General features: G+C 40.7%; 9 protein-coding genes and 1 non-coding gene across 17 annotated transcripts; 3 read left to right on the top strand and 7 right to left on the bottom strand.

Annotated features, from left to right (window-relative positions):
• The first annotated feature begins 55,570 nt into the window (after positions 1-55,570).
• LOC125015476 (voltage-dependent calcium channel subunit alpha-2/delta-4-like) lies at positions 55,571-120,962 on the top strand. 3 transcript variants are annotated; one of them, XM_047597391.1, is made up of 40 exons: positions 55,571-56,197; positions 67,998-68,079; positions 70,995-71,111; positions 71,667-71,726; positions 72,581-72,743; positions 72,833-72,964; positions 73,497-73,557; positions 74,889-75,039; positions 76,419-76,493; positions 76,792-76,881; positions 77,055-77,168; positions 77,941-78,019; positions 78,121-78,254; positions 78,460-78,477; positions 79,296-79,373; positions 80,680-80,760; positions 80,876-80,950; positions 81,184-81,270; positions 81,647-81,718; positions 82,049-82,110; positions 82,797-82,864; positions 83,142-83,187; positions 86,904-87,001; positions 87,146-87,236; positions 87,516-87,608; positions 88,017-88,138; positions 88,578-88,646; positions 105,508-105,569; positions 108,012-108,026; positions 108,122-108,166; positions 109,873-109,935; positions 114,902-114,972; positions 115,693-115,768; positions 115,892-115,944; positions 116,137-116,192; positions 117,099-117,119; positions 117,280-117,397; positions 117,673-117,788; positions 118,170-118,252; positions 120,366-120,962. In XM_047597391.1, the coding sequence occupies exons 1-40, from the start codon at positions 56,073-56,075 to the stop codon at positions 120,465-120,467; spliced, it is 3,324 nt and encodes a 1,107-aa protein (XP_047453347.1). In that variant the 5' UTR covers positions 55,571-56,072; the 3' UTR covers positions 120,468-120,962. The 3 variants fall into 3 exon arrangements, with proteins under 3 accessions (XP_047453347.1, XP_047453348.1, XP_047453349.1); XM_047597392.1 differs by lacking the exon at positions 78,460-78,477; XM_047597393.1 differs by lacking the exon at positions 117,099-117,119.
• LOC125015477 (leucine-rich repeat and transmembrane domain-containing protein 2-like) lies at positions 90,358-98,817 on the bottom strand. Its single transcript, XM_047597394.1, has 5 exons — positions 98,490-98,817; positions 98,335-98,400; positions 93,103-93,242; positions 92,050-92,733; positions 90,358-91,727 (listed from the first exon to the last, which is right to left on the bottom strand). The coding sequence occupies exons 3-5, from the start codon at positions 93,146-93,148 to the stop codon at positions 91,246-91,248; spliced, it is 1,212 nt and encodes a 403-aa protein (XP_047453350.1). The 5' UTR covers positions 93,149-93,242; positions 98,335-98,400; positions 98,490-98,817; the 3' UTR covers positions 90,358-91,245.
• Positions 120,963-124,286: 3,324 nt separating the features above from the next.
• Positions 124,287-134,155, bottom strand: LOC125014899 (AFG3-like protein 1). Its single transcript, XM_047596431.1, has 16 exons — positions 133,868-134,155; positions 132,197-132,281; positions 131,741-131,850; positions 130,430-130,579; positions 130,257-130,328; positions 129,547-129,671; positions 129,085-129,352; positions 128,705-128,842; positions 128,469-128,622; positions 128,263-128,370; positions 127,174-127,299; positions 126,767-126,877; positions 126,464-126,579; positions 125,765-125,965; positions 125,487-125,681; positions 124,287-125,267 (listed from the first exon to the last, which is right to left on the bottom strand). Exons 1-16 carry the CDS (start codon positions 133,985-133,987, stop codon positions 125,040-125,042), a joined length of 2,307 nt encoding a protein of 768 aa, XP_047452387.1. The 5' UTR covers positions 133,988-134,155; the 3' UTR covers positions 124,287-125,039.
• Positions 134,156-134,433: 278 nt separating this feature from the next.
• On the bottom strand, positions 134,434-137,346 carry urahb (urate (5-hydroxyiso-) hydrolase b). Of its 3 annotated transcripts, none has more exons than XM_047596433.1 (4): positions 137,262-137,346; positions 136,483-136,632; positions 136,018-136,153; positions 134,434-135,316 (listed from the first exon to the last, which is right to left on the bottom strand). In XM_047596433.1, exons 2-4 carry the CDS (start codon positions 136,614-136,616, stop codon positions 135,227-135,229), a joined length of 360 nt encoding a protein of 119 aa, XP_047452389.1. In that variant the 5' UTR covers positions 136,617-136,632; positions 137,262-137,346; the 3' UTR covers positions 134,434-135,226. The 3 variants fall into 3 exon arrangements, with proteins under 3 accessions (XP_047452389.1, XP_047452390.1, XP_047452388.1); XM_047596434.1 differs by having other exon boundaries at positions 134,435-135,316; positions 136,483-136,619; positions 137,262-137,343; XM_047596432.1 differs by having other exon boundaries at positions 134,435-135,316; positions 136,483-136,714; positions 137,262-137,330.
• A 482-nt stretch (positions 137,347-137,828) lies between these two features.
• Positions 137,829-182,699, bottom strand: LOC125014407 (RNA-binding Raly-like protein). Its single transcript, XM_047595425.1, has 8 exons — positions 182,427-182,699; positions 169,616-169,688; positions 160,228-160,278; positions 149,707-149,888; positions 146,298-146,411; positions 143,056-143,207; positions 141,617-141,668; positions 137,829-140,741 (listed from the first exon to the last, which is right to left on the bottom strand). The coding sequence occupies exons 1-7, from the start codon at positions 182,461-182,463 to the stop codon at positions 141,630-141,632; spliced, it is 648 nt and encodes a 215-aa protein (XP_047451381.1). The 5' UTR covers positions 182,464-182,699; the 3' UTR covers positions 137,829-140,741; positions 141,617-141,629.
• Positions 165,301-165,372, top strand: trnap-ugg. Its single transcript has one exon. It is a non-coding gene; the product is annotated as a tRNA-Pro (tRNA).
• An 8,612-nt stretch (positions 182,700-191,311) lies between the features above and the next one.
• Positions 191,312-201,940, top strand: LOC125015055 (fibulin-7-like). Its single transcript, XM_047596700.1, has 7 exons — positions 191,312-191,470; positions 193,029-193,188; positions 193,922-194,092; positions 194,174-194,431; positions 194,601-194,738; positions 194,841-194,976; positions 200,600-201,940. Exons 1-7 carry the CDS (start codon positions 191,387-191,389, stop codon positions 200,958-200,960), a joined length of 1,308 nt encoding a protein of 435 aa, XP_047452656.1. The 5' UTR covers positions 191,312-191,386; the 3' UTR covers positions 200,961-201,940.
• A 7,832-nt stretch (positions 201,941-209,772) lies between these two features.
• glg1a (golgi glycoprotein 1a) lies at positions 209,773-242,128 on the bottom strand. 3 transcript variants are annotated; one of them, XM_047595663.1, is made up of 27 exons: positions 241,739-242,128; positions 232,724-232,753; positions 232,066-232,152; positions 229,922-230,137; positions 228,287-228,490; positions 227,910-227,981; positions 227,538-227,724; positions 226,321-226,535; positions 224,870-224,991; positions 223,936-224,037; positions 223,282-223,435; positions 222,782-222,823; positions 221,351-221,575; positions 221,032-221,094; positions 219,929-220,042; positions 219,540-219,628; positions 216,933-217,050; positions 216,249-216,341; positions 215,844-215,981; positions 215,175-215,298; positions 214,935-215,077; positions 214,219-214,320; positions 213,806-213,913; positions 213,494-213,614; positions 213,034-213,140; positions 212,624-212,787; positions 209,773-210,028 (listed from the first exon to the last, which is right to left on the bottom strand). In XM_047595663.1, exons 1-27 carry the CDS (start codon positions 242,060-242,062, stop codon positions 210,001-210,003), a joined length of 3,492 nt encoding a protein of 1,163 aa, XP_047451619.1. In that variant the 5' UTR covers positions 242,063-242,128; the 3' UTR covers positions 209,773-210,000. The 3 variants fall into 3 exon arrangements, with proteins under 3 accessions (XP_047451619.1, XP_047451620.1, XP_047451621.1); XM_047595664.1 differs by having other exon boundaries at positions 209,773-212,787; XM_047595665.1 differs by lacking the exon at positions 222,782-222,823 and having other exon boundaries at positions 241,739-242,127.
• A 2,802-nt stretch (positions 242,129-244,930) lies between these two features.
• Positions 244,931-258,397, bottom strand: rfwd3 (ring finger and WD repeat domain 3). Its single transcript, XM_047597186.1, has 13 exons — positions 258,203-258,397; positions 255,309-255,609; positions 254,858-255,120; positions 254,677-254,732; positions 254,100-254,297; positions 253,916-254,007; positions 253,437-253,551; positions 250,830-251,073; positions 250,423-250,573; positions 250,161-250,337; positions 249,570-249,784; positions 247,596-247,810; positions 244,931-246,964 (listed from the first exon to the last, which is right to left on the bottom strand). The coding sequence occupies exons 2-13, from the start codon at positions 255,599-255,601 to the stop codon at positions 246,821-246,823; spliced, it is 2,163 nt and encodes a 720-aa protein (XP_047453142.1). The 5' UTR covers positions 255,602-255,609; positions 258,203-258,397; the 3' UTR covers positions 244,931-246,820.
• Positions 258,398-261,631: 3,234 nt separating this feature from the next.
• Positions 261,632-270,234, bottom strand: LOC125014330 (mixed lineage kinase domain-like protein). 2 transcript variants are annotated; one of them, XM_047595306.1, is made up of 11 exons: positions 269,917-270,234; positions 268,202-268,655; positions 267,483-267,581; positions 266,365-266,542; positions 266,008-266,108; positions 265,788-265,926; positions 265,455-265,539; positions 264,498-264,640; positions 264,186-264,235; positions 263,827-263,999; positions 261,632-263,233 (listed from the first exon to the last, which is right to left on the bottom strand). In XM_047595306.1, exons 2-10 carry the CDS (start codon positions 268,647-268,649, stop codon positions 263,827-263,829), a joined length of 1,416 nt encoding a protein of 471 aa, XP_047451262.1. In that variant the 5' UTR covers positions 268,650-268,655; positions 269,917-270,234; the 3' UTR covers positions 261,632-263,233. The 2 variants fall into 2 exon arrangements, with proteins under 2 accessions (XP_047451262.1, XP_047451261.1); XM_047595305.1 differs by having other exon boundaries at positions 261,632-263,769; positions 263,859-263,999.
• Positions 270,235-288,358: the final 18,124 nt, after the last annotated feature.

Below are 288,358 nucleotides of genomic sequence, written 5' to 3'. Positions count from 1 at the left end.
TATCGTATCGTATCGTATGTAAACCTGAAATAGGCTAGCTTGGTTAATACAGACACTAAAATCTAGTATTACAGGGCGGGTCGTTAACTTATAGTTATTTTTAACTTAATTGTTATTAGCTTATTAGAAAAGCTACATTCAAAAATGATTGAGAATTCTTTTGTGAATGATACTGCATTTAAATTTTTATGAAATAAAAAAGTGTCCAACCCCATCCCTGCACCAAAGGATTAGTTAGTTCTCACAAAATCAGTGGAGCATTTAAAACTCTTATATGGCCATTGAAAAAAAGATGTGCATCTTAAATGAAAGATAAGAAATCATATACAACATCCTGCCGACAAACTTCCAAGGCCCAGACCTGCTCAGAGTCCTGAACATAAACTACAGTGAAAATCCTTTCTGTTAACACGTGTGCGTTGGAGCCGAGGGCTTGATGTCTTTTGCAGCCTTGATTTGGCTGGTTGTTTTATATAAATATTGGATGTTACGACCAACAGCTGGTATCAGGTTTAATATCAAACCTGCTGAAGCTCACGTTCATTGCAGCTCGGTGAGCAGAGGGCTGTGCTGGGCTGGGCTGTAGGGTCTGAGGGGGTAACATGAGTGGGTGTGGAGAATCAGGCTACGTGTCCAGGTGTGTTTAGACTGGAACCAAAGCAGACACTAGACATGTACCTTTAAACAGGAGGACTAATATAAATGTGTAGAAAGAGATACAGTTGTTTTTGTTTTTAATTAAACTTTACTTCACACACAGAATCGGGAAAACTAAAAGAAATATATTCACTTCTGTTACATAAGCACTAGTAGTTGAATCTTGCAACTTTATCTGATTTATCTAACAAAAAATGTAACAAAATGCAAACACAGTTTTGGTCAGTAGTTCATTTATCTACTGCACTCCTGCACTTCCTGTAGGACTGCACAGCTCTCTAGTATACTGTACTTCAAATTTCCTGCTGAAATTGGGAGTATCTATCTTACCTGACTTTCAGACTTTCATGCCTCTGCAGATAGGAAGTGGTAAAACTTCTCAAGCAGATAAAGGAAGAAATGACTTATAAATTGAGCTTTCAGCAGCTTCATGACTTGGTTTAGCTTTTGATCAGCACTAGGTCCTTGTTCTGTAATTTAATGCTGGTTAGGATTTCTTTCTTTTATTTGAACTTTCTTTGTCTTTATCATGTCTTTTTATATGATTTACTTTGTCTCAAAATTTTCTGAATCCATGTAGAATGATTCATTTTATTGCATGTTAGTGCCCATTTCTAGCTTTTCCCCTTTCCAGTACCTGGCCTTTCCCTCGTGCTTTGCTCCTGTCTTGGGTTCCCAGGGTAGCTGCGGAGAGAGTGGTCTACCATATTGAGTCTGATGTAGAAAACAAGACTTCCAGGTCGTGGCGTTCTGTTCGGTAACATGGCAGGATCGTTTGCCCCCCGTGGGAGTTTCCCCTCTGCGCACTTCCCTCAAGTCCTCAAGCTGACTGCCGTCCCCTCTGTGTCCTCCACCCTGCAGTGTCCCCTCAGCCTGTGGGGGGTGGAAGCTGGAAGAAGTTTCAGAGGTGGAGGAGGATGGAGTTTCCAGATGCTCCACTCGTGTTTGGACTGCTGACACTGCAGCTCCAGTCTGTTTGTGTGCACTAGGTCCGAGATTTACGGTTTATTGTGTTGGTTTGACTTCCACATTAACCTTTTTGTTTGTATCCCGTAGTCACCTGTCCTCATCTGGACTTTTCTGATGTTGCTTGGTGTTGCATGGCATTACTTAAAAAGATGTCAGTATCATATTGACATGCTTCATATGTACCAAAAAATATATTCATATTCACCAGCATATGTACATAAACACGGATTAATTCATACTGGTTATTATTATTGTCATGTCATTAACAGTTAAAATTTTTGCTTTACAGAATCCAGAGCCTGAAACCCCCAGAGAAAACAATACGACAGGTAAGGAAAAGGTTCCTTTGAACAGGAAGAACCCTTGGGCAGAACCCAGCTCATACGGAGGGACCCATCTGCTTGAGGCCATCCAGGAAGAGAGACACAAAATTTGACTTCATACATGCTGCATCAAAACAAAAGTATATGAGGATGTTTTCTGATACATGGGAGACTGCTAGCTGATCATTTGGATCTAAGAGACTTACATCCCTTAGAAGTTAGACAGCAAACTATGTGGTGATCTTAAATAAAAAAATATTTAAGAATAACTTTGGATCTAAATTCAGCAAAAATAAATAACAGACCACCACACCACCAGGGACTTTAGATGCACGTTTTTTTGCACGCTGATTTTCAACACATTTTTATTCATTTCAGTGGTTATGTGTAAAGATGTCTTTAAATTTTTGAATGTATACATATTTTAGTATATTTTTACCTTTTATAATTCACGTCCTAATGTTCTGTTTAAGTTTGACTAAACTTTGCAGGTATTGTCATAAACTGTCCCTGTGCACCTAACTATATAAATTACTTTTAAAAGTGGTCTACCATACATACCCCCTTAATATGAAGTGAATTCAATTTATTCTTCATATACTGTACATTTTAACAAAGATGTTCAGTGTAGACTCAGTTCAACCAGTGTAGTTAATGTATCTCTAGTTTTCCTTCACAAGTAGGTCAGTGTATTTGTATTTCCCTGTAACCTCTGACCTGCTAACTGGGGCTCATTGTCTCAGTGCGACAGGTGTCTGCCCATCTGTAAAAGACATAACAGCTCTGAATCCCCCTTAGCTCATTTACCCCATCTCATCCCAACAGATGGACACATCATACATATTACTGTACAAACATATATATATATAATATATAACAGATATGGATATAAAGATATAACAGATACACAAAAAATGACAAACAAAATAATAAGAATATAATCTAATCTAGTCACTTAAATAATTAAGCAAAAATTTCTACTAAATGTGAGAAACCTAAATAATCCTCAAAAGTCTTTTTTATAGCACACCCATGACACTTGCAGTATACATTTTCTGTCATAGTGGTTGGTCAGTAGGTAGAGGGGGTTGTCGACACCACAGGGTTATTGGTTTCATTCCCAGTACATGGGTAACATGCCAAAGTGTCCTTGAGCAATACAATGCTTCCAGTACTGACTGCAAAGTGTTTTGAGGACCGCTATGTGGAAAAGCACCATATAAATACAAGATATTTACAGTTTAACATTGTTTAAATAGGTAATGCAGTATTATTGCTTGGCATCATGCGGCTTGTACAGTACACACAAGATAGACAGGGTTGTCATTTCTTACCTTTTCACCAAATTATTCCATTGAGTCAAACAGTGTGAACCATTCTTTCACAATTTGAGCCTGATCAATCCTGACATTGTCATCTTGGAATATGTCCATGCCATCAGGGAAGAAAAATTGATGGAAGGACCTGGTCATTCAGTATATTCGTCAGGCCATACGGCCTGCTTCCATTGCTCCAAACTCCAAACTTTATGCTCCCTAGAAAACTGAAGCCTTTTTTCCCAGTTAGCCTCACTGATTAGTAGTTTTCTTAAGACTACACAGCTGTTCAGTCCCAAGTTCCCTTCACATTGTATGTGTGGATCAGATCACCAACAGTCACGATTATCTCTGACCATATTTCTTCCTCAAAGACGGTGGTTCCCCACTATCCTTCCAGTCATTTATAATACGTTTCTCAACCCAATTTTAATAGTTGGTGCTTCAGTCTTTTTAGATGCTTTCCCTGCTTGATTCATGCCATTGATTTAACCCTTCTCAAACAGACTTACATGTCTCCATGACCACAGGACATGTCTTTCCATATGGTTGTTTAAGAAATGAGAAGCTACTCGTTGCATCAGTAGGGGTTAAATAACTTGTTGCCAGCTGAAAAATAATCACCCATGGAGGAATTATCCAATATGACATTTGCTTAGTTAAATCCAGGTGTCGAGTTTTTTGACCAGGCAGTGTATGTATGAAAATATCAAATAGTGCAGCTGTGAGAGCTAGCTAGTTTTGTGTTACTAACAGTTGGTGTTATTGATACAGGCTAGCTCCTAGCAGCTGGAGTTAAACCTCCATAAATTATCATTACGGCAACAGTGCAGTTGGACACAATGTGGATATGGATGTGTAAACCTTAATGCAGGAAAGGAAAAAACGAGTGACCTCTTTTTTTTTCTTTTTTTTTGCTTCTTTGACAAATTATATGTGGAGCTACTGGCAGTGACTGTTGGTTGCCTGAATTGGCAATATTCATTTCATATTAGATCAAAGTTGTTTAGCTAGTTCCAGTGTGTTTATCTGACATAATATTCACATGGGTTCTGGTCAAATTTGACCCGTTTTGACATGTGATAACAGTAGAAATCTTAGATTATCTAAGATTATAAAAGTATCTAAAGTATCATTTCATTGACTGACAGTAAGCTGTATGAAATGTCATATGAATGTTAAATTATAAAGGGGACTGAACAGTCACAAACAGGAGGTCATGATTGTGACTGACCTTCATGGTTACAGGTCCCAAGGTGTGGGTCCTTCTAGTCTCTGGAGTGTGAAGACCAATATTTTGTGCCACCATGTCCCTGGAAATGTTCCTTACCATATTGAGAGTGCTCAGATTTTGAGACAAAAACTGCACGTTGTGTCTTGGACAAATTGGCAGTTGTAATGTCGATACAGTATATCGACATTACAACATTACAACATTACAACTTTATATAAAAAAAAAATCCCAACAGTGCCAGAAAGTTTTTTGTTATTTTCAACAAAATATGTAGAAATCACTGTTCTCATGTCTTAGGTCAAACAGAACATGACTGTGTATAGTTTGTCAGTCATAATGTCATGTCATGTTTTATTTCAAACTGTAACTGCAAACTGAGGCCCTCCAAGATACATTTTTCAGAAAGTCAAAGCTTTCAATTATGTAATTTGCATCATAACATGGTTCTTCCCAAATCATCAGTACCCAGAAATGCATAGAAATAGCATGTCTAAACTCCAACTGTAAGTTGTGACAGGTGACCATTTTGTAATGAGATAGTAACAGATTCCCAGATTGCCAGAGATCTGAGCAGACATCTAGAGGACAATTCCATAAATGTCACAAGTGGTGGTTGTGTGACACAACAGGAAATGTAACAGTCTGTTGTTGCACTGACTGACTGCACACTAAATGTAAGTAGTCATTGTTTTTCTTGGCTTACTGCACAGTCCATTTGTTCAAGTGGGTTGAATAGACATGAGTCATGACAGCACTCGTCTTGGACAATGAGGGGAAGAAAGCAGCAGAGCTGATAACTGATCACTACCTGGTGGTGAGTTGGATCAGATAGAGGGGAAGTTTGCCTAACAGGCCTAGAAAACATGACCAAGTTGTGAGTGTGAACTGGAAATGCCTGGCAGAGGCCCCTGTCCATGACGTCAACCTTCTAACCACAGCTTTTGCTAGTCATAAGAGCTCCCACCACTGGAAGAGATTCATATGTTGTTTGCATGTTGGAGTGGCAACCATATAACCTGCCTGTGGACACCTGTGAAAGAAGCCATCAAGCTGAAAAAGGAGGCCATTTGGGCTTAGTTGGACCAGAGATCTTCGGAAGCAGCAGACAGATCAGGCCAGAAGGGCTGAGATTTCGCAAAAACTCGGGTATGGGAGGAGTTTGGAGAAGCAATGAGAAGACTTTCAGTTGGCTTCAATGAGTTTCTGGAAACACAGGGATTAGCCCAGGTTATGGTCAGTTTAAGTTTGCAGACCAGGACTTGAGTCCTTGAGGAAGATACTTGACATTTTTGGGCTGCCCTAGCTTGGCTGAGGTTTGGTAAGTTTGGTATTGGTGAGTTTGGTGAGGTTGCTGCAATGTAGTTGTTTTTTCACACTGTCTTTGTGAAGAGGGAGCTGAGCCGCAAGGCAAAACTTTTAATTTACCAGTCGATCTACATTCCAACTTTCACATATGACCACAAAATATAGGTAGTAAGCAACAAAATCCAGGGTAGCTAAATTATGCCTTACAGATAGGGTGAGTTCAGTGTAGGGCCAGTACTTCTTTATGTCAACATGGGCCAGTTGATGTGGTTCAGGGATCTGGTGAGTGCGCCTCCCGGGCACCATCCTTCAGAGGTTTTCTGGGCATGACTAGCTGGAGAATACCCCAGGGCACATCCAGAATTCACAGGTGGGAGTATATATCTGTACTGGCCTGCAGACGTCCAGGGATACCCCAGGAAGAGCTGGAATGTGTTACTGGGGAAAGAGACATCTGGAATTCCCTGCATAGCCTGTTGCCACCACAACCTGACCTTGGATAAACGGTCGACAATAGATGGATGGAAGGATGGATATTGTATGTGGACCTTGAGCTCAAAGAACAATCCACTTGTTGCAATGAACTGAAAAAAATATCTGTTACATTGCCATTATCCAATTTTTTCTACTTCCAACTTCTTGAAATCGGAGCAACTGTTTAGATTAATCATAACCGCATATCAAATTGAGCATCATTTTACATAACAAATAACCAATTTAAATTTAAATCATGGATACATACAGTACATTGATACTTTTTATGTGGATATGATATATTTAAAAACAGCTTGTATTGCAGTTACAATGAGACGTGTTTAACTCTTGTAAGGACCCTTATCATTCCCCTATTAAGATGACCTTTCCCAACAAAACTCATTCATCTCCATCAATGAGACATGTTGTTTCCACACAGATATATTCGGTATTATGAATCATATGCTGAGGATGTTTTGTCTCTGCTGCTTCAGGCACACAGGTGGAAGTCTACGAGGTTGAACATGAACAAGTGCCGCAAAAATATGACACGCTTCTCAAAAAGTTAATTGCAAGAAAACACTCCCCAACCATCAACAGCATTGTGGCAGACCAAATGCAAGCAGGTCAGAGGTCAGAGTCTCACTGCCTTTAAAACAGATAAGGCAAATATTCCTGGGTCTCATTACAGTCCACCAGTGCTCTGAAGAAACCGACAATTAATGGAAGTGTAAATTCCTGTAGAAAGGAGCTCTGCGGCTCTAGAACATCTCTCTTCACCCAGGCCGCTATTTTAAGGAGGAATCTGGTCTGGGGGATTAGAGGGCGTCCATAGCTCACATTCCCAACCAGAGGCACTCAAGTCTTCAGGCTTTATTTTGGGAACACATGGTTATCCCGATTTTCTCGCTGCAGCACACTAACTCCTATTTCACTGCAGTGCTTCCTGTTGTTATGTCATTTACTGGAGTTAATAAAAATGTTTATGTTTTATTCTTTACAGTCTGTTTGCTGATCTTAGAGCATAGTAGCATCACTAAAAAAAAGTCCCATCAGATGTGTTATAAACAACAATTTATCCTGGTCATTTTTAATTCGATTATCTTCCATGTGATCTTTTTTACTGCTATATTTAAAGATCACACTGCAAAGGTAGTGAAACATAAATGAATCTTTGATTGCATAGGAAACAAAGGTGGGACCAATGTTACCACCAGACAGACTGGGTAGTAATTTTATGGTTTGACTCATTTTTTGCATCAATTGCATGTAACCTGGAGGTCTGTCTCCATACTGTCTGATCTTCTGACTTGTTGTGTTTCTTGACATGGCAGATGTCTTTTCAGTGATCTCACTGTGTTCCCAGATCATAACCATGTAATGACTGAAGGGAGCACATAATGTTCATCAGCTGGACCGTATTTGTCCCCCGAGGGGCAACTGGTTACTAGGAAGATCAGGAATACACGTTGCAGACCAATCGAATAATACAGTAACAAAAATTCAACCATTTAACAAACAAACAGACAAAAAAGGGTGACTGGGTGTTGAAGATGCTTTTTTCAACTTGAATGAATGTTGATCACACTTTATTTTTTTATTAATTTACTTATTTACATTTTCAATGTACTTCACCACGCTTGAAGAGTTGGAGTTATGATGTGTTAAATCAATACACCTTGGTTTGACAGACATATTCAATCCCACTCTGCCCAGGGTGTACCCCACCTCTTGAACTTTGAGATACAGGGCTAGCCACTAATGTTCGCTCAACAAGCTGAAAATATCTACTACTTTGGTTAAGACTCGGGCACTTCAGTCCATCACCTCTATCAGTCCTTCCAGTGCATTCAGTTTGGAGAATATATGTCTCTAAAGAATGACTTTCTTTAGAGACATACTGAAGCTTAATTCTTCTTCAGCGTGCTTAATGGCCCAGTCAAACATCAAAAAGGAGAGAACACCTGAGTGGGTGTGCAGGTCCCATGAGAGGCCTGCCAAGTTTTCAGTTTGCCTGAAGCAGTATTTACTGCCAGAGTGTATCTGTGTCAAGCTTGTTTGTTATTACTTTGTAAAGGTACTGTATGTACAGTATGTGTTTCACTGTGTACGTTGTGTGTGTTGGTATAGAAAGTAATGCAGCTTCCTGTCCTCACCTTCACCAAACATCTTCCTCTGACTCTACCAGCCGCAGTCCATGGTCACCACTGAAAATAGTTTACTACTGTGCCAGCAGTAGACCCAGTTCCTGTTCATCAGACACTTAAAAAGGTCACTCAGTGGCAGCAGGGTTTACAGTCTGGGTGAACCCACATTCCTGACACATTTTCAACAAATTGGACTTGTGTATTTCCACTGTGACTTTATGCACAAATGCATTCTAAAGGGCTAAATAAATAAATGAATGCTGAGTTCTGCCTAGGCGCAATTATGTTAGGAATTTAAGTCGTTGACTGATGCAACTCAAATCTCAGGCTGCTTGTCCTTCAGGGAGTGTCCTTTGTGTTAAATAAATACATACATGTGGTGGATAGCCATTATTGTAGGTTTGTCATTTAATTTAATTTTAAATTGTCCTTTGGTCCTGAACATTAATGATGAACATATTAAAGTAGGCAAAAATGTAATTCCAGCAGTGATTTTCCATTGAATGCCACACAACACCACAGGAGAAAAAAATAAAAAATCATCCAAGATGGCCAAGTTGTCAGCAGGTGGCTGGCCTTGGCTCTGAGTGCTTTGGGCTGTAAGGGGAGAAAACTTGACCCCCACCTCGATGAAAAGCTCATTTAAAGCTGTGGTACATATGGCTGCTCCTTTTTTTAAGAATCTCTCTTTTAACACTTGTCAGAGAAGTGCAGGAGAATGAGCACTGCCATGCGAGCATGCGAGGTTGGGTTATAAATGGCTCCCAGGGGCCCTCTTCCAACTGACGAGGGCCAAACTCTGCAGAGGCTGCTGACGAGGGGCCAGCACAGGGTGCCACAGTGAGAGGCGCTGCATTCAGGCTGGTAAAGAACTGAAACCTAAGCATCATTGAATATTTCATCGGCCATGTGGAGTGTCAGCGCTGTTTTGGAAATGTGATAGTTTAGTGTCAAACAGCTAACTAGAGAAGTGAAGGAGGATGCCAAGTTCAATGCCAAGCCAGGGCGACAGAAGATATTCACAATATGTTGTTTATAGCTTCGCAAAAACTATGGAAAAATACAGATCCAGAAACAGCTTTAAAATATATTTTCCTGTTGATGTCACCAAAGGGTACTTCACAGGTAACAACAAAAAATCAGTTTTTTAAGATGTTAAGCTGTACGTCTTGTGTTTAGGTCCCACACAAAACACAAGGGCGACTGTGCAAGTACAAATTCCTGCATTCTTTACCTGTAAACTTCCTTTGATACTGGGAAGCACAACTGACCAAAACAAAAACCATTCAAATTAAACATGAGTGACAAGTTGAAGTTCAAATACTGAATTACATGACATCAACCTAATACTATTTTACTTAACTTGTACAAATCAATATGATCTTAATCTTATAAATTGAAACCTGTTGACTCTTTGTTTAGAGGAAGGCTTTTTTTCTTCTGACAGTTTTGGAGCACCTTTCGGATTCAATGATAGACTCAGACACTTTGAGTCTCTCCGTAGTGTCCATGACCTCATTGTTGGGTATGAACCTGTTGGCTGAAAGGCCACAACCCCTCTGGTCATTTCCTCTGTCTAGCTTTAGAGAGTGGATACTTCAGAGCCAGCTGGAAAATTCAGATACACAAACAAACCAAGTTACTGAGTTGACTCACTGGCATGGACAAAAAAACACAAGTGGAAACTCCCTGATAGATGGTGGACCGTGGCTGGGACCTCATCAAATTAAGTCACAGAAAACAAACCTGACCTACAGAGAGGTCAAAGCAGATCCAAATAGCATGTTGATTATCACCAATCAATAATACTCACTTGCATTAACAGGTTTAAATCATGTTCTCAAAAGGTTTAATTGTACAACAAAAATCAAATCTATCTTTAGTTCAAGAGCTCAAGTATTAATTTGTAGTTGCAAAACTATAAATACATTCATATATTCAAGTACTGTAGTTACATTAGTAACAAAGAAAATATAATTTTTTAGAATTTTTTAAAAGAATATTGCATAGTAACCTTTAATTTGGTAGAAAACTGCATTAAATTCATAAAACCCATGGTAGCTTGAGGCATTAAGGCCTAACGTGTTTAATTGTCTCTCTTTGCACCAGTAACAGTGAGAAACTGCACTAAATATTTACCTCTGTAAGTACCATAGCACACACTTACATCAAGCAGTCTCACCAATATCTTATTTTTTTCAACATATGCAGTTAAAAACAGATAAAAAAAAAAACCCTTAGTAAATAACAATAAATAACACTGAAATGATTATTTGGATGTGACACAACAAGCTAAGCTGCTAAACTCAGGTCAATGGTCCATTAGCATCACAACACAGTCTCAAGAGGCTATAGCACCATTAGCACCTTTTTCGTGGCTGCTACGCCGATTTATATAACTTTCAGCTGCTTTACAATCAACCAAACAAGTTACACATGAATATAAGGTACATTACAATCAACCAAACAGGTTAAAGATCAATTTAGAAACGAGCGTTCCAGTAATTACCCTCGCCCGGTCGGCAGAAATCGTCCGGTCTCCCACTCTGTTGAAAACAGGTTTTATCTCCGTTTGGATCAGACAACACACGAGGCAGCAACCGTAAACATGACCGTAAAACAGGAAGTGATGACTGGACGTAACCTATGAGGTTGATCACCTGGGGCGCACGACGTGCACTAATTGGCAATTTAGGAAGCTCGTTCTACGTAGCCCTCTGCAGCAACTCTTTTTTTTCTTTTTTTCTCTATTTCTCCCTTTCTCCATTTTAAACACCTTTTAATAGTTTTTAGTGCGTATAATCAATTTCAATGAATTATTTATTTCAAAATAAAATGAATTATTTGTAAAGCATCTATTTATTTCAAAATAAAATTAATTGAATTTGACTGCTCAATGACTCAATTACATGTTTCAATGTTTTTTTTTTGTTTGTTTTTTCCCCCCACAAATAAAATGGATTATTTTAAGGGGATAGTCTTAACAAAATGATGTCACTTCATAGCCTGGGTGACATTTAAGTCCAATCTAACAGTGTGCAAAGTGCATACTATATCTAGGGAATATTACAGACGCTACACTGATGACCCATAACATTATGACCACCTTCCTAATATTGTGTATTTCTCCCTTGTGCCTCCAAAACATTTGTGACTCTTCGGAGAATGGACATGGGTCTCCTGAGGGTGTCCTGTGGTGTCTGGCAATAGAATGTTGTTAGCGGGGGTCTTTAGAGTTGAAGGGAGGGGCCTCTGTGGATCATCTCACAGATACTTGATTAGTTTGGGATCTAGTGAATTTGGAAGCCAGGTCAACACCTTGTGCCATTCTTCATGTTTTTTGGGTTGTCCCTAAAGCATTTTTGTGTATGAGTGTGTGTCAGGCTGCATCCTGCTGGGTCAGCTGCTGTCATCAAGGAGCGTCATTGCTATAGGGCTATGGGGGTGTCTGGTCTAGCCTAGGTGGGTGCCAAAAGTTTCTCAGCAGATCATTGAATTGTCACAAGATGGTCAGTGTTACTTACTTCTCCTGTCAGTGGTTTTAATAATGTGAGTAAGTGTTAGTAATCTCTCTAGTAGTGACACATATAATGGACATCAGCTACAAGTGTTGGATTGGTTTCTTAGTTTTTTTACTATTAAATTGCCAATAAGAGTCACCAATCAGTCCCATCCACTAATAAGTTGTCTAACTTAATATTAAATTCCTTTTAGTATGAGCTAGTATTTGTCTTAATTTTACCAGAGGTACTGAATGTCTGAATGTCTGACGTCTTTTAAGTTCTTTTAAGTTCACGACAGCTGTTGTTTAGACAATATTTAACATTGAAGAACTTCCGAAGCAAGAGTTGGTATTCCACCAATTAAGATAAAAATACCAAAGAACTACAGTTTTCTTAGCAGAATCCAAATGAATGTGTAATTTTGTCTTTACAAACAGCACAACATCAACATAGGGAGGGTCATTTTGCATATTTAAACATAAGCTAATATTTTAATTAGAGATTAAACAAGGACCAATGTCAGCAATGTCAGCATATGTTGGTGTTCATGTCCAGAAGGTCACAGGCTGACCTGTAGTGAAGCCCCCTCTCAGACAGAACACTAGATAGTATGAACAGAGAGGAGACATAAACATCCAGTCATCATATGTCTGCTTGCTGCGTATCTCCTCCTCAGTCAGTGTAAGAGCAGTGAGAAGTTTTTTTAGCATAATTCGTGGGTCAGTTTGATACCTGAGCAGCAGAACTCGGATGCTGCCTCTGTTTACCCTGAAGTAAGGCCAGCAGCCGGACCGAAAGTGATACCCTGACTGATGTTTACTCAACTGCTGTGTCCTAACCTTGATACCTACGGTGGCTCCTGACATGATCCACCTTAATACTGACAAATGACTTTTTGACAAGGAAGTCCCAGAAACATGGAGGGCCTGTAAGTAATTGATCTGTGAAGAGGAGACTAAACATTATTGCTGAGGTGAAGTTCAGCAGTCCAGCGCTGACGATGAAGGCTAAGGCACATCAGTTCAAAACAAGCAAATGATGCTTGGGTGCCAGAGTCAGGGAACTATGGTTAATAGCTCCAAATTGAAAACTGATCACATATCAGCTGACAGAAAAAGACTGGAGAAACCTGTGGTTAAATGCAATAAGATGAGAGCGCTGGACTGCTATTAGCTATTAGCCTGTGTGATATCCTCTGTTGCATTAGCCTATATAACTATCGCATATAAAGCACATTTGTAGTTAACTTATGTCTGACAAATAGGAGATGTTACTTACCCAGCCATGCTAGTGCGGTAAGCTGTCAAGACAGTTGTCAAGACAACCGTTGGTTTGGTTCACAGTGACCCAAGCCCGATGCAGCTTTGTTTTCTAGCCTTGAGGCTAGCTAGGCAGGCCTTCGGCACAACATAAAACTCATCAGTTAAATCTTGTTCAAGACCATTCAGGACATAGTTGTAGGCATGTAAGCATTTATATGTCCTCTTTTTCTTTCTATCAACAGCCCACTGCTGCACAGTAGGTAAAAACGCTAAAGCACTTCTCTAAGAAACAGTTGACCATCTTTTAAATGCTACTTTTAATATGATACTGCTGGTTTCACTAAAGTGTCAGTGAGTTAAGTAGACTTCTGAATCCTCCTCAATCCCCAGAACAGGAACAGCATGAATGTAATCCAGAAAACTGGGAGCTGTGGGTTTTGGAGCAGGTTTTTCTGGGGTCAGCAAAAATGACATGGGGTCATCCAGGTGTCCATACACCTTTAAATAAAAGTTGAGTAGAGTGTAAAGCTTCGACCTTCCAGGCATCTTCCAAGCCCACTTGGCACAGAATCTGATAGTCTTATTATTACTCTGCAGTGAACTCATGTGCATTTATTAATGCTCTCTGATGTTGTTACTGGCTGTTGGTTGGTGGACTAGGGTTTCAGTTTCTATAAATAATGATCATTACCACTTTGAGTCATATTAGAATTCATCCTGCGTTGTTAAAAGCACAGATTCCTCTCTTAATGGAAATCTTCTCAGGTGACATTTTGACGTCTACTGTGTAAACATTTTATTCTCTGCTGGTTTATGCTTTCTCAGCATATTAAAACAGAATAGTTTTTAGCTTGATATGTTTCAGGATTCAAATCCTAGAGATGTGATATCACTCAGTGGATCCCACTTTGCCACAAAGTTCACACGATTTTGTTCCATCTTCCACACAGCTTTATACCCCACTGAGTGAATAGCAGAAGTAGAGCATTTTTTTCTGTTTAAGTAGGCTATGCAGTTAAATGGTTTTAAATGTGTTGATATCTTTTGGGATCTTATTATCCAGCTCAAAACCTGGACAAATAAAACCCAGAGCATCTGTATCACCTGGCACCACTATAAGTTATATATTAAATATTTGAGGTTGCAGTTTCACTGAACTTAGGATCTACTACGTAGTGTTAGAGCATGACTGGACTGACTGGAGAAGACCAGTGTTTTTCCCCCATCTTGGAGATTTCTGGGGTCAAACTCACAAACCCCAAGCTTGGTGATCATCGGCTGCTGTATCTGTACATTGGCCTTGACCTCAGTCTCACCTCTCTGAATAATTAGTGTTGGGATTCCATTACCTTGAACTAAGAAAGGGATGTTAGGATAGCATAATTAGATTTATTGTTTCACACTGCAAAGGAAACAATATCCAGCAAACAAATCATAAATTCTCAAATGGTCACATGATTTATCCTGAATCAGGTGATGATACTAAAGCTTTGGATCCTGCACCGGGCCCTGCACAGTAACCTGACATGCTTTGTGTAGACTGTAACAGCTGTGATTGGTCTGAAATGAGTTTCCTTGTTCATGTGACTCGGGCCGAACAAGCACAGAATGTTCTCCTTTGTTCAGGCTCCTACATCTCCTCAGATGTCTTCTCTCTGCTCTGTGCTGCAGTGACTTCAGTGAAAGTAACCGTTGATCCACATTTATTAACTTCAACTCCAGCATGAGCTGCTCATTTTGTGAAGTGCAGAGTGAAACTCTGGCCAGTCACCGCCTACTGTTTTGGTGGCATAATTACATAACAATAGGAATCCAAAATAAATGCTTTCAACAGCATAACCCCCATAGCTATGCATTCAACATGTGGCACCAATGTAAATTAATCTTTAATGTTTGTAGAATGGACTATTTATTGGTTATCAGAAAAGATTGTGATTATCTTCAGAGCAAGAATTGAGCCTGTACATGGGCTCTGTGTGGAATGTTTTTCCGCTGTGCTGTGCAGCTGTGTTGAACTCATCTACACTTGTCATGTTTGCTTGGAACAGGGAGCCAAAGTGAAACCAGAACTGACAAGTTTGGTACCAGACGCAGGGAAACTCACTGACATTTACAACAACTCCAGCAGCTAGAAATACAGCATTTAGTTGTTTAATCAAGATTTGTGTAGCAGCCCATTTACTGTATTAAGCTCTATAGTAGATGCTGAACTAATGAGAAATAGAAGCTAAGCCCAAGGAACATGTGTTTCAAATACCTTACTGTATATATGTGTACATGCACTGCCAGTCGAAAGTTTGGACACATCTTGACAGGTACATAAATGGAACCACAAAAATGGTTGGTGTGATTATTTTTCTAACCAGTACAACACCAGCCCTATCTGACACCTGTCTCTCTGTATTGAAGCTGTATCTTGAAAAGACATCAGTTTTAGCCCTCCACCCTCTTCAGACCAAATCAGCGCTTTTTTCCTGCAGGAGGTTATGAGTTCACTGGACATCATGTTCAGAGGTGTTGGGTCACTTCCTGAGGAGCAAGTGTCACGCCCTCTCGCTATGACATCTGGCTAATCACTTTAGAGTTAGCTCTTCATTCATTCATCTTGTTAAATGGCCGTGAGTTTTTTTTTCATTCAAATCTCATATCACCTGTCTGCTCAGGTCGACAAAGGCTCTGACACTACAACCACTTCAGTGTCAGCTGTCTCCTCTGGGTTCAAACGTTTGCCTGTCTTGAAAAAAGTTGCCACTAAATTCGCCTACACTTGCCTTCAGTGATCTCTTTTAGCCTCATGACCCTTGTCTTCTGCCATTCTGCTGTCTGTGGACAGCCTCGCTTCAGAAAGATTTCTGTAAACATACCATACAAATGGATGATAAGTATTGCAGAAACATAAAGTCTGAGCTTGTTAAAGCCTGAACATACCAGCATTTATAATCCCATTTCAGTCCAACATATCTTAACTTTAATGGAATTTGCTTGTGAAGGCAAATAAAATTGGTGGTGCTTTGTGATGAGTATTTTTTTAGGAACAAGGAGCGACAAAATGGGTGACATAAACTGCACATAGACAGTAAATACAACAGAAAAAGCCACAATCCATATGGATGAGATACAACACTAATACAAAAGCTAAAAAGTGAGCATGAAAGGATACTGATGAAGAATCTGGCCAGTGCTATGGAGAGCCATCTGATGTCAGGGTAAAAGTGTTTTATGAATCTATTTTTCAGTGTCTGCATAGTAATTACAGAGTGGTCAATGCTTGGTTCATTTTGGAGAAAGAAAAATCTTTTGGTTACATTTGATTTATGGATGAAGATTGGGCGGCTCGGTGCTCCCTGTGTCTGCGTGGGTTTTCTCCTGGTACTCCGGCTTCCTCCCACCTCCAAAGACGTGCTCATTAGGCTGATTGGTGACTCTAATTTGGCCCTAGGTGTGATTGTGAGTGTGAATAGTTGTTTGTGTCTGTGTTAGCCCTGCGATAGGCTGGCGACCTGTCCAGGGTGTACCCCGCCTCTGGTCCAATAACAGCTGGGACAGACTCCAGCAACCCCCGCGACCCTAGTGAGGATTAAGCGGTAGTAGCAGATGATGAGATTCCGAAAGATTAGGACTGCAACAATCAGTTCTATTTTCAATCAATGAATCTATAATGATCTATTTGGTTAGTCAATTAACCCATACTTTATCTGATTGACTATCTCCTGAGTAGTCCATTTATCCTTCACCATATTGAACTTTTAATCAAACATAATAACATATTTTAACACACATTTATGTAAGACTGTCTCCTATGAGGGCCGGGCTGAATCATGTACTAATGCACAGTCAACACTTAGCTTAGATGACTGCAACACAATTGGTTGATGAGGATGAGAACACCAGTGAAACTAAATAGATTTAACAGTAATATCCCAGACTCATGAAGCGAGTGTGGGCAGGGAAAGGGAACCCTTTATCATTGTGTTTGGGATTGTGATAAAGTGAAAAGTTAAAGCAAGCAATGCCAGAAATACTGATTATATACTTAAAATTAAACCCATTAAAGTTTTGTATATGTGTTTTGTTGTATTAAATTTATTCCTGTAACTTGAAAATCATGTTAACATATCAGCTGGATTAAATAATGATCTACCACTTTATTTCTGAAAAAAAAAAAAAATACAATTTAAAAGATGAGCAAGAAAATATGGATGAATATCCTCTTTGCTACTTTGTCCTCTGTTTGCCAGCAACCAATCTCCCTTTAACATCCACAGATTCCACCTCGAACCTGATAAAGCATCTTAAAAAGATACTTTTTTTTTTTGTCAGGGCTAGTTGTCTGCAGTTTTACTGGTTACCTTATTATCTTAACTTTTTGAAAATAGTTGTAGGTAGTTACATGCTTAGATGACTTGCCACTTGACAGTCTTGTATGTACTGATTTGCTATGGTTATTTGACACGCTGGATAACTTTAGCTAAGATTAGCTCATGTGGGTTTCTAGACTGCAGGGTGTAATTGCTGCATTCATACACTTATAGAATGTAATTCAGTGTGGAAGTAATCCCAGTATTTAGAATATGTTACTCAGGTTTAGAAATGTAACATAATCAATTACAAATTACATTTTAGGTCATGTATTCCCCATTCTGTAATGGAATACTTTTTAAAATGATCCTTCCCACCACTGATCATCCTGTAGAGGTTAACCATTCACCTAAAACATACTCATAAACCTGACATGCATCTTTCAGGAATATAAGAGGAAGGCACAGAGAAAACTGCAAATACCAAAAAGAAAGGCCCTAACCAGCCAGTGGACTTGTTCCAATAACCTTCCCAATAACATTTAGTTTTATAGGTCTATATGCATGTAAATAAATTACTCACAGCGTAGAAATGTTAGCCATTGACATACACTTAAATGAGCAGCGTTCTTGTCTGAAAAACAGCACATGAGAACTCACAAGCAACTCCATGAAAATGACCATCCACCACCAACAGTCAGACAGAACTCACTGTAATAGGCCCAGTGCTGGAGCTGCCATCTTGTTTTTTTAAGGTCAGAACAATAGAGCTTCTTTACAGAGGTGCTAACAGCTTTAGTAAGCAATCAACTCTGTTTAAATGATCTTTTTAGCACTTCTGTAATTGGGGAGGGTTATAGACATTGCAATAGTTCTACATATCCCAGGCAGTCGACGTCTTTGATGACTCAGCCCCACAGCAGATATTGACTTTTTTATCAAAAGAATTTGAAAAACACAAGAAATCTATACATAATGTGAACCTTTTCCCTTTTTAATCTTAGAAAATGATTGTTGTCTAATGGATTATCATTGCTTTTGTGCCCATAAAACACAACTCCCATGTGCCAGAGGTGCTGACACATGAGACCGGTTTCTTGATTAAACTTTGCAATGGACTCGAATCTCAGTGTTTGTGACACACAGTGAGATTTTGTCTTGGTTCACAAAAAAGAATTGTTATCTGACTTTGACCACTTAAGCAAAACTCCTGCATGACCCAGTGTTCGTCCCTTTAGACCAATGCTTCTCAAACTTTTTTGGTCACACCCCACTGCAGTTGCCCTGGATCTCCACTGGATGCGCAGTCGTGGCTCCATAGTAGATTTCAGCAATTCAAGTCAATATGTTTCCTGCGGTGCGTTTCAGAAATGTCCCAGAAACGTGGTGCTGTGCTGCTAAATATAAGTGGCAGTTCTATTTTTTCGGCTTGGAATCCACGTCAATATGAGATCTAACCGTTCACTCAGGAAGCCTATCATTGGAAAACATAGTGGATCCGGGGTTATTGTCACGAAAGAAGGTGCATTAAACTGAATATTTCCTGGCGTGTGGGGCACGCCCCACCTGTCACGACTCCGTGCCGCACCAGTGGGGTGCGCCCCACACTTTGACAAGCACTGCTTTAGACACTAGTTAGAGATTTGGTATTGAATATTAGCTGCACACTCCAGTCAAAAACATTTACTTCTACATATACAGTAGATTTGTTTGTGCATGCATTTGGCAAATAGCAAAGTATAGCCATGGTCAAGCCTATGAGCTGGATGTAAGCTAACCCTGTTTTAGAGAAACCTGTGCCTGTGTCCCAGCAGGCTCTTTACACGTCCAGCTGCTAACTGCAGGATCAGACCCAGAATTATGTTTCCTTGTTGTTGGAGTCTTTTCTTCTGCCACAGTGGGACTAAAGGAATGGTGTTTACTGCACAGAGCCAACTGGACTGCACCACTCTCTCTCTCACACACACACGCACCCTAACACACACACACACCCACACACACAAGAATAATTCAACACAAGCAACGATTCAACACAAGTTGTATTTTGTAAAAATCATCATAATCTAGAATTTAATTTCACAAGTTTCATTATTTGCTGACTGCATATATACACGCATACGCTTGACATTAGTTGATCATTGCCACTCAATCTGACCAGCACCCACAGCCATCATGCATGCACACGCTTACCCACACATGTACAGGCCAACATCCCCCGCCCCCTCCCCACCCATTCCCTCATTGGCCGATCATGTCGTCACGGAGACAACAGCTGTCTCTAGGATGAAGAAGCTACTTTGAGGGTGCCAGCCAGTCTGCAGGCCTGCAACTGGAGAGTCCCATGGGTCCTTCATGGCCTTCAAAACTCACACTCACACACACACATGCACACACAGACAGTACAACAGGACTGGCGCCCTCTACGGACGAAAGGATTTGTTTCCTCTGTACAGAATACTCGTCCTCCATGTTTGTCCTCAGTCCAGTGTGAGGGCCTGAAAATGTCTGAAAGTACAATTTCAAATCGGATTAATGACACTTATTATAGTAATATAAATATATGCGCCTACAAATAAGTATAGTCTAAGTATTTACACTTTGCACTTTAACTGCAAATTATTCACATAAAGGTCAAAACAAGTTCATACGCTGATTATTCAGTAACTCAGAATTTAGATGAAAATAATTGCAGTGTTGTACATTCAAATAATTTCATGCAAAAAAGTGCAAATGGACCATGAAATACGCATCGCAAAGACACTTAATCCAACCACCAACACATGCATACACAGAGTGCTGGACCCACCACTCAGCCAATTATTGCAATAATATCGCACAGCTGAGGTTTGTCCAAACTTTCAAACAGAACTTTTTTAACATATCTGAACTATGGGCCAAGTGTAAAGAATGAGACGTAAATAAGAAAAAATGATCTCTTCAAAGACCTGTAAGGAAAAATCTCTGACTATTTTTTACTGGGAAAAGTTAAAGAAAGGATAAAGGGGAGAGGGAGGATTTTTCATTTCAGTCAGTCTATATATTTAATTGTCAGCTAGGACTTACAATTAAATAAATACTATAAAACTTAACCTCATGAATTTAACAGTGTTTTACTTTTGTTTCTGTTAAAAGGAGTTGGATTCTATTTTATGCTTTATACTTGTTTTATTCTATGCTTTTTAATGCTTTTATACTTTTTTGTTTTATTGCTTTTTTTTTTTTGATGTCTTATGTTCTTATTTTACCCAGATGTAGCAGTTTACCCTTCGGCTATATATTATATCATTCTGTTACTGGGTTGGGAATGCCATTTTCTTTCAGACTGTGTCCATAATCTTGATTTGTAGAATTAGCAAATGAAAAATATGTAACAACCCAGTCAACCAAGTAACCACCAAGTCCACATAAAATCATCTGTTATTTATAAATCCATCCTGTCACTATTACTATTACTATTAGAAATGTTGATTTCAATATTGTAATCATTTCAGTTGCATGGAACGTCCCATTCTGCCCCTTTTTAACATTCTGCATACATTTTAAAACTTTGTCATACATACTTCTGCTTTTAGTAGTCATATTTAAGTACACGTTCCGTCACGGTGGGCAGATACAGTTCCAAATAACACCATTAGGACCGTATTAAACGAAAGTGCTGTGTTCAAAGTGAATTTACACAGCACATGAAGTGCTGACTCACTGAAGGAGCTTTGTGCGTGCATGTGTGTGTGTGAGAGTGTGTGTGTCGCATGTGTTGTTTTGAGTGGCCTGCAACTGTCAGGACAACAACCCGTCTAATCTGCACCTGCCACTGACACAGCAAATGTATGTCTACGCACACACACGCGCTCACAGAGCCAGCCTACATAAGAGACAGACGGAGCCGAGCATCCGACTGACCAACTGGAGGGCATGCTGGGAAACGGAAGGACGTCTAACTGATGGTTTTAGTTAGAGAACCGGTGGTCGTCCTAGCTAATTAGTTTTCCACTGTATTCTCTCTGTATTTTTCTTTTGACTGTTTCTGTCCTTATTCCCTCTAATCCTCAGGTCTTGTCTGAGAGCCAAACACTCTAGTGATGACTGCCTTGGAGTCCGGCTGTCTGTCTTTTGTCTGTTTTTCTGCTTCAGTGCACATATTTTCAGTTTTGTTGATTCTGCTTTTACTGTTATGTGGTTAATCTTAAATTACCTCATATTGTGTCTGAGGTTGACTAACATCTTAAGTTATTGCTAAATGATGATGGTAATGTAATGTTTGATTTCTAGCAATGTTTTGCTGCCATGCCTGAAAACTGGCCAGAAGAGGACGGTTTTACACTGATATTTATTAGCACTGTACCCCATCAACATGCTCCTTATACCCATGTGACACTTACTCTGTCCGTTTCTATGTGTCTTTAAGAGCTGTAGATATATAAGCCCTAAAGTCACACAGATTTTCTACACATAATATTCATAAAACTGTCCTCAAAGGCTGATCACGCGCCACTGGTTGGCATCTCTGATGGCACTACATGGCACTAGCTGAAACTCGCAACATCTGGTGTTCAAGGGGAAAAAGAAAAGGAAGAAAGAAGAAGTCTGAAAATTGTTTTGTCTGGGGGCTTTCTCTCTCTTTTTATCTGTATCCGTCTTATCTCATTCACAAAAAACACACGCACACACACTCTCACTGTAACCGCACACTCATGGCTGGATGCTGATTGACAGGCAGAGCAGGTGTGACCGGTCTGTGGCAGCGTCCCACCTGTCAATCTGACCCCCTCTATGCCCACAAACACACGTACACACATCCCTCTCGCCCCTTTCCCCACCCCCTCGACCCCTGACCCCGTGACCAACTTCCTATCCCCGTGGGCGAGGTAACAACCCCCCATCGCCAATGGCAACCGTGACCCCGGCCGAGGCTGCAGCTTCATAAATAAAACTCTGGCTGTACCTGCCCGCTAACAGCCCCCACTACTGTTTACAGCAGCCACTGTCACCCTTGACTTTTAACCTCTGCACCCACATCACCCCACCCATTTTTGACTCCACTTCCACTGGGGAACCGCAGGCCCCATTACAGTCGTAGGCTGACTTCAACATTCAGACAAAATAGTGACAGATGACAGCAGATCTGTGTGGAGCAAGGAAGAAACTGCAGCTGCATAGATAAGATCGTCCTTACATTTATCCCTTAGTGACATCAGACCGTGAACTATAAGCATTAATTCTTGTGCTGACTTTTTCTTGATTTGTCTAAAATCTTTGAATGTGAGAATGAAAGAGCATCAGATATCACAAGAGACTGGAACAAATATCTCTAGAGTATGATTTGTACATATGTATATATGAGCAGGGATTTCAAACATCACATTTTAGATATTATTAAAAACATGTCTGCCCAAATAATGGTTGGCAGTATTGTTTAAAAAGAGTGACAAGACATTATACATAACATTCTAAGGTAACATTATTAAGTCCCATGGATTTTACATAGACTGTATATAAATATGAAGAATGTGTCCCCACTTCCTTGCATTTCCTGGGGATAAGGATGGCGCCATCTTGCGACATCAGTTTTTTAAATTCTTTATTATTACTCCGATGTAGAATAAAACACATTTGCTGTGGTTTGAATTCTACACGGGATGCTAATATTCTAAGGCCACTTTAAGAGAATCCATTTTTGTGAATAGTGTTATTCCTATAAAAAGTATCTTCGTTCCTCCTTGGCCCACCAGTACAGTTTTTAATCTCTTCTGGAGTGATGGACAGACAAACAGGCTTCAGAGGGGGTGGATTCATTACACTCCAAACGGTAAACTGGAAAGAATGTCTGTGTCAGAGCGTCATAGGATCGGTGAGGTAATCCTTGTTTTTAACAAGAGCTGACTCCACTCTCAAAGCATGACGGTGTTTCACAGTGATGAGTTGTAAATTCAGGAAGGAGATAAACCGCTGGACCGGATTATTCTCCTGAGTCCCACTGACTGCAGTATGTTCCCGTGATTCATGTGCCATACAGAGGGATATGGCCATACTAAGGATAGCCAGGGCACACTATAGTATTCCACATGGGGAGCATCAGAGTGTTGTTGGGTTTTTATGACCAACTCCAATGACCTTAAGTAGTGAAAGTACATCTCCCACCCAGGATGTTTTTTTCATCAGATTTCAATGTTAAATGTTATGTTTGAAGCATCCCTGTCCCTCCAATGGCAAAACTTAAACATGTATTAGATTATTAGAGTGTTTGTGGTTCAGTACGGGTCATACCAGGCCCCAAATAAAATGTATTAACAACACTGGGGTTGGATACCTACTGGTATGAGTAAACTGGTCCACATGGATGCCTCCAAATGCTTGTTTAATAGATATAAATCATACTATGGCTTTCATTTACACTTTCCTATATTCCCCAAATTAGTAGTGAATACAAAGAAATGCTGCCCCTCACAGAGATTGTCTTTTACTGATTATGTGTAACCATTCCATCCTCCCTAATGAAAGCCCCTGGAAAAGTGAGATGAAGTTTTGTCGCAGAACCAAGAAAGCCCCCAGAATTCCGAGTGCACTTTGACTCGGGCCGCATGTATTTTTGTGGTTCGTGACGGTCTCGGCCCGGCACGCTGTGGCCCCATCGGCCCGCAGGCGTTTGCCCCGCGAGGGATTATCCAACCACACCCGGAAAAGACGTGTGAAATTGTGACGGGCACGAAAATAAAATGACAAAGTTTGTGAGGCTGTGCGTGGAGGAGCGTGTTAGCTGTTGGCACGCACGCTGCTGTGTAAGCTGATATGTATGCATGTGTGTTTGTGTGTGTGCCTGGGTGTGTGTAGATGCCCTGTCAGTGGTCGGGCCAACTGTGAGGCTGGTGTGAGTCAGAGGGTTTTCAGCCGCGGAGAGTTGTGATCATGGCTAATAGCAGGTGCTCCGAATGGGAAACACGATCAGCTCAACACACTGCAGCTGCATGCTGTAATTGATTAGAGCGAGTTTTATGACAGTAAGGCCTCAGGCATGCGTCCACAGCCAACAATCAGACAGTAGCTCTTAATAGCAAGACTCCAAAAATGTTGTGGAGCCACTTTGAATTCATTGTGAAATGTAAATGATAAAAAAAGAAGTTGGCTTTCTAATGGTAGTCATGATTAGACACTGTTTATTCCTGTTTAGGATTTGTGCAGAGGCTGTGGAATTTAAAATAAAGATAAAACTAGATGCCTTTTCTGAGATGCTGCTCAGATGAAGACGTACAGATTAAACAACTGTTCAGGAAGTGGCTTTCACAATAGCATAAAATAACTTGTGTTTATCTTTTCTCTTCACAACATTCCTAGTAGAGAAACAAGTAAGAACTGTACATGCAGCTCTGTTGACTTCTTTGTGTAAGCATTGTATACACACACCAAAACCTTTACGGATTCCATGCGGCCATCTTTGTCCTGGGTGGTCATGGACAGAGAGATGAGAAGTTATAACAACTAATCCCCACAGATCCGCACTGGGAAATGAGAATGTCTCATAGCTTTGATATCAACATGATGAGTCATAATATGGCAAAATTACCAGTCAGAGCTGTTAGCTGTTTCCAAGTGTCACAAGTTCATGTTGTGTCATAATTTGTATTTCAATCTTATTCCCAGTAATTTCGTTACTGGCTCTTTTTTTACTTATTGGAAGGAACTTGTTGATTTCACTCCCGTTGTAGAGGTTAGAGGGTAGAAAACCCTTCAGTGTTGTACTACAGTATGTCAGATTACAGTCCTTTGCAGTGTACAAGGCCAGAAATAATCAGGCAGAATCTAGACTCAGTATATTTTGGAACATACACACACACCATACCATGAGTTAAATGCCACGATATGTTATCTAGTACAAAAATGAAGTTGTCTCGATTATGACCACTGTAATGATGTTAATATCTATCTCAGTTCTATTTATTTGGTTGAATATCTTAGCAGTCGATCCCGCTAATTAATGATGATGAACATGACAAATAATACACTATCTCAACATTAACAATCCCTGCTGTCTTATAACCTCTGTGTGTGGTGTGAGTCTGTAGTTTAAGTTATAACTTGGTTTTGCTCAGTTTCTGCAACATAATAGTAGGTAAGCGGCCACAGCCAAATGACTAGGAATGTTTTACGGTGTATGGTTTGCACCTTCAGTATCTAGGGTTAAGGTTAGCACTACAGGTTCATTTTGAATTGTCCAAACAGGATCAGTATGTCAGGTTTATTTGCTGTATAAAAGTAGATTCTGTTGGCTTGCTAGATGACGAGCTAACTGACTGACCGGTCAAAACTAGGTAGGCTATCAATAAACAGCTAACTTAGCAAACGTATGATCACTGCCAAAACAATAATCTGGAGCTACCAAGATGTGTTTACTTACAGTGCACTTACAAATAATCAATCACAAATAATAATCAATAACAAACTAAATTTCAGTTAGTTTGTTGATAGTTGATAGCCAGTGGTGCTGTCTCTTGTTTTTCTTCAAATGGTTGCTTTGAAGCCTGTTATCCATTTTCGCATTTACAGTTCCATTCATTAACTACTTGTCCTTCAACGCAAGTGACATTAGAATATGCCCTCGGGGTCTTCTTGGGGTACCAAGTGATGTTACAAGACTGAACAGATTGAGTTCCCTGGTTAGTATGCTAACTTAACAATACATAACGTCTTTGACCTAACCATTATTATTTTATAATGTGCTAATAGTGCAGCTTGTTCTGGTTATTTAGAAGCATTAACTAAAAACAGTACAGTGATGTCTTTAATTTGCTTGTAAAAAGGTTGAAGCTGGTTCATGTGTCCGTAGCTTCACTCTGCAGGTGTTTAGTCCTTCACACATCATCCCTGACCTTTGACCTGCCATCCACATTCTGCTTATCCTCTACTAATGAAGCTGTTCTTGTTATGGTGGATCACCGTCAACAGCAACTAGAAGATTTAGCGGGATAGGTCTTTCCTCCTATCTCTCTTCCTACAACATCTTGTTTCTCTCAGTGAGCCAATTAGACGAGCTGAAGGGGACAAACTGCGTTCAGGGACTGGGCTGGACGTGTCAACAGGTCTGTTATGATCAGGGGATGAGAGCGTCTTGGTTGCTGAGCTTAAAGGATTGGTAAAGAATGTAAATTCAGGCTTGCTCTGGTGAGGGGTCAGCAAGGACAAAAGGGGAGGGTTCAGTCAGGGTAAGGTTACTGACAAAGTACCAAAGTCAAGGGTAAAGTCTGAGTGGGCACCATAAGATCCTGAATGCTTCTAAATCAATACAGAGCTCCTTACTTCAGAGTCTTCCCTAAAGTTGATAACAGATTATAGAGTATAATTATGTTAATAATTACGTGTAAAGACATATTTCATCACAGTAGAAGCCTATGTCTGAGCATCTTCTACTTGCAGCATGGATTTGCAACCACGGCCTCTCTTTTTTGTACCACCTTTTCATCATCTGCCCTCACGATTTCTTCAGTTTCTCCTGTACTGGGAATGAGCATGCCATGGCCCACGCTGGAGTACGTGACTCACCCTGTTACACTAACACAATGGGAATTCCGGTTACGAAAGTGCCAACACTATCTCAAAATACTCATGTGATGATGTGATGATACGAGCCGCCTATGGCATTCATATTGTAACTTCAGTTGTCATTTTAAGTTCTTATTTCAACAAACTTTTCTTGCATTATTAAAAATCAGTATTTTCAATGTTGCTGTTATGCTAGTGACTTGATCAGCCTGCATGACCGCTGCTGTGCAGGGTGTTCTAGCTCAGGGAGCCTGTCAGCAACTTCAGCTTATCCTCCAGGACATCTGCAGTTTATCAAACATGCTCGTTCCTCTGTCTTCAACCTCTCTCTGGTCTGCTCTCAGTGTTGGATAGTGAAAAAAAGCCACCCCCTCCCGCTCCACAGCTGGAGCTGAGGACTTGACTTTGAAACATGAGACAGCTGCAGGGTTGTTTGCACACCGTTTGCAAGTGGTTGGCAGAGTAACATAGTGAACGTCAATTATGGGGCAGGTTCGGGCAACGCCCCAAGGGAGCACGACTTCCTGTGTCGTCCAACCTCATCTCTGCTCTTAGTGTTCTCACTGGACTTTAAAATGGTACCCTCTCATCTGCAGCGGGCATGTAGCTTCCAGGGACTGAGTAAGAAGCAGCTGACACCTGCAACACTTTTTTATGTTCTTAACGCTTTTTTTGTTCTGTAGTTTTACGTTGCTGAACACCTAATTTGATGCTGTACCTATGGTTTCAGACTCTATCGGTGTAGACTGTGCACTTCAGCAAAGATACCGCATGAATGTTGGCATTGTCAAAGTGGAATATGCCCGTGTCATCTGGGAATAAATTTCCATTGATGGAATAACCTGGTCATTCAGTATATTCAGGTAGTCAGCAACCTCATTCAGCAACTTTCAGCAACTGAACAGGACCATGGCACTGCCTTCCCCAGGCTTGTACAGTAGACACTAGGCACGATGGGGGCATTCCTTCATCTGCCTCTCTTCTTACCCTGATGCCCCATCACTTTTGAACAGGGTAAATCTGGACTCATCAGACGAGGGTTCCCCACTATCCTTCCAGTTTTTAATCATGTGTTGGACAGTTCTGAACACAAGTTTAGTAGTTTCTGCTTCAATCTTCTGATTTGACCCTTCTCAAACAGACTAACATCTTTTCCATGACCACAGGATGTGTCTTTCCACCTGGTTGCTTAAGAAATGAGAAGCAACTCACTCCATCAGTTGCAGTTAAATAACTTGCTACCGCCCGTGCAGTAATTATCCGATAGGAGGCTTGAACCTATTTGCTTAGTTAAATCCTGGTGATGACTTCGTTTTGGCGAAAGCTTCAGTCCCCAGTCCTGCCTCCCTGCTAAAAGGGAGGCAGGAAGTGGAAACAACAATTAAAAGACGGTGAAAAACTCACCTTTTTAATCAGGCTTTTAAGTTCTTCTTATGTTCTTATGTGATTCTATCTTATTTTATATATATGTGTGTGTGTGTGTGTGTGTGTGTGTGTGTGTGTGTGTGTGTGTGTGTGTTTAGCTGTTCACTCTATTTACTTTTTCTTTTCAGAGTTTTTATCCTTTCTTATGTTTTTAGTTTTTAGCTTTAACTCCAGTGTCTCCTTAGGGGGGTCCTCCATGCTGGGAGCGGTGTCCCTGGGTCGCTTCGGTCCGGCTGTCCCTTGGCTGTCCGGGTCGGGAGGCCTGGGTGCTGGTGCCCCCTGTGGCACAGCCTGTGACTCCTCCCAGTGTGAATGGCCCCAAAGATAGCGCTTCCTCAATCCTCAGTGTCATGTGCCATGTCTCCCTATTGTCAGTAGTGAGAGTGTGCAGGTGTGTGTGTGTGTGTGTGTGTGTGTGTGTGTGGTATGGTGGGTGGGGAAGGGAGGGGTTTTACTTGTAATTGTTTCGATTTATGTGTGTAAAGCACTTTGTGTTGCATGTCTATGCATGAAAGGTGCTCTACAGTGGGGGAAATAAGTATTTGATCCCCTGCTGAATTTGTAATTTTGCCCACTTCCATAGAAATGATCAGACTCTGGTTTTTATGGTTGTTTACTGGTTATGGGTATAGACAGAATATCAATCGAAAATGCATAAAAAACACACAATCTAAAAGTTATAAATTGTTATGTATTTTATTAAGGGAAATAAGTATTTGATCCCCAACAATTCACTTAGAATTCAGGCTCCTACAGATTGGCTGGTGCGCATGTGGCACACAGCTGTGCTCAGTCAACTAATTACCAATACTCCTGATCTTAACTCGTCATGTATATAAAGCACACCTGCTCTAAGAATCAGTTTCTTACATTCCAACTTCTACAGCACCATGGGCAAGACCAAAGAGCTGTCAAAAGATGTCAGGGACAAGATTGTAGACCTGCACAAGGCTGGTATAGGTTACAAAACCATCAGCAAAAGGCTTGGTGAGAAGGTGACAACTATTGGTGCCATTATTCGCAAGTGGAAGACCCATAAAAGGACCATCAACTGTCCTCGGTCTGGAGCTCCCCGCAAAATCTCGCCTCATGGAGTGAGGATGATGATGAGAAAGGTGAGGGAGCAGCCTAAAACAACACGGCAGGAGCTTGTAAATGATCTGGAAGCAGTTGGGACCTCCGTCACCAAGAAAACAGTTGGCAACACACTGCGCCGTTATGGATTGAACTCTTGCAGTGCCCGCAAGGTCCCCCTGCTCAAGAAGGCACATGTACAGGCCCGCCTTAAGTTTGCCAGTGAACATCTAAATGACTCAGAGAAGGCTTGGGAGAAAGTGCTGTGGTCTGACGAAACCAAAGTTGAGCTATTTGGCATTAACTCGACCCGCCGTGTTTGGAGGATGAAAAAACGTGAGTATGACCCAAAGAACACCATACCCACGGTTAAGCATGGAGGTGGAAACATCATGTTTTGGGGCTTTTTTTCAGCAAAGGGTACAGGGCAACTCCACTGCATTATGGGGCCAATGAATGCAGCCATGTACTGTAACATCTTGGACAAAAACCTTCTTTCCTCAGCAAGAACACTGAAGATGCCTCGTGGGTGGGTTTTCCAACATGACAATGACCCAAAACATACTGCCAGGACAACAAAGGAGTGGCTCAAGAAGAAGCATATTAAGGTCATGGAGTGGCCTAGTCAGTCTCCAGACCTTAACCCGATCGAAAACCTGTGGAGGGAGCTGAAGCTCCGAGTTTCCAAGAGGCAGCCAAGAAACTTGAAGGATTTAGAGACTGTCTGTAAAGATGAATGGGCCAAAATCCCTCCTGCGCTGTGTGCAAACCTGGTGACCAACTACAAGAAACGTCTCATCGCTGTGCTTGCCAACAAAGGTTTCTCTACAAAGTACTGACTTGTGTTGTGCTTGGGGATCAAATACTTATTTCCCTTAATAAAATACATAACAATTTATAACTTTTAGATTGTGTGTTTTTTATGCATTTTCGACTGATATTCTGTCTATACCCATAACCAGTAAACAACCATAAAAACCAGAGTCTGATCATTTCTATGGAAGTGGGCAAACTTACAAATTCAGCAGGGGATCAAATACTTATTTCCCCCACTGTATAAATAAAGTTTGATTTGATTAACCTGAGTGGCAAAATGAAGACAGTGCCAACTAGGGCTTGGGTAGTGTTTTTATAGAGAGAGTCAGATGGTCGAGTCACTGTCATAGGCTACATGGATGGGTTATGGCATCTAGTCCTGCAGTACTTTATATTTACTTTGTTTGACTTTTAAATTTGCTCCAGGAGTGTCGTATTTTAGTGTAAAAAAAAAAATAAATAGCTGTTAAAATATGTGAGCAATAGTGACATCAGTCTTTTTAGCAGGTCGAACAATGCTTGGGGGGAACAGTTGAATTTGCATTTGCAAGGTTGCTAATTAGTGTAGAGTTGCTAACAAAACCGAAGGAACAGAATGGGATGTGACTTCCATTAGAACTTTCACCTGCTCAGGTGTTATGTTATACAGCTGTTACATAGCATGGGTGAGGTGTCTGTAAAGTTTTCTGCTAGACGTCTGTGTGTTGTGCTGGTGGCTGCTGGGAAAAGGAGTCATCCACTACATCAGCCTCTCAGCATCTTGTTAACATCCAGCTGGGAGACGTTCCCCCAGTAGAGTGTCAACAGATGACACACTGCTGCACGCCATCATCTGAGCACGATCACTGCCACACAGTTAAGCCCTCATTCAGACAGTTTAACATCATGGGATGGAGGTGGTGGACGAAATACACGTGACACATTATGCACACGCATGTACATCATGCAGACTCATGAAAATCATTTAGTCTGTACTGATGAAGACTGGCCTTAAATATCTCAACAGGCTTTTTGATTTGTTTTGAGTTTTGTTTTTTCCATGACTTTTTTTTTTTGCTCTTTCTTGCTAGAGGAGGATGTTGCATGGATGGAGGAAAGAAAACATGCACAACAAATCAGAAGAGTGAAGTCAGGAAGGATGATGAGACGGATGACATTTTTGTGCATTGTATTCTTTTTACTGGTGCATTAAGGTGCTGGCCACTTCACTAAAGCTGGAGCTGATTAATATATCTGGGGATAACATCTGTATTATCAGTAGCTTTGAGGTAAAAACACAGAGTTCTCCAATCGTTTATTGACACAGACATATCTTCAGGTCATACAAATCACATGTGACTAGGGCCTTCTGTAACATAACAGTGCGTGCAGAACATGACTGATCACCAGATGATGAAGTTGAATGAATATTACTCTTTCTGTGAGGAGAATAAAGGGTGAGAACTAAAAAAAAGTGAGTGAGGGACAGATAATATTCGTGGCGCAACAGACTGTCTGGTTTATTGCTTTTATTTGCGATGATGCATATTTTTGCACAAAGATTTTCATGAGCACAGTGTGATATACAATATGTTTTGTGTGCCTGGTTATTCATGGAGGTGTGTGCTGGGTGTTTATTTCCAGGTCTGGGAGAATAGATGGTGTAATGCTGCTCTGAGGATCTGTTTCATCAGCGTTGGTCTATGTTTCATGTGTGTGTTCCAGCAGTGCCAAGGTACCACAGCAGAGTTGCAGGGCCTCCGCCTCCTTCTCTCATTATCCCGTGCAGATGTTCAGTGCTAGGCACTCGCCGTATCAGGTGACTACAAATCTAATTGATATCAAAACTCTGGCGGGGGAAGCCTAAGCCCCTCTACGCTCTCAGGTTACGGCCTGTTATAAACCCGGCCCAACTTCTGACAGCCACTTTTAGCGTGAAACATGCACTGTCCTCACTTCAAAGGAGACGGGCGTTGAGAAAAGAATGCCTGCCGCCACCTAGGAAGAGCCCCACTCGAGCCCCGTTCTGCCTGTTTCCACAGCGTTGGGACCCATTTGAGACTAAATCACATTAATCACGCTCAAGACTTTTATCTTCTTGAATGGAGGGCCCTTGTTTCGGCACAGCAAAACAAAGGCATTAATAAGCTCATCGGCAAACAGTGAGTTTAATATGGGAAAGTGATCTGCGGTGGGGTATTACAATGCAGCTGAAACGGGGAATTGGAAGCTTAAGGAGAGGATGTGATGGTAATGACTTTAAGGCGACATAATCCTCCCCATCTGGGCCCAGCGATTGTTTGATATTTATGGCTGATGATCAGCACTAATAGGTTTGTTATTTTCTTACGGGATGAATATGAATGGCGGGGAGCATGGGAAGAGGGCTGTGATTTGTTTTGTTTTCATTTTGTTTTGGGCTCAAACCAGAGATCAGTTTCAGACAGAGTCAGGTCTGCTCTTTGTCTCTGGGCACACATGAGGAGGGAGGGTTTTCTCAGACTGAAGGGTTGAGTTTGAGGTCCAGATGAAGAGGGCAGTGGTATTGATTGTCACATGAAGTGATGCTGAGTGGAGGATGGAGAAGATGGAGTTTTGTGTACCCAGTAGTTCAGCATTTTTCTGTTGATGTGACTTGTGTCTTTCACCATGCAGGCACACTGGTTGAAGTCCCACTGACTGACGCCTCATGCCATTCATTTAAACCTTGACCATTCATCAAGGCCTGCTGATATACTGTTTTAATCACTAACTGAATGTAGTTTTATTCTCAATGCAAGCGTTTTCCACTTTATTAAATAAAAAAGTTAATCTAACACATTTTTTAATCTGTTACAACAAATATTACTTGGCTCTTTGACAACGGTGTCTGTTAATTACATTTCTCAGGGCATAAAAGAAAAAAAAAATACTGTATGCACCTGTGATTTAGAGTCAGAATTTGCTATGTAACAGGCATTTGGTTCTCATTTCCAACTCTCTGATTTGTCATAATTCCTGCTGTCACTCTTAGAAATAAATAAATAACCAAATGTCAATGTGCTGTCTATGTTTATCAACTGTAGGTATAGACAATACTGAGCTGACCTACTCAGCCTGCAGTTAACTTGATATAGTTCACTGTATATCCTGTTCAGTTTTAACAACAGTTCAAAATCTCTGTCTTCTTGTAATGTCAGCACGTTGGTTAATTATCAGTATGCACTTCCACTTGTTTGTGCCATCAATAAATAAATAATAAGAGGCCAGAAGGTATGAGCAGTCATGTATAATGACGCATGTTTGATCTTTGCAATCCCTTGTTTCCTGCAAGTATAAGAAATTACAGAGAAGAGAATCATTTGAAGATATTATATGCAAAACAAATTTGTGCTCTGTGATCCCTAGGATGTGTGCTTTTCATTATCTCACTAATAACTACTGGAATTCAGGAAATTCAGGAGATTTTGCTGAATCTTTCTCATCCCTACTGAAAATTTAAATTGGATTCAACTAAATTACAACTCAAGGATACTTGCAATTTCCTTTCCATTATATTTAGTTGTATAATTAGTGCAACAGTGCAACCCTCCTCATGAACATGTGTGTTAGTCTGCCATTAACTATGGAAATCATGCAAACAAGCTGCTTCATTGTGTGGGGTCAGGGGTTCAAGAGATTAACGACATAACACTATGCTTCCATTCACCCCTACGGGTATTTTTCCCCACCAATGGTACTGCATGCTCATGGTCTGTAGTAATGAACTGGATCCTAGCAAATAAAACAAGATAAAGATGACTGTGGGGGATTAGCTGTCTGTATCGGGGTACATTTTTATTGGGCAATAAAATGAATTGTAACTACTCGCCAAGTCGTAACATGGAACATAGTGATATGTTATTGCTTGATTATGCATGGATAAGACTGATAAGCAGTCGGTCTGTAGAGTAATTCAGCAAATATTATATATTTTCACGACTATGTTTGCTTTTGGATATAATTTTCTGTCATGATACTTTTTGTACTGACACCAGTGGCTGTTTGGCTAAATAAATCTGAAATATTTTACAGTCTTCCAAAGTGGAGATTGAATTGAAGAGTATTCTGGGAGTTTCCCATTGGGTTCAGTTCGAACTCTGTGGTTTCCCTTGGATGACAGCTTGTTACTGACCCTTGGCCTACTTGTTTGATGGATGACTTTATGACACTATTTTAGTCTAGAGCGTCACTGAGGGCCCGGGTCCGGGTATGTGACCTTTCTCTGGGTATGACTTGTCAGGAAAAGATGCGCCAGGATGAGAGTTTAATAAAGCCTTAAGATCATGTTGAGCATGCTGTTTTCATGGGAGGAGTATGGTGTCCGGAATGTTCCACCAGCACAGAGCTCTGTCATCAAAAATCAGCAGTTGGAAAATACAGGGAAAAAAAAAAGACTCCCTTCTTTCCACAGATCTATTTGAGTCCCAAACACTTACCTACACCAAGTCAGATTACAGCCAGATCCACTAAGATTTCGTATTGGTTTTCTAACGTGGGTACCAGAGGCCTGAGGCATGTCTTTGGCGAGCCTCTATCCTCATCAGATGTCCCAGTGTTAAAACAGTATATGCTTCTGATACCGTGTTCACGGTACAACGCGGCATGTGTTTTCTAACTATCCCATTGCCTTTCCGTGGAGTCAGTTTGCATAAAGAGTGTCAGCAAAATGCCTCAAATGTAAAATGAGAGACGGGATGAGAAACGTTTATGTCTTTCAGTAAGACACCCATTTGTTTGTATAGGATGATGTTCAACCGAGTGAATTTTCCAAACATGTCAGAAATAGCTTGTGACAAGCTTGTCCAGTGATGATATTTAAAATGAGGAGAGAGGATCAGGCAACTTTTAATATGAGTGTATTGTTTTGAACAAGACTTCCGTTTAATTTTAAACATAATCTACTGATTAAAAGTCAGAGAAGATCAGCTGCAATGCTGTATTCATTTACAGTAATTTAAGCCAGGGCTTACTTTTTTTAAATTGAGATTTAGATGATTTCAGTTAATCTTGTACCATTTTTTTAAATTCAGTGTGGTCCTTTCTCAGCGTCTTAAAGCCCTAAAGTGAAATGAACAGACCACAGAAAACACATACAGGCTACTTCAGTTGAGAAGATCAAATCAGCATTTTTGGCATTTTTAAAAATAATTAATGATGAATGATGTTTAATCTGGTTAATCTATTATCAAATGCCATAGCTGCCCTTAATAAAAGGTCTAAATGGGTCAGAGTGTGGACTCGGATAAATGTTTGATACTGTTTTGTCTGCTTTAAATGTGTGTGTCTCTTGTGTCTTTTACCGTGTGTCTTGTTCTGTGCTGCACTGTTGTGGAATGGAGACAGGCTATGGAAAGCGATTTCCCCATGGGGACAATAAATTCTAAGTCTATGTCAATGAATTGGCTGTTTTTTTCTGACTATTGGTTGAAAATAAAACTGCATATGCCAAAATAGTCAGGTTTTTAGTGTCTGATATGAGCCACACACTGAATACACGTATCATCAGCGCCATTGTACAGTGATCCCATCATCTCTGTCTTTTGAATGTCTATCTGAATTGCTCTCATATTTACAATACAGCTAAAACATATGACATCTTCACCTAACACACTGTTGGTCAAAATATTAGCAGCAGGTCCTTGAAGTGCTTTAAGTCACCATGTGCCCACTCTTAGACACCACAAACACACCGTGGCTAGTCTCATGATCGGTGCTCCCCACAAGTAATGCTGTTTTAGATGTGCCTCGACATAGTTGTCAGGTCTGGTTCGTGTCAAAGTTGCTCAGATCTGAACGTGTACCCACGTTCCACATTCAACATGTTGATTATGAAAATTTCAATATAAGTCAAACTTTAACGTGTACTGTCTTCCACGTACACCAGAGCCTTGGTAAACCTTCCTATGGGAAATAAAATGCACGTTGCCCAGAAAACGTATCTGCAAAGAGGTTGTTAGTGTTCCTTTTGCTGATTGACCATGACCCTTCTTTAACATTGGCATGGAAAAAAACAAAAAAAACAATCAGTGTTTGTACGTTCTCATTGACAGCCATTCTAACCATCAGTCATCAGAGTTATTTCTGGGCTTTAAACCTAACCATAAAAAGCCACAAAAGACTGTCTACAGCTATTTTCACAAGCTGACCAGGACTAGCAATGTAAACAACATATTTAGACAAGGAGATTTGGTCTTCAGCCTCATCACCCATATTAAACCCAGCTCTTCCCCCATGAGGTGGCAAGACATACTGCAGCATGTTTCCTGAGTCGTCTGGCATGTTGGTAAATGTGTTGACTAATGCTCAGTAAGACCATAGACATGCTGAGAATGTATCACACACACATGCACACATACACACACACACACACACACACACACACACACACACACACACACATGTTCAATCTAAATTCAAACACAGTCTGAATTTAGATTGAAAGAGTCCCCTTTTGAGCAGAGACACTTAATGTTCTGCTGGTGCGTTTCCTCCAGTGTCCCTAGTACACTTCGCCAAAGGACTTTATAAAAATGAGCAACTACTGTTTTTTTGTTTTTTTTCCCTTTATGATTCGTGACTGTTCGGGACTTTATGTGACGATGGCTGAACCTGAGGTTGAGAATCAGTGGAGATCCCCAACTGTTTTCACTGTTTGATACCAGCTACTTTCACTCAATTACAGGATCTGAATATTGTACTTCATCCACTTGCATCTGTGCGAGAGCACCTGGAAAGTTAAGGAAATCGTCCAACGGTATGGCAATATGCTAACAAGGCTGACTTTATTTTTAAGTTGCCTGAAATAATTACATCTTCTCATTATGCTTTCTAAGTGTTTTTGAGACTGACTCTGGGTAAACTTGAAGGGAAGGGTCCATATGCACTTGTTACAACCTGCTTAAAGGAAACCCTGAACTTAACATATGAGATAACTCCCTGCTTTCCCTCCTCCCAAGAAGTAATGGTGCTTCAGTGAAGGCTTTATTTTAAACACACGGTAACAGCTTTAGGCTCAGCACAAACAAAGCAACTGCTCAACCCACTTTCTAAATAACCTACTATGATGAAAACTTGATGAAACATAAAGGCCACACACAAATGGCTGAACACTCCAACACCATGGGACTGCTGAACACGGCCTCTTTGGGAAAAGATACCTCTAATCATTGCTCTTCCTGGCTGGAAGCTGAAAAACAAATATATGGCTCACGGTCATATGATACTATAATTGGAGTAAAGTTGTAAATGTGTGATCTTGGTTAATATGTCACAAAGGGCCAATCAATCAATCAATTTGTTCTTCCAAGTTAGAATCACCAGTCAACCTAATGATATGCACGACCTGGTGGGAGACACAGGGAGAACATGCAAACTCCACTCAGAAACACCCCAGTCACTGTGCTGCCCTAGACGACTTAGTTCAAATTTAACAATATGAAATGTGGATTCAACTCTGAAGAAGTTAACAAGGCATATGAAGAATTACAGCCATGTAAGTATGTGTATGCAAGTCCTCAGACAGACAAATACCGACAATCAGCATGTCACACTAAGACTACTAATAATAAGTCATAAAATAAAAGCTGATTAAGTCACACAGTGTTTTGTCTGTTTTGTCACAGTTTCTCAGAGCTCTCTGAGATTAATTAGAGCATCTGGTTTTGTTGAAGTAATATGTGACAGCAATATCTTCCATCTGATTCCATTGCCAAATACATAAGTGAAACATATTTATGAATGAAATCTCTCACTACTAAGGCTGTGTAAGCATCAATAGATGACTTAGCCAACAGGGCTAAAATGATGTGGGTCGTTCTATCAATGTGTTGTTCCAGTCAGATTCTGAAACTTCCCAGAGCTGTGAGTAGAAAGAATTTATTAGACTATATCATGGGAACATTTGTTATTAGAAACAGTGCTCTCTCTCCAGGGATCTGAGAACGTTTTACCTCCCTGTCACACTCAAACCCTCTCTCATTGTATCTTGCTTTCATCCTAACAGCCTGCACCGCCTCTTTCGGCATGGACATTCACAGAACCACTCCTGAGCCAAAGATATGACGGAGCGTTACCAGAGCTAAAGCACTTCAAACCAGCAGGCATGTTTTTTTTTTGTCCGTGTGTGTGTATTTTCTTGTTCTGCTTTCAGCTTCAGCAGACACCTTCAGAGGTGTAAAGCCAACAAAAATATCTACCTGAGTCTCCCTGTCACTAACTGCAACTTTTAAATGCAGGATGAATTCAGACAGGCAAGCTTGTGTGTGGTGCTCTCTGTCTCAAAACCTTAATTCACGGAAAAACAAAAACGTGCATCACGATAACATCTTGTTCCACATGACAAGGTGTATTGAGCAGCAAGTGAAGTGAAGAAAAACACGTTCAGATTTGTTTGAGTGGTAAACCTGTTCTGTATGTTCATCCTCATCTAGTTTGAGTTTAACTCACAGGACAAGATGTATAATTTGATCTATTATCCTATTATGCGCATGGGACTTGAAGAGATTCTTTTTTCACACTTACACATATGTTGTGCTCTCTGCTATTAAACCACTGGTAGCCTCCACCTGCTCTCCTCCTCAGTCTGACTTCATGCATCATTGCCATATATGTGTTTACAGTATGCTGGATGTATGCATGTGTGTGCATATATGCGGTCAAGTGTGTGTTCTGACAGTGGGGGTACGTGTGTGTGGGGAGGGTGTCCATCTTGTTTTTTCATTTGCTCTGCTCTGTGGCATTTGTTCTTGCAGCTGAACATGTGCAGGACAATTTCTCAATTCTTCCAGCAGTGGACAGCTGCGGCGTGAATTACACTAAAGCTGCTGCTGCTTTGTGGGGGATTAGGTCGGTGCACTCTGTATGAGTGTGTGTGTGTGTCTCCTGGGACATGTTAACCCTGTGCAGTCAGAGGTCCTCCAGGTCCTGGACCAGGACCAGGATCGGAACGTTTATTGTCTCTCTGGCAGTGAGTTCTAAAATTTACTTTCATCTTTTTATCAAACTAAAAATGGTTTGATCTGTATATTTAACCACTAAATATGAACCACTTCTTCCGTGCTACTGCTGAATAGAAGAATAACATAAGAACAACACCTACAGTCAGACTCATGTCTGGCTGCATAGCTCTGCTTGTCCAGAGATCTGTTTTTATTGAGTAACACACCACCATCTTCTCACATCTTCTGTTGTTCAAACAGGGCAATTATGCCTCAGTACCTTGCTACGGAAAACTGGCTTCATGTTCAGAAAGAGAGAAAAAGACAAACTATTATTTCAGCCCTATCGGAATATGAATACAGAATGCTAAATTATCTCGGAACCCATGAAACAATATGAAGTGGTGGGCCATCAGGGCCAGCAAAGTCTTCTCTGCTGGCCTAAACTTCATCAAAATCACTGACTTACATTTTAACAGTTTCCATTTAATCTTATTAAATTATTTACAATAGCCTGTTCCTTTCATTTTGTGGCTTGTCTGTCTCTCAGCTGCGGTGCTCCTGAGAGTGTACCTTTGCATTACAGCTTTTATATTTCAGCTGTCATGTGTTGCCAGAGTCAAAGAAATCTGCTTGAGCCTTCACAGTTAAAACTGCAGGTGGCAGAAGCTTAAAACATATCATATTGATACTGTTCCTTTAACCAATCACATTTGATGTTCATATTCTTAGGCCTTCTCTGTGGCCTCTGTGGTCAGGTTCTCGGACCTCTAGACCACATTTGACCCCAATTAGACCTGAAAATGTTTCCTTGATCTTCTCTGATTGGTTGTATTAAACCCACATGCTTCTAGAATAGAGTAAAATAAAACAGAATAGAATTTATTGTCAATGTACATCTCAGCATATAACAAGAGCATCTCTCCTCCAATGCAAGAACAAGAACACAAACAAGAACACATTTAGAATGCATAAATAGAGTAAGAAAGATGACTAACAAAATACAATAGAAATACACATACAATTCAATGCATTTAGAAATGCAGAGGTGATCAAGACAGAATTGGACAATAGAAGATCGGAAAAACATTGTCTGGTCTGACGAGTCTTGATTTCAGCTGAGACATTGGGATGGCAGGGTCTGAATTTGGCATAAACAACATGAAAGCATGGATCCATCCTGCCTTGTATCAACGGTTCAGGCTGGTGGTGGTGGTGTAATGGTGAGGGGGATATTTTCTTGGCACACTTTGGGCCCCTTAGTACAAACTGAGCATGGTTTAAATGCCACAGCCTACCTGAGTATGTCCATCCCTTTATGACCACAGTGTACCCATCTACTGACGGCAGGATAATGCACCATGTCACAAGGCTCATATCATCTCAAACTGTTTTTTTGAACATAACAATGAGTTCACTGTACTCCAATGGCCTCCACAGTCACCAGATCTCAATCCAATAGAGGAACCTTTGGGATGTGGTGGAACAGTATATATGGTGTATATAGAAATATTTATGTATACAGTGTGACAGTGTATGCATAATATATTATATCGCACTTGTATCGTAGCAAAATAGAAAAAAAAAAAGAAACATGTACAAACAATCTCCAGTAATTGTATATTGCACTTTGTTGAATGAATGCACAATACCAAAAACAGTGGGGGCAGGTAAACTACTGTGTAGTTATTGTCTTGGATTTGGAACCCGTGGGGGTTGCTCATGTGCATTTAAGAGTCTAAATGGGTAGAAACTGTTTTTGAAATGGTTTGTCTGCACCTGTGGATTCTGTATCTTTTGCCAGAGGGTAGAAGGCAGAAGAGACACTGGCCCAGATGTGAGGGATCTGAGCAGATTTTCTGTGCTCTGCTGAGGCCGCGGGAGGTGGCAGCGACTTCCAGGGAGGGCAAGGAGCAGCCGATGATGTTCTGGGCTGCATTAATCAGGCGCCGCGATGCTCTCCTGTCCCCAGCCCCTTCTAAACCTTACTGAGAGGCACAGGAACGCAATTTAAAACATGTACCAAAGTTAACATATATTGTCCCTTGGCCCATAAAGAGTTAAGTAAGCTAGCAGGTCATGTTCATCTGGTGTGAGCTGGACAAGCAAATCCTCCCCGTTAATGATTATGATAGCTATTTGTTGAACCCATGATGGCGGAAGGAGGAGAGGCTTTCAACTTGTTTGCAGATCTTCTTTGAAAGCCATGTTCACGGTGGGCTTTGAAGGAAAGATTGGATAGTGTGTGGAAAGGCTGCACAACCCTGGAGCTAGCTAGCCCACCCCAGATGGGGTGAACTTTCAGCATGAGTGCAGTGCAGTATGAGTGCTGCCCTTGGGTGGCTCAGAGGGAGCTCTAAATAGTTTCTTAAGTTCAGGTGAGTAAAATGATTTATATTGACATCTTTTATGTATCTTTTTGCCATTTTATTGGGTCATTATTGATGCTTCTGTTGGATTTGATGTATGTAGCGCTAGTGTGCAGCTGCAGCTAAATTGTTTCTTGAGTTTCTTGCTTTAGTAATGGCATTCATATTGCTATATGAGATACCATCTACGATGCTACATCCTGTTTTATGATAATACATTACGTTTGCTTTGTAGTATTTTGCTTGCACCAAATTTATGGTTGTGATAGTAAGATGTGATTGTAATGGACATTTTTTTATGCACTGTCTGCGGGTGCTTTTTGAAAAAAGTATTATAAAAATAATTAAGTATTCAGCTTTTGTTTTCTTATTGGATCTTGAGGTGCTACCAATACCATGACATAAACAGCAAGGGTCAGCAAGGGCCCTCAACTACATCCCTGATTTTACACTGCACAGTCATGTACTATATATTAATGTAAATACAATATGGTTTTGGTTTAACCTGATGATCTGCAGATGATCACTTTGAAGTATGATCTTTCAACAGGAGCAGCAGGCTGCCACTGAGCTCTGGATATGCTTTGGTCAGACCTTCACAGTGAATCATCTTTGCCACAGGGAATATATTGATTTCCACAGGAAGACTCTAAGACCCTGAAAATCGTGCTGGGTAACAGGACACCACGCAGCAGAGAGGGGATTTCTGACACTCTGAGAGTCACTTGTATGTTAATCGTTCACTCAGTCTGCAGAATCTGAGCATCATGCCAAGTTGGAATCCTTTTATTGATAGTTTGAAGAGGCAGGATGGGAGGCCAGCAGTTTAAAGCACAGGTTTGGACTTGGGCCGAGTTTTTTTCTGACCTTTTCCTGTGAGGGGAAAAGGTCAGTTAATTATGACTGTCTTCTTTTGTTTTTACTCCTTTGTTCATCAATAACATCTTTCTTGTTCTTTATTTTTTCTTTCCCAACTGCATCAGTTGTCGATGTAATGTCAGAAACAACCTAAATTTTCCACCAAGGACAATTGAAATTTTAACTACTGATTCCTTTGTGTTATGTCAGAGCTCTCCAAGGCGGGAAAGCCCCTTCCAATTGTAATAATGCTTGTCCCCAAAAGCTATAGATTTCCTGATCAGACTGTAATCCTTTATGTGAGTTTCCTTTATTTACATCTGGACTATTAGAAACTTTTCTTGGATGCTTCCTTCTTCCTATGTCCACCAGAGTCAGTGAATTCATAGGACCTTAGCTAGGTAAGCTCCACATTACAGCTCTGGCAAACCAATCAGAGCAGCCGTGGCTCACTGGGGAAAGTGGGTTGTCCATAAACCAGGGGGTTAGTGGTTCAGTACCACACATTGAAGTGTCCTTGAGCAAGATACTGAAGACATGTCATAGTGACTGTGAAGTACTTTGAGTACCAATATGTAGAAAATAGCTATATAAATACAAGACCAGTTTGTAGTGTTATTATAACACTGAAGTCTACTTTGAAACACCAGGGGATATACATGCCCAAGATTAGTCTATCAGCATTGTGTGAACTGACAGACATTCATTTATATGGAGAAGCCCAATTCCATTTGGCAGCTCCCACACCATCACATGCTCATAACACAAAACACATGGCAAAACAGAGAAGGAAAGAAAAGAAAAAGGGTTGTAGCTGTGCAAAATCTGCTATCTATAATAACAGTTTACATTTATGAATTTGAATAAATATTTTCATTAAAAGTATGTCTCTTTATCTCTAAATGATAAAATGCATAGAAAGTACACTACCCAGGATAAAATCGAAACACTGTACATATTCATCATCATAGAAATGCTGACTTGTGATTTGAAAGCAGGAAACAAAATATGATGTGTACTGTTGATCTGTCCATCCACCACATTCTACTACCACTGTAGATAACCAAATCTGTTCACTTTCTGCTTTTCTAAGTCATATTTAGCTTTACTAGTGCGTGCTGCTGTCCGAATGAAAGAAGACTTTCTGTCATAAAGATTGCTTGCACAATTACTTATTGTTTAATGGAATGAACTTCAGGTCACATTTGGTATGTCAACAAAACTGACAATGGTAGCTAAGAGTTATCTCTGAATATATGTTAATTCGTGCAGACATGTACATGTCAAGGAGTAAACAATGTTTACCACAGTATGTGAGTTTCAGACGGTCTGACAGTTGCTGTGAAACTAAATCACCACCCGATGCACTGAGATGACTAACAGACCTCTGCTGCACTTTGGAGAAATCATTGCTGAACCTGCTCTACAAAACACAGTTTGCCAGCAAGTCTGACCTCTCCATTGGTCAAAGGAAAAAAAACAACACACGGAGGAGTGATCATCTTACTCAGACCCACCATCATTTGGGTTCCATTAAAATAAAATCACCATACAGGCTTCTTTAGTGAAGATGTAAAGACAGCATTTGACCTGACTGAAACACAATATGGCCTTTTGCTTCCTTTAATAGGTGAATAAAACTGCATCTAGGGGTCAATGAGCAGTGCAAGCTTTTTGGAGGGGAAAGATTTTCTCCCAAACACTCGCCTCAGTAGTTAGAAGCCATCTGCGCGTGTGTGTAGGGTGTTGTTTTCTCAGAGTACCACACTATCTGAAGGTAATGGGCTATTTAATGAGGTGTTTTTATGCGTCAGGCAAGTGCCTCGCTGTGTGCTGCCACGAGGATGAGTTTACAAGTGGCCACACATTGAGGCGGTGGGAGTGTGGCCCCGGTTTGATGGAGGGCCCCCATCTTTACTGCAAGTCTGTTTGGAACCTTTACAGGCTCCAACAACACAGAGAGGAGAGATGTCTGTGAGGGGAAGGTAGACTGGGTGGACTGGTATTGGCGTCTTTGTGGTGACGGTTAAGGTTTAACAGATGAACAACTGCGGTAGTTATGGATGTTGAAACGTGTCAGATCGTCATCCCAGCAGTGACCTTTCCCCTGTGGACCTCAAATCCAAAACAACAGAAGAGGTTGTTTGTCAGTGGGAGTCTTTTCTGATCTCCCCGGTCAGGATCATATAAGCACTGACTAAAAAAGACATAGTGCACAGCAGATGAAAATGTATTATTTGGTGGCTTTTGCAAACATAAAATAATTATTGAGAGTGATGATGTTTCTGTGCCAGTAAACACAGTGACAAACAAGAGGGACGATACCTAGAGTAAAGTAAAAAAAATAAAAAATAGACAGAAGAAAGTGGATGCAGAGAAATGAATTGTTGGGCAGTGATGATCCAGAGGCAGACAGAGCATTGCTCCACACAACGATGCACTGTCTGCCTTCACCACTGCTGACTCAGATAGGAGTGAGTTACTCCACAGTGCTGTACACATGTGTGTGGGCATCAGGGCAGAGCCTCTCCTCTTTTCTCTACAGGTTTGCTAAGGCGGTGAGAGGACAACAGACAAAAGTTGGCAGTGCCAACTACAAGTCAGAGCTGGTTTTAACACCTTATACTAAACCATCAGCGTGTCAACCCTTTATACGGCGAGGAGCCATATTTTGTAGCTTCCACACACATTTTAATTTGTGTCCTGGTGCCTCTTAGTGAGGTCGGGACAACATTTTCAGGTCAGAACGGAAAATGTCACAAATGTAAGAAAGTCTTCTCATGTCCAACAGTTTCAAAGCATTTCAATGAGTGCCCTTTAATGAGTTAACTGGCAAGATGCATGGTCCACATACTACTTAACATAAAAAAAACGAATGTGACGTGTATCAAAAGGAATGTTCAAACCAAGGATCATATCATAATTAAGCTGTATCAAAAACTGAGCAAGCCAACAAACAGCAAATCTGTATGTGGAAAATGTGTTAATCTACTGCACCTTTCCAACCCACAAGCACACTCTTCCTGATAGAATTATTTTGATATCCATCTTTATGCTGTTCTTTAAGACTGAAACTAGCTAACGGCATCCTACTGACAAGTTTTCATTAAATTAAAAAGAAAAAAAAAAGCTACTCAAAACATTATTGCACCACCAGCTACTGTAGCATGGGCCCTGTATGTGGTGGAAAGGAAACTGTCAAGAATGACATGTCAAGAACTATTGTCAGATTAACATCTACATCAGACTTCAGACTTTATCTCTATTTATCTATTACCACCATAGCTACCATTCAAATTTTCATTACGTACACACATAATGACAATAAGTGATTCTTGAATCTTGACTCCTAAATGTTTTTGCTAATTGTCTAAAATGACATGAAACCAGCATGGTCATTTACACTGCAGCAACATCATCTATGACATTGGCTTCGTTAATACAAAACTTTACATACATGTAGGCAGACCTGAGATGTTTGTAAGAGTAGCATGGATTATAAACTCAAAATGTGCATTCAAAGGAGGAAGATTAGTAGTGGACAAATCAACAAAAAAAGAAAGAAAAAGATAACTGTGGTGTGTGATCTCAAAAAAAAAAAAAAAAAAAAAAAAAACTTTACAATGTGACAATGTCCAGAACAGAAGATCGCCTTCAGGAGGTTGGTTCAGCACTTGTAAAACCCAACAGAGGCAGCATGATGGCATGGGCATCAGTGACACTTCCTGACTAATGTAGAACTGTTGCAGCGCAGTGATGGCTAAAATGACCTGGATTCAAATGGCTGCAAGCTAACTAATGATATTTCATTTAACAATTGGTTTATGCTGTTTAATTCACAGCAGCAACATCTGCAATGCTAATCTAACACAATGACATACTGTATGTGGACAATGAATTCTGTGCTTATTGTTTGGCTCACTATGTTTATTCAGTATGCTATCATCACAGTGATGAAAAGACCGCCTTGATAATCCTTTTAAATATATCGGCAATGAGGACTACCACAGACGGAACATGCTAGGATCAGAGCACAGGGACATTTAGACTTTATCCTAAAACCTGCATTGAATCAATCAGTCATGTTTTCAGGCTCAAGAGGTTTTGTCCAGACTTTCCTCTGAATAGCCGAGGCAGCGGCGGTAGCGAAGTGAAGTGACAGCTCCAGGTGGCCGTGCAGGGCTTCAGAGAGGACAAGAGGCAGAACAGCAACTGTTGGCCCAGCGCTGGCAAAGAAATAATAAACCAACTGTGGGCTGAGCGGCGCTCGTCAAGAAGAACAGAGAACAAGAAGCGATGCTGAGGAAGGGGAGGCTGGCGGGGTAACAGTTTAAACCAGATCGATCAGGTCTGGATTTTTAATTAAACAGTTGTCACCATGAATATTTCACTGTCTGAGAAACACAACACGGGCGTCAGTGATATAGAATGCGGAGGCAAATAAATCAAGAAGCATTAACAGAAGTGGGCCACAGCAATGTCACACTACCGCAGGAATCCTGCATGTTAGGAGATCATTTCCTTTACTTTTATTTCCCCTCAATCGCTTTGATCGGTGAATTTACAGATCATAAATCTGTGAGATTCTCAGTCTGGCAACATCTGTTGAATTAGTTGAAAGTTTTCAATTATGAAACTTTAAATACTATGATTTGATATTTGATCTGAATATTAGTTCCTGTTGCCTGATTTTGGGTTGGGGTTGGATCCTCAACTCTTTCTGTGAGATCAACCTTTAGAAGCAAGAGTTGGAGAATACTTTTCTTCTCGTTCATGTTTTTTTTAATGGTTAACACTGCAAACGCTGTGTCACTGTGTGAGACGTATGCCCTATAAATACACTCTTGACTCCCCAGTTATTTTTATCTAAAACCTCATTAGTGTGTGTGTATGTGTGTGTCCATGTGATCTGGGTAAATCCGGCCAGGGACCAGTCTGGACAGGAAGGAAGGTGTTCAAAGTGACACACAAAGATCATGTTTTACCCAGCGTGCATGTTTACCCTCAATGTGTCCTTACTCCCACTTCCTTTCCACATATTCACTTTCAAGTGTCAAATTTTCTTTCTACTCCAAACGTTGCCATTCAAGCTTAATTTAGCAATGTAATTCAGTGTTTTTCTGTGAACTATCTGGTGGCTGAATCACCTGCTTAGCGAGAGAGATTGACAACTGCTGGTTCTGATGCTCCGACTCGACCACCGATCACGTGTTGGCGATATAAACGGCTTGACGCTCAAACTGTGACACGTTCCATCTTAACGGGCCATCAGAGGGTGAAGCAGCTGGGTGACATGTAGCCCAGGGGTTAAACGGGGAGGGAGTATGAAGCTCGGGTGGTGTTGCGGTAGTTGTTGTACCCCCTCCAGATGCCCCACGATGACAGAGGCCCCCACCATCAGCCACAGCAGGACACTTGGCACTGACGTGAGCTGTTGGTTCTCCCCAAGGCTGGAGCGTGCCAGGCGACAGCTGCATGGCTCAGGGTCTCTACGCATAACAACCCCCATTCCAAAAAACATCCCCGCCGCCCCCCCAAAAACCCTTCCATAACACCCCATCCACGCCAGGCCACGCGGGGCAACGTCCTCCTCAATGCGACCATTGTTGTGCTCCAGGCTGGATAAGCCCCGCATATCAGAGGGATGAAACCCCCTCCTTGCACACACACATGCACACACACGGCATTGGTCGTGAGCGTGCTGGTGTGTTAACACGAGGCTGAGGATGATGAACTGGACTTTGATAGCTCAGCAGCTGTTTGCTGTGTAGAAACGCAGCAGAGATGATCCAATGTTCAAAATACAAAAAAAAAAAAAATTCTTTGACATTAAAGTGTAGCAGATTATACTGATTCCAATGCATGTGCTGGTTGTATATGAGGATTTCCCTTTTCTTTAATTCTGTTATAATCTTTTCTTATCAATTAAGTGTAGACATATCTTATGTGGATCTTTATAGATTAAGAAAGTCCAACACATCACAATGTGCTCTGCTCTTGTCAAAGTGTTACAGCTGCAGGCAGAATGATGTAATATCTGAACTGAATTTACAGGTCTGGTTGGCAAACTACTCCTAGTAGCCATCTAACCTGGAACATGCTAGTCATGTTGCTCTACCCAATTCTGGATCTCCCACCACCTCACTTGGATTTCACTGCTCATTCAACATGCTCAGCCGGCTGAAAGGCTTCTGATGGTCGCGTAGCAACAGTGTGGGGCACAGCTCAAAAACCTTGGGCCCTGATGCTCATCAAAGACTCTTCTCTGTCCTTTGTTTATTAGCTTAGATTAACGAGCGTATCACTCAAGCCACAAAGTCAAACTGCTGGGGCACAGATTCAGGAATGGACCAAAAACTGCAACATCCTTGGTTTGAATCATACCAGAGGCCTTTGCTGTAAACTGAACCCCATTTACATCATCGCCCTTAACCAGATGGGTCCTTCCATATGAGATGGGATTAAATTCCTGTTAAAAGGAAGATTTTACTTTACCAGATTGGGTTCTGTAAAGTGTCTTGACTCTATTTTCATTTTTAGCAAAATGTTTTAATTATAAAGTTAAACTAATTTTTTCTCCTCTCATTTTCTGCAGTCTTATCATCCTGATAATGAAAGTTAGCCAAAACACCGTGGAGTTAGTTTGCCTTTTTTTTTAATTCACTTGCTTACAACTAAATGTCAGAAGAAATGTCTTGAAGATCAGTACTTACTGATAGCGTAAGCAGCTCTTATGTGTGCTGTGAGGATGTTATATAACTGGCATGGACACCACCCGACCTCTGAACCCAGGGTGGGTGTCAAGAGGAGCCGATGACGCTCTGGCGTGCCACGCTACATGTGACATAACTCAGGTATCACAGTTATGTACAACTGCTTGTGGAGTCCTAACCATGTGCTCAATCTTTTCGTATTATTACAATATTTTAATAGAGTTGTGTTATAAATGTAACATAAAAATTGATTTTTTTATGCTGAGGACAAACTTCTCTTTATGTGACATGAGATGATGCTGTCACTATCCAAAAAAGCGCTGGAAAAAAAAGCTACTCATCCATCATGAGTGGATGAGTGGCGAAACGTCTTCAAGAAATTCTACAAGTCCAGCTGACCTTATTCAACGCTTTTTTGGATTACCATGACCTGGATGACTGAGAACCTTCACAGACATAGATACTGTCACTAGCTGCTCACTGACAGTAGAATCTTTCCACTGAGTTCAGCTGACAACCAAGATCCTACATCAACTTAGCATTCAACTCAAATTTAGTTCAATTTAGTCATTTTTATGTTTCATGGATTAAGTCCACTTAAAATCATTGCATTTTGTCAAGTGTTAATTATTACATTTAGTCAAACTGCAACTAGCAACATTGATTTGGGCTATTTCATATGTCGTCTTTAAATAGTAATCAGAATGAAAGCTGAAGGCAGTAATTTGATGCAGTGCAAGACAGCATCTTGTAAAGTACTTAGATGAGACCTATTTGACGCTGACGTACCGTGATGGCTGCACCTTCAGATGACGTATTCTTTCATTCAGTCAGTCATTCAGTCAGGACTTGTTTTGGTTCCCCAAAGTCTACTGAGATCAGTTATCTAACCAATGACAGGGACACACATGATGAAGGACAGTCAGTGTCTACAAATAAATCATGTATTTTCAATGTCCTATAGTAACATCTTATCATATCAAATAACAGTCTTGTCCTGCCTCGTTGTCAGAAAAAGGAACACGTTTTCATCAGGTTTTATCATCAGATGATAGTTTTAGCTCATCTGAGTCACAGAAAAAAAATGGTCACTGAAGGATATTTTTCGCCATCGTCTTTGTTGATGAAATCAACACTGGTGGAAAGGTAAAAAGCTAAATGCAAAGAAAGTGTTGATACAAAACAGATATGTTTTCTATGCTGATGCTGTAGAGCACTACGGTAAATGAAGATTCCCTGTGTTATTTTGTGTTTACGAAGAATTCCTATTTTTAGATGCTTTCTTCACACTACACAAAAGGCATATTCATCTGCACTTCAACACACACAGACTCACTCAGAAAACAATAATCAAGAATCGCGAAAAGGCTTGAGGAAGTCTTTGTATTCTTGCTTGTTTTTTTTCTGTAGCTGGTGTGAAATTTTCTGCAGTTTTATAATTGCGACCTGATTAAATAGTTTGATTTAAAAAAAAATAACTAATGACAACCCTAGTTCTGTTTAGATTTGTTTTCAAAGGACACAAAATGGTTCAAACTAAAACTGAGTGTGTGTGCATGTGTGTGTGTGCTTGTCAGTGAAGCACTCGCTGTGATTTACTCTCCTCTTAGACACTGAGACCACACTGTTACCAGATCCTCCATGGCACCCCGAGGACCTGGAACCCACCTCATCAGCACCTTACAACACACACACACAGTTCTGAGAAGTCTCAGTGAAGAATGTGCTGGCGCGAGGATTCAGCCAGTGGTCGAAGGACAACTGAACTTCATGACCAGGATCATAAAAATGCTGAAAGCAGATAATTTAAAATGTATCCGGAATAACCCCGAAACCACCTGTTTTAACGTCACAAAATGTATCTGTGAAAATGTGAAATAGTGTTCCAAAACATGGTAAGTATACAATACTGATCTCATTTGTAGATTGTGATACACAGCGAAGTACGTCAGTGACACATCTGGTCATCCCTTTTTCTGCTGCTAAACGGTGAGTAGAAATGTCTTAAGAATTGTCTTCATGAGGCACATGGAGCCCTGCAACAGATGCTATATGTCCCATGAGTCATGTGGGATCAGGAGTCAGTGTGGATTTACATGAAGTTCAATGAGACAACTGGAGTCACCTCCTTGAAAACCAAGTGTATCGAGGAGAACTGCTGCTGTTGTAGCTGCAAAGGGTGCTCACAGCAAATGTTACTTTGATTTCTGTCTTTTTAGTGCACTTTGTATTAAATTATTTGATGAATTAAAATAATTCTTCCTTTTATAATCGAACATTGTACCAACAATTTAGGCTCAAAAATGTACAAACTAGCAGCTGTTTCCAATAAACAAAGCAAACAAGAACAATTTAAATAACACAGCTAATATCACAAGTGGTTTCTCCAAACTCAACAGAAAATGCTACTTTTAATGGCTACAGCAGTCTCAAAATTACACATTTGCACATCAGGTGTGGTCTCAAGGTCTTGCTTGAGATAAAACACAACTCATGCCTCGACAGTCACATCTGATTGCATGTTAGGAGCATGGCTAAGTCGAGAGAATTGTCCAAGAGAAGAGAAGATAGCTTTGCAATGCACAAACCAAGGGTGCCAGGATACAAAAGGCTACCAAAGGCACTGAATGTTCCTAGGGATGCAGCTAGAAGTATAGTTTGCCAGTTTAAATTTAAAGGAGCAGTGGCTACACTACCTGGACGAGGCAGAAAGAGGAGAGTACCAACAGCTGCCTATTTAAATTGTTCTTGTTTGATTTGTTTATTGCAAACAGCTGTACATTTTGCCAATTTGCAGTGGAGGTTGAATCATGTTGATTACAACCGTATCTAAAATGCCAAAGATGGCCTCTATTCTTAAGAAACAGCACAGACACACTGGCAAACCAAACATTTCACAAAATACATGTGGTTCAGATAATTATCAAATTCATATATTTAAAATGATGACAAAACACAGAAACCCAATGGTGGCTTCACTAATGGTCACATTAAGTATTTTAAAGATAGCCGGCCATTTTCTTAATGGCATCTGTTAAGTGATGCTCAAGTCAGGACTCATGTATCATACACTTTATGATTTAGATGTTTAACTGGATACAGTTTTTTGTATGATTGCTTTTAAAGCATGCCTCTGTACATGTGAGATTTCGCAACAAATACAAATTCATGTACACCTCTGGTTAACCCTCCTTTCTTTCTGTTCTTGTTCTTTTGTGAATCTGATGCCCGCTGTCTTACTTTTTGCCATCTGGTGCCAACTGTGGAAGATGGAAAAGGCTGGGAAACAAACAACACCTGGCCTCAAAGTCCATTAAGCAACTTTTGCGGATATATACTGTATATATGCACATATGTTATTACACAATGCTATCTTAGAGCTGGGGCAATATTGTCTAACTCTGATAGTACATCAGTGTTTACTGTATGTCAGTAACAGGTAAGATGATGTGTATGTACAGATGTGCCATATAATATTTATAATAGTGCTTCCATTATACAATTTATATCATGATAAGTCCCAGTCTGACCATGTCTTAGGTTTATGTCAACCTTATCAAAGCGTTTACAAAAATCAAAGCCACTTTACAGCATATACAGTATTGCTTCTGTCAAAACCAAACATTTCAATCTAGACCCCTGAATTAGTCTGGATTATTGCGCATTGATTGCTTGAACAGTTACGAGTAAAACAACAACAACAACAACAACAACAAAAAACAATCCAGAAACAACAGAAAAAGTGAAGATAAGAGAAAGGAAGAACAGTCATTATTTGATTTGAAATTTCAATCTGTTGGCACTGTTGCACATTATTGCAAATTGTAATGGAGATACAAATGGGGACGAAAAGCTAAAGCATGTGTAGTGGAGCCTTTTCACACTAGAGGGAGCTGCTGGCTCATTAGTTTGCAGAAATTGTCTTTCACAGACCTAATGCTTCATTCAGCATTTGTGACAGACACAACAATCACTGGGTGAACTCACTATAGCTCACACTCTTACTTCACTGGTTTTATTTTAAGTCAACTACTTTTCAAGTCAATTCAATGTGCACAGCTTGCTTTACTCTGAACCATATAGTGTTAAACTGAATACAGGCATCAGCACTAGGGGGTTTTATTAGTTTGGCTGCTTTGTTTGTGGCATTAAACATAATTTCATTCATTCGTTTTCTGTAACCGCTAAAACCCGTGGTGGGGATGTCCCACCTGTCCTTGGGAGAGAGGACAGGCTGCCAGTCTATTGCACGGCTAACCCAAAGAGACAGACAACCATAAAGACTCACACCTAGGGCCAGTTTAGAATCACCAGTTAACCTAACTAGCATGTCTTTGAGGAAAACGCTTGCAACTTGATATCAGGTAAGATTAATATGTACTACATCATCACTTTCAGCCTGGATAACATTATGGGTTAGACTAAATCGTGACTGAAATTATGTTAAGTTAATCATGATTTGGGGGATTCTTCTCACATGTTAATGCTAATCAGTAGCTAACACAACGTTAGTTGTGTGTTTCAAGAGTGTCCAAGCAGAAGTTGCATTTACTACGTTACCCTCCACAGTGGTTCCACTTACTTCTTGTGATATCTTTGTTGGAGAGGCTTCCCTTGATAAAGACAGAACAGACTTTGTCCCCTCTGTGTTCTTCTTTGGTCAAATCATCCATCCAGTGAGTGAGAGTGTAGGGGTAGGTGAATATAGTCCCATCAGTCAGAGTCATCCTTTTAAAATAACATTAGTGATGTACGGATCAATACTGAAATAGTGATACTTCCCATGCCAGGTCTTTATGCTCTAAAATCGATTCTCAAATCAAAATGTCAATAGTTGATACTTACTATATACCTGGATGAATTTAGGGACTGTGAAGAGGATTTACAATGCAGAGAATCAGAGTCATTGTTTAAAGGATAGCGTGGATGTTAAGATGCAGTGAAGACGTCATGGTCGGTCGCAGCAGTGATCAGAGCCTCTCTGATACTCTAGTCTATTGATCACTCTGTGGTTATTCTTGTGAGTCTGATCAATATTTAATGGATCTCAGAACGTTGAAACCAGCAAACCGCTGCCAGCAGACTGCACTCATGGCAGAGTCATTTCTACAACTGAACACCTGCTGTCACTGTGCCGCCTAAATGATGAGGAAGATGAATGGTGAGCGTCATTAACGTGGGGATCAGGCTGGAAAGAAATGTTCAAGAACATGAACGGACTTAAATTTCAGATGTACTGAATATGGAAAGTCAAACTACGTGCTACATAGGACTATGTAGGTGAAACTATGAAAAAGAATAAAGGAAGCCAACATGATGTCATATTTTCCAAAAAGAGTTACTTTTCTAGTTATTTTCACTTTATGCATAAGACATAAAAGACTGAACAGATATTTCATCAAGGCCTTACACACACTCATATGTGATGCATTAAAATATAGCACATAATGTGTTAGGTTAAACACATCCACACATGCCAACATTCTTTGTGTGTCAAATCAAGCTTCATAAAAGAGGCAAGCAAAAAATTATTCCCTTTAACGAAATTGGCTTCAGTAAACCATGTAAAACGTAGGAGGATATCCAACTCTTTTCTGATTTTATTGCAACATAGCTGGTGTCCCATGCCCTTTCACAAGTTCCTGTTAGTACCTGTCCTGAACTGAGGTACATAGGATCTGACAGAGTCCCTTAGGGGTCATGGCTGAGAAGGGAATACAAAAGTAGAATGAAGAATACCTTCACCGTGGCTCTTAGAGGACTACAGGGGATTGTTAATTTGACAATGATATTGGATGGTAGAAGCAAAAACTAAAGCCATTCAGCAAGGTGGTGGTTAAATATTATAAAAAGTGCTGGTGGATCTGAAACCTAGAAGTGTGTGTGTGCCACATTTTTGTTTCTGTTTCTGTGTTTGCTGGTTTATGTCTTCCCAAACCAATAACACACACGTCAGCTGTTCCTGCCGCTGCCCCTCATCCAGGTGCTGACCTCAGATGTGTGGATATCTCTGTGGTTAACCAGCTCATTGTCTGCATGATTTGTTTATGTGTCTAAGTGTGTGTGTGTGTGTGTGTGAGTGTGTGTCGAGGCATCATGTCACTGTTGGCAGGTCTTTCTCTCTCTCTCTCTCTCTCTCAGCCAAACTGAAGCGCAGTTTTTTTTTCTCTTCCGCCAGCTCTGATTGGTTGCAGGAGAGTCTGTCTCCAGAAATTGCTGTAATCCTCTTAGATAAAATAGAGCTCTCATCCAATCCCCTGCTCCAATCCCTCCCCTCACTCCCCCTGTTTCTCTCACTCTATCTCTCTCTCTCACTTCCATGGGGAAGAGGAGTTTTTAATCCAAGTGGATTATGTCGCAAATTGGGCGACAGTGGAGGCAAGCAGTTGGTGAATCTGGTAGACTGCCGGCTTTATGGCTTCCTAAATGTGTGCACGGTGGCGAAATGGACCAATTATTGCTCCTGGTTTCATGAAGAGGAACTTGGGACAACCATGAAAAACCAGGAGGAACCTGCAGTGGAGGAAACATTTTGTCAGTTTTTTGGGTTTCTGTGACAGATTTTTAATCACAATTATTTTTCTACATAATATATATTTTCTACATAAGTTTGTCTTGGGTGACTTTAAAGTCTTCGTGGCTGTCTGTAGTGTTTCCCAGAGGAAGATGAAAGGCTGAAGTGAAAATCAGGGTGAAGATGCCGGCAGCACGATGGATTTATCCAGACATGACGGAAAACATTCTGTGTCAAAAGACCACTGCTACATGCACTGCAGTTTTCTGTCTTTAGCCAACATGAGGAAACCGTTTCCTACAAACTCTTTATCGTCCTCCTGAACTCTCAGAGCCTGCGAGGAGCTTGATGTTGGGACTACAGGGAAGCAGGATGGAGGGCAGTGCACTGGGAATGAGAAACCTCTTGAGGATTCTGGGATTTATCTGCTTGTGGATTACAGCTCAGGCTCAGATGAAGATCCCACCAGAGACGTAAGTGCCCCTCCTTCACATCTTCTGGTGGATCTGAGCTTATTTATCATCAGCCCATTGTGATAAAATCATTATGAGATGCTTAACTACGCAGTGGTCAGTGCTAAACTATGTACTTCCAGGATGAATGCGTAGTATTTAGGGCTATACCTTAGTGTAATTCTGGTGTGGGGTGTTAGAAACGTTACCCCTAACTTCAGTCTGTATGTTTTATATCTTTGGAGAAGCTAGGATGTCATGGAGAACAAAATATATAGGTCTCTGGGTGGTAACAAAGTTTGACTGGTCAGTATGATTTAGAGTTTTTACTGTGAAAGTGAACATTGACATCTACGGGGCTGGATATAGGACCAAATAACTGCATGTGGTAGCGTTTAAGAGATCATATCTGACGGATCTAGGCTTTTATATCCCCACAGCATATACTTTCAATCAGTCTAATAGAGCATGTATTTATAGCTCATGTAGACAGTTGGGAGACCCGCATCATCTGTTTCTCAAAGCTGTACTTAGTTCATAATTAACTAGCGCAATGGGGGAACACTAAAGGAGGTTCAGACTGTTTGTCAGCTAGTCAGCTAACAGTCACATAAATGAGAGCCTTGCAGAGCAGTGGGCTAATAAGCAGCAGACGCTCCCCCCGCTTCTAAGACAGGTATTAAAAGAGAGGCTTATAGATAATAGTCCTGATTGGACTTGTTCTAGATAAAGGTAGCCTCCAATAGCGAACTTCAGAGTGTGTTGTGTTTTCATGAAAGTCCTGAGGGAATAACTGTGTGTTTGCAGCGCCCCTCAGGACTCCCTGACATCTGCTCCTCCTTTGTTTGTCAGTCAGGATGAGCAGCCAGATTATTCCAGGTGCCATTGATTATGCTTTAAATGGTCTCATGTCTGCTGTCAGAAGCTTGTGTCCGACATGATTCATGTGAAAAACCATGCTGAATTGCATGGTTGCCGCTATACATGTGTTGTGCACATCGACTTGGCAAGACACTTAACCCACATTTCTCCCAGCGTGTCCCCGACTGGTGTATGAATGAATGATCAGTTTCTACAAAATCTCCACAGTGGAGGTGGAGTGTGAGGACAATCGCAAAATTCACAACTCAGAAATTCAAAATTCACAATTTCAAGACTTGCCTCTAAATAGATGTAAATAGCTGTGTTATGCCAGACATGGACTACCCTTTTATTGCTGCATAAAAGAAAATTCTCTCACAATTTCACAGATTAAAAATATCTACCTGAAATGAGACATTGGTTTTATTCCAAACCCTATCATATTTGAGTTATTCCAGCTGGTCAGGCTAGCCAATCCGGGAGGTGTCGACTCAGTGACATTGAATTGCAGCCCAATCTGCTGCTCGTCAGCTCAACAATGTCAGTTCTACACCTTCGCAGACAACAACCTTCCTGTGAACAAGAGAGTAATGGACTGAACTCACCAATAGAATCCCTGATTGTTTTATTTGCAGAAAGCAACTTTGCAAAAAAAATGTAGGTTTGATTGCAAAATCATGACTGATGGACCTATTTGACACTGGCTACTTGAATACCGGCAATAACCTACAGTGATGTGTGTTCAGTATTTATTTCCTACTTTGAACTGCCATTTCCCAAACTGACTGATATTAAGTTTTGAAGTTTTGTTTTATGGAATGCATACATCAAAACAAAATCATTGTTCATGAAACGTACCTGGTGTATGACTACCTGACCACGTTTAAAGGTTTTTTCGCTATGCAGCATGAAACTCGGCAAATTGTGCGCCACTAAGAGGAGGCACAATTACTCCAGCTGACTTCAGTTGTCTGTCTATCACTTACTGTATGTTCTGCTCTTGGAACTCAGAGGCTCCGTTCAGACCTTGAACTGACATTTGCTCCGGGCAATCCGATCAAAAGACACCTTTTAGACTTCTACATCAATATCAGCCGTCACTATGCATGTCCATTAATGCTTGTGTCCCATTTCGACTGAGGTTGAAGAGTAAGAAGCAGCTGAAGTTGGCTCTTTCAAGAACAGACACTTACTAGGAGTAAAGTTTAACAGTTAAAATTTAGTAGATTATACCATTTTTAATGCTATATTTGATTAACATATTTGCAACATATATTTTAGATGGCCGTATAAATAACCTTCTTACCTTATAAATGAGCTGCATCTTGTCCATTTCTGCCTATAACTTCTATTTTAGTCATGCTGTTGTAGTTTCTGCTTCTGGCAACCCCATTATCATGAGCCTGTCAGACAGCCTTAGACAGAAGCAGCAGTGGCTCCCTGCAGCTGCAGTCCTGCATGGCTGCAGCTTCCTGGAGGACACGCCCTCCCTCCTCCATCTGAGCAGCATGGCTCACTGGCCTCTGTCTACACCCTCTCAGCCCGGTGACCTTCCACCGTGTCCCACATACACCGCCCAACTGACCGCTACAGGCTCTGTCACCAGGATACAAAGACACCTAAACCCCTGCAAATCCGCACTATTTCAATCCGCTGTTGTGACATGCAGAACTAATGACATATGACTTTGTGTCACACAGAGTGAAAAACTGTGTGACTGACTGGTATAGGGAAAATGCAGATTTGTGACATATAATGACTGGCAAGGACTCTGAATGAAGCAAATGTTGCAGCTCATTCTGTGTACACAAACAACAAATGTGTTTGTGGTTGTATGCAAGAAGATACTGAGTCTGCAGGGTTGTTTTAACATTGTGGTTTGAGTTACTAATACAGAGCATGTGGAAATTTGACACAATCTAAGGTACATAAAATGATTTTAGTTGATTATATGATTTTATGCAGAATAAAAGGAGACATAAAAACAAAAGTGTGTTATTTTGAGCAGCAGAGAATGTTGGTTCATCACCTAGACTGTATATAAACAACGGTATATATGTCCCCACTTCCGTGCATTGGGCCAGGGATACGGGCGGTGCCATCTGTGCACTGTGCACTATGGTCTGAGAGTGGAGCCATGCAGAGCCGTGGTATAGATGACACACCACACTTCCTCCAGGCTCATGTTTTCATTTAATTAATACTGCACTCTGTTCCACCGTCACCAGTTACAAAGAAATGTTGGATTATTCACTGTATTTATTTATTTATATATCTTTTCCAACTCTCATGGTCCTACAGGGCATGGCAGCTTGTAGTGATCATGATGTCACATTTCTGTAGCATCAAATAACTAAGAAACTTAGACATGCATAATGAAATCATCCACAAATTTTTTTCTCAAGCACTTCAGGGTTTTACTTTTTCCCATCCACTAACATGGAGGGGGTGGAGCTTATGGCCTACACTGCAGCCAGTCACCCGGGGGAGCTGTACTTGCTTTGGCAGATATTTCCTTCTTGAAGCTGAATTAAGTACATTGAATAACTTGTTTGATAATTAAAAAACAATCGTGCTCGATGAGATTCAGTGGATGAGAAAGAAGTATCAGATTATACTTTTTCTCTCTAGGGTTTCTGTTCACTGTTTTGTTTTTATCCCTCTGCATTGTCCCGTTCTTGTAAACATAATATCTCAGACACACCATGAAAGAATTTCTTCAAATTGGAAATATCTCGGACTGAGAGGGATTAACTGAAGAAGAGATTACTGTTTGCCATAGTCATAAAACACATTGTTGACAATGACAATAATTTCATTAATTCCATTTTGGTTGACAATGCACTTTTAGTTGGAATCTGTAGCAGACAGACTGATACTGCTAGTAAATGTAAAGGTGTCTTAAGGTATCTTGATTTTAATAGTGTCTAAGTACTACAGCATAAGGCTAATAACGTAGAACTACCCCTTTATAGTCATGGATTTAAGAAGTCAGACAAACCCCATCTCAAACTTTTTTAAGAGTTGTTTCCATCCACACACAACACATAATGTTTTCATTCATAATTGTTGCAATATTTTAACACAGCTATTTCCCTTTAATGGTTTAAAGGTTGAAGGTCTCTTGCAAACCTTTGAAGATTTTGTGAACTGTACGGAGAACACACTCAGGCTCCTTCACGTCTAGCATTAGCATTAGCGTTCCACAAAAACTGAATTTCACTTTATGCTGCATATGGGAGAGTGAGAGATTTGAGCAAGCATACTGGTCCAAAATGCCAGGCCCTAATAGATTTACACAACTTCAGCAATTGATTTCTGTACAGAAGATTATACTGTATGCCATATGTCTACCTGTGCAGCAACCATTACCTCACCGGAGTGTTTTCAGCAATAACAGATAACTGATTGATGAGGAAATCTACAAGTTCTGGAGTTGATGGTCCAGAAGGTGAAGAGTGTCAAAGACAGATTCAATATCAAAATTCAAGTCCTTTTTACTGTTACTTAGATGGTATTGAAAACTATTTATGTTAGTCCCACTGTGCTACATATGCTGATGAGACTGATATGATCTTATGTGACAGTTTGAGATTATAAGAGGAATCACGGGCAGGTTGGAGAATTTTTCAACCAGGTATGAGTGGATAACTGCAGGAGGCCATGAAGACTGGGCAGGTTTATGAGATCAAGACAACAGATGTAGTTTATGGAGCGCCGCAGGTCAGATATACAGCACTCCAGGCCAGAGACTCTCACAAGAAGAGGGAGGGGATCTTAAAAGTAGAGACGGTGTCTGCCTCTTGAACCCAAACTGAGAGCTGGTTCCACAGGAGAGGAGCCTGATACCTGAAGGCTCTACCTCCCATTCTACTTTTAGAACCTATAGGAACCATAAGTAGACCTGCACTTTGAGATCGCAGTGATCTGTTGGGACAATATGGTTCTATGAGGTCTTTCAGATATGATGGAGCTAGGCCTTTCAAGGCCTCGTATGTAAGGAGGAGGATTTTAAATTCAATTCTAGATTTTATAGGGAGCCAGTGAAGAGAAGCTAAAACTGGAGTAATATGATCTCTCTTGCTAATTTCTGTCAGTGCTGTTGCTGCGCAGTTTTTAATGATGAATGAATTGGAAGTTTTTAAAAGAGCTGTTTGGACAGCCAGACAGTAATGAGTTACAATAATCCAGCCTGGAAGACACAAATGTATGAACTATTTTTTCAGCATCACTCAGAGGATGTTCCTAATTTTGACAATATTACACAGCTGAAAGAAAGCAGTCCTGGTCACTTGCTTTGTGTAAGACATAAGACATAAGACAACGTTTATGTATCCCACGTATGGGAAATTTCCTTGTCACAGTAGCGCAGAATTAGGTACGAAAATATGGACGTAATATAAGAAACAATTAAAGACAGTGTCAAATTTGGAACAATGTACAAAATATTCAAGAATATACAGCACTGTGATAGTCAGTATAAACAGTGTGGATAGGGAAATTCAAAAAATGCAAAAATAAATAAATAACTAAGGAATATAATTTAAATTGCTAGGATCAGTGAACATGGGCTTTGAGGTAATTAGCACAAGATAGGCAAAATTATTGTGCAAAATAATCTGTAAAAAGGACAAATCAGGTCACAAAGACAGTCCCAGTTGTGAGTTATTGTTAACTCAGGCTGGTACTGTAAAGCCTGATGGCAGTTGGGATGAAGGACTGTGGTAGCGGTCTGTTGCTGAAGGAGCTATTTAACTCCCCTACATTCTGATGCAGTGGGTGAGAGGGGCTGTCCATGATTGATGTCAGCTTGGCCAACATCCTCCTCTCACCCACCTCTTCGATGGAGTCCAGAGAGCAGTCCAGAACAGAGCTGGCCTGTCTGACCAACTTGTTGAGTCTCTTCCTGTCCCTCTCTGAGCTCCCATTCCCCCAGTAGACCACTGCATACAGGATGGCAGAAGCCACCACAGAGTCAGAAGGTCCTGAGCAGTGACCTGCACACTCCAAGGGACCTCAGCCTTCTCAGCAGGTGAAGACAACTTTGGCCCTTCCTGTACAGGGTGTTAGGGTTGTGTGTCCAGTCCAGTTTAGTGTTTAGGTAAACACCAAGGTATTTGTATTCCTCTATGACTTCAATGTCCAAGTCCTGGATGTTCACCGGTGCAGGGTGAAGTGGTTTCCTGGCATTGACGTGCAGGTATATGTGTGAGAATGCATGATAATTAAAGGACATATCCTCATCAAATGTTACACCAAGGTTTTTCACAGTATTTCTGGAGGCCAAGGTAATGTCGTCCAAAGAGACCAGGTGATTAGACAATGAATTTCTGAGATGTTTAGGGCCAAATACAATGACTTCTGTTTTGTTTGAGTTTAAAAGTAGAAAATTACAGGTCATCCAAGCCTTTAAGTCTTCAAGGAATGCTTGGAGTTTAACCAGCTGATCTTTCACAAATATATCTAGGTATCATCTGCGTAGCAATGCTTCTAATAATATTGAAAGAATGAATGAATGAATAATGTCATTGCTGCTGTAATTGTACGGGTACATGTCATCTATACAGAATAAACATAGTTTTTAGTAGAATGGGTACTGATGACAGAGTTAAAGAGTTCAGATTGTCACGGATGCATGTAGTGCAAAGTATCATAAATAATTTTAGAAAAACTGTACAAAGATTTGTGGGATATTTATTGTGCAAGTAGGATTTCGGCTCAAACTCGTGCAGTGTTTGGGAATTTGTGGTCCGTGGTGGAGTTAGTGAGTCTTTGGAGCAGGGAGGGTGGGGGGAGTGCTCAGAGTTTTGATGAGATGCTGGAAGCTTTCCTTGTGCTCCTGGGTGTGGAAGATGCCCATGAGTGCTGTGTGCACCACTCTCTACAGGGTCTTTCTATCTGAAACTGTCCAGTTTCCAAACAAGACAGATTAATCTATACCCATATCTTGTTGTCATCTTTTTCTTCCTGTTGCTCTTTTCTCCACAGCTCTCTTGTCTCTTGTCTCTACTGCTCAAGCTTTTTTTTCCTGTTTAAAGGGTTTTTTTCTCACCATCTTGCAACACTTACAACTTTTATTGACACTATTTAAATAAAATTCTATTGAATTGCATTGAATTGAATTGAATTGGATTAAACTGATTGAACCCGCAAACTAAAAGGTAAATCCGTAGAAAGCTGAAGGCCTGGTTGGTTATATGAAGGATAGTTGTTTTGGAGTGGTTGTGGTTATGGTCCTGAAACTAAAGACAAATAAAGCAGCTCTCAATGAAAATGATTTTCAGAATTTCTAGGCAAAAAAAGAACATTGTGCACATAATTTACTCTTAACAACCTTATAGTCAGGGTTAAATCAGGCAAATACTGAAGTGCTTGATTTTGGATAACAAAGTTTTGTAAGAATCATTCTGCATACTGAGGAATTTAAAAGAATTAGCTAGAATAGCTTCAGCAACTCACAAATTCAAGCATTCGTGCTTTAGCCTATGTTGTTGTGAATGCTTGATACAGAAGAGTAGAATGAATATCTATTTTTGGGTTTTGTTGGACAGTTGGCCAACGGTTGTAACAAGACATTTGAAGAAGATAATTAGTGTTCCACTATTTCATAATTCAATCAGTTAATTAAACGAATAAGAGAATTAACTAAATCAAACTGTTCATTGATTTATCAAGCAATTAAATTTTTAGTTGCCATGTTTGGACTTTTTAGTTTAGATGGAAAAACTAAATAAACAGTCTGTCTGTGTCTATCTATGAGTGTGTGTGTGTGTGTGTGTGTGTGTGTGTGTGTGTGTGTGTGTGTGTGTGTGTGTCTTCACTTAACTCAGAGGATTAATGGCCAGAACAGATGGACCAATAAACTCCTCCGTTCCTCAGCACATGCTGACTAGACACACACAGTCATGCGAACTCACTGCTGACTTCACACAGTCATGCTGTAGGTAGACTTATTTACTAGGCCTGTGTTTCAATGTTTCAATCATCTCAATCTTCTCATTAGAAGAATATTCTGTCAGAATGGTTGATTTTCAGTGGTGTAAAATGTGTGCCTGGTGAAAACCAAATAAGTGAAATACTCTAAGAATAGTTCAGTATCAATTAATAAATGAGTAGTCATTATTTTTAACACATGTGCTTTACATCAGGTTAGGTTTGATGCATTTATGAGTTATTAAGAATGAAATGTAATGAGATTAATTAGAGATATTTTGTCATCTCATAGACAAAATGAATAAATGACAAAACAAGAAAATAAACCAGTTATGACAAATCACTAGATGCGTCTTCAATTATTTGTCTTAATGTTATTCAAATTATGTAGCCCTCTGTCCCTCTGTCTTGTGATGAAATGTGGATCAAAATGGATGATTTTGTGTGTGCATGTGTGTGTGTGACATCAACCAAACTAGTTTTGTTTTTCCCAGTCTCCTAAGAGAGAGAATGGATCTCCATGTAATTCAGACATCGCCTGCCGCGCCGTGTGTTCTGCTGTTGTGTTGAATGGTTGTGAGTGTCAGTTAGTGCTGAGCACACACCTGCAGGTCTCTGCTGTGACCCAGATGAAGAACAGATTATCTAAATCTCTTTCATCGCTGTCATATTTAAGGGCCTTTTTCTGCCGTAACGCAGCGCTGCTGAGCAGAGCGTTGCCATGGCAATGCGCAGGCTAAACTCACAGCAGTGTAACCTCCAAACACAATATCCATCTATACAGTACACTGCAAAAGCTTTACAGGCAGCTTGTTGTAGAGTTATGATGTCACCATTACTGCCATCATCACCACCTATCTGAATACTGTTGAATTGTACCTTTGCTAGCCACCTATGTATGCTAGTGTTGTCATTTCTTCTGCTACCACCTCTTCCAATTCATCATTTCTACTACCTTTGTCAATGTTGGTTCTTTTTGTTCAGGATTGACACATGTTTCCATTATTAAGACAGAGATGGTCATACTTGAACTGCAAACACTTTCTTCTTAATACCCAGTTTAAAAGTTTTGTTTTTATGCCTTGTTTGGTCTTGTATTGTATCTTGTATCCGTCAGTGGACTGTTGTTATGACTCAAGTGAATTTCTGTTGTCAGATAAACATCTGAATGATTTAATCACAGAAGTATAAAATAATAAGGTGAACCAGCCATGCCAGAGAAGTGTATGCAGCAGATGGAGATTTTTCCCTCTTCAAGCAGCAGGCTTCAATATCAGCTGGACAGGTGCTACAAATCGGGGCAATCAAACCTAAGTGGCCAATCTGGAGAGAAGGCTGAGGCCAGACACGGGTTCTCACTAACAGGGCAATTTCAAGGCACCCTGGGGTCCTCAGGCAAAAGATACTTTGATAGGCTTGTTCTGGAGGTTTCAGGCTGGTTTTTGTAAAGTCTTCAGACAGTTTGTATTGTTATTGGCGCTATATAAATAAAACTGAATTGAATTGAATTGAGTATCTCTTGATATCTCAAATGCTTCAAGCCTTTCCACTGTCTAACCCGTGTCTCGTTTCTTTTCGCTTCATTTTGCCTGGTGTAGGTGTGGCCACATCGGAGACACTCCCAGACTGTCATTGTTGCCATAGACACATATATGTAGACGACATTTTGGAGGTGGCAAAAGGGAGCGATCGGAGCATAGACTTATATGCAAGAGACATGTATACATTGATCAAAATCAGTTAAATGTAAACATTAGTGCTCTTTATTCAGAAAACCCTCATGTCACATCTACATTTCAGGATCTGGTTATTGTATGATAACAGTTGTACAGTATATCTATCGTATGATAATCGTATTTTTACGATTATTTCACCCTCTATACGATTTATGATAAATAATTCCAAAAATTCCATTATATATGATAATTTAAATGTATGACCCATTCAATACATGTCCTATGTGATACGTAAGCTTTTGGTATGATAATTTGTTATAGTACGGCTGTGATGCAGAACTAGCCTAGCGGTTAATTTTAGCCAGACCTGATTCCATAAATAGAGAGGGAGAACATGAAAATAAACATGAAAACAAACGAAAAAAAATAACACGTACTCAATAAATAAATAAACCAACTAAATAATAAAATGGTTTTTAATCTCACATCATTTATATTCCTAATTATTCATATTGGTAACAACAATTTTGATTTAAAAAAAAAACAACCCAACCGTTCAAATTTTGAATGGCATATTGACTGAATCGGGTCATGGTTAAATGTCCAAATAGCGGACCTAGTTTACACGTCATGTCGACGTCCAGAATTGGTCGTGGACCAACGAACACAATACAGACATGATCTGCACGTCCATCAGACCATCTAATGTTTAGTGGGCTAGACACAGATTAGATGTTAAATATAGATATTTCAATATTTATCATCACAGTAACAGTGTTACACACATTAGTAGCTGTAAACACTCATAAAAACATTAGAAAATTACATAAGTTGGTTTGGTGCTTATCTGTACCTGAACATAAGGAGTAAACATTTATAATCATCATCTTAAAAGCTATGTTATTTTTGGTGCCTATTTGTGTGCGTGTGTGCATGTAAACAGACGTAAACAGACTTGAATGATCCACAAGGGAAATTCATTGATCATAGTAGCTTAATTGACACGAAAAGATGAGCTGTTATACAGCTGGATAGAATAAGGAATAATGGAAGTAGAAATGCGTAGAAATGTGCTTTATGAAGTTCAGTCCATTTCCTCTCCGCGTTGACGTATCGCAGCAACGGACCAACCCGGTCAATAGGGCATCTATGTATATATGTCTGTGGTTGTTGCAGTGTCTAAGGGGGTTTCAAGTTGTGTGTTGACTACCAAATGTCAGCAATCCCCAATGTCAGCTGTCTCTAGGGGCCCCCTTCCAGCTTGGGTCCCTAGGCAATTGCCTAGTTTGCCTGTCTGCTTGCGATGGCCCTGGTCACGAGTCAAGAAACCAACCAGCACAAAATAGAATAAAATCCTCTTACACTCAAGTCAAGGGAATCCACGTAATAATATAAATCTGTGTGTGTGTCCATAATATGATGGGAACGAGACAACAGAAACAACATGTGGTGCAATATTTGTTTTTCAAGAGCAATCCTCCTATTGGAGTTTGTCATTATTCATGACATTCATGAATGTTAATACGTATATTCAGTCTCCATTACTTCAGCCTTTTATTTAACTTTGTTGTTCTTTCACCCAACTCTAATTACTATGATTATTAGTAGCAGTTAGTTAAAACTGATCTGTAAATATTGTTTGTACCTTTCATATTCCTCTTCTATAGTTTTTTTTCTTCTCTTATCTACATTTCCCTGTGGGAATAAATAATATATAATAATAACTTTTCTGAGAAAAATACATATACATAATATATACATTAATAAAACAAATATATCCAGGGAATGCAGCTGTCCCACTGACACCGAGGCTAATAGTTAAATAGATAATATCATATTATAATTATCTTATATTATGATATTATCATAGCATAATGAAAGGACACATTTGCTGGGAATATCAAGGTCTTCCTCAGATGTATAATAAAGCTATAAAAAATAGGGAGGCAGCTCCATTTTCTTCTGAACTTTGTTGGAGACTTACAAGAGTAAAAGTCAAGACAGCCATCTAATTTTCCACAACATACTGCATCACTGAAGAGTAAGAAGGGGGTAGAACAGGGGGATGGTGACGAATATGCAAACTGCACACAGAAAGGCTCAGCCAGAACCCTCTTGCTGTGGGGCATCGGTGCTAACCACCACCTAACTGCACCGCCCTTATTGTTTTCATCTCTCACATTTTTAAAGGTTGAACGTTTCATTTATCTGTTTGTAACCTGAGTTTTGCACTAATGCTCCACATTACAAAGCATCTGATCGGTCATTAGAGTACTGCTTCTCAGGAGAGAGCTGTGTTGTGTGTAAAGCTGTCCTTTACACAATAATGACATACTGTATGTGTTTTTCAGGGTACAACAGTGGGCATCGGTGTTCTCTGTTCAGCTTCGAGAGCTCACAACCAAATACTCCGGCTCTCTGCTCCTACAAAAGGTACGTTAAATCAACACTATTATGATAGTTAAGGGAATGTACGAGGAGAAACCTGGAGCAGGTTCATATGGGGGCGAACAATCTGCACTAATCCTTAGGACTAAAAGAACTAAAAAGTAACTCTTTTACTTAGATTTCTGGGTTGATCTATTTTCATTTAGCGTTCTGATGTTTACTGTTTACATTAAAACATGACAGTGCAGTGACATTAGTATATGAACATGGATGTATTTATAGGCAACTGAAAAGAAAATGCGACAAAAAAAATATTAGATTAGATTTTTTTAAAAACTACTGCCTTTATACTATTGAAAAGTCTGTTTTGGACAGAATTTAATTATCAAAGCAGGATGACAGGATGTTTGTTCTGGATTAGAGTCACTGTGAGGCTGTAGATGACATAATACAATTTTTACTGATGGAAGGGAAACTAATGAATGAGCAGAGCCTTTAACCGAAGGTCACCAGACTAGTTCAACTAGAAACAAATAGTGAAGCAACGTGTTAATGTAAGTTTAGATGTGCATTTGAATGTGTGTGACTGAGTACAAGTGCTAGTGTCCATGTGTGTGTGTGTGCGTGCGTGTGTATCTGTGTGTGTGTGCCCGCATATCAAAACACACACACACTCGGATCATGGTAATGCCCAGATTGAGGACCGAGCCCTCTTTACCGGCGTCAGGATTTGTGGCTTGCTCTGATTTTAGATATTCATCCATTTATCTGTCAGATTTAGATCTGTCAGAGGCAGTCAGCACTTTGTCTGCTTCCAAACACACAACCACCTCCTGTAGTTAGAACAAACAACCCACCGACACGTCAGTAAGGCAACTAAATTCAGCTATAATAACTATTATGTTGTGTATTGAAATCTGTCACGTCAAATTATCAGAAGTACAGATGTTCCAGGGTGGACGTAATGATTGTTATCAGGGCAAATTTGAGAAGATCAGTGCTGACTAAAATAAATCAAATCAAACATTACTAGTTCCTTACTGAAATCTGGGTTGTGTCTACTGGGGATGAGCCAAAATGGTATTCTTTTGTTAGCAAGGAAGGTTAGCAAAGAAGCTCCCCTCATACAAAATACAGTCAAATAATTCCATGACACTTTTTTCACTCTTAATTAAATAATAATTTAATTATTTTTAATAAAAAGAATCATTTAAAAAATACAGCATTCAAATAGAATAACGTAGATAATAAGTTAATAATTTATTTATTTTTTTGCCATCTTAGTCTCTAGACTTCTGTCAGTACAATAATTCCTGTAACTTCGTTCTAAAATGTTGGTGTTTTGGTGTAGGACATGTTAACAGTGCCTTCGAGCCCAACTGATCATCAGGGTCGGTTGGTGTATTACAACCAAGTGAAACTGCTTAACTGTTAACTAACTTAACCGCTTAACTGTAGTCTTTGTAGCCTAACATTATGTCAATGGCCCTTGTTATATTTTTGTCAAAGACATGTGGGAGCTTCCTTTTGATAAAAAACATTTAGGAGATTGGATTCCTACCAAGGTTCCATTGACCATGCAGACACCATTGTGACCATAGACTGTATATAAATATGGACAATGCAGCCCCACTTCCTTGCACCGGCCAAACTGACGCTGCTTGTTTGGGAATATAAGTTTGGAGCCAGACTTTGTTCAGTACAGTCCAAAAGTGGAGACATGTGGAGTGTGAACGTTATCGATGACCCGCCCACACTTCCACCAGACACACTCTTCTTTCCATTTAATTAATACCAGGACTCTTGCTGTCCTACAGGACTGCTTCACTCCACGGTTGGCATGGCAACTTGTAGTAGTCATGATGTCACATCCTAATTCTATAGATAGATAGATAGATAGATAGATAGATAGATAGATAGATAGATAGATAGACAGTAGTGTGGACCAGTCAGTCTCTTGTTGGGAACTACTTCCACCTGTGCATTCCTAAAATATTTTTTTCCCACCAAGAATCTTCCACTGACATGCGGATGACATATCTAGCTTCACATTCATATCACGTCAGACTGCAGCTTGTTGTGTTTCCTCTTTGGCACTCTTTTACTAGGACCGTTGAACTGATTGGTTGAACATAGCTGTGATTACCAAATGTTTCGCTTACCTTTTCTAAGTGACTTCACAATGACTTGCAAAGTCGAACTTAACAAAACCCATCTGTTTCATCAGGTTGGTGGATCAGAGACAGGAGACATTCATCTGGGTTACACTAAATGTTTGGCTCAGCTCATGTATTTGCTTCTGTTCATGGGCTGCTTCGACTAATTGGAATTAGTGAATGGCTTAATCAAGTTATTCGGAGAGTAAATAACCAGGCTGGGCTGTCCCTCCTTATTCTCATCCGACTGATCCACCACAAGCTTCTTGATCCAGAGAAAGTGACCTGATTACCTCAGATATTCCCTGAGTTAAAAAAAAAAAAAAAAAAAAAAAAAAAAACACACCTTACTCCATAGCAGTGGATTTAATCTGAGCAAATAAAGCTGGCAATGTGAATTATTTGATAAAATTGTGAAGCCAACTGTCAAAAGCATCAGGTCAAAGTTTCAGTAACTTTTTGGATACATCTGTAAATGCAAGTAAGTGTAAGTAAGGACAAATCAAAACAGATCTGACAGGAGCTATTACTTCAAATCTTGTTTCAAGATCATCCTGAGTGAAACACTGCTGAAGCAGAGCAGTATGTGAACAAGTTTTGATGCAAACAGCACTAATACTGAGTAGCTTCCAATGTTTTCCATCTGAAAATAGAAACACTGCCGACGCAGAACTGACAACCTGTTGTGGATAGTAAAACTAGTGTATATAGTAACTGGACACTAATTCAGTTACTGGGATCCCTTTTAATTCTGATACAGCTCTTGAAGCTAGATTTTTAGAACCTGTTTTCATTTTCACTCAGAAACTGAAGGATGTGGAGTCCATCATTAAGATTGTGGAGCTAAACGGAGACGACTTGGTGAAGGACTACTCTGATGAAATTGAACGGATGTTAGGAAGTAAGATGAAGTCAGTAAAGGTAAGCATACAAATCTGTTATTTCAGGCCTAAACGCTGATGCTGCCAACTGCTCAGTCACAGATCAGTCACCTTCTCGTACAGTTAGTCCATGCAGAGGTAGACCTTGCAGACCACATTTGAACTGAGAATGTTTCCTCGACCTTCTCTGATTGGCTGAATGAAAACCACATGCTCCTAAACCTCACTGAGAAGCACAATTTAAAATGTGAGCTGAATTTTCCAAATATGGTTCCTTGCCTCATCAAGAGTTAAACAGTATCCGTGAAGGATTCTGCTTCTGATTTAAAACTGACGCTGTGTTTAGTATTAATTATTGAGCATGGGAGGTAACAGGCTACCTGCTTTCAGCCTTTGTGCAAAGCTAAGCTAAAAACCTTATTGCACCACACAGACGGAAGTTGAGTAAAGGCTATTAGGGACAAGATGAATGCACCCTAGAGTCGTTTAATCTCAGATGTGAGTTCCCAGCTTGCAAGTTGACTGACAGGGCAAACACACACAAATAAACAACTTTCAATATCATTTCGTATTTCTTTTGTCCGTCTTGTGTCAGAGGTTGGCAGAGTCAGCAGAAGATGCAGACTTGTACCATGAATACAACGCTTCATTAGAGGTCAGTGCTCTTTTGTTTTTGTTTTTTTTAATCAACAAGCTGACTGTTAAATAACTCTTCCAGCTGATGATGTTCCCCATCAATAACTTTTATCCTGCGTGAAAACAAAACTTGCAAATGTTGGACAATCTTCCACAGTTGCCAGTTAACAGTCAATGTAATTTGTCACTCTCTGAGGTACTTGGACTCTGCGGTGCTGTTGTCTTGAACGCTAACATTAGCATGCTAATTGTCTGCGGATCAGATGTAAAAGTAGACCGGTCTGCTGCAGACTGGAGCTTAAGAGCTTCAAGCTGACGCCTGAAATTAGATTAGATCAAACTTCGCTGAGCCTGTGAGGAAACTGGGTCGACACCGGGGCAAGACACACAGAAAATAAACAGTGGGGCACAACAACGTCATATGACTGGACAGAAAGAGGGATGGAAAGTAAATGACCATGATGAGACAGTATATAGCAGCAAAGGGTAATTATTTTGAATTTGTGTATGGTTTTCTATTGATTAAATTGGTAAATCTGAGACTAACATTTTAATTTTAAATATGATTGTATACAAGATTACAGTTCAAAATAAAACTATAACTTTGATAATATAAGTTGAACAAAACAAACAAAAAACTAAATCCATAAACTAATTTACAAAGTAGACAGGAGTTTTAAAAAGCAGAGATCATAGCTTTTAGGGCTGTAATCTGATTGTTTGTCAATCAGATCAAATCTACTCCTACAGTATCCATTATTGTTGATAATATTGCATCATAGGATTCAATGGTGTTTGTATTATTTGGATGCCATTTGTTTGAAATTGTTAAAATTGTGTTTTTTCTTCAACTCCCCCTGCTGTCTCTCTCAGTTTGATTACTACAACTCCATGCTGATCAACACCATGGATGAGGATGGGAACTATGTAGAACTGGGGGGAGAATTTCCCCTGGAGGAGAATGAGCATTTCAACAACCTGCTGGTGAACACACAGCAGAGTAATATCCAGGTTCCCACCAACGTCTATAACAAAGGTCATAGGTGTTTTACATTTGACACCATCACAGCAGCTTTATCCCTCTCACTCAGAGATCTGAACCAGAATGTGTCCACTTCTGTGCAGATCCCAACATCCTCAATGCCATCTACAACTCAGAGGCATTAAACGACGTCTTCATCAGTAACTTTCAGAAGGATCCCACCCTCACCTGGCAGTACTTTGGCAGCACCACTGGCTTCTTCAGGATCTACCCTGGTGAGTTAATAGTGATGTCAGAGGATGGGAGGACAGAGGAGCTCAGATACATTTTGTGGGTCCATCTAAAACAGATTGTTTTTTTACAAGGATAGTTATAGTTTCTCTCATTTTAAGTAGTGAATATAATCTTTTTGACATGTTTCGTAAAGTTACTTATTTGACATTATAGAAACAGGATGTGACTTCATGATGACTACCTGTTGCCATGCCAACCTCTCCGTAAAGCGGAGAGTAGAGAAAGTAGGGAGTAGAAAAAAATAATAAATAAGTACAACATATAATCCAGAGGTCCAGATTTAGAGCAGAGCTTTATAAACTTTTGCTGTTCATAGGTTAGCTGCCACTATGACACTCATTTCAAACAACAGTCAAAAGAGTCAAAAACAGATCACACTGTCATAGTAGGTGTATGTTTCAAAATATAAATGTTTGTGGGTTTTAAATATAGTTTGAATATAGTTTAATTATTATAATCATCTGTGTCAGTAGGTAAGTGGAGTATAAACTGACCTTGTATGTTCTCTGTTAGGTATTAAATGGACTCCAGATGCTAATGGTGTGGCAGCCTTTGACTGCAGGAACAGAAACTGGTGAGTTTTCCCCATCAGAGAGAACCGGTTCTCTAATATGAACAGTTTTTTAGGGTGTTTGTCTTGATGTCCCAAGCCAGTAGGGGGCCCCTAAAATCTTACAACCTAAACAAAATTAGCAATGTTGTAAGCTTTAACAATTAGAGAGACACCTAAATAAGATCCGTTCCACTAGAATTACATTATTTAGTTTTATCTTTATTTGATATTTTGATATTTAAATTAGTTTAACATGTTGTTAAATCGGACACTAGATCTTTTTAGCTGTAAAGTTTGTCACATGTTAACTGGAAATTATTTCTGCCACCTCTGGAAGAAGCTGAGATGAATTTAAGTTGGACTCTTTTGATTGATGGCAGCTGAATTAGAGGAGTTAATTGGTTGTAATTATCTTAAATGTTCGGTGGTAAACACTGGGACAGATGGGTTGCTAAATTTAGCCTGTTAACTGATAAAGGCGTCAACTTGCCAGCAGCAGAGAGACAGATACAGAAAGTATGGTGAAGAAGGAGGCTAGGAACAACTTGTGTTTACGAGTGCCACCGAAGACAGACACAATATTTGACTGAATTCAGCTGCTAGTGTCACTAAACTACCCTTTGATTGGGCATACTGCATTAACTACACTCTCTTAGTTGATCCTTAGCATGTGAGAACTGATAGACTCTCTGTATTCCAGATTGAGAAATTATTGTGTTACTGAGACAGAAAACGTTGAAAATTGAGTGTCAGTGAAACCCCAACAATTAGTCCCGTTGTAAATGGGTTTCTTTTATTTTGTCCACTCACTGAAAACTTACCTTTATCGGACTAAATCCTTATGTAAAACAGTCATACCTCAGGCTGTGTGTCAGCTGAGGAGCAGTCAGCTAAGGTCCTGATCCCTTGCAAAAGACGATAAGCTGCTCTTTACCCGGGTCAGTGCAGTACACATGGCACCATATGTGACTGTTCATGCATTTCTAAATAATACCAGGGAGCTGCATATGCCCCTGAACGCCTTGGCTCACTGTTTCACTGCAAAATGACTGCATGTGTTTGAAGGGAGATGAAACCTGAAACTCAGAGTGGTACATTTCTACACTGGTCTTCACTGTAGTGTCACATTTGTATGTGCAGTTATGAAATGTTTGCTGGGGTTAAACCATGCGTTTTCATGACAGGTTTCATATCACAAAGCCTTTGTGTGGACTAGTGCTAATAGACAGTTAGGGACAGTAAAATTCAGGTTGACTGTGTGATTATCTTTGATAAAAGGTCTGAAACAGAGGTTTTCAGAAATATAGCGTGTCTAGTAAAGTTGTCTAACTCAATGTCTTTCTTGTGTTCAGGTACATTCAGGCTGCCACGTCCCCCAAAGACATCATAATCATGGTTGACATCAGCGGCAGTATGAAGGGTCTGAAGATGACCATCGCCAAACACACTATCAACACTATCCTAGACACACTGGGAGAGAACGACTTTGTCAACGTCATCGCTGTGAGTCACATGCACCTTGCCTCAAGCAGTTTAATCCGTAAAACACACCTACTGCCAACTTCACAAGGAACAGAGTGGCCACGTTTACACTCCCGAGCAATCTGCATGTCACCACGTGATCTTGGTGATTGTTTTCCTGTTGGGTAATCCTCTTGGAAACAAGTTTTAAAGCCTGAAAACCTATCATTAGCCCCGTTTACACTTGGTATTAACATGGGTGATCTGATCCCAATTATTCAAGTATGTGTGTTCGGGCCTGGCTTTAAAATGTGTCTCCTGCTCAAGTGACCACTTGTGATCAGATCTCAGTTCCACGCTCTGTATGCAAATAAACACCTATATCATTTGAGACGCAGTAGGATATTTTGCAGCAGCTGCTGTCTCTGTCAACTGTCTTGAGAACCCCAAACAGGGTGATGACACAAAAATTAGAGTTGAAATAAGCTGTGAATCTCTCTTGCACTCACTGAATTTGTTTGTGCCTCTAGTGTTATTTTAGAAACCCATATAAGGTCATAACTATAACTCTGGAACAGTTCCAGAGTGACAAAGGGAAAGAATCTCTGGTAATAAATAATATGGGAGATTTCCATTCTGCAGAGGCTATTAACTGAATGAGCAAATACGGCAACTTAACTCCACACCTGCATATATCCACATGAACACATGGCTAATTAACCACGTGCCAATGGCAAGTTTAATCACTTAATAACACATAGCCTACGTTTATTTAATACTTTCTTAGTTTAGTTAATTAATAGCTACTGGGACAACAGATTTTAAGACTCTTTCTACTGATAATCAGGAAACAGGTACAGGGTTTTTGCCTTTCCGTAGTTTGAATGTGCATAACCAGGATGCATTGAGGAGACCTGTAAAACAAATACTTACAAATAGTTCTCTGGTGTTATAGCAAGATGTATAGTTGATATATGGAATCAGAGTGTGTATATCAGGCCTATTAAATTATTGGCCTATGGGACACATGCAGCCTAGGGCCAACCCCCTAACAGCCCAGCCCACCTGAACTGAATTTAATTGAATTGGAGAAATGGTGAGGTGACCCGTTTCAAAAGATTTCTGAAATTCTTACAGTGTTTGTTTTACACCATGAAAGCAGCACTCTGTGTGTGTCAGTGCTGAGCAGAATAGTACGAAGATACCAAGTCTAAAATAAGTTCAACTCTGAAACGTGGACTGACAGTGAAATTTGTTATTTAAAGCTGTCTGGACTGACAAATACTTATTTATTTGTGGTCACACACTATTTGAGACTAATTGACTCAGCGAAAGCTCAGCTAGCGCCCCAGGGGTTTCAATCACTGGCCACTGTTTGCTCATTAAATGGCCTCTTCCTGTGTGTCTCTTCTGGTCTGCAGTACACTGACTATGTTCGCTACGTGGAGCCGTGCTTCAGAGGAACCCTGGTCCAGGCTGACTTGGACAACAGGGAGGTAAGACCATTATCTGCTTCGTGGAGGCTTAAGGAGCTGAGGAGTCATCTTAGCAGCCACACTCACACACACACACACATACACACACAGGAATACCCTCGGCATCATCAACAGGTCAACCTCTTGACCTACTTCTCTGAGACACACAGAAACCACAGTCAGCCAACCTGGACCTCTATTTCTGTGCCAGAATTAATGAGAGTGTAAAGCTCATTTGTATTAGTGTGGCATCACAATTACAGAGATTAAGATTTGCTGTTGTGCATATGTTTAACTGGGGAATAACCTTTTCTCTCAGCACTTTAAGCTGCTGGTGGAGGAACTTCACGTTAAAGGAGAAGCCAAGATCAAGAACGCCATGAAGGAGTCTTTCAAAATCCTGAACGAGGTCTGTGACCCTTTTTGTCCCTATCAACTCTCATGTTAAAATAAAGCAAAGGTTTCAATTCAAATTGAAATGGAACATTTAATGTATGTATGTATGTATGTATGTATGTATGTATGTATGTATGTATGTATGTATAGATAGATAGATATGTAAATGTGTATATTTGTGTGCAGGCACGGGCAAATGGTCAGGGCAGCATGTGTAATCAGGCCATCATGCTGATCACTGATGGGGCCATGGAGGACTTTGAGTCTGTGTTTGAGGAGTTCAACTGGCCTGACCGCAGGGTGAGATCGGCATTATCCCACACTCTTGGCAAAAGCCTAATCCAAGCTGTTGTTCAGCACTGTATGTGGTCAACTGCAAAGAAAGAAGTAATGATTTGCTGCTATATGACAAGTTTTTTATTTAATGAATACCAATAGATACAGAATGTATAAAGGAGACCTCTACTAACTAAAGTAAATAAAGTTAATTGAAAATAGACAACAAAAAATAGTCAGTAGCTGTATATATGTACACACACACACACACACACACACACACACACACACACACACACACACACACATATATATATATATATATATATATATATAGAGAGAGAGAGAGAGAGAGAGAGAGATCTCCTTAAGTTGTAACAAATTAGATGACAGCAAACAAAAAAACGATACAGTTGTGCACATCCCTGTAGTCAAGATAAATACTAGTGTCCTGGTTAGTCTATAATGAATCACATATGCCCAGGTAACAGATGAAAGTGGTCGTTTTGATATGATTAATCTGACATGCCTGCAGCTTTAGATAGATGTCGTCAGCCTTCCCACACATTCATCATCTAAATTACCGGCTATGTTTAACCTTGTAACCAAGTAACCAATTCCAAAGGCAAAAAGTGGTTCCTTTTTCAAAGAAAGACTATCTGAAGTGCAAAAATGTGTGTTACATGCATAAACACCAAAATAGGGGCTTCAAATTCTTAATTATAATCAGGAATCACTGTGTCATTGTGAACACAGTCACAGCAACAAGTGTCAACAAGTCTGCTTCTCTGATTAGGTGAGAGTGTTCACCTACCTGATTGGCAGAGAGATGACCTTTGCTCAGAACACCAAGTGGATCGCCTGCAACAACAAAGGTCAGTCCTGTGTCTGTGGTACAGTGTGCTAATGCTAATGCTAATGCTAATTTTTATGTGCCCCTGCACGCACTCAACTATGTTCACATGGTTCTTCCCAGGTTATTACACACATATCTCCACTCTGGCCGACGTGCAAGAGAATGTCATGGAGTACCTGCACGTGCTCAGCCGGCCGATGGTCATCAACCACGACCATGACATCATCTGGACGGAAGCCTACATGGACACCGTGGTGAGCTAACCTGCCTTAAAGAAGCAGCCAATCATAAGTACTCATCTGTGATGTGGGGGTCATTTGGGGGTGAGCTGCTGCTTTACGTCACCACACCGTGGTCATCTTCATTTTCATCATCACCTTCATCTGTGTGTTTCCTCTCTGTCTGCTTGGGCTCATTCTCCCATCTTCCTCTGGGCCTTTCCCTCCATCACTCCGGCAGCTTCCCAACACAAAGGAGGTAAAGAAAAAAGAAGTTGTAGATTTAGATCATTTTGTTAATTCTTCATCAGCTGTGCTCCAGAAAGTTTTTGACATATCTTCCCCCACGTTTAATATGAGCATTTTTTTTTTGGTGGGAGAGGGGGGCATGTTTCCATCTCAGGTTCTGGGTTGTGTGTATCTGAGCCTTTAGCAGGACAGACAGCTGCCAGTAAAGTTGAAATCCAAATCCCCAGCAAATGTGAGCACTGTTGGTCCTGCTGCACACAATCACGAAATCCTCCCACTACTCCTAGTTAAACCTTTAAACGTTAACACTGTTATGTGTTCGAGAGAAATGCCAGTACCTCCTGTATTTCAATAGCTTTCAAAACATTTAGTGAATGCCTTAACTCTAAAAATTCTAATCCCATTCTAATGGTCTAGATCAAATCTTCTTTCTTTTTAAATTCTTCCAGTACGGTCTTTTGTCCTATAACGCCACCTGGAGTTCAACTATAAACCTGCACATTTTGATTCAGCAGAAGCTGTTAAGAAAAAATAAAAATAAATCTATCTATCTATATATATGTGTGTATAGTTAGAATACAGACAATATAGCACCAACAAAACATCAGGAGAACCATAGTCCTGTGAGATAGGAAGTATATTAGGCAGCCATATTGTTTAGGAATGTGGTTCGTTTTGTAAGGCATGCCAGTGATGGTCAATGTTGTCTGCTACATTTTAAACATTCATTGACATATGCAAATTATTTCCTTGACCATTTATTTCAGATGTTTTATTTTTCTTCAGAAATTAACCACACTGTGTGTTAAATGTTTACCTCCCTCTCAGCTCTTCACTACCAAGGCTCAGAGTCTGCTCTTGATGACTTCGGTGGCCATGCCGGTCTTCAGCAAGAAGACGGAGACGGTCGGTGTCAACTCTGATACACAGTAACCTAGCAATGCATGATGGTCTGGGACTCTATCTATAAATGAAAAAACAAAGCAAAACACCATTTTCAAGCCTGTGTTGCTTGGTCATTGCTTGCTATTTCTTTTTAAATAAACTGATGATGATGAAAACATAAAATCAAATACATATTTAACAATACGCTATTTAAATATTTAAATCTATCCATCCAGTATCCATTACTGCTTATCCAGGGTGTTGAACTCATGTAGTTCAGGGGCCAGATACAGCACAGTCTGGGTCCAGCGTAATAACATAGTAACCTATAAATATGTGATAATAAAAAACTCCAAATATTTCCCCTTGTTTTTGTACATTATGAACATTTTCTGAGAACCTGAAATGCCTGAGTGCAATTTTGGCCCGTTGCTTCCAACTACAGTTTAGTTCTGGATCTCAGTGTTATGTTATGTCCACCACTAAAACAGTGTGAACCCTAGTGGACAAATTAGGATCAACAGTTACTTTTACAGTTAAAGCTAAAAGAGCTGTCCTCTGATAGACTGGCAACTCTCGGCCAGTGACATTTAATCATGTATTTGTCCTCTTGAGATCAAGCAGTTGAATGAGTTACTTATATTGAACAATGACAGTAAAGGTAATTTTCACATCCCACAGGACCAGATCGAATCCTCTGATAAATAATTTAGTGTTTCTTTCCTTTCCTTCCAATAATTAACAAAATTGTATCCACTGTAAGGATAGCGATGGCCTGGTACTTTTCCACCTTGAATTTTAAACTTCAGTTCAGCAGCAATGAGCAAACTGGCATTTTATAATGGTTAAAATGTGTTGAAATACAGCTAAGTATTTAGATTTTCACAGCCAAAAGCACTGGAACAGTGAACAAATTAACAACTGAAAATTTTAAAAGAAGCAGAAGAATCGTTAAAAAATAGATGATAGATAGTGAGTTGAAAATAAAGCCTAAAAATTTCTGCCTCTAGGCGACAATTTAACCTAATCAGCCATTAACCATTTGAATGTATGGAAAAGAAATGGTATAAACGTCTGAAAGATCAGTTTTAATATATGATAGTTTGTTGTGTTAATAGACACCCAGTGTAACACTGTCGTTTCAGTCTGACTGGGGGTGTCACTAGAGGGCGATTATCTGGCAGTGCTGTGGGGGTTCAAAGAATCTCTGGAGTCAGACGTATCAGATCTAAAAGTGTTCCTGTATCAAACATCACAGACTGAGCAGTATTTGTGTCTAAATACCGAAATGATTACGTGCTGTGGTGTGTTTTGACCACGCTCTCAGCTGTCCCACGGGATCCTGCTCGGTGTTGTTGGCTCTGACATCCCACTGATGGAGGTGATGAAGCTGGCTCCTAGATACATGGTGAGCTCAGCCCCGCTAATCTGTGCAGGATCCTTTGTGTTAGCCAGCATTTAAAACGAGACAACTGATTTCACAATAACAGCATGGATGTCCCCGTTGTCTCCTTTCCTCTCAGCTGGGAGCTCACGGCTACGCCTTCCTCATCACCAACAACGGTTACATCCTGGCTCACCCTGACCTTCGACCTCTGGTGAGTTCTGTTTCTGGACCGCTGGTTTAAATCACAGCAGGAGGCAAATTTAGCTCAAGAGCCCTGAAACAGCAGCAGCTTTGATTTACTAGATCTATATTTAAAGTATTACAGTGTAGCAGATATCCTGAAGGGTACATTTGGAGGAAAAGGTATTAAGTATTTATAAGGAGACTTATACTGTATTTCACTACACGTACACACTCAGTAACAGTGCCTTCTTTGTCCTACAGTACAAAGATGGAAAGAAACTGAAGCCGAAGCCAAACTACAACAGTGTGGATCTGTCAGAGGTGGAATGGGAGGACAGAGATGAGATGGTAAACATAAACTTCTTTCCTGATATCATTTGAATAATAAATAGTAGAATCAGGAATGAAAGCCTCCATACGTGGTAATCTGAAAACAGTTTGACTCTATATTAACCTTTTGACCCAAGCTGTGCTGGTACCGAGCTGTAAACCTTATTATAGAATGACCCATTGCACCCTGAGAGAAGGTCACCGAGTGTGTGGCACAAATTACTCTTCAAAGGCGCTCCAAACTGGCCAAATGGGGAGGGAGGGGCCGACTATGACGAAAATGGACGTAGCGCTGTTGTACTTGACTTCTATTACATCAAATTTAGTAGAGCTGCCACTGAGAATTCTTTTAAATAGCCTGAAGCTTAAGTTAAGCATCTTCTTGTCCTTTCAGCTGCGGACGGCCATGGTGAAAGGAGAGACGGGCAGCATCAGCCTGAGCATCAGAGCTTCTGTGGATAAGGGGGTGAGGAAACACCCACCACAAACAGATTTCTTTTTCACTTCAATTACAGGAATACTATTTGCAAATAGGCAACTAAACTCACAAAGCACAAATAAAACATTCCTCCCAGATGGAATAGAGAGTCACATCTCTAGTGACATCAAGTCAATATGATCTGGAAAGAGGAACGTTACAACATGTAGGACGCATCCGCACACCTGCCAGATGCCTGGTTAACTTCCTAGATCAAGCTCTTTCTCAGAGTATTTGGACAATGAACTAAATCTAAACACAAGACATGTAATTGAATCACTAGTCATCCCCTGACTGTGTTGATGTTCTCCCCAACAGAAAAGGCCGATGTACCTCGTCAACAATTATTTCTACACAAACATCGATGAGACACCTTTCAGGTAAATGAGCACCGTCCTTTATTTACTATATCAACTTGCAAGAAGCAGAAGAAGAGGAAACCTAGCGAGGACCATAAACACCTGAGTAGCTGAATCCAAAGTAAAGAAAACATAATGAGACCTGATATCCAGTGAAACAGTGATTTTCCAGTCATTGAACTAAAGTGGTTGGGATTTGTTTGCAGATTAAAAGCATTTACTATAATTGAAATTGAGACACCTGATGGCTAAATTGTTGGTATTATTATTATTATTTTTTAAAAAATATTATTAAGGTGAGAACATCCCATAATAAAATCCATTGTGATATCTGACTTATGTCAGGTTCACTTTAAGGAAGAGATGGCTTTTGAGGGTTTAGACTATATTCATGCAGAAGGGAGATTTCTTGCTCACAGTAGCTCAGTTGTAAAATTCAGAATACGTTAAGATAGTTGAATAATTTGTATGTGAACAAATGTACAAGAAAGACAGAAGTAAATATATATATTATATATAGGAAATGTTTTCTGCCCATGTGTTCTTGTTATTTTGAAAATGAATGAAAAGGGAAGATAAATAAAAAATTCTTTAAGTTGTAATAGTGTGCCTAGACCTCTAGAGGGCAGCACGATGCATACTGTATTACAGTATAGAGAGATCAGCCCCCTGAGGTTTCTCCATCTGTCCCTCCTGTCTCCCTGCAGCTTCGGGATGGCGCTGACAAAAGGTCACGGGAGCCTGATGATTATGGGAAATGTATCTGTGGAAGAAGGTACATTTTTCACCATTTTTTCCCAGCAGCCCATACCTTAAATGAAGAGCTGTGTCTGATATGGTTTTGTTGTGCACAGTATCTCCAAAATAAAAAAAATAAAAAAAAAACTGAGCAGTAGGAGAGTAGGTGCACCTTTTTGTACATGTAAAGAAATGCAATTCAGACAACTTGGACACAATTGTCTACATTTTCTCTGCAACACGGCAGCTTCTTGAACTGCAGTCATAAATGTTTTCATATGAGCTGACTGAAGTGTTTGTACCCTCTTTTGCAGGGCTGCACGATCTGACCTCCCCAGACCTGAGCATTGCTTCTGAGTGGTACGTCTGCAACAGAACATATATGCATGAAATGATATTTAAGATGAATGACTTGATAAGAGATGATGAATAATATTAGAATATGGTTAGTATTAGTAGTCTGCCATTAGAGGGCTTAAAAGTGTTTCAGTAATTTGCACATTTCCCATCAAAATCTGTAGCTCCAGAGCAGAATCAGCATACCCAAACCAACACCATCAGAGTTCATCTCAACAAGCGTCTATATGGGTCCACACCAAAGGGTGTCAATTTGACTCGTTTTGAAGTGTTGGTATATTAACACTCCCAACATATTTATTATTGACTCTTTTTATAGTTAAAATTTAACACTTGTCAACACTAACCAGTGTTAGTTTCTCTTAACATTAGTGTATAGTGTTAGTAGTGCTAAATAATAGAATTGTTTGTAGAAGACATTAGACACCTCTTTACATACTCTTTCCAGATACTTTGATCCCAAACATCAGGTAAAATGAGAGAGAATGAGTCCTGTAGCTCCTACAGCAGGTGTTGAACTGTCTCCAGCCTCCACACAAGATTGGCCTCATTGTCACAGCAGAATTCCTGCTTATAGAAACACAATACGCCCACACTCAACAGGGGTGCTCCTACATAAGCAGCTTTTGGCCTCATTCATTCACTAACATCAGGGTGGAGATAAATAAATGTTTATGCCAGGTCTGACCACACCTAAAGATGGTTGTTTGTGATCCAATAGTCAAATTGAACAGCACATGACATTATAGAGGTCATGACCGAGTGGGGCTCAAAAACCCAGACAGGCACGGAGAAAACGTGCCTATTATTATTATAGTATAAAAATACTATAAGGGCCACTAATGGCCTTCCACTGGATTGGCTGGAGGCTACACCATAAGCATGAGCTGGTGTCTTGAGGAGGCTGAGACCTCCACCTGCAGCAACAGTGGGCTGATCATCTGGCTGTTGGGTTGGACAGACCAGAGTCAGCGGAGGAGGTTGGACCTTCAGGCCCAACCCTGAAACTATTAGTGAGAAAGAGAAACAGCTCTTATTTAAAAACTCCTGCTGGTAATTTGATGACGCCATGATGACATCATCTAGAACGTGCACATGACATCACATCAAGCGAAGTCTCCGTGGTTACGGCCGCTGAGTGGCAAACAGTGACAGTTGAACATAGAGATTAGCCGCGTTTGAATCGTAGGCTTTAATATCGTCTAAATTGTAAAATTAACTAAAAAGCGGAGAAGAGCTGTTGTACGATTGACTGTACCAACAGATTTGAAAAGTGAGTATATCTTTTACATATCTGCCAAAGAAAAGAGAAGTAAATGGATCGCTGCATTACGAGGGAACAACTGGAATCCAGGCACCGAAACCTGTTGTTGTGGTTCACATTTAGTGTCAGGTAATATTAGTTTATGATGTATTTTATGATGAATACCTTAAGTTACTTCTTAAGTTACGTCCTGGAGGGCTGTCAGATAAGTTTGCTGATGTTGTTGTTTTGGTCATTCCTTTTACGTCCGGTCGGACGCTACAGTATTATATGGATAACGTTACTTAGTAAATGTCTTAGCATTAGCATCTTTTATTTAGCTACATTTATCATAACTGAAATTACCTAAAAACTAACTTCAGCTTACCGAAACTGAGGCTTATCCACGTTCCCAAATCCATACTAGTTCATATGAATCATTGTCGAGTCCAATTGCCCTTAATGTGATCTGATAATCCACATTTTCCCGGTCTCGCGGTATTTAGTTACTGATAAGTTTTACCCAGGTGGCAAACTCCACCTCTTAGCGATGAAGCCCATGCGGAAGTGCAAAGAATTGCAGTTCATCGAGTGGCCGCTTGAGGCTGGTTGCAAAGGGAGCAAATCCAATAAACCCCCATGTTAAAAAGCCCAGATTTACAGCATTATTAAACATGTTTACAGCCTGGTTCAAAAAAAAAGGTTTCGGTTTCAATGGTTTATTTCGCAATTCATGACAACTATAAAGGGGATGATTTATTTTCTAACTCATTCGTTTATTTTTATTAACGTTTAAATATCTGAATAATTAAGGGCGTTCCCGCTTTGAGTGACAGTATGTGCGCTGCCAGAGGCCGCTAGCTGCTAGCCTTGGTCTCTCTGTTAGCCTTCACCTGAGTTAATGATAACCTTTCGGCTGAGGCTGGGATTTTGGTCCACTTTGGGTCATTTTAAATAAAAAATGATAGTTGTCTGCTTTGCTGCACCTCCTTCAAGACCATCTGGTAAGTGAATTTGGAGAATTATTCTTATGGTCGGTGTCAGTACCCAATATAGCCAGTCCAGTAGCTGAAGTTAACTATCTAATTAGCCAACTAGTTAATTAGCCTTAGGCTAGGCTTCCAGCGAGGGTTTGTTATCCAGGCTAACGGGAGGCTATCAATCAAAGCGCCACCGAGTTCACAACGTAAATAAGTCAGTTGGGGACATATTAATCCACCACATTATGAAGTACGAAACGGTACGAAACATTAACGACTCGTTCACGTTACTATTTCCATACGACCAATGTTATAGTAAAATACGGAAAAAAAAATATTAATGTTACATTACAGTATGGGTCCAGACATAGTCACATGTCAATGGTTTCACCATGATTTTGCCTCTCAAGTGGTCGTGGCCCCGGGCTGCAGTGAAGTCAATGCAGCCTATACAGCCAAGGCCATTACGGGCATGTTCAGGTTTTTTTTTTTATTTTAGAGGTTTAAACGAGACCGCTCGGGAGGCTGGGCTTCAAATTCCAGTCAAGACAAACAATAACATCCAAGCTGTGTTCAGTTCAGATAACATTAGCTGGTTTTAAATAAATAAACCTCTAAAATCAAAAGACTTGAACATGCCCACGGAAGAGAGTAACCCCACGTCACTGAAAAGAATGGGGGCGGGGCCCAATGTGCCAATGCCATCTATAAGGGGCGTGGCCATTAACCACATTTATTTCTGTTCCTGATGATGTCATCATGACGCCATCAAATTACCAGCAGGAGTTTTTAAATAAGAGCTGTTTCTCTTTCTCACTAATAGTTTCGGGGTTGGGCCTGAAGGTCCAACCTCCTCCGCTGACTCTGGTCTGTCCAACCCAACAGCCAGATGATCAGCCCACTGTGGCTGCAGGTGGAGGTCTCAGCCTCCTCAAGACACCAGCTCCTGTTTACAGTGTAGCCTCCAGCCAATCCAGTGGAATGCCATTAGTGGCCCTTGTAGTATTTTTATACTATAATAATAGGCACTTTCTCTCTGTGCCTGTCTGGGTTTTTGAGCCCCACTCGGTCATGACCTCCATGTCATGCGTTCCCTAGGGCCTCTTCAGATCTTGCATGCGTCTCCAAATACTTCCCCTGATCCCATCTCAGTTTTGCGCTCTGTATGCAAATAAACCCCGACATCATCTGGGGTCCAGTAGAATATTTTAACATCTATTGTCTCTAACAGATCTCCACGGCTGCTCCAGAACCAAGAACAACTCTGTTTTATGTGTGTGCATCATGACTTGGCACACACACACAACTTATTATTTAATGATCTTCACTCTAATGTTAGCGAATGAATGAGACTAAACACTGCTTACGTAGGAGCACACCCGTTGAGTGTAGTTGGTCTTTAATGCAAATCAAGACTCATTCAGTATGTTTAGATGCATCTCATCAAGTTACTGTAAAGGAGTTTGAGCTGGTTTAATGAATCTGTTTTTCCTCAGGACATACTGTGAGACAGACATCGACCCTGCTCACCGAAAATATTCCCAGCTTCAGGCCGCCATCCGCTACCTTCTGGGCAAGGAGCCCGACCTCGAGTGTGGGTTTTAAACCTTTTTACTGAAATGATAAATTTACTTATTCATACTTAAGTTTTTTTCTGCTTTTAACTGGAGATTTTTAGAGTGGGACAAAATGATAATTTGATTTTACCTGTATGTGACTGAGCCTCTTGGTTTCCTAGGTGACGAGGTGTTGCTGCAGCAGACGCTGTTTGACGCCGTGGTGACTGCTCCACTGGAGGCCTACTGGAACGCCCTGATGCTCAACGACAGGTGAGCAGATGACGCAAGGCACAATTGCATTTATTCTTGACATATAAAGAATTAAAGGATCATGTAAAGGATCACCCACCCCCACCACCACCACACGCACACACACACACACACACACACACACACACACACAAAATCACTTCAGGTACTTCTGTATTACACTGTAGTTCTGAAAAAAAGATCTGAAGTCAATTCAGTCCTTTCACTAATTGTTCTCATCATTTAGCAAAACCATCTTTTGATATATTTGATATATTGACTTTTCTTGTGTGTGAGCAGGGTGGAGCCAGGGGTGGAGACAGCCTTCCTTGGCACCCGCGCTGGCCTGATGAGGACCATGAGATATGCAGGAGTGGAGACCAGGGTGGCAAAGTGAGTCTCAAACAATTCATCATTTTCACTTTGTCTGAGAGGAGTTTACAGAGAGCAAACGTATGTGTGCTTAACATCTGACACATCGTGAAGTGAACTTAAGAACAGAAACGCAGCAGTCAGCGACTAGTTTGAAACTGTTCAGGTGGGACCTGAGGGTCAGAAAAAGGGACACAGTTACCTATTGTACTGCTTTCTAAAGATTCAACACATCACATTCAATAAATCACATTCCAACTGTTCCCGTCTCCCTCATTTTTAACTGGTCTGCAACTGTTTTTAAACTATTTTTAAACAGCGGAAAAGACACAACTTGAGCGCTGACTTAGTACACACATGGCACAAATTTCAGTCTGGCAGTCGGTTTCAAGGTGAAATGTTATCTGAAGCTGAATTCTCACTCAACAGGAGGTTCCTGACTCCATCTGATAAAGACAACCTGTTCACCATTGATCACTTCCCTCTGTGGTACCGCCTGGCTGTGGAATACACACCTGGACGCTTCTTCTACTATCCTGTCAATGACAAAGGTTGGTTTGGGAACCGTCTCATAAATGTTGTGCAAAATTCCAAATCAGTCTTAATGTCTTGCAGTTATCCACTCCTACCTGACTACTATACCTCTTATATTAAATCTCATGTACCATGCATCAGCTGTATCTTGTATTTTTGTCCTTATCATGATTAGATTGTACATGTTGGCTTTAGTCAGATGTACACTACCAGTCAAAAGTTCGGACACACCTTCACATTGAATTGAATTAGAAGGTGTGTCCAAACTTTGACTGTTAGTGTACATATCTATGACAGATGCATATTATCTCATTCCTCCTCTCCTCTCCTCTCTCTATCTCTTCACAGCTTACCATATATCCATAAAAAAAAAATTCTTGCCACCATCGACTTGCTCTTATACTTGCTGTTATTAACACTATATGAATAATGTTGAACTAAACCTTATCTCAACAGGAGTGAAGTACATCATAGCAACGACATCGGTTACAGTGTCGTCGGAGGGAAAGACGGCCATGGCTGGAGGTGAGTTTCAAGTTTCAAAACTTATGCTCTTAAATGAGGAAGAGGTGTGCGGCAGCTGTGGCTCAGTGGGTAGAGCGGGTCATCTACAAAGCAGAGAGTTAGCGCTTCAATCCCCAGTCCACGCCCTGATCAAGTTGCTCCCAGGTTCTTGTCACAGGTGTGCGATCACGTGGGTAGGTGTCACCGTGACTGTGATCTGCTTTGAGTATCAACAGGTACACAAGAACTATACACAGTGGTGCGAAAAAGTGTTCCCCCCTTTCCTGATTTCTTATTTTTTTGCACCTAAATGTTTGAAATTTAAATATAAGACAAAGATAGCACAAGTAAACACAAAATGCAGTTTTTAAATGAAAATCCAAACCTACATGGCCATGTATGAACACATCACACCTGAGTTCAGTTTCTGTAGTCACACCCAGGCCTGATTACTGTCAAACCTGTTCTCAATCAACAAATCACTACAATAGGACCTGCCTGACAAAGTGAAGTAGACCAAAAGACCCTCAAAAGCTGGACATCTTGCTGAGATCCAAAGAAATTCAGGAAAAAATGAGAAAGAAAGTAATTGAGTTCTATCAGTCTGGAAAAGGTTATTAATCCATTTCTAAAGCTTTGGGTCTCCAGTGAACCACAGTGACAGTTATTATCCACAAAATCGGCATGATGACTCATCCAATAGGTCACAAAAGACCCCACAACAACATCCAAAGAACTGCAGGCCTCACTTGGCTCAGTCAAGGTCAGAGTTCATGACTCCACAATAAAAAAGTGACTGGGCTACAGTGACCTCATGGAGTTCAAGACCAAAAGCACTGCTGAGCAAAAAGAACATAAAGGCTCATCTCAGTTTTTCCAGAAAACATCTTGATCCCCAAGATTTCTGAAAAAATACTCTGTGGAGTGACGAAGAAAAGTTGAACTTTTTGGAAGGTGTGTGTCCCATTACATCTGGTGTAAAAGTAATACAGCATTTCAGAAAAAGAACATCATAGCACCTGGTGGTGGTAGTGTGATGGTTTGGGGCTGTTTTCGCTTCTTTAAGACCTGGAACCATGAATTCTGATGTCTACCAAAAAATCGTGAAAGAGAATGTCCAGCCACCTGTTGCTGTCCTCAAGCAGAAATCAAGTTGGGTTCTGCAGTACGGCAATGATCCAAAACACACCAGCAAGCCTGACCAACTCTAAATGGATGAAGAAAAACTAAATGAAGACTTTGGAGTGGCCTAGTCAAAGTCCTGACCTCAATCCTATTGAGATGCTGTGGCACGACCTTAAAAAGGAGGTTAATGCTGGAAAACCCTCCAATGTGGCTGAATTACAACAATTCTTCAAAGATGAGTGTCCCTAAATTCCTCCACAGCGCTGTAAAAGACTCAAGTTATCACAAACACTTGGTTGCAGGGCCATGTAGGCTTGGATTTTGTTTTCCCTTAATAATAACAACCTTTAAAAACTGAAACATTTAAGTATGACAAACATGCAAAACAAATAAGAAATCAGGAAGGGGGGGGCAACACTTTTTCACACCACTGTATCTGGAATTATTGCCACCCAGGATTTGTGATTAAAGGCCTATAATTTCAGAGGTTGATCTTAGCTTTCCTGACAGTTGTTGGATCATCTGCTTTGGATTGTTTGGAAGGAAAGGCTGAACCCGTCACCATGATAACTCTGTTGTGTGGTGTGCTTAAGAAGGAAGGATTCTGTTTAGATAAATATAGTTTATTGTCTTCAGCACGATTAACAGTCCTTGAGTTTAAGTTGAACTTACCACAGAAATTCAATCACACATTTGGAAGTTACAGCATTATTTTCTCATACGTTTTCAGTCCTATGCTTTGCAACATTAGGAGCAGTAGTTTCCTACTGAGCTTCAAAGTTTGTGCTGGATTAGAAGCTATGTAGCTCGGAGCTTGCTCTCTAGATGGCAGTAAAACTCTAGTACTGTTTGAATGCAATTAAACTCTGATGAAGCTTAAAGCAGCATTTCCCTGACAGCAGCAGGGCTCTGATATGGTTTAAAGTGTCTCTTATCCTAAAGGAATTCAGCAGGGCATCCACCTAAAGATTCATTCATTCAGAAATATTTAGCAAAGTGCGGAAAGTAAAACTGATTAAGGGAAGAACACTTCTTTAAAACCAACACCAGGAGAAATGTTACAAATCAACAGACATTTGTACTTTTGTAATCTTTGGGGGTTGTGCTTGTTGGGCTTGGGTACAAAGAGAGGCAGCACAACAAAAAGGGAGTTTCTTATTTCTAAAGAAGAAAAAAAGACACAGGAAGGGAAGTCAAGGTGCAGAAGTGCCAAACAGCAGCTTCAGAGGAGTTTAAAAGCTGGCTGGGAGATGCAGCGAAGGGAATAACAATTCACAGAGCATCCATACATTAAAAGAAATGCTGCGGCATTCCAGCTTTAGTGAATCTAGTCTTCTCCATTAGCTCTACAATCAGTCCCTGCCCAGAGCCTCTCAGCAGAATGGCAGAGCTGCGGGGTTTCTCTCTGCAGACGTTGTTTCACTAATGATTAGAGCTGAGGCGCAGAGGCAGCCAGAATGTCCAGAAGGGTTTAACAGCAGTAAACATCAATGTGTCAGAAGCTGCTGATTCGATAACCGTGCACGAAGCCACAGGCCTCTTTGGGCGGTGTCTCTTCTGGTGAGGTCGGGGATGACATTTGCCCATCTTCCAAGTCTGTCTCTGCTCCCGACTCAGCCATCAGAGGCTGCCCGCGGTTCTTCATCTCTCTTTGGTACCGTGCCATGAGCGAGGCGTAGACACAGCCGTAAGTTGCTGCGACCACCATCATGACGCACACTGTGCCGCAAACCACGCCCGCAACTATTTGTGTGCCATGTGCCCGTCGGACGCTAACAGGCCGATAACGCTGGCGGACACATTCTTCCGTGCTGCTGACCCTCCCGGGCGGGCAGGGGGGCCGAGTGACATAACCTGTAGCGTTCCCCTTTGTCGGACTTCGCAGGCAGTAAGTGAACATCTCTGCTGGCACGCTGCGGATGTCCCTGCCCCTCAGATCCCCCGGGAGACTGCACTGCAACGCATCCACTTGCCCATCTATAAAACAAAGAGAGAGGGGAAACAAAAAAAAGAGAGGGGGGAGAACAGGGACGGAGAAGATGAAGCAGAGGAAAGGAGGAAGAAAAAGGCCGGGAGAGACAGGGGAGGATTGAGAGAGATGGATGTCATTATATTCTTAGATGTCTTTGCTCAGCATACATCCATCCAGCAGAGCGAAGATTAATTGGTTCGATTATACAGCTTTTGAAGCACAGACTCCAGATTCACTCCGGCACTGTAAGCACTATAAGCCGGCTGCCAAACTTATCAACTTCAGAGTATTTGTGATTTGTTAAGACCTGTTAAAAGTCTTTCTCACCCCTGTAAATCAACCACTCCATCCAGTTCTTGAAGTCCCTTAGCTTGCAGTCACACTCCCAGGGATTTCCCACCAGCTGCAGCTGCTGTAGTGCCACCAGAGGCTCGAATGTGACTCTGTCCAAGGCCACAAGTCGGTTGCTGGCCAGGGACAACCAGGCAAGTCTCTGAAGCCCATCCAGCAGGCCTTTAGGCAGCCACAAGAGACCATTGGAGGACAAGTCAAGTCCCTGCAGCTGCCACAGGCCCTTGAAAACCTCCTTGCTCAAACCTACAGTAACCTGACTTTCATTCAAGCTTTGGTCAATCACTGTGCTGCTGTTGAGGTCGGAGGTTGTCAGATGTATGCCGAGGTAGTTAATGGACAGATTTAACCAGCGAAGGTTGCTCAGGCCAGAGAAAGCTCCAGGCTGTAGGGTGGAAAAATGGTTCTGGGAAAGATCCAGGAGCTCCAGGCTGCTGAGGTTGGACAGCTCAGTCTTGTCCAGGGATGAGAGGTTGTTCTGGGCTACACGGAGTGACAGTGAGTCCTGGCTCAATAGTCCTAGAATGGGTGTCAGGGAGAGGAGCCCGACAGCAGAGCAATCAGTTGTATTACCGTAGCAGGCGCAGACACCAGGACAGCCACTGGCTGAGCCTTGAAGCCCCAGTAGAACCAACACCAAACTGGACAGAGCCGTATAGACTGGAAGATATAAAAACAAACGCAAAAACTGCATCCTTTAAACTGCCAAAACCGTGTCATACATTTAGAAACATTCATTTTGCCATTGTCATTATGTTGTATTTGTGCTCTAGGAACCTGAGAGTTTTGCCTCATGTTTCTGAAATATGTTAATCTTTTATGCCTTTTCCAAAACGCTCACTAAATTTGAAAATGACAGCACTATAATCCCAACAGTGTAGGAAATTAGTTCAACAAGCTTTGCGGACCACTGGGAAAGGGGCTGAGCTATTGATATACATATATCTTGGACTTAGGGAAAGAAGACATGTCCCAACTGTCAGTGTAAATGGTTACAGTGTGACTATTGAAGCGTGTGTCGTGACTCACCCAGGCTCTCCAGATGACTTTGTCCATACTGGTCCAGGTTCTTCATGTCTGCCACATCAACTCTACGGCAGCTTCAGGTTGACATCTGGCTGTTCTTGCTCTCTGCTGTGTCACTCCGACATCCACCTTTGGAAAAAGTCCTAAAATAGAAGTGGACACAGAAGGTGATGTGTTATTTTTACACTAAGATGAACATCAACCATTCTTTCTACAGATATATTTCGCAGTGCTATTTTGCACAACTTATAGCACCAACTATTAATCATCATCCCCTGCAGCTTTCTGTGTGTCAAAAACTATAACTAGCTGTGGATGTTTGAAAGTGTGAATTCTCATACACATTAAATAAACATTTGGTTAGGAGGTTTTTATTGCGTTGGTCAGACATTCACCTGCACAGATTAAAGCAGCATTTAAAGTTTCATTTCAACCTCTGTGATTGGAAATGACATTCAGATTCATGTCATCTTTTACCCTTTCAAACTAAAAGCTCCATTTCCACTCCAGATGTAATATTCTCTGTGTTGATGACAAATGAGAAAATGAACTGGACTTTCATTCTGGATTCCTGGATGATTGAAAAGTCCCACTCATACTATGAAGTTTAATCTTTTTAATCCTCTCTGAGCTTTGTTCAGATTTACTTTGGTCTTTTCCTGCTCTATGTGCTTTATGCACATTTACAATATAGAGTCTGTAACAATGAAAGGATTTTCCATATGCTTTACACTTGTGGTACAGGCACTTCGACGAGTTTCTTTCCACAAGCCTGTTTGTCAAACCTCTCACACGCCATAAAGTCTGCAAATTGATATAGGATTAAGTGGAGAATTGCGTATGTGCAGATTAGACAAACTTTAACAGCTTTACAGGCCTGACTTATGCTTTAATTCACAGATTTTGCCTGTCCTAGATCCATTTAATTCTTTGCTTCTCATGCTGAGAAACAAACATACAAAATAATCCCCCGTGTTTTCATCACCAACACTGGAGAAAAGTCAACTTTTGTCTTCTTAACACCCACTCACAATTCCTGTATGCTGCAGATACTGTGCAGAGCCAGCATTGTTTCACACGTACAATCAAAAGATGATTTGTGCGTATTTATCACTCATTTTCCTTCTCTTGTGATCTTTGGTAGTTTGGGCACACAGATACGCACGGGGAAGTGTGCGAGAGAGATAAAGCTGCAGAGTCAAAGAAATGTGTTGTCACTCCATCATCCATCTGTAGCTGCTATAAAGAGCTGGAGAAGCGCTGCCTCAAGGTCTTTCTTTTGTTGCAGGGCTTTCTTTTGTGAAGTTGCCTCAAAGATGCCAGTCACTCTGCTGTATGGCCTGCATGAGGCAGGGAGATGCCTTAAGGCCACAACTGACAGCACAGAGCAGGAGAAATCACAGGAAGAGGGAGATAACAGGACATAAGGGGAGAGGCAAATGTGACTCTCAAATAATATTTGACAATGCTTTACATCATCATCTGACCAGAAATTACAACGGCCCCAGAGCTTAATGACCTCATAATGAGCATTACGTAATTAGGGTGAGATCAGTCTCATTGTTGCAGCACTATGATAACTTTCTGTAAAACAGACTAAAAGTGAGCATTTTATAAATGCTTTTACTCACACTACATACATTACCATAAGAGGATGAGAAAACGACTTCATACGATACTAAAACTGACGCAAGTGTTTACAAAAGAATACAAGCTCGCTCTGCATAGATCCTGCAGATTGGGCCTAAAGCTGCCTCTTCACCCAGAGCCTTGTGCTTTGGGATTAATGTACAACATTCTGCACGATGGACAACATTCAGTACACTCCACATAGACACTGTTGCATGCTCAAACACATACACAGCTGCAGGCCGTGGACCAAAATCAAATGTACGAGCGTGTGTGTCATCTTCTGTTTATCAAAAGCTGAAGTGGCTCCTGGCTGCTTTCTGCTATTCACTACTTCTCATTCATTCGTCTCTTGGAGCATGACTTCCTCTCTGTCCTACTTGGCGTCTCTTTCTTAGGACTTGTGATTTTAAGGACACCACTGAGAGCACTGCTGCGAGGTTTAGGTCAAAGACATCGGGTCCACCCAAATTCACTCTTTACCCAGCAGGTTGATCTGGATCTGTGGCTTGCACCTCATGCTGTGTTGTGCATTATTGTTTTTTGTTTTATTATTTATGTGGATGTTGTGACTTTTGATGGTATCATCATGACGCCTCAGTTAGTCAAGTCAGTTTCAATCACTGAAGCCACGGTTGGTTCAATTCAAATTTCTTCTTTAATTCATTTAGTTATCCCCGAACTCCTCTTCTAGTGCCACCTACAAGTCAGACTCCCCAATAAAGTGACATATCTAAATATCTAAAGAATGGATTGGCAACAAATGTTGTGGCAGACGCCGATAACTGCAGTGCTGTCTCTACAGAGAGCTACTAGTCGGAGTTTCACTGCAATTCGTCTGAGACTTTGGTTAAATGAATTCTATTCCTGTCTTGCAACCTACTGCTTTAGTTGCATATATAACCACATAACCACACAGCTCCATGTCAGTGTGAGGGATCTCTGTTGCATGTCCTGCTATTTTTTCTTTGATATTAGTAACATTTTAACATCAGCTTAACTGGTTACAAGTTAAAGGATCATGTTGATTCACAGAGAAAAAGATACACTATGCATGTTCACTTCCATAGAGTCTGGGGAAGCATATTTTGGTTTTTAAGAGGTTGACCAAGCGTTCAGTTCCTGATTGACATGGTTTGAGCTCCAGAGACCTATTTTTTGATACCCATAATTATCGAAAACCGAATCAAATCAGTTCTACTTGTGCTGTATATATAGTATGTACACGGATACATCATCAAACCCTTACAAGTGAAATAGCAGTCGTTCAGACCAGTGAACCCATGGTCCAAAAGCTGCTTCTTTAGCTCCTTCTTTAACCTCTATCCCACAGCTCTGACAACTCAAATGTAATATTGTGTTCTACTAATCAGACAATGTTGCATCATTTCTCTTCTAAAATGTATTTTTCATTTTATTTACCCTCATTACTTCATCCTTGTTGTAGCCTGAGTGATATTACAGATTTCTCTTTTCTGTATTGCCTTTTTTGCCCCAAAAGAACTCTATTCACCTAATTTTGGAATAAACAACTATTATGTCTTTCCAGTTATAGAACATTGTCCATAGTTCCTTCATATTTTGAATTTTCTGGAGGTTCGTGAGAGCAAGCAGCCAGTGAAGCAGCTTGTCAAATGCACCATCAGCCAGATTAGATGGTGCCCACACAGCAGCGGTGGGTCACAGATTAAAACTGTAGTTTCAATCCCCGATTGGGACAGACGCCTGTTCAGGAGTCCAGATGGTGTCAGAACAACTGGTCCCAGAAAAACACACCTTCGACCTGCTCAGCCCACTCCCTGTTTCTACTGTTGTGCTATCATCACGCACAACAGCATGTGGAAATATACACATTTCACTCAGCTGCCATTAAAATATCTGTTTCATCATTTACTAGAGCAGCTCTGTAATTATAGAAACCTGACGACAGTGGAAATTTGTGCCAGTGAGGATTTAAACTGTTGTAACAACACTTTCCCGTAACAATGCAATTGCCTTCCCTGAATCGTTGGGGATTTGAAGAGGAGGTGCACATGTTTGCTTAATTTTATTTTAGCTTCACTGCTGACCACTCCTTCCCCTGCCAACAATAAAGGGCAAATGAAGCAGGGATTCTGTCTGATTATCACAAAGATCCTCTCTGTGGAATGTTCTAGTCAGACTTTGATGGACAATGAAACCAGACAATGTTGTCCTACTTCACACTAACACTTATATCTTAGCTACAAAATGACATTGATGTACTAAATGATTGGGTTTACCTATCCTTTTTATATTTTTTTCAAACACGCTGCATGACCTGTGACCTACAGTATGTGGTGTTTTCCTTAGACATAAAAGGCTGCTAAGGATTAAAATGCTAGAAAAAACCTTTCTTCATCACACTGAAAAATCTAACCAATCCTACAGCTGTGTTTTTATAGCATTTCCATTGGTTCAAATTGCATTACAGAAAGCAGACAAACAGCTTTCTCTTTACGTGAACACGTGAAGGATTATTATCTCGATTTAAAACTTCACTGTTTGGATTGTCATTGAAGTCCCACCATGTGATGTCCCCTGCTTCATCTGCAGTGCATCGCTCCGGTTTTCTGGGCTTTAGTGCGGCATCCCGCTAGCTGCTTAATGGCCTCTGACAGGCAGTCCCCCCCCCACCCCCACCACCCTCCAACCCCCCTATGGCTGCACTTTCCCTCCAAACAGCCTGAGAATGAAGCAGCCGAGCGTTCGGTCCAAAAGGCCGCGAGCACTGCAGGATCCACACACTGAGACCGAGGCGAGCGGGGGAACGGCAGAGAGCAAGCAAACAACGAGCACACGCTGACTTTACTAAACGCACATACAAGCTCACTCCCACATGCTTTTAGTGTCTCCGGTAAAAGCAAAGACATTAACTTGTGTCCTACATGGCAGAAAGTAGAAACCCAAAGATTCGGAGCATTAATGTTTCCATAAAAACATTGATACTTATGGTTCCCCACGCAGTCTGAAAAGTATCAGGGAAGTCCAACATGATGATGATGATGATGATGATGATGATGATGAGATCAGGTCTCATAGTATTCATAGTTAATTTCAAAGGTGTTGAATAAAGTTGAGGTCAGGACTGTGCAGACTAGTCAAGTTCTTCCACAGTAAATTGGAAACACTGATTATATTTTTTGCTCTTTTTGCTTTTTTTTTCACCAATAAACCGATTCAAGGACACGTTTAACTGATTGTCTGGAAAAACAACTGTTTATGAAGTAACTTTTGACTTTGAGAAACGACAATGAACATTTTCCACTATTTTTTTTTTCGTTTAGTTTATTGACAAAATCCTTAAGAGGTTGAGGATGGAAATAATGTAGATTAATTAAAAATCTTTTCAACAAAACAAAACCCCAAAACAAATCGGTAAAAACCAACACTAAGTGGACAAGGGCATCTGCTTACTGACTTCACATTGATTACATGCACACACACAGGTGTGCTGACCAAAATACACACTTTTTTTTCACTTTCAAAAGCACATGCAATTTCCTGTACATACAGGTTCTACACACACACACACACACACACACACACACACACACACACACGTTCACACGTAAACACTCTGCTCACCATCTGCTCTGCTGCCTCAGCCTCCAAAGAGATGCAGAAGAGAGAGGAACTGTTCTTTTCCTTTATCTGCAGCATTCAGAAACAAGGCTTTAAAACCAGAGATTTCTCTTTAAAAAAAAAAAAAAGAAAAAATGGAACCTGGATTCTGAACGGACCAGACTAGTCTTCAAGGACAAAAACTGATCTGGGCTTAATGCATCAGTGGCTGGATTCCTTGTTGAAACCAGAATCTGGAGGCGTCTTCAAACCAGAAAGCAGAAGGTGTGCTGGGGTTTTATTCCTGATCCCGACCGTCCTCCTCTTATTCATCCACACAGCTCGCTCTCAGTTTCCTGCGATCGTCTCAGTGCTCTGTCCTACACACACCCAGCCCACTTACCGAGGGCGGCCAAGCCTCTATGCGTGAAAGTGAGAGAGTGAGAGAGAGCTACACAATCCACATGCTGCTGCTGCTGCTGCTGCTGCTGCTGAGCTCCTGCTAATGGCGTGTGTGCGTATATGTGTGTGTGTGCTGGAGCACTCTTGCTGTCTGTATTGTACTGTAATGTGCATTAAAGCAGTTTGACAGAAATAGTAACAGCTGAGTTTGTTGCAGCTGCAGCCGAGCTCCGAATGTAGGAGGAGGGAGAAAGAGAAAGAGACAGAAGATGTGACATGTAGTATTTCTTTGCAGCACTTTCCTAAACTGTGCATGTGCCAGTACAGCAATTTTAAACTACACAAAAAAAAAAAACAAACAGTATAACAGGGTCCTTTTTTTAACTTATTGAATCATGTTTTGTTGTGCGGCTACTCTCGTAAATGCATGGTGTAAATGGAGGTACCACTACTCTGATGACCATATTTGACCAGGTTGTCCAAGCCTCTGGCAGTAAACGTTTGAAATACATCGTTGTCAGGTTCCATTTTAACCATTTAACCCTTTTAACATTTTGGTGGCTCAGATTGTATACACTGATGGAGACTTGAGTTGTGGTGTCAGTCATGGGTCACTGCTTTGAAGATCAAAGTGGCAGCATGTGGTTGGCGCCATGTTTCTTTTCTGGAGCCAAGACCAAAAAAAGGTGTGAGGGGTGTTGTATTTCACACCGTGGAAGAGAGTGACCCCACATCAATGAAAACGCCACGCCTCCTTATGGGTGAATACAAAGGAGAAATTGCTGTGGTGTGCATTGTTCTTCAAACCATTTAAAAGATGAAACTCTTGAGATTTTCTCTGCTCCCCTCAAGAGAGAGGGATAAAAACCAAAGACATTGATGTCTTCAGGCCATAAAACAGGTGGACAAAGATGGAAAGCTGTGGGACACTGATAGTCGATACGTGTGTGTTTGCGGCAAACACATGCGGTAACATTAGCTAATGTCAGTCGTCAGAGTTGTTAGTTATAAAGTTAAAAATTCCAAATTCATGTGATAAAGTAATTTAAATGACAGTAACATTAGACAGTAACAACAGAACACAGAGTTACGTTACGTTACTATTGTTTTTTTGTTTTTTAACAAAGGGGTTAATATTGGCTAAGCTTCATGCTGTATTTATGTCACAATCAATTCGTGTATTTCCAGAGTGATAAATATCCAGGTATGACACCTCTGGCCACTGAGTGGGGTCATTCTCCCATTTCTCGGCCGTTGGGCCCCTATGTTTTAATTTTTTTCTGTTTAAACATATTGTATAAGTGCCTGACTAGCTATTTCGTCTGCTTTTCAGCCCATGAATGCTCGCAACACAAAAAACACTGAGTTGTATTGACCGCTAGTAGTTTGTTTTTACTCAAATGGAGGTGTGGCCTAATTTGCTCCTGTCATTTATGAAAACATGGTCATGGTTGGAAATACCCAAGCTGATGTTAGAGAAAAGAGCAGGCATCATAATCAAGTCAAAACATTCAACTCAAATAGTGTGCGACAGCATCCTGAGACGATCCTGTCTGTGTCACTTCTTAACCACTAGTTAAGCAGAAGCTCAGCATGTCCAGACCAGAACAGGGTCATTAGCCACTGAGCCAACTGTCAATCAATATCGATACAGAATATATTGAAGACTTCCAGAAACTTTTAGATTTTATTTGTAAGACATTAAGGGCAAAATTCAGCTCATTTAAGTACAGTCGTTTACAATCGCCAACAAAGACCACACCTTAATTGATGAGAAAGTTCACTGGTAGACAGATCATGAGACAAATGGATGGAAAGATGAGAAGGGGTGAAGGGTATGGGAATGAAAAGGATGAAGGGGGTATGAGGTGAAGAGATGAAAAGGGTCATGGTGATGGGATGAAAAGAGGGAGGAATGCATAGACTGATGGTAGTAGAGGAACCCAGGGAGTGAGACTCAGGGTGGGGGCACATCTCATGAAGATCCTGGTTCCTGTAATGAAAGTGGAAGAGGGAAAGACAGAAAAGTGGGGGATGTGGAGGGTGGGGGTTGTGAATTAAGACAAACAGAGAAAGAGAGAGGTTTAGGACACACTTTTTAGATAGAATAGAATGATATGGGGCTTGGTTTAGTCCCTGAACTAAGGTTCTAATAGTTATGGATCACGATGCCCTTAAACAGCAGAGGGCATGATCTAGTTTTTAGTTCACTTGCTCAACGTGATACACCACTACGTGTTCAACGACGTTCATCACTGTCAGGTATTCAGATGGGATTAGATACGCTGATCTTCCTTAGAAAACACCTAAATCCCAAACAGGAAACACATACAAGCTTAGTTTGTTTATTTGAAGAGATTTTGTTTATTTGTATTATTCATTTAATTATTTGAATGTGTTTTAACGATCCATTTTTTTTTTATTTAAATTTTGTTGTTAAGATAAAATATAATTTCCATTGCACTTTTAAGAAGAGGACATATGCGTTGCATTGCACAGTTTACGCTACCTCTGAGAAATAAAAAGGGATTCTCTTTAATTTGTTAAAGGAAAATAGAATTTGTAATTTTTATATATCTATATTTATGTTTTTTAAATATATTTTTAAACTATTTGCATAGTTTTGTTTTGAAGTTTCATCCTACCTCAGAGATGTGTTTTTTTATCTGAGGAAGCTCATTCTGTTAAACAAAATCATGAGAAGCATCGGAAATCTTATGGAATCGTGAGTCGTTACATCCCTAACTGTAATGCTAAAGACAGACTTCTGGCACAGCACACAGTCAGGCACAACATGGCCTCCACCAGATGATGATGATGATGCAACCTTGACATCTGGTTTCTAAAAAAAAAATTCATTTGGTTTTATATCAGTTTTTCTCTTACCTGAGCTGTACAGGGATAGTTGTCATTGAACAAACATGTTATTTCGTGAGCTTTATATGTGTAATTATTTTTTTCACTTTGGCACAAGCCAAAAAGCTAAATGCAAACCTTCATCCAACGTTATGTTCCACTCTTACATTTGTATAGTCTCCGTATTGTAGTTACAAAGACTAAATTACCTTAATGTTAACTTTCTCTCATGTGTAGGATCAGATTTGTTTTGTTGTGTTGTGTCAACTGTGAGGGAACCTTTTCAACTCCACTCAACATGGCATGGCATCACAAGAATTAAATAACATTGTCATGCATTTATCAGGACATAAAATCCGTGTTAACCTATCTATGAACCGTAGCAATAAATGCCAGATGTTCAGAGACCTAAAAACACAACTAAATCGTTCAAGTCAAGGTCAGTCAGGTTGTGTAGCTTTTACTGCACAGTCATGTTTGTGTTCCAGCTGACTCACAAAAAATAAATAAATAAATAAATTAGATACAAAAAAAATGCATAAAAAAGACTTGACAAGAACAGCTCCTCAAAGGCAGAGTGAAAAAGCACATGAAATACAGTGGTGGTAGTAAACTGGACCATAAAGTTTTTATGTTCTCTATGGTGTTCTGACTCCTTCAGCTCAAAATGATTTTGTTTCTGCACTCATCACACAGTTACAACACACAGAAGAAGTTAGACGGCTAATTAAAATATATAAATACTGCACAGCTTTATACAAAGCAACAAAGGGTGTCCCGAGAGCATGCAAGAATATTTGAGAGTTATGGTGGAGACGCAGGAATAAATGCGTCAGATGTGTTTTGTCCTGTGGTGGACTCGTCCTTGCAGACTGCAGCAGAAACAGTGCCGCTGCAGCACTGAAGGGCGGCGATGAGGACGCTGCTGAGGGGAAAGCGGCACAAAACAACTGAGAAATGAAATCAAACAGCAGAGCAAAGCTGCATACCACTGAGTCTGCAGAGAGGCTATTTTAAAGGGAAGAAGAAGAGTGATGCCTTAAGAGGTTTAAAGGACCCAAGGGTCAGGACAGTCCCTGAACATAAATGCAGAGTCACATTTCTTACCTCTACTTCAAGCCTGCTCCTGCACATTGAGCTCAGAGGTAGTTTGACTCACTTAAATGACCGTTTAGCTCTGCAATACAAAAAAATCTGACTACCCTTGGCATCAATGGCTACACATAAGAGTGAGTGTTAAACTCATACATGAATGGTGAGGTCAGTGTCAAAGAAAGCAATGCATTTAAGTCTCCTTTTCACCATCTGCACTTGTTGAAGTGATGAATTTCAGCTGATAATTCTTTCTAGGTTCACCACTAAAAGAGACAACTGAATTAAACAAAGATTTACTTTCAGAAATGTTGCATAACCAGTATGTTATGCAATGTAATTGAATGAAAATGAATTAATAGTACCAGCCAGTGAGGAACACTTATTTTCTAAGGTTTTATCAGAGGACAGACTAGCATATTTCTCCTTGGAGACAAAGAGAAATGAAAATTAAAGCATACAACAAAGACCCAGACTAGCCCATAGTTAAACAGTCTGAGGTCAGTGAGTAAAAGCCAGTCAATTACAAGCTGTGCTTCCGATACTGAAGATACTGTACTGCACAATATGGAGCCTAACTGCCTCCTCACAGCCAATTAGTAGATTATTCCTGTAGTCTTTGTGTGATCCAGCCTTCCTTATAGTTCACACTAAAACTGGAGGAAAGATACGTTTTTTGTTTTAATTGTATTAGTATTTACTTATGTTTTTCACTTGAAAAATTATACTAAGTCAGAGGTGGGAAGAAGACAAAATCTCCCTTCATTTTTTTTTCTCATACAGCAGCACCAAATAGGAAACTGCAGCCACTGAAACACTCAGTAACTACAAGCTCAATAACAAGCAATGAAAGGTTTTACCGCTGCACTACTTTTCCAATAATACCTGCACACAAGAGGCTTAACATGTCGCCTTGAATTACTCATCTCTGTCTGCGTGTGTGTGCGTGTCTGGGTGCGTTAGACGGCCAACCGGCCGCCTGTTTGAAAAAGAGTTTTCATTATTGAAGTGGCAGAAACAGTTCCAGGTGTTGTGTTGTTCTGTGGTGAAATTAACCCTGCTGGTCCCAAGAGAGAAACAGGGGGAGAGGTATAGATATAGATTTAGATATAGATATAGATATCGTTATAATTATTCAAGATTCAAGAATCATTTATTGTCATTGTGTATGTACATAATTCAAATTTTTGAATGGTACCTAGTTAATTAATTAAAATTTATATTTAGACTTAAGAAAACTAAATTTGCTTAAATAATTTTGTAAATATGTGAATTTGTTAGCTAGACATTTTGTGCGTGGCAAGACTAAAATAATTAATATATATATCAAATTCCCTAAGGAACAGTATGAATGAAGGTGCTGACTTCATATATTTATGAATAGCTTTATGGATGTGTAATTTTCCAAATAAAATGACAAAAGCTGCATGTCACAGTCAAAAGCTCAACATCCCATCAGCTAAAGAGCCATGTATAATGCATGGAAATAAATGCAGTTCAGCCATTAAGCTAGTCGCACCCAGCGCTACAGCAGTTACAGGGCAAGTCTGTCATTTCTTCCCCACAAAACTGCCTAATAGAAAAACATACAATGTTTGAATTTAAACTTCATTGTTTATGTTTTCAAAGATGAACATTTATAGTTTTTGTGAGCTATAGCCTGTCATAGATGCTAATATCAGCCGAAACTCAAATAACGCTACAGTCAGCACTGACAAGGACATTTTCCATATATATCACTGTACTAAGCTAATGAAATGCTAACCCATGACCTTGGAAATAACAGATAAACTAAACATTTCATTATATTAAAGCAGATAAACAACAGAAAGTAGCAAAAGCTTGTAGGATACAAATACGTAATTTGCAAGGTGCACAAATACAAAACTACTATTTGCACATGTACAAAATTCATAAATCATTGTAACTATCTTTATTCTTGCTAATATCATGTTGTAGATGTTTTCAGGGTGATACTGGAACCCACTCACTGTTATGAGTGATGTGTATTTAGGGGGAAACAGTGATTGGCTGTTAATTGGCTCACTGTACTCAACCATATCTGGGGGAAAAATCTATGCAATGGGAAAAGTGTCAGTTTGGCCAATGCAAAACTGTACTGAACTGCTAACTGTAGGCCATATTTATATACAGTCTATGCACTGCACTCAATGTACTTACATAGGGTACAGGTCCAGTTGCAAAGAAAGGGATTAAAACCGCAACGGATGCAGCATTTACCCAAGTGGACAGGAGTGTTATAAAACAAAATGGAGGTTTGCATATAGCAGTATTTATAATGAGAAAAAGAATTTGTGTACTTGTTGGAGGTGCTTTGGAGGCACATTTGCAATAAGAACAGGTGAGAGCAATTAAACTGTAAGAAGAGAATGGAAGATAAGTCCACTACTCTTTAACTCTTTCTAAGGAATGACTGGACAGTGTTGTTCAGGGCAGGTTCAGCTTGCGGTCAGTGAGATAATAACGCTACACCAGCAACAAAGCAGCACATATTTAACTTGACACAGATCATCAGCCGCATCAGCTATTCGCCATTCATCTTGCTGCATACCACACTGTGATCCTCTAGTAATGAAGCTGCTACAGTGTATTACTAAAGGACACGTCATTATCCAGTCTGCAGGGAACGCGCACACCATCAGGCTCATCAGTGTTTACATCCCTTTATTAGTGCCGGGACACGACAAAGGTGATCCCAGGGTTGAATTGATTTCCTGCCCTTCTCTTTCTCCACAAACACAGCAAACTGTTCAGTGCCGCTCTGCAGAGTCCATCTTATCCTGCGTCTGTCTTAATGCTCACTCTGCGTGTGTTTTCTATTTTTAGCCATCGGGTTGCAGATGTCCTTGGATTTGCTGGAAAAAAGGTTTTGGGCCATCGCCAAGCAGGTGACCTCACACACATACACACACGCATTGGCAGATGTCATTTTGTCCAAAGGCTTTCACTGACCGTAACCTTAACACATCAAACTCAGTCATTAAATACGAACCATAACCCGTCCACATTAACACTGTGAATCTGTTCCATCTAAAATCAACAGGCTCTTTCCTTCTTAAAACCATTCAAATGCAGTTATTTATTTATACATTTTTAGCTGTTCAGTGTTGTTGCCATTTTACTGCATTTCTTGGCACAGTAAACCCACTTGTGGATTCTGCATCCATATTAGTGTGGAAACTGCAAATGCTCATACACTCAACTCAATTTAACAACAGACTAAACTAATAGACTATCGCTTTCTCTTATTTAAGCCCAAGAACAAACAAAAGTGGAATTGACTCATAAACTCTTTGCTCCGCAGTGCTACAATTTGCCAACGAACCTTTCAATTTCTGCAGTTCACCTTCAGTAAAAGGAAGCTGTGGACACAAACTTAGCCCCCAGCTGAATTTGTGCATTTACTTCTTCAGTCACCCCAGTATTAACATTCCAATGTCAATGTTTGGTGCATAGTTCTAATGTGGTGAACTTAAACTTGAAAAGTTGCATCTTTGATCAATTGCACAGCATGTTGTAAGGTCTAAAGTAGGGCCATTTTTTCCAGTAGAAATTACATTAAAACAAAATGAAACAGCAGGACACAACACAGATTTCTGTCATAGTAGCTGAGTTACCCAGTTTCCAGAGAGGAAGTAGATTTTTCCTTTGGTACCATCCTGTAGCAGTCGTCAGGATTCAGAGGTCCTTCTTTTAATTTCCCTTTACATTCATCAGGGATCCAAAGTCATTAAGTGTGGGCATTTAATCCCTTAGACTTTTCATTAAGATTACAGTGGAATGCGTGTAGAAAAAGGCCATTTAAACAGTTTCATTTTTCTCTCAGTACACCACAGTGAAGACAAATGTTTATGCTCTGCTGCTGTATCTTTTTATTGTCTAGTTTAAATTATTCAGTTCAAGTAGCTTGGGAATCTGAAACACTAAATTTAGAGGTTTTAGGCAACAATGAAAGTTAAATATGCATATGTGCATATGCGGTTGTTGTGACATGCTAACTGTAATAATATGAGTACAGTAGAGGTAGTATGCAGCTCAAACAATAGTTGAATGTGACCAAAAGCTGTCGAGGTATTTACCACAGTTTTTCGAGCATAATTCTTTGTGTCTTGCAAATGATATTGTAACATTATGATAATAGGCTTAACATATAAGCCTAATATAAATATTATGGAGGTAGCAGAGCTGAGGATGTTGGGGTTTTCTCTGGGCATGACCTGGATGGATGGAATCAGGAATGAGTGCATTAGAGGGACAACTCGAGGGAGATGTTTCAGAGATAAAGTTAGAGCTGCCAGGTGGGGGGTCTGGAGGAAGATCAAAGAGGAGGTTTATGGATGTAGTGAAGGACATGAAGGTAGATGGAAGCAGATGATTGGCTTTGATGACCCCTGAAGGGTCAATAAGGATCCATACTCATCATAAAAATCAACTTAGTGTCCTTTATTAAGACACTATCACTGTGACTGTAAAGCAGTGTGAGTACCAATTGGTAGCTGTATACTATATAAATATAAATACAAGTCCATTAATCATACAAGCAAACCAGTCTTTCTATTTAACAGTTTTCTGATTTAAACTTAGATCAGCTGCAGAGTTTTTATCTTCATACAAAATGTATCTGCAAATCCAGCATAAGGTAGACCTATACAAGACATGCACACTCATGCACACGCTGTACACGGGTCTTCGACCTTGTGAACGTCTCCTACAGTTCAGTGGAGCAGAGTCAGGGCTGCAGCTGTATATGTGCAGATGTCTCGTAGAGGTTGATGGTGTAGATAACATTATTAATGGAAGCTGACAGCTATGACAGGCTGGATTCATGTATTTACAAGACTGCTTCACTGCCGACACTAAATCACACAACTTACACATTTCCATCCATTTGCCACCCATTTACAGTTGCTGTGTTTTTTACTATATCTTCACAAAGATTGAAATTCATTCTAAAAACCAGGCTGCTTCATTCTCTGGAGTCTATAGACCAGTTAAAGAGCTCTTCACCTCTAAATCAGGATGCAAAAACGGATCTCAAAAATCTGTCACATTCTTATGACTTTGAAAACTGATGCCACCAGGTGGGAACTCAAGCTGTCAGCGTTTTTCAGCGCACCTTTATACAAATACAAGTGTATAACAAAGCTCTTTATTAAACTCTACTTAAATCTAAGTTGTGAGAGTACAACTAAAAAGAAACAAACAACCTGAGTTTCCTCTGGGGTCAGACCACATGTAGTTGGAAACATAAGTTGTTTCAATGTTAAAAGAATTGTGGTTCTGTCTATTTAACTCTGCCTCACTATTTAACTCTGTGTTGTCTTTTCCAGCCCAGTGACACAGATGTAAGTATACTCTCAATAATTCTATTAAAGCTAGTTTTATTTGTATCTTTTGACCAATGGCTCTTTAATCTCCCTGTGTTTTCTCCCTTTCACAGTGTTCGAACATTGAAGGCGTGTGTCCTCTCAGCTGTGAGAGTGCTGTAAGTACCCAGCGTTCAACACCACATACAGTGGGGGAAATAAGTATTTGATCCCCTGCTGAATTTGTAAGTTTGCCCACTTCCATATAAATGATCAGACTCTGGTTTTTATGGTTGTTTACTGGTTATGGGTATAGACAGAATATCAATCGAAAATGCATAAAAAACACACAATCTAAAAGTTATAAATTGTTATGTATTTTATTAAGGGAAATAAGTATTTGATCCCCAACAATTCACTTAGAATTCAGGCTCCTACAGATTGGCTGGTGCGCATGTGGCACACAGCTGTGCTCAGTCAACTAATTACCAATACTCCTGATCTTAACTCGTCATGTATATAAAGCACACCTGCTCTAAGAATCAGTTTCTTACATTCCAACTTCTACAGCACCATGGGCAAGACCAAAGAGCTGTCAAAAGATGTCAGGGACAAGATTGTAGACCTGCACAAGGCTGGTATAGGTTACAAAACCATCAGCAAAAGGCTTGGTGAGAAGGTGACAACTATTGGTGCCATTATTCGCAAGTGGAAGACCCATAAAAGGACCATCAACTGTCCTCGGTCTGGAGCTCCCCGCAAAATCTCGCCTCATGGAGTGAGGATGATGATGAGAAAGGTGAGGGAGCAGCCTAAAACAACACGGCAGGAGCTTGTTAATGATCTGGAAGCAGTTGGGACCTCCGTCACCAAGAAAACAGTTGGCAACACACTGCGCCGTTATGGATTGAACTCTTGCAGTGCCCGCAAGGTCCCCCTGCTCAAGAAGGCACATGTACAGGCCCGCCTTAAGTTTGCCAGTGAACATCTAAATGACTCAGAGAAGGCTTGGGAGAAAGTGCTGTGGTCTGACGAAACCAAAGTTGAGCTATTTGGCATTAACTCGACCCGCCGTGTTTGGAGGATGAAAAAACGTGAGTATGACCCAAAGAACACCATACCCACGGTTAAGCATGGAGGTGGAAACATCATGTTTTGGGGCTGTTTTTCAGCAAAGGGTACAGGGCAACTTCACCGCATTATGGGGCCAATGAATGCAGCCATGTACTGTAACATCTTGGACAAAAACCTTCTTTCCTCAGCAAGAACACTGAAGATGCCTCGTGGGTGGGTTTTCCGACATGACAATGACCCAAAACATACTGCCAGGACAACAAAGGAGTGGCTCAAGAAGAAGCATATTAAGGTCATGGAGTGGCCTAGTCAGTCTCCAGACCTTAACCCGATCGAAAACCTGTGGAGGGAGCTGAAGCTCCGAGTTTCCAAGAGGCAGCCAAGAAACTTGAAGGATTTAGAGACTGTCTGTAAAGATGAATGGGCCAAAATCCCTCCTGCGCTGTGTGCAAACCTGGTGACCAACTACAAGAAACGTCTCATCGCTGTGCTTGCCAACAAAGGTTTCTCTACAAAGTACTGACTTGTGTTGTGCTTGGGGATCAAATACTTATTTCCTTAATAAAATACATAACAATTTATAAGTTTTAGATTGTGTGTTTTTTATGCATTTTCGACTGATATTCTGTCTATACCCATAACCAGTAAACAACCATAAAAACCAGAGTCTGATCATTTCTATGGAAGTGGGCAAACTTACAAATTCAGCAGGGGATCAAATACTTATTTCCCCCACTGTATCAGCCCTTTATGTTGACAAAAAAATAAATAAATCAGAGAGACACTTTTTTTTTCGCTTCTTTTTGTCCAGGATTTGAACTGCTTTCTTGTTGACAACAACGGCTTCATCCTGCTGTCCAAAGAGAGGAACGAGGTAAGGGCCATCACCTGACCTGACCTGTCTGTGTTTAGGATGATGAGATAGTTATTAGATGTTAATCACATTTTGAATAACCACATTCAGGCATTTCCAATCTGATACCACATTTATAAACCCACATGGAAACACCAACACATTCTGTCCAGTCAACACCACTACAACATCAGGAGCCTAACAATCCACGTTGTATCTTGTTGATTCACACAAAAACAAATAAAACATCAGTCATGATTTCAGGATTTATGATCTTTTTGGATTTGAGTCTATGTGGGACATGTGTAGGTATATTTGTTTATCCCACATGGACACAAAATCAGTTTGAGGCAGGTGCACTAGCATGTGGCGACTGTTTCCTTCCTTGTATGCCACAATAATTCAATTTAAACCGGAGTATAAATGGCATCTATTGCTCCACGTGTCAAATACTATTTCAAAACTATTAAGTGCACTGTCTCTCCTACCATTATATTAGGGGTGTAAAGTTCATTTTATGTTCTATTTTCTGTATATATTTTCTATACAAAGCCAGATCACATCAGAGGCCATTTAAGGCTGTCTTTCCTAGGTCGATACCTTGTTCTTTTACTAAACAAACTAGATAGCTTTATGTTATCTTATTGACTGCTGCCCCCTACCCCTAAACTCTACCCCCTTCAACATCCTAAACAGAAGGGAAACACTGAGGTGTGCTACTACTTTAGTTTTCCTTTCATGAAGATTGTCTTAAAGGAGGAGGGTCATTTTTTTTTTTAAGGTGGAATACTGAGTCCTTTAAGTCCTCACTTAATTAAACAGGACCTTTTTGACCTCCTCACTTGAATCTACTTTATTGTCAAGAAGCCAATTCTTCTGACAATCGTGATGTGTTCAGGCGTCACAGTCTTGGGCTTGCTGCCCATTTGTCAGATACAGGATGATTCTCCAGTTTCACGGCATTTCTTTGGGTGATTTAATATGCTCATAAACAACATCTGGACGACTCGTAGGATTTGAGGACAGTTTGGTTCTTAATCTCTGTGTGTGATGCATTAATAGGGAATATAACAGCTGCTACACCTACTAGCTTCATCTGACGAGGGGCGGAGCTCAGAGCACAGTGAACTGACAGAAGTATGATAGATATGACCCATTCAGGCTGAGGTGACACTGATCCACAGCTCTGCAGTGTCTGGACATGTCTCTGTTTACTTCAAACGTTATGCAGCCCTGAAATGGAGGTCGTGAACGGATTACAACATGGGAAGTCTTTTACTTGACTCGCAATCTCTGACTTTATCCCAAGTAATAAGGTCATGAATACATCAAGAGGAGGAGGCACTTTTATCTACAAAAACATATCTAGTGCTTTACCTTGATTTTTAGATATATACACCAATCAGCCACAATAGTATAACCACTGACAGGCAAAGTGAATAAAATTGATCATCTTGTGACAATTCAGTGTTCTGTTGGGAAACTTTTGGACCTGACATTCATTCATGTGGATGTTACTTCGACATGAAGCACCCACATTGACCAGACCAGACACCCCCACCCCATAGCAATGACACTCCTTGATGGCAGCATTCACCCCCAGTAGGATGCAGCCTGGCCTCCAAATTCACTAGATCCTAAACTGATCAAGTACCTGTGGTATGATCCACAGAGCCCCCTCTCCTCAACCCATAGGACCCAAAGACCCCCACTAACAACATTCTGTTACCAGACACCACAGGACACCCTCAGAAGGCTTAATGTGCATTCTCTGATGAGTCAGAACTATTTTGGAAGCACTAAACAGAACTACACAGTATTAGGTCACAATGTTATGACTCATGTGTGTATATATAAAGTACATACATATAATATATGTGCCGTATAATGCCATGTGTCTTAGACAGTTTAACTGAATAACAATCAAACACTAAATGAAATACCTCCAGTTAGACCATTTGCTCAGACCTCGTGTTGTTGATCATTCTGAAGTGTGGAGAGATGTGCATACTGTGAGCCTGCTGTCCATCTGACAGCTGCTCGTTAGCTCTGGATTAACTCGGCCCTTTAAGAGCCATATTACTGGGGATTAATCCTGAGCCCACCATGCGAAACATAAATGCACATACACACACATACTCAGCTGAGCAGCCACTCCCAGTTCATGCCCCAGCTCTCCTGCTCCGTCTGAATGTTTCTGTCTATTTTTGACTCATTTAATCTTCCTCCCGAACTTCAGATTCACATCAGCAGTCACGTCTGTGATCTTGATGTGAGGGAGTGATTTCAGTGGCCACGAACAGCCTCAGCCGAGGTCAAACAAGGTTTGGTTATCGCACACTGACCGCGTACGGATGTCAGGGCTGCAATGACTGTCATAGAGCAGTCCAGCGAATGCAAGTGAGCAGACAAAGAGATGCTGTCGAGTTTTCTCTTATGTCATAACACATGAAGCTGACCAGGCTGACGGCAGTGGTGAAGCAGAAGTGTTGCGCATTTGGACAAATCTATTGCATACTGATTGAGTACGACACCAGTTTTTTGTTTTGTTTGAAGCGGCCATTTATTTTGCCTAATTTAATGGTCTGCCTCCTTGAGAATTCCAGTCAGTAAATGATGAGTCCATTACAACAAAATGCTAAATGTGTGCTGACAGGAACTGGCAGCTGGAGCTCAGCCGTATTATTCACATTCTTGCTGCACCGATTTCTGTCAACGTGCTTCAAGACAATTAAACTGGGGACTAAAACTTAGCATGTTTGAGTTTTTTGAGATCAGAGGTGTTTTCGTGTTTTATTAGATAACCTATAAGAATAGGTTTATACTGTGAGACGTGTGTGAGAGACGTTTGGTCCAACTAGTGCATTATCCGATCAATATCACTTAGATTTATCACTTTATTTTAAATGATCCTTCCTCCTTTTCAGAAGTAGAGGAGGTGAGATACTCGCAGCATTACTGAAGAATGATTAAGAGGAGCTACAGCCTCTACGCACAGCAGCAAAATATCGTTGTGTAGGGTAAACTTAAAAAAAGAATCATTTGCTGTAAAGCTCATTTTTCATTATTTGCATTTCTATTGCGTTCCCAGTGGCCTTACTAAGCAGATATTATGATGAAGTGCTTCCTCCATGTTTTGCTGAGCTGTGGGCTTTTTGAGGGAGCTTGTGGAAATGCCTAGAGTCCTCCCCAGTGCCGAAGCCGCTGTGGTGTGAAGGTGAAGCTCATAGTGCATTGCAGGGCAGGGTAAATATTTAATCAGGAGAGAAATTAAGTCAGTGCTGACTAAAAGAAATAGGTCAGCAAGAGGAAGTGTAGCGGGTGACCAAGCAAAACAGAAGGCTTGTTGCTGGCGGTGTGCACGGGAAATGCCATCCACGGTCCTGTCTGGAACCTGTTGCAGAAACCCACCAAAAAAAACAGACTATAGGAAGGACGCAAAAAAAAAAAAAAATTCTGTGATTCTTCCAAATAATGGAGCAGAAAGAAAACATGAAAACTGTAAGTCAGGGCAAAAGCCTTAAATCCAACACTGTAATCAATTTGTTGTCTGCTTTAAGTTAAACACTAGCATTTCCCCCTTGCAGAAAGATTTACTAGTGTTTACTTTGGCACTGGAAATCCATGCAAGTGCATAGATGAAGATTGTTGAGTTTGGAAATTTGGTTGCAGGTATTGTTTATGTTGCTCACGGATCAATTTTGTGAAACAGGCCCATGTAGTTGAGATGTCTGTTGGTCGTACAGGCAGACGTTTCCCTTTCTCCTGGTTTAAATATATGACCCTGCTTGCTACTGCTGCTGCTGTCTTGCTCAGATTAAGATTTATGGACTATGTTATATCAGCCTTAGCAGTTCTTTCCAGGTGGTTTTGTGGTCCAGATTATACTGAGTCAATTTCCTCGTTGAATCCTTTAGAGACTGTAATGAGAGCTTGTTCTCTTTGCTGCTGTGCGTCAGCAGTGCTCCTGCTACTTGTGCACCTTTGATTTTATGTTTATTCCAATGTGTTTACCCTCCGCATCAACTGCTGCTGTCAGGAAAACGTAGGGTCAAGCATTGTTGTAAGCAGCCTCTACCTTCTAAAATTCAGCAACCTGTGAATCCTCAGAGCCTACTGAGAGAATCCCATCCAGACCAAGATGAAGTGTGGGCAGAGAACAGCTTGTAAAACGTGAATAGAGCCACTGAGACAAAATGCTCTGAATAATTCAGACTCTGCTGCTGCTGCTGCTGCTGCTGCTGAGGGCCAGAGAGAACCAACACACTGCAGACCCTCACACACAGGAATGACTTTAAGTCTCTAAAATCTTCCTTTACATCTACATGCTGTATCTAAAATCTGATTACACATATTTCTTAGTATAATAGAGGGGAATTTCCTCCATAAATTGAATAGACCGCAGAGAGAATAATGTTATTTACTGCTGAAGTTCAGTTTCAGGGGGTTCATTGAGCTGGACATACATTACTACTGAGCCAGGATATGATCACACTATAGAGGTTTTAGCATAAGGACTAGGTGTAGTACCCTGGCTTTGTCATATTTACAAACCCACCTACCATAATCCATAAAACTGACTTTCTCTTTGTTTAATCCACACCCAAACTGACACCATGAGGGTTTAGAGTGAGTTACATGCTGCTATATCTTTACTATTTCTTTCCAAATGTCACTGTGTCCATCGGCCCAGTAAATCTGTGCAGCAGTTCCTGATCCTCTTCCACAGCGACGTTCTTTAGCATAGCTGGTTTCTCTGATTGAGACTGCCCTCCCAGAAAAACACCATACGCTGTTTGTGCTTGTTTCATTGTGACTGCCTCCGCTGGCGACTGTGAAAAAGGAGGAGGTCAGGGTGGATGGATGGGTTAGCAAACATATTGAAATGGTGTTCATTTCCTGTTTCATTCTAATATTACTTTACACTGACTGTTCTTACATTCATTTTGCTGAATTGTAACTACAAATATCGCATTGTCTTTTCCAGGTTGGGCGTTTCTTTGGCGAGGTCGATGGGTCTGTCATGGCATCGCTGATCAAGATGGGAATGTTCAAAAAGTATTGGACAAAACTTTTTATTTTAAAACAATATGAGGGTTTCTGGCAAAGAAAGTTGAGTTTTTTGACTGCTTTGGCGTAGCCCAGAATACTGGCAGTCTCTTCTCTGCTACTAACTGGCTAGGTACTAGGTACTAGGTATAGGTGATACTAGGTATCTAGATACATAGGTAGTGTTACCTCCAGTTAACCTCCTCCTACGTTACGGAGGTTAACTGGAGGCAAAAACCACAACGACCTCTGTTATCAAAATGTTATCTTGCTGTGTTATAGGGTCCCAAAACTAGAAGTACCATTAATAGTTTCATACAGAAATTTTATTGCATACCAGCTGTCACCCTGAGTAAAAACAATCAGAGAAACCTGTGATAAAATGAGAGGATAGGACCAGAAGCTAATCCTTTTTGATCCTCCTTCCATTGTGTTATTGGGTATAGGTCGGCCAGTCTGGTCCCGTCTGTTAAGGTTAAATTTTTCAAGTAACACTCTTGGTCTTGGGGAGTGAGTGATGGTACATATTCCAATTTTTAAAAAAAGTGTTTTGTTTCACTGTTTGCGAAAAACAAGCTGACAGAAGCTGCTGGTCAGTGTGAACTGTCTTATTCCTGTGGATTGTTCCCAAAACATAAGAAATCTCATGTGAACCTCTGTGCAAAAACAAAAATCTCTTGATCTTCTGTCTCCGCATATGTCACTGATTTAACCATTTGTTTTCTGCAGGGTGTCGTTGTTTGACTACCAGGCAATGTGTAAGAACAGCCACCATCACGCCAGCAGCGCTCGACCTCTGCTCAGTGTGAGTCTCATCACTGCGTTCCACTGTTAACAGGGACTTAGCTGTGGTATTAAGTTAATCTGACAGGTTGTTCCCAAATCCGAAAAAAATCCAAACATTTGTGTTGATGTTTCCCTCCTGCAGCCGTTCTTCAACATCATGGCTTTGCTCAAATGGGTCTTCTCCAACGCACTCATGTAAGTGTCAATTAAAAAATATTTAGCAGTGAAGTGTTAAGGTGGTAGGGGTACTCACTCTCACTCCATTAAAAGTATATAAGAATTGATTATTTCCTTGTGTGTGAATTCAATTCATTAGTGTGATCTCAGTAGGAGTTGAATGTTACACAGTCTTTTTGTCTCTAACAAGGTGTTTGTGTCTCGTGCCAGGTTCCTCCTGGACTTTAACCTCTGTGGTCTCTGGCACTCTGATTATTTTGTGGACGGTAAGGTGTTGTGATGATCCTCCGTCTGAGGTCACTCTATCTCTGTCTCTTGTTGCAAAGTGATGATCTTGAAAAGAAATGTTAAGCTGTGCACCACTGTCATCCAGACTAATACCCTCACAGCTATTGAAAGGTTCAGACATGTTCCTCACAAAATCAACAATAATACCTAAGGTGATTGCTACTTTTCTACACAGTGGTCAAAGGTTTTATTACCCCTGGTGTTGCCGATAGCCGCAGCTGAAGGTATGACTCGAGGAGTCCAAGTTAACGAGAGTTTGGAGATCAAAGACAATGTGGCATTTGACATAATTCAGAATTGTGACAAACTTTCACATGGTTGTCCTTAGAGTCATTCCTCTTCACTTCCTCTCCTCTAGCCACTGCAGTCTCTCTGCTTTTGCTGAGCTTCCTGTGACTGTTGATGCTAATATGTGATGAGACTCACTATGAGTCCTCTGTTCTCCTTTATAAAAGTATTCACTATATTAAGGAAGCATTTTTGTCACATGAAATCAAACGCTGTATTTATATGTGCCGATGTAATGACAACTTACATTTAAACCGAGACTAGACTGGGGAACAAACAATGTCAAACCATATGATATTATGTGAAGATTTCTCTTCACCGTTTAGGATGAGCAGGCTTTGGAACATGTACTGAACAACAGCAGATTGGAATATAGAAGATCATTGAAGCTGTGAAAAGATTAAAAAGATTAGATCTGTCAGAGGAGCTGCGAACAGACAAACACTTGTAGCGTTTGTTTTTCATTCATCATCCACAATGTCACTGCTTTATGTCTCATTTCAACGGCCGCCTCATCGTCATCTCTCCATCTTCATCATCACATCACATGGCCTTGCCCTCTGTGTCGTCACTGTGTTTCATCTTCATCCATTCAGCCAAAGCTGGCTACCACACAAGTAAGTGATCTATGGCCCACATACGTGTGTGGTTGAATTTATGAAGAGAAAAAATAGGACAGAGACAGAAAAGTTGGAACGATCATCTGTTTTGTACTTGATGAGTGCACAATAGAAAATGACTAGTCACAAGTGTAGTAATGTTGTGTGTGTTTCTCAGGTCATAAGCAGAAGAAAGTGGAGCTGCTGCAGCCCTGCGACACAGCGTATCCCGGCTTCATGTACGACCCGTCTGTGAGAGAGGCCAACAGTCTCATTAAGTGTGGACGCTGCCAGAAGTATGACACACGTTTTTCACCTTATAAATAAAAAATTCTCAAAGTTAGGTTTCATTTAGACTTTCATTACTGTGATTAATCTAATCAAATAAGATTAGATTAACTGGATAGATGCCAGTTCATTAAAACTAGGGGTTAATTAACTGTTGATTGTCAGTTGATGGTATTCAGATGTTGCGATAATTATCTGTTTTTTCTTTGCTGGTAATTAAGCAGCAGTTAAACTAATCTTGAAGTGACTGATACTGACTGGCTGAAACTTGTTGTGGTTTCAGGATGTTTGTGGTGCAGCAGATTCCCGACAGTAACTTGGTGATGGTTGTGACCCAGGCCGACTGTGACTGCTCTCGTCAGTATGGACCCATCCTACTGGAGCCCAAAGAGATTAAATATATCCTTCACATACTCAACAAGGCTGCCCCCTACTGGATACAGACAGGCAGACAGGCTCGGTGCAGGGAGGCAACACCATCACACTCATCAAAATATCACATTTGTGCTGAGTTCTCCTCTTCTGCACAGATAAATACACAATCGGGGAAGAAAGGAACTTAAGGAAGTTATTATTGTTATCAGTAAACACTGGTTACATTTATTTGTCCTCAAATAGGTTGCTGGACTTCAGAAACACACAGTGCTTCTAATAAATTTCTGTTTAGTTTGTTATTTTTGGATTGTGGTTTTACTTTTGTTTGGATTAAAACAACATTTAATAGTAAAGAAAACTATATATTCAGCAGTAATGAATGTTTCTTCTTTAACATCTGTGAACATAACGCCACAGTGAAGTGCAACAGGATGAAATCTCAGAAGGTGCGACGACGTCCAGAGTCCTGCCACTCCTACCACCCAAAGGTCAGAGCCAAGTCTCCCAACAGGCATTCAGATAACTCTTTGGACACATTACATACTGAAACCGAATTTAAACAAACATACAAAAATATAGCACTATCATCTAATGCCATAATTCAATTCAATTCAATTCAATTTTATTTATATAGCGTCAATAACAATACAAATTGTCCCAACACGCTTTACAAAAACTGACCTGAAACCTCCAGAGCAGCCTGAAGGCGACAGTGGCAAGAAACAACTCCTGGCAAGAAACCTTGAGCAGGACCCATCTGACTAAGACCAGCCAGGAAGATACAGAGTAGAGAGAGAGAAAAGAAGAGCAGGAGAATCAAGATAAACAAACTTCTGTCAAGCTGCAGACTATAATGAGAGAGCACGACAAGGCAAAAACCTAGTAGGTTCCATAGTCTTGGAGGCTTGGAGGACGCAGCCTATAAATAATTCAATTCAATAAAATCATCAGTCAGGCCTCTGTTACATAACTTGCTGTGTTTCTAATCAAGTTATGTTCTAATCTGCAGTCAGCTGTTCCCTAGATTCAAATTTAGCTAAATGTACAGTATGTGTTTACGAAATGGAAAAGTAATTTGTGGCTGCACTGCAGCAGTTAGTTCAGTGTGACACCCAGACTGAAAATGCAACAGTGTAAAGTGAAGGGAATATGGCATATCTGACCCATATCGTTCTAAAGAACATTTCACAGAACATGTTTATTTTTGAAATATTCTTAAATACAAATACATTTGTATAGAGAACCACTAAAAAAGTGTTTCCACCCTTCAGAATATTTTACATTTCTGCATAATGATTCATACGTACTTGTGTATCTGTTTCATATCTGTTTTATGTATTTGTTAATTCAGGGAAATGAGCCAATATTACATATCTGTGAGGTATAAATGTAAATGCATTACAAGTTCATTTCTAGGCCAAATTAAAGTCCATGTGTCCAGATGGGCTCAGTGTAATCAATGATCAAGGGATCAAAGTAACTAGGCCCAAGTATCGTTCAGTGTCCTTTTAGTTTTCTTTTAATATCAGGTATGACCTTCACAACACGTGCTTGTTGTTAGTGGTGGTGTATGACGGCCACAAAGGAGCTATCTGAGGAGCTCAGAAAAAGAGATGGAAAAGGTTACAAAACCATCTCTAAAGAGTTTGAAATCCACAAATCCACATCAGACAGATTGTGAACAGAAGGATGAGATTTAAGAGGTTGACAGGAGAAGTTAACCAACAAAGATCTTGATGCAAGATGCATGATAGTCTGAGAGGTCACAAAGGAACCAGGGTAACTACTAAAGACCTCTCACATTGGCTGATGTTAATGTTCATGAATCCATCTTCTGCAGAACACTCAAACTGAATTTCTGCCCATCTGCAGTTAGTTAAACATCACCTGGACAAACCAGAAGACAATTGGGACCAAAGAAGTATTGTTTTGTTTAAATGAAGGATGTCAGGTTTGGAGTCAAAACAACACTGCATTCTACCCTCAGAACCTCACCCATCCATAAAACACAGGGGTGGTAATGACCTTGTTCGGGTATCTGGGCCAGGACAGCTTGTCATTGGTAGGCAAATGAATTCTGAATTACACCAGAGAATCCTAACAGAAATGCCAGGACATCTGCCTGTGAGCTGAATCTGACAGGGTCTCCTAGAAACTGGGTCATACAGCAAGACAACCCCAAGACAACCTTCTTCCTTTGTATAATGACAAGCACACAAGTCTTTCTACAAGAGAATGGTTAAAGTTAATGTCTAGGAATGACCCAGTCAAAGTCCTGACTTAAATCCAATAGAAATGTTGTGGAATGTGACAAACCCCTTCTTTATGTAGCACAAGGATGTCACAGAGTTACTGAAAACACATTCCTTTTCATCACACAGATATGTAGGCTACATATGATTCATAGTAAAGCCTCCTGGTAGCAGCTGTGGCACTGTGGTCAGTGAATTGCTGTTAAACGAACTACTCAACATTTGCTCACTAGTGTGCTATGAATAAGTGATTATTTAGGAAATCAAGCAGCTTCTCCTTAATGATGTAAATCAGGGAATTTATTGTTTATGTTCCTATTAATGTGAATATGTTCAATTTGCTCAACAGGAGGACGCTAAGGACTGTGGTGGGGCGTCGGCCATCTCCCTGTCACACTCTCTTTTCTCTGTCTCACTGCTGGTTGCATTGGTCCTCCACCACTGGATATAAGCCAAGAAAAATCCACGTACGTGGATGAAAGCAGCACCAGGACGTTGAAGGAGACTTAAAAGAAAATACTGAGTCGGTAGCCAAAGGATCTTTTTTGTTTTACTTGAACATAAGTGACAGTGGAACGAGTTTGGAGAACGTGGTTTATCTCAGATTTTTATTTCCTGCTGTTCAGATGAGCTTGGTTTCACTGAGCAGCAAAGATAAAGGGCTATTTGTTGTTGTTGTTGTTCGTTTTAAAACTGAGTATTGACAAGTAAGTAAAACTGACTCTGGATCAAAGCTGTCAAGTGGCTCGTCAGCTGTGGGAGAAACAAGAGGCCGTCATTCAGAAAAATGCCGAACAGACTCTTGAGGGCACGTTGGCGCCCCCCGTTGGACAGGTATAAGCAGCGCAGCTTGTGTGAGGAGACAACGTTGCCATTACACTCAAACAGGAATGTAGCACATTTGTAGAATTTTGATACTGAAATAAAGTCTTTAAGTAGAGCTGTACATTAACCTGATGTGCCTTTACTCTTTCAACGAAACACAGAAATCAGGGTAGAGCTTTAAACATTTTCAGGTCAAAGGTGAACAGAGCACACACTGGACAATATCTAAAGAATGAATTGAAACCAGGTCAAAGAGGGAAAGGGTCCAGCAACTGGTGTGTGAACTGTACAACACACACAAGCTGAAGTCGCACAGATCTGGTAGTGGGAGACAAGTTGTGTTTCTGCACGACTGGTGCCTCCACATTTCAGATACATTTTGTGAGTTCATTCAGTGTTTTGATTGGTGCAATGATCTGTAGTTGCACTGGCTTTCTGCTCCGTGGTCAGAGTTACATCAGAAGATAACACCCCTCTCATATGTGTGTGTTTAATATGAATCCCACGCCAGGAGTCCGTTACCTTAGCAAACAGTAAGAATATCAACCTATGAGCTCCTCTAAAACTCACTGATGTGTGTTTGTGTTTGTTTAGGGGTTGAGTGCTGGAGTATTTCATGACAAGTGGTGGGGAATTACACTTTGAACCAAATATTACTGTGCAAAATGACCTGCCACATTGTTACTGTGTGTGTGGAACGGTTGACACTTGTTGTTATTATTATTTATGTGTATCTTGTGTGGCAGTATAGAGAACCATAAGGGACAGCAGCTGTCATAACGTTCTGCTGCCTCCTAAGTAAAGGTGGTGCTTATTTGCATACAGAGCGCAAAACTGTGCTTGGATCTCAAGTCGTTGTTAGGGACGCTGGATTTGTTGGCTGGAGTTGTTACTGACAGCGTTGAAGTTATCGTGGACATGTTTAGATGATTTCCATGACTTCCTTGTAACCTGTGTTCTGTCAGTGAGGTCACAGGAGGCTGGAGCAGAAGAACTAATGAATGCAGGAGAACTTCTTCAGAACAGGTCCCAGGTACCTACCACACACACACACACACACACACACACACACACACACACGGGTGGCTCTCCATCATACCAATGACAGGTATAAAATCCCATTTAGATGTTGTTGCTGAATCAAAGCCATTTCCCTGGAGATCTTCTAGGCTCCTCCACTTCAGCCAGCCATTCGCTACAACAAACAAAATGGTTTGTGCTGAGTTAAGTGCACTGGTACAGAAAAGTGGGAACTCCTAATAATAGGTCAGTTTGGAATGGTGGATTTTTACTGGACAGAAATATCAAATGCAGAGAGGACTTAAGCCACAGTTCACTGCACAGCCGGACTGTACAGACTAATATTAACATGTTGAGCATTTAAATGAGTCTTACCTTAAGAAACGGGTTAACCCCGTGTTTAAATGTGATAGGAATCGAATGTGGTATACACTCCCCTTCTAACGTATTGGAAAACAGTAACACTTGAATTTCCTCACGAGATGAATAAATTATTTTTTTATCTATTTTTTTCTAATTCTTCTATTTTTTGCTGTTGTCTGAAAACATTTGGGTTTGACATTTAAACATGAATATGAGACAAGAGATCAACATTTAGGGCTTTTATTTCCAGGTATTTACATCTGGATCTGATAGCAGGTGAGTGTCTTCGTCCTTCCACCCACGTCATCCCATTGGCAAGCGACAACTTTTGTCCAGGAGGGCGAGGGTCAAGCCTGCCCCGCTACCTCAGGACCAGATGGTGGGCAGTGGAGCGGGACATGTGAGGTGAATTCGCTGGTAGTTCTCTGCTTCCCAACTGAGGTTGCATCCAGCAACCTGCGACCATCAGTGAAACACAGAAGGAGGACGGTGCCCACTAGAAACCCTAAATGATGCCGCCACTCGCATGAAATATGCAATAAGGGATATTAGCACCAAGTCCTATTCAATAGATCTGTCTAATCAGTTAACATATTGTTTTCCAGAATGTTTGAGGCTTGGCTTTATACTCTTCTTGCTAATGACTCTTCTGCATCTTATGGTGTAGCCTCTCTACTTTTGTTCACAAAGTCTTCTGTGAACAGTACATTGTGATACCTTCACTCCTTCCCTCTGGAGGTTGTTGCCAGCATCACTAACAGTTTTTGTAAGGTTTTGTTATCAACTGCTGCCGTTTTCCTTGGTCTACCGGTTCGACATCTGGTACTCGTTACACCCCTGGTTTCCATTTCAAATGGTTGGACTGACCATGGCTCTGATTGACTTTCCATCTTCTCTCAGCGTGTTCTTTACTCACAGACAGCTCTCTGGTTTTCATGTTGGTGACACCTCTAACTACAGATGCAGTGTGGACAGGTAAAACCCAAATCTGACACTGAGCATTGACATTCAGTGCTATTTATTGTTTGGATAATCAGTGTAATAGGACACGCCTAGGCAACAAAACACACCTGTCAGTCACATGTTCCAACACTTTTGCTCACATGAAAAATGAATGGTTTCAAACAAAAGGTGCTACCTTCTAAATCAGATCCAGATGGAAAACCTGAAAAAAACAAAAACAAAATGCTGATTTCTTGTTTTTCATATTCATCTTTTGATGTCAAACCCAATTGTTTGCGGTGAGGAACTGGCCTCGCGGTTCTAATACTTTTAGATCTTTTACATCTCATTCTTGTGAGATAATCTTTGTGATAATAAGACCAGGTTTTGAACTTGGGGCACGTTGTAGGACTACAGTGGAAATCCAAGGTGTTCAATCACAGAGAGGGGGCCGCTTAATTGTTTAAAAAACAAGGTAATGGGACGTAATTGCAGCAACCTCTCAGGGAATCACTGATAGCGCACCATTGAGCTGTTCACATGGAAATAGGCTTAAATAGTTACATAACAAGCGGTGAAAGAGAGAGCTAAAAGGAGACAGGTGCCATGTCTGGCTCCTCTCTCTGCTGAGCTGACTAAAAACAGAGTGACAGGGCTGTGAATGTCAGACAGTCAGTTATCTGAGCATCTGACAGAACTCAAGTCCAATAACATAAAGTCACATATCAGGAAAAGCTGGTGTGTTTATTATCTCTTGTCTTAGAAGACTTTTAGGCCGTGTAAGGCGGCTTGTCTCCGTGTCAGTGCATCCGTTTTGTGTTTCTAATTGTTTGGGGATGTTAACAAAGTTGGCATGGAGACACCAGAGAAGTACTGTAGCATGAGATAAGGTTAATAGGTGTAATTTGCTCTCCTCAGTGGAGTTGATGAATTAGAAAAACACTTGACAAGCCTTGCACTCTGCAGAGGAGTCGGCCTGAGGTGCAGCTGATGCGCATTCATTCGTACTACTCCTTCAGAGTCTATTTAAATATGAAACGTTCCTACTATTCTGAGCTGATGATACAGGACCTTTGTTTAGTTCAAACCGACATCACACTGAATCAAACACTGAAGCAGCTGAAATGTGACAGCTTTACTATCTGAAATCCAGCAAACAAGAAAGTTCACGTAATTTCTCAAAATATTTAAAAATGAGTTCCTACTAAGCTTCATCAGGAAGGCAGACGTCAGTCAGAGGACGTACCTTCCTCCTTTTACACATAAATACAAGGAAGAGTCTAAATGTGTAACAAACACTCCATTCCGGAGTATTAAAATCTGCAGTACGTTGGTCTCCAGCTTGACGAGTCTTAAGGCTTACTGGACCGACTTCCTGACCCAACTGTGGGAAAAAAAATACGTCATCGCAGCCTCAGTGTGTCAATGTACAGAGCCTGGTGGTTCTCTAGGAAGATTTCACTCAAATGATAATAAATGGCTTCATCAGTGATCCTAAATAAATAAATCTTGCTCTTAAACTACCCTAGTCTCTGCTTCCTTCACTTAGGTTTATTCACCTGGAAAAGAAGAGATCCTGAAGACCTGAAAGTAAAAATATATCCTCATAACGGCCCTAAATTAAGGTCAAATCCACAGAGTTCATACTCGTTGCAGAGGGAATAAAGTAGATGAAGCATCAAGGACTGATTTCTGTACGTTGAGTATTCGATTATCATTTATACTAAATCGTGGACACTGGAAAAACAAAAAATAATTAAAATAAAATAAACCTTTTCCTAAAACCTCCCAGACTCTGTCATACTGAGACAACAGTAAGCAGTTTTTTTGCAGCTGGGATGCGTTTGTTCTTCTTCACAGAATTTCTCTGACTCTACACGGCCTGCTTCTTGTCCTGAGCGGGACTCATCTCCTCCGCCTCCTCTCCTCTCTCCTGGTTCCAGTCCCGGAGGCCCTCGGGCAGGCTCGTGTCCTCCTCGAAGCTCCCCGTCCCCTCCACAAACTCCTCGTACGTAGACTTCTCCTCGAACGGCCGTGGGCCCAGTAGCTCCAACATGTCCGCCTTGTCTAGGACCTCCCTCTCCAGCAGACGCTTTCCCACCTGAGGACGACATCAGGACTTCACATCACCAGTATTTACTGATAAAGGATTCTATGGTACATCAGCAAAGACGACTTGTCATTACTGCTACCATACAACAATCAAGCTAGGCACTGAGGTCTGACATAGAAACCATAAAACCACACGTTTTATATGTAGAGATTTGTTTCTACATACTGTTTTTAGGAGGCACAAAAAAATACATTATTAGAGTCTCACCATCTCCACCAGCTCCTTCTTGTCGTTGACGAGTTGCAGGGTGTGCTCATACGCCCGCTCCACCAGCTGTCTGACCTCGGAATCGATGAGCTCAGCCGTGGCCTCGCTGTACGGCTTCTCCAGGACCATCTCGCCCTGCCTGGGAAGGTCAAACGAAACCTGCCCCACCTTCTCGCTCATCCCAAACTGCACCACCTGGAGGTAGCGTGCAGAATGAAGTGTCACAGCTCAAATAAGACGCAACTGTTGCATGAATCAGACGGAAGGTGCGCGCGTACCTGAGCATAGGCCGACTGCGTGACCTTCTTCAGGTCGTCCTGAGCCCCCGTGGTGATCCTGTCGAAGAAGACCTGCTCGGCCACGCGCCCTCCCAGCATCATACACATCCTGTCGAACAGCTGCTCTCTGCTGTACAGGTACTGCTCCCTGGGCAGGTACTGAGCATAACCCAGACCCTTCCCCCGCGGGATGATTGACACCTGGACAAAGAATAAATGTGTGGGTCCGCCAGTGACAGGAAGCAGCAGTAGCAGTGACAGTACAAAGACATATGGTATGAATATGGTATGAATACTCTTATGAATTATGGCCAAAACAAGAGCAATTCTAAATATTTTTAGCAGGTCACTAAATATGATCACCTCAATCTATGAGTGAAGCACCGAGTGGTAAAAGATACGGATTTAAAAAAAAAAAAGAAGAAGACGAAGAATAGAAAATACAATACTCATTTTATCTCATCTACATCTTTGACAATAATGTACATTTATATGTCCAAATTATGTTCTGCATTTATTTATCTGCAGAAACGTTGTTCACTTGCCACTGAACTAATTTTCAGTGTTCTATGAGTGAACACCAATAGATCATTTTTTGTATTACTGAAATATAAGACACATATTTAGAGGAACTTCAGGTATTCAGTAGTTTTGAGTATGTTAAATGCTAAATTCTGACTACACAGATCAGACATTAACCTTGAGCAGAGGGTCGGCGTGCTGCAGGAACCAGCCGACGATGGCGTGACCGGCCTCATGATACGCCACAGTCTTCTTCTCTGTGGGCTGCAGGACCTGAGTCTTTTTCTCCAGGCCTGAAAACACAAAGAGCCAAGGACTCAGACTAACACTTTGCTGTTAATGTATCTATTGTTATTATTCCACTGCAGTATGAAAGACTTAAAACTGATGTGCATGACCTATGCAGAAATAAATACTGGCAATTATATAATATAGAAGCAGCCAAAGTAACAACGGCAAGACAAGTGACATCGTACTGACCTCCAATGACCCGGTCGATTGCCTGTTCAAAGTGTTTGCCGTTGACGGACGGATTCAAGTACCTGGCAGCGATCAGAGCAGCCTCGTTGCACACATTAGCGATGTCAGCTCCTGATTTATTCACAAGAAGAACAGATGTCAACCAATATCTCAGGTCTTCTGACTGATATCTAGAAACACTGTTTTTTTTTTTTTTTTTACTTTTTCTTTAAAGAGCAATATTTCTAGTACCGTAAAATGCAGATTTACCTTGTTGTAAACTATGTTTGTCATAAATTGTTGGTTTCCAACTAACAGACCAAGTTTAGTAATGTTTGTTCTGCCGATAAGTGTCAATATTCAGAGGACCACATCAACTAATGTAATGTAGCCTCATTTTATTGAGATAAAGAATGGGGTTTACTAACCAGTGAATCCTGGTGTGGCAGCAGCCATCTTCCTGGCGAGAGAATCTTTGTCCAGACTGGGGTCCAGTTTGATTGGTCGCAAGTGGACTTTAAAGATGGATGCCCTGCCCTTAATATCTGGAGGACCTGAGAGGAGATGGGAGATGTTCATGAGGCAGGAAAAAAACCTTTCATTGATCTTAATTACATCATTTAAAACTTAAAGACATCTGCTGCCTCTTCCAAAACACCATTAGCACTGTGACTTATGAATCAATTGTCACAAGGAGGCTCACATGAGAAATACATGTCCCCACTTAATCACTAATGGATTCACACTATTTCTCTAATGAACATGAGGTAGTAATATCCAAAAATGTTAAAGAAAGGAAACTTGACTTTCGTTAAGATGTTTCAGCACACATCCGAGTAGTGAAAAGTCTTCAAGAAACTCTACAAGTCCAGTTGCTTTTCTTTAATGTTTTTGGATATACCATGACCTGGATGACTGATGACCTCCAACGACATGAAGTAGTAATGCACTCTGAAACACACACTTCACAATGTAGACAAACACTTGCTAGACTTTGAAGGGGCATAGTCAGTGTATTTACAAGCTCATTAAGTTTGAGTGAGGTGTTCATATTCTCATTAGCGGTGTTCCCTTGAATTTCGGTGGAGCCACACTTTTCTCTACCAACTACACATGACAGCAGGTTTAGAATTAGCCTTTAACATGTTGGCATATGAAAACTTCCAAATAAGGACTGGAGAAGTTCAAAAGTTACTGGATCAATGAGGTGAGAACGTGGGGTCTGTGCCGTCTTCCATTTGCTGTTGAAAGTTAATTATCAAATTATCAATCAGGCTTAGGTCTTTCACTTGTGGGCTCACTTAGTTTTCCTTTGGGATCAAAATATCAAGCTCAGTATTATGGGTTTTCTGAGTAACCAGGCTACTGCCATCATGATTTTTTAGGAACACAATTTGGTTTCCACCAAAATACGAAACAAATTTTAGCCAAATTTCCGCAGACCATGCATACACTTAACCATGTCACTCCAAAAGGGGTCAATGTGTGGACATTAATAGAGTGAAGACTCTATCTACCTATGAAAATCTGTCTGTCAAAGCGTCCTGGCCTCATCAGAGCAGGATCCAGGATATCAGGTCTGTTGGTTCCAGCCAGGACCACCACATTCGTAGCCGTGTTAAAACCTGCAATAATAGACAAACAAAACAAAAGCAGTTAACTCAAAGCTTCATATCCAGCCTCTTAGTTATAACTGACAGCATCTGACTGGTTTGTCTCCTACCATCCATCTCTACCAGCAGCTGGTTCAGGGTGTTCTCCTGTTCACTTTGACCCCCAAAGTTCCCTCCTCCTCTCTTCCTCCCCACAGCATCAATCTCATCAATGAAGAGGATACAAGGTGCATTCTTCCTCGCCATGGCAAACATATCCCTCACCTACAGAGGAAAGAGCTCAGTCAAACATTTAGTTTCTGACAAACTCCTAACAGTCCAACACCATAAGGTTTCACACACTCACCCTGGCTGGGCCCACGCCCACAAACATCTCCAGGAACTCAGAGCCGTTGACGGTGATGAAGGGGACATTGGCCTCTCCAGCTGTGGCTTTGGCCAACAGTGTCTTCCCTGTTCCAGGAGGACCGGACAACACAGCACCCTGGGAGAACACACGGGACACTAATGAGATTCACAGAACCTGTGCAGACAGTAACTCCATAGAGCAGCTTATGTTACAAATATGTCCTCCACTTAGAATGCTACTGTAACCACAGTTTGTCTCATATAGGTGTATCACAGGTACATGAAGCAAAATCTATAAATTGTCATTAGACAAAGGAAATGTTTACATGTGGAGATCTTTTGAAAGCCCCTGCTGTGTGTGTGTGTCTTTATCTTAACCTTAGGGATCTTAGCTCCAAGGTCCTGGTACTGCTGAGGGTTCTTCAGGAAGTTTACAAACTCCAGGATCTCCAGCTTGGCCTCCTCGCAGCCGGCCACATCCTTGAACTTGACATCAATGTTGTTCTTCAGCATCTTCGCTGTCGACTCACTCATGCTAAAGGGGCTCCGCCCGCCACCGACACCCCCTCCCATTGGTCCTCGCCGGAGTGAGAATAGCAGGAAGCCAATCAGCAGCAGGGTGGGTATCATGCTCAACAGGAAAGTGCTGGGAAGAATGGTGTTGATGGAATAAATAGCTACAACGTGTAAATCCAACAAAAGCAATTGTATTAGCTCTGGTATCTGGTTGAATGAGAATCTTCTACAACACAAATTCCCACTTCAAAGTTCAGCTAGTTTGTGATTTGTGAGTTTCTAAAAACCTCAAGTAGGCTCTAAAAACATGTGAAGTAGCCTCACCCATCGCTCTCAGTGCTGTAGACAACCGCAACCCGGTGCGATGGCTCCAGGCCAAGCTCCATATGTGCTGCTTCGAGGTTCCTCTCCAATGTGTCAACACTGCCGATGTTGAACCAGACGTAATTCTGAAGATCAGATAACATTACTTTTCATTTAGCTGAAATTTTGGATGAAGCTTCTGGAAACTAAAGTACAGCTGCAACAATTGTCTACCGGAACTTGTTAGGAAACAGTGACTACAATACTTAATGGAAAAGCAAAACATGTAATACATTGACTTGTGTAGTTATAAGAAATGGCAAAAAATGAGAAGGGTTTAATACTGTATACTGTGTTTAAGCCAAATGCAAAAAAAGATGAGCATGGAAGGACAAACATTTGTTTTCCTTGTCATTTCAGTCAAGATAATTTCGATTTCTTGATTTAATTTTTTATATATTCATTATAATGCACTTAGAACACGGCTCTCTTGAGTACTTCTGATTAGTCAATAATCAATATTCAGCTGTGACTATTTCTCGATATACCACCACTCCTGGCAACCAACAGCACCCACGATAAACTCACTTAATAACAGGCAAAAAGGAGTATTTTCCGAATATAACATTTAATTTATTTGGAGAGGACGAAACACTGGATTCATGGCTGAAGATATATATACATATACATGTAATGCAGATAAATGATGAAAATATTTGACTTCCTCTCACCGTTTCTGTGTCAGCTCCCGGTACCAGAATGACTCTGACGTACTGTTTGTTGACAACCTCCAAGCGTTCCACCTGAACAAAGCATTAAATTGTCAACTTTAATTATCAACGCCAACTAAGCCTGTCAGTCGTGTTATGATCCATCCAGTGTGGACAGTGCGAGTGCTCCTCACTATGCCTCTGCCCAGGTAGCGATGGACAAACTCCTTCCAGCTGATCTCTCTGCTGCTGTCTCTGAAGTAGAAGTAGAGCAAAGCTGAAGTAATGCCACTCAAGATGACCATCATGTAGCGGAAATCCTTCTCATCCCAAGGTAAGTCGCCCTGAAGACCAGCACATACAGAAATGATGTTACCATCAGGTTGTCAGTTGTAAAGGAGCAATATCTACAAGCAACTGATGGGGCAAATAAAGGCCAACACTGTCACCTTGGCTCCACATATGAACAACATCCTATAATTCCATGTTATGTAATAAAACTTTTAAGAATGGTGAGGTGAGCTGGGAAACTTTTCTAATGTTCGATGAATCAAAACTTAAAAATTAAATTAATAATGCCATGTCCACCAGCATAAGGGGAGAAGATCTTGTTGTCGATGCACCATTAAAATGACAGACAATAATATGGTGGTGCATTAGTGCACGTGATAGGAGTAACTTGATACAGATACGTTTAATGCAGAGAGGAAGCACTGCTTATGTTAGCAAGACAAGGACAAACCACATTCTTTTTTGCATGCATTATAACAGCATGGCTCTGTACTAAGAGTTCTGCTTCCAGTTAAGACTAGTCACCCAACTTAAACCAAAACAAAATAGCTGCTGAAGTCCTTCATCAAGCAAAAGTGGGACAACATTTTGCTTTCAAAACTACCACCACTGGTCTCCTGACTTCCCTTATGTGTTAAGTATGTGTTGGTAAAGGATGATGTGATATAGCACAGAGGTTAAAATTTCGATGTCCTAACTTTTTTTTGAAAGTTTAAAAGTGTCAAGAAACGTTCTCTGTATTAATTTGTGACAAAATGTGAACTGATGTAAACCTCCCTATGGGTGTAGTACATGTAGATCAGAGCTGCATAATACTCAGGAGAAACTTATACCACTCCCTCTCCTAGAACTGCTTCATTTCAGCAGCAGCTGGGCCATAGTCTGGACTGGGCTCCTGCAAAAGTCTATTTACTTTATTTAAATACATTTCACAGGTTTACCCGTATGTTTAGGGTTATTGTTCTCCTAAAACTTCTTCTAAGCTTCAATTGGACAAACACACTGAAATCATCCTGGAAGATCACATCTAAGGAGAGAAGCCACGGAACTAAATTCTTTCTGTTTTATATTCTATCTCCAGTTTGTTGAACCAATGAAGAACACATGAATTATGTATTGTGTTTACCTGCTATTGAATAACAAAATATATACTGTATACCGTTGATAATGGTGTCAGCATGAGGCCACTTTCATTTCAGGCTTTTACAATTTACCTTCAGCATTCGACTAAACCAGTCTTTGCCATCTTTGCCGTCTTTGCCTCCTCCTCCTTTCTTCCCTCCACCTCTTCCTCCTCCTCCTGGTGCTGGTCCTCCTTTGCCATCTGAAATGAACAGTTCCAGATTGGTTGATTATGCATCTGTTACACTGCACAAAAATTCCAATCTAGTTTCCATCACAGTTTTCCCATCTTTGTCAATTTTGTTGTAATTAATCCTGTTAACTCAGACCTAAACCTGTAGCCACAGTAAACTTTAACATCTACAGAACACAGACATGACTTAAACCTTAACCCTCTGCTGTAATTTAATCTAACACGTGTGACATATGTGAACAAAAAAGATGTGAAATTGGTTTTCAATTATTTTCATTAATGTAAGACTAACATGTGGGAATTATTAAAGTTAATAGCTACTGGGCAAGCCTGCTGTAGACTCGGTGGCTCTCACCTTTGGGCTCAGTGGAGTAGAGTCTTCGCTGAATCGCCTGGAGTCTGTGACAGTACAGAAAGTTACCTGAATTCCGACCAACATTCTGGAGAAAAACAAAACAAAACACACAGACACCGTTAGCACGCTGAATACCCAGCAGCAATCTGAAAGGGTCTGGTAAGTGGTCTTGTATTTATGTAGCGCCTCCCTAAATGTTACTGTCATCAAGTACACATTCACTTCTTCATGCAAACATGCACACATTCACACACACACAGGAACCAAGCATTTGAGAATTTATAACACTTCCTCTCCTAGAACTCACTCACGTAAGCAGCAGGTAGGCCGTCTGGACTGGGCTGCTCCAAAAGCCTATTTACTTTTATATTTTTTGTATATATTTGCAATTGTGTTAAGATTTCTGATGCTGACTGAAATAAATTACTTTAATTCATTCATTCAAAGCTTCAATTGGACTCACACACCATAACATTATCCCGGAAGATTACATCTAAGGAAAAATCCACCAAACTCTGTTATATATCTTTGTCTAACTGTGGGCCAAAAACTGATTTGACTTTCTAAGCTTTTATATTCCTTATTTCAAGAATTGTTGAAGTCAGCTCCTTTTTTCCATCAGCAGATGTTACACGTAAACAGCAAAATTCAAAAATATTTATATAAATGGTAAATAGCCTTTATTCTTGTGGTGCTTTTTTACCTATTGACATGCAAAGTGCTTTACCGTCACAATTCACATTCACATTAATGTCCCAAGCACTGACTGAGCAAGGGTTCAGTCTTGCTCAAGGACACTTTGGCATACCACAACCTACTCTACCTGCTGAGAATTATGAAATGTATTACTCTTAGCAATGAAATATTTAAGATGTAGTGAACAAGGTCAATATGAGTCAAGCGATAAACTGTCATTAGTTCAGTTGCTGATATTCTATTTTTTATAGCTTTTGGGGATTTTTGTGAAACTTTTGCGCAGGTCTTTTAAGAGTTGTCATCAACTCCAGCCCAGACATTTAAAATGAGCAGGAATGCAGAAAACAAAAACAATGTTATGTGACTTTAAGTAGCCTACTATATGCTTGATCATAAAGAGCGCCTAACAAAGATGATAATAATGCTAAATATATGCAAATAAAAAACGCTAAAAAATATATATATAATGCTAACAAGTTGGCTATTCACGGCTCTATTTCTATGCACTGTAAATTTTAATCTAATATGATGATCAGCTATTTTCTATTAATCTAATGAGTTTCTTGATTTATTTCTAAAATCTATGCGCTTATTTAAACTATGTTAAACAGTTCTGATACAGGATAGTCATTTCCACGTAGCTACATTTCCCTGAGTCTGCAGTAGCGAGCAGAGTTACTAACTTACAGTAAAACAAATCTAATAAAGTTAGATGGCGGATCATATGCATGCATGTTGAAAAGTAGTTGATAATCAAACAAATGAGATTTATTTTAAGTGATTCGCTACACTGATGTACGTTAAAGAAAACGACCCCTGACCAAGGACCTGACAGGCTAGCCAAGATATACGTATCTGTATTTTAGTTAAGAACGCACATAGCCACAAATACAAGACAAACTTGGGTCAGTAAGTTTGGTGAGAACCCAGTACTAAAAGCAAGACATGCTAAAGTAAACCTCCTCTTTCACCTACCAGAGCTGAGGGATGTCGGTATCCGGCTGTGAAGAACTGCCCTACGGTCGCTGGTGAGAGCCGAGCCTGGGCACCTCCAGCCCGGCAGAGAGGCAGGAGAACCCTCAGGATCTGCGACATCCTCTCTGCGCCACCTGCCCAGTCTTTCAGTCAACACACAAAGCTCTTTTTTTGTTAACTTAGCCTAACAGCTAGCACAAAATTCCATCATGATCCATGTAGCAGCTACAAGTGTTATTGAGTAAGAGCAGAAGCATGTAATGTCAACGGAAGGATGATGTAAAGGCCAGTGAGACGCCCTAGTCAGATACCTGCATGGAATCATTGAAAGAAGAATTTATTTAATAATTCTAAATTTAGTAAGATCACAAAAAAATGTGTCATACCACAGATTATTAAATATTACAGTTTTTAGATGCGCAAAAGCACTTATTTCAATTTGAGAACACCTTTCTACACATTCAATACATTCAGGCACCAACGGGGGCAGCAGCGGGTCCTCACAGACCACGCTCTCGCTGATTGGCTGATTAAAAAGACAGCGGTTTCCTGAATCTCATGTGACTGTTATCAAAACATGGAGTGACTGTGCGGTTTTGCGCTTGACATTCGTTATTTAACGTGTGAAAAAATTATATAATAACAAATGCTTTTCGTTTTATGGTAAATGTGGAGTTTCAGCAACAACTAACACTATTTTTGTCGGGTTATTTGTCTGTTGTTTCATGTTTTTAAAAAAGAAAGAAAGAATAAGAAAAAAGTTCACGTGCAAACTTCTTTAAACTGTTTCAAATCCTTAAGATATTTAATTTAGTATCACATAGGACAAGGAATACTAGTTACATTGAAAACCAACAACATGTTTCTGTCAAAAGACAATAACTAAAAAAGAAAAAATGGAAAAAAATGGAATTGTATAGAGTTGACTGCACTTGATTCACTGAGAAATAAATAACAAATTTGCATTTGTGAAGCTTAGTTCTCCCTTAATATATACAGTATAATTCTGTATGTAGATAATCATCATAAACAGTTACAGTTCGATAGTATGGAATATTAAGATGAAATGTAAATTTAGTGAAGGTGTTTAAAATAACATTAGTTGACGAAGTTTAATGTTGCAGAGGCATCTATGAGAGTGCAATGACATTAATTATAACTGAGGTACTTATGTCATACCAACTTTTGGCAGTATTTATAAATATAAATACAATTTTTGTAGAAGTATCTAAACCCCACAGCCAGGAATACCACACAACAACTTAACTAGACTTTGTCTTAGTCCAGGCTTAGTCCAAAGAAAGAAAGAAAAAGCCGTCTCCTCCCAGCTCTGGTTTCAGTCGATTGTGTTTACAGCGTTTAGCTTCCTCTATAGGTGCTGTAGGAGAAACGACTCAGCAGCAGGGGGAGATGAAACGTCTGCTGAGGGTCACTGATGGTGAACACAACCTAGAATCACACACACAAATGGGGTCAGGGACACAAATTACTTTTACTTTGTTTATCTAGATGAATAATTAATTTGCCTCCAGTTCGCAACAGAATGGAAATCTGTAGATTTTGTTTTCTTGTGATGTTTCTTACAATTGTTGATTTATTTTTGAATATAGCATTCTGTTATCTAAGGCTAAGACAATGACAACCAGGATTTTTCACTTAATGTTTTCACTTAGTTCGACATCAAATGTAAATCCTGATGCTGCTGTGTTCAGATATGGAGATCACCAGTCATGTCAGGAGGGTTTTCATAAGCACTTCAGCTTAATGTAGTTACACGTAGTATGTTTCCTTTTCTTTGTCTTGTGCACTGTCCTTATATGCTGCTATAACACTGTGAATGTAATTACCCCAATGTGGGATAAATTAAAGGATTATCTTATCTTTATCTCAACTTTATTATTAGCTTTATTTAAACTATTCAATTTTATTATACAGACTGTACACTGAGCACTTGCAAGATTTATTTTAAGTGATCTTGCCTGATTGTTTTGAGTGAATGTGTCTGTAAGTTGCTTAGATTTGGCAAGAAAATTTTTTGAAGGATTTGTTCACAAATTAGTATCTATTCATGTTATTCATTTAATTATTTTAAATATATGATAGTGCTATACTGATAAGAAACAATCTTCTTCCTTATGACTGAAGCTCACCTCAACATAGGGGTAGAAGTAGGTCTGACCCAGGGTCTCAAAGTATGAACCTGTCTCAAAACGCAGCTTGTACATGCCAGGGGTGAAAGCTTCTGGGCTGATGAGTCCCAAGCATCGACCATCTTCATTTGTTGTCCTGTAATAATTAATAAAGTGTACAGACATGTAGGTCTTCTTCAACCTCTTCCATAATCGCAGTAAAGTAAAACCCTGGTATCCTTTAGTTCTGTCTATCTCCTTGGTGTTTTCTGATGAACAATATCTTTAAGATTAAAATGAAGTCTCTGCTGCTTGCTCTTTGTTGGCCATTTGTGTGAAATATGTAATATGACTAACACTTGGCATGCAAGTCAGTATTTTCATATCCATCAACTTGTAAGTAAAGCTTGCTTTTTGTTCTTCTTCTATCTGCCTCCTTTGTCCTGCATACTGGTCCTGTTTCCCGAGATCAAATCAAACGCCTACCCAACGCTCAACATGGTCCAGATCATCAACTTGGAGTCCAGCCGATGAAGGCTAAGAGCCATCCTGCCAGCTGGCATGCCATCACCGGTGTTCAGCACGTGAGTAGTCAGAGGGCTGGACTCTTTTGCCGCCATGATCTGATGGATAGGTCTGGATGGGTCACAGTACCAATGGATAGTGGTGCCAGACAAGAGGAGCTAACATCTGGTCATTAAGCAACTCCCTAAAATATCTATGAAAAAAATTCTTTGTTGAATAAGTTGACTAAAGTGTTACTAACATGTAGAGGCTTCTGAAATGTCAGTCTTATCACTTAGAAAACTATCAGGGTCGCATTCGACACACAGAGTCACAGTTAATATATTGAATCTTAGTCTGAATCCTATTTCCTAGATAACACACAGATAAATAAAGCAATATCGCCTGGTGACTGCTGTCAAGTTGTGTGAGTCCTTCTGTGTATTAAGAGCCGACAAGATCTCCCAACCAAAACAGTTAACTGTTAACAGTGCATAAACACTGTGGAGAGTAATTATTCATTAACAGCATGCTTGTACAGACTTAACACAACAGGGACCAAAATTGGAAAGAAAATCTCATTATTAGCTTAAAAAGATCATCAATAGCAAACAAAAGCAAAACAAAACTGTCAGATGTCTCAAATCTAGCTTCAAAGACTCATGTATGGGTACTACTCTGTAAACCTAGATATTATTTAACAGGTACCACTGATGAAAAGACACGTATCTCAGTGTGGCTCTTTGTAAGAGAAGCCTTACCTTCAGTAAGTGTGACCACTCTGTTCTGAGTTCATTCACTTCCCAAAAGGCATCCAACCAGTTATGTCGGCACTGCACACACCCCCGATCCCAGAGACTTACCCAGCATTCACTGCAAACAAACTGATGTCAAAGGTTGTCCTGACGCTAATAAATCATTAAAACCAGCTCACAGAGCACAGCTTTCCCTCAGTCAACAACATGTGATTATTGTTATTTTTCATGCATGATAAGGGTTCACTGATTTAATTAAAACACGACAATGTAATCTCAAATGTTTTTGGACAAAAGTTGGTTGTTTTGTTTCTTTTTCTTCACATTTTCCATACATTGAACATACAGTACATGTTGATCATGGTATTTGGCATCTGCAGTGACTTTCCTCTTAAGCCAATATAAGAGATTGGACTGCAGATGAGAAGAATTATAGCATGTCTGTTCATATCTATTAAAAGATTAAAAGCAGTTTTCAGTAAGGGTCTGTTAACTAAGCATATAACATATATATTTGAAAACGCAACTCTGTCCAAGCTTACAAAGTACGTCAACCAAGCTTCAACAACAATCTTTTATGAAAAATACCTTTAATACATCCACAATGTAATGGGTTACATTCAGCGCTGAACAAACAGAAAAACACTAACAGCGGAAGCCAGAGTAAGGCCAAATAAAACATTTCCAAATGGATATCTGCAGTTTAGGGATTTCTTAATATTTTCTTTTTCTTTCAGTGTTACCATTTTAAAAGTTCATATGTCAATGTTGTCATATAAAGAGCCACTTCTGTACACATAAATATATTCAACTGTCTTTTTTTTTAACTGACAAATATTCAAAGTGAATGCTCTGGACATATTTAGGTCACAATTGTCCACCTTGAAAAGTGTTTCAGCATGATACCATGAATTACAATGGAAGACAAATATAACAGGAACCGGCTAAACTAAAACCAGTTGTATGACGCTGGATCTTTGTGTTGAGAGGTCATGGTGACATAGTAAATGTTACACACTTGCTGTGTATTTGTGCTTTGTCTATGATAGTACTGTATAGTCAGCTGCCGTGCATTATCAAACTGCACGACTGGGCCACAAAAATTAACACAGTATGAATAGCTTTATTGTTTTCTAACTAATGGCAAGCATAGAACAAATAGCATGATAAGCCAATCCAATGGATCACCATGTGGTTTTGACCTGAGAGTGGTGCTAAGAGAAAGGTTGGGGTGTTAACCAAATCACTGCAGTTCATCAACTATTCAGTGTACCAGCACCTAATTTTGTCTACAAACAGAAATTAGAAGCAAAGTTTGACATGGCAAAGCTTCATCACTTGTCTTGAAAGCTAACCCTTGGTACTTTCACCATAGCAAAGCACAGCAGTGAATACTGACTTGTTAAAAAGGGCAGTGTGCCAGGGTTAGCACAATAGCTTCTTACATGCATCCAACAGACTGTACTACAGTAATCCATTAGCTACTATGGTTTGTTTCTAAATGATTTTTTAAGCTGTCGAACTGATCCAGGTAGCCCGAAGCAAATACTTTGATTTGCTAAAAAGCTTAAGCAAAGTAATCTGTTAACTAACCAAACATTTTGACTCCCGTCCACCTTTTAGGTAAGCTTAACTTCACTGTTTAACTCCAAAAGAAGCCGTAGGCCCTGTTCATACCTTGAACACATCTGAGCTGGGGAACCTGATTGCAAATGTCCAACTTTAGGTGTCTGTGTTCACACCTGGCAAAAAAATTAGTCTCCAAATTCATCCCCAGCCAGCTGCAGAGATCCGTTCGCCATTTCACAATCATTCAAATGAATAAACGATTAGTTTATTAGTTGGGGCTATTCAGAATATTCTAACAACTGCTGCCTTTAATGGATCTCTACCTACCTCTGTATCTGAACCACACACAGCTATTTTTTTGTGACAATTGGGAAATGATCTGTATTTTGAGACAAGCTCTGAAGTCTCTCTGACTCACTGGAGAGACATGTGTTAAGTTCTGTTATTTTTTCTCCACCCTAGCTCTTTATATAAGGATAATAAAATGTGTAATATACATTAACACAATCGCATAAATAACTAACCACGTTATGTTATTTATTTTCATTTTTCTATAACAGACACACAGTTACTCATTCACTAATTTAATTTGTTAATTCTTACTTAGATTTATTTCGTATTAAATTAATTAACAGCAATAAGGAAATAATGTTTTAAAAAGATCTCATCAACAGACACCACATTATGGTGCTGCTTTCTTCTCTGTCAATCATTTGATTGCCAGTAGCGGTTGTGCTTTTTTGTTCCACTTACAAGAGCCCCTCTGCTGAGTAATTGGTGTTAACTGTGAGACCGGATCACCAAAATGTAACCTCACAGCATCCTAGGTGTGTTCACATTTAGATACTTGTACTAAGATGGTCACATTGGATTGGATTGCCCAGGACGGATGCTAATATATGGTCTGAATAGGGCTTTTAATGTAACTGAAGCCTGATGCAAACTGTGCTCAAGAATCTGTCAGCTAATCAAATTATCTGCTAAGCAGAAACAATCACTAACCTGATTTTTAAACAATTTTAGCTAAAATAAAACTTAATGTTTTATTTGTCAAATTAATCCATTATCTTAACAAAATCTCATACTGTGCTAAACTGACCTAAACCAAACTGTGTTATAATGGACTAACTGGGGAAAATGTAGCAATCTCTCATACTGTCATATAATCATTTCATGGTGGAAAAACGTAATCCTCTGTGTAATCTTCTGTTTTATATCCACTGCATGCAATTTATATTCAGAGCTAGCGCTCATTTCAGGAAATTGTCAGTCTGTGTATCATTTTATTACTGATTTCCTGAGTGAACTGAATAGTGTAATTCACCCAGACTCATAAAACCGTGCTCACTGATCCTTTAACACAACCATAATGTGGTCCTGTACACAGCTGGTAACACAAAATGAAAACAGGCCTGATGAAAATAATGTGTGTGATAAGGAGCCGCCAGCTGCTGCCACGCAGGCTTTATTAACAGTGATCAGAATGCAGTCCAACATGGGAAGCAAGGTGAGTTGGGCAAATAGTCAAAAAATAATTAAAGAAAAAGGCCAATAAGGTCTAAGTTCAATTCAGGGGCCGTAAAATCCTGTTTTTGTTATACAAAAGTGTTAACATATCCTTGACCCTGTCATTAAGGAGAAAATCAGAAATAAAATCAGGTAAATTGCTCAGTGTGAAGATGATGAGCCTTCTTCTTGTGTCATAGCTACATGTTATGGAGTACTGGAGGCAGTCATCTATCAGGAGCACATTTGAGACATCAGAACAGAAGATGGTGCAATACAATAGAAGTCAAACTGACGGTAATGTATAAATGTATGTCTGGAAGAAAATCAGTCTAATGAAGTTCATGTTGTCTTCTTGAAGCATCTTCCAACCCAACAGTTACTGATGTGCCCTTCTGGTTCTGAAAGGACCTGGAAAGAGACATGAAAGGAGTTTGAAGGAAGATTTCTTTGGTTCTCCAGGCCACAAACGAAGATCAAGATTGGTGTCAGAATCTGAATCCCAATCTACTTGACAAATCACAACATTAAATTATCTTGACTAAGCATTAAGACCAGACATGTAGTTTGAAAAATCCTGTTATTGTTTTTAGGATTGAAATGAGATTGAGAAATATATTGCAAACAGTTAAGTCTTCAAGTACACAACACTTTGCAGCAGATTTGAGTCTGCTGTTGAATAGCAACGTTTGATTTAAAAAATATACAGTATTCAAGCTTGCTTATATTCATAACCAGAAGGCTTTTGACATGTCTCACTATGCATAGAAATCTATTTTATAAACGTTTTATGTCTTGTCAACAAAATGAATGGAAACTCTGAAGAATGGAAATCAATCAAACGTCTTGTATAATAAAGCAAAATATGTGTAGTTTTAGGTTAAAGGATAAGTCTGGGTGTTTTGTTTTCCAAATATAAGTGAATCCCTATTATAAAACCATAGTCAGCCATGACAGGGGTACTGTCTCTATGTCATGGCTTATTTCCTTGAGTCAGTGTGCTTCAGTTCTGTCCAGAAATTATTAAAACACATCTCTGATACAAACTGAATGACATGTTCCTTCATTACCAGGAATGCACACAGTTTGTTTCTTATTAAATCGATTCTGCTTAACTTCCAGAGCTCCAAATGTGGATTGATCCCCCCACCCCTGCAAATGTTCCCCCAGCAAATACACTCTTTCTGTTTCCATAATGTGTTTAAAGAAAGAATATAAGTGAAATACAGACTAACACCCGCCTGATCCATCAATGTGCTGACATGTCTAATGTGCCATCTTCATACCTGAGCTGTGCTCTCACAGCTCGTCCTCCTGGTCAGACTGACGCTGCTTTATCTGGAACAATTAAAGAAGTCACTTTTAACACATTTGAGCTTCATTTAAAACAGAATCCATTTAGCCTTCATTAATACAACTTTCCATGTTTTCCTCCCCCTCATCATCACCTCTGCTCTCAGCTGGATGGAGCGCACACACATTTTCGAGACATTTCCCAACACTTTTTCCTGTACAAATTAACCCTCACATGCACACGCACACACACGCACACACTGAGACAAATTGTACTTACTAAAACACACTCACGCACACACAGTTTCTTCCTGTCGGAGGAGCAATACAGCAGATTAAGGGCCGGTTTGTTCTCTTCCTGTGCTCAGATTAATGAGGCAGCTTCGCTCTGTCAGGCAGGTAGGAAGCCTGCAGGCTAATTCTATACCATTATGTTTCCCTGTAAAAATAAAGAAAAACAAAAAAAACAAAACAAAGGGAAACACAAAAACAATTTTGTTCCGCTTGGCTGATCTGCTTTACACCGGTGAGATGCTGAATATAGAGAGCTGCAAGGCAACAGTAAACAACCATCGTCCAACACAAATGATGCAAATTGTCTTTGGGCCAGCTTTTGCAGTGAGGCAAACGTTTACTGCCTGGTGGATGTTAAATGAGCTGTCTCTGAGAGGTTCCATATGAGAACAGTAAAAAGAGGTGAAAGGATGGACTGGGGCACATACAGTTCTCACACCTTCATTTTTACTTTAACATCAGTTACAGTAGTGCTGGCCAGAGAGAACAGGACAGTGGAGGACGTCCCCTTGGACTGGAAACTGGGATTTTTTTAGAATCCTCTGACTTTTTGTTGAGCTGAGAGCTACTTGATAAAGATTTCATTTTGAATAGAAGTCATTTTGCAGTCTCACATTTGACCTGTCCATTCATTATTAATTTCAAAGAAACAAACAGAGCTGCATCCTTCCATTGAGTTGACAGGAGTTGGTGTTTATCATGGATTATCCACAAGAGAGCAGTATTACATTATCTTCTCTAGCCGAGTTAACTGCACTGAATAGTGCTACTGAATTTACCTTAGGGGGGTGGGTGTAGGCGGTTCTCTGCAGGTGTAGTTGTCCATTCTCAGGGAGACTTCCATTACACAATTAATCAGTCATCACTAAACTAATGAGACCATCTGATATCTATGCCACTTATCTGAATCATTTTCATTTGAGTAAAGTGGTTGAACAGCTCTTGAATGAATGAACGAAATTAATAGACCATTAAAAGACAAACAACAAAACCATACCACACTTGTACTTGTACAGCACTTTAGATCCAGAGGCTGACGGTTTGTTAATTGTATTTGTCTTGTGTGAGTAACTGTGAGGACAGGAGCGGCATGTATTTCCCTGCTGAATAACAGTATGGTATTGGGAAACATATTTACCCTATGGGAGTGGGTATTGGGGTAGTAGTGCTGGTAGTGCAGCAGCTCGTCTTCGCTGGCCTCTCCTGGTTCAGGACTGTCTCTCTCCAGGCTGCTGACGGACCCTTGGTGAGGAGAGTCCATCGCACTGGGCTCCCTGCTCTGAGGACATTCTGACACACACACACAAAACAGCAGTGTAATTCATTCTGCAGATATTTTTACCATTAACAGTATTTGAGGGCAGAAAGTGACACTGCTTAAGGACTTTCTCCCAGTAGCCACACACCTGTGTTTTTGGGTGCCATTGAATGTGTTTTTGTTTCTGGTAAAACCCTTAGCCCCGCCCCCAAACGCTCATTGTCCAGTCATGCATCCTAGCAACCTTTACTATGAAAACAAGGTCCAGAGGCTGACGACCTCTGTCAAACAAAATGGTGAAGTGGTGTGCCTATGGCATATCGGACAGTGTACCTACTGTCTGATATACCATAGGCACAAGAGTTTGGCTGGGCGGAGTCATGTTATTCCCAAAGCCGAAAACACAACATGAGAGGTGACTTAAGTGGATCAAACAGTGTGGAAGGCCCCACTCCCAGCTAAATCTCAAGAAAATAAGCAAACATATGTCTGCTCCAAGGTAAGGCTCGAATGGCTAGTTAATCTCGGGAAAGCAAGACACTTATGCAGTATACACAAAACTGTTTATCTAAGTTATGGCTACTATTGGCCCATTAGTTATTTTAGTGCCTAACTAACGCGTTGGGTCTCCATGCTAGGAGTTCTCCATCAAAGTTGAACATAGCGTCCCAACAGGCAATATAAACTTACTTTGTTTTCATCTTTTATGTGGCATTTTGTGAATGAACAGCTGTTCCACACACTGTCCATCTTTATACAGTCTGCGGTTCAGACGAGGCGAGCCAGAAGTGTGGTTTACCTGTGAGCTTGTTTCAGTCCAGAATTTAATGAGTGCCGTTTCTTTGTCAATATTTGTTTGTGTACATGACACATTGTCCACAGACAGTGGACAGCTTCTCCTAACCAGCCTCTGGGTCACTGTAATGATGGCTTGTTTATCGTACTAATAAGGATTCTAAAAACTGTGATTACTCCACATACCATTACAGGTGCCAATGTGTTTTAATGGACCTTGCCCACTAACATATTGGCAGTACTGCATGTGTTAGCTCTGTGCTTCTGTCAACAGTCAATCCACTCCTTCACAGCACTTGCTATATTTTTGGTGAGGGTTTTTTTTTTGGTTAAAGAACAAAATGGACACAATAAACAGTCTACATCCCCAAACTGAGAGTACTTGAGGTCAACTACGCAATATGCACTTCCTTTGTATAATCTGCTTGTAAATTTGATCCTTTTTCTTTCGTCTTTTGTCTGTGTTTTAACTCTCATTTTGCAATACTTACTGTTGCCTATCTGGGCCAGGACTCCTCTTAATAAACGGGTCACGGCAGCAGCTTCAACCTTTGATTTCCCTCTAGCAGCCTCATCCCAGTTGGAAAAATATATTTTTAAGGCTATTTCCAGGCTAAATGATCTCTACACATGCAGACCACACAGTCAAAAGTCATTTTACTGTTATTTAAACAAAAGTAAAATATAATCTAGACATCAAAAACTGTATATTTTTGTCAATGTATTTACCTATAATCAATATATTTAATCTGCAAAGCTACTATTTTAGATATGTAATTTGTTAAAAATGCTGGCTCCACCTTTTAACAGACAGTTCTGTTAAATATTTTGTTAAATATAAAATGAACTCCTTGCTACAGCTAGCAAGAGAAGTTTTCTCATTTTGGTGTCAGAAAAGATTTAAAATAGTCTAAAGATGTGACAACTGTCAACGTGTCACTTTGGATAATTTTCTCATCTGTCACTTGAGGAAATAAAATACATCCCCGCAAAAGAATGCACACACACACACACGCACACACACGGAGGGTGACAACAAGATAACTCCTGAGCGCTGAAGGGGAGCTTATGAAAGGTTATGAGGCCCATGTTTATCGCTGTTTACCTCACTGTCACAATCCATGCTTCACTGGTGGCTGTTTTATCACTGAACCATTACTTACAGATGCAGCGTGATACTGGCTCATATCTGATGATGAACACCGTGACTCTCTCTGCATCACCTAATGCCACATCCCACAGATTATTTGCAGAAACAAATTTTCCGTTGAGTTCAGTCGTTTTCTGGGTGGACTGAAGATGGATCAAACTGATGTGCGAGGCTGATACTGTCATTTAATAAAACTGGGATCCTTGTAATGAGAAATATAGCCCCCAGAATTATGAGGAAAAAAAGGTTATACGTCGACTGGTTGGATTACTTCATAATAGCCAATATAACAACTAATTGTGTGTTGTGAAATCAGAGAACTTTTATAGCAATGATTCTTCACAAAATAAAACCATATGGCACAACCGTGGGTTTGTACATAAGTAGCCAATTTTAATACATACTCACATTGTCGGAACAGCTCACGCCATATAAAAAGAAGTCATAAATACTTTAAGTTAAGTAAAGCCAGGTATATTGTATGCTAAACATAATGTCGTTTCCAGGTTTCAGCTCGCACATGAATTGCTGAACATCAAAGGACACAGTTTGCTTGTCTTTAGTTTCTGGAGGTGCACCCACAGACCTCTCCAAAGTCACCAAACACTTTTTATGTAAAGTATATTCAATGCCTCATTCAATTTGCACTACAATTTCATAGCTATTGCTTACCGAATTGCTTTTCTCTGAGTTTAATACATATCTGCAGCTTCAAACACCAGCAGGATCCACATGATACTTATGATAATGTATAAGATATTTATAAATACACATTTCCCCTAGAATGGAGACAGAAGCAATCAGAATCTCGTGGCAAATCATAATGTGTCGTTACTTGAGAGTGGTGACCTGACACACAGAGACACAGTTTATCTTTTGTGTGGTGTCTTCTGTGTATATAGATAAAACAGTAGTACATCACTTCTCCAACTATACAAACAATTTGTGGCGGACGATAGCCTAGCATAAACGGAAACACATCTTATTGTAGCATGAGCCACAAATGGATAGAATTTTCAGTGTTCTTGTCAGCAGCATGGACAGCTACGGTGTTTTGCTCTAATTATTGTTATACATATGGTTGAAACACATCCCTGAACTGAGAAATGATTTAGAAATCCATCTAAACTCAGACACGCTCTGGGCATGAAGCTGTCCAGCTGTTCACTCTCTCTACCTGAGCAGTCCTTCCTCTGTCTGTCCATCTTGTCGACGCATTCCAGCAGGCCATCGATCTGAACCTTGATGACTGTCAGCTCCCTCTTTATGGCAAGAAGCTCTGCCATCTTCACTGCAGAGATAAAGGGAGATATATATAAAGAGAGAGAGATTTATTAAGTATATTGACATTCCCTTCCTTACTCTTTAAGTAAGCGTCTGGCCTGGACGTCGGGTCCTAAAGCATAAAGTTACATTTTAAACGGCAAGTGTGTGTAACTATTTGTATTTATTCCATTCCCTGTATATTACAGCGCCAGCTCTATAAAAAAAAATCATCCCTGCTTGGTGCAAAAGAACTCTGACCTCAACCACATCCGACACCTTTGGGATGAAGTGAAACTCTGACTGCAAGCCAAACCTCATCAGACGGCATCCGCGACGTCCCTCACTAATCCACATTCCTGGCGTGGGCTTCAGACTCTGGTAGAAAGCCTAAACCATCAACAACAACATGGACCAATGTGTGTCGTAAAGTCTCTCCGAGCTGTTTCTTGTGTTGATGTGTTTTATGTTGATGTACGGTATCAGCATTGGCCTGAGTGTGGTTTTAAAGCTCAGTGCAGATTCAAGTGTCATCCAGTGACCCCTGTAGTCATCAAGACGGTGGTCCTGCACCATCAGTTAGTCTCAGAGCTGCACTCTACCTCCTCTAACTGCGTGAGCCTTCGCCCTTGCTGTGCTCTGTAATGGACTCGTGGCACCTCCAACAGCTCATCAAACGACCCTGAAAACTACTTCAATCCTGAAAGCTTTTCGACCTCGGAAGCTTGCAAAGGCAATCTAATTTTCTTGTGATGGGGCGCAGTAAAAACTATTAAGGCTTGTAATAAACTAGTATAAACAATTCTTATTTGCTATGCACTATTAACTCAGTCTAATTGCGAGCGCTGATAGGCTCGGCAGGGTTATAGCAGGGTGGAGAGCCCTGCGGTACAGAGGCTTTTAATGAATAGACCATCTGTAGTGCCCCCCGCCCGCTTTTTCTCCAGCACCCTGGGGCCCTACCACCGAGATGAGCTGTCACACAGGCGGGAGATAACAAGAACAGAATTCTAGAAAGAAAATCTGTCAACCACAAATTTAAAGAAGCAATCCAAAATATTACTGTCACCAAGGCCAAGGCTCTTGCGTAGTTTGAAATGTAAAAGCCTTTAATTGGAGAGGTTTGCAGTGTTAAACACCCTTACATATTGCCCTCTGCCAACAGCGGGGTGTAGGTGTCTCTAACCTCTTTGGTTAAAAGCTTTTTAATATTCAGTCCCACATGACTGCCTGAACTGGTTCTTCCATTAGGACACATCCACAGTCAGAGCATGTCTTTTTGTCCTTTACACTCAGCAGGGTGATGGTCATAAACACATGTTTACTGGTGATTTCACTGGGGTCTGCAGACACTGGAAAACATTTGAAAAACAGAAGCAAAGGGTGATGTTACAAGATGCTTCTGAAAATCAAATTAGCTGTTACAACACAAGGCCACAGTACAGTATGAAGTAGAGACACATGACAGAGTTACAAAAATATGAGTTTATTTCATTAAAATGAAAGACAAAAAGGCGACAGGTGAGACACTGGTGAGTCTCTGCAGCTGTAAAGTGGTCGTCTCCACGGGACGTAGATGGTGCATGTAGCCTACGCCAGTTTGAGCCATTTATACTTGTGAACTTGTCAGTCTGGCTCACTCTGTAACAACCAGGGGTGATTCTAGGGTCAGAGCTTTAGGGGTGCTTTAATTTCAAACTACTGTGTCACAAAACTATCTGTGAGCTATCTATTTGGTTAAAAAAAAAAAAAAAAAAGAGCCTGCAGACTCTTAGCAGGCACCCCTTCTATGTTAAACCTCATATGTTCTGCTATTGTGCCTTTTGTCATCTTATCATAGATAAACCTTAAATAAATAAATAAATAAATAAATAAAACAAAAAAATATTTTTTCAACTCGGCATCAAATTGGCAAAGAAAAAACACACAACAGGCCCCGAGAGAGCCCTTTACTGAAAACTTCTCAGGTGTGACTGGTTAAGACAATTAAGCACAAGCCAAAGACTGAGTCGCTACAAGGACATAGGAAGTGCAGATGGATGTAAAACCTTCCCTCTTAAAAGGGATCCTGCAGCCCTAAAAACAGACCAGGACCTGCAAGATTAGATGCCCCTACATGCGATTAGAAAAAAATTCTACGCCAAATATGCAACATGTTGTATGACCTACACAATGGAGAGGACAACAAAGGACAGCAAATGTGGTATCACGCCACACAAAGTTACTGCCTTACTTCACCCAGCAAGTAATATCAAAACATAGCCATCAAAATTGGGCTGACTTCCCTGCAACACTAAAGGTCACACAAAGCACCTGTAATTGCTCAATTTGCTCAAATGCTCATGCTGTGGGCATGATCACACACAGTGACTCCTGTCAGCTCACCCAAATATCTCCATTTTAACAAAGACCACTGTAAAAACAAAGGCCTGTGCATGCTACCACATGCTGTCACAAAATTAATGGTTCTCATTTCCACATAAACTGTTTCAGATCTTACCTGGTTACCTCTCTGTGAAAGAGACTGAAACTGTAAATAACTAGACCTCTACTAGTCTTTGCCAGCTTTCCAGGTATAGTAACTGTACACATATAGACCTATACTAACTGTCATTACGTTTTGACCAGGAACTGTAGAAATATTCAGCAGGGAGACGCAGTGGGAGCCCAGTGGAACATTTAAGTTGCTAAGAAGTTGCTGGTGACACAAGAGCAAAGATTCATCCATCAGGTGATGAGGAAATAGACAAACGTTTGCATGCTGCAAGGTTCTTCAGATGCCCTCAAGAGGCCAAAAGCCTTTCATTCATTCATTCATTCATCTTCTGTAACCTCCTCTGGAGGGTCCCGAGGGAGCTGGAGCCTATCCCAGCTGTCATTGGGCGGGAGGGGGGGTCCACCCTGGACAGATCTCCAGTCTATCACAGGACTAACACAGAGAGACAGTCAACACTCACACCTATGGTCAATTTAGAATCACCAGTGAACCTAATAAGCATGTCTTTGGATGGTGGGAGGAAGCTGGAGCACCCAGACAGAACCCACACAGACACAGGGAGAACAAGCAAACTCCACACAGAATGACCACAGTCGGCTGATGGATTTGAACCCAGAACCTTCTTGCTGTGAGGTTCAGTCTCCACCAACTCCTGCCAAAAACATCTGGCGCTCAGTTTTTGTATTGTTTACCAAAATCTAGGATCTTTCCTTAACCTTGAACATTTTTGTGTATTTCTATTTTATTGACATTAAAATAAGTACTGTGTAATGTTGAAAAAGGCTGCTAATGCTCTGAGGCTGACTTTCACTGCACGTCTCCTTACATTTGTCATGGTTGCTGTCGGAGGAGGTGTGCGTTCTGTTGCTCCTGCTGGACGCTCTGCTGCTCTTCATTCTCAGAGCCGCTGTTGAGGAGGAAGACGAGGAGGATGATGAAGGGCGAGGCCGTTTCACATGGCTGGGTTCCGCTGGGACTGAACAGGGGACACGCTGGTAGTCGAACACCCTGCGAAACACATACAAGCTTTAGACACACACATCAACAGAGAAGAGAGAGAGAGAGGGGCCCATGATGCACCACTGCCCAGGGCTCTGGCTTGGCGGACATGCTGCTTGTTTGTGTCTTGTCTGTTTTATTAGCGCAATAAAGTGTAGAGTCATTTATGTCACAAACAGATTGTATGTTTATGTTAGTAACAAACTGAAGAGCAGGTCAATTTGTGGAGCGAGTCAGTGAAGTCATATACTACAGAAGCGTATTGCATTCAGTTGAAAAAAAAAATTTTTCCCCCAATAATTTGTTTTTTTGGTTTGTTTTTCAGGGCTAATTATTTCTGTTTATCTGATAAATATTTTTTTTTGGTTTGTTTTTCAGAGTAAATTTTGTTTCTGTTTTCCTGAGTAATTTTTTTTTCTATTTTTCTATTTTTTTCTATTTCTATTTTATATATAGCTGGATTGGAACTCAACCATGGTGTTGTGATTTGTGATAGGTACAACTGACAGGAGCATCTTCAATGGCAGCAGAAGAAATCAGTTCCAACATGGTTAACAATCAGCCATTTTTGATCTTCTTAAATAAATCTCATGTGCAGAGGCAAACCAGTGCATGTATCCTACTAGCACTACTGACAAGTGTATTCTGATACAGTATGACTCCACTGAGCAGTAGAGCACTGGAAGACATTTTGCCAGATGCTCACACAATGTAGTTTATTTTGACTATGTCATGGACATCAAGTACGGCTTAATAAACACTACAGAATTGACTACAGAAATGAATGTTACATAAGACAGACAAACTACTGTGGGCGAATGAAAATGGTTTGCATGATGAGAACCTTTTCATGACTACACAGCATGAGCACCAGGATATAGGCAAATCTTTTTTCAGGGAAAACTTCAGGACCTCAGTCGATGCAGCAAAACAATCAGTTCCCTCAAAAACTAAAGGGTGAATAGTCTTAGTCATACACGGCTTTTATACTTATTGGTAAACTGCTCTACAATGACACATCTACCCCCATGTTCACACAAGCACACAAAAATTCACACACTCTGTATCTTGCTTAGGGACATTTCCCCATGTGCTCCACATTCCCAGGATCAAACCACCATTTATCTGGTTTGTGGACAGATTCTCTACCTACTGAGCCACAGCCTTCATCACTTCATCACACTGTCTTTCACTGATGAGCTCACCACTGTTGAAGAAGGGAACAAAGTATCCACTGACATGTGTGGCACCAGAACTGTGTGACGCTCTCCTTGCAGCTAAACATTTTTTCAGTAGATGTTTGGGTGCATTTATGATGCTTTTTATTTATTCCTTTGGTGTATTGTCAAGCCTCACTGCTAAATACAACAAAATCCTACACACTGGTCTGGGCCCACACTGACAGGCGTTTAAAACCTTCCCCTTTTCTTAAAGGATCATCTTATGTCCTTGATGCATAAAACTGTTCACAAAAAATAATGAAAATTCTAATGAAATTATTTCAATGATCCACAAGGAAATTAATTGAGAATAGCTGTAGTTGTAAATCAGGCAAAAATGAATTTGATCTTAATCCAACCACAGCTGTTCCTCTGTGTCAGGCTGTTACCTAGTGGAGGAGAGATGAAACTTTCTGAAGGACAAAATGATTTATATTATAAAACTGAATAACCAGCACTGATTTCATTTCATCAAATAATCCCTCATGCCCTCTTTTCAAGGCTTGCTTTACCTTTTCCCTTTTTCCAAGGCGTTAGTGTTGTCCCGCTACTCCCCAACACTGACACTATGTCTTCTCCAGCGGTTGGTGTGTCCTGATAGAGTGTGTTGCGCTGTGGGTGAGAGCTGACTGACAGCTCCAATTTGATGCAGGGAGCGATACAGGAGGCGATGGGGAGGACGGTGAGCAGCCTTTCCTATCCCTGTCAACCTCTGCTGTCTATCATATCAGCCATCTACAGCTGGAAGAGGATTGACTGCAGGAAACATGAATACGGATCTTTTTCATTGTCACGCATACATACAAATGCATGAACACGCACACCGGCATGTATCTACGGTTCACTTCAGAGAATATTTAGCGGCATGGCAAAATGCAATTGCATTTCAAACACCTGAGGAACATGAGAACGCGTGCCATTAAAAAATATGTCAATCGTTCATAGAATTTTCATGCTTTCACCTGCAATCAAAGGCTGCATCCATCCAGCCCTGACCTTTGACATACAGTGTCAGTGTAAATGTAGATTGTTTCTGCTTAAATGAAAATGATCTTACATGAGACACAAAGAGATGAGAGTTTAAAAAGGATGCACTCAGTCGTGTGCACTCATTACCTCATTGATCCACGTGTAACGCGTATTCACACTGCAAATAAACAACTCTTGGGAGCGGCTGCAGTCGGTATGAGGCCGCCCTCTCTAACCATGCTCAGCTTGGTTTATTTGTTCTGCAATATGAATGTGATTGCTGTTTTCACACCAGCCCGAACAACCCAACCTGAGAAATAAACTCTTCTGGTTTCTGAACAAAGACATTGGTGTGAAAACACCTCTATGTCATATCAGTGTCATTTGCCTCTACATATGATTCCAGGCAGCCTCCATGATTAAATGTAGGACCAGAGACCTGTTTCTAAAAAATTGCAGTGTTTTAGGGATACAAATCTAAACACTTGAGAGTACCTAAACCTTGGCACAATAATGTACAGTACAAAACTGCATCATCTGCATACATGTGCATTTGAAAGTCAGGACAAGTGGAAGGCATTTCATTTACAGTATTGTATATGACCCATAAAATGCATTACTACAAAGAAGCACATCAGCATATTGCAGGACGTTTCAGCCTTCAGCTCCACCACCGTTCTTAGGACTGTTGCTGTCAGTCAAATATCTTCAATCACTTTAATTGTACAGCTGGTTGAGGAGGGTTTTACTCCACAGAAACTCACTCTAAATGCATAAGCAGTTTTAGGTGTTGCACACTTGCCAAGCAATAAGATATGTGTTGGATGATGTGCTATGCCATGCAGTCATGCAGTTAGCTGTCAGCACTGTGGAATGAGGGAATGTAAAGGGTGTTAAGCCCTGTGTCACATCTTGCGGATGAAAACAGAAACACTTACATACAGATAAGGTTCTTTCCATCATAAACACCCTAGTGTCAATAGCCCTAGTACATGTCAAGTTAATATTTCAGACTTCTCCTGCTACAGTTACATTTTATAAAGTACGGATACATCCATAGTCAGCTATCTTAAAGCATTAGAAGGGGGAAGAGGAAGATGTAAAGAACTTATTTGGGAGGTCTGCTTTATTATATTGGTTTATCCATTGGTACTCTTCATGTCATTTATCTTTTAGTATGGATGTTTCCAGAATCTGTTGCTTTAACTACTATCTATCTGATTGACAATTTTAATGGCCTTTTAATTAATGATGTGTAAGTCACATACATCTGCCAGCTGATTATTGGATGGTGGCAGCTGTAGCTCAGTGGGTAGAGTGGGTTGTCCACAAACTGGAGGATTAGCGGCTCGATTCCCAAACAATACAATAGGTACAACTGATAGAACTAGGTAAAAACAAGACCTTTTACCTGGAGACCTAAAAAAAGTGACCTTTAATCTCAGTCTATTGAGGACTGGCCATACAACACTTGCATGTACAGTATATTATCAAAAACTGATTAAAAATAAATGGTTTAAATTAGAAATATTCTAAAGAATTAACAAGAGTTCATGCTAAATGAAGGTAGTGGGGAATATGAAGGAAAAGCTAAATATATGGAAAGCTCAGCATTCAAAGAGAAGAGGGGCTTTGTCTCACTAGATATAAACTTACTGCCTGGAGATTTATGTCTTTCTGTCTATAACTTTGTGAGTCCTGCATAATACAAACCATTTAGTATTGTGAAATAGAGGTGCAGGATCAAAGCTTAGGAATGGCATATGATAAGCAGATTTTTGATTTGTTGTATTGGATGATCAGCATGCACACAAACCGTACCTAAGCCTCCTGCTGTGTTTGTCCCTGCAGTCTTCACACGTCAGGATTACGGGTATGTAGCATGCTGATCAGGGGGCTACTGTACCTCACTAAGCTGATAATTCACAGCCCAGCCAATAAACTCCTATAAATATTTACAGGACAGCGGTGTTGACATGGCGGGGCTCTATGGCTTTACCTTACCTCAGCTCAAATACTAAAGCAGTGTAATTATTCAGGAAAATAAATAAATCAACCCACAATCATTGCTGGAGGCTTTTCAGAGAAGGCGGCATGCATTCAATATTGATCCAGCTACAAAGGTTCAAATGTTCTGTTGCAAATGGACAAACTATGCTATAGCATTTAAAGCTTGAGAATGAGTATCACCACCCCAACGAGTCAAAATAAGGAGTCATATTAAAACACATAAATTAAGAAATTAAGAAAATTTGTTCACTAATTAAACGTCTGCCAACTCAGAGCTTTAAGAAAAGCTAAAAAGAGCTGTGAGATTATACACTAGGCTATATTTTTTTCTTTACAAGCTATTGTTTTATAGTATACACTGCTGTATAAGAAAATTATTCTCATAAAGATACCCTTAATTCATTTGAACAGATATTTAGAGCTTTGAGAAAGATTTTATATTTTAAATGTTTGACATTCTTTTATTTTATTTTTTCATTTTAGTTAAATGTGATCTAAAATGACAATCCCAGGAATCTAGGAACACTCAAATAGTTATTATTTCAAAAGTGTATTTTAAATTCCATTGTTCATGCATGTGCAGGACGAGGTTTATATTTCAATTTGCCTGTTGGACGGGCACTGGTATTAAGGGATTATAACATAACTGCTAGTTAATGTGTTAATGGGTGGGAATCAAATCTCTAGTCAATACTTTAGACAGTATGGATAATAGATGAAAGGTAAACCGACAGAAAAAAAAACACATTAAAAATGACCGCAGAAATGAGGACAACAACTTTTTATGAAAAATCGTGCAATTTAACAAAAAATATAATTTTGTTTTATTGTTAACCACATAGCAAGAGTGCCCAGAAACAATAATTAATTATTCAGGTGTTGAGACCTCTACAACAAAATTCTGAAAACTGTTATACGTACACAATAAAAAAAAACACTAAATTAGAGTCTGGTGTAGACAAACACTAGTTTAATACAGAATGTTGCTTGATCACCTGACAGGAGACAATGAGACAAAGACATAATTTTAAAGGATCCATCAAGTCAGATTTCATCTTCAGTTCTTTTAATATGCAGTAGCCTTGCACTATGGCCACTTACAGTCACTTAGCAGTCAGTCCAATCAGTCATAACATTAAAACTACCAGACCAGACACCCCCACAAGTATCTGTGGGATCATCCACAGAGGCCCCTCCTATCAGCCCATAGGACCCAGAGGCCCCCACTAACAACATACTGTTTCCAGACACCACAGGACACCTTCAGAAGACCCATGTCCGTTCTCTGACGAGACACAACTTTTGGAAACACAAGGGAGACCTACACAATGTTAGGAAGTTGGTCATAATGTTATGTCTGAAACAAATAATACTTTTTTCATAGTAACATGGTAACTATCTGTAGTGGTGTAACTGAACTTCTGCACTTCACTGTTGGAGTGTTCAAATGGAGAACATGTTCGGAAATAAGACAAAATGCAAAAAGGATGATCTACACAAGTGAATAAGACGGGGCGGTGTTGGAGGCTGTGGTGGGGGTTGGGCGAAGGCGACTGAAGAGTAGGTGAGAGAGAGCATGAACGGAAAGCGAGTGGAGCGTTTATCTGAGCGACTGCCGGCTGCCAACATGCTCATTTTTCATGCTGTCAGCCTCTTTCTCCCTCTCTGCGCTCGTCTGTTGTTCTCTCTGTCCTCTGCTCCTCTCTTTCATCTCCTTTCTCTTATTCTAAAACCTCTATACAGTTATCCTGCCCCTCCTCCACCACCTGTCCACGGTTGCCTGCAGTGATCTGTGCTTTCAGCCCGTGGCTTGTCGACCCGTTGCTGTCAGTCCTCTGCTGTTTGGAGATTTTTGCTTTTTACTTTATGAACCTTTCTTGGGGTGAAAGTCAAATGAGAAAGCAAGGTCACTGTGTTTTGTAAACAACTCGTATTTAAACAGCATGGACGCCATAGCAGGATGGTAAATGAAGTCATTACACAGTTTCGTCAATTGCTAACTATGAAATGTTACTGTGTATGATATGAGGTATGACATGTGAATAAAAACACCAGTGACCTGATACATTTCAGCTTGCTGTAAATTCAGATAAAACTAAATGTAAGGCTTTTTTGAGGTTGTTGCCAGAGTCAAAGAAATCTGCTTTGGGACTTCATAAAACTAACCAATCACATTTCAAGTTCATATTCTTAATCCTTCTCTGTGGAATCTACAGTAGCATCAGTTTTCACGTTCCCTGGTTGGAGAGTCAGAGAACCGCTCTGTTTAAGCAAAGCTAGAGGTTCATGTTCATCTGTTGCGACAAGCAAATCGTCCCCGTTAACGATTACCCCTGAAGCCATGATGGCTGAAGGAGGAGAGGCCATCGACTTGGTTGCAGTTTTTCTTAAGAAGTCATGTTCAAGGGGGACTTTGAAGGAAAAGCTGGGTATTGTGAGGAAAGGCTATATAGTCCCGGAGCTAGCTAGCCCAACCCAGCCAGGGAAACTTTCAGGTCAGCAACTATGAGCGCTACACTTAGCTGATAGGCTCAGAGGGAAACTCTAAATAGTCTCTTACATTCTGGTGAATACAATGAATTATATTTGCATGTATTATGTATATTTCTCCCATTTTATTGCATCAACATTGATGCTTCTGCTGGATTTGACTCATATGGTGTTGGTGCGTTGCCGTAGCATTTGTATACAACATAAACGTAATGAATCCAGAGTGAGAGTTTGTCCTTCCTTATATTCCATCGCTTTCCATCAGTAGGTGTTTTCTGGGAGGAAGTTTGAGAGAGTCTGAGCCAGATGGACCAGGGTGAAGAGAGGTGTAGTTTTGAGCTGCCCTACCTCTCAGTGTGTGTTCTGGTTTATCTGCACCCTTGCTGTGATTTCAGCTCAAGTTTCCAGTGGCTGATGGAAGTGGAATTACAGGTTGAGGGAGAGGGGAGGCTTTATAACCAACTCCTCCCCTGCTTTTCACTGAACTCTTCCACACTAAATGCCATAGCAGCACTTGTTGCCAACAAATGCCGGCATCATAGTTTTATTTATTTATTTCTCTGTCTAGAAATTGCTGAGTGCACAAATACAAACGGTGTCACCTTCAGTGCTGTCAGGGAGTTTTACAGGCAGTGACTAGGCAGCAGGACTCCTATAAAAATGTGTTTAGCGCTCAGCTAACAATCTCCTCGCATCAGTTTTTACAGAGTTAAAAGTAGAACGTGCTCTTAAAGACAATAGCATGGTGAACTGGGAGATTATGTGAGGCTAATAAATGCAGTGACAATTTAATGAACAGAAATAAACATCAGAGCTGAATCTTCTGGTGGCACAGCAAAACCTCTGCTGTCAGTTCTTTACTTCCGTCAGCTGAGTTGCTACAGTTAGTCAAACAGGGATCTGATATGTTTTGTTGTCTTTTAAAACTGTTCTTTGAAGAGTCCAAAGACACGCTCGCTGGGTTAACTGGTGATTCCAAATTGGCCTAGGTGTGAATGTGACTGGTTGTCTGGCTGTGGTTACAGAAAATGATGAGCACTGGAAAATATTTCAAGATGTTAAAACTTAGAAATGAAAGTTCACCTGTTGCCTTAATAATGCCAGGATACTCTCCCAGAACAAAAGTTCTACTTCAACTTAAAAAGCTAAGTTTTAACTTTAAACCATCCATTGTTTCATCTTGATACTGTGAGTTAAAACACATTTATTAGGTTACGTTATCATTGAAGAAAAGTAATATTATCTTGTCAAATGAACTCACAATTCCTCACTGTATCAACTCACATTTAGATTAAGATTACGATCAGTTTAACTATATTCATATCAATGGTCAAGATGAATTAATTAATATTAAATTGAGTTCATAGTTGAATATCAAAAGGTTGTCACGGCTACTGGAGTTCAAGAGCTCAAACTACTAAACACCCTGTGTATTCTGGTCATTCACTTTATGGAGCAGGTGACTTTAGGCTGTTTTTTGATTGGCTGCTTCAAACATTCTAGCCAAGGGAGTGCTAGGGTAGCTCCTCCCATTTTTGGTGCTAGCCTAATAATTTCTCCACCACTAACAACGGCTTAGTTATTCTGTTTCTATGGTTGTCTTGTATGCTGTATTGAGGGTTCCCCCTTTAATGATCTATAGTATCTGAAGTATGTCATCAAAGTGAACTTGCATCTGGAGCCATTAAGCTTTTAGACTGTGCTTCAAGTTCAGCTTCCTGATGCTTCATATCAGTGGTTTCTCTTTGTTGATGTATATTTACTTTACTCTTTCTCACAATTTTCTTTCTTTCTTTCTTTCTTTCTTTCTTTCTTTCTTTCTTTCTTTCTTTTATTGAGCATTTCTCTCTTTTTTCTTTTTATCTTGCATTTTGTGTATATCCTTTCCATCTTTTTTTAGTTTAATTCTTACTTTTTTCTGTTCCATTAAATCCTGTCATTATAATCATCCCAGCTTAGCTGTCATTTCCCTCCTCTCTCTTGCTGTCGGCTTGGCGTACAGTATCATTTTCAACATGAGCGTATATTCTCAGAGCACGTGTATCTGTTCTCCACTCTGTTTTCATCACCCTGTAAAATAATCCGAGCTATGGATGGGGGGCAAATGCAAAAAGTACAAAATGCCTTTTCTAGTGGCTGAAACGGGAACACAAGGTCAAACTCACAGTTTCCATCCTTTCCTGGAACTGTAAACAGCACTCTGAGAAAGGCAGATCACTTTCTAACCTCACAGTCAAGCATTTGCCTCTCTCCAACAGGAAATCACTTTGCCACTTTGCCAAAGAAACAAATGGGTAGTTGGGATGTTCATGTTCTAGGAGGGTGACCAATTTTCGCCTTTTAGTGGTAAATGTGCCATCTGAGTCACTCAGAAAATACATTTAGAAGCTGTTGAAGTGCTTAGATGTTTTCCAGAACTCCTGACTAAAATGGATGACAGAATGTCAGTTCAGTCTCAAGCTCTTAAATGAATACTTATTTTGTTTATGTTTCTTGCACTGTCAGACATCACTTCACAGCTTTACTACAAACAGAGGCAGACTGCCTCTCCCGGTACGTCTACGTGATGTGAGTTATGAAAGCAACTATGAAACTTCAGATCAACAGTAAATCGACTACAGTTTGTAAACCCCCACTGATATTGGTGGTTTATGATATTAATAACACTTGACCGCTGCAGGCTGTTCGAGTCTCGCACCAGACGCCCTTTCCTGAGTCCTTTCCTAACGATTGGGTTTTTTCCCTTTGCATACGCAGTCCTGAAAATTTTCTGTGCCCAGCACGATCCTCACTTACATTATGTTCACATCTACAATATACAACAACTGTACAAGTTTAAAAAAGCTTTGCATTTACTACTAGGGGTGATGGTATGTGACCAGTGTTCTATTTCGTTTAGTCTATGCCCTCAAAGAGATGTAACTATTGTGATTTAAGTGTTAGATGCAATCAGTGCCATACTGTTTCACCAAATGTCTACAAGCACACATAACATACTCCAGAACAAGGGCATAAATGTGATGTACAATAATAGAAATGATGACATTTACCAAAGAAATAATGACACACTCAAGAGAGAGCACACTGTAATACACTGATGCAGGTCATTAATTCATGATGGCAAAGGATGAAAACCCTCATGGTGTGTATGCATGTTACTGTTCTATACTCATAGAATCTGGGGTTACGATACATAATCATCTTTTTACCTTAAGTACTTTCAGTTAAAGAACAACATTGCCACAAGCCCACATTGTCCATGCAAGTTCCCACAATTAGTTTTTTGTTAATATCACAGAGGCATCCAGTAGAATGGTAGTTCTTAAGCTCTGTTATAACCTCTTTAAAAATAAGGTTAAAGATATAAAACTACCCAACACATGTAAGAAGGAACTTATGCAAGATGCATTTCATTACAACAAAGTAAACACAGTGCTTTGAGTATGAATAGGTAGGTACATAAAAGCACCATTTACCATGTGCCTTTTTAAAAAAAAAAAAAAAAAAAAAACATTTGGTCAGCAATCTGAAAACTATTGTCTCCTAAACAAAATGCATTCATATTCCAACCCTGGTATTCCACCCCCATTACAGTACATAGGCCCCCACTTTTGTAAACTATCATTCATCCAAGAACTCCTATAATGATATAAACTTACCGATTATAGGGGTCATCAGGATACCGGTCATACTCCAAATCATATTCAGATCTGAGGAAAGAAAGAGATTAAGGTTAGAAATGCTAGAAGATAATTCCAATCAGTGGTCAGAATTACCAAGATAACTCTTAAATGCTAACCATCATCCTTTCTTTTGCTTAAACCCAACCAAATGTTAACCGTGACATAACGTTGTCACATTTCAAAACAGATTTTTCTTGGACAGAAAGAGAAAGGCAAAAAGTAATGGTTGATTGGGTGTACAAGTCATATACTTTCACCCTTTGTAGCTGCTGCATCATCGCTCTTGCTGCTGACATTGTTCATTGTTTATCACTGATGGGTATTAATCAAAGACATTTAAAGACGTATTGATCAGATGTCACCAGAGCTGCTCAGCCATGCATCTCCTATTGAGCTGTGTAAGAGCAAATCTTGACTACAAAACATGACTACTGATCTGCGGGACAGTCCACTCCCGTTTTGAGCCAGAGTCACACAAAACACCTCTTTTATGGATCAGACTACTCCTTTACCTGTGTCACTGGGTTCGTTCATACGGCAGCAGCACAACTTGAGAGGATGTTCCACAGTGAGCTTATGGTCATAAAACAATCACACAACCACATGCTAACTCTTTATGATCCCTGTAAGACATGTCCTTCAGACTGTTTTGGATTTCGGATGGGCTTAGAGTCACTGTGGTGCATCTAGAAAAATGAATAAAGATGCAGTTTTAAAACCTTAAACAGCTATTGGAGCACAATTCACATGACTGATTTCATAACAGCTTCAAAGCATTTAAAGAGCCTCTCATTATAGAATCATTGAAAGCGGCGTTAAACTTCTTGTTAAAGTTTGAAGATGATTCAAATGTACATTATTTGTTTATTTGTTGTTCCTATTGTATTCATAACAGAATAAATATTCTTCATAATTATACAGTGCATAAAGTTGGGCTGCAAAAATGCATTGATGATCACTGGTACTACTGTATACTTTCTAAAGTCGGTATTATATAACCACGTACCTAATATATCTCACTATATACAGAGTATCTGCTGTGTAGTTGGAGCAGGCTGTGACCAGGGTGTGATGGCTCTGCAGTGATGTTTCCAGCCTGTTTCTGTTCTGAATAATCTACAGCAGAGTCGGTAATGCTGCTGAGTTTCTTCAGGGTTTCTTTTCCCCTTGTTTTCTCCTTTAATTTACTATAATTGAACATAATCACACGTTTTATATGATTTCTTTGTAATGTTTCCTTCATCAGTAGTGGGTATCTGTCGGGTGAGTGGGTAACTAGTGTATAAAAGCCAGAGGACAGTGCTGTGCTCCTACACACTCATTCACACATGTTCATTTAATGTGCTCTCTGCTGTGCTGCTGTAGACCCTAATAGTGTTCCTAGAGAGCATCAGTGGCCATTCTCCTGATGGGAATAATTACACAGCAGCAAGGAGCATCAATGAACGGCGTGGACAAACACATTTACAGAGAGTTTGTTGAGAGGGGGAGAAATCAATGATGTGTTCAAACACTCTCTCCTTATCCTGCCGAGATATGACAAGTCTACTTTTTATTAAAGCTGGAGCATCTAGGGGAGAAGAATCTGTGAGGGAAAAAAGCAGACGAGAGCGCGGGGAAGATCCTCTCTGCCCCATCGAGTGTTTACAAAGTGAGTAAACAGGGCGGCAATGAACTCACTTGAATGCAGAACAATGAGAGGAGACACGGCGAGGAAACGATGACAAATTTGCATTTATATAGCTGCTGCTTAATGCTCATCCCCCTCCAACACTAATGATAGCAGTCGGCATCAATAACCCCCTCTGCTACCTGCCCCCTCACACATCTGAAGAGGAGCTGTGCGATCGTGTGCGTTCATAAATATGCATGTGCTCCTGGGTGATTGTACGGTGGCAGGTGAGACCATGCTGTGCCGTTTTTTTTCCCCCTTTTTTTCCTTTTTTTTTTTGCTCACACCACATTCATTTATACAGATTTACCGCGCGCCCTCAGCAGCCCGCTGCAGTGTCATAAATCAGCAGCGGCCAACTGTAGCGTGGTGAGAAGGTGGTTAATGGGCCGTTCAGGAGGGTTTCTGCCACATCAACTCGCCCGGCTTGGATCAAAGGCCAGGACAAGAGGAGGTAAAACTCTGAGGTGACCTTAGGATTCTGGGAGCTCTGAGGTCATCGTGACTTTACACTGTCACTGTGGCGGCTGTAGATACCTGGGAGTGGAACCTTAAGCTTGTAAATACTGTACATGTCTTCCATTGCCTGGATCAGGGTCCAGTCACTTGAAGCATTTTTTTTTATATTTGTATCCTGTTTTTTTACCATAAATCTACTAATACAGGGTCCGTTAAAGGTATGAGAAAAAGCCATGGACAAATGCATTGTGTTTTCTATTGCTGCTACACTATAGTTTTCCATACTTTGAATGTAGCAGCAATAACTACTGTTTTAAAATTCTGTCCATGAATACCAAGACAAAAACTGGTCCAACATAATGGACAATGAGAGCGTTATGACTACAAAGAAATGTTGTTGCGTTCACTCACCTCCAGAATTAAATGAACACACAAAAATGATACAATAATACTAAAATGTTAAATGTTTGATCAATTAAAAGGTAAGACAAATCTCACTCTCTGCAAAGCATGCAGTTGTGTTATCAGTCCCTGCAGTAACTCTGAGCTCTAAATAAGACATGCGGGTCAATATTTACCCACGGCCTTATCTAAATTATATTTAAATTGCATGTATTGTTTGTGTGCAAACACCATTTGGTCATTTTAGAGATGATGAGGTGAAATGGAGGGAAGACTGCAGCCACCATCTCAGCTCCATCAAAAGCGACATTTAAATTTAAACGAGGAAGCTGTTTAGTTTCCTCTCTTTATCTTTCCTCTGTGTGTGTGTGTGTGTGTGGTGGGTTAAATGGTTTTTGCTTTCTTGGTGTGGGGGGACTTGTGCTTCTTCCTTATCGAGCTGTTATTTTTCTCCTCAAATCAAATGCTGATTCATCTGTTTCCACTAAACGCTCATCTCAGCAGGGCGATCGACGGACAAGAAGACATAATTACAGTGTTCAGCACAGTGCACTCGCTCTCCCTCTCTCTCCCATCAACGCTATCTCGCTCTGTCTCACTCTCGTCCTCCGTCTCCCCTTCGATTTTTTCTTTTTTTTCTTGGCATCTGTCTCTTCGCTCAATTGACGTGAAGTTAATCAGAAAGGTGGTAAAAACACACGATGCAGTCAGAAGGTCCACCTCCAAACAAATCCCCTGATCAGTGTCAAAACAAAGCTGCCTCCCTTCACTTAATTAAACACAGGTTCACATGATCCTGAGGGAAGAGACCCGCGGACATCCTGGCATGCTTGGCATGTTGAAGCGGGAACATTCACTGAAATTGATGTTGAAAAGGAAAATATTGTGAACAAATCTCAATAACATATGGATGCTTACTTATTCTTTCTTGTAAGAATTTTATTCATATTTACAGGACCATAATTATGGCTTAGTACCTCATAATCATGAGATCAGTGAATTCTGTGTGTTGCTCCCAGTCTGTTGCCTTTCTTTTCTGTTCTGTTATTAACACATCTGGTAGCATTGGAAGTTACTTGGCCACAACGTGCACTGTAAAGATGTCAAACCTTTACAATTCTTGTTGTGTCCAAAGTCTTTAAAATACACAAGCAATTATAAAGTAGTGAAAAGGAACAGCAGAAAATCTTCATATTTGTGATGCTGTAAAAGTGACTCACAAACTCTAAGTATTGTGGGATTTGGTGAGAAGTGCATTGTTACGACCCAGCGTGAGTGTGTTATCTGCATGACAGGCACCTCTGGCTAAAGACATCATGTCACGTTCCTGAACAGCTGCTGCACTGTCATGATCCACTATGATGACAGACGCCGTGCTCAAACTACACGAACACATGGAGACAAACTGACAAACTACAGTCATGAGACTGTATCATTATTTCCACATTGTGCAAGTACATTTTCAGTGAGAGCACGCGCTCTCTTTGGCTAGAACTTCAGTTAGAATGTGTGTGATATTCTGATGACACACAAACTGCATTTGTGTGCATTTGAAACAAATTCTACACTTTTTAATTTTATTTTCATATTTTATATATTATTATTTTATTTTTATATTTTTGTTGCACTCATGTAAATTTTACATTTAGCAACGCTTTTTTGTTTTGTTTTGTTTTGTTTTTGGCATATGATAGAAACAGTCAGCACACTCAAACAAAGCACACTTAGTCTTGATCATTTGATGGCGCCAGAGACGAACAATAACCAACTTTACATTATGAAGTGTCTCTTGTCTACAGCTAAGGTACATTAATCCGTTTGATCTCTATAATTATTTTACATTCTAGAAGTTCTAAAACAGTCTTCAGGAAACCTACACATCTATGCTAAATCCGTGCCAACAAATTCTGACGGCTTAAGATGAAAAGAGTATGGCTTCTAGAACTGCTGATCCCAAACACACTTCACACAGTCAGTCTTTTCTGTCCATGGTCCTGAAAACTAAAACTCATTGAAAATCTAGACCTCAAAAGCATGCAGAAATTCCCGAGAACCTTCGAAATTTAAAAAGATTTCTCAGTGCAGTACGGGGACTGAAAGAGATGAAAAAGCTGGTGAAAGAAAGTCCCACATGCTCTGGCAAAGGGATGTAACTAACTACTGTCCATGCAGAGTGCTCAGATTTTGCACGCAGCTGATATACTGAATATATACATGTGTATATGCGATCAGGTATGTCATTCAAACCACTGACAGGAAAAAATAAGTCTTGATAATAAGACTTGAATGACCTGACATCCATGTGGATGTTACTTAGACATATAGCACCCACCTCGACCAGACCAGACACCCACACCCCATAGCAATGACACTCCTTGATGGCAGCAGACATCAACAGTAGGAGTAGAACAGCACAAGTTGTTTAGCTGACCTCCAAATTCACTAGATCCCAAACTGATCAATTATCGGTGGGATGATCCACTGAGACCTGTCCCCTCAACCCAAAAAACATATGTGGCTCGTTGGTCTAGGGGTATGATTCTCGCTTTGGGTGCGAGAGGTCCTGGGTTCAAATCCCGGACGAGCCCATATCTTATGCCAGAGCCACTATCAGATGACTTGGTGGTTCCCAAAGTATTTGTGGGTGTACTGGAAATGGCCTGTCCCCTCAACCCTAACAACTAACTAAAAACATTATAGTTGAGCCGTAGGCTACACAATATTAAGTAAGCTGTCATAATATTATGCCTGATAGGTGTATATACTGATGTCCATGTGACGGAAGAGTCTGATGCTTAGACACACTGGGAATCTTATTAGAATCAATAGTGACATTGTAGAATACAATTACTGTAATGCAGCTGTGGTTCACATCATCTTAGAATAAAAACAGCCATCACTGCTGTGAGAGTAAACTGTGTAGTGTGTTATCTAGAGACACTTTAGCAGCTAATCATCTCCTCTAATTAACTATGACTCAAACAAATGAAAACATAATGTAACCCGAGGAAGCTATCAGCCATCACAGTACCTGCAGGACTAATGTTTACTTGTTTTTTTTTTTTTTCTTCCTTTCTCTCTTGGCAGTTCTCTAAAGTATTGATGTGTAGTTACAACCACAAAGCCCTGGCTCCTTTACAGTAGCTCACTCTGGAGCTCAGCGTTTCTCCCAGAGTCTTTGCAGCTCAGACTAAAGCACAGAGGTGCATCTGCCACTTTAAAATGTATTTTTTTTTTTTTTTGGCAGACACAAAGGATGTCTGCAGAGAGGGAAGTGGTGTGAAAGGAAGAATGTAGTTACTAGACACTGGCTGTAGTCTAGATGACAGTACAACCTGAGACAGAAACTCAGATGATCAGGGAAAGAGGAGAATCAGAAGAATGCTACAACTACCTGGATACTTGGTCAGTGATGCTGACAGTGCCACAATATGGGAGACTCTGATCTGAGACGCAGTGTGTGATCATCATTATAGTGTACTGGATTTACAGATCTAAAACTGAACAGTCTGAGCTTTTTCAAATAGACTCACAATGGAAACACAACAAAAACAATATAGTTCCAGTTCCAGCTGAATTACAACAAACTTGTTAGACATGGGCTGGAAACATGGGCTGGATTCCAATACCAACATTAATATTGGTAATAATAATATTTATGGACAAAAAAAAAGTAAAAAGTCTTAAAAAAAATAATGGATGGCATACAAATAATGACGCCTTTCAGACTAAAGCGGCACCTGTACACAAATAAATCCACCATGCTGACCACAATTAGGCTACAGTGACTGATTTGGTGTCAGATGAGTGCTTCTCAATACACTGTAAAAGACTCAACACTAGTGTGGTCCTTGTCGACTAAACATTTAAAAGACTTTGAAGAAGCTTGGAGCAACACGTATCTCACCTTCCTACCAGTGAATCCTTTACTTTTGTCACTGATAAATGTTGGCTCCTCATTGAGTTTGTGTAAGTTTTTATCTGTGAAGCTCAGAGCAAATCTGATGTCGTTAGTTTAGATTAGGACATGGAGATGGAGGCTGAACTCCATCTGGAGGACAACCTGGTGCGTCCGAATGAGAGAATACTGCAGAGAGCGCAGACACTGATGAAGAAAGATGTGTGGGGAGTTACCTTTTTTATGTCGTTTGTCTTCCTTTCCACTAACGGACAGGTAGACATAGTTTATTCCTATCCACTAGAGGGCGACACGAAATTTCAATCATAAGTGAATAAGTAGCTCTCTTTGTCAATCTTCTCTCTGGATCTAATCTGCTTTCCACTCTCCAACTCATCATTTGCTCCAATTTGAGACACAATCTGACAAACCCTGAAGTTCAGTGCGGTCTGTGTTCAGCATTCTAAGGTCATCCCATTACAGAAAACCTCAGGCTCAGGTTTAATACATGCTGAAGAGGCTCCCCCAGCTCAGAAGCAAAGACCCTGAGTAATGGTGGTGTGAGGGGTGTATGCAGCCTGTGACTGTAGAAGGTGGGAGTGATGGTGAGGGTCACCTGCATTTTCTGCTTCTGCATTTTTTGCTTTTGCTTTTTGCTCTCACACTTTAAGTACAGAAACATCTGCTGGCCTTTACTCAGTATTTACAACACATCAGGAAACAACAACCTGGATCTAGAACAAGTGAAAAAGTGAAGATACAGACTTCGTCTGTGGATCAGTAGGTAGAGCAGGTTGCCTATGAACCAGAGGGTTGGCGGCTCAAACCCCAGAATGTGCCACACACCGCAGTGTCCTTGAGCAAGACACCGAGTTGCTCCGAGTTGCTTGCAAACAAGACCATTTACCATTTACTTCCAGTCCAATTACTTGGTCATGTATGTATATTTCTTCATGCGGTGTGTTTTCAACTAACACAAAGTCGGCTAAAACATTACATACAACGTTAAGGGTTGAAATGTAAAATCTTCCAAAAGTTGTATACTTTTCTTTGCAAAGTGACATATTGTGACTACCACAGGTGCAGCGGAGAAAGTGTCAAGATTTCACATTCCCATGGGTAGCTTAGGATGGCTTAGAGAGAGGTAGTTGTAGGTGCTTAGGAAGATTAAACACTGTTGGTGTTTTCAGTTTGCTCTCTCCTTCTCTGAATGAGCCTCTATGCCAAGTCCACCTCAGAAATAGTTTCCTGTGCAGCCTCACTAATTTTCCATCCAGGAACTCATTTCATGTTGGATCAGTATTATCAGATATTGTGTATTTTGCTAAATCTGGTACTGAACGTCATTTGTAGAAATGTTTTACTGATTACAGATGCAGCAGACTCAGTTATAATTCTAAAATCTACAAATACTCTGGGGACAGACTCTGACCCTTCACCTCAGTTCCTGTAAAGATGGTGATTTAAGAATGAAAGCTTATTGAGCATACTGTCTCTGCAGCAGTGAGTTAATTATTTCAAAGTTGGAGCAGTGCTGGTTCGTGCACAGTGAACCGTTCCCACTGGTTCTCTTCACAGATCCTTGCGGTCTCTCCGGGGTCGGCCACACGGCTGTCTGCCTGTAAATCCCAGCTCTGGCTGGTGCTGTGTTCATCCCAGCTTTAATCCGTCCAGCGGCGGGTGGCAGTGGGATTTGGAGGACAGTTTGGCTTTATTTTCCATGTAAGCAGATAATGAGGTTAAAGCTGAGGACAGCTGGACCATCACTGACTGTCAGCTTCACACAAAACAGCTGACTGACCAAACCAGCATTTAAAAAAGGTCAAACAATACTGCTGCTATTCTGAACAGTACTTCAGTAAAGTTGCTAAATGCTAGAAACTTTACTCCAAACATAAAGCATCTCCTTACTGTATGTGCACTGGGAGTAGGGTTCTGTTCATAATACAGAGAGATGAGTTAACAGGTAGATTGTAGATGTAGAGTCCACTATGTTTCCTCAGCTCACACAATTTGTGGGAAGATTTGCTCTGATGAAAACGCCCCTGAGGACTATATTGATTCCCATCAAGTCCATCTGTCATGATGTTTTACTGTTTATCGGGTCTGTTCCATTATCTAGAGTGTTTTGGTATGTCTATCTCCTTCTCAAGCAGTCTGTTGTGTCATCTCTGTGTTTTCTTGAATTCTCCCTACTGGTTCCTAACGTTTGGTTTAACTATTTCTTTAGTGTTGAAGAATTATCAAAGATAAAAAACTTAGCGTTAAGGTCTTTTGAATTGAATTGAATTGTGTACCAGGCAGGGGTAACCTGGTCATGTTTGTTTCTCTCTCTCTTCCTTCCCATCTGTTTGTTTTGTTGAAGATGACTGCCTGAGTGGTGGCAGGCTGGAGATTATAGGTGAGTTAACACCTTCCACAAGTAACGTTTGTTGAACCCTTTTTTTGTTGTTGTTGTTTTTAATTTTGAATAGTTCATTAGTCAAGCCTTGTTTGGTTATCACATGGTCCCATCCTTAACCATGATGTAGGTATAAAGTCTTTTCAGGTCATTTTTGACCATGACTCATTAGGTAGACCCTTGGCTGTTGTCTGTCCTAGAGCCACCAAGGGACGTTCAGTGTCATGATTGAAAGAAACCAATGCAGAATGTGTGGGGCATGCATAGAAATGGATAGAAGAAATAGATTTCCCTGTCCAACAACTGTGATCCATATACTGTATCCACCCTGATCTCCTCTTTATGTGGGTGTTGTTTCTTTGTAGTTCTTTCACCATCATTGCCACTTCAAATGTTCACTACAGACGGTAGTGATAATCTTAATACCCTCTAGAGGACTATGGGATCATATCCACAGATGCACTCACATACTCGCCACCAAACTGCTCTACCAAGTGAGCTTCAGATACGCAATTTAGTAGCACAGACTCACCTGTCGGGGGCGCCGGTTCCTCTCTTTGCTGCTGCGGTGCGAACGGCTCTCAGCTCACTGTTCATCCCGGTTTCTGGAAAACAGACATCACACCAGGTTAGACACTGAAGCCTGGCGTCTGACTGCCTGATCTGAGGGAGACAACAATGAAATATGCGGAGTCTGATGGTGGATTTTTAATCCCACGGCCATATTTCCACCACTTCATATGACATTAACTTATGTTCATTTCCTTGATGTACCTATGCACCTACAGTATGTACCTTACCCCAAACCAAGTTTGCAACCTCAAATATAACAATTTACTTAATGGAGAGTTGCTTTTCATATACATGAAGTTGAGTTACCACAATGTGGCTGTGAACATAACTAATGTCCCCACAATATGTACACTACACAGGGTTAAAACAGACACACTGCTCCATCTGGACTGTATGACTCCTGGATCTAAAAGAAGACTGAAAGATAATAGCAAAAAGAAACACACCCATGCAGATGTGTAAAGCTCAGTTGTACACTCTCCTCAACCCTTGTTAAAGACACCCACACGCAACTACACAGACCCAGCCACCACAGTCAGCACCCTTAGCACAGGAGACAAATTGGCCTCAATCTGTCAGACTGGAGTTAATTTCCTCTCACATTCATGTTGTGTCCCTGCACAGCAAATTTAGCATACCCAAATCAACACCATCAGATTAATCTCAACACTTTTAAAGTGTCTATATGGGTCCACACCAAAGGGTGTTAATTTGACTCTTTTTGAAGTGTTGGTATATTAACACTCCTAACGTATTTATTATTGACTCTTTTTATAGTTAAAATTTAATACTTGTCAACACTAACCAGTGTTAGTTTCTCTCAACATTAGTGTATAGTGTTAGACATCAGCTTCCTCATACTGTCAGATGTTAACTACTACAGGTGTTTACAACATATTTACACAGTATGGTGTAAAGTTTCAGTTACATATTACATGTAAAATAAATTATGACGAACTAAAGAGATCATGTTAAGCTTAAAACATTTATTTTAAAATGCACCACAGTAACAAATACAAAATACATTTAAATAATAGAACTGTTTGTACAAAACATTAGACGCCTCTTTAAAAAACCTTTCCAGATACTTTGATCCCAAACATCAGGTAAAATGAGAGAGAATGAGTCCTGTAGCTCCTACAGCAGGTGTTGAACTGTCTCCAGCCTCAAACACAAGATTGGCCTCAGGGTCACAGCAGAATTCCTGCTTATAGAAACACAATACACCCACACTCAACAGGGGTGCTCCTACATAAGCAGCTTTTGGCCTCATTCATTCACTAACATTAGGGTGGAGATCAATAAATAATAGGTTGTGTGTGTGTGTCATGACTTGGCACACACACAACTTATTATTACATAAAACAGAGTTGTTCTTGGTTCTGGAGCAGCAGTAGAGAGATAGAGAGACAACAGATGTTAAAATATTCTACTGGACCCCAGATGATGTCAGGTTTTAGGTCATGTCAGTTATGATAATTGTAGCTAGATAAAAGATACTAATGCTAAGACCTTTACTGAGTAATGTTACCCATATAATACTGTAGCGTTGTAACAGCCCGAGTATTACACAGGACCAGTTTACGCCACGAGGTGGCGCCTCCCTTTGTTTTGCCGCTTAATACTGCAGGTTTCCTCTCTTGCATTCTCTCTCCCACTTCTTCTCTTCGATTCAAGTAGTGTGGACTGTAGTGAGGATGAGAGCCGAGAGCTTTTAGTTGTCTGCGAGCGTTATTAAATATGCCGTTTGACCTGGCATTGTATGATTTGCATCTGTTAATAAATGTACCGTGTACAAATTCCACCCCGTCGTCTCCTGCTTTTACAACTGTATTTTATGCTGCGGCTAAACTACTAGCATCCGTGGCTAAGCTTCCTTCAATCACCACGTTACACGCTACAGCAGAAAAGGATGACGAGGAGTGATCGCAAATATTGACATGGACAAACTTATCTGACAGCCCTCCGGAACGTAACTGAAGAAGTGACTTAGGGTATGACTTCATCAAAAAATACATCATAAATTAATATTACCTGACATTAAATGTGAACCACAGCAACAGGTTTCGTTGCCTGGATTCTAGTTGTTTCTTCGTGATGCAGCGATCCATTTACTTCTCTTTTCTTTGACAGATATAAAAATATATCTCTGACTGCTATTTAAATCTGTTGGTACAGTCAGTTGCATAACAGCTCTTCTTCACTTTTTAATTAATTTTACGATTTAGACGGTATTAAAGCCTATGATTCAATCTAACTGCCAACTGTCACTTTTTGCCACAGCGGCCGTAACCGTGGAGACTTCACTTGCTGTGATGTCACTTGCATGTTCCAGATGATGTCATCGTGACGTCATCAAATTAGCAGGAGTTGTTAAATAAGAGCTGTTTCTCTTTCTCACTAATAGTTTCGGGATTGGGCCTGAAGGTCCAACCTCCTCCGCTGACTCTGGTCTGTCCAACCCAACAGCCAGATGATCAGCCCACTGTGGCTGCAGGTGGAGGTCTCAGCCTCCTCAAGACACCAGCTCATGCTTATGGTGTAGCCTCCAGGCAATGCAGTGGCCATTAGTGGCCCTTGTAGTATTTTTATACACTATAACTTCTTGTACACAGCATCACTGTTCTCCCTCCAGTGCTGTTCAGGTGGACGTCATCTAAAGTCCTAAAGGCCTGTGCTGAACAGCTGGCTGTGATGTACAACTCTTCTCTCATACAGGAGACAGTTCTATTATCCTTCAAGTCTTCTGTTATAATACCGGCGCTGTAACAGAAAACTCAAATGTATCCACACTGAATGTGGATGTGGACTCCAGGCTGCCTGGCATTCACATCAGTCACAACATTCTTCAGTGCATAAATACTGTGGTCTCAGACACAGCGGACCCCTTGGGAAACAGACTAGTGAATAATGCGGTGGCCCTGGCACTACACTCCACACTAGCACACCTGGACACTAACAGAACATAAGTACACATGCTCTTCCTGCTTTCACAGCACAGGAACGCACCAGGACTGTTGCCTCTGTACAACTGTGTCCCCACTAACAATAACTATCTCATCATCAATTATGCAGATGACACATCCTGGATCCTGGGTCTCATCTAACACAGGGATGAGACATCAAAGAGAGAACAAGTAAACAATATCATCATCTACGGAGAGGACAGCGACCTTGTTCTTAACTTATTCTACACTTCAGGAGGGAAGTCCCTCTTCTGCAGCCTCTCAACATCCAAGGACTGACTCTAAATTGAGTCTTGCCACACCAGGCTACCAACGGCATGAACTCAATGGTCAGTGGTCTCAAATCTACCAAGCAGTCTTTTGGGTCTACACCTAACAAATATCCATTTGATATTAGTTTTTAAATTGCGATTGTTAACAGTTTGGAGGGGAAACAGTGTCATCCTGTGAACAGCAGAATCACACCCGGAGAAACACACTCTCATTATGGTCATGTATGTGTTCATTTGAGGATTGGAAGTACAAGTTATATTCACCCTTTTTATGTTGGCCTCTACCAGCTCCTGTCTCCTTTGCTGCTACATGCTCCTCTATGTTCACCAGCTACTAGTCTCCAACTACATCTGCTGCTGCACCGGATGGATTACAAAGGTCCATACTCTTTATTCAGATACAGAGAAAGGGGTCAATGATCAGCATGCTGTATTGATCAGTTGAAGACTGTGGGAAACTGTCTTCTGCTTAGCACAGATAGAACTGATACAAGTTCCATTACACAAACAATTTTTTTGTCTCCTTTCCTTGTGATCAATAGTCAGTTTGTCCTGTTAACAAGATAAAAAAAAATCATCTGCCGTAGGTTCTTGCTTTCTACTTTACTTAATGTCAAGTACCAGAAAATTTTCATCTAAGTACTGCTAATGTTTTAGCAGCAGAGTTGTTAGTCAGTTATCCCAGCATGCATTTTACAGTAAGCAGTAACGGTGGACATGAGACAAACACAACATTCAAATATACATACTGTCATCACATCCCTGTTTATTTAGTGTTGAGAATCGTATGTCACTGTTTAAAGGTCCTCATCTGTTGAATACTCAGAGGTTACGACCTCATAGCCAGGTGAAAACTGCCATTCATTCCAATGAGAAATGTGTTTTGAGATATAAGTCATGGATTTGTTGATGTCAAATTGGTTTATGGAAGGTGACACTAAGGTGACGTATTTATTAGGCTGTTAGTATTGTTGCATTAATATTGTACAACCATAGACTCTGCCCGAGGTTGAAGCCTTGAAAAAAAAAAGAAACTGATGAGATTGGACACTGCTAACATGTGTTTCAGCGATATGCTTATAATGTTCTCTCTTAGTTTTACTTGCATGATAACATATGATAACTACAATAGAACAATGTATGATGTACAGCTTGTGAGGCTTGAGAGAATGTCATTAGGTTTGCAGGTGTTTGATCACAGGCTATATGATCAGGGAAATAAAATTTAAAAAATGTGACACGATGATGCCATTAAATGGAAAATCACAACATCTGCTGTAGAATAAAAATGGATGAAAAGAGAAGTTCCTGTCACTTAATGCAACTTCAGTTTCAATTTTACATTAAATGAGTGGTTGTACAATGGTGTATGTTATTATCTAGATAGCTAAGACAACAAGCAGTTTAACAATCAGCTAGCAGATTCTAATAAAAATCAGTATTCATTACCTCTAATTAAAAAAGCCAGTATGGTAGCACAGCTTCATCGCTGACAGTTAAGATGTGAGTTGAAGTACATCTGAATCAAACATTGTGAAAATCCATCCAATTATCGAGATATTTCACAACAAACCAAAACATGTGAAGCTTGCGATGGCACTACAAGTAAAGTCAAGGGTTCACCAGATTAAGTGAGGATCGCAGAATTTCATGACAAAAAAATAGTTGCTGAGAGTCTGAGAGGACCAAATGAGCATGCCTCCAAACCACTACTGCCACACGCAAAACCTTGTAATGATAAATTAGCCACCACTCCAGCCAGACTTGAACCCTTCCATCACCATTTGAATTTTGTAATCGAAAAGCTGAGAGAAGTCCGTCTCTCCGTGACCTCCATCAGAGCTCGCCGCTCGCTGCTCCCCTCATGTCAAACCGTGTTTGGCAAGGCAGCAGCTGGCCCGCCACCTTCCATCATCCCGCTCTCCCCACCCGCAGCACTGACAGTCAGCGCTAGGGTTGTTTATTGCTGCCACACCAGATGCAGCTTGTAGGACATTAGTCTTTTAGTGTGAGGTTTATGAGCACCGTCAGTCACCATCTGTTAACTGCCGGGGTGCCTTTAATCGTTCCCCCCGCTGGAGATCGATAAGGCTGCCAGGTCGCCACAGTGCCCACAGCGTGCTGAATGGGTAATTGTGCATCATCGACTGAGTGATTACAGCTATTAGATTGCTTATATTGCTTAGCACTGTTTGGACGACATTTCAGCTTTATAGAAGGCAGAAAAAGAATGGGGAAAATAAGAGAGGAGGGAAAAAAGAAGAGTGATGACAGAACAATTTCACACCCTCATGGTTATTGGTTTTCAGGGACAAGCTGTTCAAAGTTTGGCACGAAATCCAGAGCAGAGGCTGGCTGTCTGCGTTCTGTTGAGGCTCAAATGATCACCTCTGTCCCATCCATCTACATTTGTTATTAAGTGGTTTGAGAAGGAATAGGTTTACAATGATGATGTGGCTGCCTCTGCCAGATTTGTGTTTGTTTTGATGCATTGAAAGGTTCAGCGAAGCTTTGGAAAAGCCACATAACCCTTCAGCACTAAGGTCAAAACTGCGTCAAAGAAACTCACACAAGAGCAACAGCAACATTTTCTGTCAAATTCCGGTCAACTGGATCGGTGACAGATTTGGGTAGCAAACTGTGTGGTTAGTGTACATCTCACCAGTAGAACATATTCAGGCTGAAGAGACAGTAAAACCTAAATTGATAAAGCTGTCAAAAACAAAAAACAAATCTGTGCTATTAACTACACTAAAGTTCAAGCACAATGTAGCTCATGTATTAGTTTAGCTTTTAGAATCTATTGCAACACTTTGGGGCATAATTTGACAAATGTCTCACTGCTGTTAACTATGTGTTTGATTTTGAGAATTTATACGTTTTGAAAAATATAATGACTCAAGCCTACAGCAATGAGAAGCAGATGAAATCTCTGCACGTACAGTAGGTGTTCAACTAGTAAGAGGTGTAGTAAATGTGAAGTCCACACCGGAGGGATGGAAGACCATTCTTCTGAAAGATATTGGTATTTAGTCCCTGCAGATGAGTTCCAGACATTTTGGAATCACTGACAAACACCTTAGTACGGTTTTGGAGTCGACCTCTCTCTCCCTGGAGACAAACATTTAAGTCCCATCTGGCTGCCTCACACACACACATTCCCTAGCCCCTAACCCTAACCCTAACCCCAACCATAACCCAATTGTAACCTTTATCCTAAAATCTTTAACTTTTAAAACAGCCAAAAAGTGAGACCAAAAAAGTGAGGACTGGCCAAAATGTCCTCACTTTGCACAAATGTCCTCAATCTGATGGTATAAAATTGATTCTCGTAAAGATAGCTGTACTCAGTACACACACACACAGATTCTTATTATTAAGTCTACATCCTAGACTTTGGTGATTCATCTTGATGAAAAATTTATTGTTTATTATTATTTATTACCACGTTGAAATGTATCAGCTGGCGGACCATAACTCACTAAAGTACTGGATATCCTTTATTTAGCCAGGTTAAAAAACTCAGTGAGATTTAAAACCACTCTTTCAAGAGTGTCCTGAACAAAATGGCAGCACACAAAACAGAATGGTTTAGGCAAACACAAAAAATTCGGACACACACTACAGAAAAACAAGAGTGGGATTACATGGTTACACAATGCAATCACAAGATCCAGTTGAGCTTATTTCTCTGTCTTTTATGATTGTCTTAAATTCTGCCAGAGTTACAAGATTCAAGTCCATCTGCACATAATTCCAGAGGGGGCAGAAGATTTAAGTCTTTTTGCCCAGTTCAGTTCCGACCTCTCGGGACCTTCATCTGTCCTGAGAGCGCAGGCCATATTGGCTGAGGTCTCTGCACACGTGTAAACACAAATATGCAGGAAGAAGTCCAAGAATAGATTTATAAATAAAGTCAGCCAGTGAGAGAGTCTACGAACATGCAAATATGGAGAATGTGTGACTCCATATAAGGAACAGTGATGTAGACGATAGCTGCAACCAGTAATAAAATGCAAAGCACAGTGGTATACAGTATAATTTCTTTAAAAACGGATCAGGAGCATTCAAAAGTAGGTCCATAGACCAACAAGGGTAAATAAATTATGTTGATCAAATGTTTTCTGACTTGCAATGAAAAACATGATTTATTTCTAAAACAGAAACCCATTTTCAGTTTTAGAAGCAACATTTTATGTTTAAAATGCACAAAGGCCTTTGAGGAAGGAAATTTCAGTCTTGTGTATGTGTTGCACATGTCAGAATTGACAATAGAGCTAACTTCGATGTGACTTTTGACTTATTATAGCGTCAAATGACTGAAACTTATCAGAAGAATTGATACTTGACACCGATACCTTAAATGACAGAAACCATCCTTAAAAAATATTTGACATGTAGTGTTTTACTTTGGCTCAAGTCCCATCCACTAACACAGAGGAGATGGAGCTCATGGCCTGTACTGCAGCCAGTCACCAGGGGGAGTTCTACTTGCTTTGGCTTCACTTTTAAGGATTTTTATTTAAAGTCCGTGGTCCGTGGTAATTGCCTTACAATAACACACATCGAAACCTTAAGCATGTCCACTTCCCTTTTATTTAGCTCTATTTTTAGATATTCTGGTCATACAAAAAAAAATAAAAAAAAAATAGACATAGTTGTGGACCAACCTAACTACAGTATGTCCACATGTATAGAAAAATAGTAACTAATAACATTGTTGTTTTATTATTTCAATTCAATTTTATATATATAAAAATACAAATGGTCTCAGGATGCTTTACAAAATCCAGTCTGCAACCAGGCCAGAAACCTCCATGACATGAAGGCACGGTGGCAACAAAAAGCTCCCTTTTAACAGGAAGAAACCCCGAGCAGAACCCAGCTCATATGGAGGAACCCATCAGCCTAAGGCCAGCCAGGTAGAAACAGAGAAGACAGAGGATGGGATGAAGGAGATAACCATACATCTGTCATAGATATACACATCTGACTAAAGCGTATTAATCAGTTCCTGCCTGTAGTAATGACTGCCATCATTACTGCATGCAATCAGCCAAACTCAAACGTCTCTCCAGAGTAAAAGAGAAAGTAATATAAGTGTTGACTTTTTCCCCAGGCCAGATTTGTAGATAATGTCTGAAAGCAGATATTAGGAGTGGGAGATATGACAGAGGTGCAATTTGGAGTTCAGGAGGTGGAGCTCAGTTCCAGGAAGCTTTGGTTCAATTTACTCCCTTGAGCCAAATGACAATTTTCATTTTTCTTTTTTTCTTTCCGCATCATATCTTCTTCATTTAAAGGTACTTTAAATTCAATTATGGAAACAATCAGGACAAATGTCCTTCCTGAGCTTGGACTGGAACTGTTCTAACAATAAACTGAATGTGTCCTAATTTCACTTTCATTTGGGATTGGAGAAGTCAACTGGACCAAACATATTACATCCTGCCAACAGTTAGTATAGACTTATTAGTAATAAAATTAGTAAAATAATATGTTATGTCACCTTTCCACTTGGACAGTGTGCTGAAACTTTTTGCAGACCAGTTTCAGAAACTGTAATGATGACGCTTTTTCTCATGTGTAGCTGTTAGGATGTATTCAGACATTTAAATAATTATTATGGATGAATGTTGTCCTGGACTAACCCTGATGAGAGTGGAGGCTCAAGTTGTTCTCCATCATAGTTAGTAAGGTTTTCATGAAAGAGAAGACCTGAGAGTAATCAGAGAGAGACTGATGTGACACAGTAAATCACCATCAGGGATTTCCAGGAATAGGAAATGACTTGAATTGATCTAAATACATGAAGTGCTGGAAAGTGTGAAAATTATCCAATTATGATCACTATGAAATTTACAAAGACTTTACACTGACTTACCCTAACTAGATGGGATTAATAATACATGACCTGTAAATGTAGTTCAATTAATTGTGAACCTTTAACACAGTGCCCATCTTTGTCGCTCTTCTCCAAAATAACCCGAGACAAGGAAAACTGAATCTCTTCCAGCCAGTACCACAGACACAAAAACATAATCAGACAGAGATCTGTGACTCATTTGTCTAGCTTTCACATGGCTACCCCTGCAAGTCATTAGACAGATTCAGGTTTATTTGTCATGGGCAGGTTAACAGAGTGTTAAATGTTGTGGATGAGAGAACTGATGAACAACAGTAGGCAGATTTGCTAGAATTATCAAAAATTTCAAAATGTATGTACAATTTATGTAACTGACTTTCAAAACAACTCATTCCAAGGCTAGCCACTAGCATTCCCAGTGGAAAAGTAAAGCGGCGTTCTAACAAGATATCGTTTTGTATATTTATTTTATTTTATTTTATTTTATTTAAAATGCAAGACTAGACCTCGGCACACCAGTCATTAGTGTAAGTATGGCCGTAACTGACCGAGTGACTAATGAGCAAAGTCAGTTAATTGGTTGTCAAGATAAGCGACTAGGAGAAAACTCTTTGTTAGGAAAAGTGAACAAATGCACGACAGACAAATCCAGTGGATGATTTGTATTTTCTGTTGGCAGTTTATATTGACCCACATCTGCTGCAGCCAGCTGACAGAAACACTGACGTACCATGGGTAGTCAATCCATATGTTGACTTTGCTGACGTTGGCTATTGCACCGTGTTAAAGCTAGCCAGCTACATGCTACTCATTGTGATATGAATAGAAATCAATTACTGTTAACACTAACCCTGTTGTGCTGTTGTTTTTGGGAATAAAGTCATTTCTGGATCCTGGTGCCACTTTTAGGCACACCCACATAATTACATAATGTGTATTTCATATTCATGTTTTTTTCACCACGTAGTGACATGCACAGGTCCTTCTAAATGTTCCAGTCATCACATTAAAATTTTGAGTTATGAAGCTTGTATCCATGCCACAGAAGATATGGTGAGCTGTTTCCACACTGTACCTGGATTTGCGTACGTCAGTGCAAATGCTGCTTCCTGAGCCATAGTCATAGCCACAGTTATAGTGATATTTGTGTGTATATTTGTGCTTGATGATATTTTGTGTTTACTCCTTGTTAATTGGGCAAGACAACTGTTTGCTCCAAGGTGTTCTGCAAGTAAAACCAGCCAAACTCCTTGAGATAAACACGCTTCAACAATGTGGCATCGGATGGCGCCATAATGTAGCAGAACAGCTGTCTAAACTGTATCGACGTATTGTTTGATTGTGAAAATTCACATCAACTCCCACATCCGAGTCAAGTAACCCTCACCACACGCTACTACCACGTTTTCGAGAATACAGATGTTTTTATGGATGTGTTTCCTTTGCTCTTCATTGTGATGCGGAAATTGGATCAGAAAACAGCTTTCAACATATTGGTGAAACATATCCGAATTAAAAGCACAAGAACACAGTAAATTCAGAAAACAGCTTCCCGGCCTGGGTAATGGCAATCCGAGGGGTGTGTGAATGATGGGAGGCAGTCATGGGATCATAAGCGAGCGTATTACAAAGCAATCAACTGAGCATCAAACTGTCTGGATCATGTTTCCCCAGACTACGTCTTATTTAAAGCTTGTTTCAGTTTCACATTTAAACCCCAAAGTCATTTAAATTACTGCACTACACTGTAAGTCAAAAGACAACACTGAGTTTCCAAACCTCTGACTCTCTCAAACATGAACAATTAGGCAATGAGACTACTTGGTCAGGCCATTCACATTTGTTTAGAAGAAAAATGGGACAGTGTTATAAAAATTAGGAACTGGATATTTAGATTATTTTCCTGACAGCAGTGCTTCCGGTTAGAACTTGAGTACAAGATAGTTATTACTGATAAATAGGGAAAATAAGACCCTGGTTGTAATAACGTAGAAGGATCCTTTGACCTTAATTCTAATATTAACTGTGATTGGATCTATGATAGTTAGGACCAGACAAAATTAGATTGTTTGTGTTCCACATACTGTCCATGGTGTATATAGACTACAAAGACACTCAAATTCAAAGACATCTCAGTATACTGACAACTAACTACAGAGACTTAAAAATATAAAGACATAAAAGAAACACATGACAGCTTAAAAGACTAATAGGTGTAAACACCCAGGAAGACACATGTCTGTTGCTATTGTTAAATGTTTCTTTCAGATGTATTCCACTGCATTTTATATGTCTCTTTTATTTGGAGAGCTTTTCCATTGCGCCTGTCATCCACTCGTACCGACGGTGACTTAATATCAGGGTTCAGAGTCAGGCTCCGGGACACTTTGACACACAGACAGACGGAGGAAGTGATCAACTCACAAACCCTGCAATTCATTCCCGCATCACAACGTCTTGTCACACCAATCTCTACAAAGAACATGACATGATATTTACACTGAACAAGAATAAGTCTGTCAACATGATAGTAAAGTATCCTGGTGTGGGTATGTCCAGATTTCAAACCAGCTCAGCCACTACATTCACAACAGAAGTATCTGAGGTGCTTGGATCAAGTGTTATTATCAAGTGCATATGTGTAAAACCAGGACAACAGTGAACATGTGAGCACATACCCATGATGAGGTAATGAACATTCAAACATGACATCCTGATTTCAGAAACATGACAGACATGCCAGGTGGAGTAATCTGAACAAACCTGGATCCTGGTGCATATCTCCATTGTTTAGAAATAATCTGATCAGATTTCAGATTGCAGTTTGGATTGGCTCAAATCTTAAAGAATAAACATATTCTGACACTGGATATGATAAAAAAGTCCAGCCTTGATTTTGATCTGGATGAGGTTTTCTGTGAAGCTTCCTGAGCAACTGGGCTCAGGTTTCTCACTACGTGACGGCTTTAGCCCAGAAACACGAAGACATGTTTGGAGTAAAGAAGACACAGAATTTTACCTTTCCTTAATGAAAGAATCACAGATTTAAAAAAAAAAAAAAAAAAGTACATTATACACCCGAGGATAATCCACCTAACCGCAACACTCTTGTCCATGAAAACACACTTATTGAGATATTAGAACGGATACAGAGAACATCTTTCTCTTGTGATCCTGAACTTCTACAGTCCTGATGACATCTGTCTTACAGCATGAAGAAGGATAATTCTGTCTATTTTCAGTCCTGCTCTTATTTCACTAGTTCTTTCCTCACGTGAATACTTGATCTATAAAAGTTGAAGTCGCTTTGATGAACTCAGAGTGATGAATGTGTGAATGATGTGCACACCTGCACATGTCTTGTAGTGTAATTGCAGCCAGAGTGAATCATTATCATTATTCTTCAATCGCTCCTTAAACACACTGGTGTTACTGTGTGCGTGTATTTTATTTATTTTAATTGGGGACAGAACATTAATAAATAACGTAAATGTGCCAGACTGTAGCGGAAGCTAATTTCCATCTGTTGTCCCTAAGGCAGAAGAAAATGTAGAAAATACCCTGGGAGGAACTAAATATGGACTTAGCAATAAATACACATACACATGTGTGTAAGAGGGAGAGAGAGAGAGGAAGAGTGTGTGTGTGTGTGTTTGTGTTACTCACGTTTGTCTCGGTGGCAGTCGCTCCTGAAATGGGTCATAACAAGAGAGGAAGCGGAGGAGGAGAGAAATAAAAGCGGCAACTCAAGAGTGTGTGAGAGGATCTGGATCCTTGCTTTCTGAGGGACAGATAGAGATAGAGAGACAGAGACAGAAAGAGGTGGCTGATTAGAGCATGGCAGTGGGTTGTACCATCTAACACGAGAGGGGTGGAGGAGTGGGGACCAGTTCACTTATCTGCAGGAAAACAGGGGGAGGAAGTATGAGGGTGCATACAAGTGTGTGTCCAAAACAACCATCTGAAACAACTGCATGTGCAGAGTTTCTTCAATACATGAAGACGTTTCACCATCATCTACGTAGCTTCCTCAGATCTAAAAGACAGCTGGGGAGTTGAGGTTTAAATACGAGCGTCTGTGGACATTGTCCATCAGAAACTGTTAATTAGGAGATACTTGCCTGTAAGTGGAGGAAATTGTTTTGATCCTGTCCTCATCCTCCTCCAATGAATGGTACTCTAATGTCTCATTATCGGCCAGAGGCTCCAGCCTCAAGGTGTGAACAGGAGTGACAGATGTTAAGATTGTGTTGGTAAACTGATGTCAGATAATATCTCAGTCCACCTCCATTGTTCAGAGAAGAGTATTCCAGTTTGACATAAATGGTTTCCTTTAGTCCTCTTTCAAACCATCTGGTGAAATTGTGTACATTGTCATAAAAGGAGTGTATTGTTTCCTTCAGGTGGAGGCAGACAGCCGAAACCAGGTGTGCAGGATCAAAGTCAGACCTCCAGGATTACAGGTACACCTCTGGTCATTCATATAACTTTCTGATGGACAACAGTCACATATGTCCCTATTCAAACTTCAACCCATGACCAGTCATTTAGAACTGAAGAAGCTTTGTGGATGAGTGGTGAAAAACAAGAGTTAACTTGAATTTTCTTAGTTTTAGCTTGTTTTCTGGATACACCATGGCCCATACGGCTGAGAACCTTCGCAGTGGAAATGGCGGTAGAGGTAGCGTCAAAGAATGAAAACAATGAAAACAGAGCTACGGGGGAAGCTGTGGCTTGTGGGTAGAGAAGCAGCTCTGGTCAGTGGTTTAAATCCATTTAAACCACCCAGCCATTTAAATGTATGGCTGGGTCAAATACAGAGAACAAGTTCCTCCAAATAAAGCTGGTCTCTTTAAAATTGATTTAAGGAAACAAAATAGAACTCTCAGAATAGAACAGAAGTCAAAGTTCACCCAGTCATGAAGGGGGCATCTTAATTAACTTTTGCCTTGTCGTTTCGGGAGGCTTAAAATGGATTTATTCTGCGCCTTCAGATGTAATAACGGGCAAATGATCAACAATTCTTTGCTTGTGTGTTTACACCACCTAGTGGATAAAAAGATGGCTGGTAAAGCCTGACTAATATTGAATTGCATGTTTAATGACTCTACTAGCAATGTCCTTTATTTGTAAGGACATTGCTAGTCCTTAGAATTAAAATAAATAAAAAAAAAAACAAAAAAAAAAAAAACAAAGTTTTACAATTACATACCTGGGATGGAGACCTTATTTGGAAAAGGTCTCTCAGATGTTGCATGGAGTAGTAACATCAGCCTTGTATCACTGGGAGAGCAACTGGTACACAACTCAAGAGCTGCAGATTCTGAACAACAGCCCATGTTATATTCATATACATATTTCTGTTACTGGAGAGGGAATCAACTGATCTCAAAGAAAGGCAACCAAACACTAAGAGAAGCAGTAATGGCCAGACAGAGCAAACACACCACAGAAACAACTATAAAAAATTAATATGAATAGACACAAAACGACCCTAACCTTAACCCCACAATGTCCTGAAATATATGACATGCTTTGGTTCTCCTTCAGTTAAGTGGCCTTGCTTGTTTCCATTTGACCAGGCACACCAGCCACCACACAATTAACTTTTATTTATAGTATTTAACCAGTTTAGTCCCATTGAGAACAATGATCTCTGTTACAATCTTACAGTGAATAGACAGGAGATAAAAACCAAAAGACAAATATATAAAACTATAAGATATAACCAGTTAAAACCTAGAAGCGTAAATAAGTGCCAACTGAGTTATTCACTATTGTGCTAATAAGACCTTTAAATTCAGGTAGAGGGACCAGTTTGGGTAGAACCTGCATCCTGTTTCATCAAATTACAACTAGAAACCTAACTATAACACCCTTCTCCTGCTTTAACTACCTGTTACATATTTCTGTAATATTAAATAGCCTATCTAAGCTGGTATCCATTTTGGACTGGGCACTGCATTGTGCTTTTCTTTGAGGGTGTTGTGCTTGCATTGTTATTTGGGGGGGAATTCAGTGAAAACTGCTTAAGAACTGCTTTACATATGCAGTTAGGATCCATCTCAGAGCCAAATCTGTTTCACCAGACTATACATCCTTATCAGAAGGAGTCACAGGGAGAGAATAAAGTTTAACCTCAGAAATCCCGTATCTTTGATTGCTGATGAAATCTCAGTCTTGGTTTAATCACTGTTTCAGAGGCACTGCTGGCCCAACACTCCAGCCACCATCTAACCCTGTTTTAATTACAAAATCCATTAAATGATTTCATTTTAATTAAAGCTGTCCTTTCTAATTAAGATATGATGATGAGGGGAGCGGGGCTGTCTCCTGGGTCTCTTTATTTATCTTGGAGTTAACCTCCGTCAGCAGCTGGCCAACAGCTTAACAGCATTGCATTTCAATGAGCATTTAGTCACCAGACCACAAGGTCAGTGAGAAACACACACACACGCACACACGGAAAACATGCAATCACACCTGCCTTAAAGGTCTTGACTGTTGCAGCAGATAAAAGTGACCGTTAAGACATTAAATTACATAATTTATTTCTGCTGTAATGAAATGATTATGTAATGAAAGGTTTCACAAGAAGAACAGAAGGCATAACAATATACAATGAAATCAGAGAGACACACCTGGACATGTCTTGTAGGTTAATTGTAATTACTCAATGCTAAAAGTAGCTTCACTTCACTCTTCATACCTAGGGGTGCAACATCAGGAAACACAGCTGACTGTGTTTACATCAGTAATGCAGATGCTCATGGGTGATTCAGCACTTTTAGTACCTTTTATTTATATATGTACAGTGAAGTATGAGTTTGAATGTAGTTAATTTACATTACTGCACTTCTACTTAAATCAAACACCTGAATACTTCCTCTGCTGCTTATCGTGGAAGACTACAGGTATGATTACAGACATCTTTACCCAACAGTAAGGAAGCAACACAAATCATTTCAAACATGCTCAAAGGGAGCCTGCAGTCAGTTTATGTTGTGGCACCACACTTTTGTAAATCACCTTTGTTTTCAGAGCCCCAGCTCTGATGTGGTTTTGAGGAAATCAAAAACTTCAAACTGTAATTAGCGCTGTCACCGACGTAAATAGTAATTTTCCAAAATGCAGCTGAGCCACATGTGGAGAAACGTTTCTGAGGGCATCAGCATTCTTTGCATGTCTGATGTGGCATCTAACCTTAACACACAACAACAGCATTTCAGCATGTCAGAGGCTGAATCAGCACCTGCTGGACTTCAGGCTGCATACACAGTTTGTTGGTGTAGACTTCCTTGATTTATTAATGCTGCATTATATAAAGATTATGGTAAATGGTATATTTATAAGCCACACAGTTTAACACCAGGATTCCTATGGTAACCCTGTATTCCATCGTAGGTCAGCAGGGAATTTTTGAAAATTGTTATCTGACAAGATGTGTACAGTATAAAAAAAATGCTTTTCACAGTTTTTGTTTACAATTACTCAATTACTGTTTGTTCTGTGCCTGAATTATTTCCCCAGCTTCACAAAAGAGAAATGGCATGGGTTAATTGATGTATACAAACTTCATCCTCTGGGAAGCAGGAATGTCCTCAGGACATTTCATAGAAATCTGGCTCGGCCTGAACCAACTGTTGAACAACCAGCTAACACTAGTTTAGTATGAGCTGAGACTGATGGAAAAAAGAGGGAAGCAGCAGTGTTACCTCTTGGGAACACACATGGATTATGTAGTATATAAGATATTTTGGCTTGACTTCAGGACCATCCATAGAACCACATGAATTCTTTATCATCTAATGAAATAAGTGTAGATCAACTGATTAGTGTGGTTCAGGAGAGGCCAACTCTGTACATTCTTTCTAGCTCTTCCTAGTTTCACAGCTAATGCCAGCTCTTACACATTTCCCTTTTGAATGACTTATACAGACTACTGCTTCAATAGGGGCATCTTTGCATTAGGGGCCGATGGGGCCCCGCCAGAGAGTGCTGCTGTGCAGTTGAGGATTATAAGCTTTCCGCGATAAAAATGTTGTTGCGCATAAGTTAATAAAAAAAACTTTGTCTCCAATGAAATGTTTGCAGTTTTCATTTGATGAATGCAATTTCCTTTTTAGACACATCTTGTAGTGTAGTTGTGTGTGAATAGTACATTGTGCCTGATACTGCATCTCTGTTTCTGCTTGATGAGATGGCCCTGGCCTGCAGTGTTGTGGACTGTTGAACTGCTGTGCGTGAATGCGTGTGTACAGCGTACACTTCAGTTTGGGCAGTTGGGTATCACATCTACGATTTAATTGTTTCTTAAGAAGAAGAAGACAAAACTAGGTTATTCAACCAGGAGTGGAAAAGCTTCTCAAAAGGCGGTCATGAGTCTAATTTATTTTTAATCTAAATGGAATTGATAATGTAGTTTCTCCGGCCTCTGTACTTTTGTTGTGAGGGCATTGATTATAGTATTTCTGGATTGCATTATAAGATTTTCCTGCATGGCCCTACCAGAATTTACAAATCAAAATCGCCAGTGATAAAGAGTAATTTTCTTTCACACAGCCAGCCAGCTGTTGGCTATAGTCTATACAGTGTGTTCAAGTTCAACTATTTGATCCTAACATGAGCCACATTAGATGACGTCACAGTCGAGCTTTGTAGTTCTTTGAGGTCAGTCATTCATCTCAGAGCATGGACTAACTGTTGACCATTGATAGGATGTGCTGGGGCGAGTCTGATCTACAGAGGCCCGAACATGAAGCTTACAGGACTTTAAAGATGTGCTGTTAACGCGTTGGTGCCAGATACCGCAGGGCACCTTCAGAGGTCTCATAGAGTCCATGCCCCCGCTGGTTGGAGCTGTTTTGCTGGCATGTAAATGACCAACAGCACATTGGGCAGTGGTTGTCATAGTCAGTATAAATCCCTAAATGAGAATTACTGAAAATTCCAACCAGATTATGTCTATGAGGGTTTTAAACTCAAACTGGAACAGTCTGTAAAGATGGGATGAGTTGGTTTTGGACATATGAAGCAAATACCATAGCTGGTAACATTTCAACATTAAGGATTCCTTGAGAAAGAAGGGTGCTACATGTATGACCTCATGGTTATCAATTTATTGGACATTTATAGTAAAGTTTGAGTTTTTTATCTTTTACTGCTTTGCAAGTAATTTGTTCAATTTAATGTACTGCATGGCATAGGTAGGCATAGGTCTTCAACAGGGGATCCGTAGAGGTACTGCAGGAGGGTTGCAAAATCTTTGGTTGGTTTTAAACATATATATATTTTTAAATATACTAAAGTGCAGCTCACTCCCATCAGCCAATTACTGAGGCCGGAATGGACAGCTTTGTTTTACTTTTTTTAACTTTCATATTAACACACACAGTTAAGATCAGGTATGTGTATGTTTACGGCAGTTTCACTGCACATCCTACTGTTGCACATGTTTGAAATAAAAAATTAATATTTGAAAATGTGTGATATTTCATCTCATCTTCTACTACTGCTTATCCTTACTGCAGTCGCGGGGGTTGCCTGAGCCTATCCCAGCTGTCTTCGGGTGGGGTGTACACTCTGATCAGGTAGCCAGCCTATCACAGGGCTAACACAGAGACAAACAACCCTTCACACTCACACTCACACCTAGGGTCAATTTAAGGTCACCAATTAACCTAATGAGCATGTGGGAGGAAACCAGAGTACCTGGAGAAAACACATGACTTGAACTAGCTCTGGTTAAAGTTACCAATGATCTTCTCATGGCTTCGGATGATGGACTTGTCTCTATACTTGTCCTGTTAGATCTCAGTGCTGCATTTGACACTATTTATCACAGTATTCCACTACAGAGACTTGAAAGTATGATCAAATGTACAGGAACTGCACTAGACTGGTTTGAATCACATCTGTTAGACAGATTCCAGTTTGTCCATGTTAACAATAATTCTTCTATATATACCAAAGTAAGCTATGGAGTTACTCTGGGTTCTGTGCTAGGACCAATATTATTCACATTATACATGCTTCCCATAGGCAATATTATTAGAAAGCACAGCATAAACTTCCATTGCTATGCAGATGATACCCAGCTATATTTATCCATGAAACCAGAGGAAATTAATCAGCTAGTTAAACTCCAAGTATGCCTTAAAGACATAAAGGCGTGGATGACCTGTAATTTTTTACTTTTAAACAAAACAGAAGTCATTGTATGTGGCTCTTAACATGTCAGAGATTCATATCTAATCACCTGGTTTCATTGGATGGCATTACCTTGGCCTCCAGTACTACAGTGAAAAACCTTGGTGTTAGATTTGACCAGGATACGTCCTTAAATTCTCACATAAAGCAGGTGACCAGGACTGCTTTTTTCCACCTTCGTAATATCATCAAAATTAGGAAAATCCTTTCTCAGGGTGATGTGGAAAATTAGTTCATGCATTTGTGTCTTCCAGGCTGGATTATTGTAACTCATTACTGTCTAGCTGTCCAATTGATTCAAAACACTGCAGAAAGAGCACTGACAGGAATTAGCAAGAGAGATCATATTACCCAAGTTTTAGCTTCACTTCATTGGCTCCCTTTAAAATCTAGAATTTAATTTAAAGTCCTCCTCTTTACATTTAAGGCCTTAAAAGGCCTAGCTCCATCATATCTGAAAGACCTCATAGAACCATATTGTCCCAACAGATCACTATGATCTCAAAATGCAGGTCTACTTGTGGTTCCTAGAGTTTCAAAAAGTAGAATGGGAGGTAGAGCCTTCAGGTATCAGGCTCCTCTCCTGTGGAACCAGCTCCCAGTTTGGGTTCGGGAGGCAGACACCGTCTCTACGTTTAAGGTCAGGCTTAAGACTTTCCTTTTTGACAAAGCTTATAGTTAGGGCTGACTTAACCATCCCTTAGTTATGCTGCTATAGGCCTAGGCTGCAGGGGGACGATGCACTGAGGACATGTCCTCTCCTCTTTCTTCTCTGGCTCCTGTCCTCTAATATCTTATAATTTTACTTTCTATCTCTTATAATTTATTTTCTATTACTAATCACTGATATCACTCTCTCTCTTTCCCTTCCCCTCCATCTTCTTGTGAGGGTCTCTGGTCTGGAATGCTGAATATCTGAGCAGCTACATCTGCTGGACTTCAGGCAGGCAGCAGATGTAGCTTAGAACTCCACAGCTATATATATATGTATATACCAGCATTATATAATACTACAATACTGCATTATATAATACTAATACTAGCTTAGAACTCCACAGATCAGATATTCAGCACTCCATATTCAGCACTATAATACTAGATCCTACGTGTTTCCTCCAGCTTGGTGTATGTATCTATGACAGAAGTTTGTTTATCTTGTTTCTCCTGCTCTTCCATTCTCTCTGTTTCTACCTGGCTGGCCTTCTGCAGATGTTTCCCTCCATATGAGCTGGGTTCTGCTCAAGGTTACTTCCTGTTAAAAGGGAGCTTTTCCTGCCACCGTCGCCCTCAGGCTTGCTCTGGAGGTTGCAGGCTGGTTTTTGTGAAGCGTCTTGAGACAATTTGTATTGTTATTGCCGCTATATAAATAAAATTGAATTAATTTGAATTGAATTGAATTGAATTGAATTGAATTGAATTGAATTGAACCCAGACCTTCTCACAGGGAGGCATAATTGCAACCACTGTTCCACTGTGCCACCCAAGATGGATTATTTGAAGAGCTTACTACTGAATGCAAAATGATAATAATAATGTATATTTATCAATAGAACTAGGCCAAGTTTAATATAGAACATATAGGTAGGGGGTCCCTAATTAATCTTGCAGTCAGTTTCAGTCCTTGGACTGAAAAACGTGGAAGACCTCTGTTTTAAGGTAAAGTGGAATAAAGGAGAGGCATGGGAGGGTGGGAGTTGCTCTCTAAGAACCCTCAATTACACCTTATTCTCTTAAATCTTATGATGTATTTTCACTGAAAATTTCAAGTTTTCGTGTGCTGAGTGCTATAACCTACTTATAGGTTCCTTATCATAGTGTGTTTAAACGCTCCCATTATAGTGCTTTATGACTTTTTGTATGAGTTAAAGTCCTGGGTGCTTTTGGGATTTCTTCCAGGATCACTGACGCTCTTTTCCCGGCAGGGGATCATCAGCTATGCGCCACTGCCTGAGATATAGCTGCCTTGTCATTTAGGAGCCACACAACATTATCCTGCAACACAGCAAGTTTAGGGTTTCAAAAAAAGTGCTGTAATTGGAGCATAAGTCACATTCCTGAGTTGTAGAGCGAATGTGAAATAGTCACCAGAATGTCACTGCTTTGTTGTGAGGGTGATGATTAAAAGACACCACTGCCAGCTGACTGACTATAATTTGAGAGTGTATTTCTGGGGATGCTTATGATAAAAAAGTAAGCGCATGTTCCAGATGTGGGCGCCGCTCTCCCGCCTACATAATGTCTGACAGGGAGGTAGGTGGAGGTGGAGGAGGGTTGAGAGTGAGTGACAGAGAAATTTGGCAAGTGCCCTCGAAAAGAAACAGTGAGAGAGGGAATGATTTAGATTTGCAGAGCTGAAGACGCAGAGCGGATCTCCAGACTACTTAGAGTTCATTAGGAGCTGGTTTCTGAGGATTAGGATGGAGCTCTTGTCCAGGATGAAGGCTGTCAGGATCTTTGTGTTGATGATGACTCTAAATCAGCTCTCATTTTCATCTGCTCAGGTGAGTACAGGTGTCAACAGAAATTAAGTCATTTTTCAGACCTTTTTTTTTCATATTGTAAAATTCTGTATACTTTCTCTCTTCGGGTCATCATAAATACAGAATAAACAGAAAAAGAAAATCACAGATCAGGACTGGACAGGAGCTTTTTCTAACTCATGTCTAACATGAGGCCATAAGTTGTGGACACCAGCAAACTCTGCTTCATTTTTATGGGCATTCAGGCATTTGTTTAATTGAATTCTACTAACCTGCATGCTATATACCAGATAAGTTACTTAAGGGCAAACGCTTAAGGTGACAGATGAATAAGTAATGGCAAAGTACTAACCTACTGAACACAAAGAATTATTGCAGAAACAATAAAATCAACTGCTCTTCTCTACCTAGGTGTTTAGGTTGCATCGGAGGCACGTTACTCTCAGTAATCAGAACAGACATTTTGGTTTATTTTTGAAAGTGTGAAACATTTTGTTTGTTGAAAAGAAACTTTGAAGAATTATGTGCAGTTATAATAAATGTTACAAACAGGTCAATTTACATAAATCAAGATTCTGGGATCATCAGGGATCATGAGAGCAAAAATAATTTTAAATTCTAGCATTAAATATAGCCCCTACTGTAATTCATATATTGCATGACAGATTTCATCAGGACAACTGATAAAATATATAAAGAGGACAGAATGGCTGAAGACATATATGTGATTTTGTCCATTTAGTGATGAACATAAAGTAGTTCCGACCACTGCAAATTAGTTAAGACATCAAAACTAATGTATTTGACAGACAGCTGTTACAGAGAAGCTTGTCAACATGAAAGACAGACTTATCAATGAGACAAAAAAGAAACTCTGCATTTGTATATAAACATGAATTAAGTTTCTACATCTGTCTAATGTAAAAGAAACCTATAAGCAGCCAGAGGCTCGATCTCAGATGTTCCACTTAGTATCACTAAATATTATTCCCATGACTTCTTCTGTCAGTGAATTACCAGAGCACATGATGCCCACTTCTGGTGTGTTGATGCCTTGTTTTTTTGTTTTGTTTTTTGTTTTGTTTTTTTGTTTTTTTTAGTTTACGTATATATTTCAGCTTCAGTGTACTTATTTGTGGTAACTGCAGCCAGCGCAGCATGCAGAGCTCAAGTTCACCCTTGTTCCATTTCATTTGGTCACCGCATGTAACAAACCAGAAACAAACGCCTGCCAGCGCTGAAACGCAAACCCACAGGTTCATTATGTGGCGGTGGAGTCGGGTTGTGCTGTGTTTCAGTTGGTTATGTGAGGTCAGCAATGGTCCAGATTTCACCCTGGTGTTACTGCAACTCTGAAAAGCTCACCTCTATGTATAGACCTCACACCTGATAGCACTCCAGACAGACCGAGTTAGTAGTCTGGAGTAGTCAGTGCTTTCCCTCTGCATAACTAAATGTATACTGTTCACATCTGTCTGTGAGAGGACAGTACAGAACCTTTAAATTTTACTTCAGTCGTAGGATTTGATGAAGCCAGCAGCAAAGTCTCTCCGCTAACCTTTCCCCATCCCACCCACAGGACTGTCCGTCCACTCATGATCTGCTCAACTCGCTGCGACAGGTGGAGAAGATGCTGGCGGTCCATGAGGCGTCATACGAGCAGGGCTTGCGCTCGCTCAAAAAGAAAATAAGTGCTCTGCACAACAGCACCATGGCCATCTTCAGAGCTGGCAAAAATGGTGAGAGACAACAGAGGGTGGCCTACGAAGACAAAAAGCTGATGTAGAAAAACAACATGAAAGACTCCGTTTTCCTTCAAGGCATAAAGCTTTTTTTTTTTGGAGGAGGTTCTAACTCTCACTTTCAAATGATGTTGTGGACAGCAGTTCACTTATTGGCAGCACACTGAAAGTAGCCTGGAAGCCCGACAAACTTCCCTGCCCACAAATTTCCTTGTGGTGGAATGTTGGTCTGGAGTCGCTCCATTGGGAACTGAGTATTCTCCAGAAGAGATGTGCTAGCCAATCTAATTGTTTTGGTGTTTTTGTTTTAGTTTTTTTGGGTGGGGGGGCAGAGAAGTAACATACTAAAGAGAGTTTGATTGTGTTTTTCTCTGTTGAACCCCACCACATAATGAGATCTTAATGTTGTGTTACCACGCCCTGGTTATGCTTTGTGTACAACAGCAAGGATTCTAATTAAAGAGATGTTTAAGGATATTGTTGAGCTGCAGAAAGAACTCGAGTACCTGCATATGATGTAGTGATGTAGATGCAGATAATAGAGCTGTAGTAGACGAGACAGATATAGGCAAAGTGTTTGAACAACACATAAAACTGCTTTCTGAATGGCTGGAAACAAATACCAGGCCTGTTTTAGATGACGATGGGTATAATCTAAAAAACAACTAGCACGGCTGGTTGAATAACATCATCTCAGACTATAACTGAAGCTGCCTCTGTCCACTCCCAGAATCCTGCCCCAAACCAGACCCCCCTGCTCACGGCCGCAGACTGGGCAGAGTGTTTGGCGTCGGCCACGAGGTCCACTTCATTTGCAAGCCGAATTACGAGCTGATTGGTCCACGGACCAGAGTGTGTCTGGAGACTCTGAAGTGGAGCGGCCAGCAGCCCATGTGCAGACGTGAGACATCACATTTGCTCAAAACATTTCGAGAACAATCCTGACTCAGGCTCACCATTTTTATTCATATGTTCTCTTCAGGCCTCAACACCACCACCAACTCTCTGGCTTCCTTCTCCCCTGCTGCTCCTTCCCTCTCCTCCTCCTCCTTCCCAGCATCGGCTGCTCTGTCAGCATCCTCCTCCACTTCCTCCTCCTCAGCATCTTCTCCCGACACCTCTTCATTGCAGATCCCCTCCTCTGTCCGACCGTCTCACTGCACCCACTTCCTGGGATCCACCCGCTGCACCTGTGATGTGGGTTTCACCATATCGGGCCGTGACAACAACATCTGCACTGGTGACAGATATCTATTTCTCTATATAACGTGCTTTGCTAAATGATGATTATATCCCTTATTGGCTAGACATTTCATTGTATTCTTGACCATTCATTAAGTCAAAGAAAAAAATAGCTGCTTTATTACTTGACCTAGGAAGGAATTCATCAACTTCTGTCTGTGTTTCAGATATCGATGAGTGTCATCTGTTTCCTCTCGGTCAGCCCGGCCGCCTCTGTTTCCATCAGTGTGTCAACACACCTGGAAGCTTCCACTGCTTCTGTCCAGCCGGCTACGACCTGGCCCTGGACGGCCGCAGCTGCACAGGTCAGAGCAAACAGAGCCTGTCCTCTCAGCTCAGGGGAAAATTACTGTGGAGGTGAGTGGACTTGTATTTTGCGACACTCACCTCTGGCCTTTTGCGTTCAGATATCGACGAGTGTGAAACCCAGATGCACAACTGCACAGCAGACCAGATGTGCGTGAACACCTTTGGAGGTTTCCAGTGTGTGACAGTGGAGTGTCCGCACATGAAAAACGCCACGTACATCAAGACGTCATCAATGTAAGAGCCTCCTCCTCAAAATCTTCATCATTTCCCCACTAATCTTCATCATTTACATCATTCTGTCTCACCCTCTCTGCCTCCTGTACGAACTCTCCATCCTTCTGCTCACAGCTTTTTTCTGAGCTGTTTGGTAGAATGCAGCTCATCCTGATGCAGGGCTACCACTAGGCCCACTGGTGGTTGGAACACCATCTAATTTTAATTGATAAGCATTTAAAATGTGCACTTTCTCAAACCCCAGAAAAGAGATAAGTATTTGACTTGGAAATAATCACAATATAAAGTCTATTAGCCAGCGTCTGATGTGGATTTACAACTGGCTGCACAATGTTGAATGAAACACAGAGGACAGAAAACATTCGTTTATGGACACAGGAAGAAGTTTTCTTCCAGATTAAGCACTGGGTGTCATTTTGGAACAGTGTATCCAAAGCAAAACACATACATACATAGTACATTTCCTCATAATCCAATACCTTTCTCAATACATATTGTGTTGGGAAGTTGACATTGGAACATGGAAACAAGACTAAAGCTGTGTTCAGGTTGGGTTTTGTGCATGGCGTGCCTCCTGCGTGTGTTCGCAAACCCTAAATCTCTAAACACTACTTTAGCTACATAACAAACAAAACAAGCAGAGAAACTGGGCAGACGAGACAAAGAAACTCATAAACCTCTCACCTCAGAGGACAAAGACTCAATGACAGCGATAGAGAGAGATTTTAAAAACAATGACTTTAACCACCGTGTCAACCTCTTCCCCTCTCCACCCATCATTTAGATTCCCTCCTCTAACATAAACTGCACTGACTGAGGTTTGGCCTCAGGCGAACTGCGGAGTCTTCAGGCTCCAGTCAGCTGATCAGTCAGGAAGAATACAACCGTTTATGGCACGAGATGTGTTTACCAAATCGATTTTAGGTTTGATTTATTTCCACAGCTGAATCCTAATTGCATGCTACAGTAATGCAGGGAGGAGAGAGCGTTGTGGTGTGTACATGATCTCCAGGGAGCATCTCCACCACTTGCTTACACTCAGTTCACAAAACATTAGGCACATTTGTGAAAATGAAACAATGAAACAAAGTCAGAAAGGCGGTAATTAAATGGGGTGATCATTTTGGAGGATGTAGTTTCTGAATCAAGGACTCTCAGTTATTGTAAACAAATGAGGAATACCATAACCTTCATTCTGACAGTAAACAGAGTCTGTGGTTGTGAATTTACAGTACAGGTCAAAAATTAGGTTTGGAAAGGTTGTATTGTTATGTCACTGTGTGAGTGAATGGGTATATACAAAAAGCATCATATGCACACGGGCAAAATGCAAATGTCACAAAGGTGACAGGTGTTGGTAGCAAAGATCACAATGAAGACTAAGTGTAGAGATGGGCGTGTGGTGTTCAGAGCACTCACTGAGTATTCATTCATTCAAGCCTGTAGTGTAAGGTATAATTTCAGCAGATATCAGATTGTTCAGAATTATCCAGGGATTCGCTGTGGGAATAAACAAGTGCAGAGTCTCTGGAGAGCTACAGTGATTTAGATTCAGATTCTGTTCTGTTGTAGAGGAAACGTGGGATGAATGAGAAGCGAAGGAAGCTATTTAGACCACAACCACAGCTCGTTGAATATTTAAAGGCACTTTTTTGACCTCACACTGACCTCAGACCATTGTATTGTTTTACTAACTACTAAGACCATCAAATTAGTTTTTATATTGTGTGCAGCATTAATAGGCTGCAACATACCACAAGCTTGTTGTATAAATGTACGCATACAGGATGAACCATCAAAAATAGGAAAACCTCCAGAGAAGCAAAAGGTGCTACCATCTGAATTCCAGGAGTTTGAGGAATCACACAGAGAAAAAAAGGTCACACAGTTATTTATTTGTGCTCACTAAGTAAAAGGACTATATGAACTCTCTTAAAGTCATTGCTCCTGTCCTTTCCCCTCACGCCCTCACTGTGGATTGCTTGGATTTGACAGTTTTCCTGACCTTCAGCTAAGAGATAGTGCTAAACCAGCATTTTGGTTGTTAAACACAGTACAGTGGTTTTCTTTGAGATCTTTCATGTTACAAGACTTCATGACATGCAGTGCATACCAAGCCTACTGAAAAAGTGACATTATGGAATCTAGAGCTCTTCATAAATAGTCTCAGTCTTGTGGCTGGTGGCTGTCAGAGAGTAGGTATATACAGGAAATAATAAGAGTGTGCAACATGTGCACAGTTGTGGCAATGAAGGGGCCCGAAGCTGACAGGAAAGTGCTGCAATGTGTGGTAAAATCTGCTTGAAAAATAACCAGCAGCATCCTTCCTTACTTGGAGGCTATTTACCTCAGCTGGTGCAGGAGCAGGGCATTGTGCGTTATGGAGGACCCCACTCTCCGGGCACATGGACTGTTTACCCTCCTCCCCTGAGGTAGACGTTTGCGTAGCCTTAAAGCCAGAACAACAGAGACAGCAAGGATTAGAAACTGAAGGACATAAAATTCTGTTCTTGCTCTATTGTTTTGTTATTTCTACTAATTACTCTTTATTATTACACAGCAAAATCAGCATAACGAAACCAACACCATGAGAGTTCATCTCAGCAAGTGTCTATATGGGTCCACACCACAGGGTGTTAATTTGACTCAGTTTGAAGTGTTGGTATATTAACACTCCCAACATATTTATTATTGACTCTTTTCATAGTTAAAATTTAATACTTGTCAACACTAACCAGTGTTAGTTTCTCTCAACATTAGTGTATAGTGTTAGACATCAACTTCCTCATAGTGTCATTGTTAACTACTACAGGTGTTTACAACATATTTACACAGTATGGTGTAAAGTTTCAGTTAGATATTATATGTAAACTAAATTATGATGAACTAAAGAGATCATGTTAAGCTTAAAACATTTATTGTAAGATGCAGCACGGTAACAAATACAAAATACATTTAAATAACAAAACTGTTTGTACAAGACATTAGACGCCTCTTTAAAAAAACTTTCCAGATACTTTGTTCCCAAACATCAGGTAAAATGAGAGAGAATGAGTCCTGTAGCTCCTACAGCAGGTGTTGAACTGTCTCCAGCTTCCACACAAGATTGGCCTCATGGTCACAGCAGAATTCCTGCTTATAGAAACACAATACGCCCAAGATCAATAAATAATAAGTTATGTGTGTCTGCCAAGTCATGACACACACAATCCAATAGATGTTAAAATATTCTACTGGACCCCAGATGATGTGAGGTTTATTTGCATAGAGAGCAAGGAACTGAGATGGGATCAGGGGAAGTATTTGGAGACGCATGTTAATGCCTGGACTGATGACACTTGGTGATGGTCCCTTGCGTTTCAATATAGATGGTCATCTTAAAGCAAGATCTTAGTGCAAGGTCTGACTGAGTGGGACTTGAAAATCCAGACAGGCACAGAGAGAAAGTGCCTATTATTATAGTATAAAAATACTATAAGGGCCACTAATGGCCTTCCACTGCATTGCCTGGAGGCTACACCATAAGCATGAGCTGGTGTCTTGAGGAGGCTGAGACCTCCACCTGCAGCCACAGTGGGCTGATCATCTGGCTGTTGGGTTGGACAGACCAGAGTCAGCGGAGGAGGTTGGACCTTCAGGCCCAACCCTGAAACTATTAGTGAGAAAGAGAAACAGCTCTTATTTAAAAACTCCTGCTGGTGATTTGATGATGCCATGATGACATCATCAAGAACAGGAACACATGTGGCTAATGACCACGCCCCTTATGGGCATGTTAAAGTGTTTTGATTTTAGAGGTTTATCTAAAACCAGCCAATGTTATCTGAACTGAACACAGCCTGGATGTTACTGTTTGTCCTGACTGGGATTCGAACCCCAGCCTCCCGAGTGGTTTCAAATAAACCTCTAAAATCAAAAAAAAAAAAAAAAAACCTGAACATGCCCGTAGTGGGCGCGGCTATAGAGGGTATGCATTGACTTCACTGCCCTCGGGACCATATGGCAAAAACATGGTAAAATGTAAATACAGCCAAACCGGGAAAAATGCGGATTATAAAATCGCATTAAGTGCAACTGGAATGGATTTGGAAAAGTGGATTAGCCTCTGTTTCAATTAGTTTAAGTTAATTTTAGGTCATGTCAGTTATGATAAATGTAGCTAGATAAAAGATGCTAATGCTAAGAGCTTTACTGAGTAACGTTGGCCATTAAATACTGTAGCGTCCGACCGTCATCCGGAAGCGCCGGATATTCGGGCACATCTGTTACCGACACCGGACATTAAAAGGATGACGAGGAGTGATTGCAAATATTGTTTTATTGTTTATTGTTGGAAGTGAAATAGTTACGGCCGTAAATACTCAAAATAAGAACATGGACAAACTTAACTGACCGCGTAACGTAAAATTAAGGTATGACTCCGTCAAAAAAATAAAGCATTAATTAATATTACAATAAATGTGAACCACAACATCAGGTTTCGTTGCCTGGATACCAGCTGTTTCTTCGTAATGCAGCGATCCATTTCCTCTTTTCTTTGGCAGTCGCAGATATAAAAATATATCTCTGAATGCTTTTTAAATCTGTTGGTTCAGTCAATCGCACAACAGCTCTTCTCCACTTTTTAATTAATTTCACAATTTACAGTTACTGTATTTCGGCAAATCTCTATGTTCAACTGTCACTGTTTGGCACGCAGTGGCTGTAACCATGGAGACTTCCCTTGCTATGATTTCACGTGCATGTTCTAGATGATGTCATCATGGCGTCATCAAATTACCAGCAGGAGTTTTTAAATAAGAGCTGTTTCTCTCTCTCACTAATAGTTTCGGGGTTGGGCCTGAAGGTCCAACCTCCTCCGCTGACTCTGGTCTGTCCAACCCAACAGCCAGATGATCAGCCCACTGTGGCTGCAGGTGGAGGTCTCAGCCTCCTCAAGACACCAGCTCATGCTTATGGTGTAGCCTCCAGCCAATCCAGTGGAAGGCCATTAGTGGCCCTTATAGTATTTTTATACTATAATAATAGGCACTTTCTCTCTGTGCCTGTCTGGGTTTTCAAGCCCCACTCGGTCATGACCTCCACGTCATGCGCTCCCTAGGGCCTCTTCAGATCTTGCATTAAGATTCGATCTGGACAACTGGATCGCAAATAACCATTTAGGCGTGGTTAGACATGATATTACAGGCGTCTCCAAGTGCTTCCCCAGATCCCATCTCAGTGTTGCGCTCTGAGAACAACTCTGTTTTAACAACTTATTATTTATTGACCTGACCTGATCTGACGTTAGTGAATGAATGAGGCAAAACGCTGCTTAGTAGGAGCACCACTGTTGAGTGTAGGTGGTCTTTGAAGCAAATCAAGACTCATTCAGTACATTTACAAGCACAGCTTAATTGAGCAATGCTCTAAATTCATCATCAGCTGTAAGAACTGTAATAGCCTACTTATGTCAACTGTGTAATTGTCCAACTTTAGCATGGCCGAAGAAATCAAATGTACAGGACATGACATTCAGTCAATATCAACATCAAACATAATATTACATGCATAGGCTTAATAGGAAACAGTCAGTTCAGGTGAAAATAAATTGCAAAATAACCACATCTTTGTGTTTCTTCAGACGTTGCGAGAGGAACCCGTGCATGCTGGGAGACAAGGCTTGCACTCAGGCACCAAACTCCATCTCCTTCCACTACCTCGCTGTGGTGTCCAACATGAGCGCCCCACGCGTCCTCTTCCGGGTGTCTGCAGCTCGTGTGCTGGGTGACACACTGCGCTTCGGCCTGGCTGGCGGCCGTGGACGGGGCCATTTCAGTGTGCAGCGCTCGGGACGGCAGACGGGCACCCTCCTCTTAGTGGAGCCCATCCAGGGTCCGGCCACTCTGGAGGCCGAGGTGGAGATGAGTGAGCTGCAGCGCCACACCCTGCTGGGCCGCTACCTCACTAAGGTCACCCTGTTTGTGTCTCCATACATGTTTTAGCGGGGTACACTGAGAGTTGGGTGGTGTATTTGTTGATTTCTGTGCAAAATATATGAAAGTACGTAGCCAAGGAAACAATATGAGAAGGAGTTTCTGACATTAAAGTGAATACAAAGATGAAGTGATGTCTGAGTGTGCAGAGGAAGACCTTTAAGGGCAGGATGCAGAACCTCACTGCAGGTCTTTCTCTTGGAGGGAAGGGTGGTAGGGGTGTCAAACCACTAAGTGTTTTTGTCCTCTTTGTAGATGTCTTGCTGTATCTTTTCAAATTCTTCCATATGAACTGCATGAATTTTGTATATCATGTAGGTTCAACTATACTGAAGCTATTTAGCTATTTTAAGAAGCACAATATTAAAGTGCTTCTTCCACTGGTCAATAAAACTGGCTTTTAAGACTTATAATTTAATAACAGAAAGAGTAACAGTCAACAAGTCAACAGGTGGACTGAAATAGAGATTCAGTCTGAAGCCATAGTTGAACCAGTCTTCATGATTATTTCTTCATCTCCTACTCATTTTAAATAAAGCCTGTTCAAGTAATGCGTTCAAGAAATGCCCATTCCGTTGCGGAGGTCCCACTGACGCAGGAAAAGTTCACCTTTGTTCAACTTCGGTCTGCATTTTAGTTTAAAAAATGATTGTTGTGTCGTATTTAAGCTGTATCTGAACATTTTTCCACTTTTAATGGCTGCAAACCCAAACTTGTGATCAGTCAAAGACCCATTCTGAACAAAAAGGATAAAACAAGGAAGGGATTATTTGTGCCTCTAATGTATTATCATGTGTTATATACTGTTTTTTTCTATGTTCAGAATCTTTTTTTTTTATTAAGTCTCTGTGTGCAACCTTATATTTCCTGTTACTGGGTTAAAAATGGAAGATTTTGTGTGTCATATAGAAGTGTACTTTGTATTGTAACTACCAGCATGTTGGTTGTTCCTTGTATGCACAGAATAAATGTGTTCCTCTCTAACTGCAGTATTTGCTAGTTGTCTTGTCGGTTCTCAGAGGTTTTTGGATGTTTTGAGGCGTTCTGGTGGTAAACAGTAGTTTTACACAGTGGGAACTGAGTTCAACATGTTTTGGTGTGTGGGACTGAAGAATTTGACAGAGATCTGTCAGACAGCCTGAAGCCTCCAGAGACCAGACAGAACACACACATGGAAAACACACAACGGCAGACCCACGGTCATGTATGTTTGTGAGCCAAACACAGGTATGAGGTCCGTTCTTCTCACACAGAATTTAACCAGATTATTGTATTATAATTTAACTGGCTTCAGTTTGTGGCCGACAAACATGGCACAGTTTCTTATCTGACTAAAACCTGGAAGACCGGTCTAATGTTATTCTATATTTGTCTTAGTTTCAGAAAAAATATCATGAAAATACAATATCAGTCAGTGTTTCTACCAGGGTGGCCCGCTGGTTCCTACAGAAGACATAAATCTCACAAGCATACTATACAGCTCTTCCAGCGTCTCCAAACTCAACTATTATTTACATTAATTTAGGGGCAGCAGTGGAACGTTAACTGGTAGGTGTGGTGAGAAACATTTTTCTGGAGAATCTTGGTAAGATCTGGAAGGTGCTAAACGACAAGGCAGTAAAAGACAGCAGCTTGTAGGTCTCTGGCATCTAGTGTAAATCAAGTTTAGTAATGCCACGACTTTGAGGAGGAGCAGAAGGAATGAGATAAACACACTTCTGTCATACATGTAGAATCTAAAAATGACACAAACAAGAAATAGTGGATGCATGTTATAAACAAGAGGATAGTGGGTAGAATAGCAGACTGAGATCAGAAACATACAGCTCCAGGCCAGGGACACTCATAAGAATATGGGGTATGAGTGGAGGGGACGGGTAAAAAAAAAAAATTTTAAAAAGAGACAATGGAGTACAGAACAGGTGCTCAGCAACCTAGGTCTATTACCTGAGCCTGCCCTAACTATACAGAAAATACTAACACTACTGTCAAAAAGGAAAGTCTTTAGCCTGACCTTAAAAGTAGAGATGGTGTCTGCCTCCCAAACCCAAACTGGGAGCTCTAGGACTCTAGGAACCATAAGTAGACCTGCACTTTGAGATCGCAGTGATCTGTTGGGACATTATGGTTTTATGAGGCCTTTCGGGGCCTTGAATGTAAGGGGGAGGATTTTAAATTCTATTTTGCTGGGAGACAGTACAGAAGCTAATACTGGAGTAATCTCTCTATGCTAATACAGTGGTTCTATATAGGCCTACTACAAGTGTTGTTTAGACCTCTCTAAAATCATTAAAAACATGTTTTTTTTTTATATCCATCACCAAAAACGACAAGAGCACAAATAAAAAACAAATACTTGCTTTCCCAGCATAAGATCAGTATTTCAACTGTGCAAGAAGCTCCACAATGAGTCTGCTTAGAGCATTGTAGTGTTTCTGGACATCACTGACCACGGTTCAATCTTCACTCATCTTCACTCTTTAAATCAGGATCAGGATGTTCTGGCAGCAGTGTGAGGTTTCCTTATGATGTAACATTTATGAACTTTATGATAACACCTGATATTTGGTACAGTATGAAACAGCTCAGTGAAGAGCTCACAGCTGAAGCCCTGAAGACATTGGAGCAAAACCCAGAGGACAAGCAACCAAGTGGAATTTGTAGCAAAACTGGGAATAGAGAAAAACATATTGTAGAGGTCACCAGCTCCCAGTTACACATGAACTTATCCTGAGACTGGAAGAAGTGCAGAATATCTCACGTGAATTTATTGGTTTCAATCCAAATGCTTCAGAGGGTTTCACAAGGTTTCAGAGAGATACTCCAGGAATGCACTGCAAAAAAAAAAAAAAAAAAAGTAGTGAGAGCATGGCCAGCGGGACCTTACACACATTGTTTGACATTTCACACAAAGCTAACAATATACCATATGCTGTAACATGCCATTCCTAGAGCTCAGCTGCCTGGCTAAAACCTGTGAAGGGGAGTGAGTGTGGAGTGGGAATGGATCCTTCTCTGAGCTTGTGACCTCACGGGGGGATATTGGCTGTGAAGGTGTGGACATGCAGAGACGTCTGGGCCTCACGTGAAGCAGCACTGCCGCAAATGTACCTCGTAAAGTGCCTCTCTAACCTGCCCACATACGATAGAAATCATAAACATGGTACTGACACATTCACACGGTTGTGATAGCAGGGCATCTGAACTGTTGGACAGTTGTGCCACTCCAGGGGCCTCGGACGTGTTTCCTCTCCAGCTGACCCTTTAGAGAAACTGTGCTTGCTTCTTTACAGCTGCTGTGGACATTTACAATACACTTATCCCTGTGTAGTTGTATATAAAAATCAATGTGTACATTGTTAATATACTCTTTTGCATGTGTAACCTTAACCAGTTATTGCACACATTAGTATTGGATTCAATCATTATAGTAATTTGTGTTGTGTATTTAGTTGTGCAGTATTATTTTCGACCTTGCAGGATTAACGTTATTTCACGATTATTTCTTCATCAACATTATCCTGCACTTTATTTACATGTTTAAAATTTCTGTTGTTATTTGAGCCCCTTATAGAGTAACTTTGGTTCCTACCTTTCTTTGTTTATGATGGGACAATTAGGGGTATGACGCTCCACCTGTACGTGGGTAATCGAGGAAATAAAGTTGTGTGTGCTGTCCTGCCATGTTGGTGTTGATTAAAAGAACATTTTGAACTGTAACCCGCATTACACCCACAGCCCAGAGAGTCTGGAGAAGGCCACAGAGTGACACGTGAATGTCTCAGTCAGACGTGTGTTTATCTCATTATCCTCCCCTCTGTTCCCTCTCTTCTTCTGTCTCGTAGTGACGGCAGTGTGATAGTAGTTGCAGTCGTAGAAGTAGTAATTTTCTGTGTCTCGTCAGCACATATGCAGCACAGTGGGACTATAGGAGAAACAGTATTTCACAGCTCAGTAGACATGGCTTGAATCTTGACTTCATGAACATCATGATAAATACTCAGAGGTACGTCTCCCATTGGATTTACTTCATTTAATAGAGAATCCAAGTTTCAAGATCCAAAGAGTTTATTGTCAAATTCACACAATAGAAACATGTTTCCCACTACAATTAAATTCTTTTCCTGTTCACCCAAACCTAACAAAAAAAATCTTAGAAGTGGAATATAAAAATATACGTATAATACGAAATATCTAGTGCAAATACACATGTACAAATGAGGGCGTAAAGAATCAATCAGATGAAGTGGTTAATTACATGTCATACTTCCAAATATGTGTATGTACTGAGAAATCCTAATGCTACAGTATTGGATATAACTATAAAGACAACATGTCTTTCAGTGTTGTCTCTGTTAATGGTTCTATATGACAATGTCCCCTTGCAAAGCCAGCTCTGTTAACAAAAAAACTTATTCTTGCTCGAGTTTCATGTGGAAAAACTTGTCTGACAACAGCCGACATAGATAATTCTAATTCAGTTAATTAATTTTTAATTATGTAATGCCAATAACTGCACAAACAGTCTCAAGATGCATTAGAGAGCCCAGCCTGGGATGGACTCTGAGCCACGACTAATCACTGTTGCCTCACACTGTGGCTGAAATGCACATTCCTGCTGCCAACCTCCAAAATCTGCCGGTGAAAAGCGACACTAGAAGAGAGTGGACTGTTTCAGAAGCACAGTGTGGAATCAAAGTGGGACCATCAGGTGTCTGGCTTGAATAATGCCTCTTGTGCTGAAGTTGGTGTTCAGGATTGAAAACAGGAACGATGCTCACTCATTTTCATTCCAGATATAAATATAGTGATACCACAGGCTGCACAAAAAGAGCAAAAATCATTATAACAATGGTGGGTTGCAATGTAAAGTGTGCTGTATGTAGTTTGTGGTTAACGGGCCCAAACGTGAATACCACAGACACGTCCCTCTATTTATTCAGAGGAAATATTTTTCCTGTTTCCGTCTCTAAAGAAAGTGATGATTGCCTATATTCACTGTTGTATTATTATTATGAGGCTGAACCCACAACTGTATTCCTGGAAATACCAGGATGTTGTGCTCCACTAAATTTGACAAGTTATCACTTGAGAGTTCCAGACGGATAATCAGGTTGAATTAGGTTTTTAAGGATTTTCAGATCCACACACATCCAGCTTTACTTGAAAACTAATGGATGACAGCGCTGCAATTCAATGAAATGTTCAAACAGTCAACCTAAATTTGTTCTAAAGTCAGCTCCCTTGTATTGGCTACGCCCAAGGCAGAAAGAGTACTGGACTTCTTTCAGCTGCTCATCCAGGTTCTATGTTGTGGCTCCCTTGGTTAATGTGGAGTGCTTTGTCTAAAGGATGTCTGGTTCCTTTGTGTTGTGGAGTACCACTGAGTCTGTGAAAATAAATGGAAAAGCCTTCAGTGCCTTCAGAGGGAGCAGTGTGAAGTCTGATGAACAGACAATCGAGAAATATGCTCACTTGCCACTTTATTAGGTACGCCTAATCAGCAACTCACATGGCTGCAATTCAATGTATTTAGGCATTTAGAGATGAGTAAGACAACTTCACATACAAGAGATAACACTCATGAATGTAGATGACTCCTTTACAACAATACAAAACTAAAACAAACTGTTCTTACAGATCTTATGTCAGATCACTTCCTGAATGAACTCTCCAGCGGTGCAATGAGCTCAACTGTCCAGACACACTCATAAAGTTTTAACTCCAGCTCCAAGAAGAATAAGGAGTCGTGATGGAACAGATGGAACCCACAGAGCTCTTTTTCATGAAAAACTGTAACAATTTCTCCAGGATGTATCAACATCATACAAAGCAGAATCAGCATACCAAAACCAACACCATGAGAGTTCATCTCAACAAGTGTCTATATGGGTCCACACCAAAGGGTGTTAATTTGACTCTTTTTGAAGTGTTGGTATATTAACACTCCCAACATATTTATTATTGACTCTTTTTATAGTTAAAATTTAACACTTGTCAACACTAACCAGTGTTAGTTTCTCTTAACATTAGTGTGTAGTGTTAGACATCAACTTCTTCATAGTGTCAGATGTTAACTACTACAGGTGTTTGCAACATATTTACACAGTATGGTGTAAAGTTTGTACAAGACATTAGATGCCTCTTTAAAAAATACTTTCCAGATACTTCTCAAACATCAGGTAAAATGAGAGAGAATGAGTCCTGTAGCTCCTACAGCAGGTGTTGAACTGTCTCCAGCCTCCACACAAGATTGGCCTCATGGTCACAATAGATGTTAAAATATTCTACTGGACCCAGATGATGTCAGGGTTTATTTGCATGCAGAGCGTCAGGGGAAGTACTTGGCGACGCATGTTAATGCCAGGACTGACCACACCTATAGATGATCCTTTGAGACTGAATATCTTAATGCAAGGTCTGAACAGTGGGCTGATCATCTGGCTGTTGGGTTGGACAGACCAGAGTCAGTAGAGGAGGTTGGACCTTCAGGCCCAACCCTGAAACTATGAGTGAGAAAGAGAAACAGCTCTTATTTAAAAACTCCTGCCGGTAATTTGATGACGTCATGATGACATCATCTGGAACATGCATGTGACATCACATCAAACGAAGTCTCCATGGTTACGGCCACTGAGTGGCAAACACTGACAGTTGAACATAGATATTAGCCGCGTTAGTTTGAATCATAAGCTTCAATATCGTCTAAATTGTAAAATTAATTAAAACGTGGAGAAGAGCTGTTGTGCGATTGACTGTACCAACAGATTTGAAAAGCAGTCAGTATATATATATATATATTTTTTTACATATATCTGCCAAAGAAAAGAGAAGTAAATGGATCGCTGCATTACAAGGGAACAACTGGAATCCAGGCACCGAAACCTGTTGTTGTGGTTCACATTTAGTGTCAGGTAATATTAGTTTATGATGTATTTTATGATGAATACCTTAAGTTACTTCTTAAGTTACGTTCTGGAGATCTGTCAGATAAGTTTGTCCATGTTCTAGTTTTGAGTATTCACGGGCGACAGTAACTATTTCACTTCCAACAACAAACAATAATGTCGGCGATCATTCCTCGTCATCCGGTCGGACGTTACTCAGTAAAGGTCTTAGCATTAGCATCTTTTATCTAGTTATATTTATCACAACTGACACGACCTAAAACTAACTTAGACTAAACAGAGGCCAGTCCACTTCTCCAAATCCATACTAGTTCGTATGAGCCATTGTTGAGTCCAGTTGCCCTTAATGTGATCTGATAATCCACATTTTTCGATACATTTCACCATGATTTTGTCACTCAATTGGGCGTGGTTCCAGGGGCAGTGAAGTCGATGCATACCATCTATAGCCGCGCCTATTAGGGGCATGTTGTTTTTTTTTTGGATTTTAGAGGTTTATTTGAAACCACTCGGGAGGCTGGGCAGTCAGGACAAACAGTAACATCCAAGCTGTGTTCAGTTCAGACAACATTAGCTGGTTTTAAATAATCCTCTAAAATCAAAACACTTAAACATTAGTTGTCTTAACGATGTCCAGCTTTCCTTGAAAAGTCTGTCTTGAAAATGGCTTTGACATTAAATCCCAAAGCAAATCCCTTTCTACTCCTCCGTCTGCCATTGTGCGGTGACAAAGTAGCTATTGAATCAACACAACTATACAATCTGATCAACACTTATTTCATGCTGTAGGGCCTGCAGAACCGATTCTAAAGGCCTCTGGGCAGATTTATTTGACCCTAGCAACAAACCATGGCTGAAACGTGATTGGATAAGATCGTTTACATGGAAATACCCATTTGAAAGCAGCACAACCAGGGGAAAAGCTATGAAAGGAAGCGAACCTTTAGGAATTAACAGGTATTCACGGAAAATATAATTAAATCTGTTATTCAGATATTTTTAGGCCAAGCTTTCTTGACGACCCACTACTGCTAACAATATATTTGCCAACTTCTACATTTAGACTATACTTAGAAGACATTATTAAAGCAATAGCTAAGAAAAAAAGAGGCCTGGTCTCAATTACTTTGTAGACAAATTAACTTCGTAGGAAAGGGAGAAATTAAAGACCATTTACATACAATTTAAATTTGTGTAAGCTTAATTCTGTTTGAAATCTTCTACTTTGACTTTTTTTTTCTTCAAAATCTGAAACTGTCACTCTTTAAATCCCGTAGTTTTCCCTTAAAAACGAATTATTATCCTTCAGAGTTTAAGCTACAATAGAGTAGCATTAACCAGTTTTTCAACCTTTTATCGACACATTAAATATTAAGGTTGGTTATGGAAACAAACGTCTTGGATATGGTTATAAAGCTTTCACTTCTTAATGTCAGCATAAGGGATGGCTTCACTTATATTTCTTAGTTGTCTGGCTATGTTAAAACAGAGATTTGGTGTCAGCTTTGTGTTGAGAAGCACGCACTGAAACTACAGACTAGGCAGGGATCACGGTGCATCCGAGGCCCACATGTACAGCATTTAGTGTTTCAGCCTGTAAATAGACATTCGTTTTACTTAATTAGATAATAAAGTTCAGGTGAGTGGGGTCACAAGATGATGCACTGTATGAGAAAGCAAGTCACAATAAAAGGAATTTAGATCAGGCACTATTGTCATTGCATGTATGATACAACACAAACTGCAAAGTACCATCACAGTGGTGCACATGTACACGACAAACCATGTCACTTACTGGAGCTCACTGATGTGTCTTTGTTTCTGGAGTTCCCTTTTAATCTTTTTTCTTTTTTCAGGTTAATGGCAGGCTCCTCTAAGGAGAGATTCTGAAATAAACAAACCAGACATTGGAATAGAAACCTTGCAGACTTTATTGTTATTAACAAACTGTCCATTTTCATCTGTACAGACCAACAAAAAGAAACCAAAAAGTGGACAAGGAAAAAAAATATAATTCTGACGACCTGAAGCTCCATGGTTTCAAATGTAAAACGTTGTTTACAAAAGGATTCTCATAAATTTATAATCAGATGTTCAAGCCATCATCGCTTTGGACAACGAGAATAGGAACCGACTGGAGATCAAACAGCTTCCTGCAGAGTCGGGAATCTGTGGGCAACACACAGACACACACAGACACACACAAACGTGAAAACACGTCATCCATCACATGAAGACATGAACACAGTCACATGCCCACTACTCTGCTGGAAGCTGCAGCGGGTTCTGGGATGTTCTGTACAGTGGGGCCCGTCGGTGGGATGGCGATTAGGCACGCTTAGATAGAAACTGTCAGATGGGAAACAAAGTCAAGGCCGTTGAAAGAATCAGAACGTCTCATTTACAAGCAGCGAGGGCAGCGCTCACCACACCAAGCTTCAACAAACAGAAAAAGAGAGGAGAACAGTACAGGCTAACCGCACAGTACATAGTTTACAGTATGTCATCACTCAGTATAGATACACATGTACACATGATCGGCTCGAGCTGGCAGAGGAGAGACCCTCAGTAAGTGTTGCACTAAAAGCAAGAAAGACTCGTTTCTGTCTTTATTAACCCGAGACCAAAAAGCTCGAAGACATGGTGACACTGCAATGACCAGTTAAAAAGACTTCCTCCTAACGCACCACCAGCAGGTTGAGCATCACACACACACCAGATCCAGAAACAAAGAGCTTCTGTTTCATTTAGAATTGTATTATTTTATTCATTTTTTTCATCGCGGACATTAAGGTCCTTTTAGGGCTCGCCACCACCAATCACTTTCAGCATCCATTCGTCTTTTTCTTCCTAATGAAATCCCAAAGATACACAACACTCATTGTGATGGAGCTTTTGTCTGTTGTGCAACTTCCCCAGCAGTCACTTTGAATTTTTCTTCCTGTGTATGTCTGTTTGACACCAGTCATCATCCTCTGTGTTCTCATGTTCACACTTCTTATTTTCATTACATTTCTGTCACTTTCACCAAGCTCGTATCAGACAACTTTTGTGATTTGGGATAGAAAACCAACTGAGCTATTTTCAGCTGCTCTTAAATACAGCTGATGTTGATGAAATGCTCTCCGAGCGCCACATCCGTCTCGTTCAGTCTGTGTCCTAAAGAGGTGTTTGCTGTCCTACGTAAAGAACCCATGAGGCGTTTACTGCACTACATGAATGATCAGACCTACTGAAGCAGGTTGATGCCTGGAGGATATCAGACCTCCACTGCCTGTTTCCTATCTCTCCTGCCCCCTCTTCCCCCTGCAGGAAGGATTCTTACTGAAGAAAAGGCAACCAGAGAACATTCAACTCATGAGGGGGAAAAAAAACATTGACCATTAGTAAACAAATAAATAAGGCTATGAGAAAACAATATATATATATTTATAGATATAAAAAAAGAACAAAAATGTGCAATGATTCCAGTATCATCTTTACACAAAACGTTCACATCTCTACGTTTGTTTTTGTTTTGTTTTTGTTTTTTTCCGGCATTGCTCTCAGATTTTCCGTACCAACCGGTGCGATACCGACAGCCCCTCTGCGAGTTCATGGGAAAAAAAAAAAAAGTCACTTTGTCCAGTCTGTCTGCTCAGGCCGAGGTTTTCAAGGCAGAGAGTGTGATGTACAACAATTCTCCCACCCACGGTGGGAATGACGCAAGCAGCTGAACTGGGATCAGCAGGTGGACGTGGTGCTTTTATGGCACAGGTTGGGTTCTGACAAAAGGAGAAAAAAAAAAAAAGCCAGACTGCAGTAATGGAGAGCTGATGATGCCAGGACGGCGGTTTCCAAAAGAAAAAAAAAAAGCAAGTGATCCGATAATGTGGATTAATTCCTGTTGTAGGACGAGATATGGAGCAAGCAGTGTGGGAGAGTTTCTTTATCTCAACCGTGGATCGTTGGAGGGCTGGCCCGGTTGGTACCGCCCACCTGGCAGTCCCATGGCGATCAAATCACACACATATCAACATAAAACTGTAAAACAACCCCCAAAAACCTTTTAGCAGAAGGACAAACAAGAAGAATATGGTGGTAGAAAGACAGTTTGGACCTTACACACACACTCTTGCTCACGCTCTCACTCACACACGCGCACACACACAGCTCCACACCAACACGCAGTTTTGTCATTAAAATCACGGAGTCATTAAACTGCTCTATACGTGAGCATTTTTCCCCATCCCACTTTCTACACATTTACACTTAATATGATTCACTTCACCAAACTCATCCCTAACTCTTGACCTCTGACCCTATATCCTTGCAACCCACACCACCCACTCCCCTTCCCTGTCTTCACCCCAGCGTCGCAGCAGAGTCATAGTGCATCTACATCCGACGAGTGAGCGGTAAAACTGCAGGAGGAGCTGGCACGAAGCTCAGGAAGAGCACATACCCCACTGTAGAGCAGAGTAGGTGGGTCGCATGTAGAGAAAGAGCAGGGGGAGCTGCTGGTCACGCCCACTTTAGGATCGTGGGCCATGTCATTCCCATGTGGATGCCCCCCTTTAGGGAAAAAGCTTGGAGGCGGGGAAGACAATTAAAAGGGGTGGCAACAGAAGAAGTAAAGATGAGGGTGATCCGGCGGACGCTTTTTCAGGGTGAGAAAAGGGTTAGTAGAGGGGCTTCAGGGGGTAAACGATGGAGGGGGTCCTTTTCAGTGGCGGTCGGTTCTCCTGTGGGCATGTCCTGACCCCGCAGTGGGCGGAAGCCTACCTGTCCTTAAGCTCCTGAGTGACTCGTTTGGTGAATCTGCCACAGAACAGCCCCATCAGGAAGAGCAGTGCCACGCCAGCACCGATCACAGTTAGGATGTAGTTCTTGGACGGTGATGTCATGACCTGCATGGCCAGGTCTGAGAAGCCGTCAGCAGGAGCCACCTAAAGATAGTAATGTTGTGCATCAATTTAAAACCAGAACATTGGAAAAAGCAGCATGATAAATAACGTACCATCTTAAGCATCTGTCTCATTAAGGTTTAAGCACAGACCAGGGGAAACTAAAGAGCAGTGCAGGTGTTGTGTTCCTTTTGTTGTGTGTAAAGCTCAGTGTATCTCTGTTTAACTACCAGTTGTGTTGAGAAGGTTTCAGTGAAAGGATGGGTGAAGAGCATGTGCTTTGTGTACCTTGGCAGCGTAGCCCCACATCTCAATGCGATCCTGAAGTCTCTTCTTGCACTCTGGTTGCAGACGAACTCGTTTGTCCTGCAGCGCCTCCATCAGGCACGACATCTCTGAGAAAACAAAAGCAGCACAGACAGTGTTAGTTAGATATGCACTATGATAAATAAACACTGATACTCTGTGGGTGTCCTCTTTCTGCTTTGTTGTTGCTTAACTATAGTTAACCTCTGTTTTTAATTCATTCTGCAGGTATTGATTAGTTTCTTTCAGTAGGTTCTGGACCAAAATCAATGTTTTCAACAGATGTCATGATGTCAAATAATGACAAAGAGTTACAGACTGGGGAAAACATTTGTAGATATGGTCCGATATCAACATCAGCTGAATTGAACTCTGTCCAAGGCAAGTAACATGTCAGCTTTTTCTCCGGTCACATGGTTTCAGTGTGAATTTGTAGACTCACGCCGTCCTTTGCCGGGTGGGATAGCGGCACAGTGGTGTTTGATGTCCAGAGCGCAGGCTGTGTGAAGGACGGGGTCGACGAAGATGTCCGCTTTACTCTCCTTCAGCATGTTTAACACCTCCTGCATGATGAGGAAGGGACGAGGGAGGGCAGAGGAGGAAGGGTCATGAAAAATACAGAGAAGAATAGTCTCTCCTATCTATGGAAAATGCTCATGTTTTGGACTCTTGACAGAAGAGCAGCCACAGAGGTTTACACTGTTTGAACTTTCTGATTAGCAGTGAGGTTTTTTTTTTTTTTTTTTTTTTTTACCTTCTTACATGCTTCTTGTTTAATCTTCAGCAGGTTGACCTTCAGGCACTCCTCCACCTGTCCTGTCTGCTCCTGAGCTGCAGCCTCCTCTGGACAAAGCTTGTAGATCTACACACACACAAACACCCACCATGAATTACCGTCATGTATTCTGTTAAAGCACATTAGGACATTACACATCTATGTGGATCAATATTTCAATCTGTCCTGACAAACAATCTAGCCAAAATGTCACCAATAAACACAAGCAATTCATTATTTGGTTTTTGCACTAAACTGGAAGCAATGCAAGGATTAAGCTGATGGATGCAAAACGTTGTCTATGTTTCACTAACTGGGACATGTGGTTACTTGCTCCCAGAAAAAGAACAACTAAATACGTAGAGAAGGAGAGAAAGCTCTAAGGTGTGAACCTCTTGAGTGCAGTGGATCTGCAGCTGAGGGTCCAGCCTGTAGTCCAGTGCTGACTCCTGCAAGATGACCCGGATCTGATCCTCACAGTCTGGAGACAAACGCTGGAAAAACACACACAAATCAACACACACATCAAACGTTTGATACTGAAAATGAAATTTGAAGAGCTATTAGTCAATGTGTGATTTGGATGCTGACTAAATTTAGCCATTTATCAAAACATAGTGAGGTTGTAGCTGCATAATGAATATGTATTTGAAGTACAGACTATTTGGTGTTTTTTGTTTAACCCTATGAATTGAAACTAAAGATTTAGAAATTCAAAATATTTTATTTTACATTTAAGTCCTAAAAATTGGCAAGAGTGTAAAATCTGAATGAAGATGATCATGAATGAACTCATCACTGCCTGGCATTCTACGTTATTAGTTCTTCTTCTCATTCTAGTAAAGGTTAATCTTAGTTTCTTCAGTCCAAAAATGCTCTAAGTTTTATGTTTAACTCAACACCTTTCTATTCTTGAAGTTTATTAATGGTTTGCTCCTTGTGCTAGGAAAATAATGTGGCTGCCAGAAAAAAATCTATTCATTATGGGAATGTTTACATTGATCAAAGCAACTAGAGGCAGATCCAAAGAGAAGTGGAACTGTAAACCAAAATGTTGCTTTCTGATGTGTTGTATAAAGACATTTTATTCATTTATTATTAGTCTGACCTGGTCGGCGTATTTGAGTTTGAGGCAGGAGATGACCTGACCCTCCAGCTCACTGTCAGCCGTGGCCTTGGTCAGGATGGACTGACAGAACTTTGGGATGTCAGCTTTACAAGCCTTCCTCAGCACTGGGTTCAACCTGTAGTCTGGACAAACAAACACACACAGTTTCAGCAGCTGCACTTGGTGGTCACAGTTTACAAAGAGTTCACTGTCAGACGGCGTCAGTAGACATGTCTGTACCTGTGTTCTGGGTGATCTGTCTCTTGGTGATCATCTGTTTGCATTTAGGATCCATCAGCTCGCTGTTCTTGTTCTGCTTCAGACACTGAAGTACGTTCTTTCCCTCCGACTCTGTGCAGAACCGCTGAACACATGAAACAGCACAGCGGTTATATTCAGGCCCCTCATGATGATGAACCTTATTGACTAATGTACCCAGAAACAAAGACACTAATGCACTGTGAATGATTACTGCTTCCAGGGGATGGATGGTGGTTCATTACGCACCATGAGTCAGACTGACTGTTGATGATATTTACAGGAAATCCATTTGTTCAATAATATACAGTATATAAAATGTAACCTTTAGATCTTTAGGATGTACGACAACAGCCTTATTAGATCAATTACTCCGTCTAGCAATTTTTAAAATTAACTTTCAAATATACAATCCATCTAAAGATCCATATAATAAAATCAAATTACAGTGGGTTTAGTGAATAATGCAAAATCCTTATATTACAAGTATTTCAACTACATTAAAATAGGTAGTTTACTGAACTTTTATCTGGAAGCCCTATTTGATTGGGTGGGTTTTACTGGCCTACCATAATCATGTGATATTCTGACCATGTGAGGCTGATTGACAGATACCTTAGGGATCAAGTAACAGTGGCTTTAAAATCCTACCCTGATCATGTGCTTGCAGACTCTCATTAACTGGTAGTCGAGTTCAGGATCAACCATCTCCACCTCCTGCAGCTTGAAGATCCTCTGGTGGCAACGCTGCGACAGATGGTGCTTTTTTTCCTTCAGACACTCGATAACCTGCACGCGCCAAGAGGCACAAACAGACGTTACTGTTACTAACACGCCTATTCTATGTCTAACTGCAGGGTCAAAATAAGAAAACAAAGACAGACATCTCAACTACAAGTGAATTTTATGTTTTTAATTACACAAGAAAACCAAACGACAAACGGTTCTAAAAATGTGCGGTTTTCAACAACTGTGTCGAGGTAAAGGTGGTAAAGGATTTGTCTAAAAGTGAATTTATTTGTTTGTGAAAGAGACAAGACGTGTGTAAATGCTGACCTGTGCGTTGCCAAAGGCCACATTCTGACACAGCTCCTTGATGTCGTGCTTGCAGGAGTCGTACAGTTCTGGTTCAAGGCGGATGTCCTCTGACTGCAGAGATTCAAGGTGCATTCAGTGAAAATTTACCCAATTCAAATATTCATATACTGACCTTTCTGGTCCTCCTCTCCTCTGTCCTTAGCCTTCTCTTTACTGCTATCAATATCACTGTTATTGTTATTGTTGTGATTGATTGTATTATTATAACTATCATTCTAGCAATTATTATTATTATCATTATAGTAATTATCATTATTATAATACCATTTTCCTATTATATTATTATTAACAATATAATCACTATAATTATCATTGCACTAATGTGACTGTCATTACCATTTACACCCACATACAACACACACACACACACACAGGACCACACACACAACAGTTGTTTGTAACTTTCTCCACTATATGTTATGCATGTTATCACTGTATGATTTGTCTTATTGTGAATTAAAGAAAAAAAAGGTGCATTCAGTGGATTTACATGGAACACAAACACAATCAAACTGTTAAGTCTGCGCAGAGAAGAAGAAGAACCACTGTCCACGTAAGAGAGTGGGATAATTTACAACAGAAAGGAAAGATCTGTGTTTGATGCACCGATCACTGACTATAATGTTGTCTTAGTGAACGTACCATCTCCACCTCCTCCACCCGCAGCTGTTTGCGGCATTTGATGGACACTCGCTGCTCTTTGGCGTCCTGCAGGGTGTCGTTCCTCACCGTGGTGCTGAGGCAGATCACAACATCCACCCTGAATGACAGGAAGACACAAGGTTATCAGTAGGAATTCAGTTTTACAGGTTGTTGTCAAAACCCTTCTTATCAACTGTGATGAGTGTTTGAAGGCAAGCAGCCAAGTTGAGCCATCTGAAATTAAAACTGCATACACTGAAGATACTCTACTAAAAATCTGATTATTTCATTCAGTTTTATGAAATACTTTTTTTCCAAGGATGGTTTCTGACATTTTATATACAGTGGGGGAAATAAGTATTTGATCCCCTGCTGAATTTGTAAGTTTGCCCACTTCCATAGAAATGATCAGACTCTGGTTTTTATGGTTGTTTACTGGTTATGGGTATAGACAGAATATCAGTCGAAAATGCATAAAAAACACACAATCTAAAAGTTATAAATTGTTATGTATTTTATTAAGGGAAATAAGTATTTGATCCCCAAGCACAACACAAGTCAGTACTTTGTAGAGAAACCTTTGTTGGCAAGCACAGCGATGAGACGTTTCTTGTAGTTGGTCACCAGGTTTGCACACAGCGCAGGAGGGATTTTGGCCCATTCATCTTTACAGACAGTCTCTAAATCCTTCAAGTTTCTTGGCTGCCTCTTGGAAACTCGGAGCTTCAGCTCCCTCCACAGGTTTTTCGATCGGGTTAAGGTCTGGAGACTGACTAGGCCACTCCATGACCTTAATATGCTTCTTCTTGAGCCACTCCTTTGTTGTCCTGGCAGTATGTTTTGGGTCATTGTCATGTTGGAAAACCCACCCACGAGGCATCTTCAGTGTTCTTGCTGAGGAAAGAAGGTTTTTGTCCAAGATGTTACAGTACATGGCTGCATTCATTGGCCCCATAATGCGGTGAAGTTGCCCTGTACCCTTTGCTGAAAAACAGCCCCAAAACATGATGTTTCCACCTCCATGCTTAACCGTGGGTATGGTGTTCTTTGGGTCATACTCACGTTTTTTCATCCTCCAAACACGGCGGGTCGAGTTAATGCCAAATAGCTCAACTTTGGTTTCGTCAGACCACAGCACTTTCTCCCAAGCCTTCTCTGAGTCATTTAGATGTTCACTGGCAAACTTAAGGCGGGCCTGTACATGTGCCTTCTTGAGCAGGGGGACCTTGCGGGCACTGCAAGAGTTCAATCCATAACGGCGCAGTGTGTTGCCAACTGTTTTCTTGGTGACGGAGGTCCCAACTGCTTCCAGATCATTAACAAGCTCCTGCCGTGTTGTTTTAGGCTGCTCCCTCACCTTTCTCATCATCATCCTCACTCCATGAGGCGAGATTTTGCGGGGAGCTCCAGACCGAGGACAGTTGATGGTCCTTTTATGGTCTTCCACTTGCGAATAATGGCACCAATAGTTGTCACCTTCTCACCAAGCCTTTTGCTGATGGTTTTGTAACCTATACCAGCCTTGTGCAGGTCTACAATCTTGTCCCTGACATCTTTTGACAGCTCTTTGGTCTTGCCCATGGTGCTGTAGAAGTTGGAATGTAAGAAACTGATTCTTAGAGCAGGTGTGCTTTATATACATGACGAGTTAAGATCAGGAGTATTGGTAATTAGTTGACTGAGCACAGCTGTGTGCCACATGCGCACCAGCCAATCTGTAGGAGCCTGAATTCTAAGTGAATTGTTGGGGATCAAATACTTATTTCCCTTAATAAAATACATAACAATTTATAACTTTTAGATTGTGTGTTTTTTATGCATTTTCGACTGATATTCTGTCTATACCCATAACCAGTAAACAACCATAAAAACCAGAGTCTGATCATTTCTATGGAAGTGGGCAAACTTACAAATTCAGCAGGGGATCAAATACTTATTTCCCCCACTGTAGTTAATATAATATTGATGAATCCCTGTGAAAATAGCATCAGTTTGGCCAGAGCAGGGAAGTCGAGACACGTCGTCCATATTTATATACAGTCTATGCTTCGGACAAACTTTGCCATCATCTTCAGAGATTACGTTAGTTGGAGAATTATACTGATATGGATGACACCAGTTAGTCTATAATGGCTGTAAGTGGTAACAATACTTGTTTAACAAAGGCTGACAAAAAAAAAAAAAAAAAAGACATGCTTGAGAGACTGCAATGGGAAGCTGAAGTTAAGAGAGGGAAGTCTGGACGTAAAAGCATGACTTTGGCTTTCTTTGCAGGGTTATGCAATTGCTGGTTCTGCCCATGGTGGAAAGGATGACTAATCCTTGTAGTGTTTAAATATCACAAGCATCCTCTAAAAACGTGTAGAGGTTGACACAATATTTGAATTCATACAACTAAAAAACTATAAACCCAAGACTAGTTTGAACCTGATGATTTGTGGGGACACTGTCAGTATTTACTGGATTCTTGGAAAGAAAGGAGCTGTTGGCAGTTCATATAATTACACCATCAGCCTCTCTCTGAATTTTTTTTTTTTTTTTTTTTTTTTTTTTTTAGTTGCACCATATGAAGAAATGGTGTAAAAACTTTGTGTTTGTGTGTCTTACTTCTTCTTGATGTTGGGACACAGTTTGAGGACGTCTTCCTTGCAGGCTGTCTTGAACTTGTAGGAGAAACGGAAATCTTTGATCTGTATCTGTGGACAGACAGAGGACAGAGGTGCTTGTTATTAGTGAATATAGCAGGTATTGCGTTTCAATCTGTAACGCTAACATCAAGACATGTCTCCAAGAACTTAAGTACTGTATATATTTTTGAATATTTCAATATTGGCCAAAAGAAACAAAATAGGAAAACCTTTGCTGACTTAAGTATTAATGAATAAATCAGAATTTGTGCCTCTAGAGATGGGAAATAAAGGTTTTTTGTTCAGCCTCTTATTTTGTTCTTGCAGGTCTAAAACAACACGAGGACACATTTTCATCAGTCTGCTCACCAGCTGGAAGTGTGTTACTCCCACCACACACTTCTCATTCATTTCCTTCTGGTGTTTGTTCTGGACCAAACACTCCATCAGGTCACCAGTGTCGATCTGATTATCAGCGACCTCCTGACAGACGGACAGACACAAACAGGAGGGGAGCATTATGAATGGATGCTGAATCACTTTAGGCAATTAAATGTTGCACATATCATTGATACAATACAATATTATATTCACTTGTTACAAATATTATTGTAGCATTACTTAGAAAACTGAGTTCTTAAATGCCATTAAATTATGTTAACGTGAACATTGTGACCCAGCTTGTAATAAATATACGGGGGTGGAGGGGGCTGGAAGACATTCGTAGAAATCACAAAATAACAATAACACTTACTAAACTTGTAATTCCGGATGTTTGAAACTTACAGGTCATTGATTTTGAGATGCAGACTGTCATTGTGGCCCTAAAGACTTTTTTTCATGTAAACAAATATGCTGGTGTCCACATTTAGCAGAAAGAGGTTTACCTATTTGTGTCAAACCATTTTCATGTGGATTAAGATCAGAATACAGAGCCACTTCAGAGCAATGTCTCTTTACAATTCTTCTCTTCTCTGAATGTTTAGATAAACCATGACAGAGCTCTATATATAGTTATAGTGGAGTTGCAGCAGAGGCTGCTAGGTGGTACACTGAGAACCTCATCAACATGAACGGTTTATTAAAATATGAATCAAACTGATGATCAGTGTTTAGTCTTTACTATCGTTGTGCACAGACTGATTCTGGTCAAAACTTTCAAATATCACAGGCTAACGTTACCTAGCAACCTTAATAAGCAAGCCAAGCATCAACAAAGAAACGTCCTTGATGACATTTAGGGATAATATCAAACAGGAGACAAACGGGGGGAAAAGAAAGTACAGCTGTTTCTGAATGCCAGTACTGGAGCCAACACGGGCCTGTCACTGCCCACAACAGTCAAACACGTTATGCTTGACGTAAAATGACACAAAGCTGTCACTTTGACAACATGACAAATGTCAGTAATGCTATATATTGCACACATGAAAGGAGCTCACAACAGAAGGATTTTATTGCTGCATACGTACATGACAGTAGGTCTGAATGACAGGTTCACAAGCTCGCATCAGGAGGGCCTCAATCTGGATGTCCTGAGGACAGATAACAATGTTTACACCAAAATAACAATGTTTACACCAAACATATCACATAATCCATTTTTTTTGCAAATAATACACCAGCTGGAGGTATGACATATGGATGTATTCAGTCCTAGCCGTGATTTCTAACATTGTGTCTGGGCAACCTAGGGGAGACATATGATCTAAAGAACAGAAAACTTTAAAATGACACAACAGTGCACTTTTGAAGTCATTCAATTTCAGACAAAAACTGATAAAGATCTACCTCTGACTCCAGCTCCGTCAGGTTTCCCACCACATCTCTGCAGTCAAGCACCAGATCCTCCAGATGATCCTGCAGACATTCCAGCTCCTGCCCGGCCTCCGTTTTCTCGCTGCACCACTTCCCCAGGTCGGTCATACATCGTCTCTGCAGCTCAGGGTCCAGCTTCACATCCAGCGCCCTCTGGTGGAGAATCCTCTGTACCTCCACCTTACAGTCCCGGGAGAGCTGCAGGAGGATGACCATGATGTTAATCTTAGAAAAGAACCAACGCTGCATTTAAAGGGTCAAGTGTAAGCTTGTACTGCTTAAAGATGCTATAAAATGATACTCCACCCTAGGTGTTCAGTCATTTTGTTTTTATAAACAATTTTCAAAGTTAAAAGTTTGTAGATTCGCGTATTTAGGTGATTTCAAAAATTCAAATGAAAATGTGGACATTAAAAGACAAACAATATGAAAAGGCATTTTAAGGCTTTGAATCATTAAAAAAGGCTGTGGCTAAATGGAATGCTTCCAGTAGAGTGTGTCAGAGGCCTTAGGGGACAAATGGTATGAAAGTCTGGGTCGTTTTCCATCCCTTGTTCACAGCGTTGTACATCATTTCATCCAATATAGCTACAGGGGTTGGCAAGCTATGCTAGCTGATCTGGACAGTAAGTCCACTTAGAACACAGCTCTCTTGAATACTTGATTCTGATTGGTCAATCACCTCATTCAGCAAACATTTCTTGACATACCACTGCTGCTCCTGGCAACCAACCGCTCCCAACGTACACAGAACACACCACATAACATGCTAGCAACTGACAGGTTCATATTACACAAATAAAATCTCTTTCAATCATTATTTTGTGTCACATTATTGAATAATTCAGTTGCGGGCCGTGTTCTAAGCAGGATAATGTATAGTGAGCTGGTGATTATTGATTATTGAAAAAGTAACTTCCCAACAGGGGAATGGAACCCCGACACACAGCAGAGGCCACTATACATTATCCCTTACATAATTTATAGAAGGGATGTTGTTGTTCCATGGACTACTCACAACTGTATAGAGATGGTTTATCTCTGTTGGCAAATGTTTTATTGTCCAAAAGAGTGGAAATAAACAAAACTGAATAGTGAGGCTCTCAAACTATATACTTCTGTGGGTGGAGTACCACTTTAAGAGCGACACACACAATACACTGGTTTTAATCAAACATGTAATTGCTGCCATGAATTAATCAAGGCAGCCACACTTTCCATTGGTTCCAACCGTTAGCTTTCTATTGATTCTTCACATGACAGTTCAGCAACTCACATGAGCAATTAAAACTCCCACATGCACAGAGATGAGATAAGAATTACCAAACACAATCATTGTTCCTGTGAACCACCGGTCATCACGACTTGATTATCATCATCAGCTCGGCAGCAAATTGTACTTACAGTTGAACCGTGGTTTTCTGCTTCAGACGCCCCAGTGGGGAGCTACGAGAATATTCTCCGGTCAGTGACAATGTTCCAGGATATTTGTTTAAGTTTTCATTTCCTTCTTTATATAGACAGATGGCGGTAATAAATGTTTATCATGTTGTCAGTTTAGACATTTAGTCAATACTTGAAGCAACATCCAGGGTGCGCAAGATAAGTTAGGTCCACACTTTGCAACCCAAGGACAGAATCATATCTCACTACAACAATGCGAGCAGGTTCTGTATTTTCTCCGTTTGATAGAAGATAATTCAGAATGAAAGGTCTTTGTATTATCATGACTGACGGCTAAATCTGTTTGAGGAGGTGGTTGACACTGCAGATGAGACAAAACCTCGGGAATACAAACTTGTAAACTAACGGCGTATAAATGCCATGATGAAACATTATTTGAATGAACAAACCCTTTAAAGGTCAGATCAGATGGAAAAGCAGGGACGACAGTAGAGACTCACCCTCCGTCCCTGCTCCACAGAGCGATAGGCATGGCGATACAGACAGGAGAAAATGGCGCCAGGCGGCATCATCTCGCTGGTCTCATTCCAGCCGTGAGTATGGCAGAGACGGGACGCGTCACCCTGACATTTTTTATACAGGATCGGATCCAACCTGGATAACAACACAGTGATGTAGATAGACAACGGAATCTTTTCCTTCGGAAACATCATGCTTCATCAGAGCGTTATGTTGTTATGGACTTCAGATAAATCCGCCATATTGGCGCTGTGTATATTCTAAGGTAACATGAAAACACATACAAGCAGTGAGTAGATAGATAGCTAGATGCATATTTCAAATTTAAAAAGTTTATGTTCCGCACACAAATATTAACTAAAGGATATAAACATGTTTCCATTTCTCTATATTTAGTCAGAAAATAAGAGAATCCTGACAGAAGACTTATTGTAAGAGGCATTAGAAGCAATTAAAACTCAAATCCTTCATAGGAAACCAATGTATTGTCTGACATGCATTCAAAAATTACTACTCGTGTACCTAGTCTCTGTGGATTAAAGTGTCTCATATAAACCCTGTTAGTGGTTCCTTCGTATTCGTGTTTATTTTGTCTCGACTAATTCAGCCAGAGAACAAATGTCAGCACGACTTACTTCCAGTCTCTGGCGATGAAGTACTGCAGCTCCAACAGTCTGTGCTCACAGTCCTCCACCATCTTTTCCGTGTACAGGTGTTCCATCAGACACGACAGGATCCTGCAAGGTTACAGGTAACAACGCAAATATACTCAGACCAAGGAAAAGTACTACAACACAGGCTGGAAGACGGTGAGGTAACTTCAGGATTAATGCTGGGTTTTTAGTGTCATGATAGTGGTGATGAAACAGTTCTCCCGAAACATTACACAGAAATGATTAGAAAGAGACTGACGGAAACACTTGGGAATTTGCACTCAAGCGTAGCGGATGAAAGAAAGCCTACTGTTAATTATAGTCAGCTCTACTCTTTCCACTATTACAGTGCAGTGATATTAAAAGAATGTTAATGAACAGATTTAAACTGTTTTTTCTGGCTGACTTCCTGCATCTGGCTGCAACATCTGTTTTGCTTTTAGACAGGAATATGTGTTTGACTTGCTTGAATTTGTCTGTTATAGTTTTCTATTCAAATATGCCTACGAGTGGAGGTATATTTGCCTGGTGCCAAAACCATGTGAACATGCTCATAGCTACATTAGGACCCTGGGTTGACTTGACAAGTTGATGACCCCCTTTGTGACGGTGTTCAATGTGGCTACAGATGTTAGGCTTTGTAAATCCTACAAAAAGATCCCTTCAATAGAATACACTCCATTTTCTCATATTACGTTGAACGTTACGTCAGAAACTGAACTGACATTTAGAATCTGGGTCTATGCATCAGATTGAATAATCAAGTGTTATTTCTGTCTGTGCGTCGAAAGAAAGGTTCAGTGCAGCGACAAGGCAGAGTAAACAAAAAGCATCAATTATGAATATACGCCAGAAGAATCCATTGACAGTCAGAATCAGGACAGTACATGTAACACACAACGTGAAGAAGACTCACATGGGGTCACCGTTGCGGATGTGCTTGCAGGCCGTCTGGATGACAGACTCACAGGCCTCGTTAAGAGCCCGGTCGATGCGGTAGTCGGCTCCGGGGTCGGCTTCCTGGATCAGCGTCTGGAGCTGCAGGCAGGAAATAACAACATCGTATAAAGGTTTAACACAACCACAGTAGGGCAGGAGAACAGTGATGCTGGAGAGCATCACCTCCAAGCACCTGAAGATAGCATGACTTACTTGCATCATTAACAACCCAAGTGGTATTATTGATGCATTCATGCCGAGTACCTACATAAATGCTCTAAGACTGAAACTGAGGGAGGCAACTGCCTACACAGCTGAAACAAGGCCACTCAGAGCTCTGTCATGCTGTGAGATGTCAGATCAGCCAGCTGCCTCATATGGGGCACAGACTGAGGGTTAGTACACTTTAGCTTGCTGCCAGCTTGCTACTTGGTTTATTTGACATGCAACACTGAGAGCACCAATTTATTAAATTTAAAAAACACCACCCACAATATTCAGACGAAAGTTCAAAGCGGTAAGCTGAGAAACACCTCCGAACGTGGCCATTTCCCTGCATGAATGGGCTGTTTGGACTCCACTTGGAATGATTTTAGACGGTGCCTCAGCCTCCTACTGCCCATGTTCAAATTTAGTCAGAACAGCAGTGAGCAACTGGTTTCTGGGAACACTGGGAGGAACACTCTGTTTCCACTTTGTTGGTTAGGGGACAGGGAGAAAATAGATATGTGCCGTCCTGAGTTTAAACATCACAACATGACACTGGACCCAAAGTTTAGACAGTTAACCACTACTTTTTTGTTTATGTTCATTCATGGTGTCTCCAGCTGAAAGGCAAAAGCCCGAAACCCATGATCTAAAGTGTTGACACTAATTAATAAAATTGACACTTCACAGCACAACTGCTATGCACATCTCAAGAGAAAAACATCCAGGGGCTTTCCAACCACAAAGAATGCAGAATTTTTTTTTAATGTTTGCTTTTTTATCTCATGTGCACCATTAAATCAACCGTATGCTGCTGCAACACCGCACATTTCCCCACTGTACGATAATTAAAGGATTGCCTCATCTTACCTCATCTTAAGTAATGCAGTAGTTTTCTCTAATGCATGATTGCTTGTTTCTCCCTGTTTTCTGGTGCATTTCAAACCAGAACTCAGATGCAGATGTCAATGATTAGTGAGACAATCCTGCTTACATTACATTTGCAAGCTGTCTGAAGTTAATATACTAAGACTATAGATTAGTCTTACTAAGGTACATTTAGCCACTAGCCATTGCCAGACTAAGCAGAACAGTTAATATACTGTACTTTACATAGTCTGAAGCGTGACATTCATGGAAGGCAGGGTCATGAGATCCCCTCCCATTTGTTTTTTTTTTTGCCATGGACTTGTAACAAACTGTCCTATTGTCCCCACTCACCGCCTTCTGACAGTTGGGTTCGATGGCTCCCATGTCTCCTCGGCCGACCCTCATCAGACAGTGCAGTGTTCGTCCCTTGCGGTGCAGACCGGAACAATGACCCTCGATCTCACTGCGACAGTGCAGCACGATCTCAGGACTCAGAGAGAAATCCTCCATCAGCATTCGCCTGTAATCCATCATCTCACCCTGACACTCGCCACTGACCACGCGTCCTGAAATGCACACAAACACAAACTGTGTTGGACTGTTTTGAGAATGAAACAGTCAACAAGTACATGTTTCATGGAGCAGAACCACAGCCGCATTGGATGCTCATCTCCAAAAGATGTTCCAGACTCTGGTTGCCAAAGGAAGCCTTTTGTGTAGCTAGAATATGGACACTAGCTTTGTTTGAAAAGAAATAAGTAAATGTTGCTGCCTCAATTGTTATGCCACTTGTCATCCACTTTTTGTCACCACTGTGTTTTTGCCAACTATAAGTAGCTACATTTCATCTCATCCATGATCTACTGTTGCCGCTACTGTGTGTAACCCTAACCCGTCTCAGAGGAGTTAATGGGTTAGGATTCCTCTCTAAAGGTTTTAAATGTTTTTTTTTTTTTTTTTTTAAACAAAACTTATAAGAATGTTTCAGTTGTATTACAAATGCAAATGTTGCTGCAATTAGAAATAAGTTACAAAAGAAGACAAAGGATTTTTGTTTTTATTCCAAATATAATCTTGGCCCTAATCGCATAATAAATGTAGTAAAGACTTTTAGATGAAAAATGTTGTCAGTTTTTGTCTTACTGGTATTTTGTGTGGAACACAATTATCATATCCCTCAATCCTTGCGAGACTGTGTTTTCAAAGATGTGTTTCCTGAGGTCACAGAGACTTTGAACGATCACAATCTAATAAGTTCAGCCAAATTTGAAAAAGCGATCAAAGCATTTCTGAAATACTTCATTCATGAGAATCAGGTGAACAGATTATTTTAGTTTTTTGCAGTTTTTGCTCACAATCGAAGCAACAGTGCTTTTGTGTTTGCTTTACACAGGACTAAACGGAGACGGACATCCAAGGTTCACAGCGTAGTTTAGATGTCAATGAATGACGAGAGAAAATCAGATGGAGACTGACACATCATTGATCTCAAAGTGGCCTCTGACTGTTAACCAACAATTACAGACATTGGAAGGAACAGTAATTGACTTGGAGACTGAGCTGCTTACCTCGATGCACAGCAGACTCCAGACAGAGCAGCAGATAAGACAGACGAGCTTCTCGAGCTCGAGGCATGTTGGTGTCGACGCTGCAGCGATACTTCCTCAGGTCCGACTTGCAGGCTTTGGCGAGTGAGTAGCTCACCTTGTAGTCCTGAGCAATCAGCTTCTGCCTGGTGGTCAGAGCCTCACGGCACTGTGGACACAGCCACATCAACACCCCAATGAGTTTTTTTTTTTTTTAAATAAAAATTTGCAACATTCATATTTAAAATTTATAAAAATTTAACATTTATTTGGTCTGAATTCCAATTTGAATAAAGAACTTGATAATATCACACACTCTTTATTACAATAAAGACTAATGTGGACAGTACTCACCCTCTCAGACATGGCCTCCTCAAACTTATGGTTGAAGAGACATTTGTAAACTCTTCCTTCCCCGGCCATTATCTGAAAAACCCAGAACAAAATGTCTTTAGGAATTAACCTTTAATTCAAAAAATAAATGCTATACAGATTGAGAAAGACTACTGAAAGCAGTGGAACTGAATAAAACAAACTTGCGTCTCAATGTGTAACATTCCCAAAAATGAAATGAGCAAACATTAATGTTCCCGGGACTTATATAAGAGTCTGAGGAAAAAAATAAAACTGTCAGCTACTTTACAGAGCTATAACTCTAACAGAGCTGATGTAGTAGGGACGACCCCAACCCTGTGGATAAGTGGGAAAAAAAACTATCTATAAATCCTCACATTTTCACAGAAGCGTTCCCGGTCTTCTCTACAGGCGAAGTAAAGGTAGCGGTCAAGGTGAAAGTCATCGGAGGAGAGCTCAGCGACTCTCATGATGGCCTTTTTACACTCATCCTTGATGGCATGTGCTCCTGGCTGCTCCTCGGCCTCCCGCACTAAACCTTTTTCCAGACAGGCAATCACCTCACCCTGAGAGTGGATGTCCTGCGAACAGAGCAAAGGTCACAGTTATAGCACGTACAGTCACGTATCACAGTCAGTGTGTCTCCGCTCTGGGAAGACTCTTTAATTTTCTGTCCTGCAACTGCCTGATCCCAGCTGAACATCTATTTCTTTCTGCTGGAAGACACATCTTATTATTTAACTATTTGTAGGGAAGGATTATCCTGTCTTCCAGTGCGTGATGATGAAATTCAGTAAATTATTTTTACATTAAATTACAGTAAATTATTATTACATTTTCTAGAGAACCGTAGGTAACGTAGCTTAAGACATTTCAAAATACTTTAAAGATAAGAAGTAAACACATGAAACTATTTCGCCACTACGATCCTTTCAACAGAACTTAATCTTAACTTTCAGCACTGTGCCACGTAGACTGCGCAGCTACAACACAGCTGTCAGAAGTACATGCTCGACTCCATGGCCACAATGATATGTTTACTTTCTTTTAACTGATATGTTTTCTGATAATGAACTCAACTCGGGCCAACGAATAACACATGATATCCGCTAAAACTGTCTCACAAGCTTATGAGTCTCCTAAGTGAGGGGAAAACACATTCACAGTCAAACTCCTCTCACTCAGTTGCACAAAAGGAGAGCGACAGATCAAAATGTAATCAGTGGACTTAAAAGCAAATAAAAGCAGGAAGGAAATGGCGCCTGACTCCTTTCAGCGTTACTCACAAACCTAACATTTAACTTTTTCACGGCAAAGTTGAAAAATATACATACTGAGTCTAATCTAAATGAATCATACAACACCACACAGTTTTTGCACAACTGACTGCCTTTTGTTTACTTGTACAGTCACTTCATAAATTATTCAGATACTGTTCACTTATTGCACACTCCACTGCACCCACTGTAAATGTCCTTTCAAAAATATATTCAATGATAACTCCTTTTTTTTTGATTACTTTGCAACATAAGAGGAAAACAAGACTCTCACTAATATATTTATAAAGAAAGTTCAAAGAGCTCTGCAAACTTTAAAAAAAAATAATAAAGTGCAGTGTGTAATCCAACACTTGTTTGTAAGAGCAGAGCACAGTATTAATTAAATGAAAACAGAGGTGAGTCCGGAGGACGTGTGGCAGATTATCAATAACGTGTCTCTAGTCTTGAACTGTACTGATCAGACTTAAGATGGCGCTGCCCATATCCCCAGGAAAACAGCCTCAGTTTGTCCAAAGTGAGTGAGTGGAGACGCATTGTCCATATTTATATACAGTCTATGGTATAGACTGACTGAAATACAGAAAATAGTATTAACTTCAATGTTCCACTCTAAAAAGTGACAACAGTATATTGTACAGCTGTACTTTTAATTATGGGACCAAACTTAGTCGGAGCTTAAAAACACCTGCTGAGTAGAAAACTAAATGTGGTTATGGCAGCATTTCCACTCACCTTCTCTCCAGTGCTGATGCTACCGCAGTGCAGAGTGTTGATGTCATCGTGACATTTGTCCATGAAGCCACAGATGAGCCGGTAGTCACTGAAGACGATGGTGGTCATCTTGGTAATGTATTGGCTACACTGGTAGTCCGTGATGTTGCCACGGTGATCCACCAGGCAGGACACCAGGTAGCCTTTTCCCAGCTCCTCTGCTGCACATTCCTTAATCTAAGTGAAGAGAACCAATACAGGGATTTGGTACAGGGTAACTTTCCTCAAGTTATCTTGCATAGTTTACTACAGCTAGGTGGCATAGCTTAAAATTCAATATTTATTTAATTTATATATAAATTTCAATGTAAAAGCCTCTGATGGGGTAAAGCACCCATTCGACAATTTCATGTTGAAGTTCAATTAAATGTATTACACCAATTTCCATTTTATAGAGGCATTATAAGAACATTTATTGTGTAACAGTGAAATTATAATTTCCACTTAACAAGTCACTATTGTGTGAGGGTAAGCACATTGCTTTGCTTTCCTTATATTAATAAATGTGATTTGGAGTGACAAAATATATTGCTCGCTTGCAGCCACCACCATTTGACATACAATATGTGCTTTGTTAAATCCAGGTGGCGACTTTTTTTTGGCCAGGCAGTGTATTTTGCAGATCATTTTGGTTCGGGTCAGCGGTGCCGTCTGTCCTCACTGGGAATGTGAGGTCTTTGGCAGCAGGATCGATGGACTGTGTGCGCTTGATGGGACCCAGAGGGAGTGTGTCATGAGAAGAGCTTTGGAGATCTGGTTCATAGGACCACAGTACATCTGTGCCCAGCTTCAGACTCTACGGGCGGACATGCTCCGTTTCAATGTACATCCCTCCCTCAACAGACAAGGGCAAGGAGACACCTTGCGACACGATCCATGCCACTGTTGCTACGCAACTGGCCAATCAACTACATTACTTTGGACACTGTTTTGCCAACTACTTTTTGTGTATTTGTTCATAATGCTAATTCTGTATTTTTTTGTGATTACACTGTTTATTTTATTTTAATGTAATCTTATTTAGGCTTTCTTGTGGTTTTCATGTGTGTTTACTTGTATGTGCAACAAAGCTACAGTGACAAAGTAATTTCACTCGTGGATCATTAAAGTCTGTCTAAGTCTATTTAACCATACCCGTAAGCCTTATGGAGAAGGGAAAACCTTATGCCACTGGTGTTTCTTACAAAATCCTTTTCTCTTCTTTGTTATGTGTATTGCTCTAAGCAATTTTTAGTTTCCATACAGTGCAGGAAGATAATATTTCCAAACAAATCATCATCATCTTTCAATGTGACGTGGAGAGAAGTGGGTTCCTCAGTAAACGCCAGGGTTTTCAGTTTCTTTAAGGTGCATACAGTGCCACAATTTCCATATTGCTATAACCCTACATGTGTTATCAAAAATTAAAAGATCGTTGCTTCATTTGCATTTATTTGCATGAGATCCATCTACAGAGGAAATTAAGCAATCAGCCTGACACAGACGCACACAAAAAACGGTTTAGGAAAAGAGAACAAGGTGTTGACCTGACCTCCAAATTCACTAGATCCAAATCTAATCAAGTATCTGTGGGAGGATCCTCAGAGGCCCCTCCCCTCAACCCAAAGGCCCCCACTAACAACATCCTGTTACCAGACACCACAGGACACCCTCAGAAAGACCCATGTCCATTCTCTGATGAGTCACATCTTTGTTGGAGGCACAAGAGAGACCTACACAATATTGGGAAGGTGTTGTATGTATGTAAAACCAAATAAATGGTTAATGTTTTTGTGAAGAAAGCCGTGTCATGAAACTTTAGAGGCTTAAAAATAAATTGCTTCTTGGCCAATTAAGACTTCAAACACATCCTAGGGATAATTCCTTCCTATATATTAGATTGTGAAAAATTAGGCACAGGCAGTTGAAATTCACATGCTATTTACATCTTGTGTGGTTTCCTGCTTTGGACTTTAGAAAGATTTCAACTCAACTCTAAACCCTGCACTCCAAAAGGAAAACACATGCCTGATTGCCTGAAAACCACTAAACTAAGTGAAGTAAGTGCCTGGACTGACACAGTAATCGTGCAGTTAAGGGGTAGAGGTTTGGTTTTAGAGACTCACCTCAGAGATGGTCGTCTTACAGACCTCCACTGCTACAGATTCAAACTTTGGGTCAGTGGTGAGGTTCAGCTTGTAGTTCCACAGGAGCTGGAGGAGAGGAGATAATGAAACATGTCGCCTATTATCAGCTATTACTGTTGAAAAATTAACTCAACTTTACAATCAATGACACTAATTAACAGGGGAAAAATCTAAAACATGACCTTTTGACTTCAGTTATTAGAATCATGCATTTTATACTGAAATTTGATTATATTTCTACATTTCTGGTTTTGTGCCGATTCAAAATCTCCAATGTGTAGTTTACTGTGTTTGAATAATAGACCATGACAAAACAGTCAGTCAGTTGCAAGATTAAAAATATGTATGTACTGCAGAGTGTAAAAACTATTGCAGAATATGGCCAGAATCAAAAGACATTTAGATATTAGTGTTCAAGCTAGGCCAAATTACATTTTTTAGATGTATAGATTTCATAAAACTAGCTTCACTCACAACGTTTGACCACACAGTCTGGGCTTTGACTGTTTTAAATACAGAGTGAAACAGAACAAACATGCTATGATTCACTGGAGCTTGTCTGTTGTTTGTCTCCATGTCAAAGGTCAAAAGAAACCGGAAATACCATGGGTGAAATGTGAAAACTAGAGACACTTACATGGTTGCATTCAGCAGCAATTTCCGTTTCCTGAAAGAGAACATGAGAAAATAGATGTCAGAATGTAAAGGATAACGCCAGCTTCAACACGCTTTTCTAAGATTCATTCATGGGTGGAACCATCTGAGAGTAAATGTGTCACATTGAGAAAAGATTACGCCTACCCATCCCTTCAACTACTTAATGTTTATCTTTTACAACTCCTGAGTTCAGAAGGTTGCTGAATCTAGCAGTGACATTGCGGTTAAACCTCTGTAGGCGTCTCATTTGAGGACGAGGTGCAGTTTTGGCTCAGTGGTCCTCAGAATGACACACTTTCATGGGTGACCTCCTGACTCGGGACACAGCCTCTCGGGCAGATGAGACCACAGAGATATTTTCCTGCTGCGTTGTGTTAACCTGAGCTGAACTGTTGGACTTCCTGCCTCAACGAGCAACTCGGAGTCTACAGTTCAACAGCCTCCCCTCCCCTTCAACCGTAGAAGAACAAAAATCAACGATGCCCATCTGCCTGACTGTTCAGCACACGGCAGACACAGCACGGACGACCAACAGGCTGCGTGTGTGTGTGTGTGTGTGTGTGTGTGTGTGTGTGTGTGTGTGTGTGTGTGTGTGTGTGTGTGTGTGTGTGTGAGAACGTCTGCATCTGTGTTTGTGTTTTACACATAAGTGCAACAATGCAAATACTGAAATGTGGGATGGGGGTGTGGATCTCACCCTGACCGTACTGAGAAACAGCATTCAGATGACTTGGTTCGAAACAGTGAATGAATGAGTAAATGGGCCAAGAAAACTGACCCAGAACAGCTGACACACCCAACACCAGAAGAGCAAAACAAGTTTCTATCTTATGTCAAAATTTAGAAATGTAGTACACAAAGTTAAATTAAGTTAAATGGTAGAAGAGTTAGGATTAGCTGGCAGGCTCGGATATCTGGAAGAACTACAAACCATGGTACCACGCTCTTTTCTTTCATTTTTTTTGCTAAGCTCATTAGCCGAGTCAGTGATCTCTCTCTCTCTCTCTCAAAGACGCACTCTAAAAGCTGCACACAGGGGTCCAGCTACACAGTGTGTCTTGTGAGCATGTAGCCAGCTCTGTCCAGGGATCTGCATGTCTCAGAAAGCCCAAAATCTCTCACATATTTGTGAATTGGACAAAAGTGTGGTAATAGCAGTTTGTGAGTCAACAGAAAATAAATGTTGAGGCTCACCAAGTCTGAATTACTGTGTTAATCATAATTATGAACTGTTTGTGCGAAGGTCCAAGCTGCTGACCAGCTGTTAGAGCCTTAACCTTGCAAGACAGACACACCCAATCACATAGCTGAAATTTCCAGGCATGGTTTTGTTTATCGCCGTGCCAGCTCCAACTAACTGAATGGGAAAAATCAGTTAAAGCTTCCAACTCATTTAATAGCTGCAGCTAATTTAAACTTCATCAGCTCTTCTCCTTTTGTCTTGGGAAAACTAGAGTGAGGCCGAGCTATAATTGGAAATGGGTGAGAGGAAGTGATGGCGAGAGAAAATGACACATTAAGCGAGAGATAGGAGTGGAGGAGAATCCAGAGGGAAGTCGCCATTTCCAATGCTCGGAGTCATGACGCAGAGAACACAGCAGCTGGGTGTACGGGTCTATATGCGTGGGCTTCGTGTTTATCGTCCTTTTAAAAGAAGAAAATGCTTTCTAAAGCTCCCAGCAAAAAGCAACACGATGAATCAAATGCCTACACATAGGAAATCAGTGGGCATTAAAATATCTGGACCAGCTGACAAGGCCTTTAAGCTGACGAAACCCAAGGATCCCTCTGTCGATGGTCTTCAGATTACAGATGGTTTTTGTGCAACACTTCGACATTTTAAAATACAAAGATAGAGATAAGCTTTCTAAATTTAATGTGCAGCTAGTTTTATTTACATTTAAGGGTACGATTCAAGCAACTCAAAACGCAGGCGTGCACTGATGGTGCTGTAAGTACTGATCCTTTTCATGATACATTCATCTGATCGTTACTTTCTTTAACTACTGACAACGTCTTTAAACCAGAAAACGTTGAAAGATGATTCTCATTTTCCAAGGTCCTAGTTGACGCCTTGTTTAGACTGACCAACAAAACTCAAACATTTAACTGGAGCTCGAACAGCACATTGACATGCAATTAGATGATCATTTGATACTTCAGAAACAAGAGCAGGTCCTGCAAATATTGACATGAAGGCAACAAAGGACGGACAAAAGCAACAAATGACACACTGCAGTGAACATCACGCTAGATAGAATGTCTCCAGTGGGCAGTGTACACTGGCTTTTTAATCGTGGAGACACGACTTTAGTAACCAGAAACTGTTAAACCACTTACTGTGCATTCAGACCAGATAGAAGCACTCTTAAAATGTCAACTGTTTCCGTTTCTCCACACAAAAAGTGGGATTTTTTCCCTCTACCAAAGCAGTTGGGCTGAGCAGAGTTTGGGTCAGGTGTGTGGCAGATGTGTTTTCTGCTTCATGCAAAAAGTGAAAAGAGGGCGAGATGCTGACATTTAAAATCCAGCGGAAGGTGTAACGGAGATCTTCAAAACAGTAAACACTGAACACATACAGCTCATTCTTAATAAGAGTGGCTTTTAGTATGTTATTTCCGGTTCATGTTTCCTTTGGGGGCGGTTTGTTATTCCATTCAATTTTGCCTTTGTTGTCCTTCAAAATGACTGTTGTTACACTTTAAAATGTCGCATATGTCAGAACGACAGTACGATTTAAAGCTAAACAGGTTTATTTCATTTCTGCTGGATGGGTATTGCAAATATTTTACTGCTGGTTCATAATGTAAGTTAGTGGAGTCTGACAGCTTGAGGTCACATTCACCTTTAATAAAATCTAAAAACAAAACTAAATAAAGCAAAATACCAGCTTTGATTGCATGGCTGGTGTTGTGTCCAGCGCATGTGTGGTTCTGGACACATCACACAGGTAGTTTGAACACACAACTGTGGCAAGATAAACTCAAATAGTAATAGATGTGTAGGAAAGGATTAGTTCAAGGATATTGTCTGTGCACTCATTGAAGGGGAACATTAACACGTTGATACTGTAACTGCCGCGATATCAAATAAAGGGAAAGTTACTCAAAAACAAACAGAAAGGAGCAACACTGGTACACTTTGCACAACACTGTCAGCATTGTCGGTGTGTCCATTCATGCCTTGCAATTAAAAGAAAAACACTTAACAACTTCATAAATCAGCTTTATTTGCCAAACAGGTTCACTCATTAAAACAAAGAAATAACTTCCTGCTCAATAACTGTTCTGAACTTAACGTTGGCTTCATGACCGTTCTAATCTTCCCTTCTGCAAGTGTTCTATCAGAGGGAAATATCAAAACGCACGTACGAGTACTTAATATCAGCAGTGAACATCAAAGCTCCGACTGAGACCGTAGTATGTCGACACAGCTCTTATCATGAGCTTGATTTCGTATCCTGTGACATTAATGTGACCTATACAGCCAACGGGCCACGGCACAAAAGTTCTCCTTTTCTGCAACACTTAGACTTTTTAAAATATAAAGAAGAAACTTAACCCACGACACAAGACTATTCAAGCAGTTGACTTTAATCATGCAGCTCAAAATACAAGTGGTGCTGTAAGTACTGATCCTTTTCATGATACATTCATCTGATCATTACTTTCTTTAACTACTGACAACGTCTTTAAACCGGAAAACGTTGAAAGATGATTCTCATTTTCCAAGGTCCTAATTGACGCCTTGTTTAGACTGACCAACAAAACTCAAACAACACATTTACATGCAATTAGAAGATAATTTGATGCTTCAGAGACAAGAGCAGGCAAATATTGACGTGAAGACAACAAAGGACGGACAAAAGCAACAAATAAAACACACACAGTGGACATCAGCACGCTAGATAGAATGTCTCCAGATCATTGCTGACGGCCTCGACAGAGCTGGAACTTGACAGTGTTGCATAAGTGTCAGGTGTTACAGTGAGCAACATACACTGTCTCTTTAATTATACTGACTAGAGACAGAACATAAGCGACCAGAAGCTGTTAAACCGCTTACGCTGCATTCATTTCAGCTAGATGTACTCTTAAAATTTGTACTTTTCTCTGCTCTTGGTCAGGTTTGTATCAGGTATTGGAGCAATACAGGAAAAAATATAGTCATTAACATCTGTATTTTCAGTACAGTTCTCCAAAAGGATGTTTTCAGATCCTCTAACGGCAGATATCAAAGAAAACAACACACAAGTGCTCTCTTAATGTTTATCTTTTACAACTCCAAAGTTCAGAAGGTTGGTGTGCTGATATTTATTCCCTGTGTTGTTCAAAGAAGCTTTATATGATGATGATAATAAACAAAAAAAATGGTGTCCTGTAGCGTTAATGCGTTGATAACTGTATAACTGGGTACAACTGGTAGGACCAAACAGAAGCAGACAGCAGGGGCCCATGCAGCTGACAGGTCAGAGTAGAGACTTCAATCTCCGAAGTCTCCTCCCTCTGGACTCCAAGGCTCTGCACCACGTACACAAAACCACAGCCACCAGCAGGACGGTCAGAGGGCAGAATCGAGACACACAAAAATGTGTTGAATCTAAAAGCAGCTCTTAATCTCACCCTCAAGCCAGAGAACAGCAGCAGAGGGCCAGCTGACACAAAAGATGGTTGGTACAGCAGCTACCGACTACCTATCCTTTAATCAATAACCTTATGTCTTATGTACACAACGTCAAGCTAGTATGTTGATACAAGAAGTATCGTATCAACCTTGGAAGAGTTGTGCAGTGCTCTGTACCAATGCCTCACTGCAAGGAAGGGTTTTGGGTTTGAAGCTGCTGTCCTTTCCGAGTTTGCATGGTGTCCCTGCGCCTAACTGAGTTTTCTCTGGTGTGTTTATTACTGATATGTGACGCGTACAGTACAGGGGATACACTCTCACCTAATGAATAATAGGATTGGCTACCCACTAGATACCAATCCTATAGTCTATAGCATACACGATAATTAACGAATGGGTCATTTGTAAATGTATCAATAGCCTGCGTCTTAAAAAGTGTCACTAACGGCCGGATACGTTAGAACTGCCTTTGTTAGTTCCTTTATACTGTTCTTTCAAAACATGCTTTGTAATAGCACAGTTAGATTTTTATTTAACAGGTCATGACACATTAGATTTTATAAATTCAAGTGTGGCAACCACTTCCTAGTACATAAATTATTCTTGTGTCTAAGAGAGAACTCAGCCCAGTCAGGCAAACTTAAACTTTACTATCCCATAAAAAACAGGACCGAGAGGTCCTAGTGGAGTTTAACAGAGTGAGGAAAAACGCAAGCTCAACTAATTAACCAGTGAATGATTGCAGAAAAAAAATGGGCATTAAGATTCCAAAGATGTCAAGGCACACTGCTATGTTAAGCTTGGAAAAAACAAACGACTTACAGAACCGAAATATCTGATATCAAATCGTTTGCATGCTCATACCAGTCCTGAACTTCAGAGTCATTTTTACGTGGTATTAAAAAAAGATCCTGATGAGAATCAGCAAGCAGTCTGGTGGAGATGACACTGAGATACTGACTAACAAAAGGACAGTACAAGAACAAGGAAAGTTTTAACAACCGAGTATTTCACTTAAACATAAGAGTTTAGTGAAGGAAATCTTTTTATCCATGTAAGTAACATATAGAAGCACATTAATATGTGACATCCAACGATTTGTCAAAGGACTAAGTTGATTTTTATTCATATTATTGTGTTGATTAACCAGGTAACCTTCATTTTTTTGGTCCAGCTTATTATCCAGCTTATTATTATTACATAAATGTCATTTTGTTTATGTATTGAGTATATTTTCTATATAATGTCAGAAAAAAAACAAGCCATTACAGATGTTAGATTTGAGGGGTTAGTAAAAGTAAAATCCTCTCATTTCAGATATTACAAATAGACATTGTTTGGATTTTCTGCTGAGCAGCTGGATGAATGGCTTAAATAATTCCCACATTTTTAAAATTGATGCAGATTAATACTCTGTTATTCAACTCATGTCAGCTCTAATTATCTTCCTCACGTCACGCGTTAAATGTGAAGAAGCTGAACAGAGGCAATCACAATAGTAAAAAAATAAATAAAACCTGCAATAATGGAGACTGCATGAGTGATTCACTGACTGTTGCGTTCTTTATACTGTCCGCCTTTTATAATACCTCTCTTTTAGCCTTTTCCTCAGCAGTTCATTGTCCCACATTCTATAAACGGGACAGAGCATTTCATGATGACTTCTACCACCAGAGAGGACGTTGTCTTGTGATTGTGAGTAAGCAGATAATGGGCAGCTGTAAGCTCCTGTTATAGCAAACAGAGAGTTCTCAGTCTGCTGTATTTCTGCTGCTGACAGGCAGATAATGAGCTTAAAAAAAGGGGGGAATGAGCTCTGTAGCCGTGCAGTCCACCACCAGAGCTTGAGGCTGGTCTCTCAAGGAGCTCTTGAATGAGCCTAAAGGTCACAAAAGCAGCATGGTGAACCAAGAAATCACCACCTAGTCTGCGAAAGATATGGGAGTGTGAGAAGAAACTACTCCCTGCTAATGGTGAAAAAACGAAAACGGTTACCATGTCTCCCTAATCATGTGATCATATTGTGCAAGTGTACATGTGATGCACCAATCCTGCTGCCTCCAACCTGCCATTATCTTTAACTTCAATTCCCTTAAGGATGACTAGCTGGGATCAAACACAGAGGTTGCAGCATCTCCAGTGTAACGAATGATTGTTCTTCCATATTATACCACGGTAAACATTTTTATCTCTAACGTATCAATCCATTAAAGAAAGTAGTGGCAGATTTTGTTGATAATCAAAATAACAGGTCCAGGTCCGGGTCACGATTGATTGGCAAGAGTTTTATCTCAGCCATATGTCACTCTTTTGTCAGAATACTGTTCACTTTAAACTGAATGACACACAGACTGCCTTATAAAACATTAAAGGGGAAATGAAATGTACATTTATTGGTCCTTGTACAGCAAACTATATCAGAAATAACACCTTTGCTGAAGTCAAATATTACAAAGTTGCTAAAATAAAACATACAAGAAGTATAATTTGTGTAATTTCCACCTGGCTTGCCTGTCAGAGAGTCACCATTTTGAAGTAACATAATCAAATATATCACACCGTTGGTTGGATCCTTCTAAATGCCATTGGAAATGGACGAGGATGAAATAGAAAGAGATCTGGAGTTCGGTATAAATCCTATTGGATATGCTTCTGAACCGATACAGCGTGGAAACAGTGCTACCACTGAAGAAGTGGTGAAACCGGTGGTTTTGAGAGGAGAGGGTGTCGGCAACACTACCTGGTGTCAGTGTGGCTACTGTTCACCAATGCCACTGTTTCAGAGTCCATCTGCTGGACCATTTCATCCGCAGTCTGTCCTGTATCACCACAGTGGGTACTTTCCACATTACATGCTAGGAGGTGGAAGCTGTGGAAGTGGCAATGATTTCACTGAAAAATGTCCGAGCAGAAAAACTGCAACGCCCTGTTTGTATCAGGTAAGCCAAGCGAGCTGTAACCGCATGTTAAAATGCAACAGAAAATAAGCACATGCCACGTGGCATTGGACAAGACAGTGATATGTATCCTTCACCTCCATCTTTCTCAAGCTCTGTCTTCTCTCTCCCACTGTCTGTGCTATCAGCCCATCACCAAGACAAGTAGTAGTAGTAGTAACATTTGTCGAGAGTGGAGCTCCGTCTATAAAATGGTTTACGTGACTGAATGGTCCATTTCTCCACATTTAAACACCCACATTACAGGCATATTTCTCCAGAAATTTTAATTATGGGGTGTGTGTATATATATATGTATATGTATGTGTTTGTGTGTGTGGGTGTGTTTTTGATGTATATATTGCAGTGCTGCCTAAACATGCCAAGACAGCTACGCCAAAAATCAAAGGGTTGTCATCCTGGTGCTCAGCCAGGCTCAAGTGGAGGCCACTTACTACCTTTACTACGGCAAAATGGATTTAAACACTCCTATATCACTACGAGACGGATGTTAAACCAGGGAATAGCACACCTCACTAGAGCTTACTGCGGTCTAAAAATAAAATGCAACGTTGTTGGTAATTGCCAGTGGTACACAAAATGATAGATGAAAAGGATTTTAAAATGATAATAATATTAGCGAAAATAATTAAGGTAATGTTATTTGTGCTAACACCTTGCTGAAGCTACATTAGTTAGCGGTATAACGGTCACGGTTACCGTTTCGTTAGCAGCCTTGACGTAGACTATCCAGGATTAAAAAGTTATCTGGTTACTGGTTTGGCTAAAACAGTGTTGAACTGTGGCTCCAAACTAGAACGTCAAAACGATGGTAGATAATGTTGCATTTAGCCGCTAGCGCTTTGAGTTGAAACGGCTCCGAACAACACCATTAAACTAAGTTCCTAGTTTATGGAGTTCTAGCTCACTATCAGATCGTAACAATGAAGTGAACAAAACACAGACTTCATCGATAATAACCATGTCTGCTACTTAATTCGGCCAGCACTTTATAAACGAAAGACGGTTTATTTCAGATGTCGTCTAATTGTCTTTTTTTTTTTTTTTACAGAGCAATGGTTAGTTCTTCTTGAATGTGCGACGTTAAAGACAACATTTATTAGGGGGACACGTTTCAAAAACTTGCAAGTCGTAAAGAAGGTAAGTGTCGTTCGTGGCATTGCGTCCTGCCGAACTGAAGAGTGCCTCCTGACGACTTCGAACACATTTTCAGTTCATTTATGCAGAGGGTGTCATGCTAAAGATTATTTCACAAGTTATAAATTACTGCATTTCTGGCCGACATACGACGTGACGTTCTCTCAATACGTTGGCTAGCAGCTGGCTAACTAAGGAAGCTAACGCTAACTGGTACGTTCAGCAGGCACACCCTGCATCTCTCCCTGCAATCACAGGACTCCCTCCCGCAAATTTACCTCTTTCTTGTCTTGAAGACATTCCAGGACCGCCAGGTTGTTGCTCCATGAATGTTTGGGGCAAAGCCGGGTCAGGTCCTCCCTGCACACCGCCTCCTCAGCCAACTTCCAGCCGGTAGAGCGCCTCCGAGACACCGAGGCCCCGGCGCCTTGGTTCCTCTCAACTGCTCCGGGATTCACGGGGACCGGACCCCCGCCTAGATTCTGTAAGTTTACACCACTGGGGACCGATTTGATGGCATTGTTGTCTGCTGCAACTGGATGCACAAACGACAAGATGCACATCAAAAGCAGGAGCAGAGGAACACGTATACAGTCCGCCATCTTCACAGAGCCAGTCAGTCTGCTGTTGCGTTCAGGAGCTGTCGGATATATGGGAACTACGAGTAAAGTTGCAGACGGATTCCTCTCCCCCTCTAGGGTGGCAGTGGCTAGCTCATAAATAAATAAGTACCTGCGAGTTCGTGCTCTGAGTCATCCAGTCAGCCACAACGGGAAGTCTTTTCCTACCTTACTTATAATTTTAGTGGGAGACAAAAGGTTTTAAACAATATTTGCCATGTGCAAACGAATGTAACTGGTACCCAGGGATCCGCTGTAATGTAAATAAAATGATCCACCAAATGACAGTCAACCAATGACTTTGGATTGCAGCTTTAGTCACTATTTTAAGATGAGTAAAAACACATAGGCAGGGTTGGGGTGCCGTTTAAAACCGTTTCAATTGACATGACAGATGATTTTCTTTTTCCTACACATGCAAACACTTCTTTGAGAAACACAAATATCCTATTCTGCAAAATGTTGTCACTTGTTAAAAGACACCAGAGCTAAATATTGTCTGAATTACTCGTTAAATCAAAGCAATTTATACCAAAGACCAAGGCTGACAGTGTGTATTTTTCCATTACTGAATACAGAAAGGCAGTTCACTGAAGGTCTGATTCACAAACATACAGTCACTGTTCAATTGTACATACATTGCAGTAGAACTGAAACAATCGGATTGATCTATCACATATATGTCTGCACACTCTTTGATGGTTAATTGATTGCATATCCAGTTTGGGTTGAAAAAAAGGTTATTTTGTCATCTCTTGTTTTTTTTTAGCTGTTTATTATGGAATTTCTGTTAAGATGCAGTTATTTCCTATGGCAGCTGGTCATTGTAGGGCTTAGCAAACATTACTAAAACAGGAGGAAAGTCTGTATTTCTATGAGGAGCAGGACAATTCATACTTAGCTGTGCTAGGTCGGAGCAGTTGTGGTTATTATCTTTGACACAAGGAAACAAACTATATGTTAGTTTGAATCTGCACATCTTACCAATAAAAGACTCACCTAGATCTACATTCATTTTCTAACCCATTAAAGAAAAAAAATGCACCAATGAAATTAGCCCGGACAAGAATCATGGTACCCCTAGAAAAGATTGAAAATAACTTGACCATATGGACATGATAAACTAAGGTGTGTCCTAGGTCAAGGTACATGAGAGTTAGATCGCGCCACGTGTCGCCGTTTGAGCCAATGGAAGACACCTAAGGAAGACTCCACTGTTGGGGTGGAATTTTGCCTATATGCATATTGACAAGCCACAAAGCTTCTGGGAGCATGTCCTTTGGGCAGATAAGACAAAATTAGAGCTTTTTGGCAAGTCACATCAGCTCTGTGTCCTAAGACGCAAAAATGTAGCACACAAAGAAAAGAACACTGTGCTGTGCTGCATCTGACATTGAATCAATGAGGGGTTCAGTGCAATCTCCCAGGAGTAAAATGTGCTGCCCAGTGTCAGAAAACCTGAACTCAGTCATACGTCATAAGTCATCCAACCGGATAATGACCCAAAACAAACAGCTAAAAAACCTGAAGAATGTCTGAGAACAAAACACGAGACTATTCTGAAGTGGCCTTCCAAGAGCCCCGATTTAAATCCTATTGAACAACTGTGGATAGAGCTGAAACATGCAGTCTTTAAACCCGAGTCAGGTAGAGCAGTTTGCTCATGAGGAGTGGACCAAAATACCTGTCAGTAGGTCCAGAAGTCTCATTGAGAGCTACAGAAATTTTGATGATTGCCTCAAAAGTTTGTGAAATAAAATATTAAGTTAGGAGTACCGTCAATTCTGCCCAGGCCAGTTTCATTAGTTTGATTTTAAAATGATTCTGTTGAACCACAATTCAAAACCAATGTCTGAGTTTCATTAGTTCATCTTCAGTTATTATTTATTTATTATTATTTATTCATTACTTTTCTCTGTTTCAAGTTATTTCACTATCTTGGGTTTTTCCTTCCTTAACATAAGGGCACCAACAATTTTGTCCACGTGTATATGATTATGACATTTAACTCTTAAGATGGTTTTCACCAATAAACATATCCATTAAAATGAAAAATCTGTGCAATCTATACATTATGCTGCGCTATCAAAACTTTGGAAACATTTCATGCAGCACTTTTTTTTCTTTTACTATGCAGTGTGTGATAGGTGAACAATATTATTTTATGTTAAGCTGGACGTTTTAACAGTTAAGCCCAATCAACTACTGTAGTGACCCATATTAGGCCAAGAACCGGTCAGCTAAGCATAGAGGGAACATGAGTCATTATTTTAAGATATTGAGTTCAATGGAAAGACATGCAGAAGTGGGATGAAGGATGGGAGGGAGGGAGGGAGATGATGAGTGTGGAGGTTTGTCTTGTCAGGCTCGTCCAGCCTCCTTGGCACGAGTGGCCAGAGTGAAGGAGACTCGGAGTGGGGGGTTCCATGTCAGGGAGTGGCTGGCCAAGAAAATGATGGACTCCAGACAGGGCCTAAAAAGAAGAGGGGGAAAAGCAAAGGAGAGAAAAGAGGATGAAGTAGGGTAGGTGTAGGAAGATGAAGGGATAAGGTGGTGGCGGGTGCAAGAGGGAGGATGAAGGGATGAGAAGTTGTGGAACCCTATCTGTCTATTTTCTTTCCTTTTCTTTCTGATTTAACTGGCAACAGTTTGAGTTTTATTTTCCACAAGTCTCATTCCTTTGCAAAATGTCTAAAAATGTGTTCACCTTGCCATTATTGCACAAGTTTTGAGGTATTATAATATCTGTACGAGACTGTTTGTAGGGGTTTTATTCATCCTTATCGTCAAGAGATCACATGAGCAGATTTCAAATTGAAAGCAAATTGAAAAAACAGTCCATACTGGCAATTTAAGATAAAAATAACACAATTTTTATTCATTCTGAAGTCATACATAAAAGAGTGGTAGCAAATATACATATATACAACTTCCTTTACAAAGAAACACAGGACAGTAAAACCGATACCATCAGATTACTTTGGCACTTGATGTTTAGTGGGATCAAACTGAAATAAAACCTGGAATGAGGGGATTGTAAGAGTTTGAGGGACGTGAATACAGAAATGCATAAAAGGGAAGTGGTAGGACAGATTGAATGAAGAGGGGTGTCTGCTCTCGTTCAGCACACAGCTACTCCTTGGTTTAACTTGGAAATCCAAGCATACCGAGCTGAATGAATGTAATTTAATAAGCTGAAGGAACGAGCATTTCATGTTTTTGTCTGCGGGCTAAAAAGTGGCAGCCAGTTGCACTGTTTCTGGTCAAAACAGCAAAACTTTGTGATCTCAGCTGAGCTTCATGTGGCGAATCCCTTTTTCTCTTCAGTCGAGTGTTGGACTTATTTTATTCATGATTTGTAAACACAGAGCTGATGCCTGAAGCCACTTTGTGCTAGCTCTGTGTTCAGAGCTGTACGAATCATGAATAGTTTACAGTACAACCAAGCGTTTTCCAATCCGTCCTACCAGCTTTAGATGACACTGAATATTAGGCCGCCTTTATTCAAAGGTAAAAGCTGGGTCGTATTTTGTGGTCATTTCCAAACTTGCACTTTTAGGTGGACTCACGTACCATCGGACATCCCAGACTTTGGTTACATAGCTGCACAAATGCACTGCACTATCATGATAGTGATCATAATATGAAGCATGACCTGAGTAAAAACAGTGATAGATTATTCTTGCACAAAGAAAGGTTGATCCATAGGAGCCATGTTGCAAAGATAAAGACGATTTTTACTGATTCCTTGCCCGGAGGGAAGGAATCTAAAGTGTGATATGATTTGGCAGCAGCAGTGTATGACATACACCGGCTGCGAGTAAACCAGTGGTAATGGTTCCTTTAATAATTTACTGTTGTTGACTTATACACATGTCTGGCCCTTTTTTGTACTGGTCTTGAAACTCCCATCCCAGGGAGCCAAAACATTTTCAGTCATTTCTGTACAACGCACTCTCATGTAATCTATCACAGTGAACAACAGAACTGAAAACAACCAGACAGATTGTCATTTACAGTCCTAATAACAGAAGGATTCATTGAGAAGGCAACTGGCAGATGGAATGATGGCGAAAGCCCAGACTGGATGCCAACTGTGATAAGTCTACCAATTCATTTCCATTCAGTACAGAAATGAATGAGGACAAATGGCTGCATGGGCCGCACACGTCTAAACCTGAACAGGCTGAAAATGGTAAGAAAAAAAGTCTAAATATGGGATTTGTAGCAAAGAGCTACAGAAATGTTGGTGTCAGTCATTTATGTGCAGGGCTGACACAGCAGACGCTTTCATTAGACTCAAAAGAAGAGAAAAAACACCTTCTGTTGACAATACTTCAACCACTTGCCCAGCTGAGATGACTGAGCCTCTGCAGGGACTAACCAAGTGACAAGTGTTATGCATTATTAATCTGACCTTTTCCCGCATGTATACACAATCCTGAATGGAAGTACATCCAAGTGCCCCACAGCTGACTCAGGCTTCATGCTGTTACACAGTAACATGGATGTTTGGTTGAAAGAGCTGAGAAAAAGAAACTACAAAGGGATGAATCTGAAAGGTTTCCTCCAGACATTTGTCTGTGTAAACATACAGATAAAAGTTTAGCAGCATTTAGTTTTCACACACACACACACGCACGCACACACTGCGTTCTCTCCTCTGGCACTGCGGTGTGCTTTTTTGTTCCCTGGTCTCTGGAGGACACCAGAGGTCCACATTCATCTAGTCGTCCTCACTCACTCCCACTTGTACAGCTTCAGCATCTTCTCGGTGAGAGAGGCCAGGAAGTGCTCGCCATTCACCGAGAAGGGACTGATGTCCAGCACCGGGAGGTCGGCCGGAAGCTTCTGCAGAAGAGAGCCACTGCTTGCATCCCACACCTGAGGAGCAGGAGGAGGAGGAGGAGGAGGAGGAGGAGGAAGACAGACAAGGAGACGGATACATGAGAAAGATTAATATTTCTAGGCAACTGTGGGCTCTCTCAATTATATATTAATGTCAGAATGAAAAAGATAAATATCAAATGTATTTTAGTGCATTAAAAGAACAAACTAGTAACCACACACAGATCAGGCATAACATTATAACAACCTTCCTAATAAGGGAGTTGTTCCTTGCCACCGTCGCCCTCAGGCTTACTCTGGAGGTTTCAGGTTGGTTTTTTTTAAAGCGTCATGACACAATTTGTATTGTTATTAACGCTATATAAATAAAATTGAACTGAACTGAATTAATATTATGTAGGTCTCTCTTGTACCTCATCAGAGAACAGACAGGGCCTTCTCAGGGTGTCCTGTGGTGCTCATGTTTTTTGAGTTGTTCCTAAACCATTTCTGTGTGTGTGTGAGGCTGACATGTCTAAGTAACATCTACATGACTGACTGTAAGGTCCAAAATGTTCCGAGCAGAACAACTGTCAGAAGACGATCAATATTATTTACTTCTCCTGCCTGTGGTCATAATGTTGTGGCCAATTGCTGTATCCTATCCACGCACACACAAAGAACTGACCATGGTGGAGTTGGACGCCTCATCGCCAGCACAGACCAGCGTCCCGCCTCCCTCTGGGCTCCTGAAGACAGCATTCTTGGTGAGCAGTTTGCAGGATGAGCCGGCGCTGAACGTCTGCACCGGTGAGCAGGAGCAGCTGGGTATCTGACTGGAGTCCTGCTGGGGGGTTCGGTTCAGAGCCATCAGGACACAGCGCAGGAATGGGTTGGAGCGTCCTGTGCCAGAGACAACATGAACATCTACAGTTAAATACCGTTCTGCTTTCAAACAGCACTGACGGAGGGAGTCCTGATTCAGGGTTTAAATGAAACAGCACCTCAGGCTGGATCATCATTGGTTGATGTGGACATAAAATAAAAATAATTTCAAGGTGCACACCCAAAATGGATCAATAGTACAATTCTTGTGATGGGTTTTAAAAATGCTAGGGGAGTGATGAGGTCTTTTCTTTCACATTTCAGTCACTACTTTCCAGGAGCAGGTAACAAATAATTCCAGATAAAATAATGAATCAATTGGTAACCTAGTAATAATACATAACACTTTCCATTTAATAGCTAAAGGAAGGAAAGGAATTATTCATCTGTACACAACAGCACAACTTGACATTGACAACAGGTTGTTAAAACTGTGTAGGAAGGAAGAAGGGCCTGCACACTTGGCGGCATGCCACTTCCCCCGTTACTTCCGGTCTGTCTGACAAGCATCCAATAAAGGCGCAAAAGGCCAAGTGTTAGAATGATGTGTGCACAAAACTTCATGTTATTCAGTGGCACATTTGAGACGTTAGCAACATCTGCTCCACTTTCAGGAAGCTGTTTATGAATCAGGATTTTTTCCTGCTGCAGCAAAGTACAACTAGTTCATTCTTCATAAGTGATCAGGCCATCGCTTTAGTTTGTAAAATCCAACTGTATTACCTGTTTAACAAATAGAGGTTTATAAATAGTGTGCGTCTACCAAACTGCTGATCTGGTTCTTTTTTTATTATATAAACTTTTAGTGACAGCGGTGGGAGTGATGCTGTACAAATGGGTACTAGTAATCAGACAGCTGCTGGAGTCATTCTGTAGCTGCATTGTGAGACACAGGGCTTTGACAATTAAAGCATCCATGCTTAAGGGCAGCGTTTTGAAAAGAAGCTTATAATAGGCACAGTTTTGTCAAGTATTAATAATTGATCATTAACCAACGTAGAAAAAAAGCCTTTGTTCCAAGGCTGCATTTATTTCTGTACTGCACATAGGTTTATTCTATCTATGAAATACTGTAATATGTACATTTTAGGGATAGAAAAAAAAAGTTGGCCCATGGTTCAACATGTACCTCGTTTTGTTTTTTAGGCCATGTTTGGATTACTGCACAGTGAGAAAACTGTTCCCAGTAAAGTAGCAATATGCCAGTTTCAATACTTAAGCTGGGCATCTTCAGAAAAGATGTTCTAGCTGGGACTTTTCATGGTGGTCAATTTCATAAAGTGGCAAAAGCCCATGTCTCCAGGTACCAAAACTGCTACAGATCATTTTCAATGAACACCCCCATCGCCCTTGTTGTGTTTCTGTCCATGGACGTCTATGTTATGTATGATGGAAGGAATCAGCGAGGGACTGTTGCTTCTCTGATTGCTAGTGTTACCTGGTCTGCTATTGTACTTCCAGACAGTGATGTGGCTGCCTGATGGGGCCACAGATGAGCATCTCTCCACTTGTGTAGACAACACATGCTAACCAAAGCTTTCAGGAAGTCCTTTTTTGTTTTAAGTTTTCTTTTTCTCAACATTATACTCAGCATAGACACTTGACCGCTTCCATCCCACTGGTTGTCGTGTTGACAAACTGTGGGGAATTCTGACCCTTGTACCCTCAGGTAAAGCTGTTTTTCTCTTTCCGTAATCAAAATGTTACAGATGTAAACTTAGCGTCATGATTTATCTCTGGGCAGGTGAGTCTATTCATTGCAGAGTTGGGGTCTTACCAGGCCTGTATGTGACCAGACAGTGTCTGCTCTCCGTCTCCACCTGGATGTCGGTGCAGCCGGCGGTCTCCAGGGGCAGGAGGTGAGGTCTGTAGGTGGTCTCGTTCACTTGCTCCCAGAAACACCCACCTTCCAGAGAGCCGGCAATCAGCCCGCCACACGGGAATGAGCTGGACGCTGCCCGTGGAACATAGCACAGAGACGCCACCGGACACCTGGTGCCATCACGTTACAGTAAGTTAGGAGCATTGGAGAAACACAGTTCATCATTAGTGTTCTGGTGGATCAATGTTCACCATACTGCTCTCTGAAGGACCACATCCACATTTCAAAAATAGATCAATTCTTAACCCTCCTATTATCCTCAAATATTAACAACACATTTTACCCTCAAGAAAATGATTTACATAAACGTGTTGACCAACCAGTGTCAGGCACTTTGTTTATTTGTTGACTACATAGGTAACCCCTTGCTACCAGTGAGTTGATCTACTGTTATTTTTGAATGATGAACATTGATTGAAAGAAAAAGATAACAGGAGGGTTAAATGAGGATGAAAGCACAATGCAGACTTCTTGTTTGGTGTGTACCTGGAGCGGAGTGGCTGCAGCTCCTGCACGTGTGTGCTGGTGTCTCTGGTGTCATAGATGAGCACCGAGCCGTTGCTCAGACCGGCGTAGATGTAGTTACTGTTATCCAAACACCAGCAGCAGCTCCACACGGGTTTACCAGCGTTATACGTCTGAACTACTGTGTTGGTCAGAAGACTGAAACACACATACACACCTACTGTGATCAAAGAGACACAAGAACAGCCTGTGTGAAGCTGGAGATGTCACCATGTGTGCATACCTGGTCAGTTTTATGGTGCTGTCCAGGGCGGCAGACAGCAGCAGGCTGTCGTTCTGTCTGTTGAAGGACAGGCCTCTGATCTGTTTACTGTGGATGGGAACGTACTGACTGGCCTTCATGTTCACTACACTCACCTTCTTCACCCCACAACCTGAACGGAGGAGAGGAAGTGAAAGAAGGAAATACAACTTTTAGTTTCAGCTTTTCCAAGTGCTTCAGAGACTAGCCGTTACAAAAGAAAACCAAAAACGCTGACATGACATCAAACTAATGGAACACATTGAGAGCATGTACTGAAAATGAACCCTCTCTGAAGTTGTTAATATGTGTTCTGGCTCAAAGAGGAGTACAAATACGTGCACTTGGGTCAAAAGGAGGACATGGAAGGGAGGGGAAGAGCATCTCACCAGGCACCAGTGTGGAGTGAGGGGAAGGCTGGGAGGCTAGCAGGCAGCTCAGAGGTTCGCAGTAGGATAAAACCCTGCAGCCTCCGCCCTGAGACACCAGCACCGCCTTAGAGAAGCTGTACTGAGCCGTCCTGGAGCCGTCGGCCCTCTGAGACAGACTGACGTGAAGGGCAGAAGACGAGGACGAGGATGATGTAGAGGGAACTGAGCTCCTACCTGCCTGGGCCATCAGGGCCCTCAGCTCCTGCACAGGGAAGGAGGAGGAGAGATTTCAGATAGGAGCCCGATAATCTCTGCACGTTAAACAAACATCCGGTCCACTGCACATCCTCAGCTACACAAGGTGTAAAACATACCAGCTTATATCATTTGATAAGATTGCCCTCAGACGGAACAATGAATGGAAAAGCTACTTGACAGAATGGTTGTTCAGTATCTTGCAAATTCATTTCATCTTCAAAAATATTCTGAGGTTTTAGAATTAAGGTTTGAATTAAGATGTGACGAGTCGATAATAATTCTACACTCCTTTAATACATGTTAATCACCACAATAAGCTCTAAGATTACTTTTACATTTAGAAATATTCCAATTTAGAATTCTGTTTCAGTAAACCAAGTAAATAACTCAATGAATTAACAGAGTTGCTAAATATGCAAATAGTTTGTGATTGAAACAAATCCAGTCAAACAATTTGGACACAGTGTTCACCGAAGTGTTACCGAAGATGAAAAATATTCTGTCAACGATACAGGACTAGACTGTTATTTGATATGATGAGATGTTATTATAGGACATTAAACATTGATCTCTTTGTAGGGATCAATGTCCTTCACCATGTGAGTCTCTGTCATTGGTTGGATAACTGATCTACACGACCTATAAAAAGTATTCACCCCCCTCTGATGTTTTCTCCTTTCATTGCTTTTATAAATGAAATCATGACCAACATCATTTGGCTTTTTAGACAAAAAAAACAAACAAAAAAAACTCCTTAATGTCAAACTGAAAACAGATTTTTACAAAGTAATGTCAATTAATGAAAACTAATAACGTAAAATACGTGACTGCATAAATATTCACCCCCTTGTTGGAAAATATATCTTCTCCCAAGATGGAGCTCTCTTGTAGACAGACTCAGATTGTCCTCCAGGATTTGGTAATATGATGCTGCATTCACTTTCCCCTATACCTTAACAAGCCTTCCAGGGCCTGCTGCTGAGAAGTATCCCCACAGCATGATGCTGCCGCCACCATGCTTTACGGTGGGGATGGTGTGTTTATGGTGGTGTGCAGTGTTTGGTTTTCGCCAAACATACATTCTAGTCTGATGGCCAAAAAGCTAAATTTTTGTCTCATCAGACCAAAGAACCTTCTTCCAGTTGACCGTGGAGTCTCCCACATGCTTTTGGGCGAACTTGAGTCGGGCTTTGATATGAGTCTTTTTCAACATTGGCTTTTTTTTTTTGCCACTCCCTCATTCAGCTTTGACTATTTATACAGCCTCCATCACGGTACATCAGCTCAAGTCAGATAGGTCCCATATAAGTACTTAAAAAAGCTGTCGTCTTGCACTACATCAAGTTATTGCCCTCTGCTGCCCTCTGCTGACCTTTTCCCCACACAGAGTACAGCAGAGTGTATAATGGAATAAATTCAAATAAGTAAATAAATGTGGTTCCTGGAATGAATCCGTCTTGTTCATAGGCCCAAATACAAAGTAATACAGTATACCATTCTAACTGTAAGCCTTTTGTTCGTAAACCCGTAATGGTTTAACCTTACTGTTTGTACATGAATTACCATAACAATACTTTAATTTAACTTTAATTATATAAGATAATCCTTTATTTCTCTCACTGTGAAATGCACTGGCAGATGAGTTATCTCAGGAATATGTGTTCAACCATTGCACTTATTCTGAAAACTTTCACTTCAATCTGAAGTTATAGAAAATAAATGCAGCCACAGAATAAGGTTTTGTATTTTTGAGCTACTTCAAGCTCTGCAGCCTCTTTTATGTTAAGGATATATGATCTCATAAGTTAGCAAGGACAGCACATAAGGCTTATTTATATCTTGTTATTGATTACTGTCTTGTCTAAAGTCGACATATAAAATAGCTGCCAATACTATGCCAAAAAATGTTGTTAGTTGCAGTTTCAATGTAATAATTAAAAGTTGACAAAAATGATTGCTCAGCTGCTACAGCTGCTGGGGGAGGGTGGGTTACCTGTTCACATTAATGCAGTAAGAGCGGGGTAGTTTTGAGTGACAAGTGGGTGGCCTTTACAAGTTGTTAGCCATCTGCCTATATGGCACCCAGAGTCTGACAATGTCAAGCCATAGCCCATGCCCTGAAGATTCCTTAAAAACTACACCACAGATGTAGCTGGCAACACAAATGTCAAATATGAACTCATCAGATCCAAGTCTGAGATGTTGCCCTGGACTCATTGTGTTATCTTGGTCTATATGGATTGAGGCGAGTGGTTGTGGCCATAATATGGATTAGTACAGTAGTTATTTTAGACTATCTGACCATTGAATGAAGGTGGGTCCAAGTGTTTGACAGTGAGGGTATACTTCACAGTTTGCCACCAATACCTGCAGCTCTTGCTGTGCTTGTCCATACTGGTTGGTGACAACTTGCAGTTTAAGTTTGTACTGAGCCGACTCCAATTCAGCCTTCCTCCTCAGAGACTGCTCCTGCTCCAGAGACCTACACACAAACACATGTTAAATGCTCTTGTTTAGTTAGATGAAATGCAATCAGTTATTCTCAACAGGATAAATATAAAGAAATGTATGTACTTCTTGTAGCCTGACAGCAGTGTGTGTGTATTCAAAAAACAGTGGAGTCAGAACCTTTCACTATTCAATAAACCTACTGATGCAAGATATTCATAGTTGGAGGAGGGTAACAGAAAAAAAATCTGTCCATTAAGAAATTTTGACCGACTAGAATTTAATAGTCTTCTTGCTACAGAGTCCACTCATTGACACTAGATCCACGGTACTGAAATGAAACGGTCATTAGCTTATATTTGGTGTGTTGGCAGTGAAGCAGAGAGGAAGTCACTCACTTCTTTAAGTTCTCTTGCTCAGAGTTGTCCAGGGCTCTCAGCTTTGGAGCGTACAAAAGCACAATGTCCGAACGCTTTGCTTTCTTGTTGCACTAAAACCACGAGGAAAGGCACATATATTTACATCATCATCTACCACATGGGATTCATATCATCTCTGCTGAGTTGCATTGGCTTTGCTGACCTGTGGACATTTTGCAGCTTGGCCCTGAGCTTTGAGCCAGCGCTGGATGCAGGTGTGGCCGAAGAGGTGTCCACAGCGCAGAGCAGACAGTCTGTGTTCACCCGCCGTCGTCCATGCCTCAAAGCAGATAGTACAGGTGTCGCCTTCGTTCTCCTCACTGTGGGACAACTGGCCTGAAGCTGGGGCTGCTGGGGCCACCTAGTGGAGATGATGACAGTTCAATTATTCTAAAGGAACTATATTACTATTCCTTCTAAAAGCATTTGGCAATGGGGAAAAAATCTAAACTATGGTGCCCTGGTGCAGACATGCAGAGAAATCATTTTCATCCATTCATCCAGCTTGAAGTCTGGATCCATCTGTCTGATTTTAGAGTGTTGTATAGTGTTGACATATTCCTTTACACAGCTGACAAGTATTCAGCTATTTATCTTTTCATTTTAAAGGTTTTGCTGGAGTTATTTTTTTGTCTTGGATGAAGATGTACTTTTAGCGGCCCATGATCAAAATACGATATTAAATGAGAGTACTGAGAATTCACTGATACTTGACTTCGATAGGTTGATCAAAAGATTACCTGGAAGTTCTTGTTTTGAGCTTCTGTCCTCTCACCATCGGAAGCTAAACTGGAGTCTGAACAGAGAAATAAATAAAAAGAATGAAAATGAAATACAAAGACAATTATTGTGTGTTTTAAGTTCAGAGGCCTACAGAAACTAACCAGGAATTAGGACATAATGAATTTTGCTCAGACTCACTTGCTGTGCTCGCTACTTGAGACTGGGTGAGTTGGTTGGGTGTGCTGAGGTTGGGACCAGCAGGCAGGACAGGGTCAATGGGCTCCACAGCTGCAGGTGTCCCGTCTTCACCACCCTCTGCCTCATCCTCAGACTCACTGGCCTCTGTGGTGCTGCCGGACTCTGGCTGTGCCACGCTGGCAGCGGGTGCTCGGAGCAGGAAGTCTGGGAATCCTCTGGAGGGTGCTGCGGTCTGGCTGGGGTAGTGCACCCTGAGGCCTTGTCTGCAGCACAAACACCGGTTTTAAGACAGTGTTTTGCAGAGGTGCATAGAAAAACTTACAATCAAATCATGCTTAAGATAAGAGGGCCAGGTTAGACTGCTATTTAAAATAGTGTTTCACTTCTCTAGACAGCAGCCATGCATCCAAATAATGCATAACCCAAGCCTTCTCTGAGTAATTCTGGGTACCTGAGTCTCCTGCGTATGGGAGCCCCCTGAGCAGCAGAGGGCGCAGTTGCAACCTGACCCACCACTCTTTGACTAAACGCCCAGGTAGCAGGAAGCCTGGGAGGTGCCCGAGCCGCTCCTGCGTTGTCGTCATCATCTTCATCTTCGTCCACTTCGGTGCTGCTCCCGGAGTCTGAGATAACATGTGGTACATTGGCATCCTCAGGCTGACCTGCAGCAGCGGCACCTGCAGCTTCCGGCTGTCTAATGCCTCTTCCCAGCTCCACGGGAATATCTACCTCCATGGCCTCCATCCGCACGGCTGATAAAGGACAAAACAAACACATCTTCAATTGTCAGACTCTCTTCTGACAAAGAATCACATCACCAAAGCTACAAGCTAGACTCCTTCTTCTGTATATATATATATATATATATATATATATATATATATATATTAAAACAACTAATGTTGTTACATTTCTGAGGAGGTGCAGGTCAGCTACAGAGAAAGGGGCGCGCAGGATCTGTATAGATGTGTCTGCATCACGTTAAAGCTGAAGCATAAGTTGCGGGTCAGCATAATCATGCCAATCCTGTGTTATCCTGAGGACATCTCTCCACTGCCTACTGCAGGGGTTGGTAACCTGCCGCACTGAAGCCACATGTGGCTGTTTTATCCCTCTGCTGTAGCTCCCTGTGGCTTTGGGATAGAAATACTGAGTATTTACTTAAAAGTGTTTTTATTTTAGTTTAGTTTTTTCGAAAAAGCTCCAAACTTTCATTGTCCAAACATACACGAAGACGAAGACATTTCTGAAGTGTCTGAAGAAAACAGAACATTTAAGATTCATTTGCTTTCACTGCTGACGAGACTGGTTTATCAGTATGCTTAATGTATAAAGAGAAATTAGCAAACAACGAAAAGTCAAATGGCGTAAGACATCTCCAGAATAAACACACAGCCTTTGCTCAAAAATATCCACATTGATGAGAGAAAAAAAAGGCCATTTCAGAACTGATGCAGAAGGTTGATGTGAGCAAAAATCATTCAATCAAGAAGTGGATCAAGTTTGCAAATTCAATTACATATGCTGGTTTTGTGGCCGCTCAGGAAATAATGAGGCGCAAGAAGCCGTTCACTGATGGAGAACATATAAAATGATAATTCGTTAAGATTTTAGAACATCTATTCACACACTACGAAGACGGTCAAAGACAAAACCATAAAAATGGCAGAAGACATGAACAGGCAGCAAATTAAAGACACTTACACAGGAAGAAATGACTGAGTTGATACCACTAAAAGGCCAAACGGGCAGTGAGGATATCTGTGTGGCTGTCTTGGGTTTTTAAGAAGGAATAAACACCACCCACGACTGTTGGTGGCTACTGATGGGGCACAGAGTGATGACAGGAGAAATCGCTGGCAGAAAGCTGTTGACTTTTCATTGCATCCTGCACCATCGGAGCTGAAATGTTTTTGTTGCATGCACAAATGTGATTTTGTTTTTTCTTTCCGTTTTACGTTGATCTCATAAAGGCACACTATAGTTAGTATACGGCATACAAAATGTTATATGCAGTGTTATCTGCATGTCATCTTATTTATGTGAATAAATATACAATAAATTAATAAATTAGTCTCATAAGAGATTTGTCTTCCCTATCCTTTCTCCTCCCACTCCACTATTCTCCATTATAGTAATTATTATCACTACAATTATTAATTGCTATGTATATGTCTGTTTTGTTTTTTGTTATTTCTTTATTTATTTATTATTTTCTTTTTAAAAATTATTAATGGAAGCGTAATTTTACTTTCCTTATTATAATATAATATGTAATAATTATTACTTAATTATGATCATACTCTATTACTATTTAATTGTTGTGTAACGATGTAATTTTATTATTATATTCACAATTCGCTGGCAAACATGTAATTACCAAATGTAACACGATGAAAGGTCTCACACACACACAAATACACATTGCTCCTACTACTTTGTTCATATCTGTATTGTTTGTATTGTATTATAAAAAAAAATAAAAAAAAATGGACGACTGTCAAAACAAACAAACAAATAAAGCAAAGAAAAAAAATGTCAAATGGGGGTTGCGGTTCCAGTGTTGTTTTTGTTCTTTTGTGAGAAAATTAAAGTTGCCGACCCCTGGTTTACTGCTACAGCCAGAGGAGAGCTGAGGCTGGTGGACACTCATTAAGCCAAACTCGGCTCCAAGAAACTGCACAAAGATAAAAGTTACATCACCAGAAAACTGAGCTACCCAGCCACATGGATTACGTTAATTACCAGGGTGACAAGTCGGCCTGAAAATGTGCGAGTTAAACGAGCCTGGACGGTGTGCTCTCCATCAAATTTACTTTCATAACTCATCCAGTTACAGATGTTACATTCGGGAACTTCAGTTGCGTTGCCCGAGTCCAGGTGATGCCTTTCTCGGGTAAGCAAACAACCACAGTCCGGGGTCTTGGGGCCTCCAAGCATAAAAACAAAAAATCAAGAGCAGTTGCAAATGAAATTTCAATCAGCTCTATGGTCTTATCATGAAAGAGACATTACAGAACAAACGGGAAATATATTCATATATTCATATGGATTTTTGCTCTCAGTTGCATCTCCTGGTAACGACGGACGCTTGAGCTAAACTAGTTAGCATTCGAGAGGCTATGAGACTACCGACGCCAAATTAATGTCTCGAACTACTACTTACATTGCGATGGTCGATAGGCATAAAACTACTTCGGATGTTATACGATACTGTTGTAGAGAAAACCATACGCAGACGAGAAGAATCAGCCTGTTTGGCTCGCTGTAGCGGCTAACGCTGACTTGGCTGAGCTATGCTCCGCGTAGTTAGCAGCAGCAGCGCATTAAGGAGCAAACACCTACCTGCTAAGGTTTAACAGCCTCCAATCCCGCTGAAAAAGATCACACAGTGCGACAACATGACAGCGGTGCAAATAAACACAGCAAATGGGTCCGTCTGTAGGGGCTTTACAGGTTATTTCCAAATCACACAGGGTTTAAGTCAGAACCGCGGTCAGGGCTCGAATCTCCCGGCGCCAGTCCGCTCTGCCCGCCCCATCCTGCTGACACGTCACTGCCCGAGATCCTTTATAGCAAAGATGAATCCTCTTCAGTGGTGTTTAAGGTTTCCAACAGCGCTAGCATCATTCCACACGATCATTTCCACACACTTGAACGTCGAAAGAAGGCAAAGAAGCAAGCTTACAATGCTTGCGTGGGCGTATACTTGTTACTGACCACTTGATTTGTGAATTACTGTCATGTTTATGTTTAAGCTGTTTTATACGGAAGTATACATCTCGACTTTTTCTCGAAGTGCGTAATGGAAAAAAATTACCTCTCATTTTTTTTTTGTCATGGGTTACCCTAATATTCTCCCATAGTTTATATATACCACACTATTTATGCAACATGCACTTACTGCGTATTGCACCTCTGGTTAGATGTTTAACTGCTTTTCGTTGCTCTGGGACATCAGTTAAACTGTGTGATGTGTGTTGTGTGCGCGTCATGACTTGGGGAGATGATTCATATTTTGGAACAAGCTGTTAAGGATCTCCCTCTTTCAGAGGAAGCACACAATTTAGTACGATTTTATTTATAAAAAAACAAAACAAACAAACAAACAAAAAAAAAAACGTAACTCCAACTTTGAATGTACCAGAATTGGTAAATTAATCAAATAATCTCAAACATATATTTAATGTTTAAAGTGCAATAAATGGACTAAAATATGATTTGAATATGTCATTGCAATTGAAATCACACAAACTCAACTTAATCCTAAATCACCAAATGTGCCAGTGAAAAATCATTCTGTGACGGCTACAACTAAAACTATAACGCTTAAAAAATGTTAACATTGTTTAAAGTTTAAGAGGAAACTTACAATGTGTAATGTTAATTTTTTTTAAGTGGTGAAAAAAATCCGTACTGTCCAACTGTAGCTGAAATCACCCTGCCATATTGTCATATTTAATAAGAAAACATCTAGATCTTATTACAGTTTTCACTAGATTTTATTTTGTTCTCATACATCTCTTATTCTAAAGACTCTGATTGTTGCATTCATCATGAGCAGACATGCAGACCACTACATGCAGTTTGACATTAATTTTACCAAAGAAGAACATGGGCAATAAGTAACTCTAGAAGAAAGAAACAAGAAGGAATACAATTTTGAACCACTAACTAGACACAACAAGCAGCTCATCTAAGGAAAAGATTAAAATACGATCAATTAGAGAAGGAATTGCAAAAACTAAAGAAACAATGACCTAAAAATGACAATAAAGATACAATATGGAATCAGATTAAAGATATGGGGAAACAAATAGAAATTTTAATTAACGATGAAATTGAAAATAACTGAGGTTCACAAAGCAAACCTTCTATGAGTCAGGCCCGAGGGCAAAATGAATATTAGCGAGGCATCTTCAAACGCAACAAATAACAAATTCAATTATTAAAATCAGGGACCCCTTATCCAATTCATTAAAATATGATCCAGAAGACATTCATAGAATCTTTAAAACTACTATGAGACTTTATATTCACAGCCTGAGAAGGTTGACAAAGAGAAAATAAAACAATTCCTGACTTCATTGGACCTCCCTTCTATAGGCTCTGAGCAAAATAAATATTTGACCTTCCCATCACAGAAGACGAATTGGGTAAAGCCATAGGTAGACTGGCGACTAATAAGAGCCCTGGGAGTGACAGTTATCCAAATGAATGGTACAAAAAATTCAAAGAAGTTGGACACTTTCAAACTGTACAGAGGGACGCGACAAGGCTGTTGTGCTAGCCCTGCCCCCTTTGCAATTTTCATAGATCCACTTGCTCAAATAATTAGACAAGAGGACAGGCTGACAGGAATCACAATAGCAAGATAGGTCTGTTCGTTGACGATATAATCACCTTCCTTCAAGATCCAAATATCAGGCTTACAAAACTAATTAACAAAATGAGAAAGAATTTCGATTGATGTCAGGCTACAAATTGAATATGTCTAAAACTCAGGTCTTAACTACAAGTCAAATAAAGAAATCAGGGAGAGATATGAATTAAAATGGAATGCTAAGTCAATAAAATATCTAGGAGTGATAATAACTTAAGGATTCAATAGAATTTATGAGACAAACTAAAAACTAATAAACGATAAAATTCACATGCCGCACAGTTAAGATACATAGTGTACTGGTGCTCTCCGGGTTATCAAGCCAGGTGGAAGGACATTGAGACGAGCCTGGGTCAGGCCCCTCCACAGTCAAGTTAAGTGGAAAAGAGCATATGGATCTTAAGGGTGAAAACTCAATCATGAGAGAATTGTTTGAAATATGGTATGATGTGGTTAAAAAGTATGTTAACAGGAGACTGTAAGCTGTTGATTTGGCCTCCTCACTCCCCCAGGATAAGACCGGGAATGTAAGACAAGACCTTTGAAAGGTGGAGCGATAACAGCTACATGTACACTGGTAGATAAGCAATATTTTAAATCATTTAGACAACTTAAAAATGAGTTTGGACTGGAAAATGGAGATTTATACAAATACGTTCAACACTTTTATGAGACAGAAATTAAGAAAGAAATCTCATTGGAAGGGAATGAAGTGATTGAAACGTGAAGTGGGAAAAAGAATTCAGTATTGAGTTGTCTGGGAGTGATTGGCAGTCCACATTTAAGATCCAACATACTTCAACAAAGTCTAAAAATGGAGGGAGTTCGGTTGTAAAATTTGACACGTTTTTTTTTTTTTAATACACCAAAAATTTAAAATAAACAATTAGACCAACAACAACACTGTTGGAGAAATTGTGGGCAACTGAATGCCAACTATTCTCATATATTTTGGTCATGTATGAAAATACAGTCATTTTGGGAGGGAGTTTTAAGAGCCATGGGTGAAATCTTTGCATATAATATTCCTTATGATCCTCGGTATATACATCTAGGACTGATACCAGATGATGTAATAGGTAAAGAAGACATTTACCTGTTCAAGATCCTATCACTTGCCGCTAAGAAAGCCATTACAAGATGTTGGCTGAGAGTTGACCAGCCTGGACTGAACCACTGGCTGGACATTGTAGAAGAAATTCGATCAATGGAGCAAATGACCTGCAGTCTTACAATCAAAACAGAGCTGTATGCTGTAAGATGGACAAAATGGCATCTTTATGTGACAGAGTAGTGTTCGCCTCCCTTGTGTGTGTTTGTGTTTTTGTATGTGCGTTTTTGTATTTGTGTATCTGTTTTTATTAATTAAATTTTTTATTAAAAATTACATTTAAAAAAAAAAAAAATTAAAAAGAAGGACATGGAAATGTAAAGATATAAAGATAAAAAAGTGATACTGTTGCAAAGGAATGCAACTTGAAAGGAATATTTTAGCTTATAAACATCACTTGGCTACACCAAATACCTTTTTATTCACAAAGATCATTAACATCAAACACAACAACTAAATGATGAGGTGAAGTGAAAGTAACAACAGACTTTCAGACTTGCCATGAGAGTAGCATTTAGTTGCAGGGCCTTGGGCTTTGGTGCACTAACCTCTAGGTGGAGCCTTTACACTTCACACGCTTAAGTTGAGTTAATGCTCCAAAAGGCTACAGAGCTACAGTGTTGAATCTTCTGAATAACAACTTTGTAAACGTTCAACAGGTCATTTCTGAAAGAGAGGATGTTTGAGGTTCAAACAAGTTACACCAATAGCAAAATGATGTTAACATTTCATCTTTACAGTAATGTGAGCATGTGTTTTTAAATATAATTTCCTGAAAACACGTGCGTAAATCATTTCCAGTCCTCATTCATTTTATCTATTTATTCATTTATATTTAAGATATGGCATAGGGGCCAAAACCAGGCTTCAAATGGGTCCAATGTGGTGCAAAAATAGAAGGCGGCAATTTTCCAACAAAAGAAACTCCTATTTGTGATTTGTGCACTAGGGGTCACACTGTTATAGTAAAAATTGCAACATAACACTGAACAGCAAAGGGAACATTTTGAAATTATATACCACAACGTCTGTGCAGAACACTTTAGAACATATAAAAAAAACACAGAAGAACAGTATAAAACACACAGAAATTATATCTTAAAAGCTAATTTAAAAAGGTGTGTTTTGAGCATTGATTTGAACGTTGGGAAGTGTGTGCATGTACGGATGGGTTTAGGGAGTGAGTTTTAGAGGGAGGGGGCAGCAATGGAAAAGGCTCTCTCTCCCCAGGTTTGGTGCTTGGTCCTTGTGGGTGGCGTGAGGAAGTTTCCTTCAGATGAGCGGAGGTCAAGGGAGGGGCCATGTTGTTAAGTGCTTTGTGTGTGAGGAGGATGATTTTGAACTGTATGCGGTGACTGATGGGCAGCCAGCGCAGGTCATGGAGGATGGGAGTGATGTGGTCTCTGGAGCGGGTGTGGGTGAGCAGGCGTGCGGCTGAGTTCTGGATGTATTGCAGTTTACAGAAGAGTTTGGATGGTGAACCACAGAGGATGCTGTTGCAGTAGTCCAATCTGCATGTGATAAATGCACGGATGACGGTTTCTGCAGCAGAGAAGGTGAGTGAGGGGTGGAGACGGGCTATGTTCTTAGCTTACTGTCGAAGGTGATTCCTAGGTTACGGGTGTGTGATGAGGGAGACAGAGTGCAGTTATAGAAGGTGAGGGAGAAGTTGTGACTGGCTTTGGTGTGGGACAAGGGGTCAATGATGATTATGTCTGAATTGTCACTGTTCAGTTGAAGATGTTGTTTGCATCCATGATTTAATTTCTATGAGACAGTTGCTGAGTGTGGATTTGGTGGTGTTGGTGATGGTTTTGGTGGAGATATACAATTGGATGTCGTCGGCGTAACAGTGGAAATGGAGTCCATGTTGACGGATGATCTGGCCAAGGGGGAGGATGTAGAGAATGAAGAGGATCATTACTTTTCTAACAGGATGACGTCCCATAACACAACTCTACAAGGGCTGTCTGCACAATAACTCCATGTGGTGATGAGGAATCAGGTGACCAGGGGAGCCTCCAATCCACATGGATTACCAGTCATTTAATCCATGGCAATCAGGTTTATGTTGGGGAGCTTTACAGCTCCCCAACATAAACCTGAATAAGATGCTGTAACCCTCACAAAATAAGTGTATTCAAAACCAAATGTGCAATTTAATATTACAATTTTAATGTCTTTTTCATAGCAAAAATCATTTTATTTACTTTTTCTTTCTCATGACATAATTCCCTGTGTGTTATTTCCTTTTTTTCCCCCATGTCACCAGTGCACTCAAGAAAATACTGGAATATGTTACTGTATATTTTCCACTTTTTTTTCTCATGAGGATGATCCTAACCAGCAAATGGGCAGTTGATGGCTTTTATTGCTCCTCTAACTGTGCCACCACACTGCGCAGCTTATCCACCAACACTGCAACAGAGAAACATGCAGTATTACATGTTAGATGTTTTCTTGAGATGTACCTACCTAACATGAAGATGGACGAGACTGTAATTTACCTCCAGCAGACGGCCTCTCGAAGCTATCATAAGCACGGCAGGCGTTGATCAGATCTCCCAGTGCTTTAGGGCAGTCATCGGGCAGTGGCTCTTGGTATTTCTCTTGGCAGACTCGCTGATAGATTTGTTCATTTTTATAACCTGGAAGAAGTGTGAGAATGGATTGGATCATGTAAATAATAAAATCCCCCATAAAAAGCTGCAGTCTACCTTTAAGACTTTTGAATTTGTGATATGAGTCATGTTTGTTCACAGTCTTGCTGCTCCAAAATAAAACACCTAAGATTCTTAAAAAGGCTTTATTCTGCAAGTTTTGACAGAGCTCACCTTGGAAAGGTTTTTTGCGTGTTGCAACCTCCCACAAGACGATTCCGAAGCTGTGAGGCATCAAGTCAGAGAGGAAACATTTGTTGTTTAATCATAGGATTAAATAATTTCATCTTCATTCACTCGTTGGTTCTTACATTTTTAGTAGAATTTACAGAACATATCTGCAGACTACTTGGTTATAGATGACCTGTCTGAAAGAGCAAACAAAGCTCCATAGAAAAACCATCAGTGTTCCATCCTGAAGATCATTAAAATCATGTACTGGTGACTCTGAGCAGTTGTACAGGGTGAGCCCTTGCTGGTGCTGACCTGTACATCTCGCACTCTTTGCTGTATATGTGGTTGATGTTGCTGAGTGCCTGGGGAGAGGAATAGCATAAGGACTTCATATCCTTGTCCCTCGTCAATTTCTTCAGTGACGTCTCGGTTTTCGCCAGCTCAAATCCTCCCAGCTGGAAATGACAACAACATCAGTGCTGTATCTAAAGCCCAAGCTAAAACAAAGATAACTGAACTTGTTTGAGTTTTCTTGATGGCTTTTCACCAAACATCTAAGTAGCTTCTTCACATCTAAATGACTGGTGGGGATTTAGGTTTTGATATGTTACATATGTGAGGTGCTCACAGACGCCTTTTCTGGACATAGACAACATAACCTACACACATAGCCTATGGCAATGTGAGATATTTATACTTCGCTCGTCAGTCTGGCTCACTCTGTATAAACTTCACCCAAGCAGTAGTCACCGCTATGTCTTTTTTGTTGGTCAGATTAAATGTTCTTCTCCTTTCTGCTTCACTTTCAACTTTGGTGACTGAAATTTTGCTGAAATGTGTTCACCTCAATGTGGTCCATCTTTATTTAACAATCAGTTAATTAAACAACAGTCCCCCCTCTTAACGACAGTTAAGTACCCAGCCATTATGAAAATAGTGGCACCACTTTCTAGTCAATAAATTTCTGGTAGGTTTACCCACAGAGTTTTTCTGTTTAAACCTCAACTTCCCACTAGGCTCTCAGAACCGAAGAAGCTACTTGGATGAGTGGCCAAACGTCTTCAAGAAATTCTACAAGTCCAGTTGCCTTTAGTCAACGCCTTTTGGACTGCAGATATGGTTGTCAAAAATACTACCATTACCAAGTGGACCAATCATAGTTCTTGCAGTTACACTGTGCTTCAGGCTAGGGTCTGTGTAGGGTCTGGGTCAAAGCTGCAGTGTCAAATTAACAGAGGAGCATAAACTTCACATCGCTGGCTTTGGTACCTTGACTCTGTAGCCTTCTGCCACCAGGAACTTGCTGCTGTTGATGCACCCGTGGACCTTACTTTTTTCTTCTGTTTGATGCAGTCTGAGAGACAACAGTTCAAGTATTATCTTATCAGTTTAATTTATACCTATTAACACATTTTATTATAAATACAATTACTGTTGTAAAAAATCTATATCATTATGTGACATGTTATTCTATTATTTGTGGTCCAAAATATGTGCTGATGTTGGTGAATTATATTGGCATTTTTTTCTTTTACTTATTCGTCTTTGCCAAAAAATACATGCCCCTTCGTCCTATAAATCAGTCAATTAGTTGCTACAGACCGATAGAGTCCTTGCGCTGCATCCAGACACATGCGAGCTTTCTTGATCCAGGACAGTTTATAGGCAGGAGAGTCCAGGACCTGTCGAAGGCTTCCTTTCTTACAGTACTCCATGATGATGAGGAACTGAGGTGTGGATCCTGGAGACAGTCACAATGACATGTTACATTGCTGGAAACAATACCATGCCCTATGTGGCTCACATGCTTAAGTCCACTCACCGTTCTCATCCTGGACACAGATACCAAACATTCTCAGGATGTTGGGCGACTCAAAGCGCTTCATGGTGTCGACTTCCTTTTTGAAAATGGATTGCACCTCCCTGCAAACAGACGAGATAGGGTGACATATTTCATTATGCCTCATACTTAAAGGTTGCAAGAAGAATTCATTCAGCAGTCATTGACTTTAAGTCCAACCTCACATCATTTATTTAGTCATTTTATTGTTACCATAGAAACCTGCATGTTTCTCATTCAGATAATTTAAATACATCAAATCCCATTTGGCCTAAACACTGACTGATGCCATGAAAATCATTTTCCAGTGTTTTAATCATACTGATGTGCAGCACAGACCCTGGGCTGGTGTCCACTGGGTCAGTGTATCTCTTGATGGCCACTGTGAATCCACGATATTCTCCTTTATAGACCACAGAGCTTGGCGTCGTCATGAAGGGCTTTTTTGGATATTCGTACTTCAGCTCCTCTGGTTTAATCATTCGGATGTCCTCGTTAGTGATGCTGGGCTTGTTCACTGTAACATAAAATTAATAGATAACCAAATACAATAAAGCACAAGGTATTATTTAGCTGCAATCAGGCAGAGGAAGGATCCATTACGGAAAGATCAAAAACTCCATCCTCCGTTACAGATGGAAATTTACCAATGACAGCTTTAAACCTGTAATGATAGATTTGTTTTGGTCATTAATGGGCAGCATTGACTATACCTTTAACATGTCAGCAGCTTATTCCAACATTTTATATTTAATTCTGCACTCTACCAGTGCTGTAGAAATTTGCGGAAACCAAAAGTTGCACATTAAAATATGTAACAAGCACTGATTTCCCCGTGAATGATTTTAAACGTTTGTTTATGAGTCAGATACCGGCTGGCAAGTTGTTTCAAACTGCAAAATAGCCATCCCAGCTGTCAGTTAGACTAAGGTTCTTTTAGCTATGTTTTGAATGGGATCACCTCGGCCCAGAGGCTTTTTGGAGCACAGCTGCTTACTGCAGCTAAAGAAATCCATGTCTTTGAGTCTGGACTCAATCTCATGTGGAGACCCTGAGCTGCATTTAGCACCTGGGCTTGATGCCACGGACCACAACGTCTGCTTGAATGTAGCACAAGGTCTCTGCATGAGATGGATGGATCAGATCTGTCGGTTCCTTTCTGTCCACTCACTGTCCCACTCCTGTTCAATCCAGAGGACAACATCTCTGTTTATGGGAGAGAGAGCTGGTACCTTCAGAGGTCAGACCTTCTCACTGGGAGGCATCAGCGCTAACCACCGAGCCACTGTGCCGCCCCATGGGTTATGTTTCATATATAATTCTATAGAGGTCATAGATGTGATGTTCACACCTGTACTGCTGGCTGCACCAGGCAGAAAATACTACAAGGTAAATAATTAGGGTTTTTAAGCTAGTACTATGTACTGTTGAGCAGCTTTAAATGATGGTCTACTCACACGTCTCCACGACCTTAGCCACATTGATTTTGATCTCTTCAAAGCTCTTCAGCATGGCGTCCGTTTTCTCTTGCTGAGATTTCATGTACTCCAGGAGACCTGAGGAATAAACAAAAAAAAGACACTTATGACACAGAGAAAGCCAGACTATATACGTATATGACGTACCATGTAACATGGGCTGTCAAGGTGTCAGTTTTTGTTGCGAGTGATTCAGCTCTGAGGGGCAGGCAACTAGTTGAGGTTTAAATATGAACATCTATGGGTGTATATGCTTTACTTGTTTCTGTTAACAACCAGAAACTGGCATGAAGAAGCTTCTCAGATGAGAACCTTAAGTAAATGTTATACGAACTGGGGTAAAGTGAGTGTTGTCCAGAAGTCTATGTTTGCCTGTTAGTTATTGTAATGCATTTCATGATGCAGTCTGCATTAGGAGATGCCAACATGTCATTTGTTTTGCTAGTTTTTCTAATTTAATTAAATGATTATGTAAAAGATGACAATTTCATCTTAGAATAATCAGAAATCAATTCCATATTATTGGGATTTTTTAAATATTTATGTCTAATTTTTTATGCACTGGGTAATTATTGTCCTCAATTTTCACTTACACAGTCAACCTCTATAATACTTATTTATCTATTCAGAGAATAAATTCACTATTCTAACAATTGTTTTTTTAATATTTTTCCCACCAAGTTATCAGTTTTCCTCACATTTCTCCAGCTCTTTGTCATCATCTCTACCGTCCGCATCATCTTCTTTTGCCCTGCGGCTCAGTTCAAACACTTTGTACAGAATGTTCCCCTGCTCCACCTGCAGAGCCCCGGACAGGATCTGGAAGGCATCGTTCAGGCGTTCATTCACGCTGCTGAACTCGTCCCCGTGGCTGCTGGAGCTCAGGACCCGCCGCACCCAGTTGGCCAGCGTGTATTTTTTAATGAGCTCCTGTGCTGAGTTCAGGGTGATTGAGAGTTCCCCAAGGGCTTGCTTTACCTCTGCAGAGATTTGGTCTGGCTTCCTCTTTTTGATAGACCTTACCAGCTCATCCAAGGCTTTCACTCGGTCTGAAACGCGGCGGCAGCGCTTCTTATTGGCCTTAACATTTTCAGCCAGCGTGTAGATCTGTGAGGCTATGGACAGGATGGGATCTATAAAGTCCATGATTGGCTAGAAAGACAGAGAGGACAGGAAAAAGATGTAGATCATGAAACACAGAAGCACAAACTGAGCAAACCTGGTTTAAATATAGCCCATACTATATCAACATGTCATATAATAACCTTAATCAAAATGGTTGGAAGCCAGCTTTGTTTGGGCTTAGGTTATGATTGCTTAACTGAAATGTGCCCGTTGGCTTCTCCCCGTCTTTTGGTCAGTACACCTGTGTCCACACATGTGCCGGGCACGGATTTTCATAAGACTAATACAGTAACAAAGCTGAATCCTTTCCTTTCCACTGTGGATGGAGGATTGTGTTGCTGATGTTGACGTGTGGTCAGCTGGATATGTGAGCAGGTTTGATTTTCTCAAGGATTACTGATAAGATGAGGCCATATACTGAGCTGCTGTTGTGTTGCTGTTATGTTATGTGTCTCTAAGAATCCAATCAAGTAGGCCTGTAATGCTGAGTTTAGCCTGAGTGAGGAAACAGTCTATAATTCATACTGACAGTTCCGCAGATTCTCATGTTTGTAAGGGGCCCATGGCTGTTTCCTTAAAATGTGCTCAACCGGACAAAAGGAAAAAATGTTATAGAACAGGAAGTGAAGCCTTCCTCATGTGTCATGTGTTACTGACTAGAAAGAATGATTCAGATGAACATAATGTGTCCAGATGTTTGCTGACAACTTGCAGAGAACAAATGATTTCATCCTAGTAATGAATCTAATGACTTTGCTTTTGTTGCCTAAAACTAACCACAAACAAGACTCTGGATATGATCCCTGGCCTTTGGCATGAGAGACGTGTCCTTCATATGATCAACCATGCACCCTGACTAGTATGTAGCGACAACAGAATCATTATTCACCAAACCAACACCTAAAAGTGTACCACAAAGTACAACATACTACAGTGATTCCACTTTTGCATATCTTTATGTTCATCTTACCATCAGGGCTTGTCAGTTCACGCTCTTTGTGCATGTCTTTCAAACAAGCAGGAAAATACCACAAGCTGACCAAACCAGTCGTCAGTGAAAGGGTAATTATAGCCCCAGACAAAATAGCTTGTCTTTGTATAACTGGCGCCCTAAGAACTGTTCCTCTACAGCAAAACAGCAAATCAACGTCACGGCATTTTTTGGAATGAAGTTCTGATGTAGATAAATGACCTCACCTCAACTGAATTCTGCATATACAGAAAACTCAATCACAGAAGTCCAGGTGGCAGAATACTTTACTCGAGAAGGAATCAAAAGAAAACTTACGTGTTAGAGGGAGTCACTAAAAGCTGCCTGTGTCAACTCAGGTAGGCTGTATGTAGTTTGTGAGCACTGAAAGAAAATGAAAGTGGCCTCCGTAGACTTGTAGGTCCTCCTTCTGCTGCTCGCAGCTTCCTGGTTCTCTCTGAGTCCTTCCCCACTCTGTGTGTGTGTATCACCGCTCTGACAAGCCCAAAATTTGTTTATTTTATCCTTGAAGCTGAGGTATATTTCCCAAAAGGGGAATAAATCAGTAGATATCCAGACTAACTGTTTTTTAATTAACCTCCAAACACGATGACTTCATATGACACACCCGTGAACACCGGCTTAGGTGAAAGAGGAAACCTACGTCACACTTAAAGGTTCAGTGTAAAGGATATGACATTGGGTGGTGGTGTTGCATAATGAAACTAACTCATTTGTTACTCCTCTCTTTCCAAGTGTGTAACTGAAAAGGCAAAAGTCTCTCTATAGAGCAAGGGCTTTGTTTCTTTGTTCCACAGAACATGTAAAGATATGCTGGTGAAACACAAATGGCTCTAGAGAAGTTTGTAGTTACAGGTGACCATACACTAAGTAAAATAATCATGAGTACTGTATGAGGTTTCTGCTAATAGATCCTATTGAATCCTGCACACAATATGGTTTATGCTTGAAAGAAAAAACAGCATAGCACAAGCATTCTTAAAATATTACACGAAACAAAGCTGTAGCTTTAAATGATTAACACTACATATATTGTTTAAGTGCAGTTCTGTTGAGTGACGAGGGAGATGAAAGCCACAGGCAGGATGATCAAATGTCAGTAACCCACATATAATCATGCAGGACAAAGAAACTAGTACCACTACCACACCAGGGAGGGATGTGACAGTTTTTGCTGACTATGCTGAACTGAGACTAAGCTGAGCTGTTGTTATGTCTACACTTAGAGGATAAAACTCAAACTTCATGATTGCTCTGAACCATCTTAGTAGAAAATATGTGGATGTAACCAGGTTGAAATTACATCTTTACTTTTACGTTTAAAAAGTCGCCAAATCCTGATGAATATTGTTTCCTATATGTTTTAGGTGTGTTTTATTGCCTATGTGTATGCCTGGATGTTGTCCGACCAGTGGTAATACCTGTACTGTCTCTTTAAGAAGTCGCAGGCGTGGTGTTTCTCTCAGTTCGCGCCAGACTAGCTGAGGGCATAAACACATACACATATATGTAAATATGTACTGTCTCTTTAAGAAGTCGCAGGTCTGTGCCGGTGTCGTGACAAAAAGTGATTGCCTGCCAGAATCGGATTTCTGGCCGTGGGAGCGCTCACAGCAGCCCGTTGAGCGGTAGCGCAAAAAACGTCTGCTTTTTTTCTGGATTAAACGGATTAAATGGTCATAATATGCAGATACACACAACTGTATTATAATGTAAGCATTATAATAAAAGCATTATGTAAGCATTATAGCAAAGGCATGCGTCTTCGAAAGTTTAACGTTTGTTGTTACGTAATTATTACAACTGTGGCCAAAAGAAGTGTATGTGTTTGTGGCGAAATCAGGCATGGCAATAACGTGATAGACACGTCTGTGTGCTTGGTATGTCTGATGACTTTGTTTAGCCCTGTCTTTCAAAATTAGACAATAATGAATATGATTTATTGGTGGGGTTTCAATAAAGATATGATAACTTTTGCAATGATCCTCGTGACTGCATTGTTTTTATCTGATCTGGGCTGGGTTGCATGTTTGGATGTGTTTTGCAGTTTTCAATCAGTTTTCACCTCGCAAAAACTGATTGACGGCATAGTATAGTTACTGAGAGGTTATTTCTGCCTAAATATGACTTGATCTCATTCATGAGCTTCATAATATAAACACTAGAGCTCACAGGACAGCTTAGAATCATTTTAAATGGCCATTACAACACAAAATAGGCATTTGCACCTGCCAAAAATTGATTGAAGGCCAAATACAGTTACTCAAATACAGTTCATTATTTTTCCTGCACACTCATTGGTACAACCCAATCACAGTGTTAAAAAAGTCTCATGATTGACCATTATTTTTCAATTTGATGGCAGGACGGAACTGTGATTAGGACGTGGAGATTGGAGAAACTGAGGAAATATAAAGAGAACAGATTTGTAATTCAATGAAGTGATGTGAACGAAGAAAAGGCTCAATTGCATGATATGTTTGTTGTTAACAAAGCTTTCATTTTGTGTAAAATAAATCTGATTCAGACACGTTCTGGAGGAAAACGGAGACATATCATGTCTTCCTTATTTGTTCTCCACCTGCTTTTTCAGGTAACATTGGTCACCGAGGTCCCCATCCATGGGACCTGTAACAATTGCATAATTATAAATTAATTAATCGTGACATAAATACAGCATGAAGCTTTGCAAACATTAACCCTTTCATTAAAAAAAAAATATCTGCTTTACAGTAACGGAACTCTGTGCTCTGTCATTACCTATGGTCATTTCAGTTCAGCAACAATATTCACTACTTTGACTTTATAGCATGAATTTGGAATTTTTAACATTGTAACTAACAACTCTGATGACTGACATCAGCTAATGTTAGCATCATCATGATTAAGTGTTTGCTGCAAATGTAATATTGGCTACAAGGGTCATACATTTATTCAGTTTGGCAATAACTAGAAAAGCTAATTTTACACGTAAAAATCTCCTTTAATCATCATTTTGAGTTACATTATTGAATAATTTAGTTGTAAGCTGTATTCCAAGTGGTTTTTTAATATGTGATAAGAAACCACACTTTTTTTTATTACTATAGACTGCATATTTTCATATAAAAGGAGCTTAAGACCTGTGCAGAACCTTAACGGAGCTGAATGCTCGATAATGACCTGCAGTGTAAATATTTCTTGATATGTGTATAAAGGGGTGATTTACATTTGAAAGGTTTATAAATCTTTTTAAAAAAGATATTTTTGGGGGGCTTTTGCACCTGTATTAGATAGGGACAACTGAAGAAAGGTGGGAATCAAACCCACGATGCAATGAGGACCATAGCCTCATTACATTGTTGACTAGTTCAAGTAAACAAGTGGCTAGTAACTTTGGAAAAGCCACAGTGGCAGTGGCAGAACAAAGAAATCAATATCACTCCCTGGCTACAAACGGTATTTAAAGCATTCTGTTGACCCAATACTGTTGGCACTAACATCAGCTTAATACTTAATACTTAAACTGAGAGCTTTACGTTACATGATATCAAACTGATATCCAGCATAGTCACTTCATAAAATTGATAATAAATCACGCCTCAGTGCCCCCAAATGAACCTAAGACAAAGGTTTATGTAGCCTAGACAACAGTAATACAAAGCAAACAGTCCAGGCTTTATTACTGTATAAAGGTAATGCTCGCAATCTTTAGCAGAGTAAGGTGTCAGTCTTTAGCATGTAGTACAAATCCCTGGCTAAAGAGGATGTTTTGGGCAGCGGAGGAAAAAAATATTATCTTTATGGCAAGTGTCAACTGTACTGTTGGATGAATTAAAGGATTGTCTTATTTTATCTTGTACCAAAGGCCTGTTCAGAATATATCAGAGATTACAGTGCGTATGGGGGCTTGAGTTATATAAGTTTTATGCAGGTTTAACTAATGTCAGTATGGACATCAATCAGTACTAATTTAATGTGTGAACCAAAAGTCACAACGTACACACATAAAACAGTTGTTCTGGCACACTGGTAGAGATCCTTTAGAGACATGTGCTGTTAAATTATTCTGCTGTGCTCCAAATTATGTCATGGTTAATTAGAAAACAGCACAAACCTGTGATTGGATCTGTAGACAAATCTGTAGACGCAAGTTAATGGTATATCTAAACACGCTACCTAAAGCTGGTCACTTCATGCAAGGTATAAACAGGCCTTAAAATAGCAAAGCTTTTTGATGGTCTACACTTCTTCTTCTGTCTTATTCTTTCTTGCTCACTTTATCCAGTGATGCTTTTGTGTCTGCAACATTCAAGGGGCTACTTGAGATATGGTATGTAGTTGCATTTTAAAGTATTTTGTAGATATATTTATCCCTTGGGATAAACAGAACAGCGGCATACACACAGATTCATACATCTGGGTGTTTTTGTGTGAACAACATTTTCTGGATTTGAGCATATGCCATGTTTTAGTAGGAAATCCATGCAAGTCTTTGTACATATAGCCAATACTGACCAGGGATCATCTGCACCCCTCCTGGATGAGTGGACAGCCTTTTGGCTTAACTGGATCATCCAAGTAGTAGTTTTCATCTATTGTTTTATCTTTTAAATATCTTTAAATAAAGATATTTATTCATTTATAGTTTCAGTTACTGCATCTTGTCTTGGTTTTGTTGGTTTGGTGTGGCTGTGTTATCACTGCCACGATCATTCCACTTGGTGACAGAAGTCCCTTGTCCAGTCCTTAAATTCAGCCTGCACAGCTGTCAGCACAGCCATATACGCTTAGTATGTTTAGAACTCCAGAACAAGCTGTACATATAAATTTTTTATTTGATTTTAGTAAAAAACAATAACGATGCAAAAGCAAAGGACACAAATTCCACCACATACGGCAGTAATCAGGATTTTATCAGGAAGGATATGTGCATCACATGTTTTCATCTAACACACAGACTGTTTCGTTTTGTAGTTGCTACACAGTAAAGCAGGTAGATTTTTTCTGTGATTGTGGTAAACATGCACACTTCTCTTCACTATTGCAAAGTACAATAGAATGCTTTGCTTTCATTCGCAAAGTGGGATTCCATTGCTTGTAGTATGTCCTCCTGCTCGGCTAGTTTCATCTCCTGCTCAGTCAGCCTGATCTCTAGAAGTGACATTTTGTCCTCCTGCTCAGCTAGTTTCATCTCCTGCTTAGTCAGCCCGATCTCTAGAAATGACATTTTGTTCTGTTGCTGAGCTAGTTTCATCTCCTTCTCAGTCAGCCCGATCACTAGAAGTGACATTTTGTCCTGCTGCTGAGCCAGTCTCTTCTCCTGGTCAACATGCAGAGCCCCAGATAGAGCCACAAAGGCGTCAGTGAGACTTCTGTTCAGGTTGTCAAACTCTGCTTTGTAGTTGGTGGCTTTCACTATTTGATTCACCATGTGTGCCTTTGAGAAATTTTCGATCAGTTCAACAGCTGAGGACAGTATTTTGTTGAGTTTCTCCAAAGCTTCCTTCACGTCAACAGAAATCTGGTCTGGCTCCTTCTGCTTGATGAAAACCACCAGCTTCTCAATAGCCTTGAGCCTCTGCAATGTGTGTGGGTACAGCTCATCATTGTGTTTCATCCTGTCAAACATTTTGTAGATGGTCCAGAAAGGTTTTATGACCTCCATGTTTTGACGGAAAGACCGTTCTAATAGAACAGAATGGAAGGAAATGAATCGATTATTTTGATGAGGAAAAACAGATGAGCTGAGATGAGATAACTTGAACCAAACTGGACTGAATTCTACAACAATGTGCAGATGTACACTTTTTATTATGATCTTTTATTAACATCTATTATAGTCTTTGCCTACTTGTCATCATAAATATGGTTTTCCTGAAAAAAATAATTTGTGAATGGCCCTGTGACAGACTGCTTGCCCTTTGCCAACTAGCCAAAAAGGTTTAAAGAACTTCCAAAGCCAAATAATTTTAAGACTGTCACTGAGCTCAAACTTTCTTGTTGATTATGATTACTATATTACTGCAGATTACAACTAAAATACTGTACAACTAAGGCTACCGGTTGTAACGCAGTACGCTCATTTGTGCACTGAAAGAATATTATAATTTACTTACTTAGTTGATTCTCATCTGAGTCTGTCATCGGATGTGTGCAGGAAATAAAATAAATGAAGGGTTTATCTTCTGCTGCAGGTTATAAGCTGATAAGTTATCATCAGCCCCTCCTTCATGCGTCACTTATTATGTTTTCTGATCAGACACATCGCAGAAACTTGTATTCATTAGGAACATCTCTGTTGTCTTTAACAGATTAGGTTTCTGCTGGTTTTTCTTTCATGGTTCATGTTATAGAGTGGGCCATCTACCAGTTGCAGGGTTTCTTGGTCCGATCCTTGCACTATGTGTCTTTGGCCAAGACACTGAACACTATGTTGCTCCAAGGGAATGAGCGTGTGTGTCTGAGTGTATTTGTATGAATGGATGAATGAGAGACAAATTTAATGTGCGGTGTCTGCTGAGGTATTAAAGTCTCTCCAAGCTGTTGGTCTTTTTGATGTATAGATGACACGTAGTTACACAGTCCAGAGATAATTTAATTGTTTATTACCGGAACAAAGTTCAGTCATTGAAACAATGTCATTGGTAGAACTGATTAAGCTACACTATCAATAAAGAAATATAGATTTTTTACCATACAGCCACAAACACAGCAGTGAACTTTGGGTTTAAAAACCTTTTATGTGACTGTGTCAGAAACCACTCTTTCTAGAAACCCTATCCACATCCTATCCTCAAGTGATCTTGAATCTTGAATTTCTTTGCATAATACCCAGAACACACAATGTTTTATTGATAACCATGGACATCATGAGATGCTGTAGTGATCTGTTGAGACCTGGAGCAAATCAACATTCATGCATGACTTACAGGTACCACAAGAGCAGCAAGGAATCAGCATTTTAACCAGGAGGAAAAACTGCTGCATACCACTAATGAACACTGCCTTGGCCCCCGTTTATGTTAAATGCACAACAGATGTTTTATTTCTCAACTCAAAGGAACTCAAAGGAACCCAGGTGCAGGACTTACGTGTTCAGGCACAAGGACAGGACTTTAATGAGTGAAGTTCAACAAAAGCTGCAGCGCAGTTCCAGAAAGAAACTAAAGGATCTACAGGAGCAGGTTGGCAAGAAAGCTGGAGCGTGGACTGTACCTGAAGCAAACAGAGAAGGCAGGTTAGAAAGAGCAGTGAGTGGGAGACTAGAAAGTCCTTAAGTAGGGTGCATCTCAACTGGACAATGGGAGGCAGATGAAACAGCAGCCCAGCCCTAGCATAACCAGCAGCAGCTCTACTCTGTACACCTGAGGCAAAAGTACACACACAAATACAAACCTATATGGGGCGACAAGTTGCCTCTTAACAGCTTTAGTCTACACAGCATCATTAAACAAACTCTTTAATTGGGAATTACAATGCTGAAAAGGAGGCAGGCAACTATTTCTAGGCTTCCTGTTTGCACTGCTGCAGGTTGTGATGTGGGTAATTACGACAACCCCAAAAAGTATTTGGGCATTTAAACTAACAAAGGTTGATATTGTTATTTTATATAATGTTGAACTTAGGACACATTCACGCGTAGTAGAAAGTGAACTAGTTTTCGTATGCGTTGTGTCCAGAATTTCTTCGAAAATGACAATCCATTGAGCATCCAGTTGTATAAAGGCTGGAGTACATATCCCAGGCCTATGAGTTGTGCTGTTTCTGTTAGAGACCTCAGAAAAGATGAGGCAGAGCATTTGCATCTACCTTGCATGCCTTATAGACCCCTTCACCGCTGTGAAGTGACCTCTGGTGAGGTCCCGCTTACTTCTTGTAATATCTTTTGTGTCTATACAAACATACAGTCCGAGGGCCTATTTCAGAAAGAGGGTTCAACAAAGTCTGAGTCTAACCCTGAACTCTGATCTGACATACCTGAGACAGGAAACTCTAAGTTTTCAGTTTCAGAACAGGTGATTTGTGTTGAGTGACTTCACTCAGAGTTCCGCACTATAAATATATATGAAATATAGTTCAGTCAGACGACCTGGGCATAAAGTCATAGTAATGAATTGTTTTTATATTGTGCTTTTCCATTTTTAGATGCTCAAAGCACTTACAATTGTATGCATTATTCATTCGCACAGTCACACCCTGGTGGTGGTAAACTACCTCACAGCTGCCCTGGGGCCGACCAGCACCAACATCACTCACTCGCAATCATACACCAGGGGGGGCAAGTGTCTTACCCAAGGACACAACGGACAGCCTAGGGATAGGGTGGAATCAAACCTCCAACCTTTCTGTTATTGGAAGACCACTCTACCTCCTGAGCTACTACCACCACTGTCGCTCATTGGGTACGCTAAATGTGAACCCTTCATTGTGTAATTGCGTCATCAATATCATCCTCATATATTCCCAGGTACTAGTTAAGGAACTATATAAACTCCATCCCATCAAAAAATACAGAAGCTGAATAAGGAGACGGTGTTCTTGGACTACTAGATCATGAATGCAGATCTGAAAAATGGGTATGGTCACAGGTGAATTGTATATTTTATTGAATGTAAAAGTAAATAACTGTTGCTTTTGTAACTGTGGGAAATAAAGAAGACTGAATGAAACGGGCCGGGCCCTTGTCCTGCAATGAGCCCTGTTAAAGCTCTGTTGGGGGCCTGGGTCAGGATCAGGGTATGGGGTCATCAGTGCTGGGTGGTAACTTACCACGTACCAATCTGTATGAGAGATGTTAGGTGAACTACTGTAATGCATGATTTAACAGTTTGAGTCAATGCACCTGCACAACAATGCAGTGAATGGACCTCCTGTTCACATAATCCCCTTGATTTTATAATGGGAGGAAGGAAGGAAGAGTTCCACAGGATTGTAGGTACAAATATTTAAATGAATGATTATACTCTTATTGCATTGTGCTGCAACCTCAGACTAGGATTAATAATCTGATTTTATTGTAGGATTCCCCAACATGATAGGTTACATGATAGGCACTGAGTGGCAAAAAAAAAAAAAATGACAGTTGAGCATGGAGATTATCAGCATTAGTTTGAATCACAGGCTTTAATAGCATCTAAACTAAACTAAACTAAACTAAACTAAACTAAACTAAACTAAACTAAACTAAAAAATGTTTAAAAGGGGGAGGAGCTGTCATGCGATTGACCATACCAACAGATTTGAAAATTAGTCGGAGATATATTTTTACAGGCTCCCAAAGTCAAAGAAAAGAGAAGTAAATGGATCGCTGCATTACAAGAAACAACTGGAATCCAGGCAAAGAAACCTGGTGTTGTGGTTCACATTTAGTGTCAAGTAAAATGAATTTATGCTGTATTTTTTTGATACCTTAAGTTACTTCTTAAGTTACGTTCTGGAGGGCTGTCAGATAAGTTTGTTGATGTTGTTTTCTTGGTGTAGTTTAGCGGACAGTAACTATTTAAGTTGCAACAATAAATAACAATAAAACAATAACCTAGATATTTGCGATCACTCGATCGCAAAGGTAGTATGGGTAGATCGCATGACATTAAAAAAAAAAAAGATGGTAGTATGGGTAGATCGCATGACATTAAAAAAAAATAGATGGTAGTATGGGTAGATCGCATGACATTAAGGAAAAAATAGATGTCAGCCTATCATCCATCCCGTCACTTGATTGATATACAGGGCAGCCAGTCAGATGACATCTGAATTTTTCTGACACTTAGGTCACCACGCATACGCAAACAACGGTGCTAAGTGCAGCACAACTAACAAGCTAGCTAGCGAGTTGGTTACCTACAATTTTAAGCCCTAGTTTTATTCTCTTGAACTCAAGAAAGGGTATATCACTGCAAAAGAGGAGCTATTAACAGTACTGCCCATGAAAGAACAGACGCGAGGAGAGGACATATTTCAGTCGTTCAAAAACTTTATCGATAAAACCCAGCTCCCAGTGTACAAGTTGGTGTCTATCACCACGGATGGCGCACCCGCAATGGTTGGCCGCTTGAATGGATTTATTGCCAAGTGCAGGCAGGACGATGCTTTCCCGGACTTCTTGAATTACCATTGCATAATCCACCAACAAGCGTTATGCGCTAAAATGCTCAACATGAAAGAGCTAGCTTATTTCACTAGCGCCCACATTTGTAATGGTATGTTAATCTAATTCAAGTAGAGCTAGCCTATTTTCCTGAGAAAGATAACGTTAGCCACTTCGTTAGCTTCAGACAATTGTATGGTAGCATATACCAGATAAAGTTAGCCTAAACACCGTTTAGCTGTAGCCTACCCCAGGTTTCATTCTCCAGGAGATCTGACTGGCCTTTACAGAGAGAGCTTTTAACTCAAAGTTTTTTAAAATGTTCCAAACCTGAACTGACATTAGTTTTCTATCAGAGACCTTTAATGATGTTCTTGTGTGACAGGATCATTGAAGCATTGAATCAGGTTGTGTTGTGTTGTGGTCGTATGCCCTGAATGTTTAATGTGTGTTTTTGCTCTGTGGTCGTCATACAATCTCTTTTCCTGTGTCTGTGTATGGAACTCTGACGGTAATCGCCGGCTCCCCGTTGAAAATCGGTCTGTGGCCGATTCTCCCCGACTCCGTTCCCATCCTTGCCTCCTTCCTCCGCAAGAACCAGAGAGCCCTGAAGCTCTGCACGCTGGCCGCCCTGGACATCCTGCTCAGGAACTACAGGTGACCACTCACAGGAAACAACACAGGGCTTTACAGGTGATTCCTCCCTTCCTTCCTTCTGTCTTTGCTTCCTTCCTTCCTTCCCTCTCTCTATCCTTCCTTCCTTCCTTCCTTTCTTCCGTCCATCCGTCCTTCATTACTTCCTTTTTTCCTTCCTCTAGTGAATTCTGAACTTAACCTGGGAGCTAGCTGATGCTGTTTAGTGAATATAGACATACAACTAGTTATCTCATCTGATGACCAATATTTAGAGTAGAAACCAAACCTACAAAGCCCAAAACTTCATTTACAAACGACAACTGAACTCCAAAAACAGTCTTTTCTACCAGAAAAAAAGTTTGAAAGGTTTGACACAAAAAGAAGAGATATTGAATAACTCAAATGTTATTTTCTGATGCTTTATTTTTTTTTTCAATGACATAGATTAAAATGGAATACAATGGAATTAAATGACATAAAACTGGATAGAAGACAATAAAGTGGAATAAAAGGAAGTTAAATAGAAATAAATGGAAGTTAAATAGAAATAAATGGAATAAAAGGAAGTTAAATAGAAATAAATGGAATAAATGAATACTGTAGGGAACTCCCGCTCCACTGGTCTGTGTTTTGCACAAACCACTAGAACAGAAGGTCTCCTCGTGTGTCTGATCTGGGAAGTGGGAAATCAGAAGAAGTTCCAGCTGGTTTTGTGTTTAGGCTTCATTAGATGTTCTTTGAAAGAAGCCACGATCACTTGGTCAATTACTGGTCGCTCTAGATCCATGAAAAACACAATAGCGTCTGCAGACTTCCACCTTTTGAGCAGGTCCTCCCAAACGGCCTTGTCGAGCTTCATGAACCTTTTCGTGGGGATGTTAATATTCTCACGCTGGAATTCAGCCCAGATTTTCATGTACAGTCTGCAACGGATGGCCTCAAACTGGTCGAAATCTATGGTATTTTTGCTTTTGCAAAGGCCCTTAAAACCAGGCACTCAACAAAAGTGCTGACACACGTTTTGCACCTTTCTTGCTCGTCTGTTGAGGACTCGTTAAATTTTGGCTCAGACTGAACAGTGTCATCCTCATCTACTGTGAACTCCAGAGAGGAGGGCTCCTTCTGCCTAAAGTCTGGGCCTGGTGTCTCTTTTGGTGATTGGTGACGTTCAGTGACTTCCATGGTGGGGGTCTCTGGTGAGAGGCGGGCAGGGGTAACGTCTGAAGAGGTTACTGTAGCTGATGCCTCTCCAGCACATGGTCTCACAAACAAGCTTCTAAACGCGCTACCCAGTTTTTTCAGAGACCATCTCTTCCTTGGAGTTGTAGCTGGTGTAGGTGTCTCCTTCAGATCCTGGACTTTTTCGCCCTCAGACTGAACTGTGTCGCCCTCAGCTATTGAAACTTGCAGAGAGGAGGGTTTCATCTGCTCTAAGTCTTGGGCTCGTTTCTCTTTCGGTGACTGGTGACGTTTGGTCACTTCCATGGTGGCGGTCTCTGGTGAGAGGCGAGCAGAGGTAACGTCTGGTGATTGCGTTGATGCCTCTCCAGCACGTGGTTTCACAAACAAGCCTCTAAATGCGGTACCCACTCTTTTCAGAGACCATCTCTTTCTTGGATGATTGGCTGGAACATGTGTCTCCAGATCCTGAACTTCTTCAACCATGGACTGAGCAATGCTGCCCTTAACTACTCTGTCCAGAGAGTAGGTCTCCAGCTGCTCAAAGTCTTGGGTTGGTTTGTTTTTCGGTGACTGGCGTTGAGGTGCAGGGATCTCCACGGTGGTGGCCTCTGGTGAGAGCTGGGCAGATGGTTTTACACACAAGCGTCTACATTTGGTTCCTTTACGAGTCAATTTCTTTTTGGACTTCAGACCTGTGGCTTTCAGACCCTGAACTTCTTCAGCCTCAGACTGAGCAGTGCTGTCCTCAACCTCTCTGTCCAGAGAGGAGGTTTCCAGCTGCTCAAAGTCTTGGGCTGGTTTGACTTCAGGATCTAGGAGCACCACAGCCATGGCCTCTGAAAATTGCTCATCCGGAACAGTGACCACCACAGTAGTGACCTGCTGCTGAGACGCAACTCTATCTGTAGAGGCAGCTTTTGATGACTTCATAGAGGGTGATCTAACTACAGCAGGTCGCACCTTGAAAATCCTTTTAGCACAGAAGCCCTTAGTCTTGAATTTCAAAGACAGTTTCTTCTTGGACTCTGGGCAAACAATTGAAGCCTGGCTCACTGCGAAGCTCTTGGTCTCTTCGTCAGACTCCGCGTTTTCATCTTCCACTACTATGATCTCCAGTGAAGAGGGTTCCTGGTGTCCACATTCTGGAGGTGTTCTGTCGTCTGGTATGTGATGTTCAGGTACAACCACCCTCACAGCAGAGCCTGTCTGAAACTGCTGCTCAGGTACAACCAGCACCACAGCAGCAACATCTGGAAGCTGCTGCTCAGGCACAATGACCTTCACAGAGTTCAGCTGTGGGACATCTGGTGACTGTGTTGATGCCACTGTGACTCCAGCACGAGGCTTTCTGAATAAAGGTTTCACAAAGAACCCTTGAATTATGCCCCCCATTCTCTTCAGGGACAGTTTGCACGTCCTGGATTTAGGAGTCTGGACCTCTTCATCTCCAGACTGAGCAGCTTCATCCTCATCTGCTTCAGCCTTGAGAGAAGACCAGTCTCGGACTGCTTCTCCTTGGATCTCCTCTCTGTCTGTGTCAGTTTCTGGTGTTTTGTTCTTGCAGCTCTCCTTGTCTCCTATGGAGGCTGTCTCCTGGGCGTATGCGTCAAATGATTGAATGCCACTTTCAGTTTGTGTAGATTCCAGATCTTCTGACTTTTTGTCAGTGTCTTCATCTTCCAGGGGGGTGGCCACACTTTTCTTCTTTTTCTTCTTATTTGTTCGAGATTTGTGTGTCATCATCCCAATAAATTCTTCCAACATCTTGCTGATGTAGCGAACCATACGTCTGATTCTTCTTTTGGGAGTGACGTGTCGTTGTACTTCCTGCTCTTCAGTGTCCTCGCCAGCAGAGAGGATGGAGTTGACGCTCTCAGCTACGTCTCGGGCAATTAAGCTGGTCAACACCTCTGAGTTCTCAGAGCGGACCTCTTCTTTAATGTCCAGGACTTGAGCAAAGGTTTGAGGAAGTGTGTCGCCCACGCTGATCAAGACAGCTTCCTCAGAAATATGACGCCTTTGATTGATTTTCTCCAGGATGAATTTGGAAATTAGCATGATCAAGTCTCTGAGGAGCTTTGCCAGCATAGAACTGGTAACATAGTCTGGTTTACCTAATCTCAAACATGCCCACTGGTCTGGTGTGATGCCGTTGAAAAAGGATTCGATCAGTGGATGAACCATGTCCACAGTGATCTGTGGGACGTTATGAGCAATGCTGTCCTCAACTACTCTGTCCAGAGAGGAGGTCTCCAGCTGCTCAAAGTCTTGGGCTGGTTTGTCTTTTGGTGACTGGTATTGAGGTGCAGGGATCTCCACGGTGGTGGCCTCTGGTGAGAGCTGGGCAGGTGGTTTCACACACAAGCCTCTACATATGGTTCCTTTATGAGTCAACTTCTTTTTGGACTTTGGATCTGTGGCTTTCAGACCCTGAACTTCTTCAGCCTCAGACTGAGCAGTGCTGTCCTCAACCACTCTGTCCAGAGAGGAGGTTTCCAGCTGCTCAAAGTCTTGGGCTGGTTTGACTTCAGGATCTAGGAGCACCACAGCCATGGCCTCTGAAAATTGCTCATCGGGAACAGTGACCACCACAGTAGTGACCTGCTGCTGAGACCCAACTCTATCTGTAGAGGCAGCTTTTGATGACTTCATAGAGGGTGATCTGACTACAGCAGGTCGCACCTTGAAAATCCTTTTAGCACAGAAGCCCTTAGTCTTGAATTTCAAAGACAGTTTCTTCTTGGACTCTGGGCAAACAATTGAAGCCTGGCTCACTGCGAAGCTCTTGGTCTCTTCGTCAGACTCAGCGTTTTCATCTTCCACTACTATGATCTCCAGTGAGGAGGGTTCCTGGTGTCCACATTCTGGAGGTGTTCTGTCGTCTGGTATGTGATGTTCAGGTACAACCACCCTCACAGCAGAGCCTGTCTGAAACTGCTGCTCAGGTACAACCAGCACCACAGCAGCAACATCTGGAAGCTGCTGCTCAGGCACAATGACCTTCACAGAGTTCAGCTGTGGGACGTCTGGTGACTGTGTTGATGCCACTGTGACTCCGGCACGAGGCTTTCTGAATAAAGGTTTCACAAAGAACCCTTGAATTATGCCCCCCATTCTCTTCAGGGACAGTTTGCACGTGCTGGATTTAGGAGTCTGGACCTCTTCATCTCCAGACTGAGCAGCTTCATCCTCATCTGCTTCAGCCTTGAGAGAAGACCAGTCTGGGACTGCTTCTCCTCGGATCTCCTCTCTGTCTGTGTCAGTTTCTGTTGTTTTAGTCTTACAGCTCTCCTTGTCTCCTATGGAGGCTGTCTCTTGGGTGTATGTGTCAAATAATTGAATGTCACTTTTAGTTTTTCTAGACTCCACATCTTCTGGTTTGTCTTTCGGTGAGTGGTGTTGAGGTGCAGGGATCTCCACGGTGGTGGCCTCTGGTGAGAGCTGGGCAGGTGGTTTCACACACAAGCCTCTACATATGGTTCCAACTTCTTTCCGAGACAATTTCTTCTTAGACTTTGGACCTGTTGCTTTCAGACCCTCAATTTTTTCAGTCTCAGACTGAGCAATGCTGTCCTCAACCACTCTGTCCAGAGAGGAGGTTTCCAGCTGCTCAAAGTCTTGGGCTGGTTTGACTTCAGGATCTAGGAGCACCACAGCCATGGCCTCTGAAAATTGCTCATCGGGAACAGTGACCACCACAGTAGTGACCTGCTGCTGAGACCCAACTCTATCTGTAGAGGCAGCTTTTGATGACTTCATAGAGGGTGATCTGACTACAGCAGGTCGCACCTTGAAAATCCTTTTAGCACAGAAGCCCTTAGTCTTGAATTTCAAAGACAGTTTCTTCTTGGACTCTGGGCAAACAATTGAAGCCTGGCTCACTGCGAAGCTCTTGGTCTCTTCGTCAGACTCAGCGTTTTCATCTTCCACTACTATGATCTCCAGTGAGGAGGGTTCCTGGTGTCCACATTCTGGAGGTGTTCTGTCGTCTGGTATGTGATGTTCAGGTACAACCACCCTCACAGCAGAGCCTGCCTGAAACTGCTGCTCAGGTACAACCAGCACCACAGCAGCAACATCTGGAAGCTGCTGCTCAGGCACAATGACCTTCACAGAGTTCAGCTGTGGGACGTCTGGTGACTGTGTTGATGCCACTGTGACTCCAGCACGAGGCTTTCTGAATAAAGGTTTCACAAAGAACCCTTGAATTATGCCCCCCATTCTCTTCAGGGACAGTTTGCACGTCCTGGATTTAGGAGTCTGGACCTCTTCATCTCCAGACTGAGCAGCTTCATCTCATCTGCTTCAGCCTTGAGAGAAGACCAGTCTGGGACTGCTTCTCCTCGGATCTCCTCTCTGTCTGTGTCAGTTTCTGTTGTTTTAGTCTTACAGCTCTCCTTGTCTCCTATGGAGGCTGTCTCTTGGGTGTATGTGTCAAATAATTGAATGTCACTTTTAGTTTTTCTAGACTGCACATCTTCTGGTTTGTCTTTCGGTGAGTGGTGTTGAGGTGCAGGGATCTCCACGGTGGTGGCCTCTGGTGAGAGCTGGGCAGGTGGTTTCACACACAAGCCTCTACATATGGTTCCAACTTCTTTCCGAGACAATTTCTTCTTAGACTTTGGACCTGTTGCTTTCAGACCCTCAATTTTTTCAGTCTCAGACTGAGCAATGCTGTCCTCAACCACTCTGTCCAGAGAGGAGGTTTCCAGCTGCTCAAAGTCTTGGGCTGGTTTGACTTCAGGATCTAGGACCACCACAGCCATGGCCTCTGAAAATTGCTCATCGGGAACAGTGACCACCACAGTAGTGACCTGCTGCTGAGACGCAACTCTATCTGTAGAGGCAGCTTTTGATGACTTCATAGAGGGTGATCTGACTACAGCAGGTCGCACCTTGAAAATCCTTTTAGCACAGAAGCCCTTAGTCTTGAATTTCAAAGACAGTTTCTTCTTGGACTCTGGGCAAACAATTGAAGCCTGGCTCACTGCGAAGCTCTTGGTCTCTTCGTCAGACTCAGCGTTTTCATCTTCCACTACTATGATCTCCAGTGAGGAGGGTTCCTGGTGTCCACATTCTGGAGGTGTTCTGTCGTCTGGTATGTGATGTTCAGGTACAACCACCCTCACAGCGGAGCCTGTCTGAAACTGCTGCTCAGGTACAACCAGCACCACAGCAGCAACATCTGGAAGCTGCTGCTCAGGCACAATGACCTTCACAGAGTTCAGCTGTGGGACATCTGGTGACTGTGTTGATGCCACTGTGACTCCAGCACGAGGCTTTCTGAATAAAGGTTTCACAAAGAACCCTTGAATTATGCCCCCCATTCTCTTCAGGGACAGTTTGCACGTCCTGGATTTAGGAGTCTGGACCTCTTCATCTCCAGGCTGAGCAGCTTCACCCTCATCTACTTCAGCCTTGAGAGAAGACCAGTCTGGGACTGCTTCTCCTCGGATCTCTTCTCTGTCTGTGTCAGTTTCTGTTGTTTTAGTCTTACAGCTCTCCTTGTCTCCTATGGAGGCTGTCTCATGGGTGTATGTGTCAAATAATTGAATGCCACTTTTAGTTTTTGTAGACTCCAGAACTTGTGACGTTTTGTCAGTGTCTTCATCTTTTAGGGGGGTGGCCACACTTTTCTTTTTCTTCTTATTTATTTGAGGTTTGTGTGTCATCATCTCAATAAATTCTTTCAACATCTTGCTGATGTAACGAACCATACGTCTAATTCTTCTTTTGGGAGTGACGTGTCGTTGAACTTCCCGCTCTTCAGTGTCCTCGCAAGCAGAGAGGATGGAGTTGACGCTCTCAGCTACGTCTTGAGCAATTAAGCTGGTCAACACCTCTGAGCTCTCAGAGCGGACCTCTTCTTTAATGTCCAGGACTTGAGCAAAGGTCTGAGGAAGTGTGTCGCCCACGCTGGTCAAGACAGCTTCCTCAGAAATAAGATGCCTCTGTTTGATTTTTTCCAGCAATGATTTAGAAATGAGCTCTATCAAGTCTGACAGCAGCTGTGCCAGCATAGAACTGGTAACATCGTCTGGTTTACCTAATTTTAAACATGCCCACTGATCTGGTGTGATGCTCCTGAAAAAGGATTCGATCAGTGGACGAACCGTGTCCATTGTGATCTGTGGGATTTCCTCTGTCTGGGAATAGCTTCCACTGTTCATTGGAACTGTTGTTGGTGTGGTATTACGATACATAATCTTGGATGTATAGGTTGACAGGTTTGAAAGTTTCAAGTTGCCCGAATAGCGTTGCTTTTTTAGCGAAGATCAAGCGATTTAACTATCTAACTCTTCTCTCTGATGAATCTCTGATGAATCTCTTATGAATCTCTGATGAATCTCTAGTGAATCTCTAGTGAATCTGTAATGAATCTCTAATGAATCTCGTATGACTCTTTGATGAATCGGCTCCTATTTAAGGTCTCTGTCAGGTGACACTGAGATCAAAGGCAGATTGCCTTTGATCTCAAAAGAAATGTGCCTTTGATCTCTGCTAATTGTGGGTGTGGCTTAGGAGATTCCATCACATCTTGTGACATCATCACAACATCAAAGGAGTGACGTGATCACTATGGCAACACAGAGACTCTGTGACATCATCACCATGGCAACACAGAAGCATGTGACCACGACAGTGAGGTCAGGATTCAAGATTCAAGATGGTTGATTCTACTGTCTTAATAAAAGCCCATTCAAGATTTCTTTATTGTCAATATCCCTTCATGTTCTGAATATAGAGATTAAAAATCTGAGTGAACAAAATGCAAAGGAAAAAAATAAAACAGATAAAAAAACATTCTGAGAAAGATATAGTAATTTAATAAATCATCTAAATCGGTGCAAC

Source organism: Mugil cephalus, chromosome 10, assembly GCF_022458985.1.
Source record: "Mugil cephalus isolate CIBA_MC_2020 chromosome 10, CIBA_Mcephalus_1.1, whole genome shotgun sequence".
In the NCBI taxonomy this organism is placed as follows: Eukaryota; Metazoa; Chordata; class Actinopteri; order Mugiliformes; family Mugilidae; genus Mugil; species Mugil cephalus.
This window is presented reverse-complemented; position numbering and strand designations above follow the sequence as displayed.

Bases quoted from the DNA above. Each gene is read 5' to 3' on its own strand.
- LOC125015476 (XM_047597391.1), top strand. From the start codon at position 56,073: ATGTTGGGACTACAGGGAAGCAGGATGGAGGGCAGTGCACTGGGAATG. The intron at 88,139-88,577 runs GTTGGTTTGGGA...TTATCTCAACAG, and splicing joins CTATCCTGTCAATGACAAAG to GAGTGAAGTACATCATAGCA. The intron at 88,647-105,507 runs GTGAGTTTCAAG...TTCTATTTTTAG, and splicing joins AAAGACGGCCATGGCTGGAG to CCATCGGGTTGCAGATGTCC.
- LOC125015477 (XM_047597394.1), bottom strand. From the start codon at position 93,148: ATGAAGAACCTGGACCAGTATGGACAAAGTCATCTGGAGAGCCTGG. The intron at 92,734-93,102 runs GTGAGTCACGAC...TATATCTTCCAG, and splicing joins AAGTCATCTGGAGAGCCTGG to TCTATACGGCTCTGTCCAGT. The intron at 91,728-92,049 runs GTGAGAAAGACT...TTTGTTTTATAG, and splicing joins GGAGTGGTTGATTTACAGGG to ATGGGCAAGTGGATGCGTTG.
- LOC125014899 (XM_047596431.1), bottom strand. From the start codon at position 133,987: ATGTCGCAGATCCTGAGGGTTCTCCTGCCTCTCTGCCGGGCTGGAGGT. The intron at 126,580-126,766 runs GTCAGTACGATG...TTGTGTTTTCAG, and splicing joins AATCGACCGGGTCATTGGAG to GCCTGGAGAAAAAGACTCAG. The intron at 125,966-126,463 runs GTTAATGTCTGA...TTCTTTGTCCAG, and splicing joins ACGCCGACCCTCTGCTCAAG to GTGTCAATCATCCCGCGGGG.
- urahb (XM_047596433.1), bottom strand. From the start codon at position 136,616: ATGGCGGCAAAAGAGTCCAGCCCTCTGACTACTCACGTGCTGAACACC. The intron at 136,154-136,482 runs GTAGGCGTTTGA...TAATTATTACAG, and splicing joins TGGACCATGTTGAGCGTTGG to GACAACAAATGAAGATGGTC. The intron at 135,317-136,017 runs GTGAGCTTCAGT...GTGTGATTCTAG, and splicing joins ACTTCTACCCCTATGTTGAG to GTTGTGTTCACCATCAGTGA.
- LOC125014407 (XM_047595425.1), bottom strand. From the start codon at position 182,463: ATGACCCATTTCAGGAGCGACTGCCACCGAGACAAAC. The intron at 146,412-149,706 runs GTAAGGAGACGT...TTATCTCTGCAG, and splicing joins CGACAGCAACCATGACAAAT to TGAAGATGGCAGAGCTTCTT. The intron at 141,669-143,055 runs GTAAATATGTTT...TAATTGTTCCAG, and splicing joins CCAATACCCACTCCCATAGG to ATAAAGCAGCGTCAGTCTGA.
- LOC125015055 (XM_047596700.1), top strand. From the start codon at position 191,387: ATGGAGCTCTTGTCCAGGATGAAGGCTGTCAGGATCTTTGTGTTGATG. The intron at 191,471-193,028 runs GTGAGTACAGGT...TCCCACCCACAG, and splicing joins TCTCATTTTCATCTGCTCAG to GACTGTCCGTCCACTCATGA. The intron at 194,977-200,599 runs GTAAGAGCCTCC...GTGTTTCTTCAG, and splicing joins TACATCAAGACGTCATCAAT to ACGTTGCGAGAGGAACCCGT.
- glg1a (XM_047595663.1), bottom strand. From the start codon at position 242,062: ATGGCGGACTGTATACGTGTTCCTCTGCTCCTGCTTTTGATGTGCATC. The intron at 221,576-222,781 runs GTAAGTACAATT...ATCCTCCTGCAG, and splicing joins CAGAAAACCACGGTTCAACT to CTCTCCCGGGACTGTAAGGT. The intron at 221,095-221,350 runs GTAGATCTTTAT...ATCTGTCCTCAG, and splicing joins TGACGGAGCTGGAGTCAGAG to GACATCCAGATTGAGGCCCT.
- rfwd3 (XM_047597186.1), bottom strand. From the start codon at position 255,601: ATGGAGGCCATGGAGGTAGATATTCCCGTGGAGCTGGGAAGAGGCATT. The intron at 253,552-253,915 runs GTGAGTGACTTC...GTTTGTGTGTAG, and splicing joins GAGCAAGAGAACTTAAAGAA to GTCTCTGGAGCAGGAGCAGT. The intron at 247,811-249,569 runs GTAAGACCCCAA...TCTCTGGCACAG, and splicing joins TCTGGTCACATACAGGCCTG to GACGCTCCAACCCATTCCTG.
- LOC125014330 (XM_047595305.1), bottom strand. From the start codon at position 268,649: ATGGACTTTATAGATCCCATCCTGTCCATAGCCTCACAGATCTACACG. The intron at 265,927-266,007 runs GTGAGTGGACTT...GACTGTCTCCAG, and splicing joins CTGTGTCCAGGATGAGAACG to GATCCACACCTCAGTTCCTC. The intron at 265,540-265,787 runs GTCTGTAGCAAC...GTTGTCTCTCAG, and splicing joins GCAGCGCAAGGACTCTATCG to ACTGCATCAAACAGAAGAAA.